The 288,358-nt window shown below is 36.7% G+C and overlaps 11 protein-coding genes and 2 long non-coding RNA genes across 24 annotated transcripts; 5 read left to right on the top strand and 8 right to left on the bottom strand.

Moving 5' to 3' along the window:
• Positions 1-68,734: 68,734 nt before the first annotated feature.
• On the bottom strand, positions 68,735-74,676 carry LOC113091402 (uncharacterized). Its single transcript, XR_003287343.1, has 3 exons — positions 74,408-74,676; positions 72,133-72,264; positions 68,735-71,099 (listed from the first exon to the last, which is right to left on the bottom strand). It is a non-coding gene; the product is annotated as an uncharacterized LOC113091402 (long non-coding RNA).
• Positions 74,677-75,220: 544 nt separating this feature from the next.
• On the bottom strand, positions 75,221-91,113 carry LOC113091423 (SWI/SNF-related matrix-associated actin-dependent regulator of chromatin subfamily A member 5-like). Its single transcript, XM_026256942.1, has 25 exons — positions 90,935-91,113; positions 87,882-87,965; positions 87,274-87,440; positions 87,037-87,137; positions 85,916-86,016; positions 85,445-85,624; positions 85,148-85,303; positions 84,837-84,968; positions 84,243-84,311; positions 84,037-84,146; positions 83,565-83,791; positions 83,319-83,440; positions 81,823-81,975; positions 81,554-81,686; positions 80,857-81,002; positions 80,514-80,642; positions 80,196-80,306; positions 78,995-79,108; positions 78,753-78,875; positions 78,518-78,650; positions 78,018-78,136; positions 77,693-77,767; positions 77,467-77,604; positions 76,292-76,402; positions 75,221-75,891 (listed from the first exon to the last, which is right to left on the bottom strand). Exons 1-25 carry the CDS (start codon positions 90,989-90,991, stop codon positions 75,832-75,834), a joined length of 3,051 nt encoding a protein of 1,016 aa, XP_026112727.1. The 5' UTR covers positions 90,992-91,113; the 3' UTR covers positions 75,221-75,831.
• A 1,549-nt stretch (positions 91,114-92,662) lies between these two features.
• Positions 92,663-115,578, top strand: LOC113091433 (GRB2-associated-binding protein 3-like). Of its 5 annotated transcripts, XM_026256958.1 has the most exons (12): positions 92,730-92,843; positions 100,349-100,439; positions 100,804-100,864; positions 101,348-101,651; positions 104,887-105,091; positions 106,358-106,761; positions 107,403-107,455; positions 107,595-107,826; positions 111,482-111,572; positions 111,916-112,000; positions 113,159-113,269; positions 113,509-115,578. In XM_026256958.1, the coding sequence occupies exons 4-12, from the start codon at positions 101,387-101,389 to the stop codon at positions 113,623-113,625; spliced, it is 1,563 nt and encodes a 520-aa protein (XP_026112743.1). In that variant the 5' UTR covers positions 92,730-92,843; positions 100,349-100,439; positions 100,804-100,864; positions 101,348-101,386; the 3' UTR covers positions 113,626-115,578. The 5 variants fall into 5 exon arrangements, with proteins under 5 accessions (XP_026112746.1, XP_026112745.1, XP_026112743.1 ...); XM_026256959.1 differs by lacking the exon at positions 100,804-100,864; XM_026256961.1 differs by lacking the exons at positions 100,349-100,439; positions 100,804-100,864 and having other exon boundaries at positions 92,663-92,843.
• Positions 115,579-116,258: 680 nt separating this feature from the next.
• LOC113091336 (rho guanine nucleotide exchange factor 9) lies at positions 116,259-143,090 on the bottom strand. Of its 4 annotated transcripts, none has more exons than XM_026256781.1 (11): positions 142,588-143,090; positions 131,557-131,736; positions 131,144-131,227; positions 125,507-125,722; positions 124,427-124,606; positions 124,097-124,329; positions 123,782-123,911; positions 120,293-120,424; positions 118,843-119,086; positions 118,541-118,609; positions 116,259-118,157 (listed from the first exon to the last, which is right to left on the bottom strand). In XM_026256781.1, exons 1-11 carry the CDS (start codon positions 142,594-142,596, stop codon positions 117,985-117,987), a joined length of 1,650 nt encoding a protein of 549 aa, XP_026112566.1. In that variant the 5' UTR covers positions 142,597-143,090; the 3' UTR covers positions 116,259-117,984. The 4 variants fall into 4 exon arrangements, with proteins under 4 accessions (XP_026112566.1, XP_026112567.1, XP_026112569.1 ...); XM_026256782.1 differs by lacking the exon at positions 142,588-143,090 and adding an exon at positions 141,826-142,536; XM_026256784.1 differs by lacking the exon at positions 131,144-131,227 and having other exon boundaries at positions 142,588-143,080.
• A 4,384-nt stretch (positions 143,091-147,474) lies between these two features.
• LOC113091296 (APC membrane recruitment protein 1-like) lies at positions 147,475-153,120 on the bottom strand. Its single transcript, XM_026256720.1, has 2 exons — positions 152,968-153,120; positions 147,475-151,834 (listed from the first exon to the last, which is right to left on the bottom strand). The coding sequence occupies exon 2, from the start codon at positions 151,727-151,729 to the stop codon at positions 148,865-148,867; it is 2,865 nt and encodes a 954-aa protein (XP_026112505.1). The 5' UTR covers positions 151,730-151,834; positions 152,968-153,120; the 3' UTR covers positions 147,475-148,864.
• A 1,742-nt stretch (positions 153,121-154,862) lies between these two features.
• Positions 154,863-158,278, bottom strand: LOC113091421 (ankyrin repeat and SOCS box protein 12). The gene is made up of 4 exons (XM_026256938.1): positions 158,161-158,278; positions 157,272-157,470; positions 156,608-157,180; positions 154,863-155,801 (listed from the first exon to the last, which is right to left on the bottom strand). The coding sequence occupies exons 1-4, from the start codon at positions 158,266-158,268 to the stop codon at positions 155,647-155,649; spliced, it is 1,035 nt and encodes a 344-aa protein (XP_026112723.1). The 5' UTR covers positions 158,269-158,278; the 3' UTR covers positions 154,863-155,646.
• Positions 158,279-159,210: 932 nt separating this feature from the next.
• On the bottom strand, positions 159,211-170,611 carry LOC113091420 (myotubularin-related protein 8-like). The gene is made up of 14 exons (XM_026256937.1): positions 170,432-170,611; positions 168,670-168,792; positions 168,406-168,568; positions 166,971-167,128; positions 165,478-165,606; positions 163,529-163,663; positions 162,488-162,620; positions 162,249-162,358; positions 162,033-162,158; positions 161,405-161,454; positions 160,579-160,779; positions 160,255-160,383; positions 159,954-160,080; positions 159,211-159,868 (listed from the first exon to the last, which is right to left on the bottom strand). Exons 1-14 carry the CDS (start codon positions 170,453-170,455, stop codon positions 159,590-159,592), a joined length of 1,887 nt encoding a protein of 628 aa, XP_026112722.1. The 5' UTR covers positions 170,456-170,611; the 3' UTR covers positions 159,211-159,589.
• Positions 170,612-175,543: 4,932 nt separating this feature from the next.
• Positions 175,544-178,069, top strand: LOC113091410 (protein shisa-1-like). The gene is made up of 2 exons (XM_026256924.1): positions 175,544-175,920; positions 176,355-178,069. Exons 1-2 carry the CDS (start codon positions 175,632-175,634, stop codon positions 176,852-176,854), a joined length of 789 nt encoding a protein of 262 aa, XP_026112709.1. The 5' UTR covers positions 175,544-175,631; the 3' UTR covers positions 176,855-178,069.
• A 1,096-nt stretch (positions 178,070-179,165) lies between these two features.
• LOC113091411 (zinc finger C4H2 domain-containing protein) lies at positions 179,166-182,905 on the bottom strand. Of its 3 annotated transcripts, XM_026256927.1 has the most exons (6): positions 182,840-182,905; positions 182,689-182,766; positions 181,874-182,045; positions 181,196-181,389; positions 180,834-180,996; positions 179,166-180,256 (listed from the first exon to the last, which is right to left on the bottom strand). In XM_026256927.1, exons 2-6 carry the CDS (start codon positions 182,739-182,741, stop codon positions 180,143-180,145), a joined length of 696 nt encoding a protein of 231 aa, XP_026112712.1. In that variant the 5' UTR covers positions 182,742-182,766; positions 182,840-182,905; the 3' UTR covers positions 179,166-180,142. The 3 variants fall into 3 exon arrangements, with proteins under 3 accessions (XP_026112712.1, XP_026112711.1, XP_026112713.1); XM_026256926.1 differs by having other exon boundaries at positions 182,689-182,872; XM_026256928.1 differs by having other exon boundaries at positions 181,196-181,368; positions 182,689-182,870.
• Positions 182,906-183,632: 727 nt separating this feature from the next.
• On the top strand, positions 183,633-200,957 carry LOC113091409 (probable ribonuclease ZC3H12B). Of its 2 annotated transcripts, none has more exons than XM_026256923.1 (6): positions 183,633-184,398; positions 190,072-190,967; positions 192,740-192,879; positions 193,558-193,792; positions 194,435-194,541; positions 194,807-196,284. In XM_026256923.1, exons 1-6 carry the CDS (start codon positions 184,207-184,209, stop codon positions 196,282-196,284), a joined length of 3,048 nt encoding a protein of 1,015 aa, XP_026112708.1. In that variant the 5' UTR covers positions 183,633-184,206. The 2 variants fall into 2 exon arrangements, with proteins under 2 accessions (XP_026112708.1, XP_026112707.1); XM_026256922.1 differs by having other exon boundaries at positions 184,207-184,398; positions 194,435-194,556; positions 194,807-200,957.
• A 6,250-nt stretch (positions 200,958-207,207) lies between these two features.
• Positions 207,208-225,751, top strand: LOC113091339 (moesin-like). Of its 2 annotated transcripts, XM_026256791.1 has the most exons (14): positions 207,208-207,575; positions 215,741-215,824; positions 217,867-217,962; positions 218,844-218,966; positions 219,194-219,345; positions 220,234-220,317; positions 220,427-220,573; positions 221,338-221,434; positions 221,829-221,992; positions 222,246-222,376; positions 222,455-222,615; positions 222,852-222,944; positions 223,880-224,110; positions 224,394-225,751. In XM_026256791.1, exons 1-14 carry the CDS (start codon positions 207,564-207,566, stop codon positions 224,556-224,558), a joined length of 1,740 nt encoding a protein of 579 aa, XP_026112576.1. In that variant the 5' UTR covers positions 207,208-207,563; the 3' UTR covers positions 224,559-225,751. The 2 variants fall into 2 exon arrangements, with proteins under 2 accessions (XP_026112576.1, XP_026112577.1); XM_026256792.1 differs by lacking the exons at positions 207,208-207,575; positions 217,867-217,962; positions 218,844-218,966; positions 219,194-219,345 and having other exon boundaries at positions 215,766-215,824.
• Positions 225,752-239,878: 14,127 nt separating this feature from the next.
• LOC113091418 (uncharacterized) lies at positions 239,879-241,549 on the bottom strand. The gene is made up of 2 exons (XR_003287344.1): positions 241,161-241,549; positions 239,879-240,799 (listed from the first exon to the last, which is right to left on the bottom strand). It is a non-coding gene; the product is annotated as an uncharacterized LOC113091418 (long non-coding RNA).
• Positions 241,550-247,669: 6,120 nt separating this feature from the next.
• arhgap20b (Rho GTPase activating protein 20b) lies at positions 247,670-284,468 on the top strand. Its single transcript, XM_026256752.1, has 16 exons — positions 247,670-247,877; positions 247,987-248,115; positions 252,529-252,596; positions 255,509-255,646; positions 255,746-255,892; positions 257,413-257,454; positions 257,672-257,762; positions 257,934-258,011; positions 258,341-258,407; positions 259,511-259,678; positions 262,467-262,636; positions 268,996-269,157; positions 269,357-269,466; positions 270,713-270,902; positions 279,472-279,586; positions 282,104-284,468. Exons 2-16 carry the CDS (start codon positions 248,026-248,028, stop codon positions 283,903-283,905), a joined length of 3,438 nt encoding a protein of 1,145 aa, XP_026112537.1. The 5' UTR covers positions 247,670-247,877; positions 247,987-248,025; the 3' UTR covers positions 283,906-284,468.
• Positions 284,469-288,358: the final 3,890 nt, after the last annotated feature.

Below are 288,358 nucleotides of genomic sequence, written 5' to 3'. Positions count from 1 at the left end.
TACATTTGAGCACTTTTTAAACATCTAGGTTATGTTTCTTCTAAACTGGTCTCCAAGATGCTACTTGCTACAGCTGATATTATATATTATATATATATATATATTTTTTTTTTTTTTTTTTTTTTTATTTGTTTGTTTGTGAATTCTCATGTCTACATTACATAAAAATATATATGAATAGCACTATTAAATGTAATCTTCAGCAAATAATATATATATATTTTTTTATCAGCAAATAAATAGTATTTTATTTTAAATATTTATAAATATTTTATTTACACAAATTAGTATTGGATTGTAATATTTGTTATAACTTTAGGTTATCAGTATCCGCAGGTTATTAATATAATTTCAATAAAATGCATGCTTGATTTATTTTTACAACAACTTGACATTAAAAAGGATTTGGTGGATTATTTATTAATGAGCCCTTTTCTATAACATAAATAGCCTTCTTCTCTTACAATTTGTACAAATCTTTCACACAGTTGTGAGATATACACTCAGAATTGTGAAATATTAATTTAGAATTATAAGAGAAAAAAAACTTGCAATTGCTTTTTAAAACTCAAAATTGTAAGAAGACTGAATTGTGAAATAAAACCTTCCTTAATATTTATTTTGTGGTGAAAAGAAAAATTTGCACGATGTAAAAAGTCTGAATTTCATCATATAAATTGCATGATGGAAACTCGGAATTGCAAAAAAAGAATTATCGCAACTCTGACTTGTGTAGTCTGAAAGTCTGAATTGTCAAAGTTGCAATTACCTTTTTTATTTATTTTTTCTGTGGTAGAATAAGGCATCCATACTTTAGTGTTCATTAATGTAATAATATAGAGTTACACATATTCCTTCTAAAGGGCACTGGTGTGGAAATGTCATGTTCGTCTCCTGCCAATAACGAATAGTAAGATAAATGATTTTGCCCCAGATGCTTCCTCATCTGCCTATGTCTCGAATGAACATCAATAAAATGCAAAAAAATTAAATGGAGACACACACTGTTCATATATATTCAAACAACATTCAAACCCATTAGTCTAGGCAGAAGATCAGTTCTCTCAGAGTCACTGAAATGGCCTCAACAGTCCAGCCATCGATCTTTGCTTTTCCCGATAGCCTTACAGCCAACTTTGCTTGCCCATACAGAAACTTTTAAGCAGTACACCTTTTTTATTTCTAATGAACTTGTATTTGGACCCATGAATAAATCACATTAATGTAAAAACATCACACAGTCCCAATTCACACCACGCATTTAACAACTGAAGCATGGACTGTCGTCTGCCACATTAAAACATAGACAGAAAACCACTGCTTGGACTTCCTTCTTTCACAGAGAACATTGGGTTTCCTAGTTCAAAAAAAAATCTACTACCTTGGTTTGATGTCTCTGTGCCACAAAATGTCGGTGGTAAACCAGACAGTGTCTCATTCATCTGTCTTCATGGTCTCCATAAAGATAACTATAATACCGAGCCTGGCTATAAAAATAATATGCCAACCCTTCATATTCAAAAAACTGGGACTTTAGTGAGGCCTGAACCATGAGATGAATCCCTTTTCAAACCATAAATGCATGGACACCAGGGTCCAACATCATCCACTAGCTCAGGATCAGTGTAAGTGAGTTTCTTGCTCTTAACAGTCAGTGCTACATTGTCACTAAAATATAACATTCATCATAATTAACACTGATGAATTAGGTTATTGCAAAATTGTCAGTTAAAAATGTGTTAAAATAAAAAACCACAAACATTATTATACTACATTGGCACAGTAAAAAAAATATATAATTTAAACAATGGCACAGCAAAAAAAAAAAAAAACTGTCATCAGATCACTTCCGGCAAATTAGAATTGATTAAACTGGCAGTGGGTGGGTTTCACAAACCAAAACAGACAGAGGCGGATCTACGGGCTGGCAAAGGGTGGTAGCTGCCATCCCTGGGATACAGTCTTGCCACCCCATTTATAAATCATATAATATTTTATATAGCCTACACGTTGAAGGCCAAGGAGATTCGCAGCAAACTCCTCTCAAACAGAAATCGCCGATTTAGAATCCCCTCCCCCTCACAGTCACAATGGTTTCACCCATCACCAGCACTGCAGCGACCCCCGCAAAATGTCACCAGTCAGTGGCAGCAGGGCAGCCTGGGCAAGGCTGCACAGTGCATCTGTCTGCAGTACACAGTGTCTCGGAGAAGAGAGGTCGATAAGCAGTTAGCAGTGAGTTTAGAGGTAAGTTTGAAACCAAGTCGAAAAAGTCCATAAGCAGACAGTTAACCCTGCAACAACCACATCGTTACGTTATTTACATCCGCAATACTTTGTTGTCTCATCAAATTTTTCTATGATCGTCAGGTCAGATAAGGTCCTAACGTTAGTCTGTCTCACTGATTACACAGAGAAAGGGTCCACAATTCACAAATTAAGACCCACACCATCCAAAAACCCAGCCTCAACTCTGATTTGACTCGTAGTATAGAGAACAAAACATATTCAGTGAAAAGCGTAGCATTTTAAATTATGAATAATGTCCATGGCCCCCTCCTGAAACCTCATGCCACCCCAGGAAAAAATCTCTAGATCCGCCACTGAAAACAGAGATCGACATTCTGGCCCGAAACGTGTACATTTTCAAAGGAGAATAACTGACTGTAGCATTGTTTTTTTAGATATATACTCAACAAGTATGTTAACTCAGCATGTTTCTTAAATATCTGCAAACATATGATGGTATTTGTATGCTTTAGTAGAGCCAAAAACTTACATACAACACCTTTAATAAAACCAGCCAATCAGATTAGATCTTACTAGAAGGAGAAAGTCTTTTCCAGTTTGTGTGCAGTAGGCCAGTGCATCAGTTAGTGGTTAGTCTGCAGGTGTGCTGTCTGATACTACTGAAATCTTGGTAAAGAATCTTGTATCCAATGAACAGCATGCTATAGTCTCCAGTACTGTGTGTCTGCAACACAAGAACGATACATTCAAAATAGTAATTTCTGATATGCTAAGGACATATTTCTAACATTCCAAGGCAAACCCATTGTCCTTAGGCTGGCTGCAAACAGTCTATGGTTGCTCTTTTAGTGTAAATTCAGTGACGTTTTTCTGCAGATTGTTCTGATTCATCAACAGTATACAGGTCAGAATAATATTCAAAAGTGAGCTTGAGCAAAGCAGATGGAGATGAAAATGCCTTCATTATTCTTCAGGCACAGCATCTGCTTCTAGACTCGCATTCCAAATTAAAAAAAATGTTGTTGGCCAATCAATGTCTCTAACGTGGGTGCAGCGTGCCCTAACTATGACCCACATCACTATATCTTCCAGTACAAGCCTAGCTGATGCTTCTCCTCAACAAGTGCAGTCTGAAAAACAAGCCTGCTCCGCAACAGCCTTTTGCCCTTGACTGCAAAAACATAACTCCCATGACTCTTTATATTCATTTTGATTCTTTGAGTTTAACGAGATGACTACTGGAGACAATACACCAGTATCTGAGCCTTCTCACTGTCATAGCTTATTTTGCTCTTATTTTGCTCTGCATTAAAATGGAGGTTTTATTACACTGCATAATGTGTAATCAACGGCGATCTTCTTATGATCCAAGAGAGGATCAGGAGTTATAGCAGTGCTACACACTTTATTTCTTGTGCTATATGGGGTATAAAATCTGTCCAGCCTTGCAGCTCCTCCCTCTGAGAATTTAACCCAGGTGGACTGCTTAACTGATTGGCTTTATCCCTGCGAAAATCTAGCAGTGCCATAATGTTGGACAAAACATATGTTGTCTTTTTTTATACATTTCAGAAACAGCTGTACAATTCCAGTCAACTTTCATTAGCATAATGTCCTCTGATCGAAAGGTTCTTCAAATGTGGGCCAGCTTAGTAAATACCTAGATCCTAAAATAAAGTGAACATGGCAGCGCCGCCCACAGTACTAGTAAACGCCTTGGTTCAAATCTGTCTTGGACACGATTTTCACCCTAAAAAAGCAGTAAACACCTGTACTAATATAACAGCCCTGACAGAGAACGTAACCCTCTCTTTCCACAACACCCTGTAAACCTCATTACTCTGATCACTGTGGGTTTCTTGCTGAAAAACTACTCCAACTTGCAGGAAAAGTATTCCATTTTAAATTAATGAGCTCTGAAACCAAGAGCTCATTTGCTTCTGTCTCTGAGCCCAAGATTGCAGATCCTCGAAGTAAAACCACCATAAGGAAGGGAATTGGCAGTATGAGAACAAAAGGGAAGAAACAGAGAATGGAAATAAAGCCAAAGTTAAGATTTAAAACAATAGTATATACTGTATATATATGTGTGTATGTGTGTGTGTGTGTACATATACCTGCATACAGTTTATCCTCATCTTTTCACTGTCAGATGTTTGTAAGCCAAAAAGCTTGCAGTAAAATTTCACAATTGAAACCAAAAATGAGAGATATGCATATCCAGAATAAATAATTTGCTTGCTTGGACATCTTCACGGTGAGAAGACACGTCTGGTTTCTCTTCTTCTTCTGAGAAAGAGAATAAGAGATAATCATGAAAAACCTTAAAAAAATATTTAGTGATTTTATTTGATGGTTATTACACACTGAGGTATGAGTCAAAATGATTTTCTGTGGTAATCGACCGCGTGCCACAGATGCTGTTGGTAGAGCTTAAGTTGTACAGTATTTAATCCAGAACTTTTCTTCAGTGGTTTGTGTGGCACATTTCAGCACAGATTGTTTTGTGAACTTGACACACTGTAAAGCAGGCATATCACAGGATTGGGCATTGCCCTGCAAACTATATTCGACTCAACAGGAAAGCCACAGGCTGTGTGAGACGAGAAGCTTTAATATACCTGTGAAAACTATATAAGGTACGCAACCTGGAGGCCAGACTCGTTACAAAATCAACCTTTATAAAGTACACAAACACAGATGTGAGTGCTTGGATGAATAATTTGGGTGGACATACTTAATGTAGGTATGAAACCTTTGTGAAGACTTTTCTTCTCTATTTTGATGGATATAGAGTGAAACGGCATATTGAACGAGAGAAATATAGAGCAAGACTTGATTTTGTTCATGAGAAATTGATTGGATTGATTGCAAAAAAGTGAGCTTTGCAATCTAATGGATGGTGGTTTCATGAGAGTGACAGGTTTCTGGATGGGAGGGATTGAAACTAGTAACATAAAAAATAATAAAATAATATAATAAATAATACTGTGCAAAGATAAACGGTAACAAACCTAATCAAACTGGAGATGCTACTGGTGAGCTGCTAAATAAAATGAACTTTAACTAACTTGGTCAGTAAAATTCCCATAAAAGTGTTGCTCTACTATGACAGTAGTTCACCTGAAAGTGAAAACTGACTGCAAAAGAAGACATTTACGCTAATAACTTAATATTTTTGTGACATGTACTTGGACTGCACTATAAAATGAGGTCTAATGCATTTCTGAATGCAACAACATACAAAATCATGCTTATGTCTCTAGCTAGAAATGTCTACGTTCATGTACATGTGTAGATTATTTTTAGGTTAAAAGCTGAAACATCTAAAACAATATGATGACATTTTACTGTAGTAATATTGTCAGGTTACAACTGAATGGCCACCTACTGAAAAAAACATGCACAGTTAGAGCATCTCCCAGCAAGGGTTAATTACTGAAGCTAACCAGCCATGACTCATGGTGTGAGTGCAACAAAGCACTGTTGCTCATTTGACATATGAAGAGAGCATTTGCATATGCATTGCCCTCCAAATGTTTTGAAAGGACCTAGACAAAGTGGGGTTTTAACAATAGCAGCATCAATTCTTATTTATTGATGATTTTGCACCGACAGCACAAACTATAAAAAATAGTTCATTAGTTTAAAAAAATGAATTAAGACCATAAAAAGATTGAGTCATTTATAAAACTGTGTTTGCTCTATTTGGTCTATTGCATACTAATCTTAATTGGGTATCACTCAGTGTGCTAAAGGTGTGCTTACCCAATCATAAAAAATAAGGAAATACAATTAAACAAATCAATCAATAAAATAAAAAAATAAATAATAATAAATGGCTAAATTTGTTCAAGTTGGATCACAGATCCCTCTTGGCCTGCACTTTTTCATAATTGACTTTGTGTGACAATTAGGTTAATTTGGTGAGTGGTGCAGTTTTTGGGGAACAAAAAGAGCCGAAAATCCCAACACCCAGCAGGTAGAAAGCTCTTACACACCCACTCCCAGCGTGTGCTCCATCAGTGAAAAGAGAGGGACACTCAGCAGGGTGGAATGATAACAAAGTTAATTTTTAATGACCGGTTTATTTCCTGATCAATTAATGTCTTTAATTAATGCGTTTACAACATTGAGGAAAATCTAAGAGGCAGCAATGTCCCGGCAGCTGGATGGAGAAATAATGCCAGTCTGTGTGTGTCTGTGTGTGTGTGTGTGTGTGTGTATCATTTTTGATAGCAGGTGTTTTTGACTGTGTCTGAAACAGAGTGAGAGAGAAGCAAAATTAGAAAAAAATAAATCTCTCCTAAATTCTTTAATGCTGTTTCTCATTTCATACTTTATGAAGAGGAAATTTTTTTAATTGAGCCAAGAGTGACAGTAAGACTCCTTTAGAATATAGCATGAAAACCCATTAAAATTTCCTCTAAGCAAAATTCATTCATTCTGTCTCTTGCCTACTCTTTGAAGTTCCGTTTTATTCAGTTCATTTCTATTGAATTGTAGAGAGCTGTTCTAGAGAGAAAAGCATAATCACTTTACCTGTGGGCCACACTGTAGCTATTAAGTCAAGTACATCCTCATCTCTAAATGCCAGAGAAACAGGTGAGCCTGTCCACATCCTCTTGAGCATTTCAAATCCGCTAACTATGGCTAGGTTGAGTGCTGAGGGTGCTGAATGTTGTTTTGGAGGGTACGGATGCAGTCATCCAGCGTTTGTGAGCAGAGATCATGCTTTGTGCCTTTAGAGGACCGGAATTCTGCATTTCCACCTGCAGCCGGAACAGCTGCTCCAAAACCTGACACAGAAATAAATAAACCACTGCCGCGTCATACTGCACAGATTTAGGACAAACCATTGGGTGTTGTTATAATTCCTCCCAGTCTGCTGCGCAACATTGTTTGTTTATATTAAAACTGTCTCAATTGTTTATATAGAAAAATATATTTCTATAAAGTGTGTGGGTTTTTTAAAGCACAGACCACTCTTTAAAAAAAAAAGTTATAAAATTACTATTATGCTTTAAGTGTTGCAATGATGCTGGGACCCTGGAACCCATTTGCGATATTACCATCATTAATTAATGCCAAAGCTTCTCTCTCTCTTTACAACCCTAGAGAGATAAATGAACACTGAACATCATTAAATTTACCTTTTTTTTTCCTCTTCAGAATTAGGCCATATGTAAATGACCACTCCCTGAGAGTGAGTGAGTGAGAGAGAAAGAGAGCAGGAAACAAAGGAAGGAAAGGTCAGATCTTAAGAGTTTAACTAAAATAAATATCCATATCAACATTCAGGGAAGCAGACAGGCACTGTAAACACATACCTCAGCTGTAAACACAACAAATGCACTATTGTGTGGAGCTACATGTCCTTATTGATCATGTATTGTTTGACATTGACCACTGCGCTCTGTTGGAAAGCCACTCCACTGGCCGCAGGACTTCAGATGGAGAGATATATGAGACAGGAGAGTAGAAATAAAGAGGAGAGATGATACAAGATGAGGAGGAACAGAAAAAGACAAGAAAGAGATGATGTGAGGGAAGGAGAAAAAGGCAAGATGTCAAAGAGGGAAAAAAAAAAAAAGATCAAGAGGTCAGACCAGATGAGAAGAGAGGAAAGTAGGGAAGGGACGAGACGAGATGATTAAAGGAGGAATAAGAAAGGAGGACAAAATTAGAACATTTTAAGAGAAAAGAAAGATTGAGGAAAAGTGGTATGAGAAAACTATGAGAACAATATGAGAAAAAAGATGAGAAAGTGGTAGAGGAAGTTTGAAAAAAGTTGCTAAAAATCAAAGAATAGAAAGATAAATATTAAGAGGAAGTCGGTGACAAAAGTAGGAGGAAAAAAGTGGAGAAGAGAAGAGAAGAGAAGAGAAGAGAAGAGAAGAGAAGAGAAGAGAAGAGAAGAGAAGAGAAGAGAAGAGAAGAGAAGAGAAGAGAAGAGAAGAGAAGAGAAGAGAAGAGAAGAGAAGAGAAGAATAACATATAAAGTATAAAAGAAAACACATCTGAGCAGAGCTGTGTTTCTGTCTTCGTGAAGTGAAGTTAGATTCTAGCTGGAGCATTACAACAGTGCCTTATACTCTAACTTATTCTAATAATACCATAACACTGCTGTTTCCTGACTGCAATATATTACTTTTCTACCTCCCCTGCAAATTGTAAACGTGATATTGTCAGACAGGTTTATTGCAGTTCAGGTATATTTGCTGTAAATTGTATACAGCGTTGTGAGAGCAAACAGCAGTAAAAGCCAGAGAGTTTCAGCTGCACATGGAAGATGAAAAAAAAGAGAAACTGTGAACTACACTAAAAGCCCATCAGCAGATGAAATATGACAAGATGGGCCTCTCTTCAGCTCAAATGGATGTTTGATGTTAAACTGAAAACATTAGAATATTTAACTGATGTAGAGTTCGTCTGCACAGCTTAATGAAAGAAACCGTGAGCATTTTCATTGTTTCTCTCTGGCTTTCTCAATTTTCTCTTTAACTCTCCTCCTCTCTTCTTTCGCCAGTTGAGGCTCAATGAAACAGAGCCAAGGAAGTCTAGCCTCAGAAGCTAACAAGAAAGGAACATTTCCCCGTCTCCTCTCTCTCACTTATTCACCCATATGAATATTTTCAGAATTCATCAACTATTTATCATAACAATCTCCCGCTCTTTCACAGGCTACTGTATCTGTTTGCCAAAACCTGGAGCAAAATCCCCAAACATGAGGGGAAAAAACTGCTATAAATCCTGGAAACCTTCTTTGTTTGGCTGTTTCACATCTGATGCTGAATCTGGACAGGTTTTTCCCATCTCGTTATCTCTCCCATGCCTCTGTGGTAAGATTGCGTCTTGTTAAGTTTTCACTTGCTTATTGTGAGCTGAAGTACCTACTGCAAAGTAATTACTGCTGAGATCTGGGGCAGCATTCACTGGGTAACAGTAAAAAGTGTGGCCCACAGCACTGACATAGACATCTCAGCATGTTGGAGGAAGCATCCCTTCCGTTCAATAGAGCTGACGCAAGCTAAGGACAGAAAAACACATCAGGAAAACAGCTAGGTCCATGTAATAATGAGACACTGTTCTGTGCATTACAGACAGATGGCAAAAATCCTATTTTAAACCAGTGATTTTGTCTTGTCATCAAACATGATAAAAAATATAATGCATGAACTCCACTTATTGAGTTTTGTGCCTAAAAAAAAAGAACAAACACTGTCAATAGAATAAAATACAGTTATATTGAAGAAACTGAAAATTAGGTTCTCTTATAAGTCTTAGGCAATTTTGATTCTCATGAAGTGTATCTTATGTAGAAAAAGACATTCAATACTTTTAAAGAACTCTTTAAGACCAAGTATAAAAAATGTAAGGAATAAAGTGAATGGAACACAATTTCAATATGGTCTTTAAATGTAAATGTCTTGTATCAGCAATGTTTCGAATGCCCCTAATCACCAGAAAATGGAAATAACTTTTACTGTACCTTCTGATCACATAAAAAAAAATGGAATGTTCTTTCTCTGTATTTTTGTCTTGTTTTCCAAAGCAAATGTTTAAAAACAATTAATCTGAGAAGCTAAGAAGTCTTGTTTTATGAGATATTGATTATGGGATGATGAAAAACAACTTAATTCAAAGTGAAAAGAAGTTTTCATAACCCGGTGACAGATGTTTGTTCTTGTTTTAGTCATAAACTCAATGTTGTTAAATTTTTCAGTAAAGAAGACTTCATATGTTCATTATGCCTCTCAAGTAAATATAGACAAATTAGACCCTTTTATGAAAAAAAGAAGAAAGAAAGAAAACCGGTTAAAAGCTATTTGTAATAATTTGTAATGAAGAAACAAAAACAAAATGCTAGAATCAAAGCAGCATGTATACTATACTATGCACAATGACATTTCTTTTCTTTTTTAAATCAGATATATCAAATGTTTTAATTAATTGAATGACATACTACTGTTGGCAAAATGTGCAGCAAGAGAGCATACTGCATCGACTACTATATTCCACAATGCAACAAGCCCCATTTACTAATAGCTGTATTCAAGTTGGGTATTAATGAGTACAAAAATACGCTAATGCAAATTTCAACAGGTTATCCTCATTGCATGCTGATGAATCTGGGTTATCCTAAATGAGGCAGAGCATGCCATCAAAGAGAATTTGCATAAAACACACCTCAACCATCTACATATTAGTTTTTTCACACAGCCTTAATCCTTCTCTCTCATGTGTTCACCCTAAAGCTAGTTAAACACAATTCATATATTTTATATCAGCAGGATTATACAAATTGTGTATTGGACTTCTAAATTCAGTACAGGCTGCTTATTAAATGCATCACATATCCAAAACAAAGCATATTACCTGTAATCTGAACTTTAAAACTTCATCATGACTGTGTGGTAGCTCTTAGGAACAGGTTTTATACAAAAATACTTGCACATGCACTATTAGTGAATGAAGCCTATGTGTTTATACTTTCCATTTCATCTGTAACAAATTAACTGGAAGCAATATTAGCCACTGTCTGCCAAGAGTTAAGAGGGTCATTCTTGTTATGCATCACATTCTGAACTCTGTAACTTTTCAATAAATAGACACTTTTTAATACTCAATTAAATATGCAATGCAATGAAGTGTGATAGACAACACTGTAGCATATTAAAGTTTAAAATGTATATATGCAAATCATAGTTAAATCAGTGCTGCAACACTTTTTAAACACTTTTAAACAACTCATCTTGGCACGGTGGCCCAAAATATAAAAACATAAAACCACTCAGTCATTTTGGCACGGCGGCCAAAAATGTAAAAACACAAAACTACTCACTTATTTTAGTTGCATTCTCCGGGCCTTCCTTTCTTTCGGCAAATTGATCCGTGGTGTTTAATTCACGGCTTCGTGTATTCTTGATGGAAAGAATTGCTAGTCCGGATAGTTTGTTTTGCGACATGGTGCTCCGCAAAAAAAAAAAAAAAAAAAAAAAAAAAGTGACATATTTACCACCGAATATCCAGCTTTTGGATCGTCTGTGACTGCTTCTTCGCTCCCCGACTCTCTGCACCTCCTCGTCAAGCTGTCAGCTGCATTGTTGTTCTCATCCAAAGACATGCAACTACTATTAGCTGACAAAACTTCCCTCTCACCTTCGACGTCGTTGTTGTCCTTCGCACTAACGTTAGGTCGGCAAGAAAAAATTTCTATTTTGGGTAGTTTTTCTGTCGTGACTAACTTTTCCACCTTCTCTTTTCTCTTTAATGCCCCATTTTTATGTTTATATTTGTCCATCCTTAATGTTCACGTAGATAGCCGCTATAGTAACCTCTCACATTGTGTTTTCTTTTTTCTTTTTTTCTTTGGCGCTACGATGCGTCATGTAAATAAATGATGGCGTAGTAGTCTACGGCAGCCGCGGAGTGCAAAAAAAAAAAACAATTATAAGAAATGACGGATAAATTAGACATTACAGAGAAATAAGAATTACTACACATGATATGCATAAAAATATATATTTATTGCGGCCACAAAGTAAAATTAAATTGAAAAAAAAATTTTTATTAAAAGCTGGGGCGGGCCCACTGAGTGAGATGTTCTCTAGAAATGCGATGCTAGAACATGTAAAATGTAAAGACTTATCATTTTTAACCCTTTTGCTACAGTATGCTGAACATCCTTTACTTAACTTGGTGTTACCAGTCAAAAATGACCAGCCTTTTAAAAGTTGCTGGTAAATCTGTCATTATGCAAAATTATCAACGAATGTGGGATTCTTTTCCCCCTACTTTCTTCTTGTTTCTTTCTTTTTAACTTCTAACTAGTTTTCTTTCAATCAGTACAGTTTTTGTATTTTGTTTTGGAACTGATTGTTCACAGACCTTATTAATGTGAGTTTATACACCTCAGTGAAAAATAAAGAAATAAATTAATAAAAAGATAGTAGTATAAGAAGGTAACAGCATAGCCTGGGGTTGGGGGGGGGGGGTGTTTATGAGTGCAATGGGTTGATGAGGGAATCAAAAATAATAATTAACTATATTTTGGGTAAATTATTACATGTTATGTGAACAAACTCATTGAGTTTTAGTGCAATGCCATATACATTAACTAGCATTCTCAGGAAAAAGAAAATCCTTTCCGGATCAAAATGACCAGAACACAACATTTAAAAACATATGAAACTGAAAACATGACCGTCTTTTCTTCCCTACTGTGAAATACATTCAAGTGAACCGACTTCTCGATAAGGGAAAATATGTTGGACAGGAGTTAACTTTGTCCACTGAGTATTGATTGGATCATTGGATTGTTGTTGTTTGTGATCTCACATGATTGACAGGTTGTGAAGAGGAATTACTGTCCCGTCCTCGCACCGGTGCACACATCATCAGAGTTGTCATTGCAAGGGTGAGGGGGAGCTGATGTTTTTGTTAAAAAAAAAAAAAAAAAAGCAAAAAGATATGCAAAGATAAATCACTTAAACACTGCAATAGAAAAAGAAAAAACAAGAATTGTCCATTTTGATTTAATGGTGACAAGAACGATAGCTGAAGATGTTCTCTGTAGCATAAATAGCTCTGTGGTCTCACTTCACTCAGGATTAGAGATGTGGTTATTCCCTCTTAGGATTCCAGCTGTCAGGAGAAAGACATGAGGAGAGTGCACTCAAAGAAAACCAACCAAAAGACTGATCAGGGAACGTTCCACTGGAGCCACTCTGGTACGTGACTAATTCAGTTTATCCACAGAATAACCCTTATGAACTCTCCAGATTGTTCCATATGCACTCTCTCCTAAAAGAAGGAGAGAGTGCATGTTTGAAAGAGAGACGAGGCTAGAATGACTTCCTTCATACATTTCTGTGTGTATGAGTAAATTGTTTGTTTAGACTTGAAGATAAGAAGAGGTCTCAATATAAAAATCATTTAATTCTCGGTTTGTATTGTTCGCCGGCAAATGGCACACCCATGCACATGTATTTCTGAAAGAAAGATAGTCTGTCATTTGCTGTAATTCAGAAGTGGTGAGCAGCAGAAGAAAAACACTACAAATGCATTAGTGCTCCTCAAATATAAATGAAAGAAAAGGAGGAAAGATAGTGAGTATTCAGCCTTTTATTTCTAAATACATTAAACTCCCCCGAAACATTTATTAGAAGCCACTGTGTGTGTGTGTGTGTGCCCTGAATTTTAAGTCAGGGAGTATCATATGTTATACCCCATGGGGAGGATGGGTACACATACACAGCCTATTGTGAGCATGTAGTACTAGTAATGCTGTAGCTATGCAATATTTATTGCAAATATTAAAGATGTATAGTATCTTTTGCTACCTAAATGAGAAGACTGGGAGTTCATTTATACAAACACACTTGTTCAAGGATATCCATTGCTGCTAATCATCACAATCACAATATTGCTGTCTATCTGCATATGAATACAATGTGACAACGCTCTGTCTGTGACCTCTGACCTGGCACTGGTTCTGAAATTGAATGTTAGTATAGAGCTGTAAGTCGCTTTTCTTTATACTAGGATAAGAAAAACAGGTATACATATGAATATACTGCTGTATACTGTACTGTACATATTAAACATCTGTAGACAACATACATCCATTCCCACTTTGCCATTAAAGAAATTCTCCATTCTACATCCAAAGCGACTCTCTTAAAATTTCAGGACAATGAATGGTTTTAATGATATTAACATTTATATGAACTATATGCTATATGATGTGTATGATGTGTATGACATGATGCTTCACAGGTTATTCTGTGGTGTTAATTACAAATACCAGGACTATCAATGTATCTGAAAAACAGCATGGAATATTATATATTATAATATTTTAAATGTAAAATATTCATACACCATATCTAATATATATTTAGGATGGTTTTGAATGTATTCACTACTATTAAAAAAATTTAGGATCAGTAAGATTTTATAAATGTTTTTGAGAGAAGGCTCCTTATGTTCACAAAGCCTGAATCAAAAATAAAGTAAAAAACATATTGTGACAAATTATTACAATTTAAAATAACTGTTTTCCATTTGAAACCATTTTAAAATGTATTTTATTCCTGTCAGACATGGATTAATGCAGAAGCTTGCCTAGGCTAGGCTGCAGCCTAGGGGCCCCATGTGTGCAGGGGCCTCGGATTGGCCAGACTGCTTTTTTTTTTTTTTTTTTTTTTTTTTTTTACTTCAACTCGAACAAAAAAGATCCTCATTTGCCCATAAGAAATATTAAATTCCTTGCAGAGTATCTGGAAAAATTAATGTCTTGTATTGTAGAATGCAGGCTCAGCACCACCGAGAGTTCATGCAATCGTTAAAAATCAAAACCGAAAGTAAAATGCACATTCAAAAGCGATTTTAATACCCTGCGTTCTAAAACCGACTCTCTAATGCACACAAATTAGGCTACATAACAAATCTAGGCTGTTATTAGTATGTAGGCTATAATAGGTTGTGTAGTTGTCTATGGATCATGCTTGGAAAATTTGGTCTTTATTTGAACTCTGAATATAGAAAAAGCAGCCTACTTTGATTATGGCTGCACTTATAGATTGCACTTAACGGTATAGTTATATAGGTATATCTGCTTACCCCCAGGGCATCCAAGATGTATTTGACTTTGTTTCTTCACACAAACAGAGATTTTTAAAACAAACCATTACAGTCTGTTAGTCATATAATGTAAATGAATGGGAATCACTGCTAAAACATACAAATACAAAAACATATATAAAAAAAAAAATAAAAAAAACACACACACAAACAAAACCAAATTAAATCCTGCGGACCGTTTCGATACATTGATGTGTAAAGACACAAAACGATCGGTCTGTGCAAGACACCTCTGATGCCTTGCAATGCCTGAACTGAACTGTATGAGCGCCTCAAAAAACAGTCTGTGCGTGAAGCATCTTCTTCTTCTTGCTTTACGGTGGATCACTTATAAGTGCATTACTGCCGCCTACTTCTCAAATCGACCACTGACACTCTACATGGTAATGGTAGACTACAAAAATAGTTAAAACATCAAATTTTCCTTTTTGGGTGAACTATCCCTTTAATACAACTAAGAATGAACTATGTTGTCCATTTTTTGTTATTTCTACTGTTTTTATTTCTATGCTCAATTTGTGAAAAGGCGTTCAGTTAGGAGGTCAAAAGTTCTAGAAGCTTGTAATTCATGAATAGTTCTAAGGTCTGAAGAGACTGAAATGATACAGGAGAGAAGCCAGTCAGCTGAGTTTGTGGCAGATCCTTTTTACAGTGCTTCAGTGTTGTTGTCTTTTACTACATATGTTAAATCTAGGATGTCCAAACGTGCCATTTTCCCAGGACACGTCCTGGCCAGGATTTCTATATTGCCTAAAATATCCAGGTTTCGGCTTTGGTTTCCTGTTTTCATACTTAATAAAAGGTTATGATCGTTTGACCAATAACATGCAGACATTATACGTAATTGACTAATCGTAGTGCGTGAGAAGGTGGGATCTACAGAGAATGGTCAAAGCGATGCAAATACATGTACATATTAGTGTTCGACTGAAGCAGCACTGATCGGTGAATGATATCAAAGTACCATGGGAGCCATTCAAAAGCACAAGAACCCGTCTACTCTCTAGAGCTCTCATGGTACTTTGTCATACAACAATTGGCCTGCGCAGCGCAAACAAAGCCAAAACGTGGATATTTTTGGCAAAACAGAAATCCTGGCCAGGATGTGTCCTGGGAAAATGGCACCCTAGATAAATCATACTAAGAAAGTAGAACTGAAATGACATTTATTACCAGAAGATTAGTTAAAAACAATTCAAAATGCACCTGCAGACTATTTTTGCATACTGCAGATGAGGAGAAAATCATTCACTGTTCTTGATACATTAGCATTTGTAGCTTTTATTAGAATTTACATAGTGAAACTTGAGCCCCACCATCGAATTCCCATTAATGCAACAATAAATAAATAGTATTTTATTTATTTATACGATAAATAAACTACTACAATAGCACACAATTGTTTACAAGAGTACATATTTCTTTATTGATCTAGTCACTTGATTCTGCTCTCAAAATTCACCAGATTTATTTATAATTTAATTTAAATATAAAATGAACAAAATTTTCATACAGGGGGCATAACCCTGGAACCTCCTAAATGAATCAACGTGCACCCACCACAGTCTCACAAAATCCTGTGGGGACACTGGGAATGTGGAGGAATCTGTTTGCATGTAAACCATGTATGGCACTAAATACAGTACTTTTCTCAAGTAAATCATAATGATTCACCTCACACAAACAGCAGCCTAGGGGCCCCTGACCACCTTAATCCACCCCTGATTCCTGTGATGGCCAAGCTGAAGTTTTACCCATCACTCAACTCTTAAATGTCGCAAGATGCTAGAGAAATGTAATTAAAAATCTAAGAAATTTTAACACTTTTTTTTTTTTTGTTCTCAAAAACTTAGTGGTGCACATTGTTAAAAAAATTCAGCTGCTTAAATCAACAGGATTTATTTTGTAACATTTTAAATGACTTGACTGCCACATTAGATCAATTCAATGCACCTTTGCCTTATAAAAGTGATAATTTCTTTCAAAGAGAAAACAAATCTTACTATTCCAAAACATGTTAATTGTGCATGCCCATTTTCCTTGTTTTTACAAGATTACCTTGGCCATCATGTATTATGTCACCTTTACATCAAATCACACACAACAAATAAATTAATTAATAATAAAAAAAAACAGGTAAAGCTAATGCAAGGGTGTTTCTAATTCAGCGTCTATGGGAGGGATGGTAAATTTGACATTGTTTTCTGTTCTGACTGCCGTTATCAGTCTCTCTCAATTTTTTTCCTTTTATTTGAAAGTCATGAAAACACTATCGTGAAGCTTTCCTTTTGCTATTTGAGCAAATGGTAATGCCAAAAAATAATGTTTGTGGTACTCTTCTATTCACTGCTCTTCAAGTTAACCCAACTATGACGACTTCCGCTGCTGAGAAAATCAGAAATGTGAAAAAGGTCCATTCAGGGCTATCACAGATTCAAAAATGTGAATGAAACTGTCAACCCATTTATATAGATATCTGTCTGCTGCTGTATGTATAGGATAATCTGAGCTAAACTGTTAGTAAATACAGATATTAATCTGTCTGAGCATAGCTTTGACAGATAAAGGGGAATAGAATAGAATAGAATATCTCATTCAGCTTTAGCTGATTGACCTCTTAAAGATATGCAATGCATATTCCCGAACATTAAAGAAACAGGTGTGTGTCTGTGTGTTCATTTTCCCCAATGTGTATAACAGAATGATCTTAGGCTCTCAGGATGAAATTTTTAAAGATTTGATTCATTCATGATCCAGCACATGCGATATAATGGCGAATGTGCTGTGTGTGTGTGTGATTCGTGCATCAATAGCTCAGCAAACTCGATCTTCATTACCGACCCGATGCAAGGAAGCCAATTATGTGTATACAAGTGTGCGTATATGAAAGAGAGAGAATGAGAGCCAGTGTCTAAGAGCACTGGAGTGAGTCACAGCATGTCTAAATATGTCCACATATGTATATAGAGGGAGCTTCTTAGTGCTGCTAGAATGCCTTATGGTGTCTCGTGGGAGTGATCCTAAGCTAACTCATACACACAGTTAGATCAAACCAAAGTAGTAGTTTTTTTTTTTTGTTTATAGTTTTTTTTTTTTTTTTTACAGTTTTTACAAAACTTCAGAAAATCCTTGTGTTTTGCTTATCAAAATACTCCATTTAATTTTTAATTGCATTATCAGAGAAACAACTTGTTGCTGCAAGCATGAATAATTGATTTTAGCTTGTGTGAAGACAAGCCTTGTGTGTACCAATCAGCATCACTGTGCTTTTTACACTACATGGATTCAGCACCTCAGTCAGGGCGAAACACAGGCATGTGGGCAGCAGGTGATACATCTGACACAGATTTGAGTTCATCAGCAAAAAAGATGCTGGTGCCCCAGTTTTGTGTGGAAACCTCTCAAGTCTCTCTCTCTCCCTAGACACAAGCTAAGCAGACACAGGCCACACAGCAACTCTCAACCGACACTAACTTCTGCTCCATACCCACAGCGTGACATAACCTCAAAGAGCCTCACCTCTATTCCACCTCCATGATCATGGACAACCTCTTCCTCCTTCCCTTCAGTCAGGAGTGCATCATCAATTATGGGCACCAGAGTGCTGCCACAATAGTAGCTGTTGTTTTTCCAAGAGTTGAAAGAAAGAGTTTTTTTTTTTTTTTTGTTTGAGAAATTCAGTTTCTCCTCACTTTGAAACACATTCACAGATTTCACATTCACAATGTTTCTCAAGGTCAGCTTGTTGCCGTTCTGATCCTGTGAGCACACCTCGGCTGCCGCCTACCAAGCTCTCATTGAAAGCATTTCACTTGCATTCTGCCATGTGTCAAACTTAACCAGTCGACCAGACCAAAACATTGGCTCACAGGGGAGGCGAATGAGGAGCCCTGGGCTCGTAGCTATTTTGAATTCAAGATGTTGGTGTGTAAAAAAAAGGGCGGGGTGGTGTATGACCTCAGGCATATTGATTCCATTAATGCTATCTTGCTAGCTAGCTAAGGAAGTTTGGAAAGACAGATATGAGACTGTCTGTGCATCTTGATGTCAGTTATTTCAGCTGCTTTAAAGTAAATCTGTACACAGGCAGTAATATGCTGAAATGAAAGCTATATGTTGAGTTTATAGGCTAGAGGGATGTGCAAAGAACTATATATAACAATTTTATATGTGAGTGATATATATATATATATATATATATATATATATATATATATATATATATATATATATATATATATATAATTTTTTTTTTTTTTTTTTTGAATGCAGTTTGTCAAATTGTTTTAAGGAATGATCCAGGTTCAAATATCTGTGGCATGCTGGCAATAACCACCGACAATAATTTTGAATTGAAAATCTGTGTTGTTTTCTCCATGACAGTGTATTCTTTTTAGGTCCCCAAAAAATTAGATTAGTAAAATAGCTTTCTCCCTCACTTTGTAGAAACAAAAAAAAACTCATGTTTACATAAATGCACTTACAGTACAATGGAAGTCTAAGGGGAAAGGCACTCTGGAAAGCTTAAAAGCAAAAAAGTGCAGCACATATTTTTTTGTTAAAGCTCTTATATGAATTCATTCGTACCAAAATGTGTGCTATTTGTGCTGTAATATTGCCCAAATCATTTTAGTGGTGTCATCACCATTCTAGTGGGTGAATTTCTGTTATGCATTACAGATGTAATTCCTGTGGGTGGATTTTTCTGTAAACAAGTCCATTTTCTGATGTATTATGCAAAAGTTATTTTTCCTTTACATGGTGATGATTTGAAAAACTGGGTATAACTTTGCACAGACAAAGTTAGTAAGTGATTTGGTCATACAAATCATGCTACCACGTACATATATTGGGGGTATTTTATGTTTTATGTCAGGGGCTTGCCCCATAAACTTGCATTTGTCAATTTTTTACACAGTGTCAGAAAGAATTATTGCCTGCAGTAATTAAGAGCATATGTTGGACTGTTCTTCAGAAATAATGATATAACATAACATGACATAAATGCTAAAAACTGAAAATTGTTTAACTGCTATAAAAAATCTATTTGACAAAACCTTGATTATCTTTTATGCAAATTGCTCCTCCCACTGCCTTCAATTATGACATAAACATTCCTGCACAAAATGACTATGCTTGTTCCCAATTACCTGTCACATTCATTATAAGAAAATACTTTATCATAATAAAATGCATCAAGACCATGTTTAACGCTTCAGTGGGATTCACACGTTTTCCATAGGAAATTTTTTACAGACAAGACAACAAGACATATTCAAACAGACGACTGACTCGCACTTGCAGTGTGGGCAGCAGTGCTTTCAGCTGACATCTGTTCTCATCAAAAAGTTACACTACTATTACATTTTAAATAGGGTAACTGGTAATCTGTAACCTATTACATTTCCAAAGTAACCCTCCCAACACTGCTCATAACAGAAATCCACAGAAGGGGTTCAAGACTACAAGTTGTCAATCAGAGTAAGCTGCCAAGAAGACATGGCAGCTGTGCAGTTAAAATGACAGATCTGCACCAATGAGAGCAAAAATATCAACATCTTACGGCTAAACGCTTTAGAATACAACTCAATTTAAACTTGATGGTTTTATGATAAACAAGGATATCACTTGATTGTTTACTTCATCTTGCTATGATTCTTTTACAGCAGGATGAAGGCCTTTTGTCTTAGATCTTTGAGTTCAGCTCATGAAAAACAGGCAAAACGGTTGTATTTGTGTATATTTGTGACTATTTTATTAAGCATATTGTTTTTGTATGTAGGCCTACCTGTTTTCCATCAGCAGAAGCTGTAGAATCTCTAATGGCTCAGTATTTGTGTGGCCCAGTCAACAATAACTGAACTTAACAAACCGACACCAGGGTGTCGCAAAGGAGCTTGATTAATCAATTTGAAAAGCACAAAGGAAAAAATAAAAAGTATGTGTTTGTCGTTTGGCATTTGCGTAGACAAGTATTGGGTATTAGCATTGCTATTTTTAAAATATTTTCACATCAAATCGTTTTAAGTGGTGATCAATGCAATGCAGCTGACAAGATCTCCAGCTTTACTTGCCAATTAATCCACTTATTTCTGAACAAAATTTGATTTAAAATATAGATGTCTCTTCCGGGTTGGTCACTGCCACTGGAAAGCATTAAAACAAATATCAAACAACAAGGTTGCGCTATTTTGACCAAATGACCATACTTTGAAGACACATGCAAACTGACTTGCAATGTCTTTGAATCACTGAGTCATTGAATCATTGATTTGATCAGAATAAACTATTAATTACACAAAGACATGAAATTAAATACGTACCCTATGAAAAAGATTTTTAGAGTAAGATTGAGCCAATATCATGCAAATACAACATGCTTCATTTTAGGGAATTTACATTTATAAATAAGGAACTTAGAAACTCCTGTGAATTCGTTTTAAATTTTTGATACGGATATAGACCCAACAATACACGTTTCCAAAGGATTTTTATTTATTATTGAACTGCATCGCAATATAGGCATATAGACTATATTCTTTAGAGAATATTTGTTGCTACCGGCAAAAAACCTGAAAGAACAGCAGAATTAGCAGTTGCTGATTGTTGTCCAATTCCCAAGTGAATAACCCTTCTCCATGGATCAGCCAAACAGCAGCTCAGTGAATCATTCAGAATTAGGTGGGTCGAGATGCATTGGCACTGCGCAGACCAATCGGCGTATGATAAGCAGATCGGTCTGCGCAACACTGATGTATCTTGAATAAGCCTTTTTTCTGCTCCCTAAAACTCAAGAACAGAATCCTCTGGAGAGGTTTCTTACTCCGTAAAACAGTAACGACATACATTAACACCAAGAACAAACAGAGTGCTGGATTAAGTGGATATATCTGCAATCCATCAAAACCAAACTTGGTGTCTCAGGTTTTAAATGCATTTCCAACCAAAAAGTGAAAACCTAATTGGAATGATCATTAATTTTAAAAGGGCTAAGTACAGTAATTGATTATATTACAGCAATATTCATATTTATAATGCATATAAGTATAAATTGCTACTCTCTATAAATAAAAGATTCCATGGCCATCCCCCCTCCTGTGTTTTTTCTTTTTTTTTTTGAGTAGTTGGGTACTTTTGATGGCTTGATTTGTGTATGTTGCTCAGCAGTGTGTATATGTAATTTTTGAAAATAATAGTCTTCCCTTGTGTCTTGTAACACAAAGCCTTGTCTTCTAAAATAATGTCTCACAATTTTTTAGCTGTTGAAGAAACTTTTTCAAAGCGTTTTCCTTTTGTCTCTCTCTCTCACACAAACACCATCTCTTTTTCTCAAAGGAATAATGTTCATCCATTTTTTTATTCAGTTTTGTTATTGCACCATTAGAGTAATGTTACTGAAAAAGACTCGGAAGAAAGAGAAGGGTTCAACAGCCTTCTGTTCTTCTCTGTCCTCCTAGATGCGTTTAGCTTCATGAGCTTAACAAATTCTCAACCCTCAGCTATCTCATGAAGAGAGAATGTCATGCTGCACTCAGCCCCTGACTGAGATCCTATTCAATAACGTCTCCAAATGCACGTTTCATAAGTAAGGATTTTGTACAGACAGTTATATAAGACACACACATCTACACTTGCTCTCTCTCTCTCTCTCCATTATGACAATAGGCATTGAGACTGTTTCCCGTAGCAACGTGGCACAGACGAGAGAATAGTCTGAACTCTTTAGAGACTGACATAATCTCCCTCACACACACTTGTGCATTACCCACCAAATATTTGTATGCTATCTGAATCAGCTTTAAATACACACTAAATGTGTGTCCCTTTCACAAAATCCCTTGCTTTGTCTCCTCTTTCTGTCCTTTACTGTCTGCCTCTGGTTTTCTCTCTCTGTCCCACTATATCTTGTTCCTCTCTCATTTGCTGTGACCATGATCACACTGCAACTTAAAATGGTAGTCACATCTCTTTTGAGTGTCAGGGATTTGGATTTTTTAGCTAGCTGTGCTTTTCCTTTTTGTGTGTCTGTGCCTGGCTGCATCCGAAACTTAGGCCGCTGACTTGCTACTTCGCTGCCGTATGAGGTTATGACTTTACAGGCAGCATTTTTGCATGAAGGCACCTCATGAAACTGATTTTGGACAGACTTCTGAGGAAGCGTAATGGTTTTATGATCTACAACGAAATAGAATAAGTTTTTGTGATAACAAAGGCCTTCCTGACTTGGAATGCATCCTCTGAAGGAAGCATTTTAAGGCCATGTCCACACTAAAACGTTTTCGTTTTTGCCATCCGTCCACACTGAAATGGCGTTTTTATCAAAGAAAACTGAGCTTTTTGAAAATGCTTTCCAAAGTGGATAAATTTGAAAATGCCAATTTCACATTGTAGTGTGGACTGTGAAAACAGAGGCTTTTGAAAACGATGACGCAAGTTTAGTCATGTGACACAGATTATACCAAAATATATCAGTGTTTATACTGGTATTGTTCACGTTATGTGCTATGCACTTTCACACTATTGCTATAGATGTGTTACTTTGTACACTCTTCAGACCACAGTCCTGCAAAGATGAAAGCTAATGTACTCGTGATAACTATGCAGCAAAACATGAGGGCAGTTGTGTTATAGATCAGACATACAATCGGATATACTTTAAGTAGCAAACTTTGAGTAAACAACTAGTTTACCTCTATGTTTGTACTTTAATTATACTAAAAGTGAACTTACAGGTATACTGATAGCTTACTAATGAAATACTTTGTACACTTTTAAGTATAGTCTCAGTGAACTACTAGTTTTGTAGTTTTAAACTTCAAGTATTCTCATAAGTTTTCTTTAAGTGAACTTTACATCATACTTTAAGTATACTACTATGTCCCTATTTAGGTTTGATTTTGTATATATTTAGTTGTATGAATATCTGAACATACAAAACATCCAAAGAAAGAACAGGGTATCTGCTGCTTGTTAACAAAAACATTTTATTCAAGCTTCATGCAATCTTTTTTTAAACACTTTAATGTGGTTAAGTTTCATAAAAAAATAAAGAAATAACATTTGGAACAAAAAGCTGAAAAATGATTATGAATTGAATTCAGAATGATAATCAAAATGTAGATGGAGTCAGTCAGCACCCCAAAGCTTGACTGCAATTATTACCTCTTCATCGGTCGGCATTTTATTCCATAACATTACAGTTTTGATGATGTTTTATGTCAGATGATCGTGTTAGATTACATGTGTTCTATCTGTTGTTTCTTTTTTCTTCTTCACTTGTGTTTTTTTGGAAATTCTGTGCAGAAGATGTGTACTAACACCCTCTACTGTATAATAATGAAAACACAGATTCTAGGAGTATAGTTCAAATATACGTAGACTTTTTGTAAGTATAAGTCAGGTATACTTAAATGTCATTTAAGCATAAATGGGAAAGTCGTGGCTTAGTGGTTAGAGAGTTTGACTCCTAACCCTAGGGTTGTGGGTTCGAGTCTTGGGCTGGCAATATCATGACTGAGGTGCCCTTGAGCAAGGCACTGAACCCCCAACTGCTCCCTGGGTGCTGCAGCAGCATAAATGGCTGCCCACTGCTCCGGGTGTGTGCGTGTTTGTGTGTGTGTGTGAAGGTGTGGAATCACCTTCTGCCAATCAACTCATCTGCCTCCAGTATTTAATCCCTGGGTCTTCAGTCATTTCGTTCAGTCTGCTTATGTGGTACTGCTCTAACGCCTCCCAGTGTCTTTGGACCAGTTTTTGGGTCATGTGTTTTGTTGGAGTTCTAATTCTGTTTCTTCTGTGATTTAGACCTCACTCCACTTGCATTCATCCTGCATTCTGCCTGCCATGCTTGTTCAACAAACTATTCTCCCTGCTTTACCAACATGTATCTGGCCTGTTTGTTTTCCAGCTCATCTCGTCCATCAATCTTCAACAGCAAAGGAGAGATGGATTGTGTTGTTTGACTTTAAATAAATAAATTTTATTTGCATCATTTTTAGTCTGTGTTCTGCTTTTGGGTCTAAAGCGGTGTTTGGTCACAACAATGAGTGCTTAATCTGGTTCTGTTCAAGCAGAGTTCCATTATTTATGGAATTGACACTGCTTTCTACAGCTGATTTTACTCCTGAAAACTTCAACTGTGGCAACTGTACATTAAATAAATTCAGCATGTACAAAATGGAACTTCCCATACAATTGATTATTTAGGTACGTTTAATGCCGTAAAATCTTTTAATAAAATTAATGCATTATCTCAAAATCTTAAATGTTTCATTCCACTAACTCAATGTCCTGCCAGTCCGTTGTAGTGTTTATGTTATTTTGTAGTCCAGCCGAGAAGTTAGCATTACCCTCTTTCCTTCGACAAAAAGCCGATAGGATTTTTCCCTTGGCTTTTGGATCATTATTGTAAACATTAAACTTACAGTAAACTTACTCTTAAACATTTTTTCAATCTTCACAAATGATTACCACATTTGTTTTTTTAATTTTGAAGCCTAAATACAATCGGCAGAAGTTAAAATCTAAATTTGGTAGTAAAATATTAGAATGTTACCACCACTAAGCTTCCTAAAACTCTCTGCAAAATCTACAAGTTGGAAAGTTTGAGTTAGATTACTTTGCAAGATCATGAATTTGAACATGACAATGCTGTAATGAGTAGATGCGTTTTCTTTTTCTGCATGATTGTGTTTAATGTACCTACAACAGACAACCTACTGTATGTAGTCTGGATTGACCCATAAAAGCACGTATTGGGGGTATTACTAATGAATTTTGTGTTGTGTAATAAACCTTTAAAGTATTTTTGAGCTTGTGTTTACCACATACCTTATTTCAGACATTTAACCAAAAACCCATAAAAAAAAAACCATTGACTTTGTGACATTCTTGATTAAAAACACACGTGCTGCTCCCCTGACTCTGTTCTGCTGTTTACAGGCCTAGGGCAGTCTCAGAGACAGGTGTGATTTCTCATGGCACCCATCTCTGTGATATCTGTCAGGTAGTTGGGCCGTATGTGTGGTGATCCAGACAAATATTGCTTATATCACCTTTAATTATTATCGTAGCTAAACTACGAAATATCACCCATGAGCAAGACACAATGTCGTTTGTATAGACATGGATGGGAAGGGCATCAGAGCATTGCAGTGTCAAAAACATCTTTTTTACACTTTAAGTACATAAACTGTGGGTAATAAAAAATGCTAAATGTTTTTATATCAACTGTCAGGGCTTCTTGAGTGACTCTAATACTCTGTATAAACAGACAGTGATAATTGAAAGGGGTTTAACATATGTGAGGATGATTTGAATTATGTTATTGAAATTAAAGTAACTCTATTGTGAAGTTTGCGGATGGTGCAACCATGGCCAAACTCGTCAAAGGGGGAGATGAGTCTGCGTTACAGGGATGTGGTGGAAAAACTGTCATCATGGTGCAGCGGTAACAACTTGATTCTAAATACCATAAAAAAAGAAAATAATTGTGGACTCTAGAAGAAATAGATCTGATCCTCAGCCCATATATATTAATGGGAACTATGTAGAAAGGGTCTGTAACTTCAAATTTCATGGTCTGCATTGGTTGATGATCTGGAAAACAAACACCGCTATGCTGATCAAGATGGCAAAGCAGTGACTTAATTTTCTCAGGGTCCTGAAAAACATCGCTCTAGATAAAGAACTGCTGATGTCCTTCTATAGAAGTTCAGTTGAAAGTGTATTGATGTACTGCATTCCAGTGTGGTTTGCTAGCTGCACTGCCCAGTAAAAAACAGCGCTTCAGAGGATTGTTAATAGAGCACAGAAGATCATCAGCTGTGAGCTCCCCTCATTAGAGGAGCTGTACAGGACCCACTGCCTTAGAAAGGCTTGCAGTATTTTGAAAGACTCATCCCATCCAGCACATCATCTGTTTGAACTTGAACTATTACCCTCAGGACAATAAAAGCTAAAGCAAACATACTGAAAAACAGCACATACCCCAGGGCTGTTGCAAAACTACTGAATGTAATGTCTTATTTTGTACAATATACCATCTTGTCTCAATCTGAACTCTGCAACTGGATATACAAATATCGCTGCTTAAAGTATGTATGTATGTATGTATATATATATATATATATATATATATATATATATATATAGAGATTTGTGTGTACTGAACAAAATTATAAAAGCAACACTTCTCCTTTGCCAAGATAGTCCATCCACCTCACAGATGTTGCATATCAAGATGCTGATTAGACAGCATGATTATTGCAAAGGTGTGCCTTAGGCTGGCCACAGAAAAGGCCACTCTAAAATTTGAAGTTTTACTTTATTGGGGGTCCAGGGGGGTCCAAAAGCCAGTCAGTATCTGGTGTGACCACCATTTGCCTCACGCTGTGCAACACATCTCCTTCGCACAGAGCTGATCAGGTTGTTGATTGTGGCCTGTGGAATGTTGTGTGTGTGTGTGTGTGTGTGTGTGTGTGTGTGTGTGTGTGTTTGTGTGAGAAAGAGAGAGAGAGAGAGAGCGCAAGAAAGAGAGAGAGACTGTCAGATTCTGTCTGCATCATTCTGGGCATGTTAACATAAAACAGCATATCTCTAAATCAAATGAAAGAGGGGAACCCTCCATCCCTCCTTCAAACAGACGAGTGGGACAGATAAAGGCAAATGACAGATGAAAGAGTTCAGCTGACAGAAGGGATCAGAGCGGACGAGAAACGGTGGAAGGAGAAAAATGGGGCGGGGGGTTACGGGGGCCATTAAAAGGAAGGACAGACGGATTGAGGTATGTTGTGGAAGAGTTTCTGCGCAGGAGAGAAAAAGAGAGATACAAGACTAGAGAAAAAAGAATCTCTCTAGTGAAAGAAATCATCACAAAAATGTAGAGAATTCCCAAGGCGGTCAGCAGAAAGATAGGAGCTATTCTGTGAATAAAGATGAGTAATTGAAAGAAGGAGAAAAGAGGATGGATAGATTCATTCAGGGTAAAAGAAGAGCCTCTTAGGTAAATGGACCCTATTTCTGTGGTAACTTTGAGACATCACTGCAAACGCTCTGCTCATTTGTGGTTTTAAATGTGATGAACATTAGCTTATATTGAGTGACTGCTATAAACACACACAATTATAGACACTAATCACTCAGAAACATACACATAAACACACATACACACACACACACGAGTAGCCAGCCAAAACCTGAATTTAACTGCAAGTACTAAGTCTGTAACCACAGAAACCCGAGCAGATGTCTGGCCACACCTGTGCTGTGTTTGTCGTTTACTGTTTATGTGTTTGTGTTGTTCCGCGTCATTGCAGGTGAAACTGATCTTTGTCCAAATGGAAGGCAAAATACACATTTTACACATGGCAGGGAATGCCACCCAGACACACACTATCACACACATGCTAGCTCACAGATCACTGAAGCATGTCCAGCATGGCCCTCATTACGGCAGATGTTGCAGAGTTGCTGGAGTGCGGCCACGTGGGTGGATTTCCTCTCACTCTCTATTTCTGTCTATTAATCTGACTGTAAAAGGCTGCAACAGCTGTTAGCAGAGAGCAGCTACCTGGTGTATCTGTGTGTGTGTGTGTGTGTGTGTGTGTGGGCATGTTTTTGTGACATATCAGGACACAACTCTGTATAATGACATGGGTATGACACAGGTATTACAAGGAGAGGGTGACTTATGAGGACATAACCCATGTCCCCATTTTTCAAAACACTTATAAATCATACAGAATGAGTTTTTTTGAGAAAGTAAAAATGCACAAAGTTTCCTGTGAGGGTTAGGGTTAGGGGTAGGGTTGGTGAAGGGCGATAGAATATACAGTTTCTACATTATAAAAACCATTACGCCTATGGGATGTCCCCACTTTTCACAAAAACAAACGTGTGTGTGTGTGTGAGTGTGTGTTTGGTTTTGTACAAGATACAGAAAGTAACACAGTGGCTGCATCCAAATAGGCACTACTTATGCTATGCGTTAAAAGTCAGGGGTGCCACTTAATGTGTAATACCTCTGTTGGCTCACATCAAAAGCACATTTCTGATGCTAGCTATACACACACACACACACACACACATCACTAGACAGTGCCTTGTACAAATATGGGCATCCTTGGTCAATATCAGCAAAACAGGAAAGTAAGTAAATAAATAAATGATATTAAATTGTTAAATAATTGAAGAAAAATATTGTCATAAAACAAATATTTTTTCTTAAAAATGTATGTATTTCACAGTTACTGTACTCATTAGAAGTACATGCCAAAAAGTACACATATTGAAGAAAAACATATTTAATGCTTTATATATTTTACTTTCAGTTTACTTGGTAAAAGTTGTATTATTTATTTATTTATTATTATTTTTTAGGATAAATCTTATTATATTTTAAATTATCAAGTACACCTTGATGACAAATGGGTAAAAACTAGTGCTTTGAAGGATAGTGGCAAAGATTGGAAAAGATTTAAAATGACAATTCGTTTTTTGAAAGCTGTATTGTTATCCTTAAATAATTTAATGTTATCTAATGAATCTTGTTGTAAATATGACTGACTAGATTCTTTATATATATAAATCAATATATATATTGTTATAGTTAATGACATTTTAATGGATGTCTTATGTAAATCATGGTAAAAATGTATAAAAGTAATACTTTTTTGCTCAGAAAAAAAAATACAATTAAATTAAACACTTATTGTATCAAGAGAGAGGGGGAAATTATAGCTGCATTAAACTTTCATTGTTTTGATGCTAAAAACCCCATTTTTGACCCATTTACTAACTCTCTGGATTAATAAAATTTAAGTAAAATTAAAGTAAATGTAAAAGAAATCATGAATATTAATTTGTTAACATTAAATAATTCTTAAAGGAATAACAAGCAACGTAACTGAAAAATAATTAATATTCATAAGCCCAGTCTTCATAAATTGACTGTCACTATAAAGTTGCTCTGAAACAATATATTATATTAATAAAGCTGACTTGACTTGATGTCAGCACACCAGTATCTAAGACTTGATGCCACTGCTAAAAATATATATGTAGTTGGTTATGGTAAAGTGAATACTTGTACATGTGATCAGGTTTCAAATTAGTATTGGCTAACAAATCATGCTCATAGGCACAATTTGAATAATTTTTTTTCCACAATTGTGTTATGATATGGGATGCACAAATTCTTATCTCACATGGTATTTATGGATAACCTAGAATGCAAATTGGAATTCAGGGCATGTACTGCAAGCGAGCAGTAAAAAGTGTGTTTCCTACAATGTAGACATAGTGTGAGAATAAAAATAATTTCTTTAAAACTTTTTTAACAAACTGAAGCTTGATAAAGACCCTTACTTTGTATGCAAAGTCCAGCTTCTCACAAAGGTATAGTATCCAGTTTAATTACCCTAATGACTGGAACAATCTCATGGGTGAGTGAGGTCAGAAAGACCTGTTTAACGGAGCAGATATAGTGCTGATCAGGCACAGTAAAAAAACCCTGATCAGAGCGTCTCTTTAAGAAGTGAAATAAAACGTGATATTACAGATCTTATGAAAACTTTGTGTTGGTTAATAATTCATAGCCTTATGCTTGCCTAGGTTGGCACGACATTACTGTAATGTCAAAGCAATGTATGAAAATAGTGAAAGGAAATGAATACTTTTTATTCAAAACTGCATTAAATTGATCAAAAGATAATGATAATGATTTCAAATAAATGCTGAACTTTTTTTTACAAGAAAATCCTAAACGTTTTTAACATTGATAGCAATAAGAAATGTTTCATTAGCACCAAAACAATTTAATATTGAAGGATCATCATGTGACACTTGACTGGAGTAATAGCTGATGAAAATGTAACTTTGCATCACAGGAATAAATACGGTTTAAAATATTTCAAATAGAAAACTTATTTTATATTGTAATAATATTTAATAATATTTCAAAATAACACTGAGTTTGATTGAATAAATGCAGCCTTGCTGTGAATAAGATACTTTTTTTCAGAATCATTAATATTCAGTGATATTCAGTGAGTTAAAGGTGTGACAACTAGCCTCATTATTCCCTATCCCACAGTTCTGCAGTTAAATCAGGCCAGTGACAGAACAGATTAATTCAGATTAACTCGTTTGAACAGCACTTCAGAAAGGAGAGTCAGGTCATCAAACAAAGAGGAGAAGAGGGAATCACTTTCCTTCTCTTTTTTCCCCCCTCCACCTCTTCCTCCCTGTTTTCCTTTTCTCATGGTGATGTCATAATGGCAGTGTTTCCTCTAGAGTCATGTCATCACAGCAGGTCTAACTCTCTTTCATTCACACATTACCTCCATTCATCCATCCATCTTCCTCCTTCATTCGCAATACATTCATTCATCTTTTTTCAGTTTCTCAATCTGTGTGTTTCTCTCTCTCTCTCTCTAATTCACTCTATAGAGAGAAATGGCAAGTTCTTGCTGATGCTTCAAGAACACTCTTCATCTTTTTTTCCTCCAATTCATTTTGGCTCTTCCCTTTTTTATGCTCTCTGTCCTTTCATTTGCCCTTATCCTCTTGTGTTTTTTTCTTCTTCTTAACGTGCTTTAACCCCAATTCCCTCTCTCTCTCCCATTCTGTAGTTGTTCTTAATGCTAAGCTGAGCATATTTAAGTAGAGTGACTTAATAGTCTGTGACTCTGGGGTTTAAATTTGGTAATATAAACTCTAAGGATGACTGAGAAAAGAGGTTGGGTCTTTTAAAGAGACATATTTTGCAGGGAGAACCAAGACTATGAACCATTCAGAAATTAACTGAAATTGTATTTAAATTCCTGAAATGTAATTAAATTGAGCTGGCAAAACAGATGCATAGTTGTAATTCAGATTTAAGGAAGTAGAACTGAAACAGAATGGGATTCAAATGAATTCACCATATGTGGTATTTCAAAATTTTAAAAAGACTGGTCCATATGTTTGGCGTGAGTAACGTTTTTTTTTTTTTTTTTCATTTTACAGTAATTTGTATTTATTTATTTTACTTTTAACAGCAAATAATTTTTACATATATTTTTGATAAAATAAATGAAGCCCTGATGAGCATAAGAGACACACACACACACACAAATCTTACCAACCCTAAACTTTTAGTGTATATTTATATACTCATATGGCACATTTATGGACCAATAATATTTATAAGGTTGGACATTAAAAAAAAAAAAAACATTACATTTAACTCCCAGGGAACACACATATGGGTACACACATATGGGTAATTCACATATGTCACACAATGTTTGTGTTTTTGTGTGTGTGTGTGTGTGTGTGTGTGTGTGTGCGCGCTCATATAGGCCTACTGATGAAGTCAGAGATAATATTGTCAGTATGGGCAGTGACAGTCGATACATAATTTATCACATCTTTAACCTCTCTCTCTGTGTGTGTGTGTGTGTGTGTGTGTACGTACAAACATTTTAATCTACCCTTGAATTATCTCTAGCAACACAATAGGGAACACAAAAGATTTAGAAAACATAAGAGAGAGAGAGAGAGTTTCATTCAGGAGAAGCAGAATTCTGATGGAAGTCTTCCGCTCTAAGTCTGCACATTTCCATTTCCATTTATTTTGTTGGAGATGGCTTCTTACCACAGCAACTTACAAGGGAACGCATATATTGTGAAATCACGATATTAAGCTGTTTACAAGGGCAGGAACAAAGAACCAATAAACCATAAAAGTGGGTCTAGGAAAGCTGTACCAGTTTTACTGCTATCAAAACAAACAAAACAAAAACACAATGAGGGCTGGGTTTGGTTTTAATAGTCAAAGGTTTGTGCATTGTTTTTGAACACTCACAAATTCGCTGCCTTATATATAAAGATATATTCATATCAGTCCCAGAAATCCTGTTTTCAGTGTAAAGGTTACACAGCGGGAGGTCGACATCACCTGGCAACAGGAAATAACAATCATCAAACGGCTGCCGACACAGGTGGTCATGAACACAACAGCACTGTGCTGTAGAAAAGAGTTGAAAGCTTATACCAACAAGACTGAATAGGATCTGTAATTGATTTTGCTGAATCAATGTTGATTTAGTTACTGCAACACTTTGGCCCCAAACTAGATTTGGCTGCAAAGTAGTGCTTGTTTGTGTAGCCATGACAAATCAGATGAGGACAGATTTGTGACCGTATTGTTACTTCTACATAACTGACGATGGGACTTAAAGGGGTAGTTTGCCCTTTTGTTGTTGTTGTTGTGAATATTGAGTTAATAACGTACAGTAAATATCTCACACATAGCTGTCAAATGGCTTCAGAAGTTGTAGAATACTGTTTTTACGGTGCCTTCTTGTTCTTTCTGTGGTGTAATTGGACATTATGCATAATATCTTTTAATGTGTTGCATGGAAGAAAGAAAGTCAAAGAAGTTTGGAACAACAAGGAGGAGCAAATGATGACTGAATTCTCATTTTTGGGTGAATTATTCATTAATTATTCATTGTATGTTATCATGATTAATCACCATCCACAAACAAAATGTTCATAAATGGCAGCATTTCTTCCTTAAAGAGATCGTTCACCCAAAACTGATCACTGGGGTGTGTATAGTGCTATAAGACTAACTGTTTTATCTGTTGTTATTTTTAACAAAACCATTTTACACATGCACTTACATTTTTAAGTTGAACCGCCGTGCAGAAAGTGCGTGCTGAACCGTGGGTGGAGAACCGTATGGTTAAATTTTTAACTGGGAACCATTCCAACTCCCTAATCATTCGCAAACCTGTAATTTGAAACATTTCGAAATCTGTTTTCTTAATCTGTTCCCGTTGAATTTCTGACCATTACAGCCCGATCAAGGTTTTTATGTCCAGTCCTGCCTGCTCCCTCAAACATAATTGGCATAAGATTTTTGCGCATCATATAGCTGCTATTAATATGTGGAGTATTCTCTTTTGAAAGAACACTCGCTGTTCACTTTCCATTATGATTTCACAATCATGTGCACTCTGTGTAAAGGAAGATACTGTTTAAACTGTTGTCATGGGTTGATTTCCTCCACAGGATAAATGTTTGAAATGTTGCTTAAATTATTTGACTGAAATATTGAAACATTTGCATTCTACCTACAGTATGATACAACAGTGCTAGATGTTAAGTTTTGTGCTAGATGTTAATAGGTACCTAACTATGCTTTTGGGAAATGTACCCCAGTTTGCTTGTAAAGAATTGGTACTGGACTCAGGCATGAAATATCATGATCAGTGCATATATATACAGTATATATATATATATAAAAGATAAGAGTAAAATTACTGAACCTAAAATAGGAGCCCGATAAAAATGCTTGTTTTAGATGAAAATTTCAGATGGCACATAACAGTTTTTGCATCTGAACTCTTCATATATACATATATATACTCTTCATATACGTGTATATATATATTAAATTATTATTATTATTATTATTATTATTTAGCTATATATATATATATATATATATATATATTAAAAAATCACACACAAAAAATCCCATTTAAATTGTATATTTTATTGGAAAATTCTCAATTTGATTTTTTTCCCTAATTGTACAGCCCTATACTGCTTTGATGCATTTTCAAAATGACATACGTTTGTGTTCTGCAGAATAAATAAAGTGATACACGTTTGGAACAGTATAATGAATGTGATAAATGATGCCTTAGAATTTTTAGATCAGAAGATAGCTGTAACATTTCATGTGTCTTATTTAGATAAGGTTATCTGTTAAAGGTTTAAGCTGTTGATTTGGGTGCTTTCATCATGTTAGAAGATATGTTGCTGTTGATAGGTCTTATGTGTTTTTCTCCCCGCGGTAAAAGGTGGAATTTCACACTGTGTCTCCCAGACTTTAATCACACCTCAACCTACACAACATACGGCCTCTATTCGTGAGCAGGTTTATTCCGTGACTTATTATAACCGTAAGATGGGTAGAAGTGTTGATATTCACTCATTTTCATTTCTGAAGCTTGTCAATTTGTGGATAGCTCCCCAAAACTAAACTTCAGTGTCTTTGACAGAGTGTAAATATGACAGTTGAAATATTTAGCTTGTGTTTCTCACCCTCTGTCATCCCACAGCGCGGTGACATTAGACAAAATTACACAACAGCCTGCCACTCACCAACCGTAATCACACAAACCAAACAACATTTGATAACTCAAACGGGTGTATGTGTGCAAGAGAATGAATTGAGGGGCTTCGCATAAAGAACAGACTGTAAGGACAGATCGTACAAGCGGCTCTGAGACCATCTGCTCAGAGAGAAATCATTACATGCCACACAGACCTGTTTGCATTCGTATGTTTGGATGCATGTTCCTGTGGACGAATGGACAAACACGTGGCCGAAAACAAAAGGGTAAAACATGTACATGTGTGTGTGCATGTGAGCAAATACAAATTGAGGGAAACTGAACAAGTAGGGAAAAGATAAGAGTATAATAAGAGAAACTGGAGTCAATAACGTTAAAGTGGTCATAGGATACCCATTTCCCACAAGTTGAGATTTTTCTTTAGGGTCTTAATGATAAGTCTGCAATATAGTTTGGTTAATATTTCTCAGTGTTAGTGTAAAACACACCTTCTTTTTCCCTGTCAAAGAATGCTCTTTTCAGAGCACGCAGTTTTGTTAGCATTTTCCTTTAAATGTTAATGAGCTCTGCAGATTCTGCTAAAATTATACAGTTTAAGGGGCCATTCACATATCGCGTCTTTTGCGCGCAAGTTCCTTATTTCCAATGTAGGCGTGCGGCATGCGCGTTCATAATGGAAGCGACGCGGTGTGACACGCCCGTTTTTTCCAGGCGCATCTGCACCGCATCGAGTTAAAAACATCTCAACTTTTCAGAATGCCGCAAGCGCACCGCGGGTCATGTGACAAGAACTAACCAATCAGTTTCATCCTTTCCCGTAACAACGTTGAAAACTCAGCCAAGATGAAGGAACAGCTGTTCATAGCTGTATATGGATTGCCATTTTGAAATAAATTTAGTAGCAGAGCTACTGAGAGCGATTTTTTTGTGCTGCAAATCCATTTATCCTTTGCTGAAATTTCCGCGTCTTCATGGAGAGAGCACATCATGGTTGCTTAGCAAAGGCAGACGCCTCAGGAGCGCTTCTGCCCGAGCGCTTTGGAAAGAAGGAGAAAGCGGCGCGCCTAGCGTTTTCCACACGTTTTTAGGTGCGATATGTGAACGACCCCTAATTCAGGTTTTCAACTGACAAAAACAGTTTTCAATAGCTAGTTTTATTTAATATTAACAACACTTCATTTTGCTGTTGGTTATTGTTTATTTCTTTTGGTTTAGTTGTTTGCTTATTCACTTAATAAGCGTGCCAAATCAAACTAACAAGTGCACAACTAGAGCACAGAAGCTCCCCAGGTACATCTGCAGGCAGCGTTAGGCAAAACAAAAGGAAGATGGGCATAAAAGGGAGATAAAAACAGAGAGATGGAGTAAGAGGGTGGGGGAGTATTTTAGTCCAAATGGTTCTTTCAATCAGCGCTATTATAACCAGAGAAATCAGATAATTAATATGGAGCCAGGCACCCCGCATCATGTGATTGTCCCCTCTCTTTCTCTCCGTCTTTCTCTCTCTACACACACACACACATACAGAGTTGCGCTGCTCACACTATTTTGTAAATTAGCCCATTATCTTGACTTGTTGATTCCTTCAATATTTGTTGAAGTGGTTAACATGATAAACAAACAAACCCACGCAGTAATTAAAGCTAACGTCAATGTGTTTGGGCATGTGTGTGTGCGTTTACAGGCAGGTTTGGGTTTGTCAGTACAGAATCATCAACCTTTTGAAAGGCTTTTCATTCCAGACAGCAAAAACAGAACCTTGAGGCAGTCCAAAGCGAACGCACAAACTCTTGCCAAAACAAACAAAACAGGCATTCAAAGGAATCCAAGGCTACAGCAGGAGATTGTTCTGGTATATATATATATATCAGTACATGGAAATATGTTTTTATAAATAATTTGCCATGGTAACCGTAGCTTTTCCTCTCTAATTAATTTCTATGTGAAAATAGTTCTGAAATAAATCCTACACCTTTTATCCCCCAGTCTAAAAAGTGACAATTAACATTTTATTTATTTATTTATTTAATATACAGGCTTATAGTAAAAAGAGAGTTTAAACCTGGTAAAATCTCATTTTGAAAAGGCTAAATGGAAACTGACGTTCAATCCTAATCTGTTCTTGTGAAACTACAGTAAAGTAAACCGCTGCTGTTTTGCGCATATGAATGATGCACTGCTGTTCCATCGTGCATTTTTAGAGTTGTTGTTCAGGATGTTTGTTAAAGCTATTTAATGTTCAGGGTTCAAATGAACCACCTACTCACACCTACAGTAGGAAAACCCTTCACTAAAAGAGCAGTGTTTTTGAAGAGGAACAGAACACACACGCATGATTTTGTCCCTGGGATGATGAAAGTAGACAGTTGTTGTTCTCTCTGAAGAGTTAAACACCCGGCAGGCGAAACAAGAGAACTTCAAATTGTGTTAAAATATATAGAGTGTTTCTATGGGATGAGGCAAACATGAAGCAACAGGAGAAAATGTAGCAGCTGATATAGCAACCATGTGAATTCAATAGAAAGATATGAAAATATCAAAACAATATTACACTGCATCTTGCAAGTGGGGATGGAAATCATCACATTTGGCTCAGACTGTGAGTGAATGGTACATCACTGACTCATTGTGGTCGGAAATGCATGGCATTAATTCAATTAATCTGAATCGCTAATCAAAGAAATAATAAAAAACTCTTGTGTATTACAAAAAAAAGGTTTTCTGATGAGTCACCTTACATCAGTTATTATTCATTTGATCTGCACCATAAACTTCAAATAGCATTAAAGTAAATATAATGTTGATGCTCTTTATACCATTTGTATGCATTGTACAGTATAATATAATTCCTTGATTTCCTTGAACTCCATATTATTAACATACTTAATGATACATATGCAAACATTCATACAATCCGCAGGTAGCAGAGCTGCTAAAATTAGTATTCATTTACTAAAATAGTGATTAGACATCATTAAGCTTCATCCATTGTTAAATGAGGGAGTTGATTAAAATATATGCAGATTATATAAGAACTCAATTTAATAAAAGCAAAGAATCTAAAAGTTCATTAACACTCAAACCGGCCTGTCTTAATTCACCAAACATTTGTCTATAACAAAACACATGCATTGCAGGAACGTGTGATCAGGACATAGAGAAACTTAATGCCATAAAAAGTATATGTATAAGTGATACCAAAGAAGACAGAAAAGAGGATTCATAAGGAATACTAAGAAAAACCATCACGTACAAAACCTTGACAATTCTGAAAAGTTGCATGGCTGTTTAAAGAAAACGCTGAATACTGCAGACATCGGAGACTCGTATTAGTGTATAGACTGATGTGAGTCACAGGTCAATGCCAAATACTCTATATGTTTACTAGTACATTGAGAGAAACAGTGTGGGCCGTTACCGGCATGCTGTTTCCATGGTAATGACTGGGGGACACTGGTGAATAGAATATGGTGGGCTGAGAGCACAAATCAATGTGTCATTAAGAGGATCTTGTGAGTAAATAAGTACATAAGTGCACATGTGAGTAAACATCAATTATCCAATAAGAGTAGTAACAATAGTACACCCACAAATAACATTTTCATCATGCTGTTCCATAACTGTGTTGCTTTTTCTTTCTTTTGTTGAACCCCCCAAGTGAATGGGGACCAGGGGCAGTAGAGATTTTTTGGACTGAAAAGAAAAAACATATAATCATCATAAAAACAGTGTTGAGTTGAGCAGTGATCGGTTATGCAATGCTCCATTTATTCATAACAGAAACAGGGTCAAAATTCAGAGCTGTTTCCAGGAATAGTCATTAGGTAGCAATGCCTTCCCAAGAGACGTACAGATGCGTAGACACAGACAAACACACATATTGATACGCACATAACACACAAGAATTGTTAAGCATGGGAAAAATGTATGAAACAATAAACTTTCATTTTGATTTACATTTTGATTAGTTTGCTCAAGCATGTTACCAAATAACATGTACTTTCAACATCCTTTAAGCCCAAAAATGTAAGAAAATATGCAAAAGTTGCTTTGTTTGAGAAAGCATGAAAACGAACAGTTACGACTTTTTCCAACTTAATTTAGTCAAGTTAGTTTTTTATCAAATAGAATGTGATTTTCAGTAATTGAAAACTGGCTGCAACAACACTTTTTTTTCCACTTAGGCGAGCAATTTGTGGACAGCTTTTCTTGTGCGTGAAATCACCTGCATACAAACCAGTGAGAATGCGGAACAATAATGATGATTCATTGCACATAGATCTGCTCACCCGAATCCCTCTGTAACTGGCACAGATTTGCAGAAAATTACTATCATTTGGCAAATAAATAATTTATGAATAGTTACAGAAGTATTCCCAGCATTTTATTATGTAAGCTTTATGTTATACAGCAAATTACAAGGGAATTTATAATAATGTTAATATTAATTAGCTAGTCCCTGAACTTATTTTCTTTAATAGCTTGGGTATGCAGGGTATTTGCAGCTTATAGATGGATCTAAAGACTTTAAGAGTACAAAGATAGTACACTCATGTTACTTATGAATGGGAGAAAGTGCAATGCGCAATATGGCAGAATAGTCCCGCCTTCCAAATAAAAGAGCCAATCGCTAATGGGTAAAGTCATGGCATCACTGCAGCTGCTGTTAGAACCTCTGGTTGCTGTATAAACAATCAGCATTCTGAGACACGTGCCTAGTACTGTACAGGTGCACTGGTTCTTCTAGCCTGAAAACAGTTTTTTTTTTTTTCATTATTTGAGAATAAGTTGTCAGATGTAATTGGTGATTTCAAATATTGAATTTAATCACAAGCTTGGTGAACAGCTGTGGAGAACGGAGAATGTTTTCCCATTGAAAGAGATAGGCGTTATACTCCCATGACTGAAACAGTAAGTACAGATTTGTTTCATCTGTGGTCACCATTCACTTTCATTGTATGAAAAAGAACAACTTTAACATGAGTGTCTGCTTTTGTGTTCTACAAATTAAAATCATGTGGGTTTTAAAAAAAAACACAAGGGTGAGTATAATTCTTCATTTTTAGGTGAACTACTGCTTTACAGGGTTGAGAAAGTCAATATTTATCATGTCGAACATTTGCAGCAGAAATGTTTTACCTAAATTTGTTTCAAAAACATTGCATGGAAATGAAACGACTGCAAGAAACCTGTTAATTAATATGCACACACCTATCTTGAAAAATGTAACAATCACATTCATACACATGGCTAAATGTGTGTGCGAGTGTGCGCAGTTGGTTAGTGACAACTGTTTGCTTTTTCTGAAAGACTGTCTGTATCTCAGTTTGAGTGTTTTAGGTAACCATGGAAACAAATGGCACAGTAACAGCGGGAAATCAAAGGGCGTGCAATGAGCTGCTGAGAGGAAGTGAGAGAGAATGCAAGTGTGTGAGTACGTGCGCCTCTGTGATATAAACAGGCTCTCAAAACACGGATTTGTTTTATCTTCTTTTGGGTTTGTAAATGAAATGTCACTTTCCACACCACATCAGACCTCGTGCGACCTAGCCAAGTTTTTTTTTTTTTTTGCCTCTTTTAGGGGACATACCTATAATCACAAGTTTACTTTTCAAAGGCCTTGAATAGTTGCTGTGTGCAGACCTCTTGTACATCACACATCACTGGAGCTTTTCAAACCGATCCCACTTGTTGGGCTGAAACGTCTTCAACATATAGGAAATAGGGAATAGGAACACTGATCCTGCTGTTTATTTATTAATGAGACTTCTTTCTAAGCTACTCAGGCTGTGTTGTTTCTGCACTTCACAGTGAATCAAAGAACCAGTTTAAAGGAATATTCTGGGTGATTTATGTTGATATGTACAGTACCTTCTTTACAGTATTTACATTTATGAACAATTATTAACAATATTTTGATTTAGTTGACAGCTACAGATGGTGTTATGCCACTTATCTTGAATTTAACCTATTATATATTTTTTAATTTAAGTGTATAACAGCCATAGTGGGGGGGTTAATAAATAATATAGAAAGTAAAATGTGATAGGAATGTGTTGTGTAAAAGTGTACTCTTTGAATGTGTCTAGTGGTTGTGGGAGTGTTTCCCATTAGCGTGTGCACAAATAATCCCATTATAAAAACCTTTTCCTCTGTAACATTTATAACAAGCACCTCATTATGACTATAGAGCATAAGTGTTATGAATGTGACACTGGCCTTTGTGAACTTCTAGATTAATTGTATGCTACTTGATTAAGTTATTCATTTAATCGTACTGGGTGATGACTGCTAAAATGAGCTCCAATTTAATTCTTTAAACTAATTGTATTCTCAATGAATGAGCAAAAATTGTTATGATTATTTCTGCTCTCCCCCATTCTTTTTTTTATTTTTATTTTTTTATTTTTTACTGGTTATAACATTTACTTTGGTGTTTCTGCTGCACTTACATTTATAAGATATTTGTTTGCAGCACAAGCCTTAGTATAAAAACTATTTACAATATAGCGTGCAAATAACATTTTTGACAATAATTGAGACATAACACATAAAATAACAGATGCCTCACATTACAATACAATTGTGTTGTTAGTGATACAAAGCTGAGTCCCTAAATATGCACTGATATTGTTTTTCTACTTGCATATGAAGAAGACGACACGATTCTTTCTGAACATGTGTTCGACAACTTTCAGCAAATTAACCCCATAATTCTACATTACATTTTTACAGATGGATGATAAAATTCTGAACTGAGCCATGGCACAGCTAAAGAAATAAAGTTAAAAATAAATGTGGAAGCAATGATGAGAGAGCTATGAGCGAACACGTGTCATCTGAACTGAATTGAGACATGTAATAAAAGGACATGTTTGATCACCGGTTGTCTATAGACATCATTTTCTCACCCAGCAGATGGAGGGAGAGAGAGAGAGCAGATTCGAGTGGAAGAGTTAAATAATTAGGATTTGTTATGATCGACAGATGGCCAAAGTTTGGCTCTGTGGAATTTATGGGAGAAAGTTTTATCTGCATGTGTGTGTATGTGTTCAGTGTATGTCATATTTTAACTCAAAGCTCAACTCCAACAGACAGAATGCTGCGCTCTCTGAAGACTGCTCTCAAACTCTGAAGATTTAAGAGCCAGAATCGCCATTAACGTGAAGTTTAGCTCAGGTCTAGCCTTAATCTGACAAACAGATCTCTACAGCAGCCATCACACACACACACACACAGACAGATGAACCGACTCTAAATGAAATACTGCTGAAGGGTACAACTGAACCTCCTGAAGGTGGGTGTGAGTGTGTGACGTTTGTTAAGGCTGTGTGATGTGTCACTTGACCAACATACATATACCCTGATGCAATTGTTCAACACGCAGAGAAATCTGTCATAATACTTTCATCATTTTTTTCCCTCTCTCACTTGATGGAAGGTAAACTGCCAGTGTGAGAATGGATTAAGCTTTAATACAGGGATTAAACCTTGGCTTTGTAACATTAGACCAACTTTGTGTCACCTGGAGAAAAAAGCTAAAGATGAGTTTCAAAAATAACACGTTCATTACTCAACATGTGTCATCTTTCAAAGCTGTAACTGAGAGTTTCTGCAGCTTTAGGAAATTTTGACTTTTGGAATTTCTTGCAACATCTTTTACACACATTGTATATTTAACCTATGGTTTGTCATGGAAATGGAAAATATTTTTTTTTAAATAATGGTAACACTATAATTTGTGACTAGTTTAATAATAAATAAATAAAAATAATAAATAATAATAATTAATAATTAATTAAATAATATTTTTAGACTTTTCATATTAATTTTCAAAACTATAGCTGAATTGAAAATGATGCACATTGAAATCATTCTGTTAACGGAAATTATATTTACTTTTTTGTTGTTGTTTTTGTTTTGTTTTCTTTACAAAGCACCATATTTCATCTCAAGCATGCAGTGTAACATAGCTTAGCTTTTGGATTTTTTTTTGAGAAGGCACAAGATTTATTAAGGGCAGACTAAAGGCTGCACTACACTACACAACTTTTACATAGATTTTTGCCCAAATTTGCAGACTGGACAAATCAGCACTAGTTGCCGTAAGTCAGAACGAGACTGTGTGGTTTTGGGTTGTTTGTTTTTTTGTTTTTTTTCATTTTCACACACAAAAAGATATTGAATTGGTTTGTTTATATAAATTTTTGATGTGATAATTTTTTATTTTTTTTCATACTTCAAATAAATATTTTCCAAGATAAGCCTCAAAAAAAAAAAAAAAAAAAAAGAATAGTAATAAGGTTTTAATGTGACCTTTTTTTTTTTTTTTAATATATATAAATATATATTTTTTTTAATCTGCACCTGGGACAATTTAACTTTTTTTATGTGTGTGTGTGTACCTACTTAATCATATTTTTGGGATTAATTTGTACCCAAAAGTGAGCTTAAACTGACAAATTCTCAAAAAACTATCCTCATTTGTAAAACTGGTATAAAATAAATTAAACAAAGTTTTTTTGTTGTTGTTGTTTTATTATTGTAAAAATGCACAATTTTTTCTTTAAAGGGTATGTTTAGGTGTAGGGTTGGTATAGGGCGATAGAATATACTCTGTACTCTCTACAGTATAGAAACCATTACCACTATGGAATGTCCCCATTTAGATAAGTAAAAATGTGTGTGTGTGTGTGTGTGTATACAGGTTTAGTTATAGAAATGTCTTCAAGTATAGTGAAACATGTCAAAAACTGACTTGTGAAGATTTTTAATGCAGTCATTATTCAAAGCTTATTATTGGAACAAATCAAGTTTTTCTTTAAATCTACCATGTCAACAGGTTTGTGTGAGGCAAGATTTAGCGGCAGGGCATAGTAAATGCCATTGTGTTAGCATGAAAACAATTGTGTTTGAGAGTCCTTCAGAAAATAGTTACAAAAGATATTGGTGTATTTGTTTGTATATAGTTTGATGAAATAGAGGAATCACATGTGATGTGGAGGTGGGGACTTCTGCTGCCGATGGTGAGAAATGTTCAACTAAAGCTCGACCTGAATGGGAAAGTGGGGTCTGTGATTGGATGAACATTTTGTATTGAGTGGTGCAGAAGACTGCTGAGCACTAACTCTTTCTCTCTCGCCCCATGTGTCCAGTCCCTGGTGCCAGCTTCGCTAACCCTACCGGCTGGAGGATGGAGGACTGAAACAGAGGGAACATTTAGGCACAAAAAGAAACAAAACAGCATGTAGGAAGAGAGAAGTAGAAAAGTGGGCAGGGGGCAGTAATGAAAGGTCAATGAATGGTGTTTTGGTGAGTTAATTAAAGTTTAATTGAGTGAGCATTATATAAACAAAGTGAAGAAGCAATGTTAAGTGCTCTTCAGATCTGAAATTCAGAAAAACGCTCCTTTGAGGCTGGAAAGTGAATACCGGTTGCATTGTTTTTTGTGTTTTTTAGAGCAGATATGTCAAAGCATGCACGTCAAAGCCTGTAACTGCCTTGTCTCGCTTTGAACCTTCATCCTTTAAAATTATTGTCGTACAAGCCGTTTGCCTGAGGCAAAGTATGTGTTTTGTTGTGTGTGTGTGTGTGTGTGTGTGTACACATATATATGTGTGTCTGTCTGTGTGATCATGTAAATGTTTCAGATCTGTGTGTTTGGTAGGGGTCAAAATAATTTGCCCCCTGTCAGTTCCATTTAAGTATTTCTGCCATCTCTTAATCCTTGGTGGTGGTGGTGTGTGTGTGTGTGTGTGTGTGTGTGTGTGTGTGTGTTTGAATGCATGTGTTGAATAGCACAGATGATTTGTTTACTGACAGACACAAACCTGTTTGTATATGCCCATCAGAGTGCGTTTGTCAGGAAAAGCGAATCTACTGATCTAATCTTCTTCAAACCAGCCATCCCCACAAGCACGTGTGTGAGTCACATGTAAACATGAGTGAATGGTGTACATCTTAACATACAGCTTTATTCAGACAATCGTACCTCTGGAGAACACAGAGTTCTTTCTTATCTTTCATACACACTCTCCCAATAACTAGTTTGCATGTATATCTTGCACTAATACACTAAAGCACATATGTGTTTAATAATGATTGAGGAGTTTTTCTGCCTGCGGCAATGTCAGTATTTTTAAAGCACGTAACATGTTAGACAGCAATGTTAGCACTGGTTTTTCTGAGCTATGGAAAATGGTTTGGTTTGGATGATATTTACATTCACATTAATGCATTTGGCGGATGCTTTTATCAAAAGTGACTTACACTGCATTCAAGGTAAACATGTTATCAATACATTAGGGATTCAAATCTTCACATTGCTAGTGCCGGGCTTTATGGCTTGTGTTGATATGAATGCTTCATCAACATAAATTTCACCAACAGATTGTGTATCATCAACAGCACATCACCAGCAATGTCACCTACTCAGTGGAATACAAAGATAAAAGCAAGGCCGATCTAAAATGTGTAGCCAATCCTAGAGTATATTGCAGTTGCTCTCAGTTGTTTTTGACCAACTTAGACAAATTTGTTTTGGTCATTTATGCTATGTAGTAGCACCTGAGCTCTGTAACTTTAAAGGGATAGTTTCTTCTGTAGAATATAAAAGAAGATCATTAGAAAAATGTCTTTCCCATTACAATAGAACAACACAAATTATTAGTAACCAAAATTGATTTGTTTTCTAAAGAAGAAAGAAAGGCACAAAGGTTTGTAACAGCTGGGTGAGTAAAGGACATAATTTTTATTTTTTGTGTGAAGATTATGTGAAGATTCATTGGAAACTGGTTTGTGAAGCTCCTAGAGACTAACTGGCAAATATTTGTTTGGAAAAGAGTCAAATGAAATATTAAGGGAGGTAAAAATGCAAGCCAGTCATTTGTAGCTCTTTGATTATGTCTCCTAAAGTCAAGGCATAAACTCAAACTTCTTATTTCTTATGGAATACTGCCGTGTTTCATATAAATTGTTCATATGTGCACATCATTATATTTTTTTGTAAAAATCATAATCTTTAATCAAAAACAATAACTTCAAGACAAGTCCCTCCCCTCTAGCAACTTGTAAAAGACACAGCAATTAGCAAAAGAAAATCTGATGATCCAATCAATTTCCAATGTCTCCAATGTTCCAAAATTAGTCCCAGCCTTTATTTTTTCTTGTTTAAGAAGCCATCTCAATTTATTTTTAATGAATGAGGGAAGAAGAGGCTTTAAATATACCACACAAATTAATTGAAGAAATTGGTTAAGAGAAGGTCACTGTGTCTCTTGTTTCGACAGAATGTTGTTTATGGCCTGAGTGGATATTTTGTAAGCCTAGAGACCGGATTTCTCTCCAGAGCTCAATTCACTTATTCTCATGGTCTGTTATCCTCAGGTTCTTAGTCAATAAGAGACTAAGAATGGTGGAGAGCTGTCCGTGGTGCTGAACAGAAGGACATATAGTAATAGAAAGCTCTTTATGGTTCTGAACAGAAAACTGCTGAATTCAAAAGGCTGCTGTCCATGGTTCTGAAACTGGGGCACTGGCTGCACAGTGGGAGGTGCACATACAAGGTTGCAAATTACAAGGGTGTTCCATTATCACCCTCTACATCGCCCTCTAGCGGTCATTTTCATTTTACAACTGCAGCCATGAGGTGGAGAAATATGTTATGGGGGAAAGCGTTTGTGTTTGTGGATCGTTGTGACACTGAGATTTCTGACTGTAAACTCAGAGCCACTGCTGACCTCCATTATATGGTTCACTCAAAACAAATAAACAAAATAAAAAATAACAAAATAAAATGATCTAATATTATCACACTAACGTCATTCCAAACCCATATCACTTTATTTCTCCTGTGGAACACAAGAGATTCTATTTTTAACTGTTTTTGAACTGTTCCAACATTTGACCTCGCTGACTTTTGCTGTATTGAACATTTCCTGGGTTAAACAGGTTTGTAATGACATGAAGATGAGGAAAAGATGAAAGAATCAAAATTTGGGGGTAAACTAACCCTTCAGTAGTCACTATCTTGAACATTAGACAATTAAGATCAGTGTTGCATTGGCTGACAACACTTCATTGACCTTTTTGGACTGAGGTGTTTAGCTTTGTATGGGACAGAACTCCCAGGTTGCATCAAACCTTCTTTTTTTGTTGCTATTGTCATGTTTGGGCAGCTGTATAAAGAATGGGTGTCGTGCCATGACTGCATCCTCATCCCCAGTAGACATCTTTTGTTTTCTTGTTTCTAAATGCACCTCACATTGTTCACTGCAGTCTGGCAGGTGGTGCACCTATGTAACCTGTTATATGTGCAATTACAGCACCACATGGATTCATAACAATGTTGTAACGATTTTTGATTTGGTTTGAGAGGGGATGCTTTCTCTTCTTTAAAAGCACCATTCTCTCGCACAGTCCTGTCCTGTCTTTGTAAGTGTATCTTTGGGAAAATGGGGTGGTTGATTTCCTGCTGTTACCTTTCAAAAGCTTTATGACTAAAGCTGAAAATCAAGAATGAAGATCTTGCTCTTGAATCAAATGCAAAGAAAGTGATGCTTATGGTTTTAGAAACATATAAGAAAGAAAGAAATATTAGATAAATAGATAAGTATTGACTAACAGCTCTCCTATCCTCAGGAGTGAGTGCAGAGGCGTTGTATGCTCTGTGTGAACATGATGTTACTGTAGTTCTAGACTAAATGTCAACATGTATTTATTCATCTCACTTACACAAAAACAGATTCAGTATTCCTCAAAATTAATATATACAGTCAAATGCAAACTCAGGACATGACACAAACAAATTAAATAACACAAAATGTATTTGTTAATTTTATTAAGCAGTATCGTTGCTGCAAACCTTTAGTGATCAACCAAATAATAAGCAAAAAAAAAAAAAAAAAAGATTTTAGATAAACATAAAATGTGTGTGTCTGTGTGTTATTTCCATTGGACCTAGTTTTCCTTAGCTCCCTTGATTAGTTCATTCTGTTCACCTGTGTCCTGTTAATTTAGTCTCTTGCTTTTGTATAAGTACTCCCTGTTTCTATTGTGCACTTGTTCTCCCACCATTAGTGTGACATGTATAATATGTATGTACAAAGTCTGATTCATTCTAGTGAATGAATTATCTTTATTGTTTCAAAAGATTCACATAAATTGACAGATAAACAATTAATTGATTCAACACTATTTCAGTCCAATTCATGTAAATTAGGATGTTTTTGATGTGTTAAATAAGATATACAGACAGACAGACAGACAGACAGACAGATAAATAGACAGATAGACAGACAGACAGACAGACAGACAGATAGACAGATAGACAGACAGACAGATAGATAGATAGATAGATAGACAGACAGACAGACAGATAGATAGATAGATAGATAGATAGATAGATAGATAGATAGATAGATAGATAGATAGATAGATAGATAGATAGATAGATAGATAGATAGATAGCAGAAAATGTGCAAGTGCCCTTGAGCAATGACTAGATTGCTTGAGGGGGACTGTCCTCTTGATAAAAGTGTCTTCTAAATGACAGTCACATATGCACAGCTCTCTTTGTGTGTATGTGCCAAAACAAATTAAATTCAGGTGTGTGATTAAGCTTTGATCCTCAAGAGTGATTGATTTTGCTTTGAATACAGCTATTCTGAACCCTGAAAGACACATTTCTCTTGATTCAGGGAGGCTCTGCTTTCTGTAGGGTTTCTTCAGAGAGTTTGAACCTTTTGTTTTGAATCAGGTTGGTTATGTCAAGACTTTTTGAAAGCTCATGCTATGAATATAACATCAATATGGACAAAGATCTAACAATCTCCCAATAAATTATGCAGAGCAATTTTTTTTGGCAAGTCCAACGTTCTAGCAGCATAGCCAATGGCTTGTGTTCAAAAGAAGACAGACAGTTTTTGTGTCTGTTTGTCTGTGTGCTTTTACACCCGTGTGTGTGAGAAAGTATGAAAGACAGTCTGGGGGGGTGTTTATTTGATTTGAAGGTGTTGTATCTCTAAGCCGTCGTTGGGCTTTGCTCAGGAAATAATAAGACGCATTTTGCAGGAAAAGGTCTTAGCAGAGTTTAAGTGCAGTTGCACTGACTTCTGTCAGAGGCTGTGGCAGAACTTCAACAAAATCAAGAACCCCTTTAGTTTTATAGACATTTTATTCATGACCTCAGAGTGTAATTTACTGATAGAGGTTCACAATCACAGCAGCCCCGAGGGCACCTAGTGCCGTTTGTACTGTCACTGCATGTAAAGGCCCCCACTAGAGCTTTTCTCTTATAGTTTTTGATCTCGCCATTCCAATTTACCCTCCCATTTCTCTATCTCACTCTCTCACATTCTGTCTCTCAATTGCTCTCTTTTCCCCTCTCTCCCTCTCTTAACTGTCTGGTCTGTTTTCAGTTCTTTGCCCCGAGGCAGCTGTTCAAATCAGATTATGGTAGAATAGTTGTGATAATCTGCTCAGATCTTCGGGGACAGGACACATCAGGACCAACTGGACCCATTAATAAGCTGTTCAGCTGATGGAGACATTATGATGCATAGCATAATGACTAAATTACATGCACAGGTACATATGCTGAAATTGTTATCCTAACTATCAGGATGGCAGTGCCCGGTAGGTACATCAGGTTCTCGCTCTCATACACTTTGCCAATTTGATGCCTTTGTGCTGCTTAACCACTAAACGTGTTTCAGTCCAGTCGCATTACAAAAATACTCTAATTTCCAACTTGAAAGTGCACTCTGTGGGTTAAGCATAAAGAAAGAGTTTGCCACACAGAATTAGCCTTCAAAACAATACGCAGTTTGTGTGCCTCCCTCCCTACTGGTTTATTTCTGCCGATGATTGACAGCTGTCATTTTGGATCAGTAATAGAGACGAAGCAAGGGCTTTTGGAGAGTGTCTGTCAATGGATCCCCAGGAGAAAGAGAGTTCACAAACACACACACACGTCTAGGTTTTAACCTAGTATTTACAGGTCACAGTGAACAGGTATATGTAATTTGAGATTTAAATATAGATAAAGCAAAATCACAGACACAACATTCTTTAAAGGCTACTGCACTGAAAACAACAACAGGATTAACATCTACTAAAAATAGCAATGATACAAATGTAACATTTCAGTGGCAGTTTTAAGCTGTTGTTGATTTTTTTTATCCTTTTAACTGATTTCAAAGTGTAGTTTTTCAAGTAACAAGCTAGTGTACATCACTGTTTGTCTGAACTGAGGGAATAATCAAACACGCTCACCGAAATGCTAATTCTCTGCAGTATTGCTACTGTAGGTCTGATTAATTTACTTTAATTGGTAGTGAATACTTCAGGAGATAAAATAATAATAAAATGAAATGTTGAATTATATAATTGGATGGCTGTTATACTTAAAATATTTTATTTATAAACATATTCTCCCCTTAAAGGTACAGGTTGTAGGACCTGCCACTAGAGGATGCACAACCAAAACAATATGTGTATGCCCCAAAATACTAATCTTGTTGATCGTTATAATAGCATACGTTTTCTGTATAGATACGAATCAAAACAACTCACCTGTCGAGTAAAACACAAGCGAGATCGGCATCCCTTTCTAGTTGAAGTTTGTCACGAAGCACTCACCATCTAGAAAATGCAAAACCGATATTGATCCTCGCTCTTTCTCTCCTCTTGTCCCAAACTCTTCTTGGGCTGTTTGGTTGGCCAGTACGCTTACGTTTACGGGAGCTGTCCTTGTCGACATAACAAGCGGCAGGCGGTAAACTGTAATTATGTTCCATAAATAAGTAATACAATCCACCATAAAACGTGCAAGAAGAACTAAATAAGGAACTGCTTGAAGCAAGCTAGTGGTTTGCTGGACGCTAGACACTACTTCCGCATTTGTCCACGACACTGTTGTCATGTGGTTTCTACGTCAGTAAAGGCGGTAACAAAGGGGAACTAACATCATTGACAGGTGACTGAACTGCCCCGTGTCACTGTTTAGAATGGGAATTTTCTCATGATTTACAAGTAGTTGAAAATATTAGAGATATTGTTAGTAATCAGCTGGACAAAATATATAACACTAGCCTAGTGGTTTTTGGATATTTTACTGCAAATATCTTACAAATTGTACCTTTACGTAAATTCAATCTTATTCTACTTTTTGTCTGTAGCATGTAGTATAGTATTACAGAAAGCTGTTGTAATAACATGAATTTACTTTGTGGAAATGCACTACCATTCGAAAATCTGGGGTCAGTCAAAAAAAAAAAAATTATACATATATATATATATATATATATATATATATATTATTTTAGTCAGAAAGGATGCATTAAATTGATTAAACTGAAAAAGTGACAGCCTAAACATTTAAATAAAAAATATTAAGCAGCACAACTGTTTTCAACTTCGATAATAATAAAGAATTTCTAACTCATTTTGTTAGATTTTTTCTTGAAAAACAAGATAATCGCAGAAAAAATCATCATCTTTTTGCTTCACATGTAAATTAATCTTGTTTTAAGGATGTTTTACTAGAAAACAAGGCAAAAATACTCATTAAGAACATTCTTTTTGCAGTGTGTTGTAGTAGACTGTAATAGAGTACATCAGCCTAACCACTTACACACACACACACACACATTTCAACTGTAAGACAACATTTAGTGTACCTGTCCCAGTATGTAAGCTTTGAAACATTACTATTCATGACATACAAAACATACTGCACCACCTATAAACACACACACATACACAATCTTAGACTGTAAGAAAGCATTTGCTGGTCACAGTCTGTCAGCGTTTCAAGCGTTCAGACATTACAGTATTTGACAACTATACAGACAGACCCGCACACACATACGCATACTGTAACATTTCGCTGAGCTTCATAATATAACCTGACACTTCCAAAAGCAAACCTCTTATCGTCTAAAGGTCATTGTGAATCTTCCTGCAGTTGTTTAGAAATGTGAGTGTTGCTGCAATATCTTCCGACCTGCTTTTTTTAATCTTGCCAAAGGGTCCGTCAGAATCTTCACAGACCCGTTCATCCCGGGTTTTTCTTTTCTTTTTTTTGCTGCGTTGTCATGGTGATATGATTATTGCCTACCAACAGTAGAAGAACAGGATGTCGTGTTCTCTCTCTGTACAGTTTGAGCTGTGAGAGAGACTCCTATTATAGCTCGCTGTAGAGATGATGAGGTGGCTCAAAGTGGAATGCATTTAATTATTTTAATGATTTACTGCATTATACCAAGGATGTTTTCATTTATATTTTTTTCAGTCTCCGTTCAGACGGAAAGGATCCAGAATGAGGCTAAAGCTCATGCGATCAGTCTTTTGGGTGGAGTGTGCCGCATACAAGAACAGTGACATGCGTGCTATGCCACGACCCTGCCTGCCATCTCTCTCCTACCTTTCTCTCTGATTCAGTCACCTTTCGGCAACCCCTCATTCTTTATCTTGCTTTTCAATTTTTATTGCCCCCCTTTTTCTTTGGCTCCTCCCGTCTTTGGCCCCAGTTGCCCCCGTCGCGCAGTTATACCGTGAACGCCCCATACACATGGAGTTCAGGTATATAGAGGCTCATTCATCAAGGTGTCAGTGGTGATTCTGTGGTAAATTAGCCATGTCTCCTCTCTAGTCTGGACTCCCTCTTATAAACCCGCCTTCGGGGAAACCATCCCTCAACCTCTCTCCTTCCTCGAACAGTGGTGGTGGTGGTGGGGGTGGGGGGGGGGGATTGTGGCATAGGTCACTAAAAGAAGGAGGGACAGAGATTATTGGGTTTGTACTTAGTTTTCCCCACTTGATCGGACACATTAATGCTGCATTGTGGCTTTCTGCCCTCAGGGTCGTTCAGCCAGACCTCAGTTCAAAAGCACAACCTGCTTCTGCATTCAGAGCTCTTACAAGCATCGTTATCCCTTTAATTAAATCACCTTCGTACAGCCCAATTAGAGAAAACGATAGCATCACATCACTGGTCGAGTTTGTTTGTAAACTGTTATTTTTTTATAAAATGAGTCTTCTTCATACTTTAGACCAGTTATTAGATTAGACTGTACAAACCCACAAACGTTCATACGACACAAATAGTTTCAAAGCTTTAAAGTGTTAAACAGGAAAATAACAGAATCAATGATGAAAATATTTGTTTTCTTTTTATTTGTTATACAATTAACAAAAGCAAAAAAAAAAGGCCTCTAACACTAACTTGGTCTATTCTTTTTCAATTTCATATTTCCTTTTTATAATATAATAAAATAGTAAAAAACTTGCTATTTGTACTGCGTTAAGCTAACTGAAACTTTTTATGGCACTTGCATATCATTGCTCTCTTGTTGATTTTAATTCCTCATTCCTCAAGTCGCTTTGGAAAAAATAAAATTTTTACCAAATATGAGACAATTTCTGCTGTAAAGCAGCTCTAAGAGACAATAGTGTCATTTTTTCTGCTAAATTCAGTTTAGTCCAAGGGGTCATATGATGCTGCTGAAAAGAACATTATTTGGTGTAATGAAATGTGTTGGTGAAAACGAGGTGTGCTCTGATTGGCCAGCTATCCTGTGCATTATGATTGGCCGAATACCTCAAGTGTATGACGGAAATGTTATGCCCCTTAAAATATTGTGATGCCCTGTCCAGCTGGAGCGACGAGGCATAAACATAAAACCCATAATGAACGTGATATAAACATGATTTCTAGTCGCATCCTCTTTTGGAAGGCCAAACAAAGTAGATTTTAACATCGGCGCGGCGTTATTAAAATCTTCCCACATGGTGACGGAGAAATGTGGGGGCGTGTTAGAAAGAGCTATTTTAGGGGGGTGTGGACGAGTCTTAACTTTTATAAAGACATCTCTCTTTGGATTTGAGACTTTAGTCTTTGCAACTTTACATATCTTCTGCATGCACAAAGAGCTTGTAACACTCCAAAGAGAAAGGAATAATTGAAATGGCATCATATGAATCCTTTAAATAATGCATTTTATAAATTATGACCAAGTTAAGCTACTGTATAAGCAGCTCTGTTGAAGACAGTTTTTTCATTATTTAGCTTGATTTGGTTGTGTTCATTCAATTAAGTTTAATAACCATGTTAATGTTAAATATTGATTATATTACTGAATATAAAGTGTCTTTTAAAACCCAACTAAGCATTGGAAAGGAACTCAAACTAGCTTCAGTCGGGGCCTGAAATACAACGTCCCACATTATTTTGTGCTACATATGCAGCAATCAAATTTAGCAATTTTGTCTGGTGAATGATAAAACAGGCAAAAAATAAATAAATACTACATTAACATGAGTTATGACATAGAAACCGTATTGCAGTGCCCTGACAACCACCCAGTTTCTTGACGGTGCACTTTTGAAACTGTAAAATAAAAAGCCTTGTGACGATGCATGACCTGTTTTTCTGTGTTCAAGGAAACTTATCTGTTTCTGAAGAAAAACCCTGAGTTTGCAGGTATGAATTGATTCTACAAGAAACTCTTAAGATTTTTGTAAGTTAATGAGACCTGTGAGTGTGTGTTTAAGCAGCTTTAATTCCCTGTGGGAAAATCCATCAGCTGAGGGAGAAAGCCAACAGAAGCAAACACAGCCAAACCACTCTGAAACTCATAAGTCATGAATGACACTGAAATGTCCTTCAGTTGTTTCAAGGTTTTCAGATGATACATTATGGTAGTTTTGAATGGCACTTTTAGATTCTCTATTTTCAAACATTAAATTAAAAGAGTGTACATATAAAATAGAGGAGAGTGGGGTGAGATGCACCAGTACTTACTGTGTATTGTTCTTCAGTGAGAATTAGAGGTGAATCTTAAATTGTAAGTGAGGAATGCCTCTGATCAGCTGAAGTCACAAGGCAGCATGAGGTGTTAAAAATACAGAGAAACTGTACAAAAGGTGAAGTATGGGTATTATGTAACCTTTTCTCAATTACAAGTACCAAGCTAAAACATACTTTAGTGAAAGTAGACAGGTACCACATTTAATTCCACTCACAGATCTAAAAGTTTTTAGATTAGAAACAGACAAATTAAATCAATCAGACACAGGGGATTTTCTCATTAAAGTAACTTTGATATACAAACTTTGTAAAGTAAACTCTTTAATCACAATTTGTCCTGACTGTGTAGAGCTTTAGAAAACATTACATTTAACTGAAACCAATATCCTGAAATTCTTAAGCTTTTAATTCATCATTATTATTATTATTTTTTTTTTGGTAATTTATAAGGTTTAATTCATTCTTGAGAAATAGTGATCATTAAAAGTCTAGATTTTAGTAATTTATGATGTGTTTCTTCATGAGGAACAGTTACCTGTTATAGTTATTGCCAACTATATTTTCAACTAAAATAGATTTCAGTGGACATTTTAAGTAAAATCTGGGAGTGCTTTTGATGTGGCTTTTTTTTTTTTTTAAAGAGGCTTAAGTCTTCATTAAGTCATATACTTTACAGACAGGGGTTTAATACTCTTATTCATTTATGCTTACAAGAAAAAAAAAACACTTTTTACCCCCATTCAAGTTACATTTAATCTGTCAAAGTCTATTGTATAAATGTATACAATGAAAATATGACTTCTTAAAAATGTGTTGCCATGATTCAACTTTCCCTAGTTCCCAACTTTTTAATGGAGGATTTAGATGCATGATTTTTAAGGATGAGAATGAAAATTCTGTCATCATTTACTCACCCTGACTTCCCAATCTGTTTGAGTTACTTTCTTCTGTGGAACATAATAAAAGAAGTGTACAACATTTCAATATACTGTATGTACATACATGTAGTGGAATGACAATAAAGCTCAACTTGACTTGACTTGAGAGCAAAGTTCTTCTTTCTGTCTGTAAGGATGATGAAGTATGAGACCTGAAGCTCAGAGCTCCCCCTGACCCCTGGATACAGGTTAGTGCGAATGGAAAAAGGTGACTTTTACCAGTCATCAGAAGGATGAAACACGTGCCACAGGTAGGTGCATAGTAATAACTCAACAGTTGCTGATTACAATTTCTTCACATTCTTTTCGCTTTGTGAGCTTCGGAACCGTTCAATTGTTTATGCAGTCAGCCGTGAAGAAGATCCCCCGTTGGGCTTAAAATTACAAATTTAACGTCATTCACAAGTTCTTAATGCAGACACAACCTACAAAAACAACCGAAAACAGTAATCAACAAATGTATTACCATGTATTTACATGTGTGTATGTGTGTGTGTTCATGCACACTGTTTTCCCCAGAATGCAGGTAGTATAGCTCTCCCTAAGGACAGATCTTAGAGTGAGCGAGCAAGTAAGAACCAGGCTTAGTGGAGATCCAGGGGAGAGAGGGGGATTTCTGACAACTCAAGCCGAGTGGGGAGTGAGGGAGCTGGGCTAAAAGAGCAGAAAGAGGGAGGGTGGGTATCTGGATCTCAACTTTACTGATGTATAGACCAGCAGTGCAGAGATGGATGTGAGATAGTAAAGAAAGAGAAATAAAAAGGGGAGAAGAGACAGAGGCGAGGGAGTGAGGAATAGAAATGATCACTTTCTTGATACAGCTCTCTTTTTTAATGCTTTCTCTCACACATAGCCACCTCCTCCAAAACCACATTCAACATATGCAGAGGGGGAGAAGAATATGGAAGGTAGACGTTTTAAGCAACATTTATGAAATGCTGATTCACTGTAATTGCAGGGCAGAAATCAAGACGTGATCAAAATGAAGGGATTACAAGCACACGCACATATTCACTCTGTCCGTGTAAGGACATATAATAATCTTTTAATTTTTTTTTTTTTTTTTCTATGTAAAGCTAATTATAATGACTAACCCTATATAACCAAAAACCAAAAACATTTTGCATCTTCAGAATATATGCTGTATATCTGTTTTTTTTTTGTTTGTTTGTTTGTTTATTTGTTTGTTTCAACCACAGATTCAGTACAACCAAAGATTTAGTCCATTTAAGGACAATTTGGTTGGATATACCTCACTATTATTTCTATTATTGTGGGGACCTTTGTCTGGATTTTATTGCTTTTATTAGCTAACAAAATTTTCATGTTTCGATTTTCATCATTTATTAAGCATGTCTAAACCGCTTTTCTCGCTGAGACCATTGACTGGTATCCCAATGTAAATGGTTGTGGGGAAGGTTTGACAGAGAGAGAGATGATGAACATTTTTAAAAACGATCATTAACTTCTATTGAGTCAGTGTTGCATCAGTGTCACCACACAATCAAAATTCTCTGCTGCTGGCCCTGTGTGTGTGTGTGTGAGAGAGAGAGAGAGAGCAAATATCCACCCTGTTCTTACACACACACCAACAAATCTAAAAAGAGGGGTGAGTGATTGACTAATATAAAGGGCAGTTGTTGCTTTGCATTTATTATTGATCGAACTTAAAGAAATGTAGAAATAACAAGCATTAAAGGTCCTGTTTTACGCGCTTTTTTGAAGCTTTGATTGTGTTTACAATGTGCCATATAACATGTGTTCATGTGTTCTCGTGTAAAAAAACACAGTATTTTTCACACAATTCACTTATCTGTATACCGCTGTTTTCACTGTCACAAAAACGGGCTGATGACTTCCTTGTTCTATGAAGCCTCTCCTTCAGAAATAGGTAACGGGTTCTGATTGGGCCAGCGGTTCCTGTGTAGTGATTCGACAGCAGCTGAGAGCAGGCTGCCCTCCTGGTTACGTGATTGGGCTAGAACGCACGTGCTGGAGATGTATTTATAGTCACAGGAGCGTTTTTACTGACGAAATGCGCATGAAAAACGCATTCGTCTTTTTGCTCAGCCCTAACATCTAGTTAACAAAGCTAAACAGCGTTGCCCTTTGTATAATAAGCTACAGAAACTGTTAAACGCACCAACAAATAATAAAATACACTTACCAGTTGTGGTCCATAAACAACGCCTTCTCCAGACAAAGAAGGAACTGCTCCATCTTTCAAGAATAATCTTTGTGCGAATCCGGCATTAAACTGATTGAGATTGAGAAAGTTGTCCTCAGCAAGTCCTCAGCAAAATGAGCTGCACATAGTTTTACATGTGCATAATGTTCGGGAACCGAGTTAAACATAAATTGTAACCATTAATCTCAAAGTACAGCGTTCCTGGGAAGGCCAAACAAAGATGATTGGACTCCAAGATAAAAAAAAAACAGCGTTTCAACGACATGGCGACAAAAACAAACAGCTCTTCCTTCTTCTCCGTCGGAGCGCAACAAGGCCACGCCCCCCTGTTTGTGAATTCATGTGGGATGTGGTTAGTCAAAAACCTGTTTTAGTGATGTCATTATGACAGGAACTAGAGGGCTGTAGTCCAAACGGGTCGTTTTTTGCAGGCGAATTCTGTTAAATCAAATATCTCGCTTGGCATTGAACTTAGAGCTTTAGAATTTAACAGATATTATTTATACTCTAACAACAACATTACACACTAACTAAAGTTTAAAACATGGGATCACGAAGAAGGGGACCTTTAAATGTCAGTGGCACTAAAAAATGCTCCTTTAGGTGAATGCTGAATATCTTATTGCAGAGCTCTTTTAAAACTTTCATTTGAGGCCCAGTATATGTGTACGTTAATGTTAAAACTGAATGCAAACTAAACAACTTAATACCGTGTTTAGTATCATTAAGATAATCAGAGTTTGCAAAATTAATGGCCATAAAGACCTGGCTGGAAAGTAAACATTCAGGGTTCACAAATTAAATGTTAAAAATCAAATGGCCTTTTTAATACTGTTGTATTAAAATTAGGAAGGACATTTATATGTTTATTTGGAGCCTAAATCATTGACATTTTAGAATATTAGAAGACAAAATATCCCAATTAACACATATTATTCTTAATGTGTTTTACAAAACCAGTTGACCTTTAAAAGTGAAGAAAGAATAGTATATATTTCTTGTTCCATTTTAATGCACTCATTGAGAAATACAAAACATTTTTATCCTACATATTTTGTGAACAGATGAAGTCAATGCAATTCTCAAATCTGATGATGTTTGCTGAACTCAGAATGAACTTGATTTGATAATGTTTATGAGTGTGAAACATTGACAGCCATGAACACAGACTAATTTTATCTCTTTTTAGCAGCACTTACTAAGCAAATGAGACATTGTCGGTTTAACACTTGAAGAAGGTAGAATAGTATATACAAATTATTTTCTTTGACCATGTTATTTTAATAGCTGCACTTCATTTGGATTAGATACAAACAATATGTTCAACCGGACCATGCTGCTTGGGAGGCAGAACAGATGTAAACATCCATTGAGACTAGATCTGTGCCGCGGTCTGCTAATTGACGACTGCTATCTTTTGTTCAGAGAATGTCCTGATGTATTATGCAGGGCGGTGATTTCATCAAAATCAATCGGAGGGTATAAAGAATGAATGACAGGCTGGAGTCCCTTTCAGGTAAATCAGTTTGCTGAGCAGCCATCTTGACAATGTCCCCCGGGCAGCTATTTTTTATCTAGGCAATAGGCATGCAGGTACAGATCTAATTGAATGGGGGAAAACAGAAATCTCGGAAACTGTTTGTCAAGATTACTTTTCAATAACATCAGGTCAACAATCATAAATCAAACATTTTGCTTCTTTAGTTCAAATCACACTGAAAAAAAACAGGCATGCATGTTCTGGAGAAAAAAGTGCCATTGCAGTTCCTCTAATTCATTTCCCCATGAGTGTTCTGTCTTTTCCTCTTACTACTGTCTTGTGACTCCCACAGGGCAATGGCATTCTCATCAGGTCACATGAGAGTTCAGCTCTGGGCTTTGCTGTGACCCCTGATGCAGTTTACTGTTAAATCGCATTTACCATTACCAGACAACAGACATAATCTAACTAACAGGCGCCCAATGAGATTTGGTCCATCGACACAGTACTGAATTCACCAGACTGCCACCAACCAAACAGAAGCAGAAAGCAGTATTATACAATGACACAACAATAATCCATAATAAATAAAGAAATCCTCGATGAGCATAAGAGGACTCATTCAAAGACATTACAAGATCTGGACGACCCAAACGTTTTGAGTGATAGTTTATATAAAAGTTTCAGTGTTTATTTTGGTATTTTAATAGTTTTGTGTGTTGGTGGTGCTTGTATTTAGCCGTTTCATTAGAAAAGTAAAAAGGCTTTTTTCTTGGAACTTGACATGTGCACAGGTTTGGTAAGATCAGTGGTTGGTTCAGGGTTAGACTCTGGGATTTGATAATGAATTGTTTGGGCAGTTGTATGATTATAACACCTGCTGGTCTCAATGTTCTCCTACAGAGAAACACTTTGTAAATCTTTAGTCCTGAGTTTTAAAAGATCCGGCCACAGCAGGGAGCCTTCTAAGGGTTAACAAAAGAAAGTCGTAGCAAGAGAGAGAGTCTTTCGTTTTGATCTCTTGCCCCGTAGAGACGTGTGGAATTGTGGGATAGCTACAGCCTCTTTCCCACATTTGTATCTCCATGGTAACAACCCACAGGGAGGTGGAAGGGTGGAAGTGAGCTAATCTCTAAGTCGATACCGAAGAATGTTCAACTCTAACTAAACTCTGAGAGTGGGGAGAGTTAATCTATTCTCTCTTCCTACTCGATGAGGTGTGTTTGTGTGTGTGTGTTTTGCTGGTTATAGTATTTTGCTGGTTACATGGTTTTGTCTTCTGTCTGTTGATCTTTCATTTAGCTTCAAGAAATAATTTAATATATATTTGGGTGGTAATTAATTATTTAAAGGCAATATTTATAATTGTTGCATTGAATTATTCGGCCTGTATATTACCTGTATCAGATAAGCATTTTTCAAGTCTTTGTACTACAGTATTATTTTGAAGACTTTAATTTATACTTGTCTATACACCAAAGTATAATATTTTATTTCTTACTCCACTATATTTTAGAGAAGCAGGTTGTTTCTTGTTATTTTGAATTGAAGAAACCGAGACCTGCTTCGAGATGGAAAAGCAATCCGTCTGATTCTTTTGAGGTGATTCTTTTCAATGAAACTGTTGAATTGGTTAACAGAGTGCAATGAATAATTCATTCTAGAATTGGACTGATCCGATTGCACCTTTTCTTTAGTCAACAACTGATTCACTGATCCGGTTGGAGCATTGAGGTTACTACTGAATTTGTCTTGTCTGACTCAAAATGAGCCAAGAACTGAGAGTATTATGGCCCTAAAAGCTTGAGTGTGTAGAGGACTTGAAAAGTTACTTATTTCCATTTTTTTACCTAAGGTTATAGCTTGTACTAAAAAGGTGCTATAAAAATAATTCATCCAAAAGAGAAATTTCTGCAAGTTCCTTTATATATTTTTAATGCATATGACAAAAGAAGACATTCTGAATGCTGGTAATCAAACAGTGTATTGTCCATATAGTGGATATCAATGGTAACCAAACCCGAGACATACAGTGGTTATGGAAACGAATCACCCGCTTTTGAAATCATATTTTATTGCTCTGCAGCCTGATATGAAGACAGACACGGTGTGTGTTTTATCCAGCTGTATTTTATCAAGTGCAACTGAAAAAACATCCAAGTGAAAGATATAACACCAAAAAGTCTAAAACAATCACAGAGTTGGAAAAAGAAGCACCCCCTCCTAAAAAGGACTCAATCAGGTGTGGCTAATCACCTTCTTAATTTCACACAAAGCCATATGACTTTCATCTGTGATCAGCTGTGGTCATTCTGATTAACTCTGCATGAAAAGAGCTTTCCTGGAGCATTTTAGTCCTTGGTAATACAACTGAAGCAAACAATCAACCATGGGTGGCAAAGCACTGTCAAAAGATCTCTGGGATAAAGTTGTGGATCGACACAAGTCAGGAGATGGACTATATCAACACCTAGAAGCACAGTGAAATTTATTATTAAGATATTAATTACTAAGGGATCAGGACGTCACTCCAAACTGGATGAAGGAGCAGGAGGAAATTGGTCAGAGAGGTGATAAAGAGGCCTACAGCAACTTGGAAACAGTTGCAGGAATTTATGACAAAGAGTGGTCACTGTGTGTGTGCATGTGTCAACAAAATAACTAATTATCCATAAATGTGGCTTATATGGGAGGGTTGCAAGAAAAAGCCACTCCTCAAGAAAGGCCACATGCAGTCACAAGTCACGAGTTTTGCCAAAACGCACCTTAAAGATTCTGAGGCAGATGAGACGAAATCTGAATTATTTGGCCTCAATACCAAACAATATGTCTGTCAGAAATCCAATCCAATACAGCTCACCATCCAAATAACAGCATTCCTATACAGTAATGCATGGAGGTGGTAATATCCTGTAATGCAGGTGTTTCTCTGCAGCAGGGACTGAAGGACTTGCAAGAAAGTTGTTAATGGGAAGCAGGTTTAGTTTCCAACATGACAATGACCCAAAGCACACAGCAAAGCTGAGCACACAGTGGTTGAAGGAGAAAAGGGTGAATGTCCTCGCATGGTCTGTCAGAGCCCAGGCTTAAACCCCTGATTTAAAAAAAAAAATTTTGAACGACTTGATGACTGCAGTCCACAAAAAATCACCAAAAATTTAACTAAACTTGAGCAGTTCAGCAAAGAAGAGTGGGCAAATATTGCAAAGTCTAGATGTGCAAAGTTTGCAGAGACATCCCAACAGACTAAAGGCTGTATTTAAAGCAAAAGGTGGTTCAACAAAATACTCACAAAAAAAAGTGATCCTTTTTCCAACTCTGTGATTCCGTATTTTTATTGTAATTTTTTTAACGACCTGTTGGTGTTATATCTTTCACTTGGATGATATGATTAAGTTGCACTGTGCTGGATAAAACATAAATTATGTCCGTCTTTATTTCAGGCTGCAAAGTAACAAAATGTGATAATTTCTAAGGGGGGTGATTCTTTTCTGTGAACACTGTATCTCAAAATCTTCTTTTATGTTCCACAGAAAAAAGTAATACAGATTTGGAACAACACCAGGATGTGTTATATTTCATTAGAGTACCTGCACTTTAACTCCGGTATTCCATCCACCACTCCTCTTTCACATAAAGCTGGTTTAATTGCCAATTTGAATGTTTTCCTCAGTTCTACTCAGTTTCAAGGCCTCACTCTTTCCTCAGAAGACAGGCTATAGTCAGATTAAAGGACTGTCACAATGTCTTTGAGTTCAAGGGGCAACAGTATCAAAGTTGTGGTGACAGAGAAAGAGACGGTGAGAGAGAAGGATGAGGTGTGGAAGCCACACAAAAAGACTGTTCGGAAGCACTTTTACACTGCAAAGAGAAATTGCTGAGAGATTTAATTTTTTATTTTCTTTGTTGGCTTTTGCTTTTATAGTGCAGAGCAGGCAAGTAGTGAATGAAACCGAGTCTTGATGCTGGCCAGATTTGAACCTGCAACCCTTGGAGCACAACAGTTTTTTATGCATGCTCTAAAACCATTCTTTCCTATTCTTTTCTCCAATTTTTGTATTGACAAGAAATCATGACTAAAAGAAAACTTATCGGCATCTATACAATCATATACAAAAAAAAATATTTTAAATTTTAAGAGACCTATTTTAAATGTAGGTTATATATATATATATATATATATATATGCGCCCATAATGTTTTTTTAATGTCCTACTTTAAAAGCACATGTGCTGTTTGGGTAAAAAAAAAAAGTAAGTATCAAGCCCTGCGGTATATGAATGCCATCACAGAACGCAGGGGAGCTCTGGCAGTAGGAATGAACAAAATCCCACAACAGTTGCTGAAAAACTTCTTTGTGTGAAAGAAGCTTGTAACAGGAGCACATACTACACCTGCAGTGCCACGGCTCCAACACGCTGGGTCCTCTATTGGATTGGTGTTCATTGTATCTCCCTCTGTGGTGAATGCAGGGAGTAGGCATGAAGATCATGAGGGCACATTTCCAGCATTCAAACTCTGAAAAATAATCTGATGAATTTATTTGTGAAAGATGAAATGCTGGTCAACTAGAATGAGTGAAGAAAAGCAAGGTCAACATCTCAGATGTTCTGGCATTTATTGAAAATGAAGTCATCATGAAGGCATTTGGGAAAAGATTGTGTCAGGATCTGAAACTGCTGCTCTGAATCATGTTCTGAAAACAGACAGGCGTACAAACTTTGACCCTCCCTAATAAACCTATAAATGATTCTTTTTGCGTTGCTCACAGAGGAGATCTCAAATGTAGTGTATGTCAGCTCTGAAACTCTAGCGCTTTGAATGTGTGGATTTTAGACCGCAAACAACCTGTATCGCTTCCTACATACACAACCAATCAGAAATGAGTGACAGTTAAATTCCCTGAACATAAGGCAACTGAAAATACTGAGAGAGAGAGAGAAAGACCACAGCAGGAGCAGGCAAGTAACCCGACGTGACTCCAGAGATGGGACTTTGTGTGTGTGCGCGCAGGGACTCGTGTCAGCAGAGGGGCTGGCTGATGGAACGTCAGAGGCTGCAGATGAAGGGATGAGAAATTACGATGAGCTGAGCTTGGCTGTGTGACACTGGCCGAAAGCGTGTCAGGGAGATGCGAGCTCTGTAAATCAGATTAATCTTTACTCAGATGAGACGAAAGGGAAAAGCATCAAGGCTGGGTATTTTTTTCCTGATAAGTTTGTTGCTGCTGTCTACTGGGCAAAAAGATTGAGGGGCTACGAATTCAGTTCAGACCTTATGTAGCACCTTTTGTGCAACAGTGCAGCATTATATGCTGGTAAATACATAATAAATTATTACACAAGTAAATCCATTATGTATTAAAAAGAAATATAAAATACATAAGCATGGTGGAAAGAGCAACTTTGACTGGCATGAATCATTCACTACTTTTCAGGCTAGTATAAACCGGTTACTGGAGGTTTGGAGCTGGAGTTACCAGTTTTGTTGTTTTAGTTCAAGATTTTGTCTTCTTATTAGGGATATGCCGGTATCATGTTAATTGCTAATACTTTTATCATGGTATACAGTATTATCACAGTATTGAAATTTAGTTTAGTTGGCCATAATACAGTATAGCAGGTATAATAACTTTTTTCTTATAATAAAAATAACTGAATTTTTAAATACAATAAAGCAATACAGAAAAATATATAAAGTTAAACGATTTACACAGATTAACATGCAAAAGAACTATAAAGACCAATAGTTAATGCATTAACATTGACAATGAGAAATAGCTACATTTGCTACAGAAGTTATTAATCTTTGTAAAAAAAAAAGAAAAAAAAAATACAAGTCTTACAGTAGTTCATGTTAGCTCATTAAATAACACAGGTGCAAATTTAGATTTTAACAACATGTTATTAAATATTGGAATGCCTAAGATTGATGAATGTTCAGAAGAATCTTTCATTGGCAGTTTATGTTAACTAATGAATTAACTAATGTTAACTAATGAAGCCCTAATGTAAAGTGTGAATGAACATCAAAACACTTTCAAACAATATCTAGATCATGTTGTAGTCCAAATAATAAAGAAAAAAGTTTGAAATTGAATAGACTACAAAGTCTAAATTTGTAAATATTTGGCACTGTGAGGAACACCAGAGCAAATTCACAAGTCTGAATGGCTATTTAAATCTTTTTAAATAACTTTTAGAAAGTAGTGCAGCTGCTTTGGGGTTTCCAGGGTAAGGGCTGCATTTTCTGCAATTTAGCGCCACCTGCTGTCAGAGAGTGAATGTGCTTTAATTCAGCGTGTCTCTCACGTGTTCCCCCATGTGCTTCTTATGCGTGCGTGTTTACGGCAGAGCAGACACATGTCTTTCAAGCAGCATATTGTGCATTTCGACCAGTTGATGGGAAAAGTATACTTAAAATGCATCCCAAATTCTGAATAATTTATAATGTATAATTATTCACGGTAATTTTTAGATTTCAATCTTTTGTTTTATAATTATTTTCATTTAAATATTTATTATATTTTGGCAATATTTCATTATATTCATAAAGTCTATTTGACAATTGTAGTTTTAGCTTTTTTATAGATTGTTTAATGTATTTTCTTTCTTGTCATATTTCGTCAGCAGTTATTATAACAATTATTTGTAAAAAAAAATATATTTACCATAATTATAAATACATTTGAATAATTAATTATAATTAAATAAATAATTTAATTAAATATTTAAAATAATTTATCTTTTTAAATATTAAAAAATAATAATAATAAAAATAATTTAATTATCATCATTTTTTAATCTTTTTTTTTCTTTTTCTTTCTTTTTTTTTTTTTTTCGCCAGCATAAGCTGGACTGCTGATGAAGCAGGATGAACAAATACAGATATTGTGGATGTGGCGTTACGCCTTGGAGAGGCAGTTTATTTTAAATAAGTCAACATCAATGTGAAAAATGGGAGAAATAGTGTGTCTAAAGGGATTTTTTTATTTTTGCAGAAAATGAAAGGGGGTGTGTTTTCATCACAGGCTGGTTGGTGTGAGTAGAAGCCGAGCCCAGTGGTGAATTACTGTACACCCCCAACTTCAGGGCACAGAGTTTGGTTACTTCTAAAGCAGACTTGAGCACTAGGAAACAGAGTATGCTTCCAGCAGTACAACTATTGTGCCCCTCCTCTCCAGTAAAGAGCCTGACTACAAGGCGGTGACCAAAAGGATGGGGTGGCACTGAAATAAGGGGAGACGGTAGCTCTGTGATACTGATTAAGTGGGTTAAGGAGAGTGGTGTAGAGAACACCACAGCAGCATCCACTGGGAATTGCATCCATCACTCTGGAGATAAGCATCCAAAATACTGTAAAATAAGGCTGTTTTTTTTTTTGCAGGGTAAGAGAAAGCAAGCAAAAAAAAAAAAAATGTGGGTATCGCGATATTTTGTTTGGCGATACTGTATCGATTCTCAAAAACAGAATATCGATATTTAAAATAATAATAATAATAATCATAAAAGATTCATGGCAGTTATTTCGAGTTTATATCCCAACCACTAGATGGCAGTCTTCATTTCTGAACAAATCCTGAGTGACAGGAAATACTAGCATTAGGGCACGCGTGACGCCACTAATGTTAACGTTAATATAGTTCGCTGCTAGTAATAGAGAATGAAAGAATTGTCCCAGTTCCCGTGTTGATGTACAAAAAGCTGAAGTGTACCGTCATTTGGGCTTTTGTGGTAATGTCCACTGCACTGTGGCACTGGTTTCTGTCGCTTGCCGTGACCCGTGTTAAGACGCTCGTGCGGGGCACAGGCAGAAGGGTCGCCGCACGGCCGCAGCTTTCTCTCATTGTGGGCGCTTTTTGTGCAGTTGGTGCGGTACTCGCATCGCAGCTTGGCTGATTCCAAGCAGAACATAAATACAAACTGAAAAGGCCTGTGAAATCCAAGTGGAAAGGATTAGTTTTCTTTAAGAATCCTGTAAGCACTTTATTTTACACTGATTGTAAACAGATGCAATTCTTTTGATCAGATCAAAATATTGTATGTTACAATTGTAAATTTCACACTGTGAACCTTTAAGCAGGGTCTAAAAATAAATATGGTCTTTTTATAAAATACATTTTATACGCATTATACATTTAATTAAAGGATCCTACAAGCACTTTAATTTCCCCCCCTTTACTCATACTGCACAAAAAGTTTATCAATAAAGTTCAAAGTTACTGGGACTGATTATTGAAAATGCAGATCCCACTGTGTTCTGGTTATATCCCAATATATTGCCTTGTCTACAGTATCGCAATGTATCGCAACATATCGTATCTCAACCCCAGTATCATGATAAGTATTGTATCGTCAGATTCTTGGCAATACACAGCCCTATTAAGTCACTCACGTTTTTGAAGATAGACATGAATGTGCATGATACAAACCTAAATTTTTATAATTCATGACTGAAAACATTTTGTAACATGATTTTGATGTACCATTTACATGGTAATGCAATGTCTGATTTTAACATGGGTTTTGAAGGATGAATTTCGAGATTTTGTGTGATATATAACTTCTGATGATTTCTAAAATGTTATAGAGAAAAAGGCAACGAGGAAGTCTTTTTTTTAAACAAAGGTCAAAGCTCCTTTTGTAATGTAGATTTCTGAGGGTGCACTCTTGTCATAAATTCATCTATTACTTTTCCTACATAATTTTTTACAAAAAATATTGGTAAAATATATATTTGGGAGTCTTAGACCTTTCCAACGATATATAGTTTGTCAAGATTAGATTAAATTTGATTGTACTATAGTATTGTCAACGTAGACGTCCAGTATACGGGACAGGTTAAACTCAATTAAAAAACGTGAGCTTTAAAGTTTAAAGGTTTATAAACCTTACAGATAAATAGATAGATGTAACATATACTGTACACACACGCACTCATATTGTTTATTGTGTGTGTGTGTGTGTGTGTGTGTATACATATACATATACATATATATATATATATATATATATAAATATATATATATAAGTCAACATTTAAAGTGAATCAAAACCTTTCATTAAAGTTGTCCTAAAACCTAAAATCATTCTTTTATTATGAAAATTTTAATGAACCTTTTTGATCCACTTCAATTGTTGACTACTTTATATAAACACACACATGCAAACAATTTACATTTAGTTTTTAGTTTTTTGCAGCAGCAGCACCATTTTAGGCCATGCCAATAGCTTTATCAAGTTTTAAAAAAGTCTAACTTTTAAAAATGAATTTTAAGACATCTGCTTTTTTAGTTTGTTTTAGTGCACTACGTCTTTTTTTTTTTTTTTTTGCCATAACGCATCATCTGTGAACAACTCCTCAGAGAGCCTGATGTCTTCTGCAGGCTGTTCCATAGCTGAGGATTGTACATCCTCATAAATGCTAGTTCTGCCTGTTAGAACATGTTTAGAAGACCACAGAGACCTGTTTGTAACAAACTTCACTAGCTTATTAGATATGGGCTGAGCTGCAAACACATTATGGGATCTGAACACCAGCAAAGCTAAATCAATTTTAACATTTACTAGTATCCAATCAAGGGACTTCAAGGCATGTGTAATGTGATAAAGCTGGAACATTTTGGAGCCTTTCTTGGGAAGGTCAGATGATACAGGCAATGCAAAATTCCAGTGTGTGGACCAGCTGAAACAGCGACAAGATGTAATGTATTCTGAGGGGAAGAAGAGCTAAATAAATGCTTTATGGGATTTACTGGAAATTTCACGCTTTGTGACATCCACCACTTCTGCCACTGCTCATCCCTTTTGTTCACATGGAGATTTTATGCACGAATTGATGTTAATGAGAGAAGGCGGGAGCGGGTTTCACAACTTCCTCTCTCTTTCTCTCTGTCATTTTTGTTCCCTCTCTTCTAATTGCAATGCATACACATTAAGCAATCCATATTTTCAGACTTGCTCTCTCTCTCTCTCTCTTGCTCTCATTTTATCTCTTTTTCACTTGATTGTATGCACACATTAACATATATTTCCATTCGGGCTAAAAGCAGTGGCTTTGTCTGCTGCCGAATATCAAGAGAATGTACCTGCATGTTTATGAGTGATGGAGACATGGGACATTTATGACCAGAAAATGACATTTTGTTCATACTGGAAACAGAATGTAAATGGGCAACTGATGTCACAAACTCTCTCTCTCTGTCTGTGTGTGTGTGTGTGTGTGTGCAAGAGAGAGTTTTGGCATTATTTATTGAGATGAAGCGAAGGCAGCCTTAAGAAATCCAACATATTCTCTGCCATCTCACGATCAGGGATTAGCCAAGTCTGCATTTGCAAGCACACACACACACACACACACACACACACACACACACTCTCTATCTTTGTCACACACTCACAAAAATGCAATCACTTAAACTCCAAGTAAGGCAAAGACCTCATATGCATGCAAACACACATTAAATTAATTAACTCTAGTAATTAGTCATCTCCATTTAAGATATGACATGGCAGAGAGCGAGCGAGAGAGAGAGAGAGAGCCATTGACTGTGGAAGCAGAAGTCAACTCACAGGCACTCGGTCGCCATGGGAACCACTGATGCGCCCGACAGGGGGTCACACATGATCAGGTCAGCCCAAAGCCCCCTTATCGACTTGTGCTGTTCACAGATTTCACTTTGTTTCTCAGCCTCACATCCGTGCGACGGGGGGGCCACAATTGTTTTATAGGAAAAAAATGACATTGTCCTCTAAAAGCTGACAAGCCTTTGATGTTCTGACTCACATTCTTTGTGGTCTCTCGTGATGAAACGTCTTGTGGTGTGATGTGGCGCTCTGATCTAGGACCAGCTGCTCACTCTAAACATTATCAGAGAAAGCACATGGCAGCTCTCAGACTGGTGGACACGGGTGGCCAGTGAACGCACTGCTGGATGTTGGCGGAAAGAGACCATGCCGTTTCCATTGTATTGAACGGGCTAGAAAAGATCACAGTCACACTACACAGAGTTTTGCTGAGGATGGGGGAAAGAATGAGAGAGAAAGAAAAGGGTCCCCGCCCATGTCTGCAGTGGGAACGAAAAAGTGGCATTCATGAAAACTGTGTTCTTTTGGTCTGTGATGTCATATCTTATAAGTCTGTTTAGTTTTTTTTTATTATTCTTTTGTGCCACTGAAGTGCTCTTATTTAATCATTCTGAATGTATTTCTTCTTTAAAAAGTTTAAAGGTGGTGCTCTACATGTGACATTATCAATATGCATACAGCTAACAAAACTCACAAAGAAAGCCCCACGGCCCACATTTAAGGTAAAAACAGACACACCCACTTAAATATTAAAAATAACATGAGTACGGTTAAAATTACAGCGGTACGATATCATATCAGTACCTGTTATACAGCACAGTTCAGCAGTTCACACAGTGTGATGTGTGAAGCATGGAAAATGTTGACAAAAGATTCATTTGTCAACACAAGGCCACTAAAGAGATGTTTTTTCATTTAATGAGATATTTATTATTAATCCACGTAAATGTCAGTGTTGAAAATGCCTTTTTTTCCTTCAGCGGATTGTGTTCTCTGCACAGGCTCTCGGTGTGCGCTCAGGGACTCTGCGTCTGACAGCCGCGGCTCCTTTTTCCTACAAAGGGCTACAGAGAGCAAGCTCTGAACTTTAATAAGACTAAATGAGCTTCCAAACACAGAGATAAAGAGCAGTTTATCCCTGTTGTGTGGAAATCAGATGGTCTAAATGCATTCTTCAATGTATACAAGACAGAATATGATGAAGACAAAATCCATGATGGATTAGTTAAATATATTGATAGAGTATGATTGATTCATAAGTCATAATTAGGACTATAGCACACTATAAAGTCCTCAAGTCTTTTCTACTGTCTATTTGAAAAATCCAACCAATCAAGCATTTTGTAACAGTAATAAGGATTACATAACTCTTATACATCAGGTGTATATAATAATAATAATAACAATCATTTATTTATTATATTATTACTGTTGTTGCTGTTTTATAGCAATATGTTTTATATATTATATATTTTAATGGATCATTTATTATTGTTTGAATGATTAGGTGACTAGTCAAAAATTCACAACATTAATAGAAATAAATATTTCCAACATATATTTTGTCACAATTAAAATTTTCTATATACAGGAACTTATATAGCTGTCTTTAATATTTTATGAAGGGGTCCCAAGGGGGATCATAGTATTTGGGGGTCTGTGACATTAGAAATTTTGAAAACCTCTGTGAGCATTAATTTAGTATTGATACCTTGGTCTAAATCTTCTAAAGCCAAAATTCTGGTATTGATTCAATCCTATTCCAGTGTAAATACAAGTGTAGCCAGACTTTTGGCCTGCACCATGAAGTCTAGTCCTCACGCCAGCTTTGTCTGACCAAGAACTGCCTAATTAATAAGCAATAGATCATTTGACATTAGAAAGCAATCCATCAATCAGTTTTTCTTTACATGTTGTTAAGACAAGCTGATCTGAAATTAATTATACAATTTTTGTATTCAAGATGCATGAGGCGGTGAACAGACTGCGGATGATGCGTGTCTATGCCGTCTGAAGCTAGTGTAAACCCAACTTTCACACTAGATTTGTTTAAATTATGTTGCAGTGTAAATATAATTCAGGATAAGCAAATCTTACCAGAATTTCACTGGATTGCCTCTCATGGCCTTATCTGGTCGCGAGATGTGGATCTTCTCTCTTTTTTTCATTCTTGCATCTGTGAGGCCGTGGATTTATTGATCATCCATGCAGGAACAGACATTCATGATTCTAAAGAAATGGTGGACAGAAGTGATTCACATCAAATGCATCCTAACAGATGTTCCATAGAAGGGGAATTAAAGTAACTGATTCATTAAAAGTGTCATTCAAACTACTCAGAACACTGTCATTCACAGGAGGTAAGCTGCATCCATGGCAACAAACTCCGTGTTCGGTCCTTTCATTCTACTCGGAGAGACGCGGTGTCCCTGTAGCACACCAGTGTCTCTTTTGTACATCTGGATAAACAAATTACTCCAAGCCAATTAGTACAAGCTGGTAACACTAGTGTTTCAAGGTCCCTTCACATTAAGTGTATTGCAGTTAAAAATTATTTTAATAAATGCTATAAATGCAACATCAGTAGCTGAAATAGAAATTAATAGATGTTTTTTTTTTTGTCTGTATTTTTAACAGACAAAAATAAACTATCAGAGCATAATAATTATTTGGGAAAAGGCTGGGTGGGGTGCAGGAACCTGAACAACAAGTTGAATATTCAGCTGTCCAAAGGACAGTAGACCAAAAAAAAGTTTTGAAAGTTGTGAGTTCAAAAAATTATGTAATCTAGGACCCTATACAGTGTGTTCCATTGTCAAGACTGTTAATCTACCCCTCACTGCCTCATTTTCATCTGTGTTAACTTTAATACAGCATCTAACCTTTAAAAGAACAGTTCACCAAAAAATTACGATTCTGAATCAGACATCAATTATATTTTACTCCAGTCTTCAGTGTCACATGATCCTTCAGAAAACATTTTAATATACTGATTTGATGCTCAAAAAAAAATGTCCTATTATCATTGTTTAAAACTTGTGCTGTTTAACATTTTTCAGGATGCTTTTCTCAGTATAATGTAAAAGATTACAGTAGTAGAAATCTTTTATAACATAAAATGTGTTTGCTCATTAAATTGTTTAAAATTGACTTTAAATCAATATACTATTATATATATTACTATTACATATATATATACACACCTTTTTTGACATCTCTGATGTTTATGTCAAACTCGTAGTTAATATAAGCTATTATTTGACTTCAGAAGAGCTTGAATATAATGGTAATATAAAATCCTTAGTTCTTATTCAGGTTAGACGCCATATAGAATTGAACATGGATGAAAGCAAGGCTTTGAGGGATGGACTTCCAGTCTTTACAATGTCACACACTGTAAAGATCCTAGATCCTGTTCATGTCTTTTAAAACTGTTTAAAATAAGTGTTTGTCTACTTTCAGAAAGACTGAAATCAGACTACAATCATTATGCTGTTAAACAACACTGTACTATTGTACTTCTATCCCTCACAGCCTCAATTTAATTTCTTTCTAAATTATATGGAGTATATTTCTTTAAGAGGTTAAGCATATTCAAACTTGTAATGTGATTGAGTACAAGACATGCAAGAACCAGTGACATCAGTGATGTCAACCTGGTTCATCTTGTTATAAAATCATTTAAAAAGCATCATTTTTAAGACTATCCAAACTCACATGCCATTATTTTCATGATCTTTATAGTTGCAATGCCTAATAAGCAGTAGTTCACAGCTCTGAAGTGTACGGGCTGCGAGAATTCATTACAAGGGAAACATTTTGTGGTAAACAACCTCTTACACTTTAGAGCACATTTCATTTTGTAAGTCTCATATCGTCTTTTGAAAACTAAGACATTATGTTCATACTCAATTCTACCTGTCCCTGTCCCCACTGAAGCAGAAGAGTGAATATTGCAGTATACCCCTTCTTTCTTGCTCTTTCTGAGCCGCATATGTTTTATGTAGTGCGTTTGGTTGAGTGAGATAAGGCACAAATCACATTAACACCTGCATTCAAGACACACACACTGATACACGCGCGCGCACGGAGATGGATGATGGGGGAGATTGGATTTCTGGGCCAGTGAGCAGGAAGCAGAATGCAAGAGTGTGACTGCAGTTCTGTCACAGCAGGTCATTTGGGTACTAATGACTGTGTATGTGTCTTGCATAAAACCCAATAAAGGTGCGATTGAGACCCAAATACCAGCTGCAAATTCAATTTGAATCCCCCCATTTTTATATAAAGTAGACTGAAGAGGCAGCAATAGAGATATAGGCAGGGAGAAATAGAGAGACTGTGTTAAGTGCTGTTGAACCAAAGCTGTTACCTGATGGTACAGGTTTCTTGTCTTGTCTGCCTGCGCGCTTAAATAAGATGTCATCAGTGCGGTATGGTAGCGGATGTCAGCAGAACCAATGAAGTGCTCAGAGTGAGACCAGAGTCGGATACCGGCCAGCAGCTCATCTCTGCTCGTTCAGGTGTTTCTTCGTGCCTTTAAGACAACCGGTTTCTGTATTCACGTTGTCTGAGTGTGTGACAGACACGGTGGGGGCGCGCTGTACACATTAAACAGGCGAGCGGAAAGAATGTTCTATAGCGCGCCCAGCTTAGAGAAAGTACAACAGCGCCCCCATGTGGCTAGAAATGTGGTACTGCAGCCGCTGTCACTCACCAAGTGCAGCGTTCCGGAGTAAATAAAGCGGTCGTTTTGACAGTGACCAAGATTATTCTAGGTTTAATTTTAAATTAAGTATTTTATTTATATTTTATTTTCATTCTGTTATTGTATTGTTTTTCAGTATATTAGGACTGCCAAAGTTTATGCACTAACATTAAAAAAAAAAAAAATGTTTAAATGTGTTTGTGGTAATATGGTCTCTAACTTGAGGGGAGACAAAAAAAAATACTTAAACCAGTCTTTATGGTTTGCTGGTCACGGAGACTGGGTTCAGAGGGGTTTTGGCTTCTTTCAGGTGGTCATTTGCTCACTGTGAATCACCTTCAGTGTAGAAGAGAAACTTTTATTGCCGTTTCGACATGTCTGGTTGCTTGTTTAGGATTTGTAGACCCATTAAAAGGTTTGTAACTTCAAAGTAACACAATTGTTTTCCACACTACAAACATAAGATATAAACAAAAATAAGATGTAAACAGATCCTACAATTTATTTTTTTAATAATACTGGACTTGTACATATAAAGATAAGGAAAGATTCAAACGAGTCCAAACAAATAAAAAGTGTAAAATAGCTTAAATGCAACAGTAAAATGGCACGTGAATATATAAAAGAGCTTAAGAAGACTGGATGTGCAAAGCTACAGATCACATGGATTAAGGTGCAGATCACAGAGACCTTAAACATACAATAACAGGCAAAAAGATTTTCATTTATAAAACACAAACAAGACCAGAACAGGCTTTAGAGCCTCTATTTAGCATGCTAAATAAATGTCAATGTTGATATGAACAAGGAACATTTAGATTATTATTATTTTTTTAATACAAACAAGCTTTAGCAAAACGTGTAGCTGCCAACATGTGTGCAGCCTGTGGGACAAAAAATCAATACTGTGTGGAGATATTTTAGATGTCCCAAAAAAAGGTTTTTGTTAAAATGTACATGTGTATTTTAAGAAACTTGTGTTGAGTCACAGAAATAACAGAAAAAAACAGAACGGCCAAACACTGTAGAAAGGTGTCTGATTATTGTAGTGCTTCGTAATGGGGAGCAAAGAGCTGGAGATACACAAGTCAGGTACGAGATTTCTTCTCTTTCCTGTCAGACGACACTTCGGCTTTACGCTTTTGAGCCTGTGAAATGATGAAACAAACATGTTTTTAGGACAATCAGAACGTCAAATAGATAGAAAGATTGCAGTTAGCATGTAATGTAAAAGTACTGAAGCAAGAGAGAACAGCCAAAAAAAAGGGAAAAAATGCTCCTCGCTCCAGGCAAAATCTTGCAACTCACCATGCACATGCTCTGATAGATAAACAGATACATAGATAGATAGACAGAGTTGAAATAGTCAGTGGAATATACTATAGTTTACTGCGGACAGTAAATCTGAGGGGAATTTTGTTCATTTGCATGTTGCTCTTGTTCAAGTTGTTCAGGCGTGAGTCTGAACTAGAGGGAAAGTCTCTGGGGACGTGAAGCACGGAGCACAACAACAGATGGAGCGAAAAGAAAGAAGACAGGACGTATTACTGATTGTCCTTTGGGTGTTCTTCTCTTTTTCTCAGCGCGCTCTTTTTCCTCTATCTCCATGTTCTCTTTCTCAATGAGAGAAATGAGCGTGTTGCAGCGCCGCTGCAGCTCCTAGCAAACCAGACAAAACACATGGAGGGAAACTCTTTCATCATCTCAGCACAACAGTTATACATCACATCTCATCTCATCGACTTTTGTAATTGCTTTCAGGCACCACACAAGCATCTGCACCCACTCGCTTTCACAAACACGCACGCCAATGTGACCTGAAAAAGATCCCAGGATATAATGTGTTTAAAAACTAATTTGCATCCAGGGCTTTTTTGATGCTGATGCGTCTCTGGATGCGAGCTTCTCCTCGCTCTATCTGAGCCATGATCTTCTCAATATCCTGCAGCTCATTACAGCGTTCCCAAAACACCGCTATTATAATGATAAACAACGTGTGAGGCATGTGTAGTTATTATAGAAGGGAAATATTTTTTGTGAGGTACTTTTCAGACTAGTGTAAGGTAGTTATTTATGCATTTTATGAATGTGTCTGTATAGGATATAATGCGTTAAAAATGTTTTATTTGAGTCTGACAAGCATACATATTTACTCGGCTGTCTAATTGGGAACGTTCCATAGGCTTTTATCTATTATTTTATTGTTTTTACATAAACATTACAGACAAATTTTAACCCATCTTAATGGGTTAGAATTTATTAACTTTTTTCCAATTGAAGACCTTCCCAAACAGAAGCTTTGTCAGATTCAGTTGTCCAATGTTGACAATGTTGTCCCTAAAGTAAAGCCAGGTAAACCCTGTTCACACACACACACAACCACGGAAATATATCCATATGAGACTTTCCATTAACATCTAATCTGAGCTGACTGTAACTGTTATATAAACCTAACATTAATAATAAATTAAGGTACTTTTTAGACTCTTTATGAATCTTTTTGTATGTGGTGATGCCTCTAAAAAAGGCTTTGCAATTGGCATTTAATGTCCCTTATATATATATATAGTACCCTAAGGTACAAAAGCTTAAAGGTACACTATACCTAAAGTGTATATATTAGTACCTTTTGAAAAGTTACCACCCAGTGACAGTTTGGTACAGGTTTTTTTTTTTCTTCTGAGAGTGTGGGAGTCTTGGCTCTGACACAAACAAGTGCTCACCATGGCAGTCCTGGACTTGATGAACCAGTCGAATCTGAACTGTGGAGCATTCCGTACACACTGTCGAAGTTCTTCATAGACGTATTCTTTATCAAAGCCCATCTTATGCAACATGCAAATCAGAAACCTGTCTTCCTCCTGCAGGCGCGCACACACACATAGAAAAGTTTCCATAATTGAAGTTTTTAGTAAACACACTACACACATCTCTCTCACATGCACCCACCTCTGTATAGTTCTTTCCTTTGTTTGTGCCATACTGGATGCGAAGCTGGTGGAACGGAGCCTTGTACCGCGCTATCTACAAAAACACACGTCATTAAACAAGTAATATTTACTAATTATTTATTATGCATCAAAAATTTTATTTTCTTAAAGTTTCTTGCTTCGTCTGATAAAGCTATGACGTCATTGTCTAATTTTGAGGCTTCTCATCATTGAAAGCAAGGAATAATAAGGCTACCACACAATCATAATTCAGCAGCCATTAAAGACAAACTGGCTTGTCAACAACATAATTCAATTGCATGGCAAGTTTTTGAAAGGTTGACCTTGACATCCAGGGCTTTTTTGATGCTGATGCGTCTCTGGATGCGAGCTTCTCCTCGCTCTATCTGAGCCATGATCTTCTCAATATCCTGCAGCTCATTACAGCGTTCCCAAAACACCGCTATTATAATGATAAACAACGTGTGAGGCATGCGGAGTTATTATAGAAGGGAAATATTTTTTGTGTGGTTCAGACTTGTGCATTTTATGTGTGTATGAGTGTGTGTGATGACAGTATCAATAATATTTTATTCTAATAATATAAAATAAATATTACATTTATCATTTTTTATTGCTGTCGTTATCCTTGTTTTTACTTTTTTGTTGTTTTTGTTGGGTCACATGAACCCACAAATCCAGCCAAATTATACAGGGTTCCCTGACACCATTAAGTTAAAGCAACCCACCAACTAGCGGATTTTGAAAATATGTAGTTTGCATATCACGTGTGTTATTTCTTCATATGTATGGTTGTGTACAGTTGATCTGGTGTGTATTGTACCAGAGTACTCCATGACTTCCTCCGGCGTCTTGCCCTCCACCTCTCTGGCGATGTTGTCAATATCATCACGACCATACTTCTCATTAGCTTTAATAAACTGATTGAAATCACGCTTGTTCCAGTTTGTGAAGCCCTGGTAAAAAAAAAAAGTGTTCTTTCACAGCACTGTGCTCTGTACTTCACACATTTATAAGTGTGTGTATATATGAGTGATAGGGAGGGTACTTCTGTGTACTTGTGTGAGTAGTTTCTCTTTTTCCTCTGTCTCTTCAGGTGAGAGGGGTTCTGCCTCGTCTATCTTTGCTTGTTCCTCCTTTTGGACCTGTGCTGAATTTGGGATATCTGGATTACGTGGAACCTACAAAAAACAACCATACACAGGCGCACACAGCTTTATATCAGATCCTTCAACAGCAAACACTTGAGAAGATTGCACACAAATATTGAATACAATCAGGATGTACAGAAAGCGCTTACCTTGTATCCGATGGTTTTCCTGTAGTAAAGAATCTCCATCTCCAGCAGCTCAAAGAGACGTGGTGGAAAGAACTGAAAGTCCTGGATGTTGGGCTGCTTTGGGGGTCGAGGGGCCTGGATCACATCCACACACACACACACACACACACTTTTTATGATATCTCCTCATACACTTGTGTGTCAGTATTTTCATGCAAACATTTGTGTGGTACTTGATGTGTACTGTATAAGGACAAAACATTGTTATGCTCCTGGTAGATGCATCTTTATCTAGCGGACACTTCACTTTAATCAAAACACTCATTTGGTTTTCAATTTAATTTAATGATATTCATTAAAATTGAGGTTTACTGGCTCCCTGCTGAAAGTGTTTTGCTGACAGGGTTATCACTTTATAAACTATCAACTTCCATCACATTTGCTTGAAAGGCACAATTAAAGCTAGTTTACACTGCCCAAGCAAATACCAACAAAACACAATTTTTCCAATGGTTGTTGGTTTTTGACAGTTATTTTTCACAATATTCTTGAATCTAGATCCAATAATATTTATGATTGCTGGGACAGATGTGCTATTTTAATACTATTTGTATATATTATAGTATTTGATAATACTTTATACAATTTAAAAATATAAATTCAAATTAATCTATAAAATCTGAAAAATTGCCCAACTCTACGGTTTATAATACTCTCCTATCCTAATAAAAAAAAGGGCCCAATTAAATCTTTAAAGAAAATTCAAGATGAACTGCAACACTGCATTTACTTCTTTAGCAGCCACTTTGAATCTTATTGATGCTTTTTATGACTTACAGTGCACTATTTGAACAAACTGTCCCTCAGGAGCGATCTAGAGTTAAGTGTCTCTCTCAAGGGCACAGCAGTGACAGGACAGACAGAAGAAGAACCTCCAGTCCATGAGGTCATTTTCTGAGTCAGCGTTTGAACCTACAACCTTTGTGTTTCAGCTCTATCCATTACATCCCTCCAACACATGATAACACAGCACCCTTCTTCTGAGTTACTTCTACATTTACCTTAACTCACTGCCAGTCTGATGAAAACCGTGATCAGAGTGCATTATTTATTGTGTACTGTAGTAGGGCTGTGTACACTGAACTTGCATTAGAGTATGCAGTCATGAGTTGTGCTGACAAAAAAATCATTTCAGAGTGTCGAAACCATGCACGTGGGTTACCTTTGGGGCTCTTGGTTCGCTGACTCGCAGTGCTTCTCTGAAGTAAGCATCTACAGCATAATTGGCCTTCCTTTCTCTCTTAGGAGGCTCGATCCATTCGATCAAACTTAGCTGCACAACACAAAGAATTCTTTAACACACACAAGCTTTCAGCTACACACATACAATTTCAGCTTCACATAAACTCTTTAAGTCTGTGACATAAAAGTGCAAAGCTTAAAAAGCTGCCAAATGCACACCAATAGACTCAGATGCACCTCAGAGCTGTTTTATACACAAGTATGAATCGATTCCTGACCGGTAAACCTCCACACTAACTTTTTGTTTCTCTCTGTAATCCTCTCCCTCAAAGTTGTAAAGGCTGGTCTCGGTGCAACCTGTGTCCATGGTGAAGTTCCTCAGCGAGCTCTCACCGAGGTTCTTCAGGCGCTCGTTCATCTCCGCCGTCTGAGTGGGAAAACAGGGTTATATAGAAGCAACTGGAGTGTAAGAGTGGAAAATTCTCAGAATATGATTGTGAAGGAAATCTGATGGGTTTTTATTCATACGTATTTGAATATGAATGTTTTCGGAATTTGAATCTGAAGCTCTTATGAAGTTTACCAGTTAAATAAAACCAACTTTGTAGTTTTCAGTCTAGTCTATGTTTGTGTCCACTCACCTTCTTGGCGCCTCTTTCCAGAATGGTGTTGATGTCTTCATCTGTTAGTTCACTGTCTTTAGAGGCGAACACGTGTGTAGCTCCATGTCGAATCATTTGTAGCATATCGTCCTTCCCCAGTTTATTCTGCTGGTCAATCAGCCGTCCTGTAAGAGGACAAATAACAGCTCATAATAGGTCATAGGACTGACACAAAGGCTTCTTTCTTTTTTATACAGTATATACATTTTTCACAGTTCAGTTTTAGTCATATATTGGTTAGGTAACCACATACACTACTAACAGGTTTTATAACACTGCAATTAGTTCTTAATGCACCAATCTTTTAAATTCCATCTAAAACTTTTAAACAGTAGTGTCAACATCACACACCAAACCCATGCATCCAGTGGGAAATCTATTAGCATCTACAATTTGCAAACCATCTTTAGGGTTTTGTTTACTTAAGTAATGCAAATGACTTATAATTACACACTTGCAATACAAAGTCTGAGTTCTTTTTGTTCAATTAACTGTTAAATCAATTTCCTCTCTGTCAGTACAGCCATTCAGAGAGAGAATTACTGTAATTACTTCTGGAAAATAGACACCTTAAAATTCATACAGTTTAAATATTTATATTTTTAGAGGTATCATTAGACATGAGAATTGAACCGTGAGGAATCTTTTTTTTTCTTCACTCCTAGTGTGTTCGTACCCTGCTGAATCACTATAGAGTCCAGACGTAGTTTCATCTCCGCTCTCTCCACAATTCTCTCCTCCACTGTGTTGTCTGTGATCAACCTGAACACTTTAACTGGCTTCCTCTGTCCAATACGGTGAGCACGGTCCTAAAAAACAGTACACGGCACAACGACCATTTAACACAACAATCATAGAGAAAGCTGGCATCTCTCTGAGGCTCACAATGATAAAGATTAGTCAGCTTGGTTTCTGTAGTTTTGTGTTTTGTGCAGTGTTTCTCACCATGGCCTGCAGGTCCACCTGTGGGTTCCAGTCTGAGTCGTAGAGAATCACCACGTCAGCTGTAGCCAAATTAATCCCCAGCCCACCTGCCCGTGTGCTCAGCATGAAGATAAATTTACTGCTGTTTGGGGCATTAAAAGCATCTATGGCTTGCTGATGCACAACAACAGAGATTAGAAAAGACATGAGAAGAGAGAGACAGAAATTGTGGAACACACAACAATATTTATACACTCATACACTTATTTATCTAACACACACACACTTTGTCTACACTTCAAATTTGCACATAATATACCTGTACATGTCTATTGTAATATACCTGCACATACAATTGTCAATTTGTTTATTCCTATTCCACATTTGCTTGTTCTATTCTTTTCTTTTCTTTTTATTAATCTGTGTTTATATTCTGTCGCTGTCATTCTGTTGCACTGCGGAGCTTCTGTCATGAAAACACATTTCTAATATGTGTAAACATGCCTGGCAATAAAGTTAATTCTGATTCTGAAATTATTTATTTGAACTACTTATCTAATTATAATTGATATGGTTTACTTCTCATTAGTACTCAATCAGTGTGGTCAGTGACTAATTTACATATAAATAATGCAATTTGTGTATAAAACTGATTTTTACATATACAACTAATTTACCTAGACGTAATGAACAATATTTACTTAAAATTCACTAAAACATAAAGAACAGACAAACTGGTTTTTAGATTTGAAATGGATAAAAAAAGAAACTAACACTTTTAATTTGCTTGGATATTATTTGCTAATAAGCTTATGAGTGTGTCTAACATGTAACCAGAGTTTGCATTCACCCCACATTCACCGGTTTCCATGACTACCAGCTTGGATAATCAGTGTCTTTATATAAACTCTGCTGAGATTCCACATGAAGTATCTGTAGGTTTCTCATAATTTTATAAAGCCTGTTCAATCATTTCTTTATACCGCCTTCTATTTAGAGACAGGAATCGTGATGTATCGACTGAGGTTCTGGATTCTCTTACCAGACCATAAACAATACCTTTAGTTCTAGAAAGAAATATTTTGGTAGATGAAACCCAAATCCTTTGCAGCATGATATCAAATAAATGTAACACTAGTTTTATAAAAAATAAAAAAAAATCACAGAAGGAATAAAGACAATACTCTACTACAAAGACAAACTATATAACAATTCTAAACAATCATTTATTTAGAACCAAGCACCAATAGAAAACATTACCGTCTACAGCCACAAGAGGGCGCCCTATGTCTTCAGTGTAGACTACAGGAGCACTGAGAAGTATAGAGCGCCCTCTCGCGGCTGTAGACGGTAATGTTTTTTCTTGGTTCATGTCAAATTCATTTTGATAAATAAGTCGCACCTAACTATAAGTCGCAGGACCAGCCAAACTATGAAAAAAAGTGCGACTTATAGTCCGGAAAATACGGTATTCATTCTAATATATGTATGCATGTGCATGGCAAGTGTATGTATACCTCTCTGGCCTCGTGAGGTGTATTGCCGTCCAATCTGCAGTACTCAAACCCTCTCCACATGCAGTAATCTTCCAGAATATCCAACACACGTGTCATCTGGCTAAATATTAACACTCTGGATCCTGCACACACATATATTCAGGAATGCATGCACAAAAAACATGGAAAAATTCATCTGCATTCCTACTAAAATCATCACAAAATATTTATCAACTAAAAGCTAACAAACACACATACACTGCCCACCTTGCTCTTGCACTTTAGGCAGAAGTTTATCAAGCACAACCATCTTGCCGCTGTTGGTGACTAAGTGTGTGTCTGTAGTGTATGGGGGTCCAGGCTCAGCCCCGTCAAACAGGTACGGATGGTTACAGCATTTCCGCAGCTGCATCAGAATATTCAAAAGCCGCATCTTATCCATCTTTCCAGCAGAGTTCAGGATGTCAATATCCTTCATCAGGATACGTGTGTACCTAGTTAAACCAAGTAAAAAAACACTGTGTATGATTTATTTTTTTATTCCAACGTAACTGCTAATTGTGTTTTTTTTTTAAGCATTTACATCTTTGTGTGGTCAGAAACAGTCCCTGTCTGCCACTGAGTGTTGCTTCAGTGATATGATTACAATGCATCTAGTTAATTTAAACTTGACTTTTAATGTCTCATCCCTTTAATTAATGTTTGTTTGTTTTTTAAAGAAATGTGTGTGTGATCTTACCATTCTCTCTGCATTTTACTGAGCCCCAGGTAAATCTTCACCTCTTTCTTAGGAGGAAGACTCTTCTCAACCTCCGCTTTAATACGACGCAACAAGAATGGGCGAAGAACCTGAAAACAACCACTCAATAGCCTGAGTGTCCCAATCATCATATTCAACATCAAAACTACTGCAATGCTGAACAATACAAAAAAAGTTAAACTCACTGCATGAAGTCTTTCAACCAGCTTCTGGTCACCCAGGCAGTTATTTGTGTCAAACCATGAATCAAAATCCTGAAATTTTAGAAACACACACACGTTTTCATGGTAGTAACATTCACTTGACTTCTACTGTCTTTATACTGAGCTAATTAGATATTTTTATCCTCTACCTCAAAACCTAAATTTTACCCAAGCATTTTTATTTTTTTATGTTTACATTGAGAAACTATTTTGTACGTTTATTAATCTATTTTTCTCTAGGGAACTGTTGAGTTACAATCAAAACTGTGCCTCTTAAGACTATAATCTATTTTAAATACACTAACCTAAAATAACAGTTTTCTCATTTAACACAGTTTGAAATGTCATTTCTCCAGTCTTCAGTGTCACATGATCCATCAGAAATTTAAACAGAATTGAATGAAAATTCTACTAAAACCAATCTGAAGTCTCTTTGCTCAATTGATGATAAACTTTTTTTTATAATCTAAGGTGAAGACTTCTACACAAACTGTCAACACAACTGTGACAGATACAGCAACATAACGTGTGGGTGGAGATAAAACAGCCTGCAATATTTAAAAAAGTATGACTCACACTGGCAGAGTTGAACACATCAGGCAGCAGAAAGTTCAAAAGAGACCAGAGCTCATGTAGATTATTCTGCAGTGGGGTACCAGTCAACAACAGACGATTGGTCGTCTTAAACTCACGCACAATCTCTGACAACTGTGAGCCGGAGATAAAAGAGAAAGAGATGGCAAGAAGGAAAAAAGATTGCTCTGAAGTCTTTTCCTCTGTATAAGATCACTAAATCATCTCAAAAGTGTTAGGAGACATACTGCTCTGCTTTTTAGTTACTCTTGTATTAATTGGTTCTCATCAGATGTTCGTCAGGGTTCAAATACCTTTGATTTCTCGTTTTTGATGCGATGGGCTTCATCGATAACCAGATAGCGCCAATTAAACTTCTTAAAGACAGATTTCTCCCGAATCACCATCTCGTATGATGTCACACACACATCCCATTCACCGGGCATCATCACATCACGTATGAACGCTGCCTAAAACATGCACATACTAATTAGAACTGATTAATGATTACACAAGGATTTTGAAGGACCTGCTGGTAGGATGAAAGTGGGTAGAACGGAAAAAGAACAAAGTAAAGCTTGAGAAAAACAGAAGGACTTGAGCAGCCTTACTCTTTCATCTTTATTCCCGATGAGACAGACGGCCTTCAGGGTGGGCACCCACCGTTTGAATTCATTCATCCAGTTATGCAGGGTAGATTTGGGCACTAGGACCATGTGGGGGCCGGGAATGTTCCTATAGTGCTTAAGGTAGCCTAGCAACGCGATTGTCTGCAGAGTCTTACCCAGACCCTGAACCAATCAGAACACAGAAATGCAGTGAGTCACAGTCTATGACATCAACAAGACCCAGAAAAATCACAGTCTCACTGAAGCATCTGAAAAGATGCTGGAGTCGTGTTTTCATTGTCATGAATCTGTGTGGTTCCACTATGACGCATATTCAGACTATTTCTGAAAATGAAGGCGTTCAGCTATGGATAAAATCATATTGTTGCTTTTAAGCAGACCTGCCACTATGAACATACTGTATTTCAGTGTTGAGCTTTATTTTAAAACATTAGAGAGAGATTGGGGTTTTACCATCTCATCAGCCAGGATGCCATTGATGCCGTTCTCGTACAGAGAAATCATCCAGTTCAGGCCTCGGATTTGATAATCTCTCAAAGCTCCATTCTTAACATCTGTCAATGAATCAAAAATTAATAATCAATGACCATTAAATCTGATCACAAGTGAATGAGCTATAATAATTCATCATCTACTGGAAGAGGTGCTTAAATGTTAAATGCTTAAATGTTACACATCACATGACAGGCGTCTGTTGTTTTGGACAGCTTGTTATCACAGTTTGTGTGAAAAAAAAGAAAATAATTTGTTTTCACTTTGTCTGTTATTAAAGGTGCAGTGTGTAATTTTAAAACTAAAAAATAACTGTTGTTTCCAAAATTTCAGAAGCACAAAGAGACTATAAAGTACGAAAACAGGCCATACACTTCCAAAGAAAGTCAGACAGAAAATAATAATGAAACATGGCCTTCCATTTGGGGTTGTTAGTGTTGCAGAAATTTCACACTTCACCTTTAAAGCAGTGGTTCCCAAACATTTTGAATCCAAAGCCCATCACTGTTTGCAACAAGGATTAAGGATAAGGATTTTAAAAAATACATACATATATATATATATATATATATATATATATATATATATATATATTATTCACAATTTCTACCTGATAAAATATTTGGAAACTTGGCATAAGTAAAAAAAAGAAATCTGACCATAAAGTTAATTAATAAACATTTTTATTATTATTTTTTTTAGATCGTATTAATGTCTACCTCATATAATCGGCTTTCAAAGAAAGTGCATAGTTTTTCTAATGGTGCGTTTCCACCGAAGAACCCAGAACATTTGTACCAGGAACTTTTTTTCCCAGGAACTTTTTCCCCCCCAGACCGGTTGCTTTCTGCGTTTCCACCACAGTGTAAATTACCAGGAAGATTAAAATAGTCTTTTTGAGTTTCATGGAAAAAAAATTGCAGAATATGGGTTTTAAATGACATGGGGATGATTAAAAAATACAGCTATTTTTTAAAATAACCAATATATTAATTTACCAATTATTTTTTGTATTTAAAACAGTGTGAGACTCATTGATAAACAGAAACAGACTGACTGTTCATAAAAACATTGATTCATACATGAGGGTGACTCCTCAAACCGAACAAGAACATTAGCTGCCTTCCTGCTCTCGGATAAGAGTTCCTCATCCTCCTCCTGCTCTGTTCGACGATGCCGGTTACTGGAACGCATAAAGATGGGCCAGAAATAAATCAAACCAAATCACACATGTCTGACCAACAGCTTTGGGAATAATCGCTAAGCTCATGCATCTAAATGTGTGAGCATGCATGTCTACGTATGTGTGTCTGACTCACTCTCCGACAGACAGCAGGTTCTGTTTCTCATCCTGTTTGATTCGGGGTCTCCCCACCTTCACCTTCAAAGGTGAGGTGGGGGATTTTTGACTGGTAGGCTGAATGAAATGAGCAAACAGCTCAGTCTGCTTCAGCAGGAACTCAAACCTGTTTGCACGGTCTGTTTTCTAGAGGCAAGGGAGAGACAAAGATTTTGAGTAAATTATGATTATAAATTATTGCTTCAAGTTCTTTAAAAACTATTTTAACTTCACAATGTTTTGTTTAAAAATTTTCACATTTATTGTATTTTTAAATCGACTGATTGATTTTAAATGTTTTGCATTTTATGAATTAAAAAGTATTTCAAATTCTGCTAAATGTGACCTAAACTGTGCCTGAAACCTAACAAATGCTGAATTCACAAGCAGTATATGAATGTATGAAGGCAGTGTTAGATTATTATCTGGTAAATTCCTCAATTTAGTTAGTTTCCCCTTCATCTCTGGTTGGTTTTGAGGGCAGGTACAAACCTCATTTTTTCCAGTGGTTAACACTGAGTAACACCTCAATGTATTTAAAAACCTGTTGGCACTACATGAAACATTAAAAGTGTAATGAAAACTCACTCTTTTTTCCTCATACTCAGGGTCAGCCAAGTTCTCCTTCACAGCTGCTTTAGGAGGAGGGTCCAGGAGAAATGGTGGGTCTTCCTAGAAAACACAAATTAAAGACACACATTAGATACCAACACAATGCTGACAGACAATACACACACACACACATATATATATATAGTAACTATTCAATGCCAGGTGCTGTTTAATGCATTAGACTTTCATATAACTTTCATCAGGCAAATATTTTGACTTTGTCCTCATCTTGACTAGCCTGACTACATCAGACTTCCTACTTCCGCTCAATTTCATTTCGCTTCTGTACTCAGTCTGATACAGCGTCAGAGCTTTCTGTTTGCCACCGGTCTGGAAACAGCCGGGCCAATCAACGAGCAGAGGGCGGGCTGAGAGCCGTGACGTAGATGCTAAGCACCGAGTTTTACATTGTAGGTTAGAGAAATCGAAAACCGAAACGACCGCGGAAATGGGAAACGAGACACGGGATGCAATTCGCTCTGTTATGGACAACATTCAACTCTTTTTCAAACTGAAACCAGAACAAGAAGAGTGTTTAACAACAGGTTTACAGTGGAAGTTCAATCATAGATTTGAGTTCGATGCATGATGTCTGTGCTTCGATGCGGCTGTACAGGCGCATAACATATGACATAACTAAACGTATCTGGTTGGCTTACGGGTAACCACTGATTTTAAACTTCAGACAAGCGCCCCCTAGAAGAGAAAACACTTCTCTATTATGCCATTCCAGACTCTGTCTACGAAACAAAGTGGTAGCAAAGAAGTAGCAGAGTCTGGTATTACCAGGCTACATCTTGACAGCCAGCGAGCCAACTTCACAGACTTCGCTGAATAGGCGCCAGTGCATAAACAGATGAAACAGATGGATTCCTTTAGAAAAAGATCATATTTTTTTCTGAAGAATTTATTATTGGACATTAAATTTAGCTCAAAAATGTATTCGATATAAATGTATTAAAACAGTGGCAGTCCATCCATTTCATTCAGTTTACACAGATGCATAAAATCTGATCTTCACTCAAATATATATATATATATATATATATATATATATATATATATATATATATATATATATATATATATATATATATATATATATAAAACCAATCACGATTAGGTAACAATTTAGACCCATCAGCTTTCAGTATCACATTTGTGTGTCACCAAACCCGTTTGTATGAAGACAATGGATGAAGAAGAGCTTTTATGGATGAAAAGCAAATTATTGAAGGATCTGAAAACAAGTGAGACTGAACAAAAAGTTAATATAAAAAAAAAAAACCATAATGAAGTAGTGTATAAATAGTTAAATAAGGGTCACTGTACATGGTGCTGCGACATTTGTCCTGGTATTTTGTTGGCAATATAATAGATAAAGAGTCATTACTTATCAAGACTATTAGATAAATATCAAGAGAATATAATTTATATACGGAAGCATTGTTAATAATAAATATATTAATATCAAATATGATTAATTGGCTCCGTCAATATTAATGTACATCAGCCTCTCTCGGGGTACCACCAAGAAATAACAGTAACATGTTATTACATCCATGAGAAATAAATGTGTGATCTCTTACAATTTAGTTGTGTTGTATATTTTAGTTTTGTTAAATTTATCAATTCTGCTCTACAGCTGTAATGTATGTATACAGGTGTTTTTGTTTTATAGTATAAGGTAATAGTCACAAATTTAAACCTTTCACATATACATACATTTAATGCACTTATTTTTATAACCTGCACTTTGCAGGCTGTCTAGAGGACAACACTGATGACAGAATATGAAACACCAGGTTTGTTTGATTTTTTCCAAAAATACAGACATAAATTGGCTATTTTTATCCAGTTAAAAGTTCAGCGTAAAGCAGTGCGGTTTCTTCATTAGGGCAACGCACCACCAAAGAGTGAAAGGGAGGGATTTTTTGTCAATCACATTAAAGCAGTGTTACGCTAGCTGTCCCTGTTCTAAACTGTTTGTTTTGCCTCTGTCTGGATACAGTCCAATCAGTGTCTAGTCACGTTCTGGGGAGCATATGGAGTATTTCAACTTGAATTTAAAAAAACATTAAGATATCCTTATTTAAAATGTTGCAAGTCTTAATCTGTTTTCCTTTTGTTATACTGGAATAAATCACTATGGGATGTATGCTAAAATTGTTGGACATGGTGCCCTACCTAGACATTTTTACACTGGAGTAGAGTCACAATAACAAGTTACAGCAACCAATCGTTACTACAGGTTGTAATGGTAACCATTATTGTTTCTACTGTACATTCAAAATAAATCACTATGAGATTTCTTATATTATTATTATTATTATTACGCCAGTAGTGGCATATAAACGTTATAAAAATTGTATTCTAATAACAATAACTGTACATTATATTTAAGGCAGAAGCTATGGCTACCATTTGGGGCATGTGTTACAAGTCTTCCATCACAATCACAATAGTATAACAATAAATAACAATACAAATTGATTTCACGCTATTTTTGAAAACTCAGCAATATTAACAACAGTAAAGTGTGACCAGTCATGTAATATAATTTTTAAATCGCTTATTAAAACGACTTTTTGACAACTAAAAGTTGCACCACGGCCTTGAACTGACAAAAGATAAATCCTCTCACTGACCCAGGCTTATATAAGCTCAAATAAAGCCAGAATTACATCAGAGTCATTTCAGCTCAGAGTAACAGTGACTATGTGAGTTTCTGTTTACGCATGTCTGCATGTAGTTGTTGATGTTGATTAGACAGATTTGCACGCGTTCCATCGCGTGAACAGTGGCGCAACTCTGCCCCGACCGCAGACGGAACACATGCAAATCTGTCAAAGCCACGAAAACATGCTCTGAAGCACCGAATAATACACATCTAAAGCTCTGCAGATGTGAACTGAACTCCGCCTTCCCGCCATGTTCCGTTCCCCCCAAACGCAGATGAACTGGAAACTTCTGCATTCTGATTCTCATGTCCGTCTGCAAACACATTCTATACTTCTCTTTCGCTTTACCTCTTCTGCCTCCGCGTGCACCTCCCGTGAAGTAGACGGTAGCTCTTCGTCCGACATGTTGGTTAACGTGCGAAGGTTTTCATGAGTTATTGGTGACTAGACAGTAAGTTATAAAGCATAATTTTGGCGTATGCGTCATGACAGGACCGTACAGACACGGCGCGCGCACACGCCCCTTTCAGAGCTTCATACCAAATATCGCGAGAACAGAGTGGCCCATAGTCCCTTTCATAGCTGTTCTCTAGATCTCGCGATATTATCAAATGCTCAAAAATGGAAAATAGTCAAACATCAAACACTGAGACACAGCACAGAAAGATCAAATGTATCTTTATGTTTTTTTAATGTTTCATCTTAAACTAAATGCCCTGATATTCTAAAGTGACCAGATTATAATGTATATTATCTATTATTAAACACAGGATAATACAGCATGTTTTAATTGGCTGTGGTTCACATAAACTATTATTATGATTAATGATTATTATGATATCGGGTCAAATGACCCTAACTGGTTTGAATACAGTTCTCTAAAAACAAAACAAATGAGAACATACATATTAAATATATTAAAATTATATTTAACAAAAAATTTTGAATTTCTAATTGTATTTAATATTTTAATTTTTACTATTTTCAGCCTCTTCTACTCCAAGGAACACTACTGCCCTCATGACTTTTCCATTTGTTTGTGATTTAATGGATCAGCTTTACTCATAATTTGTGTGTGTGTGTGTGTGTGTACATATTTTTGTGACATATCAGGACACAACTCTCTATAATGACATGGGTATGACACAGGTAGTACAAGGAGAGGGTGACTTATGAGGACATAACCCATGTCCCCATTTTTCAAAACGCTTATAAACCATACAGAATTAGTTTTTTAGAGAAAGTAAAAATGCACAGTTTCCTGTGAGGGTTAGGTGTAGGGTTGGTGTAGGGCGATAGAATATAGTTTCTACAGTATAAAAACCATTACGCCTATGGGATGTCCCCATTTTTCACAAAAACAAACATGCCTGTGTGTTTGTGTGTGTATCTTTAGACAAGTTTTTGTTAAATGTTATTTTATGCTTGTGCTTTTGGATGTTGATTTTGTACACACAAGCATTAAAGGTGGTATTAATATTTATGTATGTATGTATTTATTTATTTAGCCAATGAAGTATTTTGATATAGATACTGGTCACTAGATGGCACACAGACACCACAGCATTTCCTCATTAAGCACAACCTGCTACTTCCCATAATGTGCAGATAGGAGAAATAGTGTTTTACCTAAAAATATATTTGTAGGACAGATTTTGTTGGAATGTATAACAAAATCATTGTTAAAATGAACAAAAGTTTGAAATAATCCCCCATTTTTCATTTCTCTTCTCCTTTCTTTCTCTCAGGCTCCAACAACAGATGGCCTAGCAAACCAGTTAAAATTCCCCTCACAGCATTTTCCAAACTGACCTTGTGTTTTCCCACATAAACACAAACACAAGGTCATGCTGGTTTGTTACAAGATACTGGAGGGAGGAACATCTTTTTTCTTCCTCCACCCAGAATACACACACAGACGTTTTGCTTGTACATACATGTCCTTTTCAAAGATCACACACAAATACAAAAACACACACAGTCTCTCCTCCCACCCTCTGTTTGTTCCTCCTCCGTCTCTCGCTCAATCTCTCTCACTCTGTCCCTGGTCGATGCTGTGAGTTCCTCCTCTCCGTGTTTGGGGGGGGGGGGGGGGGTTGAACACAGGATTCTCTCTGCTTTCCTCTCAGTCGGCAATCAGCAACGGACACACACACACACACACACACACACAGACGCAGCAGCTATGAGCGCAGGCGATGTGGTGTGCACAGGATGGCTCATAAAATCCCCTCCGGAGAAGAAGCTAAAGAGATTTGTGAGTAAAAGTCATGTGTGTGTGCCTGTGTGTGATGCATTCTGCATGAGGACCGGGTACTGCAGTATAATGATCCACTGTCAGTTCTCTGTGTTTTATAACCCAGCTGTTTCTCTGTGCTGCATGGTTGCATTTTAATACATATTAAGTGTGGAACTAAGCATTGTGACTATTGCTTACACTTGTGCCTTCCCTGCTGCTTTCCATCACTGTCAGTGTTTTATACTATTTAACTGTGCCGTGCCAAAGGCTCTGCTTGGCTGCATTTTAATTTCAGTTGCCTGTGGACTTTAGATTGTTGTTATGCGGTGCTTTACACATGCTAATTCTCAGCTGTGTTTGTGCAGCATTTGTGTGCCTTCTTGCATGTGGCTGTGCTGCTTTGCATTGCCTCTTGCCTGTCAAATTCAGTGCTGTGCTTTTGTGACAAAGCAGTTTAACCTGTGCTGTATCTCTTCCATAAGTTGCCCTGTCATGGAATGCATCTCAAATTCTGTATTTCTTGTATATAATTTGTTATTGCAGTTTAATTTGGTATGTACAGTAAGTGACAGAGCATTGTGCTTTGTCATTTGACTGCAGTCTGTATGTTATTTGGCAGAGTGCATGCATATTTTGTTGTCTTTACCTGTTCTTGTTGTCTTCTGCTAGATGCATTTCTTTTAGCATGTATCTGCAATCTGTTAATGTGTGCTTAATTGTGCAAGTATTTCAGTGTGCTCAGCTTTCATTTCACCCTGTGCTTTCATCTGTCAGACTGTAAGCCACAGTACAAATTTTACCTGTGTCTAAGCTAATATTACTTCTATTGCTGTGGTAATGTTTTCTATACATGTAAACAGGAAATAGTTTTAAACAGGAACTATTAAAGTAAAACTGGAACGGTCTAAAACTGAAACAGTTTAACTGGTTTCTCTTTTTACTGTGTTAAACGGTGCTGTATAATGTGTTGACCTCAGTTTTGTTGTAAACAGGGATGAGCGGTATGTCATGGTTATCCCTATTAACAGTATACAGAACTGTTTACTTCAAAAATTATATTTATAACCATAACAATATAAGCATCCACACCAATGGATGTTAACTGTCGATATTATCTTTATGCCAATAGTTGTTTGTCATTATTAAATCCTTAAGCTTGTAAATGTTGGGTGTATTCTGGTTTTTTAAATTGTTTGCACAACATAATTTGTTCTGAAAGTGATTCCAGTGGTATTGTTCCTCTGTGTCATTATGAAGCCACGTTCACACCAAGGACTATAACTATAACATAGCTATAACTATAAAGTTTTATTTATCGCTCTAGTTCTGCAAGAATAGGAAAGTCCACACCAGAGTATGTGAGCGGAGTGGAGCGGCAACAATTTCTCCTCCGTACTCCAAACGTTCAATCAATCATTCCGCTTCAGCTTCCTCTCTCAAGAAATGCCACTCCGCCTTCTCTCCATGCCAACATTTATGGCTAAAGTATTTCAGAATGTTTTGAAATATAATGCAGATATGTTCAGAACTGATATTAAATGAAAAATAATTACACAATACTAAAAGAATAGTTTTAACATGGTTTAATGAAATACTACAATTACTGTTTAAATCAGGGGTCTCTAAACTCGATCCTGGAGGGCCAGTGTCCTGCAGAGTTTAGCTCCATCTTGCCTCAATACACCTGCCTTGAAGTTTCAAGTATATCTAGTAAGACCTTGATTCGCTGGTTCAGGTGTGTTTGATTTGGGTTGTATGTTATGTGCTAGCTTGTGTGTGGTGTGCATGTGCAGCAATGACAGTAGGACATTAATATAGTTGCAGTTATAGTTATTGTTTTGGTGTGGACTTCCCTATTCTATAGAATTAGAATGATTATAAAAACTTTATGGTTAGAGATATCATCCTTGGTGTGAAGCAGTTAAATTCTAAAATTAAGAATTCAATCATAAGTCATATCATAGCATCATGCAAGTATAGCATTGTTATTTAAAATGCACTAAGATAATATAATAGTTTTTATTTATATTTTGAATTTGTTTTTATTTTTATATATTTTTTCGTCTCCATTTCAGTTAAAGATTTAGTAATACTGTTGTGTTTTATTTTTTTTATATAGTTTTTGCATTTCTTAATGTCTATTTAATTGTTTCGTTATTTTTTATCAGTTTTAGTTATTTTTCCTCATGAAGTTAAATTAGCTTAATGAAAATGAGAAAAGTTGGCTCGGCAACCAGTTTTATATATTTGATTTTAATTCAGTTAGTGTTTATTTTAAGGGATGAAGATGCTTTATTTATTTTAAGTTAGCTATAATAACCCTAATAACTTGAATTTAAATGAATTTAAAATGTATATGAATAAATTAAGGAGCTTATATTTTAGGTGCTGTGTTTGATCACCATTTCCTTTAAGCTGTTCACCTTTTGTAATCACCTTTTAGCTTTTTGGTAGGTAGTTTACTTGAATAGTCCTTTGGTAAGATGTATTCAATTTTAAAAGCAAATATTTAATGTATTTTCCTTAAATAAGAACTGTGTGTACAAGAATTACTCTCAAAATGGAAGTTCTAGATGAAATATAGTATGACAAACTTAAGTGCACTGCTCTGACTGCTGACATGTCATGTCAACTAGTCATTTACTAGTTTACTAATCTTTTAAGCTTCCTTTGTTTGGCTAAATGGATAACTGAGTTCTTTTTGCCTGTAATTAATTAAGGTGTCATGAAACACCCTTTCCAAAAGCAAGGTGCACAGTATTATTCAAAAGATTTATATACAGAAGAATACTGTTTACTCTATTTACAACCCGATTAGACACTCAGAGATACTGCGTTAAGTTAGTCCTCTGCATCGAAGTGGAGATCTCAGTTGTTTGGGTGAGAAGAGGAAGGGAGGACCACCAGTCATAAGATGTATGTTCAAAGTGTCAGTACAAACATGTTCTCTCTCACACCCCTCTCTCTCTTTCGCTCTGTTTCTGTGAAATTTGGGTGTGTTGCAAAACATGGGAAGTGTAGGGTGCCAGGCAGTTGAGTGACCATGCATTCAGAAATGAGCTGAGCTATCAGTGACCACACAGGCAAAAGTGGCTTGACTGCTGTTAGTTAGAAAATGTAACCTGGTGACTGACAAATAGTGAGTGGCACATGTGTAAACGAGTGTGCCTGTATTCTGTGTTTGTGCTTCTGTGCAAGTCAGTAAATAGTTTAAGGAACTGCATGAAGAGCAAGAAAACGCTTTCTCTTGCTCGCTCGCTCGCTCTTTCTCTTTAGCTCTCTCTCTTTCTCTGGTTTTGTGGCTTTATCTGATAATACAATGGGAAGGAGTGTTTGTTGTGTGCTACCAGTGTGATCTCTCTCTCTCTCTCTCTTTCTTTCTTTTTTCCTTCCTTTCTTTCTCTTTTATTCTTTCTGTGAATTGGAGATGTATATATGAACAAGGCAAACTGAGAGCTACAGTACAGCACAAATAACATGACTGTGAATGTTTTTAAACATTTTAGGTTAAAAAAAAAACAAGTATTATTTTAGGAGCTGTGACAGGTTCTCTATTTCGAAATGTTTCTCTATTTCGAATGATCTTTGGGCTTAAATATACATTTTTTAATATTATTTTATTGAAAAGAAATTCCATGCAGTCCATGCATTTCAGTTAATATGATATTTCAACTTCATATGCTTTGACTGAGAAATAATAATCTTAATAATATAACAAAGAAATGACATTTTAGCCTTATAGTTTTTAACTGAATACTACATCATTTTGAAAATACAGTAAGAAAAAAAATCTGTAGAAAAACAAAAAACATTTCCTTTAACCCTAAAACAAAATATGTAATATAAATATAAATAATATAAATCTCAATTTTGAAAAATGTACCACCATGACTGGTTTTGTGGTCCAGCGTCACAAATAAGGTGGATAGACCCATACATAAATACAAAGACTTCATCAAGACTATCATTACTTGTTTGCGCAAAATGAAAACATTTACTTTTTACTCTTTGTTGTTACTCTTAGGAAGAAAACAAAACATATTGTTAAATGTTAGTTTAGATTCACATTTATTTAGCATATCCATCTAAAAAGAACTACACAGACTAAACTACGGATATGTGCTGCAAACACATGTAGACAAACTCACACAGACTCAATTTACCTGTGCACATTTACACATACAAACACATTCACGCACACATGAATGTGTTGATGTTGTTAGGCCAGTTTTAGACTTCCCTTCTGTGAAGGGTTCTGGGAAAATGTAGCTCTAGTTCCCCTCTTTGACTAAAACATGCATGCATAAGGGGAAGAAAATATAACCATTCCAAAAGGAAGAATAGAGAGAGGGTCTTTGTTTGCGACAGAAGTAAATCAAGGCCATGACCTGACTGTGCTGTTCTGAGCATGCCCAGAATGATGTGTGGTCTCTGACAAATTCTGTAGAAAAACAGACACGGGAAGGGTAACGTATGCGGTTTAGTGAGATTCACACACACAAAGACTTGTTAGTCACTCAAGATAAAATAATTGTAAAAGATAGCTGTTTTAATCAATGTCTGTTGGTTTTGTTTTTAACTCTTGACATACTGTACATTCAATGCTGTTTAAAAACAAGGAGCAGCAGTACAGCATTGCTAATAATCAAACTTTTATGGCTTTTAAAAAATATATATGTTCGGAGCGACTAGATTTTCAGAAGCAAATGATCTATGGAAAGTGTGACTCCCATCATACTAACCGAATGATTTCTCACTATTTCTTTTACAATTAACCATTGATTGATTGATTGATGTTGCATTCAAAATCCTCTTGTCTTAAAAATGTGAGGTGCCACAAGTCCCCTGTATTTTAATAGACATGACACTCCTGGAAGTACTGTAAGTGTATTATGAGTCATATTGGATAAAAAAGATGGCTGAAAGACCAAAGTACAAACCCAATTCCAAAAAAGTTTGGACACTGTACAAATTGTAAGTAAAAAAGGAATGGAATAATTTACAAATCTCATAAACTTATATTTTATTCACAATAGAATATAGATAGAATATCATTTTGGAATGTAATGCCAAATATTGGCTCATCTTGGATTTCATGAGAGCTACACATTCCAAAAAAGTTAGGACAGGTAGCAATAAGAGGCTGGAAAATTTAAATATACATAAAAGGAACAGCTGGAGGGCCAATTTGCAACTTATTAGGTCAATTGGCAACATGACTGGGTATAAAAAGAGCCTCTCAGAGTGGCAGTGTCTCTCAGAAGTCAAGCTGGGCAGAGGATCACCAATTCCCCCAATGCTGCGGCGAAAAATAGTGGAGCAATATCAGAAAGGAGTTTCTCAGAGAAAAATAGCAAAGAGTTTAAAGTTATCATCATCTACATTGCATAATATCATCCAAACATTCAGAGAAGCTGGAACAATCTCTTTGTGTAAGGGTCAAGGCTGGAAAACCATACTGTATTTGTCTGATCTTCGGGCCCTTGGATGGCACTGCATCACATACAGGAATGATACTGTAATGGAAATTACAACATTGGCTCAGGAATACTTCCAGAAAACATTGCCAGTGAACACAATCCACCGTGCCATTCGCTGTTGTCGGCTAAAACTCTATAGGTCAAAAAAGAAGCCATATCTAAACATGGTCCAGAAGCGCAGGCCATTTTCTCTGGGCCATGGCTCATTTAAAATGGACTGTGGCAAATTGGAAAACTATTCTATGGTCAGACGAATCAAAATTTGAAGTTCTTTTTGGAAAACTGGGACACCATGTCATCCGGACTAATGAGGACAAGGACAACCCAAGTTGTTACCAGTGCTCAGTTCAGAAGTCTGCATCTCTGATGGTATGAGTTTGCATGAGTGTGTTTGGCATGGGTAGCTTACACATCTAGAAAGGCACCATCAGTGCTGAAATGTATATCTAAGTTCTAGAACAACATATGCTCCCATCCAGACATCCTCTCTTTCAGGGAAGACCTTCCATTTTCCAACATGACAATGCCAGACCACATTCTGTATCAATTACAACATCATGGCTGCGTAGAAGAAGGATCCGAGTACTGAAATGGCCAGCCTGCAGTCCAGATCTTTCACCCATAGAAAACATTTGGCACATTATAAAGAGGATGATGCAACAAAGTAGACCTAAGACAGTTGAGCAACTAGAAGACTGTATTAGACAAGAATGGGACAACATTCCTATTCCTAAACTTGATCAACTTGTCTCCTCAGTCCCCAGACGTTTGCAGAAGGTTTTAAAAAGAAGAGGGATGCCACACAGTGGTAAACATGGCCTTCTCCCAAATTTTTTGAGATGTGTTGATGCCATGAAATTCTAAATCATCTTATTTCCCCCTTAAAATTATACATTTTTAAACATTTGACATGTCATCTATGTTGTATTCTGAATACAAAGTTGAAATTTGAAACTTCCACATCATTGCATTCTGTTTTTATCCACAATTTGTACAGTGTCCCAAATTTTTGGAATCGGGTTTGTAATTGGAGAAGTCTTTTCTGGCTTCTTGTTTAATCTGGATCAGCACAGTCTGGATCTCAAAGAAGAGGAAGAGAGTTTGTCTTGTGATGCTAGAGGGATCTAAATCCTGCAGATCTGCAGCTTTCTCAGCCATAATGCATTTGTTTAGATCATATTGGAGGAAGTAGGGGTCTTCCTGATGAAACAAGTGTGAGACTGTGGTCTTTATAAAATGTTGCTATAAGAAAGAAGCTTGTTTTTTAGAATGTATTGAACATAAATAGAGTAATTCTTGAGAAACCGTTTTCTCAAGAGATCTTAATGACACTCCCCTGTTGCTGTGTTAATTCGATTATTTCGATTCTCGGAGGCCGGTGTGATATCTTTACCATCAGGTGTTGTGTAACAGCTGACTGCTGTGGTGAAATCTTGGTAACAGAAAGAAAACAGCAACTAAGTGAAAAAAGCCGTTTTAACTTGACACAACAGAGAACTGAATGATGTCAGAAGCAAAACAGAACGTACAAGTTGCTGATGGTTTCAGAACATTCAGGATCGAAGCTGTTATAATGAAAGCATGTGTGCCACACAAAAATGCTGAACTTTCTCTTCTTTCACTTGAAGAAGGATCCAGTCCAATTGGACTATAAGTGGCAATGACATATGATGTTTGTTTCTCAATCTTGTTTGATTTGTGTATTAGGTGCCACATCTGATGGTCAGTTTGGCTTTGTAATTGTATTTCACCCTATTGTTATATATCAATTCCTAAGAACTTAGATCAGTTTATCAAAGATAATATGTATATGTAACAAGTAATAGTTTTAATAGTTTAAATAAATATATTTATTTATTGTCTGTTTATCTTGTCTAACATATACTATAAAGTGAACCCCCTCGAAACAGTGCATAGTGCCCCTACTTTATCTTTTTGGGTTATAGTATTATCTTCCTTAGTAAGAGAGAAGCTATGAGTTGACTGGCGACTACAAAAGATTTGCTACTTTCTCTCTGTTCCCTGTCATTCTCTTTCCCGCAGTAGTTTCTATGATAGTTTCTGTTACATCATTGAAAATGGAAAGTCACATGCATAGGAGAATTATCTGAAAGACAGATTTCACCTGGGGCAGGTACTGCTTGCACTTAATTGCACTTAACAAATAAAAACACATAATACACAGTATAATGATCAGACATAATGACCTAATAACCTAAAGTATATGCATTTACCTCATAAGCTAAACGAATTACTTCATGATGACATAATAGACTAATATCTGTTAAATGGAATAACAACATAATACATCTAATAACCATGTTTTTGGAACTGATTACAATGCAGAAACTGGATTTCTAGTTACTGGTAAAGCCAGAAGTTTTTTACTAATTTACTTGGTGTGTTATTGTTGATTATTTACTTCTTGTTAGTATTGCAAGTATATGTTCAACCTGTTTCTGCTCTGAGAGATTAATGTATGTGTGTTTCTTGGAAAGTAAGCATGTAACTCATCTGACTGCAGACCGCACCCTGCCCAGCTTAGACAGAAGTTTATCTGTAAGTTTGTTCTTGCATTTACACTAGCCTTGCCATAGCTACACTTGGTTATGGACAACACTAGTGTGAAATCTTATATTGGGTAAATAAGGGAAATGATATGCAGGTTTTATTTTCATCACAGTTGCCTAGGCAACATTTCAAATGTTCATTTAAGTTGAATTTGAATTCAATTAATGATAACAACTTTAATAATTTTAGTCAACAATACTTTTTTTTATTATTATTTAAGTTAAAAAATGTCCACAGATGAACTTTTCAAAATAATACCAATCAAAACCAACATGTGTCAAGATCTAAATGGGGGCAGATGTTGCTTTCATGTGAGGAGTGAAGGCCTGCAGTCTGAAAACAAGACAAGATCTAAAGGATCAAAGGAGACTTTTTGACTTGATTGCTAACCTGTTTGAGTGCACAGAGGTTTCATTGTTAATCCAGTTCTGTTCCCCTCTCTTTCTCGCTCTCTGTCCCTTTCTCTCTCAGTCATGGCGAAAGCGATGGTTTGTTTTGCGGAGGGGTCGGATGAGCGGGGATCCTGACGTTTTGGAATATTACCGTAGCAAAAGCTCCCGGAAACCAATCAGAACCATCGACCTGCAGGAATGCGAGGTCACCATCGAGGCAGAGGTGCGGCCCACTAAACGCCAGTATCAGAACCAGCACCTGTTTGTGGTCAAGACAGCCACACGTATCTTTTACCTGCTGGCCAAAACGGCAGAAGAGATGAACATCTGGGTACAGAGCATTGGACAGATTTGTACATTTGGAGGACTGAACAGAAATTCAGGTGAGTAGGTTTATTATAAAAGTTTGACTTTGTTTGTAAATCTTGAACCACTTGGAATGACATGCTCATTAGCTGACTTTTTTGATGAATTGTAGCCTCTATAAAGTTCTGATAGTGTCAGTCGGGTCATAGTTGGGTAAAAGTCCTGCAGTCATTTTGCTTTCCCTTTACGTTATCATCATGCTATCAAAATTATCGTACTATTTCTCTGAAGAATGAGCAGTCCATGACTCCTTTCTTCTGGGCACAACTGATTCCAGAAACTTTGACTTAATTTCCCCCCATTTGTCTATTCAAAACTCTGCGCATTAATATTAGCACAAAGATTTGTTTTGAAGTTTTCATTTACATGAGAATGTGAGAATGAATGCAGATTTGTCCAGTAAATTATATAAAAAAAGATAATAATGTTTTATTATCATACTAAATAACTTACGCTCACAAAGACTGCATTTATTTGATCAAAATACAGTAAAAACAATAATGTTGTAAAATATAATTACAATTAAAAATAGCTGTTTTTATTTAAATTTTATTTTAAAAAAAATGTAATGCATTCCTGTAAAATTAAAACGGAATTGTCAGCGGTCGTTACTCTATTCTTTAATGTCACATTATTCATCAAAAATCATTGATAAGTAATAATTATTTGTACCTCAGCAAGTGACAGGTGGCACTAACAAACTGGATTACAGGAAAATATCAAACTTATATATTATAAAATAGTAATAATAAGGTACAGTCTAATGAAAAAGAAAACTACCTTAAAAATTTAAATACTTAAAACTAAAACTATTTAACCTTTCGCTGCACTAATCATGACGTTAATTAATACATACCGTATTTGTGCGTAGGTTTATGAGAAAGGAAAGTGCTACAGATGAGCTAAAACAGGAAAAACCCTTGTATGTAACGCCCTCTCACCACATCAGATGCCTGCATTAACCTAAATACTTACATTCCTCTAACTGCAGTTTTAAAATGAATAAACCTAGACTGGGAAATAATGAACCACAGGACGTTTCTCCAGAGAGAGAGATGCAGAGACTTGAGAGATGCAGACGAAATCCGTGAGAGAACGACGCTGTAATCTAGGCGAGGTCTAATTTTAATATTCTGTTCCATTCCTCCATCTCTCTTCCTCTCTTTCAAATAGTCTGCAGAGCAACAGCTGCGTCACAGAGGAGCGTTCAGACACACATGCGTCTGTCATAACAGACAGCTCACAAGTACGTAGCATCCCATGTATTTAACTAACAGCAAACAGCCAGCGTCACAATCTGTCTCCCCAGCTCCCATGACTGCAATTACAGCAAGGAAATATGTTTTTGTTAAAACTTGAATATAATTTAAGTTACATGGGGGAAAAAATGTTAGCAGTTAGTGTAGCTAATGTGATACACCAAACACAAAGAGAGAGAGAAACCACAAGTTACACATTACTTGGAAAGATAACAAAAGATGAGTGATGCAGCAGCCAGGAGGGTTTCAGACACACATGCACATGGTTACTGTTTAATTCACAACAAGCTGGACGGTTGCACACGCCTCTAAACTTGCAGAGGCTGATTGTGAAAGATAAAGCTACTGTATACAGAACAACGGGCACGTCTATGCCCTTTTCTCCACACACATGCAAGGATAAAAAGACTTAATTCATCAACTTTCTTCATGTTGTTTATGTCTAGGCCAGAGGTGACTATCAGATGTACTGTTGAAACAGCGAGTGTAGTTTTTGAGACACAGAATCTTAGCCACTAACCTCATTACGAACCCCAGCAGGACTCCGGCTGTGAACTAGATCTCAGCACTTTACTTTACAAACAGACTCTTTTGCAGTGAGGCAGATGGACAGCAGGGCGAGAGAAGAACACATCAGAGATTGTAGTCACACCTGGAGAGCCGCCGTTTCAGATCCTGAGATGCTCAGAGCACATGCTGGATAAAAACAGCGTGGGGTCCGGGTTAGACAAAGGCGTCTGTGAACTTTTGTAAACTCAAATGTTGATCTCTGCCAGGACCACAAGTTAAATAACACTGCTATATCTCTTCTCTTACTCTGACCTGACACCATGACCTGTTGACGCATACTATATAGTGTACTCTGCCTGTTACCATAACTTCTCAATATGTCTCTCACTCAAATCTGCCTCCATGCTAACTGTGTCTTCACTGTCCCTCTGATCCATCACCATTACAACTGTTAACTACTGCTCTGTTCTCCTGAATCCCTTTACCATAGCAACCTCGGACTGCAGGTGTTAAAATAGATCTACATGATAATTAAACCACATCTCACTGCAGCTTTATAAAAGTGTTTCAAAGAAATCTTAAACCTACTACCGTGCAAAATCATTATAGGCTTGTGCATTTGAATAAAATCCTAAAAATGAATAAGATGATAAGAATGCCTCTCAGAATTCTCTTCTGGCAGAAAGGTTGTGAGTCATTGTCAGTTGTCCAAGGGTTGGATACCCAGTAGTAGGCTCTGCCAAAAAAGCAATGTTTACGTGAGCCCACACAATCCCCTTCAGATGAACATGCTTGCTGCAATGTGATCAAAAGCCAGTTATCTGTGACTGTTTACCCACAACATTACCTCAGCATTACTCACAAAGCCTTTCAAGCACCAGCAGGTTGAGTGTGATATCAGACGTCCAAACACTGAATCACCACTGGACACCACGGTTTATGTGCAATTAAAACTATTTGGATTATTTCAAATTGCCTATTTAATTAATCTGCTCAACAGTGATTCCCAAAATGAGAGATGTGTCACTCAAAATCGCTTTCTCACAAGCACAAATAGATATGAACGTGGAAATGGCGCAGAACTTTCTACAGTGACCTTTATCTGCATTATTTCAACTCAGTTCCACCTTCCAAAAATATTTTTGCTTACAATAAAAAAGAGAAATGATTACACCCAAAAAAACAACCATAAAGGCGTCTTGTGCTTCCAGTGAGTCTCATGCGTTCATCTGAGTAGTTTAGAAGTATCTGCGCACTACTAACACACTGTTGAGTCTACACAGGAAGACAAAGAAAGTGTGTGAGGGCTGGAAGGGGGTGATTTGGGTCTGCCACCTTCTGGAATAAAAGCACATGTACTTCAGAAACTGAATTTTTGAAGTATGGTTATTGCACTTATTTTTTTTGACATAAGATGAAATGTATTTATAACATAAAAAGCAAATCTCTCTGTCTCCTCTCTCTCTCTCTCTTTTCTTGACAGAATCAATGGACAGTCTTAATCTCACTCCCTCTTCCCAGCAGCCCTCTCCAGCACTATCTCCTCATGTTTCTCTCGTGGCCAATCAAGACACAGTTACCGTCGAAAACCACGATGTCCTAGACAGGCCCAGCGAATCAGAGATCAGCCCTCCACTTGACTACCTCTTCCTCTCTCAGTGTGAAACTGGCACAAAGAACATCATCAGGCAAGGCCCACCCCATTTCTTATGATCACTCGCTGCAGAAATAATAATTATATATTCATCTCAATACGGAAATTAGATTCATTCCATGTAGCACCAGACTATCAGCTTTTCATCTAATCTGATTTAATAAAGGTGACTGAGAGAATAAATGAGAACAGAAAATATCTCACGCTTTTTGCTTCAGTGAAATCCTTTGATCTTGGTCACTGCAGCATAACACATTGTGATTAGAGTCGAATAAAATCTTCAGAGCCTGCATGCAAAGTAGGGGACTTTATTGTTTTATAAAAATGCTATCATAATGCAGTTTTGTATTAGTGTAGCAGTTTTGTAATACTGAGGCATATTATGGAGGGTTATAGCTGATTAATTAACAGCTATGCAGGTTTAGCACAGTTCAAAAGTTTAGGGTTGGTAAGATTTTCAAATACAATAAAACATGATCACATGATCAGTCTAATATATGTTCAATAATAATTTCTTATTATTATAATAGTTGGAATCAGTTGTGCTACTAAATATATATATATATATATATATATATATATATATATATATATATATATATATATATAAAAAAACTTTTGGTTTGTTTTTACATTTTTATGATTCTTTGATTAATAGAAAGAACAGCTTTTATTTGAAATATAAATATTTTGTAACATTATAAATACTGTATATTCACATTTGATCAAATCATCCATGCTGAATATAACTGTTAATTTCTCAAAAAACTTACTATTTGTTTAAAAAATAGTTTGTTTAAAAAAAATTATTTGTTTAAAAACTAAAGTTTTTAGTTACTATTAACATGAGCTGGAATAAGAAATCATTGTGTTTCTAAACATAAATACATCATTTATTTTCTTTATAATAATGCCCAAAGCGAAATAATTCACAATAGGACCAGGAAAGTCTAATAAAGGGTACATTTTTATTTCATGTAGACTCGTGTCTCAGAGACCTCTTTTGTTTTGTTTTTTCAGATTTTTTTGTCTTCCTCTGGCATTTCATACGAAAGCAAATTTGTTAGGCAAATTTGTGATTTATAAATCATTATTACTCATTTGGTAAAGAAAGGTTAAATGAGAAAAAAATAGTTTCGTTATGTCACAACACACCACACATTTTCCATATGCTTGCTCTGAACCACAAATATTTTCCATAGAGGAGTCTGAACAGGTTTTATTTTGAAAAACATTTAGTTGACATTAGCCAGTATTGTTTTGTGATTATATGCTTATCTCTGTGTTCGTCCTTCTCTAGGTGTGACAGTATCTCTAACTCTGAACGCTCCTTTGAGCAGAGCTCGTCTGAGTACACAGAGGATGTGTTTAGCCCCACCCCACGCATTGACTCCTCCCCCTCCCCTTTCCTTGTGGCTGGGGTGCCCGAGCCCCCATTCAGCGCCCCCTGTGGCCCACTTTCTCTATCCTCCTCTCTTTCGTCCAGCCTCTCATCTCCCATCTCTCTACGCCGTCCATCAGACATTTTCAGATTCGACAGGCCCTTCTACGGAACATCAGACCCACAGACGCCTCCTCCCCTCCCGCCCAAACCCACACACCTGTCCGATCACCATAGTAATGACGAGACCGGCCATAATCAGATGCAACCTGCTCTCCTCCCTCGCAGGACGTCACTTTCAGAAATAGACCACTATAGGAGAGGTGAGAATGCAATGCACTCACAAAACATTCTGCTGATTTCCACCAAAAAAATCCTATTACTTAATTCGATGATGCTGGTTTCAAAAATATAATCAAATATCTCTAACAAATGTACTTTTCAAAATAACAAAAGCAGTCAAATGTCAAAAGTTTCAGGGGGCGTTTTGTGTGGGGTGGGGTTCTGTCTTTACATAAATTAGTATTCAAAGGAGTGGGAAAGTTTTTAAATACACCATTAAATGTCAACTAAGGTAATTTTTACCTTAAAATCAGTATTAGATGTAAAAATCATGTCATGTATGTAAAAAAACAGCTGAGAGTTTAACAAACAACTATAACCAGGTTCAGAGGAAGATTTGAGAAATGCCTTTGTGGCAATTTTGCTTGTGATTAGGGGATAATAAAAGACTTCTTGACCTAATAATATGATTGTTGTAAGCGAAAATGCTAGAAAATGCTCATCATATTTTATGTGAAATTGTGACAATGCTACAGCAAAAAAAATTAGTAAGAAAGAAGTATTGGATTTCATTCATAAAATAGAATGTAGGGTAGTGCTATCAATTACTCCACCCCCCACCCTTTTCTCATGAAAACATTTCCATAATATTTTCCACAACATTGTACTTTCGTGTTTTCAGGAGAGTTTGACAATGCCGGAAGAAACTGGAACAAACGTCTAAGCCTCAACCTGGTAATGAAATATTCAAATCTAAAATAGTCAAATGAGCCTGGAGAAAGTTAAACAGACACCATAAATATGCATCAATTTGAATATTCCCTGCCAGAAACCAGATGTGTCACTGTGTTTCCCTCTGTATCTCTATTTCTAGCCAATATTTCTGAATAGCACAGTAACTGAAAACCACTCTGAGGATTCATATGTGCCCATGGCCTCCCCACCGATCGGCTGCTCCGATGTGACTTTAGATGGCTACATACCCATGAGCCCCTCCACCCTGCCCATCTCCCTACTCACCAACGGCAAACCAGAGCTGCCTTCGCCTTCCAATCCTGACCTTGAGCCTCCTCCAGTCAACCGCAACCTTAAACCAAGAAGACGGGGTAAATCTTTCTGGGTTTAAAAAAATGGAAGGATTACCAGTATCATTCACAATCAAAGCATGTGGTATTACAAAAAATTAGACTAAAGTTTTGTTATTGTAGCATTTGCATTACTTATTGTAACTGACCTGCTGCCTTTAGATGCAAATATTTAAATTGGAAATAAGATTTGCATGTCCCATGTTATTTTACCACATGTTGAAAATATTGTGCCAGTGACTGATGTCTAGCTCAAAGACAGGAGGTGCTATTTCCGAATTCTGTTTTTTTAGGTATTTGTACAACATAGCAATGTGATATTGGTGTGCTGTGTTAGCTGTAACTGCTGCTATGAAGCAATTTCAGTAACTTGAATATCACTGGAGATATTAGCAAGCTATGTCATAAAACGAAAATATAGATGATCCCATGTGAGGAGAGGTACAGAAGAGTGACGAAATGTTGGAAATGAATGAGGAAGATGAGATGCAGTAAAGCTTGTGATCATGATCTATGTGTCAAACAGAAACCACATTTCTTTTTTAAGCTCTAAATTCAAGAGTTGTTTTACTGATGTTTATTGGCAGTCTTGCCTAGATACTGTAGAGAATACATGGTGTGACAGGGAAGAATTAAAAAGACATTCATATATATATATATATATATATATATATATATATATATATATATATATATATATATATATATATATATATATATATTGTCACGGGAGGAGCACAAGACAGACACAGTGGGCGTGGCGTCAGGCCTCGGAGAGGCTTTTATTAACAGAAATCATAAAACAAAGGGAATAAAAGTGGCCAAAGGGGGAAAGTGTCCAAAATAACAGGGAATCTGGTGTCCTCGTTGTGCTGCGGGATTCGTGTAGGTCGGGCAGTGTTCATCAAGGAAGGGTCCAGGCAAGGGGCGGAGTCCGGCGGCCGCACGCGCTCCCCTCCTTGGTCCGGGGCGCGAGGGGCGGCGGCTTCTCCTAGCGGCCGCGTCTCTCTCGTTGGCCGCGGCGCTGGTAGGGGATGGACGGCCCGGCATCCTGGCCCGTCGGCCGTGTATACGGGTGCGGTTCCCATCCGGATCGCGGGTCCGGCAGCTCACGTCTTGGTGGCGCGGGAGTCCCTCAACGCACCCTTCCTGGACCCACGAGGACACCAGTGTGCATGCACGGGGAAGAGACCGGTCTCCTGAGGAGAGGCGCGTTGGGCTTTTAAACAGCGGCGGTAATGAGGCTCCACTTCCTTCAGGTGTGCCCCATCACACGCCGCCAGCCCTGACTCGTCCAGCGCCCCTCCTCTCACACACCCACTCCAGTCGGGAGCCTGGTGAAGGGCGGCGATTTAGGACGGGGTGCCGGTGATAATCAGGGAGGAGGCAGCTGACTCGTCACATTCCCCCTCCCAAGCGACATCCCCGTCATCAGGGCGCCGCCCACACGGGAGTGCTACCATCCTCAACCAGGCTCCAAACGGTCGGAGTGGGCGGGGCTTCCTCTCCGGGCGGTCCTCCCTCTCGCAGCGCACCAGAACAGGGACAGAGAAACCGGGTTTTAGTGACAGTCTCAACCAACCACAGGGTAAAATGACAATGGAAAAGTCACTTACCCCTTATGTGGCTGGGAGGCTGTCCCCAGTTTTCCTCCGTCCCAGTCTGGGTTCTCACGAACGTTTGCAAGCGAGAGGGAGTGACGTCACCAGACGTTTCCCAACTGCGCTGTCTAGGCTCCGCCTTGCCCGCATTCTCCACCAGTGTCACGGGAGGAGCACAAGACAGACACAGTGGGCGTGGCGTCAGGCCTCGGAGAGGCTTTTATTAACAGAAATCATAAAACAAAGGGAATAAAAGTGGCCAAAGGGGGAAAGTGTCCAAAATAACAGGGAATCTGGTGTCCTCGTTGTGCTGCGGGATTCGTGTAGGTCGGGCAGTGTTCATCAAGGAAGGGTCCAGGCAAGGGGCGGAGTCCGGCGGCCGCACGCGCTCCCCTCCTTGGTCCGGGGCGCGAGGGGCGGCGGCTTCTCCTAGCGGCCGCGTCTCTCTCGTTGGCCGCGGCGCTGGTAGGGGATGGACGGCCCGGCATCCTGGCCCGTCGGCCGTGTATACGGGTGCGGTTCCCATCCGGATCGCGGGTCCGGCAGCTCACGTCTTGGTGGCGCGGGAGTCCCTCAACGCACCCTTCCTGGACCCACGAGGACACCAGTGTGCATGCACGGGGAAGAGACCGGTCTCCTGAGGAGAGGCGCGTTGGGCTTTTAAACAGCGGCGGTAATGAGGCTCCACTTCCTTCAGGTGTGCCCCATCACACGCCGCCAGCCCTGACTCGTCCAGCGCCCCTCCTCTCACACACCCACTCCAGTCGGGAGCCTGGTGAAGGGCGGCGATTTAGGACGGGGTGCCGGTGATAATCAGGGAGGAGGCAGCTGACTCGTCACAATATATATATATATATATACTGGCTGGATTTCTGTTGAAATAACTGGAAATGTGACATTACCTACTGGCGTTACCGGCACACATGTGCTGTGAGAAAGAATAGTAAAAAAAATAATAGGCCAAAGTAATTAATGTGAATAGAGATTACAACAAAAGCCCTAGAAATACATATTTCTATTAAAAATTTGTATTAGCTACCTGTAAACGTTCAAGTCTTCAAATTGACCCATAACGTTTTTAGAAGCTGCATCTCAAGTGACATTAAGGTGTATTTATACAGATTGTTCAGAGGTGGCATGGACCAAATAATGCTATGAGATTAATGGGTTTTAAATGGACATTAATAGGCTTTTTTTTATTTAGAAAAGAAAAATACACGTGATATACTTTTTTTAAATTAAACTGATACTCTAAATATGAAACTACCATGAGGTGGCGGCGGCAAGTCAGTAAAAGTCATTCAGTCCGATTCAACTGATTCGTTCAAGCGACTGGTTTACTTAGTTTTGTCGTGGCCACGAAATATTAACTAATGGGAACGTGATAATAAGGATGTCGTTACCTCAACAAAATGATCTTGTGGCCACGACATAATATGACGTTCCCACGAGTTAATATGGCTTTCCTACAAATTAATATCTCGTGGCCACAACAAAACTAAGTAAACCGAACAAGTCACCTTACGGGCACCGTAGAAAACAGCTCTCTTGCTCGTGTTATTGAGTATTGCATAACTTTACGTCCGCAAGAATAAAGACATTTTCTAAATTTGACATCCGATGGGAAACGTCCCATAGACTTATTTCAGATGAGCAAACACTGTAAAAAATGTATCTTGCAGATGTAAATGCAGACGTCAAATAGACTATCAGGGATGATATAAATATAAGACAGTCATCATTACAGTACCTCTCAGGCATTCCGAGAAATCATTTGATTCTAAATAGGTGCATGCTTCTTTAAGAGGTTCTTTGTGACATTTACATTTAAATTATCTTTAAACTGAGAATTTGTCAAGACATACAGACGAGAGGAAGTGAATTATACTGTCAGAGACAGAACAGGAACCTCAGACATTAGTGTGTCTTGAGTGGAGGCGCAGGGTTCCTACGGGTCATGCACCTCCACACAAAGGAAATGCCTCATTAAAAGTGAAAGTGTGTTTGCATGTTGTGTGCAAAAGAGAAAAAGATAAGGAGTCACTGAGTTCTCTGCTTTGTGTTTGCTTCCACAGCTCGACCGCCACCACTAGACCTACGAGGTCTGTCCACAATTTCTGAATGTCCATTTCACGCTCCCCTCGCACGCACCATGACAGAACCCTGGTGAGCATTATGATAAACTCATATTTAAAGACCCAACAATTACTCAAAACTGATCCCCTACAATTCTGTTATTCTTCTCAACCACTTCCATCTGTATCCTGCATCTACAGCGAAGATATTGTGTCTGTCTTGACACTGCTCTTCCTCAGGTCACCTGATCTTTATTTCCTGCCTTCACAACCCCCTGTGCACAATTGTCTTCTCATTGACATGTTTGTGATGGTTATGAATACCACACTGATTTTTATGTTGTTTGATAATTGTATGGTAGGCCTATCGTTTTGCTTTTATATAGCTGTATTTGAACATGAATGTGTTTTGTGTTGGTTTGTTTTGTCTCTAGCACATCACTTCAGTTTGCTCCTTTGGACAGGCGGCGGGGATGGGGCATAAACGGCTTCGAACAGGAAGGGAGCATCACGCCAACGGTAACATGACTTCCTGTTATAACATTAATCATTTTTAGCTCTGTTTCTCTTTGAAATTAGAGCAAGAGGGCAACAGAGGGAGAAAAATGATAAAACAAGGCAAACAACAGCAACAGCAAATCTCTAAATAACAAAGAAAATTTTTTAAAGAAATTAACACTTTTATACACCATAGATGTATTAAGTTGATCAAAAGTGACAGTAAAGACATTTATGTTACAAAAGATAAATGCTGTTGTGTTGTACTTTTTATTCATCAGATAATCCACAAAAATATCAATCTGCATTGTTTAACAATGATAATAACAATAAGGCAGTGGCAATTAGATGCTATTTACACTAAGTGAAAATTGCATCTTTGCTTAGTGATAGATGCTTTTTACTCTAAGTGCAAATAGCAGCATTTTTTTGTGATATGCTATTTACGCTAAGCGCAAATAGCTATAGATTGTATTTACACTATGTTAAAATTTTACTACTTATTGCAAATAGTGGCAGTTTTCTGCACCTCAGTATTGTAGTACATTGTAAAACAGTATACAATATTAACTTATTGAGTGTAAATTGTAATTTTAATTCAAATTATTAAATGAATGCCACCTTATTGGGACAATAAAGCCCTCCTTGAACCTATCCTAATCCTACCCAATACATTGTTTTAAACTTTTAAATTATATTCTTCATTTTCATTGAAAAATTATAGCTTTTCTGATTTGATTTGAAATTTGAAAAGGGAGGAAATTGTTCGCCAAACGGCGGATTCAAACTCGAAAGGTCGATCGTGTCAAAGTGAACATGTCACGTTTTACCATCTGCGCCACCAGAGTCATCATCGAATCAGACATATCACCGAATCACACGTTGGTGGGTGGAGTTTGTGTAAATAGCTTCAGCCAACAAGGCAGGCTATTTGTACAAAGTGTAAATAGACACTCCGTAACAATAAATGTTCCCTGAGCGACAAATAACATTTTTTGAATGATTTCTGCGACACAGAAGACTGCTGGAAATTCACTTTTGCCATTACAGGAATAAATTACATTTTCTAAAATATATTAAATTAGAAAACATTTCTTTATAATAATTGCAATATTTCACAATGCTGCTTACTTAATTTGTTTATAAATAAATGCAGCATTGGTGTTTTCCTTCGTTCAGGATTCTCGGCAGATGTTCCCAGCTTGTGATTCTGCCCCCTGGATGAGGCGTTCTCAGCTGGATTACTTGTCACTTGACTTCAACTCGGCCTCCCCCTCACCTGTCCAGAAGGTCAGTGGTAGGAATTATATCTTACATGCATCTGACAGACATTTGGAGAGTGTTTGTGGGGTTTTAGTGGGTACTGCTATCTCTCGAAGTAATCTTTTCTGTGGCTTTATAAAATGTTCATAAAACAGTGACTCAGCATTTCCTGTCCCAGTTACTCGAAATCTGCCTGCTGGGGTGTTACATTTCTGCCATGTTGATTAGTGTTTTGATTGTTGGAATTGTGTTATTGATGTTTTCAGAAACCGCTGCTGGCAGACGAGTACAGGGTCGATTATGTGCAGGTAGATGAGAAGAAAACACAGGCTTTACAAAGCACCAAGATGGAGTGGAAGGACGTCCGTCAGTCAAAATCCTGAAGCCCTTGGGTGGGGTGGGGGGAGGGGGGTTAAATTATTACATGGTTCAAAACTTGACTTGTTTTCATCTTCTACAATTTCAGGTACATGTTGTTGTTGTTTTTTTACATTGCTATGAAAGGAGGCAGTACAGAGCCGGACTGGAAACCTTCAGAAATTAAATGACAGTTTATTCAGGAAATTATTCCAGAATAAAAGACCTCCGACACAATGATTCAAGAATAAAGCTTTGTTTTGTAGTTCTTATACCAGGAAGAGAATTAGCATTTCCTATGCATTTTTTTGAATATTGGTTTTTGGTTTATGAGTAAAGGAAAATGTGAGGTTGACCTCAATTTGCTATACAACATAGATTATACACAGTCATACCTCAAATGTGAATAATGTATTTTTTTTTTAAGTTGCTAACACAGTGATAATAAGTGAGTACTTAATAAGTACAAAAGAGGAATGTGAATGCTCAGTCCCAAGTTGTGGTAACTTGTTAGCTGCATAAACTAGTTTTCAAAAGTTTGGGGTTGGTAAGACTTTTTAATCATTTTGAAAGAAAACTCATCTGCACAACAAGGCTGCATTTGATCATTTGAAAAACACAGAGCAAAAACAAATATTGAAAAATATGATTTGTTTTCTATTTGAATATATTTTAAAATGTGTGTCATGATCCTTTAGAAATCAGAATTTTCAAGATTGTTTGATGAATAGAAAGTGTAAAAGAACAGCATTTATTTGAAATAGAATCTTTTGTAACATTATGTCCTTACTTCTGGGGAATTCAATATATATTTGCTGAATAAAAGTATTAAATTCTTTCCCTAAAAATCTTACTCACCCCTAACTTTTGAACCGTAGTGTATTTTGTTGAAATTCTTTTCAAATAAATGTTTACCACAGACTAGGAACTGACATCATGACTGAACAGCTCTATTAAAAGTAGTTCTAAACCTGAATGAGTAATGAAATCCAAACAATGCGAACAGCATGAATTTCATCTGAAAACATTTGTCACCAAAGCTTAAACTCTGTACAGAATAGGGATTTGTTTACCAGAGCACAACTTTTTTCAACAGAAATTATTCAAATAATTAATATTAATCATTTACTTAACTTGGAAAATGTACAGAGTGACTTTTTTGTTGCACTTCCTTTGGAATGTTATTATGAATATGTTACATATTTATGACATGTACAATCACTGAAGAGTGCAACAGAAAATGATGACATCACAATGCGTTTATTGCACTGGTTTAAAAACACCTTCGAGACCATGTTTATACTACAATATGTTTCATGAGAGTCAGACCACTGTAAAATACTAGAACCACACACTGTGATTGAATGCTGGAACAAAACAATGAAGGAACTGAACATTTTGTAGAAGGGATTTTGTTAGGATTGAAAATCGAGTGAATATTGAATGTTGAATATGTTAGACTACTGTCAAATTGTTAACCTAAAAGGGTTATGAAGGTTTGTCAACATTTATTGGAATGTATTTTTCCCATCGACCTTTCACGAATATGAGGCATTACGAATGTATTTCTGTCATGGGTTGTGGAATTTTAGTGCCATGTCATGCTGTGCTTATGACACTCTTCTTTCATGGTGGTCAGATTTTGCTGTACTGACGAGAGCACAAAAATCTCATTGAAAACTATCACTGTGACATCAACAGTTTCCCGCCAATCCTGATATTCTTCAGTGTATGCTTTATGTCTCATGAAGAAATGTAATATATGAGTGAGAGAGAGAAAGAGTGAGTGAGTGAGAGAGAGAGAGAGAGAGAGAGAGAGAGAGAGAGAGAGTGTGTGTTTTGCTGAAATTTAGAGACCTTACTAACCTGTGTGTATCAATGGATGTTTATCCATCAGCAGGTAAATTATTGTGATGCATATTGAAGACAATAAAATCACTTTAAAACAATTCAGCTCAATAAACTGAAAGCAAAAAAAACAAAAACGTATAGACTCTTTTTTTAATCTGTGGTTTTTAAAATATAAAATATACATGTGAAACTTGTACCTGCATTAAGATTGTTTTAAATGCTTTGAAAGATGTTTTCAAAAATATTTATTTGACTTTTTTAATTTATCAAAAATACAGTAAAAACTGTAAAATTTTGAAATTATATATTTTAAAATGTAATTTATTCTTGTGATGGCAAAGCTGAATTTTCAGCAGCCATAACTCCAGTCTTCAGTGTCACATGGTCCTTCAAAATTCATTTTAATATGCTTTTGGTGCTTATTTTTATTCTTGATGTTGAAAACAGTTTAATATTTTTGGGAAGACTGTTGCAGGAATCTTTTGTAACATAAATATTTTCACTGTCACTTTTAACAAATTTAACGTGTCCTTGGTGAATAAAAATAATTAATTTCCTAAAAAAAAAATTCTGAATAGTGTATATCTGTTACATCTTCGAAACAGTTTAATACTAGTTTTAAGTACCGTGTGGTTTTATATATTCTTTTTATCTTATAAACCTAAAACATTGCATACTCTTCTTTGGAACATAAGCCATTTCCCAATTTATGTTGGTAACTTAAGTTACCCTAAAAAAAAAAAATCTAAATGAAACCAGCATCATTGTGTTTAACAAAATGAGTAATAAAAAGAGACCAGAGGAAACACTAATTTCAACTCTGTTTTCTCCATAATGAAGTTTATTATGAAATAATGATATAATGTTATTTCAATCAGATCACTGAATCAAAAATATTAAACTGATATTTTCCTTTGTAACATAAATAGTTTCATGTGGCACTTAGTACACATGTGTGAAATATATCTTCCATAAAGTCCTCTTACATTTTTATGCCCTAAAAGGGTCTTTAACACTCCAGCAGAAGCTCTAAAATATAGAAAGAGGAACAAGATGGAAAAAAAGAAAATCACACTTGAATAGAATAAATAATGTTTTATAGCAATACTTTAAATATTGTGAGTGGACTAAATACTATCCTTTGAAAGTTATCAGACAAAACGTGAAATATACCATAAATTAATTTTTGCACAGGTCCCTTAATTTGGGGGAAAATAAATAAATAAATAAATAAATATATACTGTCTATATATATATATAGAGAACCAAAAACAACCCCCAAAAAAACAAAACCAGAAAACAAAAACAAACGCTATGTCATGCTAATCCTAGCAGCGATAACCAAATTTCTTTACTTAATGTTCGCCTGAGAAGTCACATGGCGGGGAACCAGCTCATGGGGTTGGCATTTGCACATGCCAGTGCACCTGTTAGAGGAAAATTTGCCAACTAGACTATTTTGGCACGTTAGAGATTAATTGGCACGTCATTATGAAGTTGATCAGCAGGATTAAAGTTGCCCTGGTCCGGGTATCATTCCTCATAAAATGAAGGCAGGGCTCAGAGGTGGCATTATTACTTTTTGGGGGGGTTTCCCGTCTTCTGTCAGATTGAACTTATGACGGGAGAGAGGAAACAATGGTGAAACCAAGATCAAGACCTAAGGATAAACAAGGCTCTGACGTAAACACGCTACAGAGATCCTCTGTTCAGAGAAAAACTGTTCCTCCTTCAGGTTTCTCTGGTCTGTAGCTTAATCAAGGTATCTAAAGGTTGATTGAAGTTCTCTCTGAATGTCAAAGTTGTTCCAGTATACCGTGACCAGTGTAAGCACAACTTGCGCGACAAATTTGCAAATCGTGATCCACTGTTCTTTTTGAGACCAGTACGAATATAACAACATAAATAAAAATACCTGTAATGAACTGAATCTCATGCAAAACAAACCAAAGAGTGCAGCAGGTTCCATCCAAGGAGTAATTGTCCAGGGAAAAAAAATCTTCAGCTTTGATCAGACTTGAAACTGTTGGAAAAACAGATGATAATGTGGAGTATGAGATCGAGAGAGACTGGGTGAGAGACAATGCCCCAAATAGTCACAGTGCACGGAGGAACACCAGGGCGGCGCTAGAGAGCAAGAGTCATTACCGTGGTTTAGTGCTTCAAACGGTGAAAGTTCACTATCTTGTCGATTTGTATAGAGAAGAAGGAACCATAAGAGATTTTCCATATTTCATGATTTAAAACCTCTCTAAAAAGAGTGCCGAGGAATAAAATCGATGTTTTGTGTGTGCGTGTTTGCGTGATTTTTTGTCGTGTGCAGTATTCGGTGCAGCCAGCCCAGCAAGATGTCCCCGTAACCCCAGTGAAAGTAATACGCCAGGTAAACCCCAGTAAAGCGAGGTCTGTCCTCTCTCCTGTAGTTTGTGTGTGTGTGTGGGTCCTTCTCAAATCCCGTAGATGTATCTTAAGTAGAATAGTGCTTTTCCAAGTATACAGGGGCTGGTGTATCCCACCCCTGCTGGATATGTGTTCTATTTTTTAAAGGGAGCCAACCGACTGAAGTTCTGCCAGAAGGGAGATGTGCTGCGTTTGGGCTCGTATTCATATCCGTCCGCCTGCCCGTAGCCGTCAGGGAGGAGGTACTGCCCGGGGTTCATGGGGTCCAAAGGAGGTGGGTATGTTGGGGGCCCCGACCGGCCCACACCTGAGAAGACGGACACATACGAATGCACAATGATTAATGCATAAACTCCATTTTTCTGTTTAACATCGCTTATTATTAGATTTATTTGACATTTGTGTAGCTTTATGCTGTATGTAACATCCACAAGTACCATTTATTGCAAGGCAAAACAATATCAATTTGTATCAATTTACTTCAATTTTCTCAGCAGGAATTTTTTCACCATGGTAACAGCAATACAACAGAACACAGTATAATCTACTGGCCATTAGAATGCAAATTGTGTTATGCGAAAATATTTTTCTGCCTAAAGCAGCCGTCATAGATGTGAGACACAACAACCTCTAAGAACATCTCAATTCCATGAGGAACATATTTCAAGAACAGGCTTCAAGATTTCATACCTTTCTGTTTGGTGACTCTCCTAACGGTCAGGGCGGCTTGTTTCTTCTGATATTCAGAGATTTCAAACCCTAAAGGGACAAAAAAAAGACAATATTCGTCGTAAACATTTAATAGCTTCATGTGAAGAAAAGAAAGTTTAAATCACTGTGAACTTGTTTGATCATTGTATCGTAAAGACTGGACTGAATACTCTTCAAAAGACATCTTTTGTATTCAATTTAAAAAATAAAAGCAAACAGTTCAACTTTTAAGTAGCATAACAACTAAACTATCAATTGTTTGTTATGTAAAAAATTCTCACCAATCTTCTCATCTTCCTGGACCATCTTTCTTTCCTCTTGAAACGCCCGAAGCCAACGGATTTTCTCCTCCAGTTTTTTGGGCAGGAACAGATGGATCTCGTCTGTGTCTCTGTTGGCCAGTTTGAAGGCGTTTTTCACGCTAACGTTAAAATCATCATCTCGGCCATCGATTGCGTCAATGACCTCATAATGATCCATATCAATCCGACCCTTATAATAGAGAATATCACGGCGAATGAGATCCTGTGGAAGGCGGAGAGACTTTATGAGTATGTCTGTAATCCAGACGGATTACTGATAGAATGAAACGATTGATTGATTCTTCTGTTCCAGCACGAAACATCTAATACATCATTCTCATCTTCCACCTCCTTTCCTTTCCAAACACCAATGTACTTGTTACACCAGGAGATTGTATTCAATGTGACAGCAAGTGTGACTGGCCATGATACATTTTTGTTCTACACATTTAAATATATGTCTGTGTTTATAAATATATACCTACAATATGGGAAAATATATGTGTCGTCTATTTGTTTAGAGATTATAGTGATTAAGTGAAGACTATAGACTCCGATCTGTTCAGCATGTTCATTAAAATACTTTTGAAACAATTAATAACTGGACACAAATAGAAAGGCTACTTGTTGGTTATGGAAATACTCTGTTGATTTGACCGATTAGCTGATAAATAGCTGGTCTGGGTAATGTCATATCAGTCTTCTAAGAAACTGATATGAAAAGTGCTGATTGTCTCTGTCTTGTGTTGCTGAATTGCCTGTGTCTCTCAGATTGTGCTGAAGAGAGCTGTTTTTGCACCTTTTTGGAGAGTAAAAATAGGCCGTGTGCTTTGAGCTTGAGGGTGTTTGGAGGACACCTAAAACACAAACAGCTTCTGCAGGGTTCATACACATTTTTACAAATGAATTTCCATGCCGTTCCATGACATTTGAGACAATATTCATGACCTAATGATCCATTATTTTACAAGTATACATGTAAAATAAGAATAAAAACCTCTGTTCAAATTTATAATAGCATATTTTAACTAAATCAATGAATATTAATTACTTGTTTGTCTCTTTGTCTTTTGTTGTTTGATTAAAATTAATGACGGACAGCACAGCTTTATTAGGCTACTGTCAAAAGACCGAACACACAGATTCTAATATACTGATAAACACGTTTTCTTTCTCTCGGTTGTGCTACACTACTTTAATTTAATTATAGTTATTTGCTTCTGGATGCCTGTCTGGTTCGGTTCTGTATCTTTGCTCTCAAAATGAAAGTTCCAGTGTCTGTCTGTATATCTATCTGCATCACTTAATTTTTCAAGTTTTCTACACTTCATTTCCAGACCCATGTGTCCCAATTAAAACTGATTTAAAAAATGAATTATAATGTCATTATTTCCTTCATCCCCTCTTTCTACCCTATTTCTCTTCTCACCTTCTTACAGAGGACCATCTGGTGATCGAATAGGAAGAAGATTCTGGTTTGGCTGCGCCCATATGATTGATATATCCAGGACATCTCCCCAGTGTACACTAGCTCTGAGCTCCTGTCCAGAATATCCTCACCCTGCACACAAAAGAAAAACAAATGAATCATTACATCTGACACCACTGAGGCTCTTATGTGTTTATGTCTCAATATGCAGCTCTCAAATTAAATATGGTGTCTGTGGTGCAGGTTGCATGTCAGTAACATGCATCGTTTATTTGAATTTGTATAGATTAATTCTCCTTTGGAAAAAGGGGATATTAAATAGAATAATAATTTAAATTTTTCTTTATGCTTACCAGGGCAGAATTTTTCTGATCTACAATTATTATTAATTTGTTTTTTAATTATTACAATTTCTCTACATTTAATATGTCATTATCAGCAGCCATTATTCTAGTCTTCAATTCCACATGATCTTTCAGAAATCATTTTAATATGCTGATTTGGTACTCAAGAAACATTTAGTATTATTAACAATGTTGAAAACCATTTTTGCCGCTTGATATTGTAGTGGGACCCGAAAGTTTTGAGTAATTATGATTTTTTTAAATAATAATAATTAATACTTTTATTCGTCAAGGATGTCACTTTTCTAACGTTAGTTAGTGGGTAATGTTGCTGTTTGAGCATAAACAATATTTGCAAAGTTAGGAAGCTAAAGGTTCAATGCAAATGGAGATATCATATTTTAAAGTTCTGGCAGTTTAATGCCTACAAAAACGGCTGGTAGGGACTACAAGAAGTTACTTCCCAGTTTTGTGACATAACAACCAAGATAAACCCCGCCCTCAGGAAAAGGCAGCAAAGGGGGCGAGGCCATGCTACTCTGCCTTAGAGAAGAGGAAGAGAAAACTAGAGGTGCACCTAAAAATCTATTTAAATATGAATCACGCTTCTGTCTTCTAACGATTCTAATATATTTACAGGTTTCAAAATAAATGTTCTAAAGCGGTTCTTAAAGGGATAGTTCACCCAAAAATGAAAATTTGATGTTTATCTGCTTATACCCAGGGCATCCAAGATGTCTGATCCCAAGGACAGTTTGAACTACATGGAATCAGAGGTAAAAAAAACGATATTAAACTGTTCAGTTTCTTCAACAGACTGATCATTTTGTGTCTTTACACATCAAAGTATCATCACGAGCCGCAGTGTTTAATTTGGTTTTATTCGTGTTTGGTTTTTTGACTCTCAAAGCTGTGATTCCCATCCTCTTACATTATATGACTGAAAGACTGCAACGGTTTGTGCTAAACATGTTTGTTTGGGTTCAAATGAAGAAACAAAGTCACCTACATCTTGGATGCCTTGGGGTAAGCAGATAAACATCAAATTTTCAATTTTTGGTGAACTATTCCTTTAATACTGTTCCTCGCCTCCCCCTGCTTTGCACATACTCTGCATCTCTCTCTCTCTCTCTCTCTCTCTCTCTCTCTCTCTCATTCAGCTCAGCTCCAACAATGAACTGTTCCAATTATAAACTTATTTTCACATAGTTACTGTATATGAAGCGTTAAACATGGATGCGTGTGCACTTGCCATACTGTATTAAAGCTTTAATCAGAATAAAACTGCATATTAAAAGCTAACATAAGCAGTAGCATTTGCAAATAACAGCGTATCTAAAAGTATGAGAAACAAAAAAACAGGGTCTAACATTAAAAGCCGTGCTTGCACAGGTTCTGCACGGCCCTCTTCAATAATATGCTCTGCTTCTCAATCGGGCTCAAACTTATAAGCGATAATAACGACAGCAGGGGCGTAGATTACACTTTTTCAGTCAAATGTTTTCCCGTAGATGTTTTCAAGAGCTGGTGTGAATAAATATAGATTTAAACTCAAAGAGACAGAACAGTCTGCGCATGACCTGATATTTTATTCGAACCTAGAAGCGCTAAAAACTCCAGCAGTGTGTGTTTCATTCATCCTCGAAGCCGGAGCGCGCTCTCATGCGGAAAGTCATATCAGGCAACTCCTAATATGGGCAACAGCGTACAGCTAGCTCTGTTTGAAAACAGTTGTTTTGACAGAAGAATTTAAACTTTTGGAAACATGAAGACATATATGATTGCGACAATATATGGTTTTTCAAGTCATCTCCAGCAGGTGATAAATACAGTATATCAACAAAACAGTGCTAATTGACATATATTTATTACAGCATTGAAACTATTCTGCCTTCTTATGTGATAAATAGTTTGTAGTATATTTAAAATAAATATTTGTTATTGTCAAGCAGTTATATATTTCTAAGCAAATTAAAGCTAGAAATTAGAGAATAATTAAAGGTGCCTATAGTATCCACTACCAGTCAAGTCTCTTCTGTTCACCAAGCCTGCATTTATTTGATCCAAAGTACAGCAAAACAGTTAACTGAAATATTTTAATAGACTATTTAAAATATCTGCATTCTATTTGAATATACTTCATTTTAAAGCTTGCTAAATATGTATTTATATCTATTATTTATTTTCCAAAAAAATATATATTTTTGAATGATACTGTATAATGTTGCAAAGGCTTTTTATTTCACATAAATGCTGATCTTTGGATCCTTCTATTCATCAAAGATTGCTGAAAAAAAATTTACTCATGTTTTAAATATTGATAATCAGCAAATCAGCATATTAGAATGATTTGATTTCTTAAGGATGTGACACTAGACTGGAGTAAATAGAAAAAAAATAGAAAATAGTTATTTGAAATAGTAAAAACTTTTAAAACCTTTGCTGTACTTTGGATCAAATAAATGCAGGCTTGGTGAGCAGAAGAGACTTCTTTAAAAACATTAAAAAGCTTACTGTTCAAAAACTGTTGACTGGTAGGCTATAGATTACAGAAATGTTCTATTGTAATGTTTTATATTATATTGCAATGTGTGTGTATATATATATATATATATATATATATATATATATATATATATATATATATATACACAATTTATGTCCCCTTCACTTCTGAAAAGATGGCTACGCCCCTGAACGATAGCATTGTTTACAATGCAACCACAGCACATGCCGCTGAGGTGACGGGCGGGACATTTAGAAGCGCACTGGAGCCCATCGCCTATTTCTGAGGGAGGGGCTTTATAAAATCAGGAAATGTTCAGCGTATTTCTCAGAGTAGGGACAGAGTGGTGTGGAATAAAGGTAATTACATGGAAAATAATGTGTTGTTTTTTTTTAAACAAAGCATTAACACATGTTAGACTGCACCCCTTAAACAAAATCAAGCCTAGAAGAAAACCAGTGAACCACCCCCTTAATTATACCAAGCTTTAGCCAGTAGGGTGCATTTATACACACAGCTGCGCTGCACATTTATTCGTTTACTATCATTATTTATATATAATTTCAGGTTCAACTATATTCCATTGCTCTTCTTTTTATCCTATTAATTAAGTTTGTCTGAAAAGCTTTGGCCACAAACCTCCCAGTCCAGTACCGATGCCTGCCATTGGGCAATTTTGTCAATGTTCTCAAGCCTTCGTTTGCGTTCGTTGATTTGCTGAGTGACATTTCTCATTACAGCAAGCGCAGCAGCCACATACCGATAATCACTGGGAGAGAAAGGGAAAAGAATGAGCGAAAGACAAAAATGAAAAAAGGGATGTCAAAATGATAATTGGAAACCAGATATGTCAGTTCAAAATTTGTAGTTTACACAGTCATATATTTTGTAGACCTGACCACCATTATCTTCACGATGCATCCGGAATACACACATCTGTGTTTGTGTGTGTACCTGTGTTCTTGTACTGTGTATTTCAGTAACTCTGCCAGCTGTAGAGGGTATTTGCAGATTTTCTGGACTGGTGTGAGCAGGTAGCCATCAATGGCGATGTCGATCATCTGCTGAACCAATCGGCAAGCTTCGAAGAAGTGCTGGTATCGTGCGTCTCGCATGAGACGTGTGAGCTCCATGCAGGCATCCACATGGTTGTTACAGTATTCCGAGTAGATCCAGAATCCATCTTGCTGTACAAAAACAACAAAAAAAGCATACAAACATAAAAAATCTGTATGCTCGACTCGTTGTGTATATATGTGTGATTTTCTGTGTTTTAATACAGACGTGTTCCAAAAAGCAAGGTCCGATCTCGCTGAGATGAGGTTCTTCAGTGTTAAACTGTTTCTCCAGGTCTCTGACGAAGCTCAACTGGAATCTGTAAATATCTTCGATATTTCCAAAGATCACTTTCAGCTGATCGTCGTTAAACATGTCTCTTCTCTTTTTACACTGACGGAGGTACCCCTAAAACGCAAACACAATCACAGTTTTACACTACCATTCAAGAGTGTGCGTTTTTTTTGATTTGTATCATGTTTTTGAAACAAGTCTCTTACACTCACCAAGGCTGTAAGTTTTAACTGATTTTATTTATATAGCTGAATTTTCAGCAGTCAGAATCATTACTCCAGTTGTCAGATTCACATGATCCTTCAGAAATAATTCTAATATGCTGATTTGCTGCCCAAGAATAATTTGTTATTATTATTTGTTATTATTACTGAAAATAGTTGCGCTGCTTTGATGTTTTAAGGATTCTTTGATGAATACAAAGTTCAAAAGTTAAACTTAAAGAACTTAAAATAGATATATTATTTTGTCGATTTAAAAAAAAAAAAGTCTTTACACTCACCTTTGATCAATTTAATGCATCCTTTCTGAATAAAAGTATTCAAAAAACATTTGCTGACACCAAACTTTAGAATGCTAGTGTAAGTTTAAACATTTCATAGACATACAGTTTTGACCATACATTTTCTCATAGACAAGAAATTAAATTTAGAACAAATGCAGACTTTGCAAATCACAGAAAAGTGCATAGTAATCTCACATGTGTCTTCTCTGGAGTTCCCTATTGAGATTTCAGCAATGTCACATACCATGCTCACATTTAACAAGCCAACAATTAAAAGATTTAAAAATATATATCTCATCGGATTCTGACAAGAACAAATGATCTGAGCTATGCAATTTACATAAACGTTATAGTTTTATACTTTTAACAGTTAAAAAGCCTCAGTTGTGTTTATGTATATTTCTTCTCTGGAATATTAGGAGAAACATCTGAGACAACCAAACATGATGCTTAAAAGAGAACTCAATCAGGTCTCCTGAGCTTCGAAATGGCTGGTATGTGTTTTTTACCTCACAGATGTCCTTCAGATGTTTGATGTAATGTCGTTCTGTGCTCATGATCTCATTGATGACATTGGCCCTCATCTGGTCCCGGTTCTGAGTGGCCTGGCCCAGACACAAGCAGTTGGTGCTGGGGTTTGGACTAGCCTCTGCATGGCCATTCTGCACCTCGCTGGAGCTTTCAGCAGCCTCGACCACGCTGTTTTCCTCCTGATTTACCCATAACTACAACACACACATCAAGACAGACATGACTTGAGCTTCAAGCCCTGTTATTATCAATTAAAGTAATCACGTTAATTGTGCTCACGTTCGATTAGAATCCGACTCAGAGCATCCGGAGTTAACGGCCTGAATGATTGCTTTCACAAAAGGGCTAGATAGGGGCTTTTAAAGCTTCAGGGGTTAAAGTTACATTGATGTGAAAAAAGAAAAGAAAAAAAGAGTCAGAGTGTGCCCTCTGGTGGCACCCGTCCCAGCTGCATATATCCACATTAGAGGCATTGCAGTAAACACTAATAAAAATCTGTTTTCACAAGGACTTAAATGAATTTACATTTGGACCTGTTACACAGCAGCCAAGATACACACACATAAGCCAGGAGAAGGGAACAGAAGGAGGGACATACAGATGCGCACATTTGGGAACACAGTATATGTGTGTGTCTGTGTGTTTAGTTGAAAGAATCTGATGTGATTTTATTTGCCCTGATTACGTAACCTATCATTTGCTTTCCCAGGTGAGTCAACTGATGTGAACACACATGCGAGCACACGCACAAACTCTGTCACACGGCGTGCACAATAAAAACCCATGTTTGTGCACACATGTTGTAAACTGAGCTATATTGATATATTCTACTCTTAATACTATCACAGAAACTTTGTACATTTTAAAGGGGCATAAAAGGTATAACTTAAATGAATAGTTGACACAAAATTGAAAATGCTGTTTTAATTCACTCAGATAATCTATATCCTCATGTTGTTCCAAACCTCTATGACTTATTTTCTTCTGTGAAATATGAAGTAAAATATCTTGAAGAATATTTTGATTACCACTGACTTCCACTGTATGGACAAAAAAGCACTTGACAAATTAACTTCTGCTGTGTTTTGAGTGAACTTGTTCCTTTAAGAAAAGAATAATAATTTTGAAAAATATGTCAAATCATTTACATTTGCGTTGACTTGAGTACATGAGATGAAGACTCATGTTACTAGCCTTTTAAAACAAACATTTGTTAACCATTGTGACTAAATCACTGAGTCAGTGAGAAACAGATCAATACTATTTATTATTGAATAATTCAAACATATTTTGTGAACTGGATCAACTGATTCAACAAAAGTTCTGAATATTGCTATTGAAGGGTTTTCCACCAGTTTTATGGGGGGGGGGGGCAGTGTACATGTTTGAAATGACACGAGAATGAGTAAATAATGTCCCTTTAAGCTTTATTCTTCATGGAAACTGTAGGAGATTTCAGGTTTTGTTAACCTTGCAGGGACATTGAGATCATATAGATATAGCAAAAAATCTGACCCACACATACATAAACACACACACAAACACTGCTGCGGACCTGATCTGGAGTCACAAATACTGGAAAAAAAGACAAAATGAAAAATCGATATTCATAAATACACAACTCCCTCGCCCTCTCTCTCTCTTTCTGTCTCACACACTCTGTTTCTGCACAGAGTCATGGATATGATGTCTAATCTCTTGAAGGATGTTTATCAGATTAAGATCTCATTAAAATCTCAAATTATACTTGTATACCTCCAAACCTCTGCCTCAGCGCAACTTTCCAGTGCATTACCCTTGCTAGCTGTCCGTCCTCATCCTCATCAAACGAAAGGCTTAGTTTAGTGATCCTGCTGCCTGGCTACACAACCTGTGATGCTACGGTTGTCTGTTTCAAGAAATAGAGGAATCAGAAGAACATTGATGATGCAGATGTTGCACACACACACCTGCGCGCACACACACACACATGCCAACTTCAATCTTCTCTTTCCTTCCTCGCAGTTTCCAATCTATTTTAGCCTCCCTCTCTCTCTCTCACTCACTCACTATCTCCTCCCAAAGCAATCTGTTTTTATTTTTTTTGTCTATTCTTCTCTCCTGTCCTCTAATGAAAAGTGACGTCTCATTTTATGCTTCATGACTCAACCTCACTGAACAGAGAAGAGAAACACAATACACAGCAGAACAGAGGATACAGCGTAAAGGTGTCAGCATCTTACAACAAAGACCAAAAACGAATCCTTGTAAGGGACATTAATCAATCTCTTTTAGTTGGGTATTTAGAATTGTTACATTCACTCTCTGATTTGCCATTAAAAGATCAGAGCTAAGTTCACCATAAGCAACTGTTCAAACTACATAAAAATGCTACCTCAATAAATTTGTTTGTAAACAGGGTTCATTTGTGAAGTAGCACAAAGTAAAATCGAATTATTTGGTTTTAGTTTGCTGTGCTGCTACTACATACAGTATACAGTGCCGCTGCAAAATAAATCACACAGTACAGCAATTTTACCCAAGTTGTGAGTTATTTGATGAGACAAAAAGAAGAACGCAAAGCATGACCAGTGTAATCTGATTCACAAATGCACACACTGCAAAATTCGAAAGAAATCAGTCGAACAGACTTATAGTTTTTGGTTTGAGTCACTCTAATGAACTTAAAGGACACTGCTCCTGCAAAAACACACATCTAGAGGTAATTCATGTTTGTTTTCTAATTATTATTTAGATTAAAAATTGAAAAAATATGTATTTTTTTTTATTAATTTATTTTAAAATATTCTAGATATTAACGTAAAGCTTTGGAGTTCAAGAATTCATATGGAACTTCAATGAATGTGTAAAAATGTGTATTAAATGCATTTTGATTGCAATGATATACTCAAATATATTCAAGTATTTTAATGTTGTCTCGTTAAACTCCAGATTAAAGGTGAAGTGTGTGGGGTTTGTGCTACTAGCACCATCAAACAGAATTAGAAAAAATATCAGTTAAACAACAAATAGTAGTCCTGCCTAAAATTCAAGACTGTACAAAAAAACAACAACAAAAAACAAGTACCACATCTGACTGCAAATAGTCACATTTAAGCTGTGCTTGTCTTTATATATAAAACACTATTAACGCCACTGTTAATACTGACAATGTTAATACTAACCCTGACAATGCTGCTGATCGTCGTATGCAGGCACAGTTTGTGTTGTGCGTGGACTGTGAGTAAACAGTGAGCAATGATTTCTGATGACACCAGAGCTCCAGGTCTCAGCAGGAGAGAAACGCTAAACCTGCAGGCCAGCGCCACCAACTGGTGTGACATAATGCTTTCAGACGCTAACGCATCCATCTCTCTCACATTCTTTCTTTTCCTGTCTGTTTCTTCTTGTCCTTTCCCAATGTTGCATAAGAGATGCCCAAAGGGTCCAAATGAAGACTGTGCTGTACAGACTGACATAGTGTGTGTGTGTGTGTGTTAAATTTGTATCTGTCTGTGTGGACACAGGTGATATTCGCGAAGAGATTTTCTCACACCTGTCATGCCCGAGAGAGTGGCTTGCACAACCTGCCATCTGCGTGAGTGTGTGTTTGGGGAGGAAGGGGGACAGATGACTGTTAGAGAAGATAGGAAAGAGAAAGATAGGTTGAAAGCAAAAAGGGGAACTGAGAAATGCACTTAGGAAGCTCAACGTATGTAGCCAAAGTTAAGACCAAGTTACATAAAAATCCCATTAAAGAGAGCACCACCTTTACAAACAAACTCCTCTTTCATAAGCAAATCTCATCCTACACTTTTTATCCTTTCACCCATTATCCCCAATAAAAGGGTTTATGTTCATATTTCGGTGCTAAGCTTGAAATTACTCAGAGAAAGGCTGCATTTATTCTACCAAAAAAAACAGTATCATTATTAACTAACATTATTAACATTTAAAATAATTATTTATTATTTTCATGTATTTTAAAATGTAATTAATTGCGTTTGTATTTTGTTTGTATAAATCATTCTAATACTCTGATTTGGTGTTCAAATAACATTTCTTTTTTTTAATCAGTGTTGATATTTTTGTGGAAACTGCAATACTTTTTTAGAATTCTTTGATGAATACTGTCTTTACTGTCACTTTTTATCAATTTAATGAATTCTTGCTGAATAAAAGTATTAATTTCTATAAATTATATATAAATTGCATTATAATATGTCTTATGTAGTATGTATAGTATAGTATGCACTAGGAGGGTAGGTGGGAGGGTTCGAACCCTACGGTTCTCCAAACACTGGCTTCAGCAACCAGCTCCCGCCTTTTTGCCCATTTTTGATTGTCCGGGATGGTCGCACGGTGATGCGCTGCCAAGATGGAGACGGCCCGCTCTGCACACTTTAAGCTTCAAAAACTCTTCACGAGACTACGGGTGACGTAATGGACACTACGGTGAAAACCAATGCCACAGAACGCGAGCATATAGAGCTATCTCTGAAGTATTGAGTTTAAATGGACAAATTTACACAAAAAATATATAAAAATGCCTTGTCTTGGTGAGCATCCTATAGCAGACATAGCCGGCTAAATGTAGGCCTACTGTATCAGTGCACTGGATCAGTGCGTTATCTTAAAGTGACAGCACTTTCTTAATATTGATTAAACAGCAACAACAAAGAAATCACTTGCTGCTCTTGACTGAATAGCTTTTGTAACTTTAATAAAGACTAATCTTTCATTTGTACAGTCAAATATGAAATGCTGTTTTACATTTGATTACTTAATTAAATTTCTATAGCTAAAAACTAATGTTAGACACACCTGAAAAAACTGAAAATCAACAACTGCAAATGGTTGTGCACGCACACCATTATTATTTCAGTTTTACTGTGCAACATGTTCATAATACCTCCTTTTTACTCATGAAAATTAGAGCTGGGTTTTATATTATAACTGATAAACTAATACTTAAAATCCAACAGACACTTAAATACAGCTTAGGTTTATATTATATACAAGAGTTGGAGGGGAACATGCATAAAACTGGATTACTATGGAGAGAGAAACGGTAGAGATGGGAGAAGTGTTTGAAATGGGACCCCAGTGAGACCCTTGACACAATTTGAGGACTGGTTTAGAGGTGGAGGAAAGATGCTGGAAGAATCGCTGAAGGGCCTGATGAAATTGTTGTTGAGGATTTATGTTTAAACTTCTATCGGAAAATCTATTTTTGAGTTTTCTTCCTCTGTAGCTCTCTTTATATATATATATATATATATATATATATATATATATATATATATATGATTAAACATAGACATTTAGCAGTCAGAGAGGCTCAAATTAAGACCAACAAAAAACAAGATGTCACCAAATACTGTCAGAAAAGAGGGAAATACTTATAGTAGTCATCGTTAAATGTCATAATTGAGTCAGCATTGCATTAACAAAATCTTTCTGCTATTTCAGTATTTTCTGACAGACCCGGACAGAAGATAAGTTGCCTTTGTAGCGAAGCGCAGCAACTGTGGCTGAAAGGAAACGTTGGAACACAGCGACAGCATGTGAGCAGTAAGCGATGGGATGCATTCAACGGTCAAACGGTAAGCAGTGGTTTTGAAAAAAAAACGCACCTTAGCTGTGGTGTTTGTGAGGCGTGATGCAGCGACAGGGTTGATATAAAAAAGCTGTTTGGTTTGAGGGGGGTGGGACTCCACCTTAGAGAAACAACAACAGCAACACAAACAAGAGTTTGGGTTCAAGATGGAGGTTAAACGGAAGAATGTGACCTCTTCTGACTGAGGTGTGTCTGTAAGTCTTTAATATTGAATTATTTACCTGAAAATGGGTTATATTGTCAATTTCTATATTGTGTTGCATCTCTTTTAAACAGCTTTCATCTAACTTTTATTCAGTTAAAAACGGTATTGGATATGAAAACAGCTGTGGTTCTGCAGATGTGTCTTAGAAAGGTGTTTGTTAGACAGGTGGCCATCAGACAGATATATGTCGGACGGAAAGTGTTAAGAGTCAGAGATGGACTCACCCTGACGAAGCTGGCAGGAAACCAGCCCTCCTCCTCCTCGATTTGACCCCACCACCAGTCCTTATTCGAGGCGTCCAACACCTTTATGACATCACCAGCCTTGAAGGCCAGCTCCCGGTCAGCCATAGTCACATGGTCCCATACTGCCTCGGCATTCACTACAGAGCCTCCGCTGACCAACTACAGAAAGATAGATGGAGCAGACGCAGGATAAGCTACAGGAGGACAACAGTTACATAACATCAGAAACATTCTGGATTAACATCAAACAGTCACTTCCACTCCACAGAACTGACGGGTGTTGAGATATAACGCTGTATCGCATTTGGATTTGTATCAGCTGCTTTGGTTCAGTTTTGAAAAAGAGGGAACACGAGGTTGATAGGATAAACAAAATACCCATATTTTCGTTTTGTTTTGTTTTTTAGCTGAGAAGTTGATAGTCGTATTTAGTGTTAACAGCAAAAAAACTGAGGTGTTTCAATGTTTTTGAAAGATGTCTCTTATACTTACCAAAGCTACATTTATTTGATCAGAAATACAGTAAAAACTGAAATATTAAGAAATATTTTGTACAATATAAAATAACTGTTTTCAATTTTAATGTACTTTCAAATGTAATGTATTCCAGTGATGGCAAAGCAGCATTTTCAGCAGTGTCACATGACCCTTCAGAAATCATTCGAACATGCTTTAGTGCTCAAGAACCATTTCTTATATTATTATCCGTGAGGAAAATAGTTTTGCTGCTGTGTGTGAAAATCATAACACTGTTTTGACATTTTGTGATGAATATAAAGATAATAAGAATAGCATTTATTTGGAATAGAAACTATTTGAACATGATATATAAGTCTTTATTGTCACTTTTCAATTTAATGTCCTTGCTGAACAAAAGTATACATTTCTTTAAAAAAAAAAAAGACTTGGTTTTAAACTTTTGAACAGTAGTGTATAATAAATATTTTTTTATATTCACATCCATTCTATTGTTACAAAATGTTGCTTCTTGGCAACAAACATATTTATGCAAATCTTTTATACAAATAATTTATAAATAAAATATATGAACTATTTCAAACTGTTAAACTATCCTATTATTGAATTGTAAAAAAAAGTTTTTCTTGAACAAGAATAAAAAAGCTAGTTATAAGAACTGATCTACATAATGACTGGATTGCTCATAGCTTTCTGAACAGCAAAAACCTTGACCTAAAATCATACGATTTGAAGAGTATCAGTCACACGGGATTAGCATTAAAGATATGTGTATGTAAATACATTTTTACTTCAGATGTTATCTGCAGTGTTCATGGTCTTTTCGGACAGGATAAGTGATGTAATGAAAATGCTTAGGTGGGTGTTTATAACATAAAATATATTTCTTTATGTACTTAATTATGAAGGAAATATTAAACATGAATATATATCTGGTATTAGTATCAGACATTGATTAGAATATACAATAAATATTGAAATATAAACCTCTATTACTATATTGCTCTTTGCTGTTTTGAAACTCAAATCTTGGAAATTAAAAAAGTTCATACCGTATATAGTCAGCATTATTTCTCTGAATAAGTTATGATGTGCATATATTTAATATCCTGATTGAGCAACATCTAATTCAGACTTGTACAAATTCTACTGCTTTTTACTATCATTATTTTTTCCATAGGAGTAAAATGTTATGTATATACATATATACATATATATATATATATATATATATATATATATATATATATATATATACACATACATACATACATGTTGAAATATTTATTAATTTAACCAGAGTTTAAATCTTAACCTCATTTAATATTTTTTTTGGAAACATCTGCAGTTAGCTTACTTTATAATAAATACAACAAAATTACATAAACAGTGTATAACTGCACAAGGCAAATTAAGGTATGTGTACAAAGCATACAGTACGTTTTCTCATTCAAATTGTGTGATTTTCTATTAATTCAAAAATATGCAAAAGAATTCTAGGGAATACCAATATGGCAGCATGGTGGCTTCACTTTTATAGATTATTGTAATAGATCAGTGGTTCTAACAGACTGCTAGTTATTGGCAACAATTCCATTCAAACAGCACTCCTCAAGCCAACCAAAACATTCCATTGTGACTGTTAATTTAATGAAATAAACCGAATGTGGCTGTCACTACCGGTTGACACCCAGATTGTGGCTGTTCTCTTCTGAACCGGTTCTAAATCAGATCTGAAATGGACCGGATCTCACGGTTCCTTTGTGTTCATACAGGAAGTAAGTGACAATGTACAAGGTCACAGAGCCTTAGAGACGCTGTGCTTGAGTAACCATGGCTTCCACGCTCGAGTAAAGAAAAGATGCGTTATAGTATTGCTTCCTGCTGACTTTCACATATACAAGCCCATGACAGTGACTTGAGATGATGGCTGGGTAATTCTCTACACAGAAACACTCATACATAATCAGCTCCAAGATTTCACCCCCACAACTCCAGTCTCTTTTCCTCTTTTCCTCTCTCTCTCTCACTCCGTTTCAGATGCAGCCAAGCTGTAAAAAAATATCTTTTGCGCATTTAAAGAGAAAAACAATGTTATGTTGTCAGCAGAAAGAGTAAAATCAGTTTGATTTGTATAAAGCAACTGCATTTGAGACACATCCCCACAGTTGTTATCTCGGTGTCACAACACGCTGTGGTTAAATGCGAAGAGTTCTCGGCTGATCTGATATTTAAACTCCATTGCTGCTGTTCAAGTGTATATGTGTACATGTGTCTGTGTGTGTGTGCTATGACATGTAGATACACACAGCCTTTAAGGGTTGAATTATCGCTCCACCATCAATATGCCTTATATCTACTGTACAGAATTTTCTTTAGATGTGATATGTATCTGTGTGTGTGTGAAAACAAATTATTTATGTCTTGTACATGTTTCTCATTGGATATGAAGACTGCACCTGCATTACTTGCTCGACGATGAAACAAATGGCTGTTTATGTAAGTGAATCACTGAATGATTCACTCAATTCATTCAGCAACAAAATGGCATTATTGTGTTTCAAAGTGATTTGCTGTTGTTAATTCTGCTGTCGTTTGTTTGAAACTATTTTAATTAGCAAAGCAAAAACTGACAAAATTACTGGCAAATGTGTGTCTAAAATCTGTGAAAAATAACTTCTTGCTCACTCACTTTTACAATATAAAAGCAATATCTCATCTGATACTGTGCTGTTTTTGTAAATATCAAGACAGCTGTAATTGCCTGAGATACTCTTGCTTGTCTGATATTGCTTCATTAATATATTTATAATATGTTTTATTAATAATTATAGACAGGGTTAAAAACATAAATTTCTAGGGGGTTTTGACAAACACCGCTGAGTAATTATTGGATAAAACACATGCTGGGTAATTTTGACTCAGCTTGTTGGGTTTTATATTAACCCATTTGCTGGGTTGTGTTTTGACATAGTGCTGGGTCAGAAAACTAAATGGAGGTTTTTTTTTTAATTTTTAAATACAAATGCATTCTAAAATCTGTTTTATTCAGGACAAGAACAGATAACACACATATATATATATATATATATATATATATATATATATATATATATATATATATATATGTATATATATTAATTCAAAGTCAAGTCAGTCAATAACAATCATAAAATCTTCATAAACATTCAGTAAAGGTTTTAGGAAATGACAGGTGCAGTGAGAGCAGCCAATGAAGAAGAAAACTGCTATCAGTAGGCTGTTCCAGTTCATTTAATGACTTATAATCATGACTTATCATTTATTTGTGTTTGAAAAGTTACATCAAACACAGCTTTACCTCGTGCTGTCTTGTCTGTCAGACACTTAAGTTTCAACCCGTCAAATGAATAGCGTGACCACACCTGCAACGCATTAGATCGATAGTGCTCTGTGACGAGTTGGGCAAAGCCGAGAGCCATGGGAGCGGAGACCGGCTGGTGGGGTTTGTGCGTGGCAGTCTATTTTCAGTTTTGTGTTTATTTTTTTATAAAATTTTGTTTAAATGATCACCGGTTCCCGCCTCCTTCTTCTTGACCTACAAATGTGCTAAAAAACTGAAAATAGCACGACGGTCCCTCACGGACGACTACCAAGCACAAACAGAACCAAAACAACATAAGGTCCAGTCCTGGTCCTGGTCCTCCACTGTTGTTACTCCTCATTTTATCCTTCCGAAGCTCTCTGTGGGACTCGAGACCGGTGAGTGGAGCAGGTGTCGCTCATTATCATTAACTCCACCGGCCTCACTCCGTTTCCAATGCTCTAGGCTCGCCCACTCATTGTATGCACCCGTTGTAATCTGTGGAGGGCATGGAAACATTGTTACAAATAACAGTGAAGTATCATTGTTTTTAAGCCCTGGTTGCGCATTCGTTTAGTAAGAGATAAAACGTCCACATGGTACCAGCACGTCGTACTCTTCGAGTGCAAATCCGGTGAATGCTGCGTTTGTTAAAGGCTAGCATACCAACCAGATGTTAGCTACGACGTACATTTAAACAAGAAAGGAAATGTGAGATTACAGATGTTTTCCTATTTATACAGTAAACATTTGACAGGAATACAATTTAATACAAACCTTAATTTCATTCAGGAGGTTTCCGTCAGTCAAGTTTTCTCTCAGGACAAAATATATCGTTTTAACTGTCTTAGCACAGACTACACGACAGTGGGTTACATTGAACCAGCGCTGGGTAGGTACGTGACAGGGTTCATATTGACAGTAAAAATGACCCAGCAGCACTATCCCAATAAATGACCCAACAGGCTGAACCCAGCATTTGGGTAAAAAAAAATAACCCAGCATTTTTTGTGTGTACTTAATATAATTTCACAGTCCAGTGTGTTTTTTGTTCCATGATTCAACTCATAAAAACATAAAGGAATTTATTATTTGTGCTTTAATAAAACAATATCTGTTTACCAACTGTCATACAGTAAATTCATAAACAATTAATTCTCTCAAAATGATTTTGCTATCCTCTCACTCATCACTTCTTGGCTCATTAGGAAAAAGACAGTTCAACGTTTAAGTTAAGAAGAAGATACCTCTAAGAAGTTAAGAAATGTCTCTCAGTGTAGTTTCAATGATGTTGCAACGTGCTTTTCTATCTCTCTCAGGGAACAGTAGGCAGTAGGATTATGCAAATCAGTCAGAAAAACTGCAGTGGAAAAGCTGTGTTCCTGTCCCAACTAGCATCAGATCTCAGAACAGAAAAAGACATCAGCTGATGAGGATCATGTACAACCCTAAACATCCCAATTCATCCACAGCTTACTCTCATGTGAGATATTATCATGTGGCACTGCATGTAACAGAGCTGTATAGTAGGCTATCAACCACACACTGAAATATTACACCGCACACACACACTAAAATGATGTAACAGCCCCTGAGATTATCAGATTGGATGGTGTTGAATTTAGCGGGATGAAATTGTGTCTATAAGAGCCAAACCAAGGCAATCTGTTCATAAAGAGTGAGAATACAGCAGTACACTAACACCAGCATTAGAGGGCCATGACTTTGTGTGTGTGTGTGTGTCATCTCTTCATTCCTCCTTGCCTTGATTCCTGCATGAATGAACTGTACTCAGAAACATTCTTTCTCTTTCTCTCTCACTGTCTTGCTCAGTCGCTCTTTCTCTGTGTGAATGCCTTGCTGCATTAATCTACAGATGTGCTGTCCTTTAGTAAACAGCCTCACACAAATTAAATTGATTATGGATCACAGGTTAACTGAATGGGCATCTGTTAAACATTTGACCCAAATCACTGAGCTTTCCCTTAAACTGACAACTGACAACTGACAAGAGATGAGAGAAGAGAGTCTCAATTTACTGTTTTAGACCATTCTGTCTTCTCTAGCTTCTGGCTTTAGATGAATGTAACATGCCTCATAGCCAGGGTTCAAAAGTGAATTGAAAATGCCTTTTAAATAACAATTTCTGAATCTGAATCGAGTTAGAATGTAGAATCAAAACTGCAATTCAAATGTGAACGTAAGGAAGTAGAATCACAATTCTTTTTAGGCACACTATGTAACTTTTGCTGCTATTGCCGTTAATAAACAAAACTGAATGTACCTTGCGGAAGAACACTCTAGCTGGAGATACTTCTCTCGGTTTATGGATATGAGTTACTCCACAGTGGTTGTCATCCTGACAGGTCTAAAATAGTCTGAATATAAACACTAATTATAGGCGTAACATAGTGATTAAGAACACGGTTTGGAAAATGGATGAATGTACTTGCTCATTAATAAAATTTTGAACAATAAAAAATTTACATATTGTATCTTTAAATTCAAAGAACTTAATATGATTCAAATTTTTTACAAAAAAAATTTGAATGTAGCTTTGATTAAAATTTTAAAAAGTGTTTTAAAACTGAAGGTTTAAGACATGGACAGAACGATAGAACAACAGACGGATGGATGGATGGATCAAAACCAGTTTTGTTACCTTTTAATTTTCAGTTATTCGCAAGGAAATGTCCCCTCACTAGCACAGATGTCAACAAATTCTGCTCCAAGAAAGCTGTGGTTCTTTGGACAAATGGCATAGCAGAGGCTAAAAATAATCAACAGGGTGTCTAACCCAACATCTGGTCCAAATGACCCATTAGGTCCTCTAACAACATCCCACGTCCAATAATCTAATATCTCCACCCCTCCAGCAGAACAGCTGCTGTCAGCACTTCACTTCTCACTGACTGTCATCACTCCATCCAGATGCAGCTTACCTGAGTTCCCTTCAACAAACCAAGGAGCTCTGGGTGTCTGAACAGAAAATAAAGTGTCTCCTTCATCCAGTATCATTATTCTGCTTTATAGAAAGAACAACCCTTTAATTCAGAGGACTATAGCATTGAGAGGGGAAAAAAGGAAAACAGGACATCTAAGAGACCAGAGAATGCTGCCTCGCCATAGACACACACGCACACACACCTGACTGGGGAGAACGATTATGTAATGGGAGTACAGTGGGCTAGGAGTCTAGGAGAGAGAACTGGAGAAAGCACGTGGAGCGAGAGAGGGGGAAAGAACAGAAGAAAGAGAGATTGCATTAACATAGACTGCTACGCTATGGATTAAGCTCTTGTAACTCCATACACACAAACTCATATAGCCATTAATTCTCATCATATCTTGCTGGGAGAGACAACAAAAGAAACTAAATGCGCAGACAGCGACGTAACATTATGAACAAATGTTTTAAGGACCTACTTGAGTCTGAGCTGCTTAGCCATATGATGCTGTTAAGCCAGTTATTCCATCCACGTCGATATGAATCGCCCTGGTAAAACATTTTGCACTTTTCTTGAAGTCTAAATTTGGATTATAAATGCTTTAAACTCATGCAGCTTTGCCTGCCCACACTGTTCCTAAAACAAACACAAGCAGAGAAAATGCACAAAAGCCTTTCAGCCATTAAAGATGCAAAAGATATGTGTGTTTGATACAGGCATGTGTGCGTGTTTGTGTGTGTGGGTGGGAGGATTCCCAGCCTACGCTCCCAGTGCAGATGTTTCTAAATCTGTCCATTCTCTTGATTTTCCCGCTCTTTCCCACTCCCGCTCTTTTCATAGTCATATTTTTAGATGCACATGCCTCTCCATGTGAATGTCGTACACCAGCTCAGTGGAACGGTCCTGAAAGCCGCTGATTTGAAAGGCCAGAACGCACCCGTAAAATGTGCACCATGAGGTCAGAAGCGCCATACTATCTAGGAAACCTCCATACATTGGTTGTTCTCCGATCACCTTTTGCGTAAGTGTTTCCGAGCTGAATCTAGCGCATTTTAAGATGGCTACAGAGGACAGGATTAAAGGCTGTCTGTGTCTCAAGAGTAGGATGTAAAGTGATTCTGTAAGCTTCGGTCTTAACGAATACACCAACATGCAAGATTTCGCACTAAAAGAAGGCAGAGAATCTGTCTCTAGGGCATACATAACGCAAACTGTATGATGCCATTTGCAACATTCAAGTCCAAGTTACTCTTACATTGGCAGTACATTTCCCAGACTTCCCTTCACTGTTAACAGGTGCTTCAGACCTGTTGGGAGAGAAGGACTGCATGCTAATGCAAAAGGGAAATATCCTGCCTTAACCTAGCAATACAGAATGACAGTCAGCGTTCAACATTCTGCACCGTGGCTGATATCTCAATGCATAATTGCAATGTGTGCGTACAACCGCTTTACATGTGACAATATCCAAATATTTCCCATCTGGTGTTTCTAATATTATATGACAGAACATAAACACATTTCTTAATATGTTTGGTGTGTCAGTGGTTTCATATCACATGGCAGTTACAGCTGTATGTAATGTTTACTTTGCTTTAGAGGAATATTAGAAGGTAATAAAGCATTTATACTCTGTTTTAAAATTAAAACAGGTCATTAAACTCTCAGAAAAAGGTACAAAAGCTGTCAAACGGTACACCTATTGACAGTATTATAAAATGTATGCCTTTGTACATTATTTACCCTTTGAATATGCGTATTAGTACCTTATAGGTACTACATATCAGTACCTAAAGTGTAAATACCTGAATGGTATACATATACCTTTAGAAGATGTATCACACCACTCACAGTCTTTGTAGTTTGTACCTTTCTTTTTTGGGGGGGTGTGGTATATGTATATAGATAGTGTATTGTGGTTTTGAGTGTCCAACTGAAGTATTACAAGGAAGTTTGATGCAGTATGCCAGTTTTCGGGAGCAATATTGTTTCTCCGTAGAGACTGTGAGTCAATGATTTCAGCACTTCAATGGGATGCATCTGAACCATTATTCTCCAAAGCACAACAAAACCCCAGTCTGCAAATATGTGCTTGCAGCGTGAACACACAAAACACTAAGGCTGAGGGTTTGAGCAACATGAGGTCAAGGGAATGATTCAGCTGATTCACGTTTTAGCTGATGGCAGTGATTCCATAATCATCTTTAATGAGAATAACCAAATGCCTCTGTCCTCTAGAAGGGGTCAGGTTAAGGATAAGCATGTTGGAACACCATCAGTTTAACCAATTAGTAATGGTGAAATCCCTATCATACGTGACCATCACTTATCTGAGGTGAAAGCACACAGGGTCTGTAAGTCTCTGTAAGTCTCTGTATGGAAATAGTAAAAATGCACAGAAAATGTCAAACCTATTTTGAGGTTTGAAGGTCTTGTACATCTGATATATAATTTGAGCAGAAATAGTTTTATATGACAGAACTGGTATCACCTCTTGTTTCATTTAACATCAACACAAAAGTTTCACCAAGATTTAAAAACAAAGAAGAGCCACGATTGATCAGAAAAGAAGGGATATAGCACTTTCCAACTTCTACTAGACCAACAAAGATTGCACAACAGTGTACAAGCCACATTTGTGACAATTACACCTTAACACAAACTGTGTCAGTTTCGAATTGCTAGCCTGTGTCTTTTTTAGCCTGACATTTTGGCTTGCTTTTCATAACTTCTTATTTTTTGTTTACCATTTGGAATTATAATGCAAGGGATACTTATTTTAAACAAGTATATTTTATTATCACACACACATACACACACAAAAAAAATCTATGCACAAATTCTAAAACGTCCATGACAGTGTACTTTACAAAATGTAGGGACAAACTGTACCGCAAAAACACTGAGCTATGGGCTTTAAAATGAAATTCATTACAACACTCCCCTGAGACAGTCTAGCATCTACCTGCACAAGAAGCGTGTGAAATCTGATTCAAACAAACCATGCAATGGAATCTCACAGATTTAATGGCAACTTTTCTTGTGTTTATAAACTGAACCTTGGATGAATGGGGTGTGCAAAAAAGGCATGGCCTCAATACATGACCTTTCAGGTGCAACTGCCTAGATACACTGATACCCAATACATCCATAGACAAATTCTCTTCCAGCTCCATCACTAGTTGATAAATGTAATGTGCTTATAGGTCAATAGATTATAAGTGACTCCTCTATAACAGACCTAAACTATTTAACATTAGAGAAACTAAAGGTGGTGTAGGATGATGCATACTGTAGGAATTTAAAGATGCGAGCGGCACCAGGGCACCTGTGATCATCGGACCGTTGTGATCAGCTCGCGGACACACCTCAGTATTTCCCTCTAAGGAAACAAAATACGCGAGCATCCTTCCACATGCTCGTTCGCCACTCGCGCGCTTTGTCCGCGAGAAGCTTCTGCGCGAGCTTCACAGTACTTACATGACAAACGGAACGTTGGCCTCCGTCGCAACCCCTCACGGCTTTTAAGGGTTTTATCCTCTCAAACGCTTGACAGAGGCCAGAGCAGCGTCACCACGGGCCTACCTTGCGATTCTCGTCCTCGACCGCGAAATCCGCGTTCGCGTCTGACACAGAAAAACTGCGCACAAACGATCATGTCTGTCAAAATAAATGAAGCGGACGCACGCGTGCGCGCAACGCGCGCCCCGGCAGTTGACTACAGAATGCCGGTCGCTTAAAATCAATAAACGACAAAACACGGACTCGCGTCAAAAACAACCACAACGAAGCGACAGAAGCAGAAAAGACAAGGGATTTTGCGCACGCACCTACGTCGCGCTTCAGTTAAAGTCAACAGCTTCTAACGGGCACTGTGACACATTTAGGAGAGCGCAAAATACACCAACGTCACTGACATGCCCGAGGCGGCGCTGATGTGCTGGGTATCCCCCTCTGTCGCGCGCTCGCTCCATCTCTCCGTTTCTATAGCACTGGAACGGTGCGAGTCTCTCCGCGCGTGCGGACGGATAGCGGCGCGAGGGGTAGCGTCCTTTAACACGCAGCCTCCCAGGTGAATAACACGAAGAATACTTCACATTGTCGAGATGTCACATCGTGCTTTCGTGACCTCTATTCAGCTCGTGTATACCCCCTCCTCTCCTGTCCTCTCCTCTCCCCCAACCTTCTTCTTTTTTGTATCCGTTAACAGAGACCGTCGGTAAGCATCACAGTCAACCTCACCTTCATCATCCTCAGGGTCAGTCCCGGTGCAGGATCCGTGTCCTTTCCGCAGGTTCGTGCCCCCGACGCCAGCTGCAACCCTGTATCCGCGCTCCCGTTAGCAATGCGCGGTTTACTGTGCAAGAGAAACGCACGTCCGGTCAACACCGTTCTATTCTCACGGCGAGGTGGGAGTCTGCGTCTCTCTATCTCTCTCTCTCTCTATGAATAGAGCTGAAGCATGGGCGGCGCTTGCACACACACACACACACACACACACACACACACTTAGGAGCCAACCATCAGTCAAAAAAGGGGTGCTTCACTCTGCTATTGAGGAGGCTACAAACATTACATAATCTAAATAAATAAATAAATAAAAATAATGCTGTGCTATTGGCTCTTGGGAACATCTCAGTGTAGAAAAGAAAATGTCCAATAAGCAAAAACAAAGAAAAAATTGGATGGTGTTTCACATCATTCAAAAGCACGCAGAATATCTATATATCTTTTTAACACATGCCTGGCAAATTATACAACACCTGAAATATGTCCAGGGTCATGGGTAAGATCAATAGCAATAAAAAGATCCCAATATAATCGTTCAATCACATGCAAAACAATCCCAGCTACCGTAAAAAGGAATAGGTCTCTCAACTGCAATTTGATTAATTCAGCTTAATTTTTGCTACTACTTCTAATCAAGTTAGGCTATATTATTTAATTCCTTCTCTCTTTTCTCTTTTTTTTTTTTTTTTTTTTTTGTTAGATCAGTTTCCATGCTTTTTAAAGTAAACTAATTTGTTTTAAACAAACACTTCAGTGGAACAGAACAGAATAGAGTTGTTAATTTTTGGCAAAATCAGAATACATGCAGAATATACAATACAGAATAAAGTGCAGGTGTTTTTCTAAATATTAGTCAAAGCACTTGAGATGTTTAATTAAGCAGCATGCAGACAAGTTTACAGTCCAGTACAGCTTTACAGCTTTACTTTTAAAGGACATCATTCATTTTTAAAAAGTGTATTATTATTATTATTTTAACATCATATGCAGGCTTGATGTTATATGGTACTGAAAACATTGATCTCATTGGTGAGAGGAGATGTGCTGTAGCAGATTATCCTCTGCCATCAGGCATTATATACAGCATGTGATTGAAAGACGAGGAGTTAGTGATGTTTGAATCACCACTTCATTTCTAAAGGGTGATCTTGATGGCTATGAAGGTACACATTAGTTAGAGCCAGTGCCTGTATACAATTTTGGGGTCCGTAAGGATTTTCTCTTATGCCCACTGAGCTTCATTTATTTGATCAGAAATACAGCAAAACATAAACATTACGAAATATTATTACAATTTAAAATATCTATTTTATATATTTTCAGGGGTTTTTTTTCCCCAGCAGCTATTACTCCAGTCTTTAGTGTCACATGATCCTTCAGAAATCATTTTAATATGTTGATTTGGTCATCAAGGTACCAAAGTCAAAGCTTTTACTGTCAATTTTGATCAATTTAATGCATCCTTCCTGAATTAAAGTGTTAATTGCTTCAGAAAATCCATCTTACTGACACCAATCGGTAGAGCGGTATACTGTTTTTAGTCATTTGATGCATCCTTATGTTATTTAACATATATTATAATTGTACTAAATTCTGTTTAAATTGTAAGGTTCAAGGTTTGCTATATATATATATATATATATATATATATATATATATATATATATATATATATATATATATATATATATATATATATAATTTATAATTGATCTTACGAAAATTGAGTTTTGAAATATTCCATAGTCTCGCTATATGAGTTTATAAAAGTTGCATAAATAATTACATAAACATTAATAAACTAACATTAAGGTCATATATGAGTTTGATTCCCAAAGGAATTCAAACAATGATTTAAAAAAAGTATGCCTTAAATACAGTGCAAGTCAGTATGCATAAAAGTGTATCCCAAATGTACAGGCTTAGATGACGCTTATTATATCTCACTGCAGGAATGCTGTGTCAAATTTCCATGTAAATTCCTTGTTGTAGAATTTGAAATTGAAGCCAAAACATCTATAGTCTACAATCATTGCCTCCATCACTGTTTTTGAAATGATTAGGAGGCAAATGAACCCTTCAAGAAAGCTCCGATCTCATATTTCTCTACTGAGACAGAAAACGACAGAAAGACACACAGAACACCAATCCAGAGGTGCTGTCCGGTTGTTAGAATCTTTCTAGATTAATTTCACATATATATTTTTGTTACATTATGCAATGAAGCAGGAGAGATGATGTAACCAGCATCACAAGAACCCACCCCCAAACTTCCCTCTGTGTCCTGTCCTGACTTTTTCTGTGATGTAGCTCTTGCATACGTAAGAGTGTATTCAGGACAGTGTGTGAATTGGGATGTCACAAATGGACCCAGTGTTTGGGGGCATATGTGTGTGTATAACAGAGAGGGAGTGGCTGTGTACGGGTATAAAAGCTTTTGGAGACAAGATGTCCTCTCCAGCTCATGCAGTTTTAACCTTTTGGCATCTTCTACACACGCACACACAGTCCTCATAAGCTTTACCTCGTTCCCAAGGCAATATTTAGAAAAGTGTATTTTGTGTATGTGAGTCATGAATAAATTAGCTGAGAAGGGAGCTCAAAGTTTCATAAATAAAACATGGTGCTATACTTGCTATTATTATGTGGAATATATAAGTGAAGTCCTGCACTATATCTGTAGATAAAAGGAGGTTTTGAAGTCTTGAACGCCAGGCTATTGACATTTACACATGTATGAATCATTAGTGGTTTTTACTTTTTTTATAATTGTATATACTACTTTTTATACTATTTTAAATAAGCTTAACCCTAAAATCTAAAATCTAATATTAAATTGCTATTAAGGATCTACAATTGCTTTTAAAATATAGCGAAAAAAGCAAAACACCAAAGGTATGTTTAGTAGTAGAATGGTACTTTGATATATACAATGGTCCTAAATGATCTCCATGTTCATAGAGGGTTCTAAACTTTTTAATTTTTTTTTTTAAAAGCTATTAAAAAATTTGCTATTTCTTTTAAAATACTATTTAAAATCTTTATGTTTAAACTGAAAACCTACTAAAAAAAACTTCTAACATATAGTGCAAAGCAGTACACAAAAGGGATTATCAATATTCATAAACTGCTTATTTGCATGGTTCTCCAAGTTATCTAAAAACACTAGTAACATTTGAGCTTAAACCTGAAATCTAAAAAAATACAACAAAATTACTATTAAAAAAAAATACTTCTAGAATGTAGTGCAAAGCAGTACAAAAATGGTACATCAGTAAAACTTTGATGTATATAAAAGTACTAAATGATCTCCATATTCATGCATTGCTTATTCACATGGCTCCAAGGTACTTCAAAGAATGCCATGGTAAAAAAAAATGTTTCTTGTTAATAGCTTTTCCCTCTTTCAAAAAAAAATATATATATATATATACACATTTGCAAAAATAACAACAGTATAGCTTGTCTATACAAACTCTCCAATACTCATGTGTGCGTATGACATCTGGGATGAATGCCAATGTTGTTCAGGGAGTGAGAGAAAGAGACTGAAGGCTTATGTAACTCTCTCCTGAGAGAGAGACTCATCACACAGCTCTGTGCCAACGGAGGAATCATCAACATGCTCACACAAACCACGTAGAAATAGGTCATATTGAAATCTGGCCACTGTTCAGTTCTGGTTGTTAGCCAAAACTACTGTGAATCTTCTGAAATGCACCTTTCTTTAAATTACCTTACAATGTGCACTCGTACCTGAGTTCAGTAAACCAGCCATCGGATTCAATTCAGACAAACAGATGATAATGTCAACATGACAGTCATTCCTCTCATAATAAATCTGGCTAATTTTGTACAGAATTAATTGACTGACATGGTAAAAGGCAAAATACTAAACCTGGTTGAGAGGTTTTGTATAAATGTATAAATGACACTAAATACTACACTGTCATCACATGTAAACCTAGTGATGCCCACAGATTAATAAATTAAGGTTAAATTAACAACAAGATGGTTTACAATTAGAAATGTTATCTTTATGTTCGATAGTGTACAAAAATAAAAGAAATCTCTTGGCATCAAAATAAAATGATTCTTTAGATTTAAAACATATTAGACACAATCTAACCAGTAGAGGGAGCCACAACCTGGTGTGATGCTCAAGTGATCACAGATTCCTTCTCTTACGTTTAGATTGCACATACTGCACTACATCTATAGAAAAGAAGAAAAAAAAGAAAAGCGAGAGGGGAGGCTGGGAAAGACAATATGACACATCAGTTGATGTCAGTCACGATCTGCCTACATTTATTTTGTTCTCCCCAGCTCATAACATTAAGATGAGCATGACAGCTTCAACTAGTTTCCATGACAACTGGAGCTTCCTTGACTTTAGAGAGGAGACCACCTGTCAATCAAATTCAGCATCAGCCCTGCTTATCAGACAATGCCTAACAGCTCAAAAACTAACAAGGCACTAATTCTGCTTCACCTGTAAGTGCCACATATGCCATGAATTTTACCATTGTTTCTCTACATTTGCAAACAAAATTACAGTGCATTAGAGAGGCCTATGAAATCTCACAGACATTATAGTTTTGACGGGTCAAACAGTTCAGTTTTCTCACTGCCAGTCAGAAAAAAAAGTGTATTTTGCTAATATTATTAATATTTATATTGAGTATAGTTTTGGTCAAAAAGATTTGTTGCTTTACTGACACTGCATACAACAAGGGCAAATAATGACCTATGGCTGCAGCACTAATCACAAACTATCTGCCATAGCAAACTACAGCACCTTCTGATCGTCCTAAAAAAACATTCACAAACTTGCATTACTGATGTCTCAAGGGTTTATTTCCAGTCAGTGTTGATTTGTGTGGAAAAAGATTGTGTCAGGGGTGTGATGTGGTAGATATGCATTTAAACCTTTTAAAAAATGAAGTTTTACTGAGATGTTCTAACATTCGTTGTCTGTGTATGTGCATCCTTGTGTATAAAAAAAATAATAATTTAAAATTATTTTGGTTTTCTGATTCCGCTAACAGATGGGGTATGCACAATCATTTTCAATCGCACAAATGTACCATATGCATGAAAAAGAAAAAAACATTAATTATAGAACAGCATAGATTCATCTACAGGGAAACACAAAGGTTGATTAATTCTTAAGGGATGAATATAAGCACTAGTTACAAATGGTAAGTGCATTAAGCTGACTTTGGCATTCTGATAACAGTAGATGATTGTGACTGTAGTACACCAGCACAGAACAATAACATAACTTCATTAAAGGCTTTACTGACATTCTGCTTCAAATGACTTAAGATAGTACCCTTTGATTATCAGCTATACTGATAATATTTACTGAAGACTTTAGGCCAGATCGAGTTGAATGTATGCAGAGAATACGCAAATATTCAGATATCCACACAGTTAATACAGTACATTATCCCAAACAACCTCATACTGTTTAGCAGCAAAAAAAGGAAATAAACCAGATTCTACACTCACATCCTTAAGTGTATATCAGTGTAGTAACAAGTGTATATAATAATGAACAGAGGTGTAACAGGAAAGTTGGTCAAAATGCCACTGAGTTAACAGGCATTTTTTATATGAATGTAGTGTGTGCTATGCCCAAAACAAAATGGCCATATAAAACAAATATGTGACTAGATAAACAAGACTTTTAAAAGGTTCCAAGATGTCAACACTAAAACTTTGCGGCATACAGCATATTTCCAAACTCAAAAAACTGTTGCATTAAAAAAAAGTATTTGTTCAAACTAAGTTTGATTCTTGAACAAGATGATATTAGGTGCTAATGTAGGTTTTATAGCATTAAAGCATTGCGGTCTTTTTTCCAAATATAATTAAAACATATTCAAAACATCCAAACAAAATGAATCAATTTCTATGGCATTGCCAGGCTACATAAATGGGACACATTATAGCATATATATATAGACAGCACCTGCTGATTGAGTAATGCTGTAACAAATCCAGTACAAATACACATTTTCTTAAACTAACAGAAACTAAAAACATAGCTCAAAAACTACACAGTACATCACAAAAGAATACAATAGCTTATCTGGCAGTAACGGCAACTACAGTATGTGTGAGTGTGATACAATTCAAGAGTGTCACTAAACATCCAGCATCGACTTTGGTGACGAGACTTATCTATTTGGATTTCTGTTTTATTTTGAGAGGGAGAGATTGTTTATAATTTGGGTGGTACAGGAGTGAAGTCACCCTCAAGTTGCCCCTTCCGGTTCTTTATGGGAATTTCACGATGGTCTGCCAATTGCTCAGAGCGAACATGGGGCACACCCTGAGTGACCCCAACTGGTCGATTCTTCCACTGCATGCCTGCAGGGGGGTAACTGCAGGGATAAAGCGCATCGCCTCCCCCGAACAAAATCTCCCCATCACCATCAGCTCTAGTGGCACCAGGGAGGTTACTATTACTGCCGTTGTTCTTTAGGGGGAGATGGGAAGGTCTTACAGTTGACTGGCCCACATGTGCCAATTTCGGTTCTTGCTGAGAAGATTTGGAGGAGTCAAAACCACGCCTATAGCCCCACCTAAAACTATCAACAGTAACCCTGCAGGGTTGTTGTGGTAAAACCATATCTCTACAATCAGCAGTCCTGCGCTGTGAAAATGCAGCCCCCTTTAAGTCATAGCTGGTAACAGCCGTGTAAAGATCACTTGTCTGAAACTCCAGACAGTCCGTGTCAAGAGAGCGACTGCGACGATTTAGTGCTAATGGGGCAGGGACAGGTGGACAAGGTCGACCCAAACTGAGGTGGCGAGGAAGGCTTGCGATGCCCCAAGCATTACTTAGCAACAGACTTTGTTCGTAGGCATCGAAAGTATGGTCAGCAAAGGCGTCTTGCTGAAGGTAACATCCATCATCTTCGAAGGGTTCGTAAGGAGATGCCAACTCTTCTTCCTCCTCCTCCTCGACAAGCTCAGTCTGCTGCTCACATTCACCCTCGTTGTCCATGTCGACCACATCAAATGTGACAATGGCAGGCAAGGCGCTCAGACTTGGTCCAAAAGGAGAACTCGACTCTGAGCCATCAAGACTCTCAGTTGAGTTGCAGTAAAGCCGGGTGTTCTTCGTGAAATCTACAAGCGCTTGGGAGAAACAGACCATCAGCTCTTCTTGGGATTGGCTACAGCCTCTGGTGGGTAGTAATGGGCTCTGATTCTCAGATTGAGGCTGCTGTCTGTTTGTCTCAGTGACATGTGGACTGAAACCTGAATCGGCACGGGGTGCAAACAAGGGAGTCTCCTGGATTTGGCCCATGATGAGAGGGACAGTCTCTTTCACAGCTTGGGATCTTGATCGTGATTGGGTATAGCGCAGATTTATAACTTCTTTCAAAACCATCTTACCGTTGCCTGCGGAAAGGCTCGAGTCATTGTAGAAGCAGTCGGCATGGAACAGACGCTGATCTTTGGATGGGCTTCTGAGATTCTGGAGCTCACAGCACAGAAGGGCTTGCTGGATCTTGTTCAGACGCTCCTCCTCCGTCTCTATGCTTCCTGTCTCTAGGGCAGAGGATGCCAGGGCGTACAAAGGGTTTGTTGGACTCTTATCACCCTGCAGGGCTGCACCAACAAATGAGTGGGGATCCTTGGGAGGAAGAGCAGGGCTGAGCAGGTGATTGTCAGGCTCAAAAAGTTCATAAAGAGCATCACCACTGTAGCTATCCCGTGGAAGCCTATCCTGGTGTGGACGTTCTCTGCTCTCCTCCTCCATACATGGCGTGGTGGAGTCATAGTATCCCTCATCACTGTTGGGTACCGACTCACTCTGTGGGCTTAAGAGACCAACAGGAGTGAAGGCTGTTTCTGTGATTCCCAGTGGGCTGCTGTTGGAAGTAACACGGATGGAGCTGATTTGCTGATCGGGAGTGAGTGAAGGGCTATCTGAGCCCCTGTCTGAAGGTACATAGCATACTTCATTACTAGTTTCAGACTCCCATAAGCTCTGCAAGTAATCTGCATCTATCTCATCGGGAGTTGCCATCTCTTCCCCCCCACCCTGATATGTGACAAAACACGAGCTCCGTTTTCCTGCATTTCGGCTGCCTCTCTCGGCAGACACTGAGCTATCAGCAACGCTGACATCATCCTGGTCTGCAATGATGTCTCCGCAACCTGTCAGGGAATCAAAGCTTTTCAATGATGAAACATCCCCAAAGACTAAGTTTTCAGAGGAGCAGGATACAGCAGGAGGCTCCCCATCGGGAATGTCCACATTCTGCTCAGCCAAGCGGTCCAGTTCTGACTCGGCACACAAGGGCTGATGATATGTCGTCAGTCCTTCCCGTCTCTCATCTTGCATCTCTTCCTCCTCATTCTCCTCTTCTTTTGCTCTCTTCCTCTTGTCCACCTCCACTCTGCTGCTCCTCTTTTTCTCAGGCACTAGCGTTACATCTTCCTTACATTCAGTGGCAGCCAATGGCAGATTATACTCACTGCCTGCGTTTTGATTAGGCACAACTGGCACCAACTCTTCACCCTGACTGTCTACATGGTTATCACTACAGTCACTGATGCTCGACAGGACACCAGGCACTGTTTCGGTGTGGAAGCTTGAAGACATTTCGAGTGCCTCCCGCTTTTCTTGTTCAACAGTTCTGTTTTTCCTGTGTCTCCGAATGCTGCTGAAAAGACCCCGAAGACCTCTGCGCTGTCGGGGTAGAGACTGAGACTTCCCATGATTCTCCTGTGATTTCTGAGGGTCACCGGAGGTGCAAAACTCAAAGTCCCCAGAGGCCACTTCACTGCTACCTCTGCCCAAATTATCCCAGCATGCTCGGCTCACCCCATCGTATGTTTGGCTCTTTGTAACACCTGTTTTTGACGAAGCCTTACTTTGACTTCTGCCTCGGCCACCGAAAAAGCTGGGCAGAATACAGATGCTCTTACGACCTCCAAAAAACTTGAAAGCCGTCTTCCTTATTTTCACAGAAGGGGGGGACTGAGGTTGAGGGGTGTCATGGGAAACAGAGTCTGACTGTGGACCCCCTATCGCACCAACAACCTCACTTCCTGTGGTGGCCTCCATAGCGAGACAGATGTCTGTGGCTAATGGAGCATGTCTGAAGTAAATACTCCACCCTGAGAGCCAGGCTGGAAGGTATGGGGTCTGTGTTTACCAGACATGTTATACCTGTGAAAGTAACAGAAATTAAGACGGATCATTAGGAACAGTCAAAAATAGAAAAAAAACTAAGGCACATATTTATTAAGAAACATTTACAAAATTGTATTTAGACACTAAAAGTTGTATCTGTACATCTCTGTTTGAGACGCCCATCTCTTTAAGCCCAATAAAAAATCAAGTAAAACCCCAAAATTCTAAATATACTATCATATTTGATAAATATAAATATTCAAAGGGTCTATTTATGAATATATTAATACAATTCCTTGGGCTCATTTAGTAAACATGGTTGTAATTTTGACAAGTGAGAAAAAACAAAGTCCTATTCTGACTAGGTAACCACCAGTTAAATTAACTCAAAATAAATTCACCATAAGCCTATTTTATTATTATTATTATTATTAAATTAATCAAACCAATAATAAAGGTTTTATTTTTACGTTTTATATCATACTTGTGTGTAACTTTATCATATCTTTTGCATTATTTGCACTGTTGTTTCCCCAGTGGTTACAGCTATCACTAAGAACAAAATGTACTATCATGCAGTTTGTCTCTGGGCTATGGAATGAGTAAATTACGTTTGCTTATTTAACGTTAGGTAGACATAATTTGATTAAATAAATACAAAATCTAAACCACAGAGGCAGACAGGCAAACCTACAACAGTACAAAAACAAACACGATGACATTAAAGTGTTGCAACCTGAATGTCCTGCAATGCAACACATACGCTGGATTAAACCTACAATCAAAACAAAAGCTGACTGAAGCCATTGGGCCTGAACTCTCACTGTAAGTACATCATAAACAAAGGAAAGAAAACATAAGAGATAGCTTGAAGTCCACAGAACTACACCCCATGGACCAATTTCTCCAACTACTGCAGTGAAACTGTTATTAGTATTGGAAAAGAACTTCTATTAAAAGACTGCACACAGTGTCCCCAGCTGGACACCATCACTGCGAATGAACGCGCAACTGGCGCGCGCTAGCCCAGACGCTAACCAGCTCGCGACCGCTTCACTGATATACACCTAACTTGCATTCACAAACAGCTGTTTCTGCATGAACACTCACGTACGTATACAATCAATGAGCGAATAATACACAGAGATACAAACATCAGCGATACTCGCCTTATTTGTCCATCTTTTCCGCCCGAGCGTGCCGTGATGTGCTCTGCCCTCGCGTAGCGCTGCAGGAGCTCGCGGCTATGATTCACTTTGTTCATTGAGCTCTGGAGCAACTGGCGGCGTTTCCGTGCTACGTGCATTCTGGGAAATGTAGTACCATGGTATTCGCAGTCACAGGAAAAAAATAAAAAACAAAAAGAGGTCATTTTTAAAGGTAATAAAGTACATAATAGCAATAGGCTGTACAATAAAATAATATAAACAATTAACACGAAAGTGATTAATTTGTTAAATACTTTGAGTTTTGCTGCAAGTTTGTCTGGCCAAACTATGATCGGGGACCCCCATTGGTCTGCAACAGGCCTTGGGGTCCACAGAAAATTTGATAGTGAAAAAAACATAATTTTACTAAATGTGTTTTAGGTTATGTCAACGTTAATGTGTTAACTTAAGTTACTCTCTGCCACCTAAACAAATCTGTATTTGAATTATAATTATTGTGAAAAGTACAATGACAATATAAAGGCCAATTATTTCATTTTAATGCCTTTTTATTTTAGAAAAGCGTGGGGGTCCCCGGCATCTAAAAGCTTAAAGCAGTATTGTTATTGTTAACTAAAACCATGAAAATTATGTTTGTTCATTTGAATAAATTGCATGAAAAACATAATGAAATAAAAATGAAACAGAACAAATATTTTTGAAACAACAATGACACAAGTACAAAACATAACTACTAAAAGTTAAACTTAAATTAAAAAAGAACACTGAAAATATAAAAATAATTGCTAATTCAAAATGAATTGACAATTATCAAAATGAACCTGGTTTAGAATGTATATGTTTTTCCATATCAGTGCAATAAAACTTTATGAAGGTGGGGGGAAGGTCTCTATATGGAAACTGGCACCTCAAATTACCCACTCAACACTCAATTTACACTCAAATTTAAGTGCCTTTTAAGCAAATGACAGCCAGGTTTAGAGTGCTTTAACTGTTTGTCTGTCTGATATTAAAGCTTGGATGTCTCTTAATTTGTTTAACCTCAATGAGAGTAAGACTGAGGCTATTGTATTCGGACCTTTAGCTCTATCTGGCAACACACAGCAAGTCCTGGGTGATCTGCCAGCATATATCAAGCCCTTTGTAAAAATAATAATAATAATAATAAATTAGGTGTTTTGTTTGATTCTGCTTTGAATTTTGTTAAGCAAGCAGTAGTTAAATAAAGTTTCTTTCAGCTTAGACTCCTTGCTAAGGTGAAGAGTTTTTGAACTCTTGCTGAGTCTGAGAGAGTTATACATGCTTTCATCTCATCTCGACTAGACCACTACAATTCAGTGTATATCTGTATTATCCAATCACATATGATATGAATCGCCTACAAACAGTACAAAACACAGCTGCTAGACTTTTGACTAGCACTCGCAAATACAAATATATTACACATCCTACTCTTTCTGCACTGGTTGTCAATCCATTTTAGAATAGTAATACATTATGTTCTTAAGGTTTTAAATGGACGGGCACCTTCATATCTTTCTGATCTTTTGAGGTTACCCACCCCAGATGTCTAAGGTCATCGAAACTTATTGGTCCCTAGATCTAGGCTAAAGAAAACCTTGGAACAGCTTTCCAATCTCTATTAGAACAATTGCAACACAATAACTTTTTAAAGGAAATCTAAAAGCCTATCATTTAGAGAAGGCTTACAGTGTATGAGCTAAAAGAGGCTTATTCAAAATTATTACTTGTCTGTCTTGCCATATTATGTGCTTTGATTTCTCTTAAATGATATAGTTCAGCACAATGGTCAAACGTTGTTGTTTTATTGTGCTTTATAAATAAAAATGAACTGAGCTATCCCATAAATGTAAGGAAACGACACATAAACGTTCTGATGTTCAGCAGTTCAATTTTATGAACAAAATAACAAGCCAGACGCCATCCATAGAATTACATCTTCAAAATACACCTGCATCTGTATTGTAAACCCCATTTAGCATAAGACTGTTATACTTTAATACTTATGCTATAAATCCTTCTGAGGACTAGCTCTGGAACTGATGTTCATTTTGAAGTCTTTAACCTCACAGGAACAGAATGATCTCCATTACATGCTACCTGCACAATGGAGGTTACGTGACATGATCTGTTGGAAGTGTCTATATGTTCTAAACAATGGATTCACTGATACAAGCACATCACAATGGAGTTTATATATCTTATTAAGATTAATAAGCCAGTTCTGAACATTTTTACATGCTTCATCAAGCTGCTACTGATAAACAAAACGCTAATGATTCTGTAAAAATCATTGCTGAATTTGGTATGAGAAACTAAAACCTCCACATGATCTTGAAAAGGCAGAACAGACTTTACGACAATGCATAGTTTAAGAGAATTTACAACAACACTTCTGGTAATATACACTTTCAATTTTGAAGGAAATTACAGCAAATTAATTTATGAGGATGTTTAACACACTCCATTTATGTAAACCAGGGATGTTAGCAGTGTATCGGTCTGTCTGTGAGATTGCATACGAATGAGTCCACATCATAAGTCCAGATCTTCTGTCTGTTTCGCTCCCTCTGATGTCTGTATGGTCCACCTGTCCAGTCTGTGTGTGAATAAATGAGTCTGTCCTTTAGTAAAGGCACAGTGGAGTACTCTGTTTTGTCAGTAAACCAATGCACTGTTCACAGGGTTGTGTTTGAGATAGTCGATGAGCCTGGGTGGAATCTCCAGAGAGTCCAAAGAATGAATCTTGTTCACCTGTATCAGGTGTCTACGAATAGCCAATCTACACTGAGAGACAAGAGTCTTCGGACACCCTGTTTAAAAAAAAAAAGAGAGAGAGAGAGAGCGAGAGAGAAAAAATAAAAAAGGTGATTTAACAATTGCATGATAATCAGTGTTATTTTTATTTGTTTTATCATTTATGTACTAATTTGTTTATTTTGAATTCATTTAAAATTAGCTTTAATTTTTATTTATTTGAATTCAAATAATTTTATGTGCTTTTGTCTTTTTATGTATATTTATTTTTCATTTAGCTTTAGTAATTTAGTAAATCTCAGTTTTAGTAGTTTAAGTACTTCAACTTAAATGTATTTATTTTAGATTGTTGACAAGTTTAATAAAACATTGTATCATACAAACATTGTATTTTTAATTTTTTTTAAAGACAGTTAATAGTTTTAGTTAATAAATGATAATATGGAAGCTTTTTTCCAGAACGAATAAAACAAAAATTATAAATAAAAAAAAATTAATGGCAACATTTTATCTCACAATTCTGACATTTTCCTCATAATTCTGAATTGTAAGATTTGAGCTCAAAATTGGAAGATAAAAAGTCAGATTTATAAGATATATATACTCACAATTATGAGGGAAAAAAACCCTCTGAATTCAAAGACAAACCGATTCATTTTTTTCTCCGAATTGCGAGTTTATATCTTGCAATTCTGGGTTTATATGTCAACTCTGAGTTTATACTTTGCAATTTTGACTATTTTTTTCTCAGAATCATGAGGGGAAAATAATTAAATATTTTATTAAATTTTTTATTCCATTCAAGAACAATGGCAATTAAAAAACAAAAACAATGCTACAATACTGCTTGTACTTCTCTCACCTCGCTCTTTCAGCAACAGCTCAAGAGCTTCATTCTGTTTGGTGCTCTTTTCTATGATGAGGGTCGGCAGGTAGACGTTTGCCCCAAAGTCAATGAGCAGTTGAATGTATTCGACTCCACAGCCGTGTCTCAAACACAATTCCAGGACTGTCTTCTGCTGCGTGCCTCTGCCGATCACATTCTCATCCGGACTGTTATAGTTCGGATCTGCCCCATATAACAGCAACATTTTGAAGCAATCCAGGTGTTCATATATGGCTGACAGGTAAAGCGGGCCACTGCACACAGCAACCCCTGAGGCCCAAAGCGTAACCTTTGACCTGGCGTTGACCTCCGCCCCATGCTGAAGCAGCTGGCGGAGGATCTCCGGGTCACCCTCTCGAGCGGCAGTGAGCACGGGCGAGCTGTTGTTCAGATGACTTCCATTTGGATTAGCTCCGGCACGGAGAAGTGCGAGCACACAGCTCAGGTAACGCCCACACACAGCAGTGAAAAGAGGGGTCTGGGCTTTAACATCAAGTCGGTCTACCTCTGCCCCATGGGCCAGGAGCAACTGCAGGCACCTCAGGTGACCTACAGGGCAAATAATTGCTGCGTTGTGGTCGTGGTGGACAACAAACTCAGATGTGACATCTGAGAGTGCATGGAAGGGTGACAGACGTACCTTTTGACGCAGCCATACGTAACGGGGTACCTGGGATCCCCCAACCGCTCTGCTGATTAATGCACTTCCTGTAACGTTCTTGTGAAAGTAGCTTGGCCAGCAGGAAATGGTCATTGTCAGCCACAGCTCGGTTCAGCTCCAGACTCTCAGCAGCTGATTCATCCTCCTCCACCGGCCGCAGCTGGAGCATAGAGGAGAACTGCAGAGAAACAAAAGTATCAGCACAGATGAGTGCCTCTGCATGACTGTTGAAAATAACAGCAAGATAGGGAGCAGCCTACCTAGACAATGCCCAGAAATGCTGTCTAGGTATGTAGCTCACTAGGGTCTGAGCCAGAGTATTCAGAATGAAATGCCTTTATTTACGTTACATGAAGTGTTGCACGCAGTTCAGTTTTGCATAACAACAAACCCTTACATTCGGATATTATTGTTATTTACGAGTAGATTTTTATTATATTATAGTAATATCTTTGACAGCGTTTAAAGAAGCTTCTAAAATATAAGAAGGCTTTATCATGAACTTCGTTTATACGCATTAGCTTTAACGACTAAGTTACTAGCAAGAATCCACGGTCAATTAGCCGGTTAGCAAACGAGATTAACCACATAAATACAAGCAGAACTAAAATACTTGTATATGCGAATAAACTAATCTGAGATAAATACTAATCCCATTCGGGAAGAGATTTATTCCCCGGCTCTTGGAGCTCGGTGGATTTAACTCCAGTAACGTTAGCGTTATATATGTAAACAACGCAGAGTTGGCCTCGCTCTTTCTGGCCTGCTGTCGAACAAATACGCATTTTTATGATATAAACGACTACACATATACAACTTAAGCATATAGTAGATATTTTAAATGAGTTTTCGCCTCAAGGACACTTACCGAGCTAATAAGCCAAACACTGACGGGCAGTAAACAGCGGAAACTGTTCGATGGGCGGCCAGAGCGGGCGCTGTGCGCGCACACACCGCCACTGAAAAATTCAGTCATACGTTTTGTAAGATGAGTGGGCTTTAATGTCAACAAACATTATGCAAATGATATAATCACATAACTTTTTTTTTTACAGAAATTTATTTATTTAAAGAAAACAATTTCAAATGTAATATAATGTACAAAAGAGGTACAAAACAGTGCAATGATCAAAATAAGCGTGTATAAAATGAGCTGACATGATTATTACAGAGCAAAACTATTAGTTTTAAAAGCAATAAATGTAATGTAACCACAGTCTGTCTTTTTCAGTGGTATCCCTCTCATTGCTTATTTCAAAATTCCCTTTTGGACTATTGCTGTACATTTAATCAATAGAAAATATTTATTCAAATTCATTCAAAAAATAATAATGTAAACAAATGCTTCTCAATAAAAAAAAAAAAAAAACATTTTTAAACATTGGTTTTATATTCCACATAATAATAAAAGCTTGTCTGGAGCTCCATATCAGCCAGGGTTCAAGAAGTTGAATATTAAAACTAAAGCTGGGAAAACTTTTACACATCCATTAGCAATAAACATTCAGTAGACATATTAAAAACAATGTTGCTTTGCAAAACTATATGCAATTCAAAAGGCTTGGTCAAAAGAACATAAGCAATGTTCCTCAAATATTTTTATGTTCCTCAAATTATTTGTTTGGCATTAGAGCTTTGCTCAGGCAATGTGACATCCTATTGCAATCAATGAGCAGCATTTCAACTGCGAAATGAACCGCATTTGCAGTAAACACCACAAAAATAATACTAAGCCCTTTGTGCAAAAAGCACTGATAATCAATTTGATCCATTATTCTAACAATGTGTTCCCTTTATCAATCTGAATTTCACATCAGCTGCTTATGTGACTGAATAAATCAGTATCAAAGTCTGGTTTTCAAATATAATACACATATTATACGGAAAGTATTACTAAAAGAAAGACATTAAAACAATCTACTGTACAATGGAGTGAGGCTAAATTTGATCAGAGAGGCATTTAAACAAAAATGTAGATGATTCTGACTGCCTTCGATCAAAGAATATAATTTCAATCCTGTTTTATGAACACACTGAAGTCCACAAAAACATCCAGAACATTTCAGGACTGTTCAGAACAGATATAACAGGGTACAAGAATCCACCCAGTGCTCAAAAAATCTAATAAACAACAATATAAACAAACACAAACTAGTATGTGGCAGAACGCTGCACTTTGAATGCATTTTTTGCATTACAGTGGCTTCAGTTGTGGAGATATTACTCTATGCATCTTTTCAAAAACACGGACATTTGTTCTTTGGGTTCTCAGTCAAAATGTCTGTTACTATGGAGACTCAAGAGGATTCTTGTACCTCCTCTTTGGAATGTTCAGTTTCCACAGAAACTGGTTTGTCCTTAGAGGAGGTCAGATCGTGTTCGGTGGCTCCTGGCTCCGCCCCTTCTTTCTCATTGCACTTTTCAGCTCCTGGACCCGCCTCCTCTGCGTCACCATTAATCAAAGGAGCGCAGCTTCCATTTGATTGGTCAACAGGAGCGTCGTGACGGTCCTGTTCCGCAGGTGTGTTGATTGGTCCAGATGGATCAGGGAGAACTCCATCTGCAACAGCCAGCTGCTGTAAATGGATGAGATGGAGACAGCGTCATGTCAGTCAAATACCTCTCCACCCTGACAAAATCTAATCCCACAACCCCACTTACTCGCTGTAATTCAGTCATAGTTCGCTCTCTTTCGACCTGCTTCTGTGTGAGGGACAGCAGCTGGTCTAGAACAGACTGTTTTGGGTGCATGCCTCTGTCATAGTAGTTATACATCCCACACCAGAACCTGGGAAACACATAAACGAGTAAAAATTTGGTGCAAAACTATTCAGTAAAAATCAGACAAATCCAATTACTTTAAATACAAATCGCATTAATTTGGTCTGTCAAAAGATTTTGTGAAAAGTTAAATTTTAATCTGCAGCAGCACAGCCTCATATGTTAAAGAGTGCATCCATACTTGAAGTGCAGTGGTAAAGTGCTGGGTCTGAGAACTGTGCACTCTAATGAACGCCGGTACAAAGGGTTTCGATACAGATGTTGGTTCTTCAGAAGATGTGGCCACAATGAAAACGTCTTTTCATGCAACCTAAAATCCCACACAGAACAGTGAAGCAAAGCATTTTAAAATCATTCAAGACTTGGAAACAAGCAAACAAACAATACGTTTGATTTTATTTATAATAAAGAACATTTGCTTTCATTTTGAAGCATACACATTCAATGCCGAGTGTATCAGTTTTGTACATACATGAATGTGTTTGAATCTGCATTCTATCCTCACCTCATTTCCAGTCTCTCTTTCTGGCAGTTGCCGATGAAGTTTCCATACTGGCAGGCATAGACTTGATTGTGTATTTCTATTAGGTAACGTTCATTGAACTCAAACACACAAGGGAACTGTTCTGACAGCTGCCACACACACTCTAGGAACTGAGTGAAGACTGGAGACACTTCCTTGGAGTCAGTGTCCAGATGGCCACACCTAGAGTACACACATATATACAAACAAAACATGTCACAAAGTTGGACTTGGTATTGATACAAATGGCTTACGATTAAAGGATTACTACTGATAACATTAGCCTTTTTTATAATATACAAAAGATAACTGTAATGTTTTAGCAACATAGTGTATTTTAATATTTAAAATGTTATTATTAAAACATTTATCATAAAAAGGGATAGTCCACCCAAAAATGAAAATTACCCCATGATTTACTCACCCTCAAGCCATGCTAGGTGTATATGACGTATACCATAGGAGTTACATTAAAGCAATCCTGGTTGTTCTGAGCTTTATAATGGCAGTGAATGGCTGTTGAGATTTTGAAGTCCAATAAATTGCATCCATCCATCATAAAAAGTACTCCACACATATCTGGTGGTTAATAAAGGCTTTCTGAATCAAACCTCTGCTTAGAAGAATGTTATATATACATCTAGGATTGCTTTAGGGTGAGTAAATTATGGAGTAATTTTCATTTTTGGGTAAACTATTCCTTTAATACTATTGATAAATAATACTGATATATTTGCAGTTTTTAAAAGCGGTGATAATGTTTTGAAGGTTATTAACTCATACATGCAAGAGCAGTAAAAGTTTATACCTGTGACTGAATTTATGACCAAAAGAGATCCACTCCTTTTCTATTAAAACCTGTATATAAAAAATAAAAAAAACAAAGAAACAAAACTTAAATTATATAATTTTACAATATTTTTAAGTTTAGGTGTTTAAGTCTAGATGTTTCACATTTAAATATACATTGCTGTTCAAAAGTTTGGAGTCAGTAAATGTTTTAAAAGAAATGAATACCTTTAGGTATTTAATGCAAAGATGCATTAAATTGATCAAAAGTGACAGTGAAGACGTTTATGCATATTCATATTTTTTATATCAAATGAATTTTATATCAAATAAATTTGAACAGAAAGAATTGTGAAAAGATCACGGTTTCCACGAAAATATTAAGCAGCACAACTGTTTTTAACATCAATAATAATAAAAAAAGCACCAAATCAGCATTTAAGAATGATTTCTGAAGAATCATGACACTGAAGATTCAAAATGCAACTTAGCCATAACAAATTATGTTAAAACTTTTGAATGCTGACGTATATTAAGTTACACAGGAATAGTTGGTGACTTAATTTGCCATGACCAGCCCAACAGAGTGACATGCGAGTCCTGTGTTGAGGGTACAGGTTATATGTTATAGGTTACTGGGTCATTACCATGAGGCCTTTAATAGTTCTGTAGTATGGGTCCAGCAGTATGCAAGCCAAAGAGCACACCTGAGCCGTTCTGTCCCAACCATCAGAACAATGTACTAACACACTTGCCCTCTCTTCACAGACAGCCTAGAACGCAAACAAAATGACTGAGTACATCATTATCAAATATACTTCTGTTGGTGTCTCTCTATGCAGTAATAGCATGGAGGTTAGTACCTTGGCGAGGAACACGCCTGCATCCATCACAGATTTGATGTGCCTCAGCCAGCCAGAGTTCTCCAGACCTGTCAGATAATCACTCATGGAAGGAGACTTCATAGAGCACACTGGAAGAACAAAGGTTCAACCAACCATCATTTTATCTACTACTGATTTAAAAGACACAATCAATACTCAACTGAGCAACTTAACCAGCTACTGAATATACCAGTACGAATAAAAAATTGTTCTCTCACCTTCCAGCAATTTTTGTAGGCTGTTTCTCATGACGTGGATGTTTTCGATTCCTTGGAACTGGAACCTGATATTGGAGTAGTTGTCCTCATTCTCATAGCCTTTACCAGCTGCGCGGTTCGCCATTGCGTTCAACTGAAAAAGACAAAAATTTGTACAAATGTATGCACACATAGCTCCAGAGGGTCAGGTTGAGATTTATGGTCTCCTTTAAATAACAGGGAAAGGAATTAAATGTTTCCTCAGTTATACTGGCGAAACATGAGATGAGCAACAATAAACAGAACAGAATATTCAATATTGGCAATAGATACAAAAACACTAGAATTTTAAAGCTGCGGTAAGTAACTTTTGACACTCTAGCGGTTATTAAACAGAACTGCTTGCGTCTTGCAGAAGAACATCGTAGCCGGATCTACTTCTCTCTGTTTATGTCTATGAAGAATCACAAAGGTACTGGGTTACTCCACCGTGGTATCCCCGAAGCAATCTAAAATAGTCTGAATATAAACACTTATTATAGGTGCACCCTAGTGATTCAGGACAAGCTAAAACACGGTTAGGAAAATGGATTCATGGTGTACTCGCTTATTATATACATTTTTCTACATTTTGAACACAAACAAAGTTACGGACCGCAGCTCTGATTGGTTGTTTCTTAACGGGAGCTATGTATTTCTGCAAATGGCAAAAGGACCACTGGGAGGAGCCAGAGGAGCTTGATTTTTTTCACATATTATTTGTCTCATATTCTACTGTCAGGACATAATGACAGGTTTAACAAATATGTAAAAAAATATATTTTTACAAAAGTTACCTACTGCAGCTTTAATGGTTAACTAGTCAGTTTCCTTGATAGTTAGTTCACCATATGAATAGAAGAGTAATTGGTGTCAGAGGGTGAAAGATTACACATTTTCTTATGTGTCTCTTACATATATGCCAGAGCAGCTGAGGTTGAAAGTTTAAAGATAAACATTTACAAGTCTGATCCTGGAGCTGTCCTCCTATGTATATAGAGAGGTTAAGGTTAAAGGTCAAACCTTAGGCCGTGTGTCCACTACATATATAAAAGGGCAGTTGGGGTTTGCTTCACTGATGGCCTGAAGCATCTGCTCATCTTCCACACAGCGAGAAGTCAAACCTGACAAAGGCTGACTGCAACGACAGATTGCAGCCTGCAAGACAGTACCACAAAATACAAAGAACAGATAAAGATAGTTGTTGGCGGCCACTCCTGTTTAAATCTACTGAAGCATTTCTATGTCCCCAAACATAGTCTCTAGGTTTAATCTAGTTTTAAATTAATAATTTAATTTATTAATCTGATTGGACTTTTTTTATTCAACACTTTGCAGTATTGAATAAAATATGTATACATATATACATATATATATACATATATATATACATATATATATATATATATATATATATATATATACATACATACATACAGTGGGGATCGAAAGTTTGGGCACCCCTTGCAGAATCTGTGAAAATATGAGTAATTTTCAAAAAATAAGAGAGATCATACTAAATGCATGTTATTTTTTATTTAGTACTGTCCTGAGTAAGATATTGTACATAAAAGATATTAACATTTAGTCCACAAGACAAAAAAATTGCTGAAATTATTAAAATAACCCCATTCAAAAGTTTGGGAACCCTTGGTTCTTAATACTCTGTGTGGTCACCTGATGATCCTCGACTGTCTTTCTGTTTTGTGATGGTTGTGCATGAGTCCCTTGTTTGTTCTGAACAGTTAAACTTAGCAGCGTTCTTCAGAAAAATCTTTAAGGTCCTGCAGATTCTTCAGTTTTCCAGTATCTTTGCATATTTGAACCCTTTCCAGCAGTGACTTTATGATTTTGAGATACATCTTTTCAGACTGAGGACATTTGAGGGACTCAAACACAACTATTTAAAAAGATTCAAACATTCACTGATGCTCCAGAAGGAAACAAGATGCATGAAGAGCTGGGGGGTGAAAACTTTTGAACACGATAAAGATGGCCAAATTTGTCTTATTTTGTTGAAATATAATTTTTTTAAATTTAGTTCTGCCCTTCGTAAGCAACAGAAGATACTTGTATGTTTCCCGGTACACAAATTAAGTACAATTTACCTTGATCTTCAAATTCCAAATTTTCACCCCCCAGCTTAATGCATCTTGTTTCCTTCTGGAGCATCAGTGAATGTTTGAATCTTTTTAAATAGTTGTGTTTGAGTCCCTCATATGTCCTCAGTGTGATAAGGTGCATCTCAAAATCATAAAGTCCCTGCTGGAAAGGGTTCAAATATGCAAAGATGCTGGAAAACTGAAGAATCTGCAGGACCTTAAAGATTTTTCTGAAGAACGCTGCTCAGTTTAACTGTTCAGAACAAACAATGGACTCATGCACAACCATCACAAAACAGAAAGACAGTCGAGGATCATCAGGTAACAGAACACAGTATTATGAACCAAGGGTTCCCAAACTTTTGAGTGGGGTTATTTTAATAATTTTTTTTTGTCTTGTGGACTAAATGTTAATATCTTTTATGTCCAATATCTTACTCAGGACAGTACTAAATAAAAAATAACATGCATTTAGTATGATCTCTCTTATTTTTTGAAAATTACTCATATTTTCACAGATTCTGCAAGGGGTGCCCAAACTTTCGATCCCCACTGTATATATATATATATATATATATATATATATATATATATATATATATATATATATATAATTAGATTTTCTCTTGACTCTGTCAGCCATCTTTGATGAATGTGATCGGTTTGTTGCAGCATATTTTGGGACTCTGTTATCTATGATGCATGCATGCATGCAATGTTGCCTTAGAATATGGTCAACTGGCAGGCAGCATAATTATGATGAAAAGCCTGCATGCTTAAGGTGCCTTAAAATGCTGTCTAGGTAGGCAGCTTACTTGATTGTGGAACAGAGCTATTATGTGCATTTATGACGTGCGTGTGCTTGTATACCTTTGTGTCTTTGTGAAAGTAAGACAGAGCAGGCAATCGCCCACGGCTCCTAAACTTTGCGCTGCCTGTTACTGTAGCAACACTGACATTTTTAGGGAGTCCTAGGATAGATGGATAAGTGCTACAGATCTGTGTCAAAGAGAGACAGAGAAACATTTAAAGATCCGTTAGACAGAACAAAATATGAATTATAATTAGAGCATCATTTATAAATTATTTAATACTACCGTTCAAACTTTAAGATTATGTTTTCTGCATTTCTTTGTTCAAGAATAACTGTAATACTCTGATGTATTGTTACTAGGGCCGGGACTCGATAAAAAAAATTAATCTAATTAATTAGAGGCTTTGTAATTAATTAATCGAAATTAATCGCATTTTAATCGCATATAAATATTTGACCTGAGAACAGTGAGAAGTAAATTTTTTCACATGGATTTATAGTATACCATTGAATAATGACTGAATACATAAGCTTAAGCAACAAAATATTGTTTATTTTTGTTCAACCAAGTCTAGCAGACCAGTGCAATTTTTGCCATTAAGTGTAGCAATAGCATATTTAGAAACAATTTAGAAATAGTACATTTCAGAAATTCAGGAAGCTTATAGGTGCTGGAACCTTCTGTAAAGAGTTTTTTAAGTAAAACACAATACTGTCAATTACATTCAGAACATTGGAAACACTGACTATTAGAAAACATCTCTCTGTTGCTTCAGAGGCCATAACATACTAAGTCCAACTCTCAATAACCTTGGCCAAAACAATAAAGAGTTCAACATAAACTGTTGCACCAACAAAATAATACATAGTTCAACATAAAGTGTAAAGTCCACGCTAGCTGCTATATGTTTTGCATTGAGGTGATACTTGAGGCTCGATGTGCTGCTGCGGTGATATGCGAACGCTAGTTGGTGCTCCAGTATAATCGGTCCGCCGAAACTCATCCAGTGAGAAACGTTCCGCGGTGCAAAAATAAGTTATTAAAAATGCGGGATTTTTTTTTTCTGTAATTAATTAATCTAAGTTAACGCGTTATTTTTTGTGTAATTAATTAATCTCAATTAAAGCGTTAAAGTCCCGGCCCTAATTGTTACAATTTAAAATAACTAAAATTTTCTATTTTAATATATTTACCACTTGTATATTTTATATAATATTTTATTCATTCAATATGCTGATTTTGTGCTTAAGAAACATCTCTCATCATTATCAGTGTTGAAAACAGTTGTGCTGCATAGTTTTTCTTTTGTGGAAACTCTTTTGTGGATTCTTTGATTTGCTGAATAAAAGTATGTATTTCTTGAAAGAAAAACATAATTTACCCCAAAGTTTTGAACGGCAGTGTATACATGTGTTATGTTGAAACTGTTTGTACCTAAAACATATTAATCTCTGTGGTCAGTAGATAAAAGAGTTAAGTTGATTATTGTGAAATGGTCCTAAACAAGAAGCATGATTACTAGATTGTCTTGTAAAAAAAAGATGATACCTCATAGTTTTTGTTAAGGTGGCTGATTTCCCAATAATCGTTGGAGAGACCCATCCTGCTAAAGTCATTTGCCACATTAATGAATTCCCAACCCTGTCTCCTGTCCTCCTCATTTTGGTCTGGATTATAGAGAAAGGCAAACAGCTCCTCTTCTTTGACTGAAATGACACAAAAGCACAGTTAGAATCTAAGAGCAAACATGTGCACAGTAGGGTCAGCCAGCATTTTTCAGTATGAAATAAACATAGCTGGTAGATTACTGGACTGGACACTTAATAAGAATGATTTTGAAGCAAAAGTGTTGCTTGCTTATATTTTATAAAAGAAAATATAAATATTAGATGAAAAGGTAATTAAAACATAAATTAAAACTATAAATGTTCCCTTGGCAGCTAACTAAAAAATGTTTTTAAGTTGAAGCAATCAGATGACTAAAACTAAAACTTAAGAAAAAACATTTATAATTAAAGCTATATCGAAATATGAATTAAAAAATAATAAAAAATGAATAAAAATGACAAAAGCACATAAAAATTACCAAAACTTGAAAACTGAAAATATATTTAACCTTTTCAGTGGTAAGTTTAAAATATTCTAGTTGTCCCCCCAGAGTGTTTTTTTAAAGCGACCGTTATTTAAGAATGGACCCCTTACTGTTTCCATGGTGACACATTAGGCTTATCATGTGACACTCCGTGTCTGCAATAACAATGTATGACAGATGGATCGCTTTTATTTTGTTTTTCCTTTTTTTATTTAAAATATTTATTTAACATTTATATATAACTTGTAGACATATGTGTGTATTTATCAAAACTCTATATGTATTGTTTTTCTCGTATTTATGTAGTCTGAAACCAAATATGCATTATGTGGTTGATAACACTACATAGTTGTGATAATATGACAAGAGCAGTCTCACGTCTGTCTCTGGCTCAGCGTCAGCCAACGCGTGAAACCACAGTTAGAATTTTACAGTTCTGCGACGTCACCGAATGTTCTTAAGCCCATATGTGGGATTTTTTACAAATACTTTAATATTACATAAATAATACTGAATTTATTTCATGTGCATGTGTTTTTATGCATTGCATACATAAATGTATACATTAGATTTTCTGTTGGTTATCTGCTCAAAACAAAAAAGAATTCTCATAAGTTCTAAACATGTTGCTCATTTGAATGAAACAAACCACATGTGTATATGTATAGTGACTATATTTGTACATTAGGCTTATAAATCAGCCAAAGATGTTCTTATTTAAATCTAGTGTTCTGCATATGTTTCGGTGAGGCTAGGTTAAGGGGAAGGGCTTGGGTTAGATGATAGAAAATATCATTAACCTGATATAAAAAAAATCAATGGTCTATGCAATAAAAGAAAGCGAAACGTGTGTGTGTGTTTGTGAGAGAGAGTGCTTGTGTGTGTGTGTACCTGGTTGAAACAGACGCAGAAGTGACTGATAGACATCCTGACAATCTTTCTCTCTTTGGAACAGCAGATGAAGCAGCTGGAAGGTTTTACAGCGGATCAGGAGCGGACAACCGGATGCAGTTAATGGAAGCTTCTCTAGCGACATGATGTGATGATGCAGCACCTTCACACACATCAGACATTTCAAGATGTGTATTTCTAAAAGACCCAACAACAGATGAGTGGAAGACTATTATGTATATTGTTCCCTCTGGCCTACATTACCCATGTTTCTTTGCGTGTACTGTTGGTTTGTTCCACGTAGATAAGGTGAGTAGCAGTCAAATAAAGAGTTCCCAGAGTTGACTTCTTTTCAGGGTACCTATTCAGTAGTTTCACATACTCCACCTGCATAAAAAGTCCAGGAGAATTAGTGACTCAACTGTCTGAAGTAATATACAAAGCACTAGCCAGCAATCACAAGGGTTAATGACACAATCCAGTCTGTGGGTTTGGATGTACCCCTCATCCAGCCTGTGTTTAACACAATAGAGAGGAAATCCTGCAGAACCTCTTAAGACTACTGTCAGCACTTCTTGTTCCTCCATCTCTTGGCATTTTGGTTACTGAGTAACAGGCAATGGAACAATATTATAACACAAGATGCCACTTCAGCACTAAGTAGCATTTTCTTTTGAGTCAAAGTCTAATATATTCTGCTCGTTTCTACTTGCTAAACTACATGAGAACTAATCTTCTCAGTAAATGATTAGAACAATCCCTTTAGGTCGTTAGGATAGCAAAACCAAGCTGGCATTCTCTATTGTCTCTATAAAATGAACAGGTTAAATAATGTTTTTCAGCAAGACATAAAAGTCAAGGTGAGGCCCAGTAGGTCCAATTTAGATTCCATCGGTCAATTCTGATGAAGAATTAAACCCACAATTCTCAGGCAGCAGAGTAGATCTGAATAGAGGTGTCAGCTGCTATTATAGAGACTTCCTGTAGTACTGCTGATGAAACGTGACATCCTTCGAGCTGACCCCTCCATGCTGCCAAAAACATACAAAAAGACCAAAGGCTGCAAGATTCATCATTGTGTACTTTTTACAATGCTCATATGACCATATAATGTTATGTAACAAAGGTGCCCCAGAACTTCACTTTTTGAAGGTGTCTCTGCCTAGTTCAGGTCTTGAGAAGCTCTTCTAATAATAAGATGATCTCTATATCTTACAGAACTTTATTAACATCTAAAATGGGCACTGATGGGATACCTCATGACCACTAGAACTGAGAATATATAACCAGAACACCAGAATATGATAATATAAAGTGTAACGACACAAGCTCATACTTTAGGCCAGGAGTTTTCACATTTATCTTCATGGAAAACTTCAAATTGGGGTATGTGTTTGTGTGTGTGTTGTATGTGTATATGTATAGATTGTAACATTTAATAAATAATACAAATATAATTCAAATTATAAATTCAACTAAATAAATGCAAAAAACAAAAAGGCAAATAAATAAACACAGTACTATAAAAGTACAGTACGAAAATGAGTAGAAAGCAAAATATTAATGTAACTTTATAGAAAAAATATTTTCCAAATAATAGTTTAGACATTTTCATACATTATATATATATATACTATAAATTGGGTTTCTATACAAGAAACTACACAGATGCAAGTCCCTTGCATGAGAACGATCATATTTAGAGTTCTGTGGCATCTTAAAAGCAAAGCATGCAGGTTCACCTGAGCAAGGTTACATCCGGATTTTGGAGGGGAAAAATTATTCCTGTACATACAGTTATGAAGTGATGACTGAAAACTGCTTCAACTTCATTAGCGCTACATTCAGTAACCAATATTAAAATGCATTGGATGGATTTAACAGCCGACTACAACAAATCTAACAACTCAGAATCTTTTTCACGAACCAAATTAAACGCTACATTCTGTGTGTTTTACATCCATCGAGAGTTCAGAATATCGAGTCTGCCAACTTTACACGTGCACACCTGTTGATACAGACTTACCTTTGGCGTTATAATGTGCTCCATATTTTCAGTGGCTTATCTTTCAACAGTCCACGTTAAACCTTCGATGTTTATGAGTTTAGCGGTTAACATGTTTGTTTCAAAAACTGCTGCGTTCCTTCCTGACATGACAACTACAATCATGTCAGCTGACGGGAGCAGATATCGCGATAAGTCAAAGCGAGACGTGATTTCAAGTGTTGTCTGTGATGCTGTGATAATTTAACCCACTGCAGTCCGTATATAAACAATGATATATCAGTTTAAAATAAATAATGCAAATTACCCTAGTAACACAATGTTAAAGGTAAAAATCAGTCTGAAAAGTATACTTAATTTCCTCTACATTTAAAATACAACTAACCTTAATATGCTACATAGTGAGAAGAAAAAAATCACAATGTAAAATAATAGAAACTAAATATTTTTCCAATTGTATTTTATACATATTTATAATATTAGATTTTAACAGTATTAATTGGGTCTTTATACATTACAGTGGGGGAAATATTAATTTGTTTGCCCACTTACAAAGAAATGATGGCTCTGTAATATGGTAGGTTTATTTTAACACATAGAGACAGAAAATTAACCAAAAAATCCAGAAAAAAACGCATAATATAGGGGTTAGAAATTGATTTGCATTTCAGTGAGTGAATTAAGTATTTGATCCCCAAGCAAAACATGACTTATTACTTGGTGTAGAAACTTTTGTTGGCCAGCACAGAGTTAAGACATTTTTTGCAGTTGGTCACCAGGTTTGCACACATCTCAGGAGATAATTTTGATCCACCCCTCTTTACATATCCTCTCTAAATCCTTAAATTTTCTTGGCTGTCATTTGGCATCACAAAGTTTCAGGCCCCTTCACAGATAGGATTGAGGTCTGGAGGCTGGCTAGGCCACTCCATGACCTCAATGTGCTTCTTCTTGAGCCACTCCTTTGTTGCCTTGGTTGTATGTTTCTGGTGATTGTCATGCTGGAAGAATCATCCATGATGCATCTTCAGTGCTCTGGCTGAGGGAAGGATGTTCTCATCCAAGATTTTATTGTACATTTCCCCGTCCATTTGTACCCTCAATGCAGTGAAGTCATCCTGTTCCCAAAGCAGAAAAACAGCCCCAAAGCATGATGTTTCCACCTCTGTGCTTGACTGTAAGGATGGTGCTCTTGGTGTCATATTAAGCTTTTCTCTTCCTCCAAACACGGGGAGTGGAATTAATGCCAAAGAGCTCAATTTTGGTCTCATCTGACCACAGCACTTTCTCTCAGGCCTTCTCTGAATCATAGATGTTCTTTGGCAAACTTTAAACAGGCCTGTACATGTGCCTTCTTGAGCATGGTGCTCTGCAGGATTTCAGTCCATTGCAGCATAGTGTGACACCAATGGTTTGCTTGGTGACTATGGTCCCAACTGCTTTAAGATCATTGACAAGCTCTTCCCATCTAGTCCGGGGGTGATCCCTCACCTTTCTCATGATCATACTTACCTCATGAAGCGAGATCTTGCACCGAGCTCCTGACCAAGGCCGACTGATGGTTGTTTTGTATTTCTCCCAATTCCGAATAATCACACCAACAGTTGTCTCCTTCTCACCAAGCTTCTTGCTGATGGTCTAGTAGCCCATTTCAGCCTTGTTCAGATCTACAATCTGGTCTCTGACATTCTTTGACAACTCTTTGATCTTGCACATGGTGGTGGGAGAGGTTGGAATGAAAGATACAGATTGTGTGGACAGATGTCTTATACAAGCTGACATTAGGTGTAACTTCTTAAAGTGGCAGGACTAATCTATGTTCCACATGGGCACATAATCAGTCTGTGGGAGCAAGAATTATTATTGCTGCTTGGTAGGGCGATCAAATACTTATTTCACTCACTGAATTGCAAATAAATTTCTACGCTTTATATAAAGTATTTTTATTTTGGTTGATATTCTGTGCCTATATGTTAAAATAAACGTACTATAAAAATGACGGACCTTCTTTTCTTTGTAAGTGGGCAAACTTACAAAATCAGCAGAAGATCAAATAAATATTTTCCCCACTGTATATATATCTTTATTTTAAATTTTAACATAGGGTTCCATCAGATGGTCATATTTGGTGGTCTGTGGCAGCTATATGATTGAAAACCTAATCTTCTGACATAAACTATATATCTGGAAACTTCATTAAACCACACCCAGACACAAGCAGCACAGGGAGGTTGCTCCCGCAAGGTGGCCCAACCAGATTTGCCTAATCACTGGGGAGGAACCCCATCGCTTGACCCATTGTCACCATAACGACCTCCCGACTCTTAGGCTCAGTAACTTGATAACAGCACACTAATGAAGAACATTAACATAACAGCTCACCCAGCTTAAGCTAAATTTGCTCTCAAATACCTGCCAATGTCCTGTAAACACAAAGCACAAAATACACATGCTGTAAAATCAGAGAAAACCACGATTGTTGACTGCAATTAAAAGCAAAGGTAAGTTTTATTTTAAATCAAGGCAGAGCTTACTCCAGAAATACAATTGTTACTGCACCTGAATATGCATACTTCTCTACTATTTAGTAGGCAAAAACAGTATGTGAAAAGAGAAATATGCCCAAATTCACATTATTCATCAAAGAGTAGTCCAGGATGACTTACTTTTTCTGAAAATATTCTGAAGTGCTTATCTGATGGACAGTTTACTATACCATGAGGCCAATGAATAGGATTTCTGAATGACAGTGAGCTGATGCTGTAGGTCACATGATAATGACAACATAACAGATGTTGTAGGTCCGGTTTATGTACATATTTTCACACTTTTTTCCACAATATTTGCAATGTGGAATTAATCTGTCTTCTGCTAATGTGCGAGACTTACTTTATTAGCCACTAAATTATTAGAAGAATAGTTAAGTGTAGTAAATGGTAAAACTATTTGTGCAACAAACTAGTGTGTTCATGATTACAAAGTGCAAAATGTCGTGACGTGCAGCTAAGTATGGAACCCATATCAGAATTTGTGCTCTGCATTTAACCCATCCAAAGTGCACACACACAGCAGTGAACACACACTCTCACACACACACACACACACACACACACACATTTGTTTTTGTGAAAAATGGGGACATCCCATAGGCATAATGGTTTTTATATTGTAGAAACTGTAAATTCTATCGCCATTCACCAACCCTACCCCTACACCTAACCCTCACAGGAAACTTTGTGCATTCTTACTTTCTCAAAAAAAAAACTCATTCTGTATGATTTATAATATATATATATATATATATATATATATATATATATATATATATATATATATATATATATATATATATATATATATATATATATATATAGGTATGAAGTTAGTACTTGGTCAAAGTATGCTATTTTGGATGCAGCCCAGGAGTTTGTTAAAACCATAGTTCTGAATCACAGGCCTTCAGGTGCTGGAGAAGCTAATGTGTTTTTAGGAATCTCTACCCAGTGTAGAGAATCAGATAAACAAGACAGACATGAATCTGACCCTCTGGGATAATGATAAAATCTGCAGATGGTCCTGAATGCTTGTCTTACACTTAACTCAGCTCCATCTGAGCTGTATCATTTCATGTGTCTCATTCCTGCACTCTCAATGTGAGCACTGCCAGGTTCAGGCATGTCAACACTGATCTAAGGAAGGACAGATGTTGGTCTGAATTTGACTAGCAGGTAGCCTGCAAAACTATGATAATGGTATCATAAATGTTATGAAAAGTATAGACTAAATACAGTTAGAAACTATAAAATAAAGGCTATATTAGTCAGTATATTACTTAGAATCTTATGCTCACAAAGGTACATTTATTTGATCAAAAAAATTATTTTATTCCTGTGATGACAATGATTAATTTACAGCAACCATTACTTGAATTCCTGTTTCTAGTCTCCCTTTACAATTTTTGTAATCCTACTTCCAAATGCTTTTACATAACCAATTATTTTGTTTTTCAGAATTACATTTACCATATGGAGCATGCACACATGTATACGTGCGCGCACACACACACACACAAGTTACTCCTGGTCCCAGTCTCTGAGATGCAATTTGTAAGCACCTTAAAGTTAATGACTCAGTCATATTCAATAAGCCGAGCATGTCACACCCTCAGGAGACAGGCTTTGTTGACCTGATGCTAATGTGTTAGTTCTCAAACAATGGCAATTTACCGCCTTTTGTGTGAGGAGTGGACTAATCTCTGTTAATAGCTTGACACAATCAGGTCTGCCAAGCTGTAACAGAGATTTATGTGCACAACGATGTATGTTGTTTTTTGGGATACAGTCAAAGATGTAAAATCTGAATGGAGGTAAAAATATGTTAAAATAATCTGGAAATTAATGCTGAAGAGACGGATGTGCAAGGATCTTACATGGAATAACCTGCTTGTACTAGAATAAACTGTGGGATTAAGGTGTAACGATAAATGTAACAAATTTTTGATTTTTTTAGGCTATTTTACTTTTGTACATTAAGCAATTCTGGTACCGTTCCTTCACTTCTTGATGTCTCTGAATCTGGATTCTGAAGCAAGAATACCAAGGCATAAGGACTTCATAGTTGGTAATTAATGAGTGTGTGTGTTTAGATGTGCATTGATAATGAATTGACCTGCCTGTCTCAGATAAAGTAAACAGAGACAGACAAGCACATTCTTGTAACCTTTAACCCCTACAGACACACTCATACAAAAGGCTCCATCCGTCTCCACACAGGCATGCTATTTGTATATATAAGTTATGTATGACACATATTGAGAATATTTTGGTTTGGACTAATGGCATTCAGTAAATGTTTTGTTGTAAAGTCTTCAAGGTACTCTCACTTAAAAATGTTTTGATATGTGACCCATTGGGCTGATGTCATTTAGAATGAGTTCATCAGCTCTTGTCATATATTGTATACAGTAATTAGCAGCGCAAACATACAAATAAACACTGCCAATCACTAAATCTCGCCTAACTTTAAATGCAGATGACTGATAACGAGGGGCTGATGGGAGGAGGGTCTGCTAATGTATGTGTGTGTGTGTTTGGAGGGGGATGGGGGTCCACCAAACACATAAATCACGCCTTTCAGACAGTAACTCCAGATCCGATGCGACTCGAAGCAACTTCACATTTGAACAGAGTTCTTAAGTTAGAGGACTTAAATCAACGCAATCATGACTTCATCTGTATCATGTGCGCTCTTTCTATTGGTATCAATCGTTTTTCCGTTGTCTTTTGCGCTATCGGGGGAATATTGTCACGGCTGGACGGATTCCTTCAACTCTTGGCACCGGGGATTCCAGTGTCCGGAGCGCTTTGACGGTGAGGACGCGCGCTACTGCTGCGGGACATGCGCGCTCAGGTACTGCTGCACGTACGCGGAGGCGCGCCTCGATCAGAGCACCTGCGACTCGGGCTCCGAGTCTGAGAACACGGATGATGTGAGAAAGTTGACAGAACGTGGTGAGTCTTTATTTACATTTGTGTAATTCATCTCGTTTTACTGTTTTTTTCCTTTCTCGTTTTGTACACTGGAAAACGTGATATTTTACATAAGAAAGACCGAAATCGCATAATCTTGTAAAATGTAGGCCCAGACAAATATTCTGTTTTATTCACAACTTTTTATAATTAATTTATATAACTTTTTTATTTGAAATCACGTGATATGTACTAAAATCTAAAATTTACATTTGATTAATATAGAAAGTAAATTTCAGAAGTTGATTGTTGGGACATTTTTACCTTGTTATTTTTCTCCAGAGCATATTAAAATACCTAGATTTTTCTGAAATATAAAATTGTTGTAACTTCCAGTGCCATTTTTCACCAACCCCTGACATGCATATTTTTATAATCCTTGTGATTAATTCTGTCTCATTTCTCTCTCTCCCCAGTTCCGACCTATCTGCCTTTTGTGATTGTGGTGAGTGCGTTCCTGTCGTTCATTCTGGTCGGTGCGGTTGTATCTGTCTGCTGCTGCCAGTGTGTGAAACCCAAAGCAAGCGATCGGCCAACGGGGCCATCTGTTGCTCAGACCAGCCTGTTGGAATCTGGAGGACCCTCTGTGGACAGCTCCACACCGTCCCGCACCTCCATGTCAGGCTCCTCCACGACAAACACTCGCCCTCCACCATCCGAGCTCAGCGTGAAGCTCTATGGCCCGATGGGAAACGCCTTCTCAAACTCTCAGTCCCAGCAGTATGTTCCTCCACTGCCACAGGGGGCACCACAGTTCTACCAGCCCTACATGAATTACCGTCTCCCCCCAGAACACAGCATGCTGATGGCCCCTGTGTTTCCGGATGCCCATCCTGTGTTTGGGCAGGTGCACGGTCAGCCTTTTCCTCAGGGCCCCATGCACACAGAGCCCATATATCCCACTGTAACTATATGATAATGTTTATAAAACTACAAATGGACTATAAAAATGTGTGGTACTACACAAGGAACAATAATATCCCAGGGATATTTTATTTTTGCTGCCTTGGATGGCTTCCATAAACATTTTCTGTATCTACATAGACACAATCACATCTGACATCATGTTGGTCGTGGTTGGTATCTTTTATGATGTATTAATACTTCTCATAGGAGTGTATTTGCATGAACACTTGATTGTTTATTCATCAATAACTGTTTGTAATGGAATTTATAACAGATTAGAGAATACATTTTATTTTCATAGGCAATTTGTTTGACTGTCTTCTCATTCTTACACAAAAAAAATGAATATTTCAAGACATTCAGACATGTTTGTGAAACTAGAAAATTAAGTTGCTTGAAATTAGTATCACACATTCAAAGGTTCTCAAATGAATGAATTGTGAAGAACATTTTAATAATTAAAAAAACCTTTCACAGTAAAGAAGCTTTTAGTGCAATGGAAAGGTTCCAGAGATGTTAAAGTTCATAGATGTTAGTGGAGTCATCAATGCCAGTAATGCCTTTATTTTAAACAGAGATGGGCACATTTCACAAAATACTGTGTGGAAAAATTTACTTAAATGCAAATTACATTCGATTTTTTTCAAGGGTTTTAAATACAAAAAAGTATTTTGTATTTCATACACATATTTTAACTACATGTATCTGAAATACTGCCTATCCCTGTTTTTAAGAGTATAGGATTCATGAAAAGCACAAGCAACATTGGTTTAATTAAATGGAGCTAGTTTAATTTACTAAAATTAAGTGGCAATATTTTCCTTAACTGTAGTTCTAGACATATTCTTGAACAGTAAGTGTCTCTTTGTCCTGCAAAGAGCTTTGGGTTTTTCTTTACAATACTTCGATAGTAAAGCTCTCCATCCGTTACAGCTGCTTGTGTGTGTGGCTTAGCGGGTTTTATGCGTTTGCATGGAAACAGCAGGAGGGGAGAGGACAAAAGATGCAGATCTCCTCACGCCCCTGAGAGTGGGATTAGTGCAGGTAAAGAGGGGTGTGTGAGTGAGATTAGGCTCTGGATGGCCCAGCTGGAGTTTAAGCAGATGCGTATGAGTTCATTAACGAGCTGCAGACAAGCCTACTGAGTTTCAGCCCAAATCCTGTTATGATGTAAAACGTGTCATGTGAAGCTAAAGACATGAATAAATACAGCCATGCAGACAAATAAATCTGCTCAGGTACACATCTGTTAATAAACCAATCTGCGTTTCTCCACTCACACACAATCAGAAGTGTTTGAACTTTAAATGCTTGGGGGGAAACACACACACACACACACACAAAGCTGTTTTAGTTTCACATACACTTTGAGTCCAAAAATCTTCGTGTAATTATAACATGTAAAAGACTGTAAAACCCAGTGAGTTAAGATAAATCGTTTCAATTGAGGAAACCGACTTCCTCAATTCATTTAAGTGTATAAAACAGTATTTATGAGTACTTATTTGAATTCACTTTAAAAAGTATATTTAATTCATTTAAACTATACACCCAATTCAAATATTTTGTATACTGATTATGGCAGTCATATATCAACAAATGCATTTACTCAATTTTACCACAATGGCAAGCACCCAAACACTCAGACGTAACAGAAACGCTTTTAAATCCCATCATAACAGAACATTAAACACTAACAGCAGCTCCCCATATATAAATGCAAAAACACTTAATATAACATGTAATTTCAACATTTACCCTCCATACTGTAGCAAAGCATGCTGGGAACTAGAAATCCGCTCTAACTTATTCCATTTTGCTCAATTAAATGAAATTTAAGTTTCAGTAATATTTGAGGGAAATTATTTAACTAATTAAGTGTAATTGTTTTGAAGAAAAATTATGTGGTTTTATTTTACATAGTTTTTTTTTTTTGCATTACATAAAACATATTTACATATATTTAAATAAAACTCAATTTTAAGTCATCCAGTACAAAAGTACTTTTTAATTATTATTATTATTTTTAGATTTCAGCGTAAGTATTGTAGACATTTCTGTGGAAATAGTCAGCTTGCCACAAATGCTGTCAGTGGAGTGTCATTTCCATCACTTTGAGTGTAAATATCGCCCCCCACAGGATCAAGAGTTCGGTGCAAAAACAATGTAGAACCTCATGCTGGTAAAGAGATTAGGCAACAAAAAAAGATTATTGCATTGATAGGGGTCTTGGGTGAGAGGTCAAATTCCAGATACATATCGAGCCAATTCAAGACAGAGAGAAAGCGAATCAATCAGATGACATAACCAACTGAAAGGAATTCATCTTGACGAGATACACAAGTTTATTAGTTCACAGGTTTTAATTATTAAAAAACGGACTCTCAGAAAAGATGAGACATTAACACGATTCAATACTGAACATTCTGAAAGTTCTTAATGCCCCTTCAGTCAAACTCCAAAACACAAAGTAACACCTCATTTGCTCAAACTGAATGATAGTTCTATTAGAACTCAAGCTTAAGAATTCTCATTTAACTGGCGTTCCGTAATAATTTTACTTCTAAAAGGGCTGTTCACACGTTTTTGCAATTAGTCTGCATTAATATATAACTGGCAATAATTGGTTCAACAGCTTTTCAGTCTTTTCGGCATCTTATGCAATTAGCACCAAATTTTTTAGAGAAGTAAAATTCTGATGCTTTCCATTTAAACCTTGTGTGAACGGCCCTCAAGCCATTCTACAACATTGACATGATCTGGGACATAATACAAGAAAAACTATTTGCACTGTTATCATGAGGAGAAACATTAAAGACATTAAAATAATTAAAGACCAGTTTAAGCATAACTGAACACCGTACAAACGGCTCTATTGACTAAAGCCACTTTAGAGAATTTAGTTTAAACTAATGCACTAGAATTAAACCCCACACAGAATAGTACACCTCAATATTTCTAAACCAGCATCCATTTCCACTACGGACTAAATACAGACAATATCACAATATTAAGTTTGACTTATATAATAACAAAATAAAAAACTGACACCTCATGTCCACTGAAGCAGGAAGACAGATTAAATACAGGATCACTATAAGAGGTCAAGTTATCAGATTGCAGATGGTTCTTTATATCAGTTAAGTGTGTATAGATGCACAGTGACTGTGTGGAACCATGGGAACTGTCAGTGTGTGTGTTTGGAAATGTGCATGCATGAGAGTGTAAGTGATTGTGTTTTATGTGAGTAATTTTTTTTCCTGTTGCGGTTGTGTGTGTTAAGCTTTCTCTGTGCATGTTACTCGTCTGGTTTTCTCTTGGGTTTTTTAGGGTTGCGTGAGCGACTCTTGGCTTTGCAGAGAGGACAGATCGGTGCATTCCGGTGGATTTGCTGGTGGCAGGAGAGACAAGCCTGAAAAAAAAAAAATATTTTTTTTTTATTTAGCAAGGATGCATTAAAATGATAGTGAAGTAAATTATAGTAAATTATAAAAAAAATACTTTTATTTCAAATAAATGCTGTTTTTTTATGCATACAGTTTGTCAAAGAATCCAGAAATAATGTATCACAATATTAAGCAGCCATTTCTAACGATGATAATGAAAAGAACATGAATTAAGCATATCAGAATGATTTCTGAAGAACTTTGTGACAATGAATAGCAATGGATTTTGAAAATTCAGATTTGCCATTCCAGGAATAAATTATTATTTATATACTTCTAATATATTAAAATAGAACAGATATTTTAAATTGTAATAATAGTTCACAACTTTACTGTATTTTTTACATTTATGCATTTAGCATTTATCCAAAGCGACTTAGACATAACTTTCATTTTTAGAATACAAGCTCACAGCTGAGCTGAGCTAAAATATTTTTCTTTTGGCAAAGTAATTGTCAAAGAAAGTAAATATATAGTTCCACATGAGACTGCTGGTGTTTGAGTGCATGTGCACAGATGCAGTAATGTAAAAAGTCTGTGCACCTTCATAGGTGGTGGCTGCTGGCGGAATGTCGCTGTCTGCCTGACGTCTTGTTTCCGTGCAGCTTGAAGCTGTTGGGCTGCAGCTGCCGCTGCTGCAAGGGATTCTGGGATAGGAGGCTCCTGGGGTTCTGTCTGCCACTCAGCTTTTTGCTTTTCAAAGTAGCTGAAAGGAGAGAAAGAACACACAAACAAATAGTAAGCGATTTAGCCTTCCCATACACAATTACGCACTCTCTGTCTAGCTAATTTTCTGACTCAGCTTTAAGAATTACTCTGTTGCAAACAAAGACTCCTACACTGCAATGACTCATTATGAAGAGTTCCCCCCAGTCAAACACACACTCAGGAACAGTGTTACTAACTCCAATGACAGCTTCTCCTCTTCCTGGCTGAGGTCGGGGAGTCTCTGTAAGCCGAGGGTCATCCTCAGGGCATCCACGTGTTCTTTCAGTGGCTTGTATTCATCGTGGAGACGTCTGGTAGTCTCCAGCAATTTGTTCAAGTCACTTTCAGACTGTTTGATAGTGTTTTCCATCTGGGAGAAGAAATACAGCCACTATATAAATCACAATGGGGTAAACCTAATGGTTAGACATCTGACCTGGTCAAATCCTGGACATCACAGAAAAAAAAAAGAGTTTGTAAAGCTTCTAGAATACGTAAACTACCATTCAACCATTTGGAAGTTTTGAAAGAAATTATATGATCATACAGTAATTCTGTATTCATGAAAATACAGCAAAAACAAGGCACTGTGAAATATTACAATTGTTTAATATTTTTCTGGAAAACATGATGCAGTTCATTTTTTATTCTTTGATCTCACCGACCCCAAGCTTTTGAATGGTACTGTATATTCTGATATATTACATAAGTTGCATACCTTTGAATATGTGCATTATGTCATAGAAAGTGTAAATACAATGGATATATATTTATTTTATAAGTGCACTACAAACATCATAAATGAATGAATCAAAACCAATAAATCTATTATCACCTGATGTGTGATATTGTATAACGATTTTTTTTTCAATTACCACATTAATGTCAGCATGTATGAGACGCAGCTCCTCTACATGAGCCATTTTCTCCTGCAGCAGAAGATCCATTTCCTGTTTGTACTCTCTCAGGTGCTTCTCCTCTGACTCCAGAGCTTCAAACTCACTCCTCAGTCGAGATTTGATCTTCTCCATCTGAATTGTCTTATTCCTGCAAAACCACACAAAACAAAGGAAACATCCAGCCAATGCATGACAGCATATGACGATGCACTGCAAATGCAAAGTCTTCTGATATGGTGCATGTGGTTTTAAAACGAATACGGCATCTATTATGTGGTTTCAGTGATCCGATCACAAAGCGCTTTATACAACGCGTGTGCACATCAAAATTCAACAACAACCAGACAATCATGTGTATGTCTGAGGGTTGCATAAATGATTAAAAACTGTTCCGCAGGAAATGAACCGTTTGCTCTGCAGTTTCGTGTCAAACCACAACAGGATGCTTTTCACACTCATCTTCGCGAAAATAACGGTGCGATCAGAGAATTTGTTAATGCAGAATTAGTGGTCCTTGGTATGTTTTCAGATTTAGTGCAAAGCTGCGTGTTTTTATGGTTTCAGTCCTTTGATTTAGCATCATGACCGATACAAAGAGACTGTCAAATGAGAAATTTATCATACGATTTTTTTTCTTCAGGTAGTACATAATTGCAAAATCATGCATTGTTTATGAAATTAAATGATTAAGGGGAAACACTTTCTTCTTCTTCGATCTAGGCTGAATTGGCCAGATGTTGAAAACAGGCACGCTAGCTGCTGCTTTGGGGATCAATCTCAGCTTTTCTTACCTTATTTCTTTGATGTTTTCTAGCTTGCACATTATCTCTTGCTCGTCCGCCATGGTGGACTATGAAAATTTGAGATTTCTGAGGGAATAAAAAAGGAGGTAAAGATTGAAACGGATATACCTCTCATAAGAAAGACAATAGAAATGCTAACCAGCTGTGGACAACGGCAACACGGCGCTGACTACATTTCCCACAATCCTCGGCGAGGTTTAAAGAGAGAGTGTGGTAAATTAAACAAGAGTTTGTCGGCCGTTTATGATATTCAGATTATATGTTGTTATAGGAAATATTGGGCAAATTAGATTTTTTTTTAAAAGTATAAAATAGTAAACATGTTTATTAGAAAACAAAGAAATAAAAAAATCTCCAGTAAAACAGAAAAAAACTATATCGTCAGTCGGTGTCTAATTTATTCACATGAATGCATTTCCCGTGTCTCAAGTATATCAATGTACATAAGTATAATAATTCCATATTTAATTGCGCTGGTATTTACATGGTTAAAAAACAGTGGGTATTTATTCATACTTGGTGCTTGACGTTATTATATATCTTTGTATTCCCCATTTGCAATTTTGGTTTCGATTGCTCGTAGATAAACCCACTTCCTCTCTGTAATTTATCCACTTCATTATCCAGTAATTATTTTCGAGAAACCAAATGATCCAGTCTAAGATGAACTGAACGATTCAGACCGAATCGCGAAGCGCGTTTAAGAAGTTCATCGAAAAGAATCGACTCAAAAAAGAATGATTCATTTGCGAATCGGACTTCGCCACTTGTGATTCACAACAGAAAATACAAGGCACGAGAATTGAAAGCTCATTTATTTTCAGAGATATGCATCGCCAAACAGACATTTGCTGCTGAAAAACGACATGAGCTGAAAAACATCAACGTTACCAGATAGCTACCGAGATTTATATTTAAACTAACAGTTGAACCTGTCGTGGCGACTCAACCGGCATTGTTCATAGGCTGATACTTGATTGTAGAGGATTCCAAAACAATAACAACTGCCGAATACTGTATCAGGCTTCAGAACAATAAATTTGGGAGTATGGCAGTCGTACCGGACCGCACATTCAGCGCGTCCGGTGTATTTTTAACTCTCGGGTGCTGATTTACCGGAGTACCGTCCACCCACGTGTTTCAAAACACAGAGACAGAGGCAGCAAAAACGCACTTTTCTGCAGCTCTGCCCGTTCGAGCGGAGCGACAGGGGGCGTCCAACGTGTTGCCGAAGCGCAGGCGGTGGGTGCAGTCGGGGCCGCTGTAGGAAAGGAGGGAGGGAAGTGAGGAAGGGAGGGCGAGAGGAGAAGGAGGGATGGAGATGGATGATAGATGCTTATGTAGCGCGTCCCGTACGTTTGCCGTTATGCTCGGCCGCAGACAAACTTGCATTATCCCGTGACTTTCCTTCTTTCCCCTGCTGCTCCACCCATGAAGCAGGACGCAGGGCGAATGCATGCCAGTGTTCCGGAGCGCGTCGTGATCGCTTATTTATCCGTCTGATAAATGGTTTTGGAGCTCGCCGCGCCCGCCGGTGCAGGCCCTGCGCTCCAGCGCTGCATCCCGCACATCCAGCGGGTTTTCCGGGTCCGAGTGAGCTGCAGCACCGCAGAGTCCAGCTGCGAAAATCCCAACGCCGGCTCCAGTATCATCGTAAACATCGAGGACGGCAAGGAAGAAGATTGCACTAAAGCTAAAGTGAGTATGAGTGTGAGAGAGCGCGTGTCGCAGGAGACCAGCGCGAGCACGACATCGACATTCAAGCTCTTTATTTCATTACATTTTCGGGTCTGTTTTTACTTTTTTTGGCCAAATTAGAGACTTTGTTTATAGCCTCTATGTATTTATGTAAAATACATCCCATGTAAATGTTTCTGGTGAGGCGAAATGATCTTTAAATCACGAGCAGAACTGATGCTCACGACTCACGTTTCACAGATTTACTGAGTGCAGTTTGACATCCACTCGTTGACCTCTGAAGAGACAGCATAATATCAATGACCGATCGTAGACGTATTCGGTTTTTTTTATTTTTTATTTTTATTTTAAGATACTTAAATGTATTTTTCTTTAAACCTGACCCTTGCACAAACCTGTTGATACTGTTAGAGCTATAGCAAAATATAATGTATGTCTCGTTCACATAGTGCAAGGCGCTTCAAATGTCAACAAGCAATTTTTGACAATTGTCATTATAGGGTATTTTCGAACATTTGACCCTCACAAGTCTAGCCAGATTTGTATACACGCACAAATCCTTGACACTGAATTTTCCTATTTTTAGGCAGGTTGTCTTCAATATGAAACTTTTTTATTATTCTTTATGCACTGAAGACATGAGGTATTGCACTTGCAAGATGTTGGTGATGAGAAAACAAGTGTCCTTGCTTTTGCCAAACAAAGTCAAGGCAGTTGAAGGGTGTGAGCACCCCCCCCCCCACACACACATACACACACACACACACACACATTTATTTGGCATCCTGCAAATATATGGCAGTGTTATAGCACTGGCCTGTTGCTGCTGTATTTGTTGGTGTTTGAGTTTTGCATGAACCTAAAGCATTAAAAGTATCTTAAATTGTGCAACTTCAGGTAAGTCTGTGCATCTCTTTGCAAGTGCATGCTTTCACCTCCTGCTGAATCTTTTGGCATAACTGCACCATAAGATGCTACCACCCACTGTGTCTTCAGACTGAGTGCCTGAGCTCAGAGCTGCACCGTGGGCCTTAAATGGGCTTCATCTAGCCATGAGCTCCAGCAAAGAGACTCCACTTGTTGCTATGAGACAAACCAGCATAAATCTGTGTGTGTGCTCGAGTGCATGGTGGCCTTGCTGATTGTAAGCCTGTGTTGTGGAGGAGGTGAGGAGCAGAGAAGGGAAAAAGAGGAGGAAAACAAGGCAGAAATCAGAAGAGAAGAGCGAGGGAAGAAAACAGGAGGGGGAAAATAGGAGGATGCATTCTGTTATTTGGTTTGTTTGTGGTGCGTCTGCTGTTTTGCTGCTGGCTGTTTGAGTCACAGAGTATTGTGTGATTTTTAGGACATGAGATATGACCTGTGTGTTTACAAAATACTGAAATTCGGTGGTCCACTCGCGTGGAGCTCACTAAAAGCTGCCCCCAAATGACGAGCCACTTGTTTGTCCATAAGATGGCTATTCTGGCTCACTATGCTGCAGTTTCTCTCTGCAGTCAGTGAAGTGACAGAGTACGGAGCCTTCCTCTGTTTCTTCACTCTTTCGTATCTAATATGATGTCTTAGTTTTGTAAAAAGCTGATCCAAACTCTGCTCTTTGGCTCTTTCTAACAGAGGAGTGGGCTCATACCTTTTCACCCAGGGAGGAATATTTCAGCGTTCTCCTCCTTTCTTCCTTTTGTTTTTATGTGCTCCACACACACAGACCTCTTCCACCCACTCGGCAGCAGTTTCCCGATCAGTTCCAAAGCTGGCCGGGTAATTTTCAGAGAAAGCATAAATTTACGTCAAACACGACTTAATGAACATGGTCATGTGAATTTGCAGCTGACCATATATTTATTAAAAAAAAAACAACTTGGCATAAGTATTTACTGATTTACGTCATCATTTCAAATTGTTTTCAGATCAGCTCTTCACTTGTCCTTATTTGTCACAGTTTTTGTCCACTTATATCTATACCATAATTTTTCCGGTTTTCTATGGGCTGTTTCACTGATCTCAGAACAGTTTGTCAGTCTGCTGTGGTGGACTGCTTGCATTGACTGTGTGATGCAGCTGATTTGCGTAATTTGATGCACACAAAATATGTTAACGATTTATTTAATTAAAGTATATTTTAAGTATTATTATTATTATTATTATTATTGTGTTATTATATTATAATATTATGATTTATTATCGTTATTATTATATTAGTAATATATTTTAACATTTTATTACATAAATGCTATTTATTATTAGTAAATTAGTGTAATTGTCCTAAATATATTAAGTATTCATATAATAAAACACACACACACACACACACACACACACACACACACACACACACACACACACACACACACACACATATATATATATATATATATATGTTAATAATACTGTTATTAATAGTATTTATTTTTGCATTTAAATATATCAGTAATATGTTTTATTTTTATCATATAAATGCTTTTATCATCTTTATAACAATAAAAATAATAACATTATTTTGCCAGTTGCTAATAACAATATTGTTATAATTTTAAAGATGTTAAAATCAATTCATCCTAATTCAATAAAGTATATATTTTTAACATCTTTATGATAATGAAAATCTTTATTTTATTTTGTTTTATTTTTATAATATAATAATAATAATAATAATAATAATAATAATAATGTTATTAATAGGAAATATATTTATATTTAAAAATATTTTTATCATAAAAGCTTTTTAACCACTTCATGATAATAATCGTTATTAATAATAAAATGTTTTTCATAAAAATATTCATATAAAATATATATTATTATTGATAATAGCAATAATAAATTATTTGTAATAAAAATAATTAACATTGTATATTATTATTATTATTATTATTATTATTATTTATAACATTATTATTAAATATTAATTCAATCATATTTTTTACAAGCTTGAAAGGCAGATTGCTTCATACATTCCACTGTAAAATTTTAAAGATATTAACAGAAAACTTATGTCTGACTTCTATGTAAAGGTAAATTGTGTTCCTGTCTGTTCAAGCTATAGTGATTATTAAAGCCATCATCTTTCAGGTTTACTGCAGGCTGTTTCACTGATCTCAGAGCAGCTTCTCAGTCTTCTGAGGTGGACCACTGTTGCTGACTGCGTGACGCAGCTGATCTGAGACCTGCTGTTGAAGCTATGATTCCCAGCTCGGGCCCATGGTTTGTGTGTGCAGACGATGCGGTTCAGTGCCCAGGGGAACATGCTGCTGGAGTCAGCGTCACGACTCAGAACAGCAGCTATGTCACGCTGGGGAGGAAATTCTTCAATACGCCACATCTGCAGAAAGAGAGAGAGGGGGAAGATTGTATACACTGTCAGTTTAAAGTGATAATATTAATCTCAATGCAACCAAACACCCATAACACACTCTCTGTCACCATCGCATGTGTGAGGAGGGCTCCAGTTCTGTGCGTAGGTGTTTATTAGTGAAGCATGCATGTGTGCTACTTTATACGTGCATTTCGGCTTGGCACGTGAAGCACTGTATGGTATAGATTGTTGTAAATGTAATATGTGCACTGTGTTTGCATGTGTGTATGTTCCAGGCTTTCCCAGAGAACACTGCGTTGTGTTAGTCGTGACTGCTAAAAAGCAGTTAGCTGATGACAGGGCTGCGTTGCTAGGCAACCGGTGTCATGAGCGCAGAGGAGCCTCTCGTAGCTGGATGGAGCTATCGGTTTTCTCTACACACACATGCACACGCACACACACTCAGCCTACACATACACACATCCCTCTCACCCCACACACAAAAAAACAGAGATGCACACACATGCACATGCAGATATTCACACATTCTTACTCACTTTATGCACACACAAAAATTAGACATTGCATATCAACCTTGATAGAATTGCAGAAGTTTTTAGACATTTTAAGAGAATTGTAGAGAATTATTGCAGATGTGCAGGAATCTGCTAAATGCAAACTAAAAAAAAAAAAAGGGGAAAGTGAGGGTCTCTGAAGCTGAAGTGAGTTTGCGTTTGCTTTGGACGAAGTTCACAGTATCATTTCCCCTCGAGGAAGTTCAACCAGAGCCCCACCCCAAGAAGCTTCTCTTTTTGTCATATTGAAATAGTTTACAATACCGAAACGTCTGACATGAGAATTTAAAAAATGCAATAAGTTTTCCCAGCGGCAAATATGTTTCTTCAAAAATAAGTTCTTGGGTCAGGAAAAAAAACCTGTTATGAATCTCTCATTCACCACAGCTGCATTTATTTGATCAAAAATACAGTAAAAATGTTATTATTGGAAAACGATATTAGAACTTAACTTTTTTTCTTTTTTAATTTCTTTTGCAAGTATATTTTTTTACGAGATGGCAAATTTCTACAGTCATTATTATACTACAGTCTTCAGTGTCACATGGTCTTTAGGAAATCTTTCTAATATAACAGAATTTTGTAATGCTTTTCTTCAGTTTAATGCATCCTGGCTGAGTACGTGTAAAACATTATATACACTACCAGTCAAAAGTTTGGGATTTATGTTTTTTAAAGGAGTTTCTTATGCTCATAAAGGCTGCCTTTATTTGATCGGAAATACAGGAACAAATTTAATATTGCGAAATATTATTATGATGTAAAGAAATGTTTTTCTTTTTTAATATAAATTCAAATGTAATTTATTCCTTTGATCAAAGCTGAATATTCAGCATCATTACTCCAGTCTTCAATGTCACATGATTCTTCACAGATCATCGTAATATGCTGATTTATTATCAGTGCCTGAAATTGTTGTGTAATATTTTTTTGGAACCTGTGATACCTTTTTTTTTTCAGGATTCTTTGATGAATAAAAAGTTAAAAATAAGAGAATTTATTTGAAATAGAAATATGTTCTAACAATATACACTACCATTCAAAAGTTTGGGGTAAGTACATTTTTTATTTTATTATTTTTTTAAATAAATTGAAAATGTATTCAGCAAGGATGTGTTAAATTGTTAAGAAGTGATAGCAAAGATTTGTATTTTGAAAAATGCTGTTATTTTAAACTTTGTATTCATCAAAAATCCTAAAAAAAAGTATTGCAGTTGTTTTTGATAGGTCCACATTAAGATTGAACAGTGGAATATATATGAAGGAAGGTCAACTCTCTGTAACACTGTAATTTAGAACTTACTGTGTCTTTACAGGGCTACAGCACTTTTACAGTTTATTAGAAAAGCTTTTACAGTTTATTAGAAAAGCTTTTATAGTTTATTAGAAAATCAGGAGCATTTTCAGACTTCTTGTAGTGTAATAACTGCTCCCTTTGTTGCTACCAAGTAGATACCAACTTGATGGTCCAGACTGTCCTGTTCAGCCAAGTGCATGTGAGAAGAGCAAGCTTTTCTAATGACCTTGAGTCAAAATCACAGTATAGTGTGTCTGAACCCTTTATTTTCAATAAAAGTAAATAAGCAAATAAATAATCAAGATTATGATTATGACTGATGAAAAATTAAATATAATTTGGATATTATATGTCGATTGCTCTACAGTAGTGCTCAAAATTGTCTATTTGAAATCTGTTTTTTGCAGCAGTTGAGCATTATAGCCATTCACAGACATATCCATTTTAACAAATTAATGCAATTTAAATTGGTCAAATGATCAGTCCACCATCTGTTTTCTTTCTCTCAGGAGTACATTGTGTCACTGATTAGTCCTGTGCATAAGCACCGTGAGCGTTTGACTCTTTGGCTGCAGCGGCGACTGCATGCCCTACGTGCAGCTATTGAGTACGAGAGCTGCGCTGTGGTGCAGGTGAGGGACCATGCACTGGAGCTTCAGGGAGGTCATGCACAGGTAATGGCTGCATGCGCCATGCTGCAGCGCCTGAAGATGGAGCATCGCGGCTGCCGTGAACCCCAGCCCTTGCCCGCTGCTGCTGGCCACGACTCTCCAGAAGAAGAGGAGGAGGAGGATGAAGAAGCTGCTGAAGACGGGAGTAGTTCTGAGAGCGATGGCGAGGCAAGGTCACGGAGCAGTAGTTCTGGTGGAGCCGTCAGCACAGCAGGGTCAGGAGAAGGAGTGACCGGAAGGAAGCAGGACCTGCTCATAGCAACCAAACCTCACCGGCAGCTATGCCGCTCATCCTGTTTGGACCGTCCCAGCTTCAGTCAGAGCAACACCTTTCAGGAGTTACGTGCAGATGACACCCGCTCTGACTCCTCCCAGAGAGCCCTCGCTCCGCCCACCTCCTTGGCCCAAATGCCCTTGCGTCAAACCAGTGATCGAGATTACCAAACCAAAATGGACTTTGCTCTAAAACTGGGCTACTCCGGAGAGCAGGTGGAGTCTGTTTTGAGTAAACTGGGGTCCAGTGCTCTAATCAATGATGTATTGGCCGAGCTGGTGCGGCTAGGGAATAAAGGAGATCCAGAGAGTCAGGCAGCAGTGGGCAGCGCCGGTTTAATGGCACGGGCAATGGGAGCCAAAGAAGCCATAAGCCCTGAGGCATCACTGGAGGAAGACTCATCAGACACGTATGACAACCTCCGACCTATCGTGATTGATGGATCCAATGTTGCCATGAGGTAAATGCTATTGAGAACAAAAGTCTTTCCACAAATATTGTTTAAACATACAATTTCTATAATTACTGACAAGGCCTAGCAGTCAACGTTAATTTGAGATGCTGTTGGCAACCAATTTTACTTTGTAATCCAATATATTTCCAGCTAAAAATGTTAGGTGGAACTAGATTTTATCTATCATAGTTTCAGATTGTGAAAAGTGGTTGGAGGGAAAATTTTTTGAGGTAGAGCAAGTTGTTTTAGGTGCAGAGAAATGTATTTTATATTATGAGATACATTATGATTAAGAGTTTGGTTTTAAAGGGGTCATATGATGATTTTTTAAAAATCATTATTTGGTGTAACAGAATATGTTGACATGCTTTAATGTTTAAAAAAACACATTAATTTTCAAATACTGTACATTATTGTAGGTTCTCTTTGCCCCTCCTCTCTCAAATGTATCGTTTTCTACAAAGTCCTTCCTTCTGACTAGCACAGTCTGCTATGATGGGCCAACTGACCCAGTGCTTTGTGATTGGCCGAATACAGCAATCACTCGTTGGAAATGTAATGCCCCTTTCCATAATCACAATCTTCATCTTTCAAATTTTTTTTTAATGATGTGCTTAGTTTTACCATCAGTTAAAGCCCGAAAGAGGAACAGAGTAGCGTGATAGACACAGTGATGAATAGATAAATAGATCGAATAGATAAATAGAATCGCACCGCGAATCAAGAAATGATTCAGCATCGATTCTGAATTGTTATGGTTTCATGGAAACTAAGAATAAAAAATAAAAAAATTCAGCAGGGTAATGATACTCATACTGTGCTGCATATTGACAATATTGAGCTGAAGCTTGACTTCGCAAATCAAAGCTCAATCGCATTAAGATATTTTCCCCATATCGCACAGCCCTAATTTCCACATAGTGACATAGACATGTGGGGGTGTGTTTGAATGAGCTGTTTTAGGGGGTGTGGCAGAGTCCTAACTTTGATAAAGAAAATCTCGTTTGTTTTGAGACTTTAGTCTTTGCAACGTCATGGATATTATCTATAAACAGTCAGCTTGTAACGCTCCAAAGAGAAAGGAAAATGGGTTAGCATCATCATATGTCCCTTCAAAAGTTTTAAAATGCAAAAAAAAAAAAAAAAAATACTGGGAAGTGCACAAGAAGACCAGAAACATTAATTTAGAAGGCAAAAGGGTCAATTTAAGCCATGTTAAAGGGATATTAAAATTCTGTATACAATTACAATTTTTTTAATTCTAAATAATTCAAAAATAAAACACTAGGAGAAAAACTAGATGTTCATTTTTGATATTTGATAAAGATTACATTTACAGTGTAGTTAAATTATGAGTTTTTAAGTTTACTTTAATGTGAGCGTTAGATGATGGCAAAGGTAATCTAAATGTAAAAATAGAGGAAATGAAGCATGCACAATTAGATAACAAACAACAAATAACCATGATAACGGATTTGGTGCCAATAAATAGTGCACCCCTTGTCAGTTTTAATTTCATGCTGACTTAAAGGCTCTGGACTGATAACATGTTGATGAGAGAATTAGTCACAGCCTGGGGAACTGTGAACTAGAGTCATCAGATTCTCACTATTGTTGTTTACTTCTGGAATTTACACTGTTGTAGGAAGTCTTTTGGCGAAACAATCTTGATGTTCCTGTTTTGAAATGCTTTTAGTATTGAGATATGTCCAATCAGTGAGAGAATTTAGTGTATATATGTGTGCGTGTAATTTGATGTTGGTAATATTATTTTGTAGCCATGGAAACAAAGAGGTGTTCTCATGCCTGGGCATTCAACTGGCTGTTGATTGGTTCCTGGAGAAGGGCCACAAAGACATCACAGTTTTCGTCCCAGCATGGAGGAAAGAACAGTCAAGACCTGATGCACCAATCAAAGGTACCACAAAAAACAACAACAAAAATTTCCATGATGAGTTAACACTTCTCTGAAGTGTGAGTATGTGTCTGTGGATATCCAATTGGTCAGATAAATTGCTTCTATTTTAATAATAATTTAATGTATATATTCTAAATGTGTCAATTTGTGTAATTGAAAAGTAATTTCTGAATTTATTAGTATTGTTCATCCTCATTTTGATTAAGGAAAAGCATGAACTCCACAAGTTTGTGTAAAACCTGATGAATCATATTCTCAATCATGATTTGAGAATGATCCAAAAACCATCTTGTGCTACAGCCGAGACAAAAAAATAATAATTTCAGAAAATTCACATGATCAGTTTCACCCGATTCCCACCTTTGATTCTTAATTATTATATTCCATAATGCTTCTTTATTTATAAAATGTAAAATTCCAGAATGTTCTGTTTATTTTTTCAGGCTTAAAATAGGTTAGACCTTTGACGCTTACTGTATGTTGTTAGATACAGTAGATATTTTCACTGTGTGTGTTACCATCAAAAGCCATTTTTATTTGCCTGCATGAACTTCTCTGAGGAGCCGCCATGTGTCCAGTGAGATCGTCCATCTGTGCTGTGATGTTTATACAAGTTTGCGTATGTCTGTGCATGAGGTCACAGGAAGTGATAATGCGTGATGTCACCCTCATCCTCAGATCAGGAGATCCTGCGGAAATTAGAGAAGGAAAAGATCCTTGTCTTCACACCGTCTCGCAGAGTCCAAGGCCGTCGAGTGGTTTGCTACGATGACCGTTTTATTGTCAAGCTGGCCTGCGACTCAGACGGGATCATTGTGTCCAACGATAACTACCGAGACTTGCAGAATGAGAAACCGGAGTGGAAGAAATTTATTGAGGAACGACTCCTCATGTACAGCTTCGTCAACGACAAGTATGCTCGCACACAGTTACCATGGTGACGGGGTTTTCTCTCTCTCACTAAATTGTCTTCTGCCTACCACCCTCGCACCCGTATGGCGTTCCTCTCTCTCTTTCTTCTTACACTCTTTATTGCTCTGTCATTTGTTTCAGCTCTCTAGTCAGCTGTTCTAATTGTAAATAAGCTTTAATTAATTTACTGATTTATTTGCTTAAATTTGATTTCCAGTGATGAGGTCCCATGATAAGACCTGTTGTGTATGCCTGTTCCTAGTTATATGTGATTTAGGCCACACACTGCTATCCAAATAAAGTCATTTTAAGTGATTATAGGAATGCCATAAATGGGCATTTTTGTCTCACTTGCGAATGCAGTGCACATACACCATCTGTGGTGGTTCACGTCACAAAACTATTAACGATGCTTTAACATACATTGTGAATGCAGAGAGCTTCAGTTTCACTTTATATTAATATTTGCATAATGGCCACAAGTAATGAAGAATTTAGGACAGAAATATTCTACCACACTTCTGTATAATTTAAAAAACTAAATATAAAATTGTGTATAAACGTTCATATTTAAATACATTATTAAATACATTATTCGTATCATAGGGTTGTGCTTATTTGTGTCTGTTGGATTGACTTTTAGGTTCATGCCTCCTGATGACCCTTTAGGGAGACACGGACCCAGTCTGGAAAATTTTCTCCGTAAACGACCAGTGGTTCCAGAGCACAAGAAGCAGCCGTGTCCTTATGGTCAGTACAGCAAAAGTAGGAAATTAATTTATGTCTTTATTCCAGAACATCACAGCATATTACAAATATCCATATTTGCTGTATTAACACTGTAATATAAGAAGATAAATGTATACGTTTTTCATGCACTGTCAAACTTTGTATTTTAAAAAATAATTTCCAGTATAATGTTATTTAAAAAGAATCAGTGAATCATTTTAAGAAACACAGAAGTAACTTCTTTTTTTTTTTTTTGTCTCAACCACCACTATTGGTTTTATCACAGGTAAGAAGTGCACCTACGGCCATAAGTGCAAGTACTACCACCCAGAAAGAGCCAACCAATCACAACGGGCTGTCGCAGATGAGCTCAGAGCCTTTGCCAAACTCTCTGCTGTAAAGACAATGAGTGAGGGGGCACTTGCCAAATGTGGGACCTCTGGTTCTTCTGCCAAGGGAGATAGTAGCTCAGAGGCAAAGCGAGTGGCACCCAAGCGCCAGTCTGACCCCAGTATCCGGTCAGTTGCATGTGAGCAAGAAGAGAGACTCTGTCCAATGCGGAAGGCCGAGGCCAGTTCTGTACCGTCTTTAGTGTCAGCACTTAGCGTTCCAACTATGCCACTGACGAAAAGTCACGCTGCTGGCGCTCTGAACACACGCTCAGCGAGCAGCCCTGTTCCAGGGTCTCTGCACTTCACCCACAGCTCGCTTGAACACGCAGGCAGTGTCCAGTATCCCCCCATCCTAGTCACCAATAGCCAGGGCGCCTCTGTGGCTTACGGTGAGCCGTTCCCAAAGTATGACTCTGTGGTAAGCGACCATGGCTACTATTCAATGCTCAGTGACTTCTCCACTATGAGCCTCCAAGACAGTTTTTGCAGTCTTGAACAGCCAGAGCCTGTAGGGGTTGGTGGAGGATATCCAGGAAGAGCCAGCATGTGTCCAGAACCTGGCCGAAGCCATTCATCAGACTCCTTCTCATCCTACAGTGGAGAGATGTACCTCAACTCAATGGAGGGCAGCCTGGATGACAGCATAAAAGGGCCACCTTCGCAGTCCCAGACACAACCTTTGGTGCAAACGCGCCTTCAAGCCTTTGCTCACGGTTTCCACCATGAGGCCTTGACACGTGTGCAGAGCTACGGAACGGATGAACCCAAACCGGGTCCTCGAAAGCAGTCCTCCGCCCACCTAGCACCACACACCCAACACCCAGTTGTTGGCAGTCGATCCAGCTGCCCAGGAGACTACCCTCCTCTCCCCCAGAATGTGCTGCCTTCTGCCAGCCCCTCACAGCAGGGTCGATCCTTGGGCATGACTCGAATGGACAGCATCTCTGACTCACGGCTCTACGAGAGCAACCCGCTGCGCCAAAGGAGACCTCCTCTTTGCAGAGAGCAGCATGCCAGCTGGGACCCTTTGCCGTGTGGTAATGAGCCCTACAGTTATGGAAGTTATGGTTTAACGGGAGGTCTTATGCCTTGCTGTGAAAGGGTGATGGTCCGCAGCATGCCCGAGAAGATGGAGCAGATCTGGAGGTCCCCATGGGATAGTGTGCCGCCTCCACCGCCCAGTGCTCGTGGGCCAGCGGAGGAACCCCAAGAGCGGCACCCTATTCCAGAACATCAGTATCAAACCTACCGAAACCTCTGTAACATCTTCCCGGCATTTGTGGTCCATTTGGTCATGGAGGAGAACCCTCACATGACCGATCCCCAGCAGCTGGCTGCCGTCATTGTCACCAAACTGCGCTCTTGCCACTAAGCACATCACAAATGGCTGCTAACAACATCACCACAATATTTAGATATCCTAGTGTATGAGAAATTGGACGCCTTGAGAATTTCGTATTTTTGTTTCACTCTGAAGAAACAGCTAGCCCCCATATGTAATTCTGATTGGATTGGATCCATTAGGAGGTTGGCTAGCATGATAGCATTGATGCTGCATTGGTTATTATGTCATCTTTTAAGCCATATGGGAGCTTGGATCTTGTAACTTAAAAGTTTAGCATAAAAAAATTGAAATCCCTCATAAATAAGTCCTGCTTTCTCCACAGTTTAGCTCCTGAGATGGGCCAAAAAGTTCTTAAGGTTGTTCATTAAGCCGACTCAAAGTGTATCCACATTGAGAAAGCAACTGCCTGCCAGTTTGATGGCAGATCTTGAGAATGTGTTATTTTGTTGGTGATGATAACATTTATCCTTTGAAAAAGAGTTACATGAGAGAAATCTCTTTGGTAAAAACCGATCAGAAATGATCCTGCACAATATGAATAGTATTGTGTATGTATATGTGTATTCACTTGCATTAGTGTGTAAATGACGTGACACCGTGGTGTTTTTTTTTTGGTGTTTGATGACTTGATGTGTGATTTTGGAAAGAGGAATGAACGCTTGTGTACCTCAAAGCATGACCTTTGAACTTTTATGGCCTTACATCAGATCGACCCAGCCACACATTAAGGTGAATAGCACTTAATAGTTGTGGAGGTCACTGTTTTGCATTTGTTTTATAAAGCGAGCACTGGGACAGAAAGGTTTAGATCGGCCGTGCTGCAATTCAGACTTTTTAATTGGCTGGGCTGTAACTGCAAACCAACCCTGCAATGTCTGTTTGCACACATATACGGATACGTATTTACGAAGCCATTTTAAAAGATTGAGCCAAACAGAAAAACAGTGTACATTTTCCTGATCTGAAAGCACTAGGTATATCTAGTTGGAGAAGATATTATTCATATGTATTTGCTAAATGTTGTTGTTGTATTGTAGATTTTAAGAGAGATGTTTGAGTAAGCATGGGCTTCAGTAAATCTCTCCCAGACAGCATGTTAGCACTATGCTTGACAGAGAGCGCCGGTCCCGTTTGGCTCGTTAGTCAGTAACTATGTTTTCACAAGTATTCACAAACTGGGGAGGATAATGCGTCTCTTCGGCAAAATGCTCTTGTGCAGCATCTATTTCCTGATTGATGCCGAGAGACCGCCCCATTTCATCTGCTCCGCCCTGTAAATTAACATATCTTCAGGAGAGCGTGAATGTTATTGGTCCAGAGATGCTCTGGGTGTTTTAAAAAAAGACTTAAATTGCTCCTTCATTTTTTTTCATGAGCACAGGAGTGGCCCCGTAGGGTCCCCGTTACTGCTCGTGGGAAGGTGTGACACACTGCCTACCTGTCTCTTCCTGTGCGACACACACGGAACACCAGGCTGTTGTTGGGTTGTTTCTGACATTTGGCTGACAGTTCGCTTGCTGGCTCCTCTACCGCCCCTGACCCTGCTTCGATTTGGACACAAAACCCAACCTCTCAGCTCTCTAATACGAACATGGACAGTTCTCCTTTCCTTTAGTTTTATTTTTCAACAAAGTTCTTCCAGAATGCAATTAATGATTTATTTTTTATTTTTACAATCTCTGAAACAAAATATTTGTAAATGTTTTATTTTTTATGATTATTTACACATTTTAGGCCAGAAACATATTTTTGTAAGTACATAATTGTAGACACTAAAGGCATGTTCACACCAATAACATTAACTATATAACGATAACGATATTAGCGTCCACACCAGCGAACGATATCGTCTGTTTATTCTAAGTGCACGCATGTCTGCCTCTTTAAATTCTCAAACTCGTTACAGCAGGATGGATTATTATTGGATGTCATTATTTTTTATCAGCTGGAAAAACATCTGAAGGTGATTCTCGTTATAGTTGTGGTGTGAACTCTGCTATTCTTTAATATTGAGAACAATTCGTAGAACTATATTTTTATCGTTGTCTTGATAGTTATCGTTCTTGGTATGAAGGGGCCTCAATGCTTGATCAGTGTCATCATGACAACTTTTTTGGCTAAAGGCATCACAAGAACGTTCAAATTCCTAAATCCAACCCTAGCTTCCATCTTGAACTGTGACATCAAAGGCAGCAGATGATAAAATATCCAATTTAGGACCTTTCAGAAAATCTAGAACTGTCAAAAATGTATTCTATTTTTTTTCTTCTTTTTTTATGCCCTAATAATGTGCGTTTAGTATTGCCTGCTATAGTACCAATTGTGTCCGAATTGCAGTTCTGTTGTGCTATGAATTGTGACGTATTTTGGAATGCAGTGACGTGAAAGGTGTGGGGACATTCAATGTTTGGCAGATTTTTGCAGACTAACTGCAGCCATTTAAATAGGAATCCACAGGATTGGAAATTTACTTGAGGGCAATAAATTTCCCGACAGAGATTTCGCAACTGGTTCAAGTTGGTCATGTAGACTGAAAATATTTGCCCAGGAACTTTCGCTAATTTGACTGCATATTTAGCATCATTCATGTACTTACGCAGAGTATGTTTCAGGCCTAAATGTATATTTTAGTTTGAGACTGAAATGTTTTAATGGTTGGGTTTTTCCATTTCCCCTTCTCCTCTGAACCTAGGAGCAAAAAATCCCGAAGGTGGTGTTTCTAGAGCAATCTAGAAACTAATTTCTGGTAAGTTACGACATTACTGTCCGCTGCTTAAGCTCCAAGGTTCAGACCCCTATGCAGCTGAGCAGCAAGCGACCACACATCAAATGTCCAGAAACGACCTTTTGCTTGTTGATACAAATTGTATCTATTTCTTGATTGTAAAAAAAATATATATTTCTGAGCTGTACAGTATCACTTATATGAGTATATATATATCTATATATTTAAAAAAACACAAAAAAAGCTTAGTTTTATTTAAAAAAAAAAAAAAAAAGGATAAAGACATATAATGCCATAATGTCAGTGATACCGTGTGTCACTCGAGTAGCCCATAGAGATGGCTTATTTCCTGCCGGGCAGACCACTACAGACAGGGATCTCTCTCTCTCTCTCTCTCTCTCTCTCTCTCTATCTATGTATCTATCTCTCGCTCTCTCTGTTTCATTTCTTTCTCCGTCCTCTCATACCTCCTTTACTTTTCCATGCCTTGAAATTCGCTGTTTGATGATTATTCTGGAAAGTGATTATTTACCTCAGTGGAACTGAACTTCATTTCTGTTTAACTGAAGGATTTTTAGGGGGTGGCTTTATTTGCCATTCAGTCTCTCTGTCAAAGGAATAGATTCAGGAGAGACCCATTCTGACACAATCTGTGTACTCCTTATATATTTTCACTCTTTGTAAATATTGAAAATGTATTTCAGTCCTCTTGTATTTGCACAGTATTAGTGCATTTCACATACATAAAGACACTCTACCAGCTTATCTGCGCCGGATCCCTCTCATACACACACTTAAACTCGACGGGTTGCCCTGACAACCGCAGTCAGCTGATCACATGCTATCATTAGTACTGAAATAACTAATGTGAAATGTTGACTATTGTGTGCGCTGGTGTGAATTTATGGTAAATTCACTGCTGTTTCACTTGTAACATAGTTTACCTTCTACAGTAAAGTCATGAAGGTTTCAGGTTGTAGATGAGACTTTAATTGGATGGAATTTGCACAATATATATATTTTTTTGTTATTTTTTTTTTTAGCAAATGAAGTTGACGCCACACGCACACACATTCTCTCATGAGTAAAATGTGAGCTTTATCTGAGTGTCGTACTGAAAGATGTCCACACAGACACATGAACACACCTCGTAACCTGCCTTACAGTTGAACTTCTTTGGTTTGTGAGAGTTGAGCACATTCTGACTGTACAGCACCGAACGTTACGCTTCTTGTTTGTTTTATTTTTCTATTCTGATAAGCAGAAGCACTAATGAAATTAGTGTTTTTTTTTTTCAGATTAGTCTCTACTGGTTTCTGAATGGACAACCTGATTTAACTGCACGAACTGCCATTTTTTTCTTATTACGCTTGACTAGAATGTCCAAGAAACTACAGGACAACTGGACCCCCCTAAAAAAAGTCGCCGGCTGCAGAGCTGATGTAATCTGTACATTATGTTTTCAATATTGAATACACCAGCTATAACTCGCTCAAACACTCTCACCAACAGATTGATTCTCAGGAACAAACCGATGTGTTATTTCAGCTCCTTTATGAAAGACATTATCTTTGATGTTTGCTCTTATAAAACTGCGGCGATTTGTGAAGTAGCGTGGATGATCTTGAAAACGTGTTCTTAAATTGGAGTTTTGTTGTTCATTTAACATTTCCTCCCCTTATATTGTGGGTTTTTTTGCGCCTTCGCGGGGTGACTGGGTGGTCTTAACAATTTTGAGTCTCGTGCTGTGATGAAGATGACATACAATAGTATGTTTTACTCTCTACTGAATGAAACGTGTTGCTTTTAAACTTGTTTTCAATATGACAAAAACATGAACCCAAAAAAAGAAGGAAAGTGAAATAGGGTGGAAAAACTTTATAACGCTTTGGGTCTGTGGACTCAAACAAAAATGTAAGTCTCAATGACAAAAGGTGTTTGTTCCTCTCAATAAAGCCAGACTGTATTTGGTTAACTGTTATCATGCCTGTGTTTCTATTGGTTGCTTGTTTGACTGTAAATAGCCAAATGAATGAAGACATACAGAGGAAGTAAGATAGTAAGATATTGCAAAACACCAGATAAGATGCAGTTTATTCAGTTAGCACAGAGGTCACGACACTCACACTTTAGTCACTTAAGTTTTCAGTGTTCAATTGCATTAGATACAAAATAGAAAATTAAGATGGTAAAAAAAATTGAATGCTTTTTAAATCAGCATCTTATGCTCACAAAAGCTGCATTTATTTGATCAAAACTTGAAATATTGTGAAATATTATTAGAATTTAAAAATAAACAGTTCAATACATATAAATAGTAATTTATTCCCGTTATGGCAAAGCTGAATTTTAGCATCCATAACTCCTATCTTTATCAGTGTTGAAATCAGTTATGCTACAAACATTTATTTATTTAGAATTCTTTCATAAGTTGAAAAGAACAGCTTTTGTTTGAAATATTTCATAACAAATATATTTACTGTCACTCAGTTGAATGCATCCTTGCAGAATAAATAATTTTTCAATAAAAAAAAAAAAAAAATACAAATTTCCACCTAAGTGGCTTAAGTGTTTGAATACATTTTGGAGCCAATGTATTTAAGTTACTTTAACAATCAGATGTGGGATTAGACCACAAAATTGTGTTAGGAAGCTGATATTAAAGGATGTTCAGTCATTCTTAAAGGAAGTAATTTACATGGAGGTTTAACATGAACATTTACACGAACAGCATGTTCAGTAATACAACTACAGTGCAACAAACCTGGACCTCAAGAAACAAATAAAAAATAAATAAAAGATGTAACACGAGTACACAATACGAAATGAATTCTATTTGGCAACTTAGTCTTCAAAAATAATGTCACGTAATTTACAACATTTCTCAAACAGCACCTACTTCTTCATTAGAACCTCGTGAGACATTGCTCATGGGAGTTTCACTTCCGGATGGTTTGAACAGATGCCAAGAGCTGATCAAACTGTAGCCTGGACTGTAACTGCATTAACACTAGAGAGAGACAGACATCCGATATTCCTTCTCACAAAGATGGACACGAACTATAAAAGAAAAACAGTTTGATGTGTGTGTGTGTCTAGATGAGCCTCAGTCCAGTTAGCTCTCAAGTGTTTGTCTTTAACATCACAGGGTTTATAGTTCAGGGTTGGTTGTTTAATATCTTGAGGCCGCTGAGTATCTGAGTGTGTGTTAGAACAGCTTGAGTCCAGCTTTGAGTTTGCTCAAATCACTATGAGTCCAAAGCGGCCCATCTGATCCAATGGCTCTGCTCTGAAGGGGAACACTGCGGATAAAGATTAATTTCTATAAAAATCATATTACAACTTATTAGCTACATGTTCCTAACATTTAAAGTTTCTAAACTCCTCTCACCTCCTGTTGCCATGGTGCTGGAGGAGTTGATCTAGCTCCACCTGCTGGTCAAACACAGTAAATGTAGAATAACACTCCATCAAGCAGGACGGGTCCTCCGGTTGTCCTGGAACCTTTCCTAGTGGATACTGTTTCCAGGGGACTTTCATCTGATCGGACCCAAAAACATCAGAGTAAGGCACTTGAACCAAATCATTTATTTCAGGATTTACTACGAATTTACCAACTACAGATTCTTGAGGAGCATCAGCTGAAGTTAGTTGTATTTGGGGTCATGGAAACAGACATCCCCCAAGTGCAATGACTGAGGAAGTGTTCAGATGGTCTGAATTTATGAATGAATGTATTATTCAGTGAATAGGTATTGAAGCATTTCATTTATTTGTAATAAACTGCAGACCTGCTACAGCACAAACATCACATTTCATGAACACAAGACGATCTGTAAACTAACTGCAGTGTTCATTTTAATTTTAAGATTATTAAAATATAATTTTTGTTATTTATATATATATATAGTTTTATTTTTTATTTCAGTTTTAGTTTGATTTATCTTACTACTTTAAATGTAGTTAAATATGCTGCAACAAACCATTATAAGATAAGAATAAATGTATTTACTAAGATTTCATTTTATTTCAGTTAATAATTTTTGCTTTATAATAGTTTTACATTTAAATTGGAATTTAGAATGTACACTGTATATATCATGCACATCTATGTAGTGACAATTTAAAATCTAGCCACTGTTAGCAATATGTTGGAAAATGTATATACAATAATTCATAAACAAATGACTGCTATGAACTGGTTCTTTTTAATGTCCTGACATTTGAAATCACTCGTGAGTTAGTGGATTGAATCAACCTCATACAATTGACCTCCTCACTGAACAAGAATTAATTAATTAATAGGAAATATAATTATATGTAAATATAAATGTAAGTGAGGTTGTGTGAGTGTTACCAGTGCACACGCTCCATGCAGATCCCCGTAATGCAGAGTTTCTCTCTTGTACAGTTTCTGCGCTTAGCCTTTCTTGGAGCTCTTCTGTGGGCGGAGCCTGCACAGATCTGGGGGTGTGTTTAGATGAGTGGGTGTCTCTGTTCTGTGACGTGTTACTCCTGAGTCTCTCCTGAAGGTTTTGCAGGGTGTAGACAGGCTGAGCGGGGTCTGAGGGTCCGGGGGATGAGTTTCCATGGTAACCCTGTGTGTAAATGCTGCAGAGCTGAAGCAGAGGGGCTGGTCCATGTCACTCAAACGCCTTAAAAGGCAAGAAGTAAAATCAGATTAGTTACTCTCACCCACACTGTATGTGTAAATATGTGTGCATGTTTACTCACTGTCGCAGAAGAAACGGTGTTAGCTGGGTATGGTGTGTTCACACATGCAGAAATCAGATTCTGCCAGGGAAACGGTAATCTGTTCATGAAGACCCATTCCTTGGATATTTTTAGTCGCTTGTGAGCCTTTAATTCACCTGCTACACACAGACTTTGTTAAAAGAAGTTTAACGCAAAGTTCAAGAAAACATTTGAAAAACTATGGGTCTCAAGCGCGTACAATTCGTTAAGATTTTTAAGTTAAGTTAAGTTTTTGGACACTTTCTTTGGATTAGCTTGATAGCTGTTTAAATCAATATACCAGATAGGAATTTTGGGTTTTCATGAGCTGTATGCCAAAATCATCAGTATTAAATCAATAAAAGACCAGAAATATTTCAGTTGGTGTGCAATGAATCTAAAATATATGAAAGTTTAATTTTTATCATTACATTATGGAAAATAATGAACTTTTTCACAATATGCAAATTTTTTGAGAAGGACCTGTATATTACCGCAGAGACTCAGAAGATGTCTCAGTTTCATAATTTTGCTACTGCAGAATAACATTTCAGAGATCCAGGAGGCGATGTAGTAAGTTCTGAGACTGGACGGCTCATTCGAGAGCTCGCAAACAGTTTGTCAAGGATCAGATTTATAAAGATGGATGAATTCAAGACCTTCAAACATGGCAACCAGAAGTGCAAAAACACTCGAGGAAGACGTGGGGCGAACATGTCGACAAAGTCCTCTACAGAGAAAGAGGGAGAGAGGTCAATTTAATTTATTCAAGCTAATTCCTTAATGCTTTATTGCTTTCTAAACAAAATCTCAGGCATTTGTACCTGAGGGGTCAGTATCCAAAGACTCCCAGTTGTTCTGCGGTGGGAATAATAAGGAATCCATCCTGAATTAAAACATCAACAAGGATGTCTCTGTAACACAGACAGAACAGATGGCGATGAGACACATAGTCTTTAACATATCAGAACTAAAGTCCTGCTCAGTTGAACACATGCACACACCTGGTCTCTGTGGCGAAGTGTTTGATCTGCGTCAGGATCCAGCTGAGATCAGCGCTGGCATCCGGCCACACGCCACGCTCCCCTCCCTGCTTGGTCAGCTATTCGTACGCCTGCCAAACACACCAAAAACAATGGACACAACATAATCAACTACTTGAAACCGCGTGCATAAATAACAAAAACATCCTTGCCAAACACCACTACATGTTCTAAGCTTGCGTCTATGTGTTTTATGAATACAGTGTACACATAGTAGTGAAATAGACATTATTCGGGCACAGGTTCTCTGAACACTTGTAAGCTGATGTCTCAGAAACACAAGCTCATTCTGCCCTCTGCTGGTGTAAACTGGGACATTATACACAATGTGAGTGATCCCAGACTTACCCGAAAAACGGTTCTCGTTCATAAGAGATGAGCAGTTCTCTGACTCTTTCTGAAAGATTAATATTTAACAGCTCAAAACTATACTAAAGTTCAAAAGTTTATGGTTGGTAAGATTTTTTTTAATATAAATGTCTTTAAAGAAGTCTCTCTTTGGCTTATCAAGATGGCATTTATTTGAACAAAAACTGAGAAATATCATTACAGTTTAAAAGTAACTGTTTTCTATTTTCTAACTTATTTAACCTCTTCTACCCACACTATATCAGTATCTGACCCGCATCTTCTACCTTTCTATATACACTTATCCTACACTCTCTTCATTAAACTGGTGTTATTCATAAACTGTTATTCAAAACATTTACAGTAGTATTTCCTATATCTAAGCCTAATATATTCTTTAATGTTAATTATTTATCCATTCTTCCATACTTCTCTTAGGACTTCTCCCTCTTCATCATAATCCTTACAATTAATAATCACATGTTCTACAGGTCTTCTTCTTTGACATTTTTATGGTGGTTGGCAAACCAGCTTTATGTGCATATACTGCCACCTACTAGGATGGAGTATGAAGCAATGATGGTAAAGGAAAAACTATATGAAGTGCTATATGAAGTGCTTCTGTAAATTGTAATCTTCCATTGTCATATACATTTCTCTAAAATATGTTCAACTGTATCAGAAAGATCACATTTAAATCAAAGTCCAGATTCATGTTTTCCTATTATAAATACTGATTGATTAATGCAGTGAGTCCAATTCTAAGACAAGATATTATGCTGTCTTCCTTTCTATTCCCAAAAATTCTCCTCTAATTTCCAACTATTTTTGGAATATAATATAAATGTTGTCCTTTATTATCACAGTCCCATTTAATTGCCACATATCTTTTAATTTTAAGAAGCCCTTTTAATTCTAATTTACACATTGGAAGATTAAACTCAATATCTGGATGTTTTCAGTACGCTTTCTGCAAGAAGAGAAGGCTTAAAATAGAGCTGGGAATGATAATGTTAATTGCATTCAAATTATTGTTGTAAGTGTAGTCTATGGCAATAAATATGGCAATAAAGAATATTTTCCTCAAACTCTTTGGTCAGTCAGAATTATTATGCATGTGATGAGCACGATCAGCAGTTTTCAGATAAGACACGTTTCAGTCAAAGCAGTGACAGTAACCAGCCAGCTCTTCTGATAAAGCCTTGTCCTGTTTTTAGACAATGAAACTGAGAGACTAATTTGATTTCTTTATAAAACATCCCATTCAGCACTAACAAAAAGAAACATGCTTCTGCTATGTTTTTGGACGTGAATACGACAATCATTTAGTAGCCTAGACTGCATATCTAAAAATACCATTGTAATATGATAACTGTTTATACCTGTTAATACTTTTTTCAGTACCTTTTGTACAAGACACCAGCAGATTGTATGATCCTCCAATGAGCATCTTTAGGAGATAATATTCACAGTTCACAATATTCTGGTCTTTAGTCATTTAAATAATCTTCTGGCAATTAGATCAATGTGCTTAAATGATACTGTATATGACAGACTGGGATATAGTTTTGTGCATTTGTGCATATAAAGCGCATTATAAATAAAATGTATTATTATTATTATTATTATTATTATTATTATTATTATTATTATTATTATTATTATTCAATTATCAAAGTATAATCCTAATAAAGAAAGTTAAAAGTTTTTATTTTTTATTTTATTGAAAGTCCCTAAAATTCAATTCCAAAACAATGCTCACCAATTTTATAAAACTGTAGGCTATATACAAAAGTGTTTGTTCTTCAAGGAAGAGTTTTCAGTCTTTGGTTACTTAGTTCTTTGTTTTCAAAATATTTCTCTAAAATGTAGGCCTAGTTTTATCAGCTTTGAGACAAGTTACATTGCACGATTTAGTTTTTGGTCCATAAAAAGTCTCGCCATGTTCCTCAGGCATTTCCCGTACCAAATGATGCCTTTCAATAGAGGAAGCCAAGACGAGCTTGGAATTTCTTGGGGAAAATTACGTCACTTTGGAATTGTGTGGGATACCCCCACCTCGCATTCCCAGAGCGCGCGCGTTGAAGCCCCGGCGTCTGTGGCACACAAAGCAGCAGCAGCGCATAACGGGGCCGGGCGGAGTTAGGCAAACGCGCTTCGGTTAGCATGCTTCGGCTGGGCTGGGTGTGGTTTTCAAAACTCAGTTCCGTTAGCAGGAAACGACTCTAGGACCACCAGTACTTCTCTGAGCGACAAAAAGACGCACTAAAAAGTGAAACTTTGTTCTCGGAATCTGGAAGAAATCTGAGGAGAAGCTTTTCCACACGGGCGGTGGCGTTTGCTCACTCTTGCGCGTGGACGTCAGCCGATGGGAAAAAGTTTGCCTTTCTGTTGACTTCATTGTATCAGCTCAGTTTGTGACACATCCGTGAGAGAAGAGACTAAATACAGACAAAATGCCGAAAACGGTGAGTAACGTTACCCTTTAGAAAAGTAAACTATTGGTTTGAGTTTGTACGGTAGCAAACAAAAACTGAGAGGACATTTCACACTGATTTTAAAAGCTGCGCATTTTTGGTGAAACAGGAGACAGCCGCGACGCGTAGGCGCTCGAAAGGGGCGAGGATGGGCTTTCTCTTGTTGGCATTTTTGGCCAGCCAGTTCCCGCTGGCGAACAGTAGGCCATGCGCGGTGCACTATTTATGGCAAGAATTCATTATTTGGACAATGACGGTCGTTCATCCCATCCTAACACACTGAAGAAGAACTTGTTGCGTTGCAAATTAATTGGACAATTTCTCTATTTTATTAGTTTCTTTACTTTTACTTCTTTCACTCATGCTTTCGCTGTGTGTTGTATTTTATAAGCAATTATCTAAATCTATTAACTTAGCAGTGGCGTTTTGTGTTGTGTAGGGGCTGAACCGTTACTCGGTGACAACCTGTAACCCCCTTTTCTCCTCCCTCCCCCCCAAATCGGATTGGCTTTCCATCAAAGTTGCCGTGAATAGGCCGTCTAGTGGTGGTGTGGATTGTGGGTTCCCAGTGATTCGAATCTTTTGAGTTCTTTCACAAAAGATTCGTTCAGGTTCATTGAATAGTTAAGTTACATAATTAGGCCAGTAGGTGGCAACAAGAACGTCTTTTTTGTGTTATGAGTTATTGAATCATAGCCGATTCCATTCAAACACCGGTTGTATTATATTTTATTAAACTGGGCCTATACATATACTAAAAGACTGAAGAAACGGAAAGAGTGTTTAGGCCACAAATAATAGCAAAACAAATTTACTTTAATCTGAATTTCTTCAATTAAGTCTACATGTTTTTTAAGGTAATTTATGATTTCACTGACATCTTTTATCTGCTTCATTAATCGTAACCACGTGGTGGAAAAATCAGTCACGTGGGGATCAGTCATATCACGAAAGTGAACGAGAAACGTTCGTTCACTTAAAAGATTCATTCAAAGTGATTCACGCATGCATTTAACTTAAGCCTCTGTCCAGGAGCATATTGGCGCGTTTTTGGTCTGCTTTTTGTAAGTGGTGTCGGATAAGAAATATGAGGCGTGTCAGAAGCGGCTGTTCAAACATTTTTGTAGCTCGTCTGTCAAAATTTTCCATGCCATCGCCCAAATACTGCAAAAAAAATGTAATAGAGTCCCTCATTATTTATATATTTGTTACACCTCATAATTATTGAATCATTGTTTTATTAAAGATTACACTTAAGACCACAGACCAACAGCTGGAAGTAGGGACAAATCTTTTTTTATTACAAGTAGCTCAAGTTTTTAGTTTAAGCAATTTCTTTCATCTTGTAACTGCCTTTAAGTGGTTGAGTGTCAGTAGTTACATACGAGAATTTCATGAGAAATGAGTATTCAAAAGAACAACTAGCAAAAAAGAAAAAGTACCATGGACATGTGCTATGGTCTAGGAGCTTGTACCATATTGTTCTTTGAAAATTACCATGTAAATACCCTAATGACTAATCTTTAAAAACGAAAAAATTTCCTAGCCTTTCTTGTGCATTAATATGGAGATCTGTGTGTTTCAATCATTGAAACGTTAGATAATAATTAGTCCTCCTGAGAACCAGAAAGAAAAAAATATATGTTTTTGTATGTCATTACATTGGTTGAAGCATAAGAAAAAAAAGGAGAAAAAAACGTTATTCTGTGTCCTTTGTAGAGGATGCCAGGACTAAGTTTTATTTTATTTTTATTTTTATTTTTTCATTCAGCAATCAGTTTTTAGGTTTCAGGCTATTTTTTTGCCAAAATTTGTTCAAAGATGACTCTCAACTATGTTATGAAAGATATAATAGAATTATTTAATGGAATATGTGTTTAAAATGTAAGTTGGTATTCCCATTCTATACATTGTATCCATACGTTGCATCTAATTTGCATATTAATGTGTTCTTGGGGAAAACCATCTATCTATCATCCAATCTCTGTTAACAGATCAGTATTGATGTACATGAAAATGTGCGAATGAAAGATTTATGACCCAAACTCTTGTACTGTGAAGGATTGTATACTGTTTAAAATAGATTTACATTATATTACATATTACATTATATATTCATTATATACTGTTACTGTCTGTTAATGTAATGTAAGTTATTAGCCTGTTAAATGGCCATATTAGACATTTGAGTATTGATATTGTGATTAAGCTCCCATTTCTATTTATTTCTTAAAATAGCTTGATAACATCCTTGCGCTATAGCTTATAAATGTAGCTTGTAGTTATTTTCCTCTCATGTTCTGAATGAAGAGAAGCTCAGGCCAAGAATAGTTGTGTGTGAATGTAGATGTTAACCGGATGTAATATCAGAGGTGTTTAAGAAGAGAGAACAGAGTAGGTTCATGACACTAAAAAGAAGAGTGTCGGTGAGTTTGTGCGGCATACATGCCATTGTTTCCCCCCGGAATAGATGGATTTTCATGATAATAGAAATCAATCTTGTATAAGTAGATGGGTTTCTCTTGTCAGTGGGGACATTGGATGCGTTTAGAGGTTTGGATCTGCTTATGGAATCATATTGGACTATAAAATGAGTCAGAACCTTTTTTCAGCCATTATTGTAGACTCCTGCAAGTCCAAGAGTCTCTTTCCGAAAATGACTCAAGATTTCTGTGCTTACACTGTGGTTACATCACTTCCTGTTTGAACGTTTCCTGTTCGGGACTAGCTAAGCTTGAGTACCTTATTTGGAGGCTCAGTACCTTATTTGGAGTTTCACAGAGCTGTGGCATCCGTGCACTTACACCCTCACACACACAGCTTTGTGTAGTGAGTTTGGGCCCCTTTTCCTCCTCAGATTTCTGTTGCCCAAAATGCAGCTGTGTATCACAGCTAATGTACTAAAATGGCCTCTTTTATAATCAACACACTCCTCTCTTTTTCTTCCTTCCCTCACATGCACTCACGCATATGCATTTATCTCCAGTCATCAGTTCCTCTCAGTGTATTGAGTGGGAGTTTTGTGACCTCTGTAGGTTCAGGTCATAAGGGTCAACTTAACACTAAGCTTTGTGCAAAATTATATACGGTAAAGAGTTTTGTGTAAATTTATAGGCAGATCTGTTTCAGTCAAGTCTGTATATGCACTACTCTTAACAAGTTTGGGGTTGGTACAGTTTCTATGTTTCAGTGTTTTTGAAAGATGCCTCATGCTGACAATGGCTGCATTTATTTATTTAATGAAATGTAATTAATATTTAAAGCATCCTTGCTGAATAACAGAAAGTTTCTTTGAACAAAAAAAAAACTCTCACTGACCCCAAACTTGTGAATGGTATAGTGTATGTACAGTTTGCATCTTTTTATTTCATGTTTTTGGATTTTCTTGAACATTCGTGGTTGTATTCTCTTTGCAACCCTATATAGTTGAAGTTCAAGTTAATTCTGTTGCCAAAGTACTCAGATTTAATTCAGTAAACACTAAAAAAGGAGTGTTATGTCCAGATCATAAGTCACGTTACTGATTTAAAACCATACAGATGATCCAAAATCTTCTGGAATGAATTTACAGCCAATAGTTTCTACATCATAAAATATAGACTTTAGTATTATTTGCCTAAATATACAGCTTAAATATTATTTCTTGACCTGGCTACCTTTACCATGAAGTTAGAAGGGTGTTGGAAGTCTCTGGTATGTGCCAAGTGGAGGGATTAACTACAAACACACACACACACACACACACACACATGGTCAGATTAATGATATTTAATAAGGTAAAGCTCCAGGGGGTTTCGAGGAGAAAGTTCTTGAGTTTGTTGAACAGTTCACATTTCAATGGAGGGAAAACATCAGCATTGAACAACCTCTCACTTCAAGCCTCATGTGAGTTAAACTCTGTGTGGGTATGTGTAAAGCAATACGAACAGATTGTGAACTAAAATAGTTGGATACATTTGCAAGTGGTTTTGGAGAGTCAGCTGAAAAACTTCATAGCTTTGAGCAAGATGTTTTGTACAGGACTATTGTGTGAACGCATAATACTGGTGTCAGTTGTTTCTGCATTTAATTTTTTTAAGAACTTCCACTTTAGAGTAATTGAGCTGTGTTCGTTTAATGGCAGAACCTTTGGTGAAGTGTTAAGGATCTCAATTATTAAATCAATAATCTAAGTGTCTTTTATTTAAATATGTTTTGTTAGCTTATTGATTAAAAACAGAGCCACACTTCCATTTCAAATTCATATTGACCTAAATTCACATTTAATGTACTTACCATTGCCCCGTGGCTGCATGCATTTTTATTCAATTTGGGAAGTTACTGATGTTTGTGTAAGTGTTTAACAGTTCGTCTATGAAGCGTATTTCAAGAGGGAGATTTGATCCTGTAGTATCAATATCCCGGTCAGTTAATTCATGCAAATATTTCTCTGAAATATGGAAGTTTTGAACAGTTCCTGATTTTTCCCCCCTTCTATCTGTATATGTTGTTTTACATGGTTTTCTGTTTTGTGACAAGGAAAGGTCTTGTGTTAAATGTGCTGTGTGCTGTTTTAAACTTTTGCATAATTGTTTCCAAACTACATTTAGTTTTCTTCCAACCATGTAGGGGAGAGATAACAATAATTGAACTCTGTTATGGTGCAATGACACGGCAGGTTTTTGCTAGTTTTCTTCTGTTGCATACTACAAACCCACAAGATAGCTAAGCTATTTATCGACAGCATGTTATTGATGTCTGCATTGATCACTTTTCCATTTTAGACACGGACAAACGTGTAAGTTAATGTGCATTAAATATACAAGGTCAGATGAGGATTGGCCACAGATGCACTCCAGTTTTGCCATCTCAATAATTTTTTGGAGGAAGTATTGTAGAGTCATTATCCTAAATCAGACACCCAAAGGAGGGGGAGGGCTGAGAGGAAAAGAGTTTGACTTCACTACCACAGTTAGATTGTGATGTCAGTTAACTAAGGGTAACGACAGAATAAACACAAGTATACAGAGGTTGTTGGCTTTTTATCTGCCCTCGTCTGTCTGTTAGAAACGGCAGCCATTTTCCAGGCCTAAAGGCTCTGTGTGTGTGAATGGGATACAAACACTGTGAATTTTACGATAGTGTATTCTCTACACTATACTTATTTTTTGAATTAGTCAGTTAGTCCAAATATTTGCTCTAATTAGCCTTTTTATTGTAGTAATTAGTTTTCATTGCTTGCTCTAGTTTGTTTTTGTTATTATTATTGTGTGTGTGGGCTTTATAATTGATTTTGATGTATTTGAGAAATGCGAGGCATTGTGTGGCAAATCTTGGCTCTGTCAAAGCTCATGATTAGCATTTTTGCTGTAGCCTATGCTAAACTAACTTCACAAACTGATCCAAACCCTACGGAGCAGGCCCTGCTCTCTACTGCACAGACAGCTACCTTCTAAGACAGCATCCTGAATGAATTGAATCATGACGGTTATGTAAATTGGTTATGTAACAAAATGATATATTTTATGTTTATTGCAAAATAGGCAAATGTGGTTTACACGTTCCGATTCTCTGATTAATGGCGATTTCTCTGCAGAATCATGGCTAATGTAGATTTCACAAGGAATTCCACTGTTAAACATGATTATTTAGAAAAGGTTGAAATAAAGCAGGCTGATGGCTACAACTAAAGCATAAACCATTGATAAACAACCTCCCGGGAGGTCAGTTCCCCTACAGAGTCATATCATCAACCATCTTAGATTATGTCACAGAGCTACATTTTGAAACAGAGCTAATATGCTCATTTTATAGATTTTTTTAAAACTGCAGATACTATGTATAGCCTATTCTTTGCTGGTTCTTTGTGTAATTGTGTGAGTATCATTGTCTCTCTCTTTGTGTGTGTGTGTGAGTAAAGGCAGGGCGATTGTGATTGTTCTAAGAATAGTGGCAGAGAACCTCTGGCAGATCCACTGTGAAGACTACACCCATCACACACACACACACACACACACACACCCTGACCAGGCAGAACTACAAATTCTTAGTTCCTGTTTCGTGAAGACATGAGCTATTTTTACCCTGTGAATCCACCTCTGAATTAAGAGGGTCCATTAACCAACCCCCAGTATACTGTTCCACACTTACTGCCACACACACACACAGACACACACACACACACAAACCTGTCATTCTGACAGCAAGAAAGCATGAGATTGAGAGGGGGAGATGCTATGTCGGAGCTTGTGTATATGAAATGAACTCTCCCAGACCCAGAGAGGAGTAGAAGACAAAAAGAGCATAAAAGTCATATAGTTGTTGGGAAAGTTCTGCTTGTTCTCTTTCTTTTCCAACTGGCTGATGTAAGCCTATGAAACAGCAGAGATAGGATTCTCTCTCTCTCTCTCTCTCTCACACACACACACACACACACACACACACACAGTAAGGCTAAAATCAAAGGAGTCACCTCATAGTAAAGTAATTCCTAGAGTGCTTGATAGTTACCAACACACGCACATTCTGATAATATAACCTTGGACACACACATAAAACACCTGGCTTTCAAACACGGTTTCACAATCCAGCCATTTCACAACCTACTTTTGTTTAACAATCTGAATATCACTTTCTATGCTGAATATCTTATGGTCTGTTATAACATTAAGAAGTATCAAAACATCAGACATTTAATAGCTAAGTGTGTGAATATGAGAAAATCAAGATATTTGAATATGTAGTTGTGTGTGGAAAATATGGCTTCAAGGAGGTGTGTGCTCAAGGAAGCTAGTAGATACGAGGGAGTGTGTGGATATATTTAAAACTGGCAGTAATATCCAGTGCAAACTTTTATTTTTATTCTGGCAAATTTCTCAATTTTGAATTACAAATACAGACTTTTACGTTATGCAGTTCATATATGAATGTGATGACATAAGACATAAACTGCTTTTTGGGTTATTACATATAGTATTAAGGCTGAATGTGTGCATATTATAAATATTTCTTCTTTCTATTTCTTTATTCCCTAACACTAACCCTGCTACTTCATTATGTCCCTCGTGACTCAGGAATATTAACTATCAAATCTCATAACTATCAGATCTCATTTGTGCTTCTCTTAGTCGATCATTTAGAGGACTTGCAAGAAACAATGTTGTTTGGCTTCATTGATGTGCAAATGCTATGTTGAGCTCTTTAGAGTCTCAGCACACGGACACTCGTCTGCCTCACATGCAGCTGCTAGATAAAGCAGAGCATTATGGGTACAGCTGAGCTGGAGGTGTGTGCCTAAATTGAGCTATTTGTCTCTCGCACAAACAGTTAAAGCTGGATACAAGACCTTAGTTCGATAGAAGAGCTTTATATGGACCCCATCAATAAGACTGTCCATATTTCATTGACATTTTCACAGAACACTGGTTAGTTTGAGTTAATGATAATTGTGTAGTGAGAGGAAGTGAGGCGCATTGCTTAATGTGCCTCCATGGTTACAGGAGGTGTGGTTATCTGCATCCTGTGGGGTGGAGGCGGGGATGGGGTGACAGAGACAGAAAGAAGAGAGGGGGGATATCTTTTTCCATTCGTCCCTCTTGCTGTTTCCTTGCATTGTTTTTATCTTATCCAGAGTTCCAGTGCAATCAATCACGTTAAAATAGCAAGCCACGCTTTGGCGCAGATTAAAGTGTGCACACAAACATGCACACACACACTCATAAAAACACACACACACACATACACATAATCCCTCTTTTATAGTGCTCTTTGATGAGGGTTCAGGCTTTTTCTAGGTAGTATAAGCTATGAAAGATGTTTAAGCTGTCCATCAAACTTCAGTGTAACATGATCCTTCAGAAATCATTATAATATTCTGATTTGGTGCTCATGTATCTTTTGTTGTAATCACACAGTTTTACTGCTTAATATTTGTTTTTTTGTTTTCTTTTAATTAAAAGAAAGTCAAAAGAACAGCACTGAAAACAGTAATCTTCTATAATATTATAAATGTCTTTCACTTTTGATCAATTTGAATGGATCCTTGCTGGCTAAAAGTATTACATTCTTTGAAAGAAAAAAAATGTTACTGGGCACAAATTTTTGTCTCTTGTCTTTTCAGTCTGTCTTTCAGTCTGCATTCATTTATTCACATTTTATTTGATTTTTTTCTTTTCCAGATCAGTGTTCGTGTGACTACGATGGATGCCGAGCTGGAGTTTGCCATCCAACCCAGCACCACAGGGAAACAGTTATTTGACCAGGTGTGTGTGTGTGTGTGTGTGTGTGAACTTGTTGCTTATTTATTAATTCATTAAATAATTTAAGATCTTTTCACACATTGAGGTCTTGATTCAACATCCTGCTCCTAATAAATGTCAATTAAATGTTTTCTGATTGGATGTGAATATTTCACATTCAGTGTCAGCAGAAATATTGACTTGCACTGGAAACTTAAGACCATGTCAGACAAGCTGTCTGTGTGTGTGTTTAGATTAAGAACTGGACATCCTTCTTGTGAGGGAATTCTCCCTTCCTCCACCCTTCCTCTTTCTGACTCTGCTTCTTCCTCAGGCTGTACTTCTGTACAGTCCCCTCTTCCTCACTCTTAGTCACTCTGTACATCACGTCTATGAAATCACTCTTTCGTAAACTTCATAATAGGCAGCTCTGTTTCTGGGAAACTTTTATTTTCACACACACACACACACACACACACACACACACACACACACAGAACATTCATTCTTCTTGCAGTTGTGTAGGTAGTCTCATTTATGAGGTTTTAATGTTCGGACAAGTAGTAAATCAAGACAAATGAACAGACAGAAATACAGGTTTATTAGGCTGCATAAACATAGATGTAATATTTGACGTGTGAGCATTTGTCCTATCTGTTTTACATTCTCTTAAGACCAACGGTCTTCCAAAGGTTTGGGATCATTATCATATTTTATAGAGTTAATTATATATTATGTTGTCCTGCAATTTACTGCATTAAATTGATCAAAAGTGAAAGATATTTATAATATAACTAAATATTTATATTTCAAATAAATGCTGTTCTTTTTAATTATATTTGAGTACTTTTAGTTAAAAAGATCCTTTAAAAAAGTATCAGTTTCAACAAGAACATTAAGCAGCACATCAATTTTCAACATGAAATGTTAATTATTAAATTGTAATAATATTTCACAGTATTACAGTTTTTACTTGTGCTTTGAGTAAATAAATGCAGTCTTGTTGAGCATAAGGGACTTCTTTGAAAAACATTGAAAAGTCTTACTGACCCCACATTTTGAACGGTAGCGTTTCTAAATGAATATATCACTAAGACAGCCATTTTAAAATCCAAAAATTGAATTTGAGTGTTTGAAAGCAGCAACCCAGAGCTTGCGTACAAAAATGTAGTTTGTACTCATTTAAACCAAAACTGTAGTAAGACTTTTCACTGTTACTGGAACATCTTAAAATCTCTAATCTCAGTTGTACTTTAGTGTGTGATTGTTTTGATTATAAGTGAATAAATGTCCTGGAAGTGTGTATCTATCCTCGTTAATTGTCCAAAAAACCCCATGTTAACCATCCAGCAAGCGTCACTCTCTCTGTTTGAAAGTCATATATAAACACAGCTGCCTCCTCCCCATTATGTTCTCTTTCTCCACATTTGATCATCACTCTCTTCCATTCTCTTTCTTTCTCGGTCTCTTTTTAACATTCATCATTTTCAGACACAGTATGTCCTGACTGGTCCAGTCGTGAGTCAGCATTTCACAATACATTTTCCATTGCTCTCTGTCTCTCACACCCTCTTGACCGAGAATAACGAGTTTCTTCTCTGCATATGTGGTTTCATTCATAGCATCTCTTGAGCGTTCCACCCCTGCTTTAACACTAAATACATACAGCAGGGATTAAAACATGAACCTGAACGTTTGAGCTCTTGGAGGCACTGCTAGCTGCTGAAGTTTAATTCAGACATTCTATTAAAACGTCTGCCACTAAGAATTGTGGAACTCTGGTCCAATGTTTTATTCAAGGAAATCTGGCCAGATAAAAAGTGCATTTAAAAATAATTAATTTATTTGTTCAATTTGAATTATTATTAATTTAGCACAACTATGTTGGGGATATTAAATATAGGGTCCAGTCCCAGCTGGATTTCCAGTTTTTCCATGAAGAGGAATTTGAGCTTGAGTCTCCTTTTCAGATCCCTCTATTATGGAAACCAAATGCATACTATGGATGTGCGAAAATGGTATTAAATGTAATATGCCTGTTTATTTAATATGAATCTGTTTTATAGGTGGTGAAAACCATTGGGTTAAGGGAGGTGTGGTTTTTTGGACTGCAGTACCAGGACACCAAAGGCTTTACCACCTGGCTGAAACTCAACAAGAAGGTGTGTGTGAATGCATACAGCTGCTTTTCATTTTTTTTGGATTCATTTTTATATTTTATATTTTTTGTCATGTTTTTTTTCTATATTTCTTCATATCATCAAGTTGATTTAACTATGTTTTGAATAGTAAATAATTTTATTTGTTAAAATAAACATTTGAATTATGATAATGATTTTAATGTGCAAAATTAAGAAAATGTGTTAAATTGTAACAGGCCAAATGTTCCAAGATTTTTGAAAAATGTTTATCCATTTACTAATTTTAACATACTTGTCAAGAGTTATCACATTCATAAATTGTGTCAATATGTGTCCTTACTGTATACATTCACTCATAAAACACAGCATATAATAGGTTTATTAGCGTATTTGATACTTTTTAGAAGATACAGAGTTGTAAGATCTTCATCCTTTGGAAACATGAGTCTACCAAGGATATTGCATTTTGTGTGAAGCATTGTTACTGCAACAATATATTCACAACAGTATATTTTAGTTCAGATTTAATGAAGTTTTAATTCAAAAAGTAATTCTAATCATGACACCTTTTTTAATCTTTTCTTCATTACCGTTGACAAAATAAAGAAAAACCTGTCAACGAACACTTTCATCTGTAATACTTCTGACAGGATTTCACTGATTAGCACTTTCTAGTGGAACCTGGAGTTGTCAGCCGTTTTCAGACATGTCTTCCAGTTTTCTTACGTCCCAATAATTTTACCCAGCGTGCCTCAAAATAGTGTCATTAATAAAAAAAATAATAAGGAAAGGCAATGAGAGTCTGATAATTTATACTGAACAAAGATATGATGGTCGCTGACAGGTGGAATTAATGAGCATGTCAAAATGAAAGTGATACTAGTTAATTTTTTATTGTCTAGGTTACGGCTCAAGACGTCCGCAAGGAGAGTCCACTGCTGTTTAAATTCAGAGCAAAGTTTTACCCTGAAGATGTTTCCGAGGAGCTGATTCAAGAGGCGACTCAAAGACTCTTCTTCCTTCAGGTGTGTGTGTGTGTATTTACTGTATATCTTGTGTAAAGTTAAACGTAAGATGTGGCTTTAAATATATTAATATAGAACGCATGTCAATTGGAGTGGACTGAAATGAAAGCTGGGTCTTGTAAAGTGATAATGTGATATTGCACCATCTGGTGGTCAGTGAAGGAATTGCACTGGCTGCTCGACTTACAGGCCAACTTTAAAACAGCTCCACTGTTGGTTTACTTTAGGTGAAAGAGGGGATCCTGAATGACGATATCTACTGCCCACCAGAGACTGCAGTGTTGCTGGCATCTTATGCAGTGCAGGCCAAATACACCGACTACAACAAGGATGTTCACACAGTTGGATACCTGTCCAGTGAGAAACTGCTCCCACAGAGGTGCGTATACACAGATATTTTGGTACCAGTAGGGACTAGTGCTTATCCATAGTGGGGGTGCACAGATGATTGACAGAAAATGTGCTCTGATCTGTTTATTTAATGTGGTCTTTATAATACTTCTCTAAAATCACCTTTTCAAAGCATCACTAAACATGAAGTTACTTAATGAAGGGAACTAATAAGACTCGAAAATCTATTATATTGAAAGTATAATTATTAACTGTACAATATTTACAAATGCCAATAGACTGCATTATGTTTGCTGAAGTAAATCTACTAAATTAAATTAAAAATACTAAATTGTTTACAAAGCATCTGCTAAAGGAATGACTAAATGTAAATGCCAAATTTGAGTTGTGTAAACTATAAAAAGCATATATGTAAAAAAAATCTATTAAAGTTGAATTAAAGTATTAATAATATAAAAGTCTTAACTTTTCAAACACTGTGTATTAGTTGTTTTCCAATTTCAAACCATGTCAGTCACATACATCTTTTAATTTATTAATGTTAAAGTAAGTGTTTAAAATACCAGTGGTGTGTGGTATTTTAAACATTTATTCACTAATCTGATGAAACGCCAAGAGTGGTGTATAATAAATTTTTTGTACTGGGACTGCAATAACTAAAATCAATAATCAAGATGGCTTACATTCAATGTATTTTGTCATTTTTATTAGTTGTTTCATTGTTCAAGGATCATCCCTTTACACTGATAAAATCCATACTTCTGTGACAAATGCATTAAATACTGTAAATGGCAGAGGCCATAGTGTCTTATGTAGGCTTAAAGCAGATTACTTAATGTTTTGTTAAAAGGTATCAGCCAAAGAAAGTGTTTGATAGTCTAAATGTGAGCATGTGTGTGTAATCTTTTCTCTGCAGAGTTCTGGAGCAGCACAAGCTGAATAAGGAGCAATGGGAGGAAAGAATTCAGGTCTGGCACGAGGAGCACAAGGGCATGTTGAGGTACAGCCAATGGAATGCGCTCTTGCCTTTTCTGTTTTATCGCTGACTGCAGTGACCCTGTCAATCACAAACGCCAGACAGAAGGATAATGTGTATCTGTGTGTTTCAGAGAGGACTCGATGATGGAGTATCTGAAGATAGCTCAGGATCTGGAGATGTACGGTGTGAATTACTTCAGTATCAAGAATAAGAAAGGATCTGAGCTGTGGCTGGGGGTGGACGCCCTGGGACTCAACATCTATGAGCATACTGACAAGTACTTTAAGAAACATGATACGTTTACATTTATCAACAACAAATTAATGGGTTTGAAAGGTGTCACAAATAAATTTGGTAGTATAAAATAACAAAGTACCATATATAGTACCTATATATATATATATAGCAAGGATGCAAATAAAAAGTGACAGTTAAGTCTTATATTGTAACAACAAATTATATTTCAATAAAAATAAATGCTGCAGTAATACTTTCTATTCAAAAAAGAATCCTAAATAAATCATAGTTATATCATTTCATAGTTATCGACAGCACAACCATTTTTAACATTGATGATAATAAGAAGAAATATTTCTTGAGCACTAAATCAGCACATTAGACTGATTTTTGAAGGATCATGGGATAGTTAATACTGGAGTAATGGCTGCTGAAAATTCAACTTTGCCATCGCAGAATGCATACGATTTGAAAATATATTAAAATACATTTTAAAATGTATACAAACTGTAATACTTTACTATGTTAATGTATTTTTCACAAATAAATGCAGCCTTGATGAGCATAGGAGTCTTGAATTTAAAAACATTTTAAAATTATTATTATTATAATTAGATATTTCCCAAATTTTAGTAACATGGTTACGTTAAGCAAACACTACAATTAATAGAAAAAAAAATTCCCTTGCTTTCATTGACCATTTGTAAAATAAATAAATAAACTTTGTAAGAGTTTCTGTCATAGAAAGTGACATTTATTTCTGTGTCCAGAAAACGTGACTCATCTCTTCTTTTCTCTTGTCAGGATGACGCCTAAAATTGGTTTCCCCTGGAGTGAGATCAGGAACATTTCTTTCAACGATAAGAAATTTGTCATCAAACCCATAGATAAAAAAGCCCCGGTATGTCAAACAAGATTTGTGTCTGACTTATCACAGTTTCTGTCCAGTTTCTTTGGAAATGGAATGTAGACAGGAGGAACGCAGTTATTGCAAAGCCTTGGTGGTGAAATGTTTTATGATGTGATTTGACGATGGTGAAATCACAGAAAAGACTTTCCTTTGAAGCTGCACGTTTCTCCTTTACACTTTATCACAGGCATAAAGAGTCTGGAAGTGGGTCTCTTTTCCCCATTCTTCAGTATCTCATATAGCTCCTGATTCCTCACTCCCTCCACCTCCTTTCTTTGGCCCTGTTTCGAACTTAGGGAGCTGTTTATGTAGGCAGCATTTTAAAGCATCACTGGAAATATGTAAATAATGTTCTCTCTCTCTCTCTCTATCTCTTTTCCTACAGGACTTTGTGTTCTATGCCCAGCGTTTACGCATTAATAAGAGGATTCTGGCTCTGTGCATGGGGAACCATGAGCTTTACATGAGACGCCGTAAACCTGACACCATCGAGGTCCAGCAGATGAAAGCACAAGCCAAGGAGGAGAAGAACCACAAGAAGATGGAAAGGTGTGAGGAAAAAAGCACCACACAAAGGCTCTGATATTAGTTCAAGATTGTGATTATTGGTGAATCATTCCAATATGTTGATTCTGTTCACCAAATGGAATCGGTCAGATTCATTCTGTGAATTTTTTTAGTTCAGACTTAAACACCAAAATAATTTAGTGTAGGCTGTATTTGCCTAGTCCACCAGCTAAGAAAGGTCCTCCACTTAAAAAGTTCTGATACTTCTTTTAATGTATCTGTCTGTTTGCTTCAGGGCCATGCTGGAGGATGAACGTAAAAAGAGAGAGCAGGCTGAAAAGGAGAAAGAGAAGATTGAAAAAGAAAAAGAGGAGCTGATGGAGAGACTCCGAGTGATAGAGGAACAAACAAAAAAAGCTCAGCAAGGTAACGTGGAGTGAACTTCGTTCGTTTTTTTTTCTATTCATTAACAATTATTAATCACCCACTGTTTTGTGTGGGCAGAGCTGGAAGAGCAGACCCGCAGGGCGATGGAGTTAGATCAGGAGCGTAAACGCGCTCAAGAGGAGGCCGAACGCCTGGAACGAGAGCGCCGCCTGGTAGAAGAGGCCAAAATGGCTCTGCTGCAGCAGTCTGAGAGCCAGATGAAGAACCAGGAGCATCTGGTCAGTTACTATCACATCCAACATAAACATTGCCAGCCACCATGGCAGCGCAATTCTAGTCACCATGACAGCGTAACAAAAACACTGTTACAGTTGTAACCATGGTAATCAAACTACAATTACAACGTTTCCATGAGAACCAAAAATAATCTAACCACAGAGTGCAGGACATCCACAATTACGGACATTTCCATGCTATGCTGACAAAATGTGCGTATATATGTGTGTGTATACAGGCAACTGAACTGGCAGAGCTGACGTCTAAGATGTCTCTGCTTGAGGATGCCAAAAAGAAGAAAGAGGAGGAAGCATCAGAGTGGCAAATGAAGGTAAATATGGTTACTTGTTAGCAGGTTCATTGCAGCAAATGATTGTATAATGAGATGGTTAGAAATAGATCCATCCATCCATGCTTTTTATCACCATATACCTTTTTAGGATTTTAAGCTGGATATATATCTTAAAAATGATTATTTTACAGCTTTGACAATATTCAGTTTTAACAGGAATATTTAATATTAAAATTCATTATTTACATACTCCCATATGAACATCTATAATTTAAAATTATATGATTTAAAATGGTTAAAGGAAATTTTTTTTTTAAAATTTGGAGTCAGAAATTGCTTTAAAGAAATTTATACATTCTGGAAGGATGCATTAAATTTATCAAAAGTGACAAAGGCATTTTACAGTAAATTTCTATATTATTTTTTTCTATATTATTTTTCAAATAAATGTTTTTTTTTTTATTCATCAATGAACCCTGAATACATAAATATCATTACGCAGCACAAATGTTTTCAACATTGATAATAATAAGAAATGCTTTTTGAGCACCAAATCAGCATATTGGAATGATTTCTGAATGATCATGTGACACTGAAGATTTGGCTGCTAAAAAATGTAGTTTTGCCATCCCTTAAAAAAAGTATTGAATGTATACTCGTGCTGTATTTTTAATCAAATATATCCTGCCTTGGTGAACGTGACTTCTCTCAAAAATATCTATAAAATATTTAAAAATATAAATATAAAATGCTGTTGCCCTTATGTAAACACGTGCTTGCGTTCAATCTGTGATGTGGACAATTTGAAAGAAATTTCAAGGGAATTTGAAATCAGAATCAAACTTCCAGACTCTTAATAGTATAATGCTTGTGCTAAAAGCAAAGTCTTTAATGACCAAATAAAAAGCACATTAAATATGTTGACTTTCATATGGTCTAGATAATAACATTTCAGTGCTGTGTGTCTCTTCCAGGCCGCTCAGGTGCAGGAGGACCTGGAGAAGACTAAAGAGGAGCTGAAGAACAAAGTCACGTCAATCCATGTCCAAGAGCCCGTGCATGGAGAAAACGACAATGACGAGGGTGACGAGAGCAGCGCAGAGGCTTCCGCTGAACTCACCTCTGAAGCTGCCTATAAAGACAGGAGTGAGGAGGAGCGCATGACAGAGGCTGAGAAGAACGAACGAGTGCAGAAACATCTGCTGGTGAGAGAACTACTTCACAAAGTTTAAAACACTATTTTAAAAGGGATAATTTACCCAAAATAACACTTCTGTTTATCATTTATTCGACCTCATGGTTTTCCAAACTGGTTTCTGACTTTCATTCTTGCATGGAACACTGGAGGAGTTATTTTGGAGAATGTCCAAGCTGCTCTTTTTCAATATAGTAAAAAAGTAGTCAGCCATGGTTAGCATTTAGTAAAGGCTTTGCCAGAGTAAGTTTACTTTGAACAGGAAAAAATTGAAGTGTGTCCTTTTTACACAGGCTCTCACTTCTGAGCTTGCTAATGCTCGTGATGAGACCAAGAAGACCCAGAACGACATGATCCACGCAGAGAATGTACGAGCAGGACGCGATAAATACAAGACGCTTCGTCAGATCCGCTCTGGAAACACCAAACAGCGAATTGATGAGTTCGAGTGCATGTAAATGTACTGCAGTCAGCCAACAGGGGGAGCTACAGCCTGTCTTTTGCATCATTCCTGCAGAGGAACTACAGTACCCACAGTGCACCACTCCAGCAGAAGACAAAGCCAAATATAGAAAAATGCTGCACAGTTCAAAAATTCCTTTAATTCGGGAGTGTTATTTGGGTTACTGCATTATGATAAGGGAGATTTATTTTTTGCATGGTTTTGATCTAGACGTAGCTTTTTTTATTGGAAAACATTGGAAAAAGGATTGCTGATTAACCAAACTAAAGCGTTTTAATTTCAGTAAAACTTGGATTTCAGTAGGAATGAAGATTAGACAAAGCATTCCAGTGTTAGGATAGGTTTCAAAAGCACTCCAGAGAGACATGTCAGTGTGCCAATTCAGATCAGTATAGTTGACATCAAATTTTACAGTGCCATTGTGATGGTGTAATAACCTAGTTATTGCTATAACATTGTATCTATGTGCCTTTCTAATAAAACAACTACAGTATAGATTAAAACTCACGGCTATCTGCTCCCCATCAACCACTCTGCAAATACTGGCAAGCCACAAGAGCAAAAGTGTGTACGTGCTTGTGTGTGTGTGCGTGTGTGTGTGTGTGTGTGATCCCTGTTGATATAGTTTCTCACTGCTGCAGGTTTGTGGCCGCTCCCTGTTTGTGCCTTTTCACTGTAGAGAAAATATCAAACTGTATTTTTAGTTTAGTTTTTTAATCCTACTCTTATTTTAAGCCTTTTTTTAATGAAGAAACTTTTGTTTTAGAGGCATTTGAATATTTTTTTCTGCAGTATTATTGTAAAGAATCCTTTAATAGAATGACATTTAAAAAGCATCTTCTTGGAATAATTTTCTCCCTTTATTTCTGAACAGTATTTACCCAGAGTGTACACAGTTTTAAATAGATCTGCACCTGTAGGCAGTGCCTTAGATGTTTTTGTGATCTGTAATCATTTTATTTTTTATTCAAGTTGCATCATGAAGAAAATATGTCCCCAGCTACTTTGGAAGAATTCTTCATTCAGATCTTACTCTTGGATATTTCCTAAACTGGTTTGATATATAAAAACATGGATCTTTTAAAAGTAAAATTATGAGCCTTCTTGTTACCCGGGCTATTCCCCGGCCTTAGGCTGCGGTTCTTTTTTTTTTTTTTTTTGGGTATCTTTTTTTTTTTGTCAACCAATCACAGAAAAGATTGCTGCTTAAAACATTTTCATTGCAACTGTCAATAAAAATATTAAAAGCATCACCAATTTATTGGCTACTGTTGTGTTTGGTCATGGATATTATGTTATGTTTAGAAGAGATCACTTAATAATCTTATAATCATCTTATAGTCTTAATTTCTGAATATTTGCTATTTGTAATTAGCTATAACTAGTGTGCAAAAAACGACAGATAATTTGTAGTTGAATGCCATAACTGAAGTTTTAATATACAAATTTAGACAGTGTAGAAATAGTTTAATTTTAGCAATTAACTTCTTGAATATAGATTTATTTACACAATTGACTGTCCCCCTAAACTGACAAATGTTAAACACATTCCAGCTATCTATCCTGACAAATCTGAATGATCTTCATTCCATCTTAGTCCAGTGTACCATAGTGTCTCATACTTTTTACTAGGCTTCTACTAAAATTGAGTTTTTATTAGTTTTTTTGGTATGTTTTTTCTTATTGTTTTTGGATGATTTTTTTTTTTTTATTACTAATGGTCTTTGGAATCCGGCATATGGTCTTTATTTACTCTAAAGTGCGCATGCGCTGGACCTGCTGGAAAACATGATATTTTAATATTGCTGAACTGACAGACTTTGTTAATATCATCCATTAATAATTTCTTTACACGTCCATACAGTCTATGCACATGTCTCATTTTTAAAACCCCGCTCTCTCCCTTCAACATGTCAGGAAACCGTTAAGTCTGTACTGTACTGGTTTAAACACTATTACAAGAGAAATAAATAAACAGAAAATCACAACTTGATGGATGTGATATATTTTTTATTAATATCTTAATATATAATTTATATTTTAATATACTATTATATCTTAAATTAAACCATTTGCACATGAGCATTATCCGACTCGGTTCTTCCCGACTGCACAGACCTTTTTATTGCATTTTTCAGTCAATTTCTTGCCTTTTTAACTGTTAATGCATGTTATTCAAGCGGCAACCTTCTGGTCTCTCTCCTGAAACCAACACAGAAGTGAGTACAACTGCAATTCATCGACTGGCCACTAGAGGCTGGCTCCAAAAGGGGTTATAATAACTCATCGGTTTATATTAAGCCTTAAAGTTCTGCACAATTAAGGGCATGACCACTTGAGTGACAGGTGGATTGCCACTGCTGTCACCACCGTGGAGATAGGTGGGTGTGGTTTCAGCGACCAGCTCCCATTTTTGATTATCTGGGAGTGATGCGCAGTGACAGTCTGCCTACTCTGAGGCGAGCTCCGCCCACTTTGAGCTTCAAAAACGCTCTTCAGAAACCTATGGGTGATTTTTTTTATGCTTTTTTTTTTTTTTTTTTTTTTTATTTCAGCACCAAAAATGCAGTTACTCATTGCTATTTATCTTTATGTGTTCTTTCTTTCAGTGATGTCCTTATCTCAAATGATTGACAAGGGTGCAGCAACAGCATGCATGTAAATTTCTTTTACTTTAGCAGGCACAAGCCATAGGATGGATTAGACTCTGGGCATTTCTGAAAACAAAACAATAATAGCATTCTAATAACCTGAAGAACTTAATTCTTTTGAAAAACATCTCTCTTATTACCAGATCCTGACCAACCTCAGGGAAGCTGCTATTTTCAAAGAGACACATTTGTCACAACACATTATCCAAAAAAAAAAAAAAAAGTGTCATGATGACAAATGTTAACGGCACATTTAAATAAAAAAATATGGAAATTATCAAGGAAACTCTTCAGTAGTGTTGTCCAGTGTCATTTCAACCATTTGTTAATATGCATAAAAAAATGACTTTTCTGCATTAAATGGTCTAAATTTAAAATGTGTTTAAAAAAAAATTGCAATGGTATAAAATATTAAATACATTTTCAGTTTGCAGCTTCAGCACAATAATGTAATTAGCAAAATGGGTAGAAGAATCTGGAATAAATGAGTATATAGCAGTATATGAGTGAGAAATATGGCAATATTGATGCAACATTATCTTGACTGTTAAAGAAATGGTCTCACTATTATGGTAATGGATCACTAATGATTATAACTGGGTGAATACAGGTAAATTGGCACTGCTACTGGAACGTAATTGCTGTATTTAATATTTCCTTCTTTCCTATTATGGTTGAGAATTTAGCTCTTTGAGTTTTTATATTGAATACAATCTTGATATATTTCTGTTCTGATTCATAACTTCCACACATTATTGTAAAGCTGTCTGGATAATCCCTTAGGCCTTCATTCGAGTGAAGTAGCGCTTTGGAAAAGTTCTGTAAATAAATTGATAATGTGCAGTGACCATTTCAAGGAAAGCAATTCAGACAAAAGACTAAAAGCAAATGGCATCAGAACCACCGTAAAACATTGTGTTGTCATGACAATCATTAGAAATGCCTTTTCTTAGTCTACATTTTTATTGTCTTGGAGAACAAAATAAAAATAAATTAATAAATCCCTTGATGCCAAGGCCTCTGGTTATGGAGTATTTAACCTGGCTTTTAGGTTTGGAGTCGTTACTTGCATCCAGTGAATTTCAGATGTTTGGTTAATAGAAAAGCCCTTTAGTTTCTTAAGGCCATCAAGGACATGTTAATGGACACTTTTTTATCAGCTCGTCTTCCTGTTGACCTTCACAAAGCCTTTGGAGCTGACAAATACAAAACATAAAGTGTTTTTGTAAGTATTTCTCCCACAAAGTCAAATTGTAAATCATCCTCCACCTTCCCATTTAAAAGTTTTAGCTGCCTGTGCAGTAAAACTTCAGTGTGAAGGTTTTTGCTCTGAAAGCATGAAAAATTATAAGAGGCTGAGTGTTTTTACAGTTTTGTAGAGAATTTGTGAAACTCTAATTATGCCTACGAGACCTCTGATAATGAGCATGCAGAGACTTCTTTCATTCACAGGGAACCAGCTGGCTGTGGACCTTTTGTGTGAGTTCAGGCATCTTTACAATCTTTCAGTCAGTAAAAGCAGTCGTACACCAATCAGAAGCACATTAATCCCATGCACATTTCACATCAGTTCCTAGTCAGAGCTCCGTGATTAGGGAAACATTTTGGAAGTTCAAGTAAAATGGCATCTATCAATTACAGAATATTCCTTAATGTCGTTATAGATTTTAATATGTTTGAGAGAATGTATTGAGAGTTTCACTATTAGTATTCATAATTGCTAAATAATGCTAAATAATAAGAATGATAAATGCATTTAATAATAATAATAAAACAATACAGTTTACCAGGAATGCAATAAATAAGTTGCAGTATTGTAAATATGCAGATATGACACAGAACACTTCTAGAGTGTGATGATAATGGATCTGAGGCCATTGTGATATAATTTCTTAGATACTTCTATAGTTATTTTTTTTAAATCCATTTTTATTTTTATATTGTCTGTTTTTTAGTAACATTTGTACTAATTTTGTTGTGTATTTTTCTTTTTTTTGTCTAGTGTCAAAGCATTTGTCTTTGTTTGTGTCTGCATGTGTTCCTTTTGTCCCACTTCCTTGGTCACACCCTCTTGTTTAGCCATTTTCTTATCATTTCTCTAACTGTGCTCACCTGTATATTTTACTCCAGGGTGCTAACTACGGGAGAGCTAGGGGGAGCTCGGCTCCCCTTAATAAGTCATGGGCTCCTTTGAAAATGCGATTTGTGAAATTTTGGGGGGTCTCAAAAAATATTGACAATGTGTTGTTTTGACGTGCAATTTCAGTTTTGTCTAATGTGATCATTGTGGATTATTATGTGACAAATGTCAAAAAATATTATTCATTCATGCATTACGGTGATTTAAACGTAATTCACTTCAGTAAAGAGAGCTATACATGCTATTCTTTTCATGAGCATCATGGTATGGGGGTGCTGCGGTGCAAATTCCACTCATGTTTATTACGTTAACTTAAAGATTCATATAAAAAATATAAATGTTGGAGGCCATTGATTTAGGCATCCACTCCTTGGATTTCTGGACAAACATTAAAGGAAGCCGACCCCAGGCCTCTGTGGTCGACTCTGAGTCAAGGTAAGGTGTGTTACTTATTTGCAATTATGTGTTGTGGCTTAAACATTGTTCATGTGAACTCAAAGACAGCCTGATGGTTTGTTCATTGACTATTTGTGGGTGGCTGTTTGTTTTGTTCACCTATCACTTCATGTCAATAAAGTATAATAGGGTAAATCCTGTATAGCGATTTATCCTATATAGTACTTGCATAAAGCATAGTTCATTTATTTCTTTCTTTTTTATTCTGATTGTTTAGATTTACTTATTTATTTATTTATAAAGTTATTAAAAAAATAACTATTGGTGAGTTCTTAAATGACATGAAAGAGACTTTTATATTCCAGCCTGCTGCATTTGACATCACAGCTCAGAATGTTCTCTAGTGATGTCATCACTGGCCATTTAAATACTTGCACAGGTCCACCACAACTAATTTCACAACACCAAAAAAGAAGATTTGGAGTTTGGTTTGGTTGCGCTTTCCAGAAAACTCTGTGCAGGTTGCTAAATGCATTCAAACTACTACTAGTCCATGACAAATTACACATTTTCTTTAGTGTGGAAATCTTCTGATTCCCCAGTAAACATGTCCTTGCAGGGTCCATGCTGGCTTTTTGTGGGCACAGTGGGTTAGGGCCAGCCCAAACCAAACTTAAACAGGCACATTGCATGCTTGCCCAGGAGCCGCAGGCTCTCTGTAAGCAGCCCGCACTATGGGACTGCCCACGTTAATGCAAAGAAGGTCCAGTGTGGGGCAGACATGAGCCTGTTAAGAATTTTGTGGGCAATTTTCTTTCCTACCACCCTTTTTTCGGGTGCGCATTTGTTCAGGAAGTAAAGTATCCAGCGCATATGTAACACTGTCAATATCATTGTTTCCTCACCACACGAGAGAGCCGAGGTTGATTCCACACACTCCCAAAAGTCCAAATTAAATTGATGAAAATGTAATATTTAAAATTTATTATTATGCTGTGCATAACAGCACCAAAATAACAAAAAAATTACAACTATGCTCAGTCGCATTATGTTCTCCAGGCATTTTCCATGTGCGTTTGCGATGACGTAAGGTGACTGCAAACGCACCTGGGTTTGATACAACTATTAAGCGTGAAAGCCGACCAACACTGCGGGCGGTGCCGGGAACAATCGCACTCGGCTTGGACCGCAGCAAACGAGCCCAGTGTAAAAGCCTTCTCAGAGTCCCTGTGTGGCAGCCCGTTGGGGACCTTTACACTACAAAGATAAAGATGTGTATTTGCTTGTGTTGTTTTTTTTTTCTGTATGCTGTTCATGAACTCTAAGACCAAAGCTTCTCTCTCTCTCTTTTTCTCCCTCTGTGTTTTTAACATTGCCCACCTCAATATTTGCCTCCTCCATGGAGCTTGTGGCTTTGTCCTTGAAGCAAAGAACATTCCAAATTAGTTGCAGAGCCTCCTCATTCAAAGACCCACATGCACACATGCTTGCACAGCAGGACAGCATGGCCTTTCGTAGGTGTGTTCAGGTCCTGCTCCGTTCCAGCTTGGTTCCTATGTGCCACCCAGCATCCACGAGGAGCCATCCAAAATTTTTTCACACAATTCCCAGACTCTACAGTCAATCCCTGCCAAACGGGTAAGGTTCAAATATATTTCTCTTGTAGCTTTGTGTCCATTACAGGGAGTATGAAACCTCTGTAGCACTAGATATCCTAAAACAATTAACAGCATTGTGGTTGGAATAACTATATGTGCACATCACTAGCCTAATTGCACACAAATCCAGGATTATTTACCTTAAGGTATAGCTCTCTGAATATAAAGATAATTTTAAACAAGGAATGGTCTAGGAGCACATAGGGCAGGGATTGGCAACTTCAGTTGTGGAGGGCCACTGTCCTGCAGAGTTTAGCTCCAACCCTAATTAAACACATCTGAACAAGGCAATCAGTGTTTTCGGGATTACTAGATAGATACAGGCAGGTGAGTTTTTATGAGGGCTGAAGCTAAACTCTGCAGGATAGTGGCACTCCAGGACCAGAGTTGCCTATCCCTTACATAGGGGATAAATGTCAGGTTCACTTGAGTAAAAACGAAACATTTTGGGTTCTGAACTCCTTTCTATCCTTCAGCCTCCCTCTTACATACTCCATTTCTCGTGTTTATACCTTTTTGTGTGATTCAGCCATTACCTGTTGAAAGATAGAAAATTTGTGCACTGAATGACCAAATGTAACAACTCTTAGTAGTTGGTTTGTGTATATTTGTACAAGTGCATATAGAAGTGTTAACTTGACATAAGACTTGACTTTTTTTCTCCTTATGTGTAACCAAGCAAAACCAAAAACAAACCTAGAGAACAGATTTTTTTCCATACGATGAAGTCATGGGGAGAAAAGTGTATATTTTTAAATCGGCTCATTATATCACTGACTTTGAGGATGTTTTGCCCAAAGCATATCTTTAAAAGATCACTAGAACTGTCAATGCCCTCACTATCTGCTTTTTTTGCATCACATAACCTTAGACCTTTGTGTTCTTAGATTTAATGTTGAGTGCATACAGCAATTTTATGATTGCTTTTTTCAGCACTGTGTGGTGAATGGCATATCCACTTTAGTATTTTGTTTTCATTAAGCTCTTAAATGACATGAAATAGCCCACTCTTATCGACCCACAAGGGTTCCACAGGGATCAGTGGTGCTTTTCTTCTCCACCAACATACTCTAATTAGATCGTGTTTCTTTTCACGGCTGTGCTGATAACACAAATGTATTCCCCCATCTGCCTCTGCATCTGTAATCTGAGAAAAGATCTTTGCATCCCTTGACATATCAGACTCGTTGACTACTGATTGCTTTGGACTCAAGCTCAACAAAGCCCCTGTCACACTGCATGTTGGTCTTGGAAAATTGCCGGGTTACCTTCTGTGTGAAAGCAAACACGTCCCGGGATTGATTCCGGGACTGATCCCGGGTTGGGGACCAAACATTGCCGGGTTCAGTCCCGGAACAAGCTCTGTGTGAACAAAAACCAGAACTAATACTGTAAAGAGTGTGTTGTAATGACGACACGCGTTATCATGCAACTCTTTTACTGGGTGTTTTGAAGGCAGATCAACATTTGAGGCGCAAAAATATGTGCAAACTTTAATGAAGCAGAGATCAGTTAGCTCCTCACTATCTGCGCGGAAGCTGAGATCGTTCAACAGTTTAAGTGAAAGTTAACGTTTTCAACTTGTACATTACACAACACATCCTAATGTCACGTGTCACTACGGGACCTTTACGTGTTGTGTGTGAACGCAAGGACAGATTCCAGGAAATCACTGGCATGTGTGAATGAACTAAAATCTAACAATCCAGGAACAATTGCCGGGACACATTGCCCATGTACTTTCCAGAATGCCCATGTCTTCTCCCTTCTACTCCCTTCACCAACTATATTTTTATTGTGCAAAAATATAAACACTATAATTCTTCTCTTTCCTTTTTTCCATGAACAAAAGTGTCCACTAACAAAGTGATTAGTATTTGACTCGAGATCCCAACATGCTGACCCCCATAGGGGTCATAGGCTTTAGTTAGGGTGCACACCATATTTATTCCACAAATGAAAATGAGATGTGAGAGAGAAAATTGTTCCACAATTGAGGAAAACAGGGTCCTTTCTCTAAAAACTAGTATACTCAGCTTTCTCATTAAAGTCCAGGTCCCCTTACAGGACCAGGCTGTCAGAACCCTGGAAATTATTTTCTACTCATTCCTTTTCTTGACAGTCTGCCAGTATCTATTAGAATTCAGGGTAAAAGACCTTGTCTCGGTCATGCTACATGTCAGACTGACCATTATTATCAGCCATTTCTGGTCATCCATCCATTCTGTATTTTCACCTGAAGGATCCTACTCATCCAGGTCTAGAAAACCCTTCATCCCTGCGTATTAGTGAAACAAAGCTGCAATAATTGACACATGATTTGATTCTCCAGTTATTTTTAGACAAAGCCTTGCGTCGGCCATCCTTCAGACTCCACTAAACTGCTGTGGCTTTTGCTCATACAGCAGTAAAAAATGGTTCAAGTTGCCAACTCAGCAAAAAAGAAATGTCCTCCTATCACATTCAATTGCTTTTATTTCAGCTGCATCTTACGTTATGGATATTGCAGTTTATTGCTCTGGCCAAATCCCATGCCTCCCTGCAGCAGGAGTATGTCATGTTCACGCAGGTGATCATCTATCCTGCTCACTTCTGGTCACACATATCTTTCTTGAAGTGTTTTATTCTGCTGTAGGCAATACTCTGTTTTACTCTCTTCTGGGATTTGTTTGGATTTATGTGCCTCTCAAGTAGAGTCAGAAATATATTGTTATTACGAGTTCTGGGCAAATGAGAAAAGACGTACGAGTGGAAAACTTGTGTAAAAGGTGTGATGTATGGAACAGCTGATTAAGATAATCATAATTTGCAACAAACATTTAGTTTTGATAGCCTACCATGTATAATTGAGTGATGTAAATAATTTATTTATACATGAATACATGATTAAATTAATTCAAATGTTGGGTTTATTGTTCACAATATCATTTAGTTGCTTAGGCAACTTGAATGTTATGCTTCCTACTTAAATGCATGAGATGTCGTAATAAAGAATGCCCAGCTTGGAGGAACGATTTTCCCAGGTGCATATGAAGTAAGTATTATACCACACTAAAAGGTTAACCAATGTGGGTTGAGATAATTAGTGCATGCAAGTGTTGCAGATTGAGGTAATGAATGTGATTATTGAGAAGGTGCGTGTGTTGTGGGTGAGGGGAAAAAAGTGGGAGAAATTATTTTGGGATCCTTTTTTTTCTCTCTCTCTCTCTCTTTGAGAATTTTGTGGAATATTATTTGTTTGAGAGAGGGCTAGAACCTGAGGACATCAGAACCTTTAGCACTCATCAAGCCTTGTCTTATACATTGTTACTTCACATAAAACCCAGCCAGCATGTCATACTTCCTTTTTCCCTGAGTCTACCTTTTTTTATACCCACTTTCCCCTCATACACTCTCACATATATATATATATATATATATATATATATATATATATATATATATATATATATATATATATATATATATATATACAACCTCCAGTAATTAGCCCAAGTCACATAAATTAGCATATTAATGGGCAAATCTAAAAATTAAAACTCAAGAGTATGATTGAGGAAGTAAAAACGAAAGCAAAAAAAAAAAAAAATCAGGGATGTAACAATGTGTTATTCATAGATGGATGGCCAATGTGTTCAGAGTCCCCTGCATAGTGCATGAGTCATCACTGAAACGTCTAGAACAGGAATAGTCACATGAAGTGACATGCCATTTGTAATCTGCTTCATAGAACCACTTAATTCAATTAAATGTAGTGCTTTTTAAAATGCATATGGTCCCAAAGCAAGCTTGCTAAAAATACATCCCTTAAAAAAAAACCTGGAATGAAACTAGTTTGTCTTTTTTAAATAAACTCTTTAGTCTGACTGAAATTGTGAGTTGAGTTGGACTAACAGACTTAAATAATATGATTTGTAGCTTGGTCCAAGTACACACATAAATAAAACGATTGGCCACGTCATTGTGCGTATGATGTGACGTGTATTTAATCATTTAAATATTCAGTTACGCACAGTGTCATGTATACTTGGACAGGCAAAACAATTTATGTAGCTCGAATACACAAAAACCTATAAATTAATTATGAATGTTCACATAAACACAATGACAAGGACAAATGCCATTGTAGGGGACATTTTTCTTGAGTTGAGAGGATGGTAATCTACTTTTCATTTTCTAATTGTAGTAAGTCCAAAAAAACTCAAATTTGAATTGTAGACTTTTTCCATGACTTCTATTTACCTGGACTGTTTAAAGACTCTGAAAGACTAGGAGATCATGTTTAATGTCGTCTAATTATAGATTTGTTATTAATTTGGTCTGGAATCACAAAAGGTGTCCACTGAGTGTGTTATTGTTTGCGATTTTCAGGCAGTTCATTAATGCCTAACTGAGCAATTATAAGGGCCTTCTCTTGCACATCAGCAATTAAGAGATTGCAAACACACAGAATGATGAAAACTAATCAACATCCTTGTTTAATCAAGAGTTAAATTAGAGCAGAACTCCCTCTTTGAAATTCACACTCAGAAAAAAATAAATAAATAAATAACCCTTGTTCCTGCTCAGAAACTTTCAGTAGCAAGCAATGTTTTGTATTTTTATTTAACACTACTTGACTCTTCAAACCATTCATTGTTAGCAATTCTACTTGTTTGTCATTAAGAATGTCTCTACTGAGAAAATCAGTGCAATTAAATTACTTCAGTATTTTTATCTGTGTGTGTGTGTGTGTTCTCAGTTCCTCTGGATCCCACTTTATAAATCAGCTGGGGGTAAAGAGCAGTGTGTTTGTCACAGAGGGAAAGTCTCTTCTAGATGTTGTCATCCAGAACAATCTTGACATCAGTGGCTTTAAGATTTTTTTGGGGGTAAATTCAAAACTTTTGCTTTGTCCACTTGTTTTCCTTATAACAATTCCTTATGATTTATAGTTAGCATGGAATTATTTTTTTTCATGTGATTTTACACTGGATTTGTAAATTTACAGTCTATTTGTAATTGTAAAAACTGTAAAATAAAACGGTAAAATTCCGTAAAAATTTCTTTTTTGCTCACTTTTTCTTAATCTCTGATGTAATTTATATCTGAGTGAAACAGTTCTACACCATAAAAAAAAAAAAATCTGTAAAAAAAAAATGTACTGGCAGAAAATTCACGGACACTTCCTTTAACATTAAAATGGAAAATTCTGTAGATTAACATTTTCTTCAGTATCATAAATGGAAAATCCGTTTGCAGAGATTTCTAATAAATTATAGGCCTATCTTTTGTAGTAAACGAATCCAGCACAATATATACAAATTGAACATGGTTTATTTTTTACCTCATGTAAACTATTAAAAGTACTTTCAGTAGATTTTATTTGATTTAACCGATGAAGACAAAAATATTATGACATCAATTAATAAAAAAATGTATAAAGCACCATTGAAAATATAATATATATATAAATATAGTGCTCACAAAGATAAACATTTTCAAATACATGGAAAAAAATAAATACGAAGACAGGGCTGTTATTAAAAACAAATGATACCATTTTCCTATAAGAGAACACAACTTTATTTAAAAAGGACAGTTCACCCAAAAAGTAGAGTATTTTTAATGAAATCTTTTTGTTTCTCCACTGACAGCCTATGCTACTACCATCTATGAACAAAAGTCTAACAGGATTGGAATGAGATTTTTCATATAATATTATAGGTGAACTAACCCTTAAGTTAGATTACTATCCTTTAATTAATGCTAAATTATCTGCATCTAAAATTGACATGGTACTGCAAAAAAAACTTGTACAGCATTTGAAAATAAAGAACAAAGATTCATGCACTCATGCCTGACATTTCAATGTGAAACTAAGAGAACTATAGAATCTAAATTAAGAGCAGGGCTCCAAGTGTGTGTGTGTGCTTTTAGTATCTCTTGCCATGTGCCAGTTTGAGGAAACTACTTTTGTGTGTGTGTGTGTGTGTGTCTGTGTGTGTGTATTTGTGTCTTGGGAGCATGTGAGGGCACTCTGGCCTGTTCCCATAAGCGCGGGAAGTGGGGGTGCAGCACCCCCCTTTTTTTTCTGTGGGAAACTGTTTATTTGTTGGGAATAATAATAATAAAAAATTGGAGTGTTTATTAACACTAAGTGCAAATAGGCCACCTCGTTGGCAGAGGAACTAGCTTCACCCATCAAAGTGTGATAGGGCTAGTTAACAATAAAAAGACGCTCAGACTTAGTGTGTTAATAAAGTGTGAATCTTTTTTTTCTCCCTTTTCAAATTTCTATTCACATCAGAAAATCATAAATTTAAGGAAATTAATTAAGGATAAATAAATTAAGGAAATAATCAAAAAGTTTAAGAATGTCAGGTAGGATTAGGGTAGGGCTTTTGTCCCATTAATGTGGCATCCATTTAACAATTTGAATTAAATCAATATATTTATTAGAAATAAATCAATATGTAATAATGGCATAATGTTTTATAATGAATTACAATGCTGACGTGCAGATAATTGCCACAATTTGAATATCCTGCTATTTTAATATGGTATAAATAGAATCTAGCTTTTTTCACTTAGTGTAAACAGCATCTATCGCTAAGAAAATGTAATTTTCACTTAATGTAATAGGCTCTATCACACGTCTCTGAGAGAGAGAGAGAGAGAGAGAGAGAGAGAGAGACAGGGTCACATCACAGTGGAGTCAGCTATCTTAACCGTGCGTGACTTGTGTACTCCAAACACATACGAGCTTCATCACTGTGTCTGTCGCGCCACTCTGTTCCCCTTTCAGACTTGAACTGATGGTGAAACTAAGGACATCATTAACTGTCTTTACATTTATTTTGAAAGATGAAACTCATGATTATGGAAAGGGGCGTTACATTTCTGATCAGTGCTTGCAGTGTTCAGAGCAGACTGCTCTTGTCAGAAGGAGGGACTTTGTGGAAAACAATGCGTTCGAGAGAGGAGGGGTATAGAGAACCTACAATAATGTACAGTATTTGAAAAATAATGTGTTTTTGAACATTAAAGCATGTCAACATATTCTGTTACACAAAATACACAAAATAATGATCTTTAAAAAAAGCATCATATGACCCCTTTAAATTTAATAACAAGATTGTAAGTTACTTTCATTTTACAGAGAGCAAAGAACTTTTACAATATCAAAGAATATACTTTATCATTATCCGGGTGTGTGTTCACAGGGTGTGTGTGTTTACTACTGTGTGTGTGCACTTGGATGCAGCAGAGCACAAATTCTGAGTATGGGTCATCAAAGCCTACTTGGTCACATGTCACTTCACTTTCTTCACTTTCACTTTCATGCAGCCTAACCCAGGTTCAGCCACTCTCAAAAACTCCTATTAAAATCACTGTAGCTGTTTACAGTGTGAAATTCATATCTGACTTACGTTCATAGTACGCACATCTGCACTTTGCGAGCGAGTGAACAGTACACTGCATTTCAGCGGTGAGTCATCTGAACGCCTCTGATTGGCCATTGCATTCATCAGCTCAACAGAATCTTGTGTGATTTGTTATAATGCAGCATTGAATTTAGATTTAAATTTAGCAGCTGGTGATGTGCCACACTGAATGATGAAATACACCGGTGTGATTGTATCAAACATAAACAATTTTATTCAGCTATTCATTGTCTTTTGGAAGCTGCATTCAAAATCCAATTGGCTCAGAAATCTGAGGGGGCATGTACCCCTTCACTTTGAATGGGCATGACACCTCTGGGCTTAGCAATGCCTATAACGCATTTGCATTAGACTCACCTCCAACTCACCTGCAGGTTTGGAACAGTACATCAAGTTAATACTGTTGTTAGCCTACACAGCATAAGACCATTGATCAGTACTGCTTAAAACTTCGGGCTACTAAACCAAAGGTTTCTCATCCAAAAAAACAATGTGGTGAACCCAAGAATCATCTTATAATCTACACTTAACCAAAAGCTGTTCTGTGGGCACTACATGTCTCTGATAGTATGATAGAAAGATGTTTTTTTAATACAGTGTGAGCTTCAGTGTATTGATATTCTTTAGACATTCTGTTTCAATTTTTTTATTCTTTTCCCGCACAAATTTTTGCAGTTATATACACACTTTTTTTTTTGTAGATATCTATTTTTTGTTTTGTATACTTTTTTATTATTTATGTCCATAGTTTGAAAATCAGTTTGATATTGTTAGATTTCCCCAGGGTTGTTTGAAATTCAAAAGAATTAGTTCATGAGTTAGAATTTGAATTGAATTAGCCACACCCCCAGATTTGGTTGCACCCCACATAATGATAAACTATACTTATTTAAACCGATAATGAAACATCCTTAAATTCAGATTTCTATTTGCTGCCTTAGTTCAAATTAATTAAATTCAGGAATTGATTTGAAAGCCGGCATTCTCAGTTCAGCTGTGAATGGTGTAATGCACACTTGACAGAAAACAAGACAACTGCTGGGTGTTATGATAATGCTGACTGAAATGCAAAATTGTATTGATGCAGGACCAAATGCTAAAACTTAAGCTTAACAAAAACTAGAACATCATTCTTTTGCAACCTTGCTAGCCTTGGTAATTCTTTCTGGAAATGCAAATGTGCTTTTCTTATTAACCTGATAAAAATTTCATTTCTGAAAGATACATTTTCATTTGTAATGATTGCTTGATGTTCTAATAACCAACCACTGTACATTGAATTGAAATAATAAATGTAAACAAAACATGTTAAGATATCATTTACATGTATTCACACTCCCACATGCATTGCAACAGACAAAGACAATGAAACAAATTTCACAATTATTTTTTGTAGCAAGAAACTTGTGCACTCAAACTGTCATCAACAGCTTTTAGTATGCTTAGCATGCTAAACACTTGTTATCTAAATAATATTAAGTACCTGTATTTAAGAGTACTTTATTATAACATATATATTATAACATTTAGTGTAACAAAACTGATACAGACGGCACTGCACGGATTAATGCTACTTTTCTGGCATTTTTTTTCCATCTATTTTTCCAATCTACCTGTTCATCCATCCAGAGAGATTGCAGCAATATACACATATGCACACTATAAATGATTAGATTATACTGAAGACATCCCGTGGTTCTGCTTATCTGACATTCTGAAGACATTTTGAACAAGCATTATTAGCTAATCTTACACATGCTCTGCTGCAAACGGTTGAACATGAGGGTGTACAAAGCTTGCCTGAGGCAAACGAGGTGTCGCTGAACTTTGAAGACTCGTGCCCCCTCTCTTGGGGTATTTGACAAACTGACACCCCCTTAAATCGAGTGTCAACCACAGTCTGTCAAATACTCTAAGAGAAGAGTCTAGATCAGAGAGAGGGGCTGGCAGATGTGTGAATAGACCTGGAGAGATGAAAAAATGATATTAAAGCATGTTTAATTCAGAAAGATCTGTCGCTTTCACTCCTCCCTCCTCCTCCCTTTTGTCAGATGTACTCAAACAAACTGAATAATCAGTGATTCTAAAGTTATTCGTTTTTTCAGACTGAATACCAAAGAGCTCAAAATATCAGGTGATGTAAAATGATAAAAAAAAAAAAAATCTTAATCCAATGAAAGACCTCATACAAGTTCAAAATTTGAATTATTTAATGGACGTTTTTCAACGCCCACCATGCTGCTCAGTTTCTCTTTACCGCTCTTCCTTTTTTAATACTAGTTATCTTGTGTACTCTTTCTAGCCTAGCTGAGGGGATATTCAAACCTTTGGGTTCCTCGCTTCAGCGCTTGTTGGATCTGCAGGTCTCCTCGTGTTGGCCGGTGTCGCTTCCATGGGGATGTGTGCTCTCCGGGGCACGTATGCATCAGGCGCTGATGAGTGTTTGTGTGAAGCGGACAGCATGTGTGTGATCACTAATAAGCCACCAGCATGAGGAGGAAGTAGAAGGGGGAAGATAACATGCAGCATTTAAAGCAGGAAATATCTGGAGGTTAAGAGACAACATTGTATGTGTTGAAGTAGTTGTGAAATGCTTAAAAAAAAAAAGGCTGTTCTGAGTTTGCAATAAAAGCCACAAACTCTCCCACCAAATTACTCCACAAACTGTAGCCCTGTGTGTATTGCATTGGCTCAGCCTCCCTGTAAAAAAAAAAGAAATGTAGAAAAATAGATAATGTTCTGGCAGAAAGTTACCTTAAATGCGGGGCATTTAAGGTACTTAAAGTACCTTTTCCTGTTTTGTTTACAGGGGATTTTTCCCTAAAATGCAACACAATGCATAATTAATGCCTAATAAATTAACACCTGTGAAAAATCAATTCAGAAAGTCATATTAAAAAAAGTACATTGGGCTATATATTTTACAGATTTTCATGTGCACGATCCTTAGATCTGCCTTACGTTGCCAGAGTTTCTGACTCCATTTGGACTCAGTGTCCATGCTTGAGATATATATATATTCAGAGTGTGTGTGTGCATATGGAACATTTGCTTCTTAGTTAACATGAGCATTGTATCCTATGACACAAGCATATACTTTCTTGTAACTTATACTAGCACATTATTATAGATCACTTTGGATTTCTGGTCAGATGAATAAACATGGAGACCATTGAAGTCTCCCTCTGAACACAGTGACGTGATATTACTTTTGGTTACTAATGGCATTAAACCTGCAGCCTTTGAAAACTGTTGGATGGATTTGGGATTCAATTATACTTTAATGCGCTTAATAAGACAAGCACAACCCAGCAGTTCTTGTCTAGACTTAAAAATGCCTTTCCCCTCCTCAGTAATGTCCCAGTAATGTGCTCTCTTCCACCATTAATACCCATGACTGGAGCCCTTGAGAAAGGCACCTAATATCCATTGCTCCCAGGGCACCACAGACAATGGCTGCCCGCTGCTTTGTGTGTCTGTGTTCACTACTCATTGCTGTGTGTGAGCATTTGGATGGGGAAAATGCAGAGGACAAATTCTGGGTTTGGGTTACCATACTTGGCCTACACTTCACTAATGGAAAAATAACAGGAAACTCAAAATCATTCCAACAAACGTTTTAATCAGTATGTGGGTTCATTTACGTTTACTGTATTAAAGTGCAGTGGGTACATTTAAAAAAAAAAAGTTATAGTTGAGTGGAGACTTCAGGTCCTCCTGGTGCTCAGCGTCGCTGGCTGGAAGTGATGGATTACAGTTTATTACGTGTAAATTGTAAATAATACGAACATAATTCAGAGAAGTGAGGAACTGATTCATGAGTTCACACTTACATATAATAAACAGAGTAAAGGATATGTGTATTATGTGTGCTGTCTGAGGGGAGGACTCTGAATTTTGGCCCAAACAGAGAGTACTGGAGGGATGCTGGAAAACTATCAAGGAACAGAGGCAAGTCTGCTGTGTATATATACACAAACCTCTTGTCTTGTTAAAGGGGTTAACTCTTTTCAGCTGCCTTTTAAACTATTTGAGGATACAGGGGAAAGTTGAAGTTTGAGGTTCGTAGGACTGCCAGCAGTTGAACTGCTTTTAGAGTCTAGTTGCAACAGGCAAACTCTTCACAGACTGCTCTTGTGGTTGATTGGTGTTTTGTGCTCAGCTGTCATGTGGTAACGTGTGAATTTCTGGTGGGGGATGTTGGATGCTCTGAGGCCTAGTGTCATGAGAGTTTTCACACCTTCATGTCCAAACACTGCTGACGAATGAGCTCAGTTTTAACCATAGACCTTCCCATTAGGCAGATGGCCTGGTCAGGCATAAAGCACTTTGTATCATTGGATTGTCACGTTGGATTGTAGTTTGACTGCCTTGAGGTACATTTATAAGCACTATAAGAATCAGGATGCTATTTATTCATATAAATATTTAAATTTTAGATACATTTCTTAATTAATTTTACTATATTGTGGGGTGTGCTGAAACCATAGGCATTAATGGTCTCTACAATCTAATTCGGCTAATGAAGCTTTTGGGAAACATAGCATTGATCAATTCACACAAATAAGTGATTCAGTAGCTTATAAAATAATTTTTACATCTCACCAGAAGTAATACTAAACAAGTCAAAAAGTATTGTCTAAAGACATTCACATTGTTGATAACAATGGTTTGTTGCAAGAAGAGGAAACAGTAAATTTAATAGCTGATAATGAGTCTTTTGCCCCATTAAAGGGTTAGTTCACCCCAAAATGAACTTTTTTATCTACTGTGCCTTCCTTACACTTACTGTCGTTTTAATGCACTGTAATGTGCTTTTATGAAAATGTAATTGGACATGCAGTGCAGAGAACAAACCTACGGGTTAAACTTGGAGTGGTCCCTTTGTTAGGCTCATTAATAAAAAAGCTGTTAAAGTCAAAGCTAAATAGCCTTTTGTCACCTCAAAAGTAAAAAGAAGTGACAATGTTTGCACCTGTGAGCCATGAGCTATCAGTGTTGTGTACGGGGACTAAAATTAACACCTGCCAACCTGCCAAATTCTGAAAATCTACTTTTGTGTGCAACTTGGCAGGTTATGATTATGTCCTTTCACTTTGCATGCCATGTGAGACCGGGATAGCTTTTTATAATGGATGTCAGTGAAGGAGATTATTCAAGCTGAGTTTAGTAAAGTGACTTTTGCGAGAGATCCTCTGTGGTAATCAATGTCTTCTGAAATAAGCTTTATTTAGAGTTTACAATAATAAAAAAAAATCCTGTTTTAAAAGTTATAGAGAATTTTGCAACGGGTAGGACAAAAATGGTAAGCGATTCTTTTTTCTTTTTTTTCATAATCAGATTTTATAATAAATATAATGAAAACTAGTTTTTTTTAATTATATTTTATGTTTTGGCTAGTAAAATTTGGCCCATAACCAAATAGACTGATGAGTTAAAACAGGTCACGAGTCCTCCGTATGTCCGTAAGAAAGATACAGAACTTAAGGACGCTCCACTAATATGTTTAATGATAGTTACTTTAAGTGTATAAAGACTCACATGAATTATGGACAAAAAAATCTGCACTTTTTTTAAAGTCAATGTTTAGTATTCCTCAGTGTTTTCCTTATGTGGATGACTCACTGCACAGCTTGCAGCATCAGTGGTCCATCGAGCAGCTTGAGAGTCTGTCTCACGCAGCTGAGATGATGCGGGAGATCAACAAAGCTCACATCTCCATAGCCAGATTCATTCTGCCTGCAATTACAAGAATGGTGCCAAAAACAGATATGCTTTTAATTCCTTTTAGAGTATTTCAGGGGTTTAAATTTGCATAATTTGTCACATATAATTTACTATATAAAGATAATGCAGATATGCTAACACTTTCCTAGATTTCCTTCTGCCGTTGCTGTACAGAGGATAAGCTAAACTGACATGACATGAGCCAAGTCTAAAATGTACAGTGAACATGGAGCGATTGTGTTGTGTAAACAAGTATTAAACAGTAGGCTTATGTTGAACTTTTTTAATGTTTGTTAAGCAGCTGTTCTTTAGCAGTGGTAGAATTACTGATTTACTAGCTGGTGTAGTTGCTACTGTCTTGTGTTGATGATGGTTACATTCATTTTTAAAAGTTTAACTCTGGCTAGTATGAGCATCTTAAAGGGTTGCACAGCTGATTCATCTGCTGTTCAATGTTCTGTTTTGTTTTGTTATTGCTGTTCATAAAATTTTCACTGGAACACAAAGAAGAATATTAGCATAATGAGAGTGCAAAGGATGGTAATTATTATGCCGTTCTGGAAAGGAAAGGAGTGTGTGCTGTATTATTGAGGGCATGCATGTTATTGTGTGTCAGAAGCAAGATGACATTCATATTGTAAGATTTACAGCACAATAAAATGGATGCTAAGAAAAAATAGCAGATGGAGAAGCGACCATACAAACACATATACACCATGACTCATACCCTCCAATTTTATATCAATGAAACCAGATCAGAATATATATAGAATTGTACATTAATAATTCTTTTATTTTCTTAATTCAATCGGTAAAGCTTGTATTCAGTGATCTCTGACTCACAACCATGACTGAATTCAGCAGCCTCCAGACTGCGGCTGAGAGCGTGTCACAACAGCAAAGTTTCAGGCCTGAGTCTCACAGAGTGTGTTTGAAAGAAAAAAAAAAAGAAAGAAAGAGAGGGAAACTTCAGTTACACCCTCTAAAGAAAAAGACGCTTCCTTCGAAGAGACACCTCTGTTTTTATGCTTGTCATGCAGTTATCTACAGCAGCCAAAATAGCAGCCAAAAAAGAATAAGGCTTGAGAAAAAGAGAGAAAGGGAGTTGTTTAAAGGTATATATTTAATCAGAAGCTTGGTTTGGAGGGATCTGGGTTTTGGTTCTGGTTTGGATCAGATATTGACTGCAGCTTTACTTTGTGACTAGATGGAGATACACATCAGCAAAGCGTTACAACCACACAAGTCATGATGACTCACATACACTCATATCACACTCTCACACGCATACATAGATGTTCTTATCTGCTCCTATCAAAGCATCAAATATAAAATAAAAGTATGTTTTAGTAGTTTATGTTCTGTTGAAAATATCCGTGTTTCTGTTGCTATAGTGCATCTGTTTGTGTATTACAGTGTGTGTCCAGTCTGATCATATTTACACATGGATGTGTACTACTTATGGCTTTAAGTGTGCATGTGTTTGTGTGTGTGTGTGTGTGAGGGGGGTTGGGTATGTTTTTAGGTGATATTTACTTCACTGAAATAGAACAAATTCATCTTGTTAATCTCTGATTATAAATATACATTGGTCAAAATCATAGGGTTCTCTTGCTCATTGTGAGTTTGTGTGTGCATATTTTAGTGTATGATTGTGTACGTGTTGCCATATGTGGGGTGTGAGTGAGCTTTTGATATCTCTGTTAATAATCAGATGTGTCTGCAATCATCATTTCAACACTCAACCAGCTAAAGTTGTGGCCCATCTCTTAAAGGGGAAGTTCTAATATTCAGTTTGTCTTAAAGGAGAAGTTGGGTTTGTTACTTCACGACTTGTGTCTTAAGCAAGTGTTTTCATCAGCCTCTTCTGCACGACTTTCTTAGTGTAAAGCTGCACTTTATTTATACAGCAGAATGAATGAATTTGTCATTTATGCAGGTTGGGTGCTTTCCACCCTGTATGAGTTCTGGTGAAGAAGTTTAAGCTCTTGTTTCTCATTCTCCAACATTAGCTTTGGCAATACTTCCAATCCTAGCACCCTTAAAAAGAAATCTTTTTCAAAGACATCTACACAAGCATACAGACCAGTCGTTCCTTCAACTCTTAAATGGAACCAAAACAAGTGATTGGCACACAATTTTCTTATTACTCCAATTTTCACTCACGTAAACTCCTTTATGCCTGAGTTAAGATATTTTTTATATGTTTACATTTTGCACAACATACACAACATTTTTCTCAAAACAGAGAAAGAAAATGATCTTTTCATTTATTCTTGTTTTTGATGCTTCATATTATCAGTGCATTTACATGTAAAAACACCTGACCTTTTAAAGACCAAAAAAGGTGAAAAGAAGAGGTCAATCCTCATGTGTTAGCAGATGCTGTTTGATATATATGTTTAATTGTAATAAAATGTATACATTTACAGTGTAATTTAAATAAGTACTACTCTGCTTCACTCTAATGTAATAACAGATGATATCTTCATGAATTATGTCTTCAAATTCATCTGAAGCAAATAAATAAGATCTAAGTAACATTTAAAAGGCCATATTTTGACTTTGTCTGTGTACAAGTGCTAATAAAATGCTGTATCTTGTAAGGGAGGAAGTTAGAAGATGGAGGCAATCTGTTAAAACCTCTTGTGTGACTCAGACTTTTGTCACAATTCTGTCGCACTGGTGGGCAGAGCTTCATCTGCAAGTGTTACGGCCCATGAACTAAAACTTTCTGAAGCTTTTTGAAAAGATTGTTCTGTTATTTCCTTTGCCTTTCATCTAGATTTAGTTGCCGCTTGATCAATTACTTTCCAAAAGCTTCTATTTGTTGGTAATTTCTTTCACCATGTAGGTCATGAACCACAAAACTGTGTTTGAGATGTGGCCATTAGTTCTGCAATTAATGTTCGGCATGAAGCTGGACTTTTGAAACTTTCATCATGGCCTGTTTCAAAGCAGTGTTTACTGAATACTGAATTGCTGCAGATTGCAAAGCTGAACTTGATTTTAATAGTTTCTGTAGTTACAATAACATCCAGTGGGGGGCCTTGGAACTTCAGTGAGTGTGGAGCACTGAACCTCCATGTCCATATTTAGAGAGAGAGTGACACAGAAAGAATGTGTGTGAGGGAAACGGGACAGAGAGAGAAAGACAAACAGGGAAAGAAATGAGAAAGGCTTGCCAAAAAGGGAGGGTGAAAGGAAGAGGACAGTAATGAAAATTAAAGAGAAAAGAAAAAATTGTGGGGGGAAGGGAGATGGGTTGGGTGGGTAAAGTTCCTCAAACCAAGGTCCAGACAACTTCTCATCAGGGTGATAATATTAAACCACTGCATGATTGAAAAAATCATATTCTCAATCTGATATTATTTCCTTTGTGGGAATTTATGTATATATGTTTTTTGTTTCTGTGAATGAGAAGATTTAGGGAAGCATTGCCGAGGATGATTGAGGGATATGGATGAAAATGAGTCCACATCAGAAGGTCTCAAACGGCAGTGACCTTCAATCTACCAGAAGTGGACCGGTGACCAGGCCTGTGGATGAAAAGGTGAATTTATTATGTGTGTGTAAATTCAGCAACTGATTTACGAAAGGTGTCCTTGATTGGACCTCAAATTGAGATTAAGTGAGCAGTACTTGAGACATTTTCATAAACGTGCTTAGTGGTAGTGCATGCTTTTAGCTCATATTTAATATTATCTGCGGATATTCACACCACTGGTGCTGAGTTGTATCTAGATATGAAAGCCTCTACATAAAGTAAATATAGCCTCTGTTCTGGCTCCTTGAAGTAATTGCTGCATATTGCAAAGTGAAGTTTTTCTAATAGGCTGCCCAGTAACTTATGGGTTATCACAAAAAAAATCCGGTCTGTTACTAATAGTATTTCTGGGCCAGTAATGGGATTCATTTGATGAAAGCTGTTCATGGAGATTTTAATTTTGGAGGACAGAGCAATGATGCTGAAGGCTGTATCTAATATATACTGTGAATATATATATATATATATATATATATATATATATATATATATATATATATATATATATATATATATATATATATATATATATGCCTGTTTGTGCATGGTATTTACTGTGGCTCTTTTTTATTTGATAAAATAAAATGAAACTGAAAGGCCAGTTAACTTAGTCAGGTTGAGCGGAGGAGGAAGAGGAACATGATGAGGGAACAGGACAAAATGAATATGCCATCTAGATTACAGTATGTAAAGTCAGAGGTTTTTATGAGGGGGAGTGCATGGCTGGCTTTGATGGATGCAAACACACACACACACACACACACGATTAATGCAATGCATTACTTGGACACTCAAGAGCATTCAGTTTTTAGAAAAAAACTTTTCTGCCTTTCTTGGTATTGCAGTATATTTCCATCAAATACTGAATGGATTCCACTTAAGCCCAGATGCATAATTACATGTATCTGTGAGCATAATATCTGGATTTCCTGGAATGTGGTTAAATCTAGATTTTTTATCTTATTGGATTTATTTTTCTAAAGTAGAAATGTTTAAATGTTTTCTGAATGGTGTTGTTGGTTAGGTTTGAGGTTAATGCTATTCTTTCTTTGCTGTTGCTGGCATGATGTGATGTTGATGATGAGGGAATAAAGTTTAATTTAGGTTTGTAGAGTAAACTTTGCACTTTTTGAATTAAGCCTTCTCTACATTTAGTTGAGCATCTGCTTTTCAGTTTGTGGTTTATGATGTGATGTCTACAAGTCTTGTTTTTAGCACATGGTTTTATGTTTTCAGGGTATCCACTTTGCTAATGAATTTAAAATAATTTCATTTTAAGCATTTAAATTTTTGGATTTTAAAAAGAGTTTTGCAAGAGTTTGCCTTACCTTAAGATTTGCACAGTTTCTTAATCACTCTTTGTAAATACTGGTTTTACATTGAGATAATGTTACCTACAGTCTCTCAGTGGGGTTTGTAGCCTTTTCTTAGTTATAATAGTTTTAAGAGCATCTGCTCATCTGCAGTATGTCTCCACATGTTCCCTGCCACAACTAGAATGCATTGATGAAATCTTTGTTGATTCTATTATCTTTAGGATTCATTCAAAATTATGAAAGAACTTCTATTGGCAATTCAGAATGGAATATTTTAATATGCCCACCAGAATAATTGTTTGTTGATGGTTGCAATAGAGGGTTGCAATAATTACTAATTACCGTAAAGTCAGATTTGTTTTAGTTTTATCTTCATTAATTAATACTTTAGTTGCTGCTGATATATATGAGTTTGATGACTGTATGTGTATGCACACATACCTGGTGCTAAAAAGTACCATTTAGACGTATGTCAACATTTAAAACGTACAGATCGCTATGTATTTTTAGCTAAAAATTTTTAAATATTTATGTATCTTTTATAATATTAAGATATTCATATCAGGGTATTTTTATCATTTTTTTTATAAGTAATTTCGATTTTTAGACCCCTTAACCTTCCCCCAAACCTTAACCTACCCATTTTATAGTGAATATAAAAGGATATAAAACACAATTAACCAAAATATGCAGGAAAATAAAAATTTTTGTAACAATATAATATATTTATAGTCGCTAATCCCACTCCTACCTCAAAGCCTAAACATAACTATTTCTGTACAGTATAAGAAAAACAGACAGATAAAAGCAATTACAATAATTTGTTTATTGAAAAAGTGTCAAAAGCAGTACAAAAAGTTATCCAAATGACAAAGTGTTGCAGCCATCGTCCTCTCTGGTGGAATAGAGTAGGTCTGTGTGAGCCAGAGCAGAATTCATGTTGCTATTCGCTGAAAATATCCAGATTATTTTCCAGATCCACTCCGTACAGGTGCATCTCAATAAATTAGAATGTCATGGAAAAGTTCATTTCAGTAATTCAACTCAAATTGTGAAACTAATGTATTAAATAATTTAAATGCACACAGACTGAAGTAGTTTAAGTCTTTGGTTCTTTTAATTGTGATGATTTTGGCTCACATTTAACAAAAACCCACCAATTGTGGCAGAGGCTCAACAAATTAGAATACTTCATAAAACCAATGAAAAAACATTTTTAGTGAATTGTTGGCCTTCTGGAAAATATGTTTATTTAACATGAACTCAATACTTGGTAGGGGCTCCTTTTGCTTTAATTACTGCCTCAATTCAGTGTGGCTTTGAGGTGATCAGTTTGTGGCACTGCTAAGGTGGTATGGAAGCCCAGGTTTCTTTGACAGTGGCCTTCAGCTCTTCTGAATTTTCTGTCTCTCATTTTCCTCTTGACAATACCCGACAGATTCTCTCTGGGGTTCAGGTCTGGTGAATTTTCTGGCCAGTCAAGCACACCAACACCATGGTCATTTAACCAACTTTTGGTGCTTTTGGCAGTTTGGGCAGGTACCAAATCCTGCTGGAAAATGAAATAAGCATCTTCAAAAAGCTGGTCAGCAGAAGGAAGCATGAAGTGATCCAAAATTACTTGGGAAATGGGTGGAGTGAGTGGAGTTGGTTTTCAAAAAACACAATGAACCAACACCAGCAGATGACATTGCACTCCAAATCATCACAGACTGTGGAAACTTAACATTGGACTTCAAGCTTCTTGGGTTAAATCTTAAAACTATTATAACTAAAAAAAAATACTGCCTACAAACCCCAGTGAGAGACTGTAACATTATTTCAATGTAAAACCAGTATTTACAAAGAGTGGTTAAGAAACTGTGCAAATCTTAAGGTATGTACCTTCTATCTTGAAACTCTTGCAAAACTCTTTTTAAAATCCCAAAATTAAATTACTTAAAATTATTTTTTTTTAAATTCATTAGGAAAGAGGAGACCCTGACAACACAAAACCATGTGCTAAAAACAAGCCTTGTAGACATCACATCATAAACCACAAACTGAAAAGCAGATGCTCAACTAAATGTCAACATGCTTGGATACAGCACTCTGTGAACAGTCAGCTTCTTTGGCAAATGAATGTTTGTGACTTAACCTCCTCATGAAGGGTGTTAATGATTGTCTTCTGGACAACAGTCAGATCAGCAGTCTTCCCCATGATTGTGTAGCCTAGTGAACCAAACTGAGAGACCCTTTTAAAGGCTCAGTTTTAAGTTGATTAGCTGATTGGCATGTCACAATACTCTAATTTGTTGAGATTTTGAGAATTAGTTTTAGTTTTTAGTTTTAGCTAGTTTTTGTTGAATGTGAGCCAGAATCATCACATTTAAAAGAACCAAAGACTTAAACTACTTCAGTCTGTGTGCAATTAATTTATTTAATACATAAGTTTCACAATTTCAGTTGAATTACTTAAATAAATTATCTTTTCCATTACATTTTTATTGAGATGCATCTGTAAAAATGAAGGTGAATGTGCATCATTCAAAAAACCTCGCCACAGAAACATGGCATGTTGCAACCAGTGGCGAATATAAGCAAGAGCCAATGAGCATTTGATTATCCTGATGTAAATCCTGTCGTTTGAAGCGGCAACAATTGAACTTGTAAAGAGCTTAGAGTGCATCAGTCAGCATGGGCTTTGGGTCTTGTTTAACATTATGCAGGCCTATTCTTGGAAACAAGTTAGCAACAGAAATCACACAACAAAATGAAATGTTATTACTGCATATTAAGCAAATGAGTAAACAGTTTAATAATGCAATTGAAAACAAGGTAAAACAAACTAAATAAAGTTAAAGCACAACTAATAATAAAATTAATGCCAAGATTTCAATATTCATAAGGATACATTTTTAGGTGTCATCAATATTCAGTTTTGTACATTTAAATGCTGAAAAAAGTATTTTTACATTTAGATGCTGAAATATATGTAAGTATTGTAAGTTTTAGTGCCTGTAAAAACTTAAGTGAATGTATGTTTTATAGAACCACATTTGATGTAAAATACATACGAATTATCATGAGATCACTTTACAGCATAACTGTTTTTAATTTTTAGAAAATGAAGTCCACAATCCCAAGAAGAAAAACCGCTGTAATTAAAGCTTTCAGCAAAACCAGACAAAGGTACATGCAAATACACACATATCACATCTCATTATTCTTTCCCTGTGCAACTGGTTTTTCCTTCTTCACCCTTTAATTGAATCCAAGCTTAAAATCAAAATGCCTCTTTTGTTCTTCTATTCCTCACTAAATGACTGATCTATATGTGTGTCAGAGCTTCCATGAATCAAACATAATCACTTGCTTGCCACTTCTTGATTGCAGGACTCTATCAAACAGAACTTAATAGCACAAAGTTCACGGAATCAAAGATATTTCAGACTTTGTGAAAACTGGCTACATTAAAAAGAAAAAAGACAAAGTCTAATACTGTGTGTGTCTATGGGCTTGTCTGGTCAGTACGATTCAAGAAAAAATGCTGTTAGATATGCTGTTATATATAGCATATATTGAGTTGTCTGTTCTTTCATGTACTTGCATGATACATTTCTTGTAAAGATAATAGAGCTGTTGGCAGAGAATATATGACATTTATTTAGGCAAACTGACAAATAGTTCCCTTTCAGTCGGTCACTCTCGACGTCATGTTGTTGACCGTCAAATTGGGATCTCGCTAAGAGAGACCAATCTACTTAGAGTTTTAAACTAATTTACATAGGCATGCGATAATTGCATCCAGCTGCTGCTGATCATAGTGTGAGCATAAAAAGGCAACAGGTGCATCGTATACCAGTTTTTTGCTTCGGAGCCGAGTACCAAACTGCTTTGTGTGTGATGAGTTCAGCGTGCTCTAGGGAGCTTCTTGTGTTGGCGGACAACGCCTCAGCGGTGGTCGTTCCTTTGTCAAGTGGGTTGCCCACTTCAGGCTGCGCTACCTACTGTCGTGCTACAAATGACCATTTCTCCTGTGCGTTTCAGCATCTAAAAGAGCATTTCCCTGAAAGAGCCTATTTCTCTAAACGAGCTTACACACGTGTGTCTTTGTAAAGACGATGGATAGTATTTTTAAAGATGCCGCTTCACCGATGTGTTTTGGATGTGGTCGTTTCCTTGGTGCCGGGTGATGGTTACGATCGCTGCTTCAAGTGTCTGGGCATTAAACACACTGAGGTGGTTTTCACAGATGAGCTATGCTTTCCTGGGCTGCAGAGAGGGTATTTATAAGTAGAGAATTTTAAAGTTTAATTTGCACTTTAAATTTTACATAATACACAACATTATTAATCTAAAGGGATGTTTGTTACACATGGGGGATGCTTCTTGTCATTTTTTTTTCACACCATCCCCCCTCATCCATCCTCAATTGCAGCCCTGGGGATAGCACATTTCTCTCAGGTACTCTTAAACCACATCTGACTGAAGTGTCAACAGCTTTCATGCATGTCTTTTAAAATAAAATCTTGCATCAGCATTAAGAATAAGGTTTTTTTTATGTCATTTCTTTGGCCGTACACTCTGCGACCCACTCAGACGGTCTTGGGTTGAGACCCACCAGTTGAGAAACACTGGGCTAGAAGACACACTCTGCCTTATAAAGGCAGGAATGCAACAACAGACACACGCACGTAACAAGAAAGCTGGCAACGTGCGTCATTCACATTACAAGCAAGAAGAGAGAGAGGGAAGATGCCAAGACAAAATTATCACTAAATACAACAGAAAGAAAAAAAATCTGTTTTTTTTATTATATTTACTTATTTGTATCTAATGTCAGAAATCTGTTTGGAATAAGACTTTTCGGAAAAAGCATAGATAAATTAAAAATACTTGAATAATGAAATTTGCTGTTGCTGCAATCAACACATCATTCAAATTAAATTAGCTTGAGATTCATGAGAATGATAATATGTTCCAGGCTGAATCATAGCGGTTAGGAAGTATAGTATGCAGCATCTGAAGAAATGTTTGTCATGAAGTTGACTGGCTGCAGGTTATAGTTATATGAGAAAACTGCGGCAATAAAAACAGGCATCCGGGGAAGAAAAATTGTGTTTGGTTGGAGTGTTAAAACTGACTCATTGTTTACTCTACTAATGTAATATTCAGCTTGTTGTCATGGCAATGAAGTACGCAGGTTTCATGAAGAAATTTCAACCTTCAGTGAAAATAGTTTCTTTTTGGTCAACATCAAAAATTTTTACTAAACGTGCTTACGTGCTCAGAATATTTCAGCTTTTCTGCACCAAGTAAACCTTGGTTCATAAACTTTTCACAAACCTTTTTGAGCTGTTTAGAATGGTGACATTCCTGCTTCTAAGTATTACACTATTTGTGAATATAAAGGAATGAATAAAACATGCAAACATTTTTATAATGATTCTGTAGTTTGTTTTATCCCATTCCATGGGAGATGTAGTTGATCAAACTTTATTTAATATCATCAAAACTTGTATTTAGTAAAAAAAAAAAAAAAAAAACAACAACTCAGATTTCCTTAATTCTCACTGTATTTGTATTACATACAGGGAAATGTATGACTATAAAACAACAGCAGATTTGAAATCAGGACATTATGATTTCAATTGACACACCCCTTAACCTGCATCATTGTCGTATGTAATCAAGGATGCTTGTTCTACGACAAGAGTAACTGGTGTCTTTTTTTTTTTGTGCAAAATATCTTTGCAAAATTTATAATCTAACCTTGAGAATATAAAAACCTATAACTGCATTTCATGAGCATCATGACCTGTGATCAGAATATGTTAGGACTCATATACAGATGTTATTTCATGCAAAATGGTGTACTGCTGTTTATGCATTAGTAAATCAAGCCAGTGACTAAATTTAACACTGTTCCTGTTAGTAGTGTGAAAACCATCTGTTCTCTATATTATGATTATTTCATAAACAAAAAGTGATCAAAGATTGCTCTTTTTATAATCGGTGGATATCTTTTCAAGATAATATGGCAACTTTTGTCATTTTTGTTTGAAAATAAATGTGATATTAACATGTTCACTCTTCTGCAGTGATGAGTATGGGGCATGTAATGTATCCCAAAATGCAGTGCTGTTGATGGAAGCTCACGTTCACCTTACCACCGGCTTGCAGTCAAGAGAGAGACTTCTGCTGCTTTTCTCAGACTCACTTATCATCACCAAAACTAAGTATGTTCGAATTTCTAAGAGTGTGAATACGTGTAAAATGTAAGACATCTGTCTCTCTAAGAGTGCATGTGTATACAATGTGTGCATTACCTGTTACAGGTCTCTGTATCTAAAGCTGAAGGCTCGTGTTAGCCTCTCAGACATATGGCTTGCATCCTGTGTTCATTACATCACAGACAGGAAGCTCACCTCCAAGAACTCATTTGTGATTGGCTGGCCGACTACCAACTATGTCGTCACTTACAGGTAGTCTTTGAAAAACTAATGATGTAAACATCTGAGATCTTGGAAAACCAAACCAGTCTGATATGGTCACTGAAAGTCATTCAGACAAATAGCTCTGAAAAGTTCTAAACTGTTTATGAGTTTGAGATGAAACAACCCTTCTTGAAAAAAAGAACTATTATTCAGTGGAAGGGAAGGAATAATAGATGTGTTAATGCTTTAGGCACTTCCAGTGTGCTGAGATCCACCCACTCAGCTGCTACTGACTTGATCTTAAAACACTGCATGATAAGGTGCTCATTTTAAATTCTCATGTGAAGTTCAGATTATCTGGTATAAATGCATTCTCTTAGCTCAGCTCAGCTCGGCATTTTGTCCTTCACAGTGCTGATTCAACTCCTTATTAACCTATTTTTAAGTCATTCATTAGGCGTATTGTTGTAGAAACAAAGATACCTGTAGGTCCTTGAAATGGGAAGCACACTGTATACTGCAAATTACAGGATACATTTTTCTTTTTTGACTGAGTATGATATTAGGGTTGCACTTTATTTTACAGTACGTGTACTAACGTGTACTTATAGTGTACTTACAGTGTATTTATCTAAGAAGGTTCTGGTAATACAATGTAACTATATGGGGTAGGGTTAGGTTTAGGGGTAGGTTCAGGGTTAGTACCTAGTTATTACATAGTTATTGTAATTACTATAATAAGTACATAGTATGTACATGAGCAACAGGACTGTAAAATAAAGTGCTACCGATATTAGTTATTTAATGTCACAAAGACATTGCAGTGAGGACCTTTTCATGTTAGTTACATTTTTTTTTTAAATAACACTGTACACCTGTCATTGTGTGTTCATCATGAAACTAATGTGAAAAATATCAGAAATTAAATGTGCAAGATTTAGAAGGTCTCAACTGCATTTGTCTTACAGTGACCTCTAAGGCCCATAATATAAGGTTTTAAGCTTCTCAAAAGGAAGTCGCAACAAAATTCAGTGGATTCATCTACATCTGTGGTCCTCACAGTTCATTTTAAAGCTAGCATTCGTATTAAATCTAGAATTCGACTTGATGTGTGAACAACAAGTTGTTTTGGTTTGTGTAAATGAAGTTTAAATAAGTTTCTTTGGTATGAATAGTAGATACAATAGGTAAATGTGACTGCTGTGTCCACAGGTAAAACGGTAAATTACATTGTTATTCATTGCTCCTTTTGCCAAGTGTGGTCCAAGCCACAGTATATTATATGAGACACATACCTTTCTGAATTTATTTTGTTAAATAAAAAAGATCTCATGTAATATGGAACACATGCCTAACCTACATAGGTCTAAGATTGGATCAATTATTGAAATGAGTCACAAGCTCAAGACTAAAAACCTATATCACATGCAAACCACACACAATAGAACTCAATGTCTGAAAATCTACTTATGTCAAGCACTTTGTGAATGGAAAATTGAAATGAAATCTAACATTCTGTATGTCTTTCTCTCTCTCTCTATCTATTCACCTGTTCTTCCAAACCTAAGCTCATCAGAAACAAAGGAGAGATGGTTACATGCTCTTCAGTGGTAAGGAAACAAAACACAAATCAAAAGCTAACATCAACCTCATATAATATATCATAATACAAGTTTTCTTTCTAAACTTAGATGTAAATTTATTTATTTATTTATATTTATTTATTTTCTGTTAAAGGTCAATTTTCTTGACTTTTCCATGCCTTTGTATTGGTGTCTAGCGTTCTTATTTGTTATTGTTTGTTTGTAATAATGTTTCACTCTTCAGGCATACCTGCAGAGCCAGGCAAAAAGTCTTGCCAAATGCCATTCTTCTCTACGTCCTGCTGATTTGCCATCCAGATGACACCAGCTCAGCGGTACACAAGAGCTTTTTTAGTTTAATTTGGACTTGAGCTACTCCCTGTCCTCCGGGAACTGAATCCATATCTCTGTTTATAAGTGGAAGTTATTTGTACTCTTGCCTGAAGCTTTTCATTGTGATTTAATGGTCAATGTTGTTGTTTGTTTACGTTCTATTGGCTGTTAAGACCGTTGCTGTGGCAGTGGACGTGAGCACAACTGCAGAAAATGTGGTTCAGTACATAATGCAGCAGTGCAAACTATTGGTAAGTGATCCTTAAGAGCTTCTTGTTGAGAGTGAAGTGTAATACAAACTATTTATCCTCTTTAAAGCACTACTGAGTACAAGGGAGTGGTCCAAATGAGAGAGACGTGATTTTTCTTTGCACCCGATATCAACTTGTGTATTGGTGGATATGAATAGCTACCCATTTGAGTCAATGTGCTTCTATAATTTTGTGCACATCATTCTGTTGCTTTCACCACTCACTCTACATTGTGCCAAGTTTGTCCACTGGCATTTCCTGTGTTCGATAACAGCCACTTCCTCTTTCCGGTCTCTTTCCAAAACGTAATGGCCATTTCCTGTGTGCAGGGTGAAGTCTCAGACTACCAGTTGTGTGTAAACTATGAAAAAGAAGAGGAAACATACCCCCTTATTGGTGATGACACAGACACACACACACACACACACACACACACACACACACACACACGTTAACTTAATCTAAACAGGGACATTGCATAGATGTCTATTGTTTTTATACAGACTTTTTAATATGTCAATTTTTTTTTTTTTTTTTTTTTTTTTTTTTTACAAATGATGAGTTTTTGAAAGATTCTATCAGGTTTGCCCATACAGAGTGTATATAGTACTTTATCATAACACACTCTTCAGGAGCTAAAACTAGTATTATGCATCTTTATTACCAGGGTAAAACAGATGGGAGCACACTGAATTTACATATTTCATTTACAAGATTCTGTTAGATTTCATATAAAATTGATATTTAAAGAGTATTGTTCAAACTCTATCATCACCTTTGTGTGTTTATACATAAAGCATGATTTTCCTCAAATATTTCCAAATGTTGGTTGAACTCCTCTGAGGGACATTGCCGATGATTCAGCCTAAAGTATGTGTCTTTAAAAATTCTGTGCTATGATGAAACTTTTTTGCTTAATGGTAGCTCTGTGATGAAAGACCCAGCATAATAAAAAAAAAAAAACAGTCTGTCGGGAAATAAAGCAGCCTGCAGGACTGCAGATCATATGTATGCAAGTAAGGTTTATTGTATGAGACAACAGGATATGAGCATTTTAGTATCAGATAACAAAATCCAAAACTCAATTTATCTTCAAATCTTTCTATGTCTGCCTGTTTCACTCTCTATATTGTGGGACAACCTCAGGATAATTCTCTCCAAATGCCAGCCGCAAACATTCACAAACGCAGACAAGCTAATCGTCACTGTCTAAATTAATCCAAAGTCTTATTTGGATTTCCAGTAGAAAGGTTGCATACTAATCCTTACTGCGGGATTTTTATATAGATTTTATACTAGTGAAAAATAAGGTAAAAAAATGATTTGGTTGTGTGTGCTTTTTTTTTTTTTTACAAAAGCATATACAGAATGAAATATGTTAGCAATAAACACAATTATACGCTTTTTGGCCCTTGCACTGTTCTTTGTAAATGAAATTTCCTGCCGTATAAAACACCAATTTCCTTTCTCTTCCTGTCAATTTCTTTTCTCTCTTCTAGGCCACGAGTTACCATTTTTCATCCTGCATCACTCCCTGAGAAGTCAGCAAGATCAACTGCACATGCCCAGTGAGCCCCTGCAGGAAGCCTTTAGTTCTGGCCAGCAGACAGAAGCTACTCCCAAGACCCCTCACTTCACCCTAAAAAACAGAACACACTCTCCTAGAGGTCAGTGCTTTTGTCACTAACAGAAAACTTTATTGTGGAATAATGGAATTAACATGGATTTAAAATGTGTTAAATTGAGCTGTGAATACTATACTCTTATTGGTAGCCTAAATATTTCATATTAGATGAGGCAGGGGACATATGGACCTTTGTGATTGATGAACGGTTGAGTTCTGCAGGCACAGATTCAGTGTGTAACAGTAGTGAGAGGTTCCTCAACACTTAATCAATATAATATGCTGATTGCTATATATATATATATATATATATATATATATATATATATATATATATATATATATATATATACACACACACACACACACACACACACACACTTATATTTACATTCATATCCCATGTCATTCTAAAACTCCGACAGTTCAAACTCCAACAATTCAATATTTCAGCTGCTCTCTGGCATTTTCGAAGGTCAGTGAATTGATTGGTTTTCATAATGTGTGTTTTCTTTTCTTTTTTGCTGAAATGATTGCTGGGAAGCCATATTATAATTATACTTATTGTTAAACCTTTTCATCAATTGTTTCCTATTTCAAAATACATTAAAGCGTATTTTATGTTCTGTGAGAATATCCCCACTCACAGCAGGTCATCTTGTGTGTTAAATGAAATTTTCACTGAAGGAAAAAGTGACTTCTTTGTCTCCCGTAAGTGATGATGACTGGACAAAAGTGCACTGGGAGCTGCCATTTCAACTCAAATTACTCCAGCGCTCATGGCCAGAGTCTAATATGCTTGAATGTTTACCCTGACAGTCTGTGTCCTGTTCCTCATAAAGCATGCAGATCCCAGTGGCAGAAAGGATGTTCATGTCCTGAACTGTTTATAGTATAGTCTAAGGTGAAGTCATGGAACACCAGCACAATATTGTACAGCACCAGGTTTACAATATCTTGACAGACCTGTTTACACAGCAGGCAAACTGGAATGTGTCCACCTCCAATTCTTGTTTCCCAGGACACACTTTCCATTATCAAAGTTGTGTGAGAAGGTTGTTGATCCAGGTGGTTGTGGATGTCTTATAACCTGTGCTTATAGCTGACTGCATTTTAATCTTTAAAAAAATAAATGAATTCTAATTAATTCAACATGCTGTGCTCTTGTCCATTAGCTCTGAATGTCCATCAGGATTCATTTTGGTAAGCCAATAATTATGAGCAATTAGAGTTGTCAAATGATGAGCTAAGGTCAGGAAAGTGTCAAATCCGTCAGTATGTATACTGTATGTGTATTATGTTTTTGAACGGACTCTTCTCTGTTATCTGTTTTTTATTTATCACTTTGAAGCATAAAGATATTTACATCATTGTGAGAGGAATTTGACATTTCTTTGAAAATACCACAAGCTTTAATGCAACTTTAGTCCATCCTATAAAAGCAGTTATTTGTATAAAGTTACTAGAGTACTTCTAAACATGATTATGCACATAAAAGCAACGGCCTTTTATCTTCTGTGAATGTCACAAACTTTTTTCTCAGAACTTTTCATTTAGATTTTTCATACATTTTATTAGTCTTATGAAACGATACATTTTGAAATAGATGTTTTATGGCCTAACATATGAATAATGTCCTGACAAGATGCAATTACTGTTACAACTATGCAAATGCTCCAGTTCTTTTCCCTTTTGCAATTACATGAGTGTCCAATTATTGTAATGAACCTTTGAATACAATCATAGATTTTTGCAAAGCTGTTAAGGACATTTCAGTGTTTATTAAGACAGCAGCTACAGTTTCCGCATTTATCACCATAGTCAACATGTAATTTAGTTATTCATTTTCCAGCACTAATTGATTAAGTAAATAATGCTTATTATACTACCTCTTATACTACCAATAAGCTATTTGGATTCCTCTCACATCTCATAATATTACACTTGATTGTACATAATAGTGCCAGCAGGGGTCAGTTATTAATAATAGAGCCCTTGCATTCAGAACTAGACAAAGAGCTTTAAGAGGACCATTCAGAATAATCACACAGGATTCAGCCTGTTCTGATCTCTTCTCATGCCCTCCTTATCCCTCTACAAACACCATTACACTACAATGATATTAAGGACATCAGAGCATGTGATCAGACTGAAGATGAGACATGAGACACTTAGGGGCCTTTTACACGACAACATTTTCAGACATTTTTTTTTAAGGGGTTTCAAAGAGGAAGAACTTGAAAACGCCACCGTTGTCGTTTCAGTGTAAACACCCAAAGCGGGAATCTTTGAAAACGCTGACTTAATGTGTGTGTGTAGTACGAGTTAGGTATGTTGATATGTGCATTACTTGTCGATTTTTATGGTAAGCGCCAACAAACATACACAAAAATTGTGTGGATTTACTTTACCAATATTACAACCAACAGCAGAGACACATCATATAATCATCACTTACCTACAGGTAACAAGATGACAGCACCAACTACTGGTCTGGCATACATAATACAGCATTTTGGTCATTTTCGCGGATATGTGTAAACGCGAATCATTTTGAAAACAATTTCATATATACGTGAAAGTTTTTTCAGTTTTTGACTACATCATTGATGTGTAAATGTAGTCTTAGTGACACTGAAATGCTGAAAGGAAACATTTACTTGAAAGAGGGTGCATCTTTTCTTTCTTTCTTTCTGTCTTTCTTTCTTTGTTTTTTTACTCAAACATAAAATAAAGTAGACGCAACCACCATTTGTCAAAATAAACAAACTGGAATTAGCAGAACAGTAGCCTTCTAAATAATGAATTTGCCAATTGTGCTTCATTGACAGGTGCTTTGCTGAAACATAAAAGGAAAAGGTCTCTGATTGATTGGGCTCTGAGGAGGGGACACTTCAACCAATCCGATGGCCAATCTGACCCACAAACTGCCTCTCACAAGCTATTCGGGCAGCCTCTGTCCTCCATTTGTTCTGATGGAAACCTGCCCAAGCCAGTAATGGTAAGTTTCCACTGGCTCTGGATTTGTTTGTTTCACTATATTTTGTCATGTTGGGTTTTATTGTCCATGGGCGCTCATCAAGTACTGTAACCTTAGTGTCTTAATGAATGTGGCATGAATGAGGTGTGCTCATGGACAATAAAAACCAACATGACAGAATAAAAATATAACTATGTAAATTGAATAATTGCCGTATTTTTCGGACTATAAGTCGCACCTGAGTATAAGTGGCATCAGTCCAAAGATACGTCATGATGAGGAAAAAAAACATATGTAAGTCGCACCAGACTATAATTCGCATTTATTTAGAACCAAGAACCAAGAGAAAACATTACCGTCTACAGCCCTCTCGCGGCTGTAGATGGTAATGTTTTCTCTTGGTTCATTTCTCTCGGTTCATGTCAAATTAATTCTGATAAATAAGTCGTACCTGACTATAAGTCGCAGGACCAGCAAAACTATGAAAAAAAGTGTGACTTATAGTCTGGAAAATACGGTAATAGTAGTAATAATAGTATTGTTGCACTTTATTTATTTTTTATTTTTAAATAAAATAATAAACAAAATAATAAATAGAGTGTTATAATACTATTATATTTTAAAATAAAAAATTGTATTTAAATAAAAATAGAATTATATTATTAGTACACTTAAAAATACAATGCTAATAATTACATTTTTATTAAAGTTTTATTTTTATATGAAGATTCATTATTTTCAAACCTAAAATCAACAAGCTTTTTTACAGTTCCCTATCGAGCATTCTGTCTACACTGTGAGAATCTCTATGGGAACTCCTCCCCTTCTCCAGTTTCCTAAAACATTATAGGATAACGCCAGTTCAATATACTGTCCAATTGTCGCTACTTATCCAAATTGCATGCAATTATAGACAAGCTGCAGGCAGTTTAAATGCGGCGAGAACAAAAATTTGTGGTTGCCAGCACCAGAAGATACTACAACTTATTTAAAAAAAAAAATATATATATATTAGGATTTATTTATTGAATTTTCAAAACAAGATCAAGTAATAAAATAAACAAAAAAAAAAAACTAAATCAGGTAAAATAATAATAATAATAATAATAATAATAAAATAAATATCTTAGTTACAAATGTGTGCTACTAACATGATAATGCAATTGCACAATCGGGATAAATGGAGTAATAATAGTACAGTGTAGATGGCAGTGTTAATTTTGACACGAAATTTTAATTTAGTTTTAGTCTTAGTCTTTTGACTATAATTCTTTTTAGTTTTAGTCAAGTTTTAGTCATCTGATTTGTTTTAATTTTAGTCTTATTTTAGTCGACTAAAATTGCTTGGTATTTTAGTCAACTAAAATTGCTTGGTATTTTAGTCGACTAAAATAAGACTAAAATCAATAACAGATTTACTAGACAATTTTTTACAGCTGGTATAGGAAACAAACTTAACCAAAATATATAAAACACAAATTCAACTTTATTTCAACACAACTGTGTCTTTATTTCGATTCAAAAGCTTTTATGCAGCAACAAACACTGTCATGATAATGTAAACAATAACTAGCTGCCAATTGACCATCAATAAAAGAAAAATAACGTTAGGTCCAGGACCTTAAAGCTTACAGCTGAGCTGAACAATAAGTGCATACATTTAAAGTAAATATTTAATAAGTTGGCAGCTAGGTGGATAAAAAAAGTAACAAGATTTTATAAGGTATTCATTTGTCTAGCAATATTGTATGTTTTAAATACTACAATATTGCTAGATTTGTATGTATAATGATAGGATGTGAACATTCATGTTTCACATGACTAATATAGAAATATTTGTGATATTGTCAACAAGTAGAACATTATAAAATATACTAAACATAAGTATTAATCAAATGTATTTATCATGATATTACGTATTAGTATTGTGCTCGCATCTAATTTGAAGAAGGGGCTATTTTACAGTACTTTTCAGTTCGTAATATTTAATGCTACAACATCTACGCACTGCACTATTCCAATTTTGCTTAGCTCAATAAACAAAAGAACATCGTTGTAAAATTACATTTGAGAAAATGTCCGGGTGGCTCGTCTGTAAATGTCTTTTCAAATTGGTTGTGTTCTTGCCACGAATGAGCGCTCTGCGTGCTTTACACTTTGTTTTGTTTTGTTCGTCGTCATACGTGAAGTGAGCTGTGGACATTTTGTCGCTCTTTTAGACAGTAGGGACTTTAAGCAACAGCTGCGAATGGAACGGCTACAGCGACCGGAAGTTTGCCGTCACACCGCTGTAGCCAAGAACGTAAAAGTCACTAAGCAACGGTAAAACAGAACAGCGCAACGCAGCATTAATTCATTTATTGAGATCCAAAAAAATATATAATTTAAAAAAGCAAGAGGGGGATTGCTTTTGGCGTTAAATGACAATCTTTTGTCAGAAGAGGAGTTTTTAATATTGTATGATGTAAATAAGTCTAAAAACATAACATTTATTTACCTAACCTCTCACGTTGTAGCGACTCTGGCAAATCAGCTGTTCTCCCGTAGTAGACCGTTAAATTAGAACGTCAGAAAGTAGCAGTTAAATTCGCGCATGCGCAATACAACGCCAGAATGGCGTTGCCGTTCCACCAGAGGCTGTTGCTTAAAGTCCCTATCACCTCTTCGAATGCCGACTTCCCGGGAGCTCATAAAAACTGAAAACCTTCGCTCCACGTCTCAATAAGTCAGGCTCTGATTGGTTCTCTTCTCTCATGCAGTCTGTTCTGTTTTGCCGGTTCTTTTGCTCATTCCTCGCATCTCTCCCGTCTGCTGATTTGATTTTCGTCACAGTCTATTTTCGTCTCGTCCTTTATTCGTTGACGATAATGTCAATCAATTTAGTCATAGTTTTAGTCTCCATCAGTGCCTTCTATTTTAGTTTTCGTTTCGTTTTCGTCGGCAAAAATATATTCGTGACGAAAATAATGACGAAAATATTTAGTCAACGAAATTAACACTGGTAGATGGATAATTAATCAAGAGAAATTGCATCCAGCTGCAGAGTGTTGGAGGCATGAAGCCTGGTTTATTTTTTTCTAATTTAATAAAAAATAAAGCATCTTTATGCTTTAGTCTGAGAGGGGACGTGAAGACCTTTCCAATGCAATAGAATACAAGGCCATCCTAAAAAGGTGAGAAAAGCTATCAGCTCAATGAAATGGGATGGCAATGACAAGGCAAGACTCCAAACAATCCAATTAGTGTAGAGGGAGAAAGTTTAAAAGATTTGGTAGCTGAAAGTGAGTCAAAAACCACTCATAAAAAAGAGACAGAGCAGCCCAAGTCCAGAACATGTGGGCTTAATTAGCTGGTTCTGGATGACACTTGTCACAACGTGGATCAATATTTGGAAACATAAGGGCTAATTTACTTTTGGACCAGTGTAATTTGTAGACACCTTTACACTGTAAAATCCCATGGCAGGAGAAAACAGATTAAATATGAACACGTTTTAAAACCAAATGCCATGTCTCTGTATCTATCTCAATGTTAAGACTCCTAGCCCAGGTAATCTGGAGACAGCCAGAAGCCAGGGGATGACATACAAATAAAGTACTGTATAATGTAAAGATAGCTCTACTTTGATAAGGATTTGCATTGAAAATACCATCAACAACGGGGAACCTGGGAAAATGCTTGCGGACAGAGTCCCGGATTTGCAAATATCAAAAAAAAAAAAAAAAAAAAAAAAAATGGGACCATGGCAATTAAAGACTTCAAATCATATGTCAAATGTTCAAATGAAGCGAATGTTATTGCCTGAATTGACACCAGATCTTCAGACAGTTCTTAACTATAACATTATTGGAAATGTTAAGGTGATAAAGACAGAGGAAGACAGAGAAGAGACATAAGTGCAGAATTATTACATGCAGCCTCCTTTATACTTAACCAGAGTGGGGGCTGATCATTAGAACTACACCAGAATAACATATTTCTGACATTTGCAGCCCGATAATAAGACAAGAAGTTGGGTAGTGCTAAACCACCCAACTCTTTGTTTTTTTGTTTTTTGTAAGATGCCTTTTCGTATGCTGGGAGTGTTCAAAATCCAAATAAATAGAAAAATAGAGAGCATTTTCAAAAGGTAAATCAAAATATAAAACTCAGAACAGCAAAAGGAAATATTATCACTGTTTGCCTGCACCAAAATGCTTGAGTGGCACTTTAATAACTCAGACCAAATATATCTGCAGCTAAACTGAATAAAAGCAGAACGAACTGATGAAATGCTAAGAAAAAAACCCCCACAATAAATAAATACAATTTATGAATGATGCAGTGCTAATTGACATAATTTATTACAGTACAGAAACTAAAAAGTATATTTTCTACCTTATTCTGTGCAGAAAAGTAAAATAATTGCCATGTAATTGTAGCCTAGAATATAAAACAATCATAAAATTCCCATTAGGAAAAAAATATTGATTACAGATGAGTGATTGATTATTGTCCAGCAGTGTATTTGATTTCTTACAGCTAATTAAAAGTAATTAAAAAAAGAAGAGAATTCCTTGTAAAAATAAAAAAAAAAAAAAAAATAAAAATAAAAATTATAATAATTATGATAATACATAGGCTACATACATAAAATGATTGTATTTGACATTTGTCACTTCTGAAATGATGGCTATGCCCTTAGTACAACAAAATGTTAGCTCATACATAATACTCTTAAAGCTCTTTTTAAAAAAGTCATGTCAAAAAGTCTTGTCATGTCGCATCATTAAACTAGAATTTAGCAATGGACAAATTTTTTTTACCTACAGTTTTCTAACCATAAAGGCTGGTGTAATTTGCAACCTGACTAAGCATTTTATTTTTTATAAGAATTTAGGGGAAACATTTAAATAATCCTGTGAATGCACTTAAAGAATGTAGAATCGAATCGTTGTAATCGAATCGAATTTGTGAATCAAATTAAATCATTCTAAATTTGCAAAAATTGTTATTGAATCAAATCGAAAACCTATGAATCGTGAATCGAATCACTGCCTTCCCAAAGATTCAGAGCCCTACCTTGAAGGGAAGTGGCCCACTGCCACCAGCAGTGGCTTACTGGTGGCTTACTGGTCGTCTTCTCCCCCAATCCTTTTTGCTGAGAACCTTCAACCTGAGCGACCTCAGTTATGCAGAGGAAACTGCCAACTCCTGCTCAACTCCTGGTACTTCCAGTCGAGTTGCTGCTGGGCTGCTTTGAGGAGGAGTGTTCTTTTTTCTGATGTCCAAAATTCAGGCCATGTTTTCCCACGTGGATGGGGCCGAGGCCCATGGTTACACCCGTATGCCCTCCATCGTGTAGACATTTGTGCCCATCCTCGGTCACGCTTGGTGTGGACCTCAGCCTGGTTTCTAAGCCTTGTAGACATACAGTAAGGCACTCCTTAATACGCTTATCACGCCCTCTGGCCTCTTCGGTGATGCCGAGAAGTCTGTTATCGAGAAAAAGGTGCCAGTAAACGATCATTGCTGCCAGCGATAGTGACTGGAGACAAGCGGTCGTTATGTCAGTTCTTAGATGCATGGAGAGCTAGTCCAGGCATTTTGCGTTGGCTGCTGGGCATAATAGAACATGGGTATTATCTCCAGTTCTAATGCAGACCACTCTTTTTTAATGCTGTTACCCCGTCACTGACATTCTTTGACTCTGAAGCAGATTCTGGCACAAATCCATCCCGGCAACGGGTTTGCATCCGTAAATTTGTTGGATGCATATTTCAATATTCGGATTGTGTCGCACCACAGGGGCTTCCTGAGGTTTGCATTAGAGAGCACAGCGTACCATTAATACGTTTTTCCCATTCTGGCTGGCTTTAGCCCAATGCATGTTCTCGATGCGTAAATCGCATTCTAAATTATCTTGATGTTTGGCTGATTTTAGCCCATTCAAGAGACATGTTTATCAGTAATGCAAACATGCTGCTTCGTCAATTAGAGTCCCTAGGGTTGAGTCATAAATGATGGATGGCAGGTGTGTGTATGAAGATATCATACAATTTTTTTTAATACAATGTAATAACAATGTAACAATGCATAGTGAATATCCCATTTTATGCACATGTGACCCAGTGTTTACAAAGCGAACGTGCAAAGAAAGCCAAATGCCCTTTACAAACAGGGTAAAACAACGATGTCAGATGATTTTGAAGTTGGAGAGTAATTTTTCTTTGACTTTTTTTTTTTTTTTTTACAGATCTATATTAAACCATGTAAATATTTTAAGTGGAAGAGATTTGGCTGACTAAAAAGTCTTGGAATCCCTGGCTTTTATAACTATTGTATATGTGTTTGTGTGTGTTTGTGTGTGTGTGTGCTTGTGTGTGTGTGTGTGAGCACAGGACCTGCTGTATCTGCTGTTCTGTGAGGGTCCAGAGACCCGAGGAATCTTCCGTCGTTCAGCAAATGCCAAAAACTGTAGGATCCTAAAGGAGCGAATGAATTCTGGGCAAAGTATTTCACTGCATGAACAATCAGTGTTCGTCTCTGCATCTCTAATTACAGTGAGAACACAGTCATTTTAATTCAGCAGTGATTTGCTCTGAATAAAATGCACACAAATCATTCATCACCAACAGTAACACTACATTCTCAATCTAAATTCTCATGATCAATTGATTGAGCATTTCCTCTGCACCCTATATAAAAATGTATGGTCTTTTTATTCTCTATTAAATTGTGTGTTCGTGTATGTGTGTGTAGGAGTTTTTACGCAAACTGCCTGGTGGTGTTTTGTGCTGTGAATTATATGAGGACTGGATGGAAGTGCTACAGACTGAGGATCAACAAGACAGACTTAACAGAGTCAGAATGTGAGAACAACATACAAACATACTTATGTACTGTACATATGCTCACACATACACACACTCAATGTATAAAGTGTACAGACTAAGACCACATTCCCACCTGCATGTTTTTGGTTATATATCTATATCTAAAACAATGGTTTTAAATATTACTCATATGTTTTATTTATCTAAATCAATGTTATATCCCATAATCAAAATAAAAATCAAAGCTAAACATTTTTAGGATTTTAATTGCATGACAAATTGAGTGTGTGTGTGACATGAGTTTGTGTCTTTGGAAGCAGTAGTTTATTTAGACACCACGCTAACCATGCGATTGTGTGGGGCCCCATGGTCTGGGGAGGCCCCTGCAGAACACGTTTTGTGTGTATATATATATATATATATATATATATATATATATATATATATATATATATATATATATACATACATACATACATATATATATATATATTATCATCACTAGAAAACAATGGAATTCAGAAGTGACAACTCTTATTGAAGTTTGCATAAATTATTTTGTAAATTATAGATCACATTGTAAAGCTGTACATTAGCATGAATTAATGGGAACATTAAAAGGAGCTTATTTTATTTATTAACAAGCATTATTATTTTTTAATAACTTTCCAAAATGACATAAAGTTATAATAAATAGGCAAATCTAAGAATTCAAGTTGATAAATAATTAATTCAATATTCCGATTCCTTTGTTTTGCTGGTGGTAAATCTTTCAAAAATGACCCTGGTCTTTAGATAGTTTGCATCTACTGTAACTCAGGGTACTGAAGAAAAATATGATTTTAAATAGTTTGTACAAGCAATATTCTTCAGAATATCTGAACAGATATTCATCGCATAAATTCCTGTTTTTGGTCTGAGTTATTAAAGTGTCACTCAAGCATTTTGCTGCAGGCAAACAGTGATAATATTTCCTTTTGCTGTTCTGAGTTTTATCCTTTGATTTACCTTTTGAAAATGTATGATTCCAAGTCAACTGCTTATTGCTTGGAGAGTGATATTAATATTCACTTGTTTATGCACAACCGTTGTTTTATCTTTTTGTGTGTGTAGTATTTGTGCATATTTGAGCTGGAATGCATTTTCATATGTATGAGAGGGCAGACGAACTTCTGCACATAATCATTTGCTGGCAAGATTATTTAAGCATATGTTCTATGTTTTCTGTTTGTCTGGTTGCATTTACCTGTCATTGTTAAAGCTCTATTGTCTTTTTGTCTAGTTTGCTTGCACAGTTGCCAGAGGAGAATGTCACCTTGCTGTGTCTCTTATTTGGAGTGTTACACAGGATACACACTCACTCTGAGGTGAATCAGATGACAGCAACAAACCTGGCCCTTTGCATTGCACCCAACATGCTCTGGAGGTCTTCCCAAATCAGTCCTGACAAAGAGGGACAGAGTGTGTTGCAGGTAAGCAAGCTACAATCTGACTGTATGTATTCTTAGTATTACGACCATTTCACATGTTTTCTAATTTCTTTAATAGGATAGCATAAAGCATGTCCGTTTCGATATTCAATTTCAATTTGTCATTACAAATTATGTTAGTAGCACAATTTCAATGAAAGAAAAAAAATCATTATTTTTTTGTTTGTGTTTTTTTAAAATCTGAAATAATAACATTACAAATGTTGGATGACAGCATAAATACGAAGAAATAGAAAGAAAAAAAAAACACAAAGGACACAAGTACAATAATACTTCAGGGTAACTTAAAAGGAACATAAACCCCAGCAGCAAATTACCACACAGAATGATGCATCATACATTTAAAACATATATTTTAGAGCTTGTGCTATACTACTCCAGTAAGTGACAGTTTGTATTCTAGCCCCATAAATCCTTGCAGTGCTGCATTCTAAACAGACAATATTATGAAAAGACATCAGCCAGAATCTTATAAAATCCAAGAGTGAACCATTGCTGTGTAATTGTTATTTTTTTAGCAGCAGAGAAACCAGACATTAACAATCTTACTAATTTACTAATGTAAGTTGTTGGAAGAATCATAATTTAACAACATAAGACAAGGATTTGTTCTCTGTCATTATTCAAGAACGATCCAAAGAGTATATTATCCTTAAAATACTTATTTAATTATAGTGATCTAGAAATCTTAAGTATTATTTTATTTTACAATAAAACTTTTACAGTTTGTTTGGGTTTTATTCATATTTTTCATGGTTTCAAATTTTCAAAATCCCACTTTATTTACTTGCTGGTTTAAATGACACTTCAAATCCCTGATTTTCAGTGAGCTTTCAGACTTTTGAACCCCATGGTTTATGTAAGGGAAATTGTTCTTGGATTCTTATCATGACTCAGGAGAAGAATTAGGAGACAAGAACTAAATAGCTAGTAGAGACAGAAAACCTGAAATAAGACTTACATCACTGTGACATTTCACTGGTAATGAACATACAGTACAACCCTTTAAAAGTATTCTTAACATAGCCAGTTGCCACTTGGCTAAGTATATCATAAATAGCGAACTGTTCTTTGAAAAAGTTACACAATATGTATTCATTCTTTAAGTGCGCCTACACACTTGTAAATCACACAGAACTGCTTTGTGCATAGCATATTATTCAAGAGAAACCTTTATAATGATGTGACTTATTCTGTATTCTTAGCCTAAAGCTACAAATGATTCTCTCCACCCTTTAGATAAAGAATTGTAATGCATCCGATGGCTGCCGACTTGCTCTGCTTATTAACTTTAGCAGTTTACTGTAACAAAATCTGATTTCCTGATGTCACCAAAGGGATCTGTCTTATCAACAGGATGTTGACTCAAACGCAAGCAGGGAAATCATTAAGACTTCGAATCTCCATGGAGATCTCCATCTCTACTGTACGTCACTATATTGTCACGATATAGTGTGGCACGATATATGTTGCAACACACCAAGAGATTTATAAATCTTAGGTTTGTTTACAGTATGCAATACTCTACCTATGCAAAGGAAAATATATATGTGCCATTGCTTGAAAAAAAAGACATTTCATATAAATTATTAATGTCCTTGTAAAACACTGCCACACTGTCTGTCTTAATATAAATTGGATCTCAAATCCCAGCAGTGCTGTAACAGGAAATTAGCAGAGCAGATTTTGCATTTCAAAGGAGATTCCTTGTTAACTGCATCTTCGTATTCAGGAACAATACAATTCAGGAGCATTAATAATTGAAAAATAATTGAAAAACATGACTGATTTTCTTGTTGCTTCATATTGTTTTTGACAAATCATCCTGTTCAGAGAGAGACATGAATGCAGGGCTCAGTATGAATGGCTCAAGGCCAGTGTGAGAGAGAGAGTCATAGGCTGGCTGACACACTCTCACTCAAAGTCCTGCTGCGTTTTTAGTGCTCATTAAAATGGCGTGATCTGATGGTCAAACAATATCTAGAATCTGTTGTATATGACTGTTTGCCCTAATTTTCCAGGAAAAGAGTGTGTATTAATTTATATACACCATAGATCCACATTACACAATGTAAACCTTAATGCTCAAAGTAGTTAATTGTATTGAGTTCTGTTAACTTAGATAATTACAATAAGTTCAAATGAATAGACCTTGGTAAGTATTTAGAACTTTCTGGTATTTATACATTTTAAGTTAGTAATTTTGTTGTTTTAATTTATATGAACTGTTTCTTTAAAGTTAGATCGACTTAAAATTTTTCAGCATGGCGATATTTTGCATCTGACATCATCCAAGTTCTTCTCAAGATTGCAGATTGGTCTCGTTTCATGGAATGCTGTAAGTATCATTTCTACAAATCCACGGACCCTGAAGTTAATGTTTTTATGTATTTCACCTCACTGTTGACATTTAAGCATGATGTAAAGTTATGACCAGAATATATTTCCATATGTTGCCAGGGAGAAAATGTGACCTCTAGTTGTTGCTAACTACTGTTTAGCAGATCAGATAGCCAGATTTAGTGTAATTGCCAAGTAGCAACCTTTAATTCGAACCGACTACTTTAATAGCATAAATAATAACATTTTTGAAATCAGCAGATGTACGATTCTGATTTTTGGCATAAGGAAGATTTTGAATATAAATCCTGAATTCTATTAGCTGCCTCAACCCACGCTGAATCTTGTTGGCCAGTTAAATCATTTCAGTCTCCGGTCCTGCTAAGTTACAGAAGAGCACATAATTCATAAATTCACCTAAAAGTGGAAAAAAAACTTTTCGTAATTTTGAAGTTTCTTTCATGGATTCTATGCTTTATTTCTGCGAATTATATGCATGTAATTTTAATTCATATTTCATATTACAGTGAAGATCTCAGGGCACTTATTTTGCGCTTTGCATAATATTGAAATATTGTTCACTTTACACATCATTTTGCTTCACATTTTTACATCTTGCTTGCTTTTACTGTTTACGTATATCAAAAACAGTAAGGGTGTAAATGCTTGCTTTTTATGGAAAGATCCATAATACCCATTATACCATTATATCTCTTGTTTAATATATCATGTGATGTTGGTTAGTTTTACAAAATTCTCTTTTGTCTGATTTTGCAGAGTAAAAATTGCCCCACATTCCTATGCAAGACTGGACCACACCTACCTCGTTTGATTACACTTTTTCAGCAAAAAGCAACTAAGACTGGCAGGACAGCAGTTGCCCTGGTTTATCTTTTTAAAGTCCATGACAAATGGGTATGTCATATTTGGCAAAATATGCATTGCATATGGGCTACTCTGTTATTTATTTAAATGTGTGTCACTTTTTTTCATTATAACATTAATGTGATTACTAGTTAGTGATTCTTGTCATATTGACCCAGTAATAATGATAATTTCATTACGTTCTGTTATTCTTCTTGATTTTTCATTTTTAGCTTGATTCTGAAGGACAGATTGAGGATGCAAGGATGAAATGAGGATTCTTTTTTTAGGCTAATATTTTTGCAGCTCTTAAGGTATTTAAACAGAGTTGGTTATTGAAACTGCAAACTCTACAAAAATCTTATTGTTTTGATCCTAAAGATTTGATTTTGTTACTTTTAGTTTTATGTTGCTTTAAAGGTCTTAAGAAATGTTTACATTTATCGGAGGTATGTTTACTGAAATTTTACTGAAAAAAGTCTCATTTTTGTTTTAATAAAAAATAAAGTTGGCTGTTGGGCATTCCTTGCTCTAAAAAATGGTATTACTTGTGTTATGTGTTTGTTTTTTTAAGTTTGTTAATACATTTTGATAGATAGTTTTGAATGTATACATTCAGATTTAACTTAACTACTCGTTTTATGTTATGTTAATATCAAAATGTATGAGTTACTGTAGGTTACTCAGAACTTCATGTTGAGTAATTTAATTGAGCACAACATACATACACATTTACTAGCTAGCAAACGAGCAAAGAAAAAAATATTTAGCTGTGCCCTGAAATTATATAGAGTTTATTTTTACAGTTTACTTACCATAAAAAATACATCCAAATGGCAGTGTAGTAGCAGTTAGTAAAAGACATACAGGTGCTGGTCATATAATTAGAATATCATCAAAAAAGTTTATTTATTTCACTAATTCCATTCAAAAAGTGAATTGTATATTATATTCATTCATTACACACAGACTGATGTATTTCAAATGTTTATTTCATTTCATTTTAATGATTTTAACTGACAACTAAGGAAAATCCCAAACTCAGTATCTCAGAAAATTAGAATATTGTGAAAAGGTTCAATATTGAAGACACCTGGTGCCACACTAATCAGTTAATTAACTCAAAACACCTGAAAAGCCTTTCATTGGTCTCTCCGTCTAGTTCTGTAGGCTACACAATCATGGGGAAGACTGCTGACAGTTGTCCAAAAGACGACCATTGACACCTTGCATAAGGAGGTCAAGACACAAAAGGTCATTGCAAAAGAGGCTGGCTGTTCACAGAGCTATGTGTCCAAATACAAGAGGAAGGAAGGAGGAAGAGAGGAGAGGCACACAGTCCACGTTGCTTGAGGTCCAGTGTAAAGTTTCCACAGTCAGTGATGGTTTGGGATGCTATGTCTTCTGCTGTTGTTGGTCCACTGTGTTTTCTGAGGTCCAAGGTCAACAAAGCCATATACCAGGAAGTTTTAGAGCACTTCATGCTTCCTGCTGCTGACCAACTTTATGGAGATGCAGATTTCATTTACAAACAGGACTTGGCCCCTGCACACAGTGCCAAAGATTCCAGTACCTGGTTTAAGGACCATGGTATCCCTGTTCTTAATTGGCCAGCAAACTCGCCTGACCTTAACCCCATAGAAAATCTATGGGGTACTGGGAAGAGGAAGATGCGATATGCCAGACCCAAGAATGCAGAAGAGCTGAAGGCCACTATCAGAGCAACCTGGGCTCTTATAACACCTGAGCAGTTGGAGTCGGTGCTTCAAGAACCACTACGCATATACTTTTAATTTTTTATACTTTTTAGTTGGCCAAGATTTCTAAAAATCCTTTCTTTGTAATTTCTTTCTTTGTACTTAAGATATATTCAAATTTTCTGAGCTACTGAATTTGGGATTTTCTTTAGTTGTCAGTTATAATCATCAAAATTAAAAGAAAGAAACATTTGAAATATATCAGTCTGTAAGTAATGAATGAATATAATATACAAGTTTCACTTTTTGAATGGAATAAGTAAATAAAATATTTGATGACATTCTAATTATGACCAGCACCTGTATACTGAGAACTTTATTGCCACCAAGGGCATAATTTGATCATAAATTCAACAATGTGTAGGTCAGGTTTGGTTAGTAGGTTAAAATTTTGGGGTGTCTATTTATTTATTTATTTATTTATTTATTTTTTAACTGGGTGACGGGGATGGTACGGAGCCTCGCATATGACATGCAGGAAAAAAATGTTGGCTAAATCGTGTGCATGATTTACTAATTCATTCCTTCACTGTACTAAAATGTGCACACGATTACTATTGCATTCCCTAGATTTACTATTTCATTCACTCGATTTATAAATTGTGCTCACGATTTACTAATTCGAGGGAATGCATTGATAAATCAAAGAAACGCAATAGTAATTGTGTGCACGATTTATTACAGTGAAGGAACAAATTAGTAAATTGTGCGCACAGTTTATTTATTTTTTCTTGCGTGTCATGTGCGGGGCTCCGTAGGATGGAGTAGTTTCTTGATCTATATATATAAGCTTTTCATTTAGAGAGAGGATAAACATTTCAACCATGCACAGCTGGTGGCAGCTGCTGGCAGTGTTTGATCATGGCTTGTAGGACACTGGTAACACAGCAGTCTGCAATCAGAGTCCAACATATAGGAAGACAATGAAATGACCTGAGGTGATGATCTCTGTGCTTTAGAGAGATTGAAAATGAGATTGGGAGAAATTGGGAGGAAGCAGAGCTCAGCTTTGTCACAGCTGAGCCTGAGATGATTGACATCAGAGCTGTGTAACTGAAGAGGAATTTCGATAATTTAAGGTCCATGGCAGGCATGTGAAGAATTCCTCCTTGTGTATAAAAGCATAGCACTGTGTGTTGCCTCATTATCTAAATATGACAATTATTAGACATTGGCCTCCATAGCAACTTATTTACTGAAATATAAAAACTGATGTGAGTCCAGTACTCTGACTGATACTATTTGTGCAATTTGATTAGCATTATTCATTAGATCTCAAACCTGCCTGAGAAGTAGCATCTGTGATAAAATCTCTGCATTTCACTCAGAGAATTACTTTTGTAAAGTGCATCTGTAAATATTATAACGTCCATTGGTATTACTTGCGGAATTGTGGAAGTTTATGGTCACAAGAAAGAAACGTGGTCTGAATTTCCATACTTACACAAGATGTAATGAAATTGATGAAGAACTGAATTCTTGACATCTGTTGAAGTGCAATCTTTAAGTTGAGGATTTCATGTAGTGTAATATATTCCCAGATTTGGGCAAATAACATACACATTATCACCATGAAAGTGTAAGAGCTATAGGTAGAAACTTTCTTCAAGTAACTTTATTCTTGGAAGCTTTAACTTTTACAATTAAAGGAATAGTTCAGACAAAAATACAATACTGACTTGCCCTCAGGCCAGCCAAGATGCAGATTAGTTTATTCATTGGGGCAGACTTGGAGAAATCATATCACTTGCTCACCAATATATCCTGAAGTGAATGGGTGCCATAAGAATGAGAATCCAAACAGCTGATTGTTGTTAAACTTTATTATTAAGAAAATCCATCAATGTGACTTTAACTCTTCAAAAATACATAGTACCTCTTCCTCCAGTGAAAAAGCCCATCCCCTGTTGTCCTTTCACATCCAAATCCTTCAATATATTTACTTAAATTGGTTTTGAACTTTTGTTTTTAAACGGTCCTTGATCTGTGAATATTTTTCAGACTAGATGACGATTTGGTGAAAGCAAAATTATGGATAGAGGAAGCCGAAGGCAACAGCTTGCAGATAAAAATGTCTTTAAGGATTTGTTTATTACAAACATGCAGGTTTCACTTCATAAGACATTAATGGATGGACTCGAGTTGTGTGGAAGACTTGTGGGTTATTGTGATGTTTTTATTAGCTATTTTAACTTTTAGTGCATCTATTATTTGACAAGAGTTTTACATGCTTGGAGACAGGGATTATGTTTGGGTTTTTTTCACATAGGGATTGCTATGTAAGGTCATGTTATGTAAGCTTTTATGCACACAATGACCAATAGTAAATAGCTAATAGTATGGAAGATTAACAGCTACATACATCATTTCAGTGAGGGCTGGAGTAGTAAAATATAGAACATTTACATTAAATAATTAAAGTTAACATGAAACAGAAATTGTGATCACTTGTGAAATGGAAAGAAGGTGGGACGGGACTTGATTTTGTCCATCGGGAATCAATTAAATCGTTGGGTTATTGCTGTTAGCTTATTGCTGCAATCTCATGTGATTGACAGAAGGGATGGGTTATTGCTCTCCCACCGGTGTACACATGATCAGAGAAGTGATGTCGTTGCAATGTGGGATGGGAAGGAAATGATTTTAATTTAGGATTACGAGGGCACATTCATTTATTGAAAATAATTATGTGCACAGATAAATCATTTGGAATAAACTGCAGTATTCCATACAGAAATAAGAATTGTCGATTTTGATTTCCTGGGGACTTTAAAAGAACATGAAGGGAGAGATGAGTCATGGATAGATCTATAATTATTTATGATTGGATTTGAGTGACTGCAGATGCTTTTGTATCTCAACATCCAAAAAATGGCAGTTCATTTATGCAGTGCATTCTCACGATGTGTCTGAACCCAATTAATCCAAACCAATTAGTTGACAGACAAATGTGTGGTGAATGAGCACAGGCAATTTGAGTGAACACCTAATTATTAATGTGGTTAGAATAGTTCACCATGTCCAGGACTACATGCAATGAAACCTTTTGCATTTACTTTGCTGAAAAATAAAAAAGAACGAGTCAAGCACACCACAAAACCCTATGGTGTCTTCAAAATGACAGTTTTCCATTGGAAATGCTAGAGAGCATTCCATTGCCTCTGTATGCTTTTTATTTTTCCATTCCTTTGGGCTTATTTACTGTAGATCTGAAATGTTCAAGGAGTAAAAGATTCATTGTATTTCTTCATTGAGAGAAGTGAGGATCTCTATGCACATGCCAGACGCACACACACTTTGGCGTCACATACAGCTGTGCTATGAAAAATCTAAACTAATGTCTAAACACTTTAGAACTTGGACAGAAACAAGATGGCAGTCAACTAGCATACACAGTGTGTCCACCTCATATATACTGACATGCTCCGACACATGAATCTTTTTAAAACATTTAACAAGTCGTAAACTTCATGAGCTGGTTTGTACAGTGTCTGATATATGTGCTGCTACATTCAGCGTTTATGTTTGCGGGCCAGCAGTGTCTGTTTTCCATATTGATGATGTTTCATATTTTTCCATCTGTCGTTCAGGTCGCCACGCTCATCCAGTACCTGATTGAAAACACGCCTGCCATATTTGGAGATGATCTGGAGAGTCTGTTCACCAGGCAGATGAATTCAGGGCAGGAATCAAGTGACTATGCAGGTAACTGTCAAGTTTTGCCGTTTGGACCTCATGTCACTGAAATGTAGATGCCTATTGAGGTAAGCTTTTTTTGAGATGTGCAATTTGACAGTACTAAACGATATAAACGGTAAATGGTAGCACCGTCTATCTTGGTAAGGCTACCACTGAGTGCCATTTAACAGCTTAAAAGATCAAAGGCAAATTTGAATAAAACTCCAATTGGATTTATCTGAAAGAAGAAAGTATACACATTTACACATAAGATTTTGTCATGAATCACTTACCCCAATGTTGTTCCAAACCCGTAAAAGCTTTGTTCATCTTTGGAACGCAATTTAAGATATTTTGGATGAAAACTGGGAAGCTTGAGACTGTCCCATAGAGTGCCAAGTATGTTACACTGTCAAGAAGTCGTGGCCTAATGGTTAGAGGGTTGGACTCCCAATCGAAGGGTTGTGGGTTCTAGTCTCGGGCCGGACGGAATTGTGGGTGGCGGTAGTGCATGTACAGTTCTCTCTCCACCTTCAATACCATGACTTAGGTGCCCTTGAGCAAGGCATCGAACCCCCAACTGCTCCCCGGGCGCCGCAGCATAAATGGCTGCCCACTGCTCCGGGTGTGTGCTCACAGTGTGTGTGTGTGTGTGTTCACTGCTCTGTGTGTGTGCATTTCGGATGGGTTAAATGCAGAGCACAAATTCTGAGTATGGGTCACCATACTTGGCTGAATGTCACTTCACTTCACTTTTGATCCAGAAATGTATTTAAAAAAAAGCATCATCAAAATAGTTAATTTGCCTTCTGTGTTTCAAACCTAACGTTATGAAGCTACGAGAATACTTTTTTTTTTTTTTACCTCTCCTCCTCTATTATTGTTGCTTCATAATGTTACGGTTGAACTGATGGCAGATGGACTGTTTTGACGATGACTTTCCTGAACCTTGACAGTGTAACTTACTTTCCACTCTATGGGACAGTCTCAAGCCTCCCGGTTTTCATCCAAAATATCTTAAATTGTGTTCTGAAGACGAACGAAGCTTTTACGGGTTTGGAACAACATTGGGGTAAGTGATTAATGACAACATTTTCATTTTGGGGTGGAGTATCCCTTTTAGCTCTCATGCATAACTGAAATGCCAATAAACCAACAGAATACCAACATACAGTCTATTGCACTGAATCTATTGCACTATTGGGAGAATTCAATAAACAGGTGTGCCAAAAAATAGTACTGTTTACTTACAGTAATTAAAGTTCCATTAAATAGAATTAAATCAAATATTTTAACGATGGCAGCATTAATTCATTAGTGCATTATAACCAGGAATTTATTCAGATGTGTAATGTAGCTGAGCATACTTTTGGCAATTTAAAGTGACTAGTAATAGTAAAATGCTTTCATTTTTTACTCACCCTTGTGTGGTTCCAAACACTTGAAGAAGAACCTACTGTGACGGACTATTTATGCCCACACAATACAAATCAAAGGGGTCGAAAACTACCTTTGATGCCACTGAGCTTCATTTGTTTCGACAAATTAACATGAAAATAATATGAATAATAAGAATAATAATCTCTAAATATCTTCTTTTGTGTTGGGTGAACTCTCCCGGTAGGTCTGAGAGTGAGAGAAGATTGCTTCTTGTTCATTTTTAATCAAATGGAAGGTCAAGAATCTTTGCATTAAGACATGGGTAGGTAACATTGTTCCTTGAGTGCAGATGTCCTGCAGAGTTTAGCTCCAACCCTGAAAAAAAACACCTCACTTGTCTGCAGCCTTAGTAATCCTGAAGACCTTGATTAGCTTGTTCAGGTGTGTTTAATTAGTGTTAAAGCTAAACTCCACAGGTCAGCGGCACTCAAGGACCGACGTTGCCTAACCCTGCATTATGGGATTGCATAGCCCCTCAGTGAGCTCTGTTGTATACCGCAAATATGCACATTCAACTAATGTATTGGATCATCAGGGTATGCATTTAGAAAATATGTATAATTTTCACTTTATACATGCAACATACCCAGTGGTTTTCTGATGAAATCAGAGATTTTCACTGGATTTCATGTCTCTGCTGTGGGACACTCATAAATTACTTAAATTTCTTTCAGAGCCATTCTAGTATGGTTTTGGTATTTTTGACACATTAAGGATGAAATATTAATGTTTGGCCTGAGGAATCTGTATTCTTCCAGGATTTCTGTCTTTTCTTCAATTCAGACCTGCTCATCAATCACTGATGCTAAAAGAAAACTGACAAGGAGAAACTGCAGCTTATGCCATAATAGTTTTTTAATTTTTTACCTCATGCTCTGGTAAATTGGTAAAGTGCCATTTGGCAATTTCCAGACAGACTGACACACTCTTCGCCTTTTTATCAAACCATACCATGGAAACTTGGTTCATGCACTGTTAGATATGTATAACCTTTTGTATTAGCTGCATGTGAGATCCTCAGTTGTCCTCTGTGTGAAATGATGGATCTCTTCAGTGTTAGCTATAAGGTTTTGTTAAATATCTCAAAACTCTTCTCTTCTCTAGATGGTTCGTATCTTCTTCAGCACTCCTCTTCGGAGGACACAGATCAAGACTTCACCGTTTCATCCCAACTATTGCCTGAAGTTCATCCTCTTATCCTCCCTCTGGCTACACTTTCTCTGAAAGAAAAGAGGAGAGCCCAGCCCTTTCATATTGATATGCCATCGACAGAAGGCACCTACAGCTGTGGAACACTGGATTCCATTTCATCGTGTTCCAGTGCGTCTGTAAGCATGCTGGGAGTTGGGGAACTCAGCCAGTCACGTGACCGTTGCCTCTCTGAGCCTTCCATGTATTTTTCCACACCCCAAACTCCAGCTCTAAATCATAGCCCTGTTATCCGCCAATCCAGCTATGATGCAGCTGTAACAGACAGCAGAAATGAGCAGTCACACAGTTCCTTGGGGTTAAGGCCACAACAACAATCACACAATTCTGGAATGGGTACAAGACGCCGCCGCTACACTTTCTGGAAGTCACCGCAAATCCCCACCCGCTTTCGTCATCCTGCGCAGAGATTGGCCAGCATGTCAAGTCTGTCATCAACTACCACTTCTTCCCTCAGCTCACTGGATAGTACGTTGTCTCTCAGTTCCGCTGATCCAATTCCCAACCCTCAAGATACACAGTCCAGGCCTTTTCTGTTTGGTGCTACTGCGAGACTGCGGCCTCTCACACCTGAAATGTCCAGAAAGCAGGGTACAAGTGCTTTCACATACGAAGAGGACGTTAGGAGAGAAAGAGTTCAAGAAATGGAAGATGAGAAAGAGAATGAATTTAAAGTATCTTTTTGTGACTTTGATGGAGAAAGAAACGAGAATGAGTCCTTAGGTGATATTCATGAGGTTAAAGGTGCAACAAGACCATGTGTGTCAGAGTGTCATGCTGAGACTATGTGCAGCATGGAGTTCAGTGTGAATCCATTACATTCCTCCACCTCATGTCAGATAGAGCCCAATTCTGACATGAATTCACAAGCGATCTCTCTGAATCCATGCAGTATATGGACAGTCCCACATGCGAATCCGATTGGCAGTGTAATACAGGAATCCCAGGTCACACAAATGCTCACAAACACACCCACAATGACACAAAAACAATCAAGTAGCAAAGGAGAAAACCCTGTAAGTCAGTTGCAGCTGGAGCAATCAAATGCTTACTCCAACATTAATGCCTCGGGTGGGCAGAAAGTGAGCAGAATGAAAATCACAGTCTTTCCTTCTGCAGGAAGAGTGATGCTAAAACATTCAAAGGACACGGATCAAACCCAAAACATCCTGGTGGAAACAGAGCAGAAAGTTGAAGGAAAAGTGCGAGAATCTGTTCAGGTACAAATCCCCCAGACATTGTTTTATGGTCATAATGTTCCGTTAGTATTACTTACTACACCTCCGCAGCAAACATCAGTCCAGGTGAGGACACATTGCACTTCTCCTAATGATGTGGATGTAAAAGACGAAGGCTTGAGTGCTAATGCTAATGTTAGCTTTGTCCCAACTGATATTAGCAATGGCGTAGCAATGGCACAGAAAAGTCCTACTGTTCAGAGCGTCAAATCTGTTAGTCATAGCATGAGCACTGTTGATGACCTGCACCATCCTGGCTGTACTACTGAAACCGCTAACCCTGCTGTTAGCATTAGCAGTGTTAGTGTTAACCCAAGTATAAAGGTATTTCATAGCAAAGCTAATCAGAGCGTGGCCAATCCAAAACCTGCTAAAAAATCCTCTGGAACTTTTCGCCACACAATCTGTATCAAGCTCCCTGGCAACAGAGGGACAGCACAGAACAAGCCATTACCATAACTAAATTTGGTGATGTAATATGCATCATATGTAATTTCAATGAATGTTTTTTTTTTTTTTTTTTTTTTTTTTAAGCAAGCTTGGGTATAGAGTCTGCAGTTTGTGTGCAGGAGAGCGGGGACATGGTGTAGAGGCTACAGGCCTAAAATGGAAATACATTTCCACAGGGATTTCACACTGTGGGTGTGTCTTTTCAAACTTCTGCAGAGACACAAAGAGAAGGGAGTGATGCAGTTGTGTGAATGGAGAACATATATTGCTGGGTTTTAGTCTATGCTTGTAATGAAGGGAAAAAAATCTCTGGGCACAGAAAGTGTAAAATACAGTGTTGGTAGTATGATGAGTTTTATTAATGAGTTTAAATAAACTATAAATACTTTAACATTACATAACTGAATAAAAAAGTCTAAACAAAACTGGACTTTCAGTATGTGGACAAAATCAGCTGAGACATTTATCAAAATATCTTTTGGGTTTTTACGTACACAGTATTTTGGAACAACATGAGGCTGAGGAAATTATGATATTTTTTGTGTGGGGGAACTATCCTATCGATAGTGAACTAACCCTTTAAGAAATTAATTATATATATATATATATATATATATATATATATATATATATATATATATATATATATATTGTTAAATATATATATATATTGTTAAATATATATATATATATATATATATATATATATATATATATATATATATATATATATATATATATATATATATATATATTTAACAATAATTAGTATTAAATTTTTTTATATAAACCCATCTATATATTATATAGTTATTATATGGTGCAAGGTGCAGGTGATTTAAAGCTAGACAAGCCTTGCAGCTTTTCACACCATGCAGTTTGCTTTATAAATCCATACAAATTTCTAGACTTTTTTAGACTGAACTGAATTCATTGTGCAGTCAGCATCTTTTTTGTTCATTTATAACAATAATTTGTGACTGAATTTGACCATTTAATTTTTCATTCTGCATTCTTAATTCAGAAATCACAATTGCAAAAATTGTATACACATTAACTTTGTTAGCCTTAAAATTTACACTTAGTAATATCTATCAAATTATCCATGGGTCCCCAGAAACCCCCGAATTAAAGTACATAGCAATAAAGCCAGTTTTTTATTAATATCAATAAAATCAGTCATAAAAATTTGCTTAAAAAAGACAATAAAACATGCTCGTGCTTCAGGCATAATTGGAAGTCAATATGATGGTAATCACACTTTAGAGGTACGTAGGACGTTTTAAGTACTTAAGTGGAAGAAGTTAAACGGCAGATGTTACAAAGTGCTGGCATCACTATAGTAACATAGCAGGTGGCAGGAGAAGGAACTTCAGTGAAGACGGCAGGAAATGGTATAAGGGAAGCAGCGTGATCTGCATAAGATGCTGTGATAAGACCATTAGAGGAACATTAAGGAGGAACAAGCGGGTGGGAGGTGTTTATAGAGACAAGTATGCATAGTGTAGATCCGGTGAATAACATTAGTGGATAACTGAATGATGTTTTGATTGATCATATGGTTCAGAGTCATGTGTAGTTGTGATGTGAGATGTGATAAGCTTGTGCCGCACAATCAAGCATCAGACAGCAGACTTCCTTGAACAAGTGGTGGCTATTGCACTTGGATGCATTATATATATATATATATATATATATATATATATATATATATATATATATATATATATGCATACATATATATATATATATATATATATATATATATATATATATATATATATAAAAAATCAAATCAATTTCTAATAATTATGATATCTGTGCTGTTGAGTTAAAAAAATACTTTGCTGGAGGAAGAAATAATTAATATTCACAATAAAATATGTTTTAAACATTTTGAATAAAGGAAGGAAAAAAATAATGTTTCTTAATAAACTGCCAGCTTTCCATGCTAGAATATTAAAGATAGCTAACCAAAAATTTTAAATTCTGTGATTATTTACTCGCCTCTTCTAGTTCCAAATCTGTATGACTTTCTTCTGCAAAATTCAAAATAAGATATCTTGAAAAAAACGTTTTAGCCACTTTTTTTTTTCTTCCTTTATAATGAAAGTCATGGAAGTCCAGTGTTGTTTTGTATCAGAATGGTCAATCTGCACAGCTAATTGATATTATGAATAAAAGTATTATTATTTAAAATTATGTGAAAAAAAGTCAACCAATGAAGCATTTAATCTTAAATGTATACTGTGTCTGTCTTAGAATCTAGGATACTCTTGACAATTCTGTTCCATTATCGCATGTTTCAAGTGAGAGTGCCCTTCTGTTAGTTTTTTTTTTTTTTCTAGCCAGGCAACACTTTGCTTCATGAAACAAACACAGCTCTCAGGCACGATTCCTGAGCTTTATTCTTGTCCGTAAAAACTGAATGACAGGGATTTCAACACAAAAGCCTTGATCCAAATTACCTTCAGCTTTTCATAATGCAAGTCTTCAAATAGAGATTTCAATAAGAACGACTTTTAATAAGAATAGTAAATTCTAAATGTAACTTCTGACTTTTTTTCCCCCAAGTTGACATCTTGCAATTGTTTTTAATGAATAAAAATTAATAGGTAATAAAAACTTTTTTTTTTCTCTCACAATTTTATTTAAAAAAAAAAAAAGGTGAAGGTGATGTGTAGCCAAGTATGGTGTCCCATATTTGGAAATTTAAATTTAACCCATCAAAGTGCACACACACAGCTGTGAGTAGTGAACAAACACATACACATTGTGGGCAGTGGGCAGCCATGTGCTGCAGCCCCCGGGGAGCAGTTGGGGGTTTTGGTGCCTTGCTCAAGGGTCTCAGCAAATAGTCAAATAATCGAGTGGGTATTGAAGATGAAAGAGAGTGCTGGTCATTCACTCCCCCCACCGACAATCCCTGCCGGTACCAAGACTTGAACCCGTGACCTTTGGGTTACAAGTCCGAATCTCGAACAATCAGAATTGTAACCCAGTATGTATAAGAATAAGATTTTGAATTTATTTTTTTTATTTGTATGTTAATTATTTATTAAAAACAGAAAACAGCACATGATGTCATATTGCCCATTAAGTTCAAGTCATTTCACATGTCCGAAAAAGCATGCTCTCTTGAGTAGGTACATATTTTGAATAAGTAATTACTTTGAGGCGACTAAAAAAGTATGTTCAGTATAGTATGACTGCAATCCGGCCAATTGCATTCACCATGTAAGGATGCAGATCTTCTGGCAATAGAGAGAGATAATCAAAAGAGCCACTAGCATTTGGCCACCATTCTCTTTTCCACCCACACTGAGCCATGTGAATAATTTCTCTTGGTGTTTCTGATGAGCTCTAAATGTCCACAGCTGTTTCACTCATCACACAACCTCACAATATTCCACATTAAATATGTTCTGGTGTTTATCTGCAGAAACAGTGTGCAGTCTGAAATGTGTGTGTATGAACACACAAGTATATATGTCAAAGTGCTGGTAATGAATCATTAGATGAGAAAAATTATATAGCCATGAGCTCTTGAGCGCTTCTGACATTTAACACTGCTCCCAACTAATGCTCAGAAGCTGTAGGTTTTAAGTTCTCATTAAGTCACTCACATGTAGTTTACTCTTGATATTCCTCATCGGTCAATAGAAACCAAAGCAACAGAAAGCAGTGGGCAGTTGCAGAGGTAACAGCAGGTGAGAAGCAGCTCGATCTGTGCACTTTCATTCATGTAACAGAATTTATCTTTATGCACGTTTATTTTCACCTAATTCAAGACTGTTATGTGTCCTTATATGGATGGTTTTCATGTTTCTAAATATGTAATTGTACTTGAATTAGATTTTTTTTAAATATATATATCTAAACACATCACAGATTGTATATTTTAAATCACAATGTGTGAAATTGCTATGCATTTATTGTAACTGCTTTCACCGGCGGGATGTATAGACAATAACTGCTTGATCAAACATGTAAAAGTGAATAAAAGTGAATAAAAGCTAAAGATCTTTAGATCTCTCTTTCTTTTAAGATCTTTAGAGCTATTTGTTGTTGTTGTTATTGTTGTTTTTTAATAGAGCATGTAAAAAGAAAGTCCCCTGAAGTACAAAATGTGAAGTGTTGTTTCTACAGACGTATAGATTAGACCAAGATTGCAGCATGCACTTAAAAACATGTCTGCAAAGCATTTAAGTCAATACCCATAAAAGCCAGCGTAAATGGAGGTTCACTAAATCAATATACTCAAAATGAATATGCTTATAAGTTATTGAAAATATTGACAACCATTTGATACATATTGCATTTCTTATTATATTCAACAAAACACTTGAGTGTGATTTAATTTTGATTGCAGAAGTGGAAAGCAGGGTATTTCAAAAGCACATTAAGGCGGAAATAATAATATTATTATAGGAAATTAATGTAATGATTTTATGTGGGACCT

This window comes from Carassius auratus, unplaced genomic scaffold (genome assembly GCF_003368295.1).
Source record: "Carassius auratus strain Wakin unplaced genomic scaffold, ASM336829v1 scaf_tig00214183_4049273_7079891, whole genome shotgun sequence".
Classification (NCBI taxonomy): Eukaryota; Metazoa; Chordata; class Actinopteri; order Cypriniformes; family Cyprinidae; genus Carassius; species Carassius auratus.
This window is presented reverse-complemented; position numbering and strand designations above follow the sequence as displayed.

Coding starts and splice junctions, on each gene's coding strand:
- LOC113091339 (XM_026256791.1), top strand. Junction 219,346..220,233: donor GAGAAACTGCTCCCACAGAG/GTGCGTATACAC, acceptor TTTTCTCTGCAG/AGTTCTGGAGCAGCACAAGC. Junction 222,616..222,851: donor TGAAGAACCAGGAGCATCTG/GTCAGTTACTAT, acceptor GTGTGTATACAG/GCAACTGAACTGGCAGAGCT.
- LOC113091296 (XM_026256720.1), bottom strand. CDS start 151,729: ATGGAGGCCACCACAGGAAGTGAGGTTGTTGGTGCGATAGGGGGTCCA.
- LOC113091336 (XM_026256781.1), bottom strand. Junction 123,912..124,096: donor TACACAGTACAAGAACACAG/GTACACACACAA, acceptor TTTCTCTCCCAG/TGATTATCGGTATGTGGCTG. Junction 120,425..123,781: donor CATCGGTACTGGACTGGGAG/GTTTGTGGCCAA, acceptor TTTTGTGTGCAG/GGTGAGGATATTCTGGACAG.
- LOC113091409 (XM_026256922.1), top strand. CDS start 184,207: ATGGTTTTGGAGCTCGCCGCGCCCGCCGGTGCAGGCCCTGCGCTCCAG. Junction 184,399..190,071: donor AAGATTGCACTAAAGCTAAA/GTGAGTATGAGT, acceptor TCTTTCTCTCAG/GAGTACATTGTGTCACTGAT. Junction 194,557..194,806: donor TTATGGTCAGTACAGCAAAA/GTAGGAAATTAA, acceptor GTTTTATCACAG/GTAAGAAGTGCACCTACGGC.
- LOC113091411 (XM_026256927.1), bottom strand. CDS start 182,741: ATGGCGGACGAGCAAGAGATAATGTGCAAGCTAGAAAACATCAAAGAA. Junction 182,046..182,688: donor GAAAACATCAAAGAAATAAG/GTAAGAAAAGCT, acceptor GTGGTTTTGCAG/GAATAAGACAATTCAGATGG. Junction 180,257..180,833: donor AGCAGCCACCACCTATGAAG/GTGCACAGACTT, acceptor TTTTTTTTTCAG/GCTTGTCTCTCCTGCCACCA.
- LOC113091423 (XM_026256942.1), bottom strand. CDS start 90,991: ATGTCGGACGAAGAGCTACCGTCTACTTCACGGGAGGTGCACGCGGAG. Junction 78,651..78,752: donor AAGAGAAACTACTCACACAA/GTACACAGAAGT, acceptor TTTTTTTACCAG/GGCTTCACAAACTGGAACAA. Junction 77,768..78,017: donor AAAAAGCCCTGGATGTCAAG/GTCAACCTTTCA, acceptor GTGTTTTTGTAG/ATAGCGCGGTACAAGGCTCC.
- LOC113091421 (XM_026256938.1), bottom strand. CDS start 158,268: ATGACTGAATTTTTCAGTGGCGGTGTGTGCGCGCACAGCGCCCGCTCT. Junction 157,471..158,160: donor GTGTTTGGCTTATTAGCTCG/GTAAGTGTCCTT, acceptor GTTTCTCTGCAG/TTCTCCTCTATGCTCCAGCT. Junction 155,802..156,607: donor GCTGTTGCTGAAAGAGCGAG/GTGAGAGAAGTA, acceptor TTTTTTAAACAG/GGTGTCCGAAGACTCTTGTC.
- LOC113091420 (XM_026256937.1), bottom strand. CDS start 170,455: ATGGAGCACATTATAACGCCAAAG. Junction 162,359..162,487: donor CCTACAAAAATTGCTGGAAG/GTGAGAGAACAA, acceptor TTGTTCTTCCAG/TGTGCTCTATGAAGTCTCCT. Junction 161,455..162,032: donor GAACTATTAAAGGCCTCATG/GTAATGACCCAG, acceptor TTTTATATACAG/GTTTTAATAGAAAAGGAGTG.
- arhgap20b (XM_026256752.1), top strand. CDS start 248,026: ATGAAAATGAGTCCACATCAGAAGGTCTCAAACGGCAGTGACCTTCAA. Junction 248,116..252,528: donor CCAGGCCTGTGGATGAAAAG/GTGAATTTATTA, acceptor TTTAATTTTTAG/AAAATGAAGTCCACAATCCC. Junction 258,012..258,340: donor TGCAGCAGTGCAAACTATTG/GTAAGTGATCCT, acceptor TCCTGTGTGCAG/GGTGAAGTCTCAGACTACCA.
- LOC113091410 (XM_026256924.1), top strand. CDS start 175,632: ATGACTTCATCTGTATCATGTGCGCTCTTTCTATTGGTATCAATCGTT. Junction 175,921..176,354: donor GAGAAAGTTGACAGAACGTG/GTGAGTCTTTAT, acceptor CTCTCTCCCCAG/TTCCGACCTATCTGCCTTTT.
- LOC113091433 (XM_026256957.1), top strand. CDS start 100,781: ATGTATGTGTGTTTCTTGGAAAGTAAGCATGTAACTCATCTGACTGCA. Junction 101,652..104,886: donor AGGACTGAACAGAAATTCAG/GTGAGTAGGTTT, acceptor TTTTCTTGACAG/AATCAATGGACAGTCTTAAT. Junction 112,001..113,158: donor AAGGGAGCATCACGCCAACG/GTAACATGACTT, acceptor TCCTTCGTTCAG/GATTCTCGGCAGATGTTCCC.